This window comes from Cydia strobilella, chromosome 10 (assembly GCF_947568885.1).
Source record: "Cydia strobilella chromosome 10, ilCydStro3.1, whole genome shotgun sequence".
Taxonomy (NCBI): Eukaryota; Metazoa; Arthropoda; class Insecta; order Lepidoptera; family Tortricidae; genus Cydia; species Cydia strobilella.
The window spans coordinates 11,606,715-11,850,853 of record NC_086050.1 but is presented as its reverse complement, the minus strand read 5'-3'; the positions used below and the strand labels follow the sequence as shown (position 1 = coordinate 11,850,853).

Genomic DNA, 244,139 nt, shown 5'->3' with positions numbered 1-244,139 from the left:
CGTTAAATAATGTCGGTCCTCAGAGACCGAGACTCTACACGCTTAATATGAGAATTTCCCTCCGATGCTTGAGGTCATAGCTAATATTAGCTAATAGGAATAGGTTTCTGACGTGGTCACTATAAGTAATGTTGGGTTCCAAAATCGAATGAAATGGGAATGGAATAAGATGGGATGGGATTAGGAAAAGCGTATACCTATTTTATATATTTGAATAGATAGGTACATCAACTAAGCCATTCATTCAATGGATGCAAGTCTACGCGAGCCGCGCCGCGCCGCGCCGCCTGTCCCCGCCGTGCGTTGAACTCGCGAGCATTCGCATCGTCAACGCAAATTGTCTTTTCATTATTCACGCCGCGATTCTTTCGCCCTTTCACATTCCACAATAAAAGTTTGTGCATAAAAATGAAGAGTGCAAGGCTAATCAAAGCCTTTAAAGGACCGGCCGACAATTAACCCAGACGCCGTTGCCGAACGGAATGAAAAACGGTACAACTGCGCGTTTTGTTTTGACAAAACACTGGCGACTACACGGAAAAGCTGAAGTTTAAGAAGGATTTGGAAGATTTAGAGGATCGCTTTCTGTGCTCTTAATCACAGCTACTTACTTCTATCTCGGCCTAATCGGGCAAACGTCTTGACAATTAGTATCCTTAGGTATTTGATTGAAGTATGACAACGATTAAGTAGGTATTTATTTTTTATTATTTATTTAAATTATTTGCCACATTATTGAAATAAGTTCAGGTGGGATAAACAGTGTATTTTACTTGGGGCAAGCGAAATCGTATGAGGAAAGTCCTACTACGTACCTCAGTTTTTTTTAAATAATTCTATTTAAGAGTTAGGTTTATCCTTAACAGTTTATTTCCCCTACAAGTGTTTCTAGTATTGTTTTTTATCATCTCACATTACCAGAAGTACATAGTTAACTTATTAACTACAACGGTATATCATATTAAATCATTTCCCGTAAATTTTTATCAATATTCGAGTCAAGTGGAGATATTCTTAGAACTTTATCTTCCTATTTCAGATCGCTTCAAAAGGAGCGTCTTCAGTAATATTTTCAGTATAAAGCTAGTTCCCGGGAGAGTTCGAGATATCTAGGCTATTTGTCTAGACTCGAGATGAGCCGGATTTATTATTATCACTATAGATTCTTGCTAAAAAGTGGTCGATTGATATGGTTTTTTGAGTGACGACAGTAAGTATTGAGAAATCGGTTGATAAACCATAAAATAAAATACATTAAATAAAAGAAAAGAAATATGTAAAAATAAATATAAAGATAAATCTATATTTAAATTGATTTATCGTACAGTCACCGACATGACTAACTGAGCCATTTCGGGTTTATTTTACATTGGACATGTCATACCGTTAGTATTGACAACCCAAAATTAGCTCGAACCTAAGATGGATCAACAATTAAAGTTTGTGACCGTACCAATGAATGCAATAAAACTGATTTGGCCTATTTTCCAAGTCGTAAAATAGGCTAAACAAATTTTGCATTTATTGATATTTATACATTGACAATACTAAAGGCGTCGTAAAATTTCAATGCTATTAACAATACTATACCTATATCTCGTATAAACTCACGGGTATATATATCCCGGTCATTTGATAGGCGTGCGTGGGGATACAGATCCAACACGTAGAGGCCCTTTGGAGAAGTTTGCTGTTATGTAATACACCTGCTAGAACCCATTCACGGGTACAAATAGATACCCGTAAATCGGTCCCAACAGGCGCAGGGGCTATTATAAACACAGTGGAAAAGAGTGCCGGTTATGGTGTTGAAGTTTGGCTAGTCAAAAGATTGGGCTATTGCTGAGAGGTCCGGACACCTGCCATAACAATGTCTCTACACGTTATCGAGGCAGGTGGTGACTCGCCGCCGACTAGATGGGCCCCTGAAACTGCCGTCGTGAAGACGACCAGGAGCAACACCATATTATTATTATACTCTGCAATATATGTACAACGTGCTTATCGGAAAAACGTGGTAATATGACGCTCTAGAACAAGGACTTTTTAGGGTTCCGTACCCAAAGGGTAAAAACGGGACCCTATTACTAAGACTCCACTGCCTGTCTGTCTGTCTGTCTGTATTTGTATTTCTGTTGCCGCTATAACAACAAATACTAAAAACAGAAACAAATTAATATTTAAGTGGGGCTCCCATACAATAATCGTGATTTATTGCCGTTTTTTTGCTTAATGGAACCGAACCCTTAGTGCGCGAGCCCGACTCGCACTTGGCCGGTTTTTATTATTTGCATCGCCGACACCGCGTTTACCGCGATGTCTACAATACAATGCTGACTCTACACATACTCTTGACACAGATTATATAATACTATGCTCTTGACGAGAAAACCATCATAGGGCAAAACCAAGACCATATTTGTAACAGCCTGAAATAGCGTGATACAAAACGAAAAATACATGACCATATTTTTATTAATTATTTACATGTCGGGTAATAAACCAACCTACAAACAAATGCCAAATGCCAGAAGTAAGCGGGGATTTCGCGCTGGATTCAGAAGCCATTAAAGTTTAATTCGTTGTATTGCGAGCGGTAAATAAGCCGACTGAAAAAAGGTTGCATAAATATTTTACCTTCACAAAAATATTAATAGGTTATGAACTCGGTAAAGCGGGAGAGGGAAACGGGAATTTGTATGTTTTTACGGTTAAATAATAATTGAGATCTGAACTCGACAGAACGCAAAAACCTTTGGTTTCCAATAATTGGCACTTCAATCAGCAGCGAAAGTAGCGAAACACGAGTTTCGAACATTTCATTTTGATGTTTTTTGTGCATGTGGGTGTACCGGTGTAAGTGATTAATAATACCTATCATACATTTATATACACTTACTGTAACCCACATTGTACTATTTTGCCACTAAGTCCACAAACGAAGCAAAAAGCTGTTTCATTACAGGGGAGATGGACCTCTTAGCATTGGCTTGCCATCCATCTAGGAGAAGGACACTCCAAAATTAAAACCCGGAATGGAGTTACCCTAAGGCGCGAGTAGGGTCCAACCTGAAATAAGTGGCAGATTCATGCAGCCGACCTGCCTCCACACGTATTGGCTCGCCTTTGCTGTGGGTTAAGACAGTGAAGCCGAGAGGTTAATGCAGGTGCTGGGCATCCCTGCGTTTCCTTAATTCCATCCCAGGCGGTGTAATGTCCGTAAAGAGGTCATTTTGTCTCCGGTGTTACACCATAAATCGTCTGCAATAGACGCAAAGGCCAATGTAAATTTTAACATTGTTCCAAGTTATCATTCAACGCACGCAACGGAACGCCTAACATAACTTAACGGCAATGGCTCCAGATCAGATTGTTTGTTATCTTATTCTGGTGCAAGGGTCAAAGCCACTCGTTTTTCCTGTCAGTATTAACTATTGTATTTCCCAGTACCAAATATTATTTATTTGGGAGCTAAAGACTCACTGCACTTATTTATAGTGAAGTTTAGTTGTTAAAGATTGCGATGTTAATTCAAATGAGATAAGTTAAAAATATGTATCCAGTGCCAGAATTGGAAATAAATTATCGCCATTTTGAATTTCTGCATTTGTAGCGCATTGGGTTACAATTATAAACCGATGTCCGAGGATGGCTTTGTAATAAAAACGTAAAAAAGGCCGCCTAATATACTATGAAGTAATAGATAATTAAAACGTAACAATGTGTCTAGTTATTATTTAAACTCTACACTCTGTTAGTTATCTGTTAAAGTCCAGTCTAGGCATGTTCATTTCCTTAGTCAGATACTCAGCTTCCAATAGTTATCTGCATTGTTAGTTCAGTAACTAAGTTTTAGGTCTTAGGTATTGTGGGTATAAATTATAGCATCTTGCTTTACAGTATAAAAGCGTTTAGTTCAAAACAAAACATTTAACCTATTTTGAGGTTTGGGGCTTGGAAAAACAAAATAGGTTAACTCGGCCAACTGCCTGTTAAAACAAAGAAAATATTGCATTTTCCGATCGTCTATTTTAAAGAACGTCATTATTTCTTTAATATTATGATACAAAAACCATATAGAGTTATGGTCATGCTTTCGCCGCGATATAACAACAAACACTAAAAACAGAATAAAATAAATATTTAAGTGGGGCTCCCATACAACAAACGTTATATTTTTGCTGATTTTTGCGTAATGGTACGAAACCCTTCGTGCGCGAGTCCGACTCGCACTTGGTCGATTTTTTTTTCGCTATGTCAATTACTCTTACTTTAGGTAGTACAAACAAACAAATACAACGGATCATACTGAGTCTGTGATACATACTCTTCCGTGTGTGTTGTTATACTACGATATTAATAGCATTGATGAATTAATAGTATAGAGACCTTGACCTCAGAGACGCGAATGACCTTGCTGATTAGATACGTCTGCCCCGGATTCTTGCCTGAGGCGCAACTGGAGTAGGTACGTTAATCGAAAATAATCTCGATCATGAGTGTGCGTAATATAACCGCGTATAACTGGACCACAAGATCTGCTAGACAGTGTACTGGACTCTCTGAAAGGTGATCGGAAAGCGTTGTGAATATATGTAATTAAAATAGATAGGTCGCCTACACGGTTATGGCGTTCGATCCTAGCCTTGAGTGCTTAGCCAACATGCATGCCAATCGTTCAGGATTTAACGTACGCCCTAGCCGTAAATATGTAATTTTGCTCCCTTGTGACCACATCTACTATTACACTACTTACCCACACACACACACACACACTTACACTTATTACTTTCTCGCACTAGTGCGTAAACGAGCACTTTTCGGGCATATGTCGAAAGTTTAAAGGGCCATATGTACTGTAAAACGTTGTACGATACACGTGCGAAAATGTAATTCGCAACTCGTGTCGATTTAAAACACTCCCTGCGGTCGTGTTTTAATTTATCGCCACTCGTTTCAAATTTCCTCTTTTCCGCACTTGTATCGTAAATAACTATTGTTCCCTGGTTTTTATGTGTTGGTCTAGGTGTACTCTTTAGTACTGTCTTAAATAGCTTACCCTACTTGTGGATTATATCAATCTAAGTATCGCATGTCAGCCAAATAATAGTCAACTGCCATATAGGGCTCTGGGGACTCCCCCGACGATTGCAACTAATTTGATAGATAGATAAAGATAAAGATAAAGATAAAGATAAAAGATATTTATTCGTGACGATCACAACACAAGTACGAACATGTACAGACAACAACAGCAAGAAAAGAAGAGATCATCAAGTGTGCATCACCAAATGGACCCAACTCAGCATAATGCTAGCTATAAAGCCAGCGCTGGTCTTCCGTAGGGCCCATTCGGTGATGCCACGACAGATAACACAAATTTGCTGACGTCTTTGACATTAATAACGGTAAATTTTAGGTGTATATTTGAAACTTTATTTTCAATTTTCAAGTTAGTCTTAAGATTTTTAATTATATCTATCACCATCATATCAACTTAAAGATGTCCGCTGAACCTCCGCTCCGAAGACTCCCCAGAATACCTATTATCAGAGATAATTTATCACAAATATCACAATATGTACTCTCCCCTTACCTGCCGCTATCATTTGAGATCTGCTTTTCTGGACCTACATCTACAGTCGCGCCAACTGGTGAGCATAATGATGAATGTTTGAGGTTTTGTGAGAAGATGGATGCACGTCCTTCAACTGTTTAAAATGTGTTAATTATTTATTTTTAAATGTTAGTATTGTAATTAAAAAAAAAAAAAAAAAAAACCCAGTGGGTCCTAGTTATCGAAGAAAAATGCTTTGCTTAGACATTTTAATATGATTGGCTTAATTTTACATTACATGTCTGACGACAAAACGAAGAGATAGGCAACGTACAGGTCTCTCCGCGGACCATTCGCTAGATACGAATCCTCTGAACCCTAGGTACCCATACACTTTACGACTTTAAAATACAAAAAGCAGGCCATTTTCATCAATCGTCATAGAAATAGTCTATACCGGCCGCGCTCTGCTCGCTGCACGCCATTGTCATTGTAAAGGTTAATAAGATTAAAATACAAATATAGGTGTGAAGTCTGCCTTTAGATGGCTCAAAGAGATGATGGCCCGCATCCGGGGGCATGCACGGGATCCTATCGGGTCGCGTAAGCGCGAACACTTGTTTTTTTGCCTAAGGATGGCTGACCAATGTGCCTGGAGATATATCGGCGCGGCCGAGGTGTTCAAGAATATCTGACCACGCCTTGACAATAGAGGCGTGTTCGGATATTTGTGAGCACCTTGGCCGCTCCGATATATCTGATGGCGACTGTACATGCAGTTTTTTTTCATAATCCAAAGTCAATTTATTCTACAGCGTTCATTCTTATTGTACGGATTAGACTGGAATACTGATGTGTGGGGGTAGAAAATATTTCATATAATTAATTTGATTAGTTCCCTAGTTGTGTACATCTTTATTAAATAAAAGAAAACTGGAAGGCTTAAAATAATATTGTTACACTATACTGGGGACTTGTCATATTTATTAACATACATAACAAAACAAACACACATATCTAAGCATAAAAAAAAACAACATTAAAACTACATATTATCTAAACAAATTAAAACTAAACTAACATTAAAATAAAACTTCTTAAAAATACTGATTAAAATTCAAGATGAATTTTGAAATAAATTGGTTTTTAATTTTAGGATCACGTGTCTGAAATGAATGATTTTTTTATTTTAAAAAATGTCGACGAATCTAACGCAGACCCGTAATTAACGATGTTCATAATTTTGACTTCCAATTATCAGCTTATGTACGAAAGTATAGGTACTTATTATTATGAATGGGCACTTTTCTCAAACAAAGTATACATATTAATTATGATTGCTTTGGATGATGATCACAATTATTGATTAATATGACACATTCCTGTACCAGTAATGGATTTATAGGCAGCTAATTAATCGTTAATTTTTCTAAGCATGTTCTGTACAACATAATCAATTCGTGCTATTAGTTAATTGCCCCTTTATAATCGAACACAGGTTCAACCAGCAGCAAAAATAGATTATGATTTAAATTTAGATATTATTTATTCTCATAATAAAATTACAATATAATTTATCCTAAACTAATCTATAGGACTGGTTCATAAATTCAAAGTCGCTCAGCGAGCTATGGAAAGGGCTATGCTCGGATTTCTCTGAGGGATCGTATTCGTAATGAAGTCATCCGTCAGAGAACTAATTAAAGTCGTCGACATAGCCCACCGGATTAGCAAGCTGAAGTGGCAGTGGGCCGGTCATATTAGCCGTACAACCGATAACCGTTGGGGTAGACGAGTTCTCGAGTGGAGACCGCGTATCGGCAGACGTAGCGTAGGACGCCCTCAAACTAGATGTAGCGATGACCTTCGCAAGGTGGCTGGCAAGAGCTGGATCAGAGTTGCCGCAAATCGTGCTGAATGGCGTGCAATAGGAGAGGCCTATGTCCAGCAGTGGACGAGAGTAAACTAATCTATGCTTTTATTGTTGTGTTGTACGAGTAGGTACTAATGAAAATGACGCAATGCTAAGATGTAGGTATTTAGTTTTTTTCTAATAGGATAAAAACTAGGTGATACGAAAACATTCCAAGTAAGCGCAAATTCGTGTTAACAATAAAATAAGTTTCCTATCAAATCTCGATACATTATTTAATTTATTTAAAAAATCGAACGAGCGACGCCTCAGTTTGGTACCTAAGTGGTTTCTTTCGATACGATTTCCATATTTTCCGAGTATTCAATAAATGATATTTCACACGAACAGAGTCGCAGGCAAAGGTAACCTTAATTAAGTAGGTAACCCACAACAATATCTTAATGCCCACAGGCCGGGATAACTCGACTTCAACTCGAAGTTAAGTTAGCCGCAAACGCGTCGCTAATCCCGCACGAGGCAGAGATTAAACGGTTGGTTGAAAATCGTTTTGACTTAATGTTTCCTTCCATTTTGATCTAAGGAATTTTCGTCAACACAGTTCCCTTTTGTTTTTCTTACCCTGTTTAACCCTGTCTGTACAATATAAGTATATGAGTGACGGATCTGGAAAATTTTGGCGCACATACAGTTTATTTAATCGTATGGCATAGTATGATAAACAGAAAACAGTTATAAATACAAATTGAGTCCAATCAGCCACTCGGTGGCCTCGTCGCTAAGGACGATCAGGTCTTCAGGAGGTCCATATAGTTTATACAGTTTATGACAGGATACTTTTAACACGGACGAGAGCTTTTTTTATCAGAGGTTATTTTTAGGATTCCGTACCTCAACAGGAAAAAACGGAACCCTTGTAGGATCACTTTGTTGTACGTTCGTCCGTCCGTCTGTCTATCTGTCAAGACCCTTTTTCCTTTATCTCGCAAACGCGTGGAGGTATCAAGTTGAAATTAAAACCATATATGAGGTCTACAATCCCTTGAAGCTGTGAAAAAAATCAAACTTCTAAGTTAACGTAAAAAAAAGATACGGCCGTTTATGACGCAAAAAAACGTATTTTTCAACACTCAAGAGAATCAAAATTTATAGGGTACTCCTCGTTGGTCCAGAACTATGAAATTTGGCAAGTAATATCAAAGTACAGGTGAAGATCTGAAAACTGTAGATTTGTAAAAAAATAAAAATAAAAATAAATTAAATTTGTACGGAACCCGCGCGACGCGAGTCCGACTCGCACTTGTCCGGTTTTTTTTAAACATTGTAGTCCTGTTAATATGAACCATTCGCAAGAATTGCAAGGATTTGTCAATACGCACCCAGGTCGCGTGCTTTGCACGATGCTCAATCGGAAGTGTGGGAGCTGTCGGAAGCCCCTACACATACACAACCGTCAACACCCCTGTTGTCTACAATTTCTACCACAATGCTTTCTATCACTCGCCTACTCGTTATACATTGTAGTATACCTTGAGGTTGCTACGCAATGTATGTTGCGCAAGAGGGGATGCCAGTGATAACAACGCAAGCGCATGATGGTTGCATAATTCCAAGCGCTTGCTAAGCGTGAATGAGTTCATCGCACACGGAACCAGCATGCATACCAGCATACGCCGCATAATCTTCAGGGTGCGTAGCCGCTCCATAGCGAACGAAACGCAACTGTGACTGTCGCACTAGTGGGGAAGAGTGATAGAGAGAGATGACTACGATACGCTACGGAGCGTTAACGATTGACACGTTGGCTACGCGCCCAGGTCACGTTATACTGGTTATTTAGAAAACCTAACTTGCCTGCGCCGGGGCAGCCGATTACAAGGCGAAGAGTTCAGTGGCGTGTTAGCCACCGGCTGAGATGGCTGTGTCGTGGTACACCGTGATCGTGCTTGTAGCCACCGCGCTAGGTGCCTCTATTGGCCGTGAGTTTCATTTGTTTTCATAACCGTTACGTGTTTGCGAATTCGAAATGTGGCCGTTATTGTTTTTTTCATAGCTTCGGTTGAGCAGTGTTTGATTGTGTGTGGTCTTGTTACTGAAACGACGAAACCAACAAGCGACAAAATTTAAGACAGTAAAGTTGTTACTTACTGTCACTCAGCTCATTTTAGTTGCAAAGAGCGTTTGCAAAAATAAAACAATGTGGTTCATGCATGGTTAATTGAATACGAAAAGGTTATGAATTAATTTTATAACAGCTACTTAAATGTTTCTACATGCATTTGACATCAGTTGAGATAATATTTCAAGTCAAAATATAACAGGCGGTACCCGGATTCATGAGTATTTAGCATACAATTTGCATAAAATTTTACACACGTTTTGATGCGGCTTAATTGCATGATGCCTTATTCATTAATCTTACTAAATCCCAATTAGACTGTACTAAAATTCCAGAATTTAGATCCAAACTTCTATTTTTTAAGTAATTGGGGTGAGATGGATTTTCATACAAAGGTAATTTTGGAAGATTGTTGGATCGATTTTTTTTATTATGAGTATTACTATAGCTCCATTTTAAATTGGAATACATTATTTTTTTGCAGTAGCCTTAAAATCCCATCTCACCCCCCTTTCATACCTTCTCTCCCCATTCATAACCCAACTCTCCCCGCGAACCATACTCACCCCATTTTACGGTATATACTCTATTGTAGGAATACATAGGAATTTTATTTCCAAACAAAAGATGACACAAAGATGAAGTATGACGTCATATATGTATTTTCCGGGTTCTCAATTACTTAAACACACGTCCACGAAGCCGGTGTATTACCTATTCAAAGGTGGCATCTCGTGACATCGCGCAATATCACCTATTTTGTGACATTTGGTTGGTGTTGCGAAAGAGCCACATCTACACTCCTCCATCACAACCGCAAGGGACATTGAAAAATCGGTTGGAACTGAAAAGTATCGAGCGAGAATACGGCAAACACCGGTTTACATATTCAGCTGCGAATCTATAGTTTATCCCTGAATTAAAGAAATTTAAAAATGGTCAAAATATACAGACGCTACTATACAGACGTTTCATCGGCAAAATACCTATCTAATCCGGATCTAAGAAAACTACTATTTTAATCAAGCGTTCTAAGCCAAACATGAAATTTACAGTATAAAAAACTAGGTATCAGAAATGGTTTCTAAAACCGAAAGTTGGAATTCATTACTATTCAATTTAGCATCTCACTACATGGGTAAACTGCATATTTTCGAACGAGTATATTACGAATTATGGCTGAAGACTAATTAACAGGTAGACCCTGCATTAATGTTTGAAACCGAAGTAGAACTTCAGACCTAAGTAACGCAGAGAATAAACTGTTTCATTCCTTCAACCATCCAAAAAACCATTTAACTGCTTCCATATCCTTGTTATATAAACCACTCCATCAAAGAACACTGTAGAAACAACACCAAATCTTTCATAACACTGCCGTAACAGGCACATAGGAAGTGTGCGTGCACTCAAAAGCAGAGCCTACTCCATCCCAAACACAAATGATGTTATGTATATTCGAGTAATAAAGAGACATAGGCCGTTTCGGTCCTGTAATGTGTAATGGATACGAGCATTGCCAACTAGCAATTATGTCATTAGAATCCGTGTTTTGTAACGTAGTCACAACTGTTAATTAACGTAATGTACCACGCTAACCCTTTGGGATGAGTTAGACATTTAGATTACCTGAACATATATTATACGACTACGTATTATTAATAGTATTTTATACAATAGTGATATAATAGAGAGCTTTTCAGTCGAGTACCGTGTTTAAGCAACGAAGCTTGCTGAGTTGCTTAAGTTAAGGTACGAGATTGAAAAGCTTGATTATATCACTATTGTATACAATACTTTTTCTACGAGACAAAAAAAAAATATAGTTTCAACTAGTAGAATCATATACTTAGGTAAATAAACCAAAAGTATACAGCTAATTAAGATACGCGAGCTGCCGCGGCCCGCGATACCTTCATACTCGTACGCGCCCCGGCCGCGGCCGCCGCGGGCCCGGCGCACGGCGGGTTGGTCAACGACACCTCCTCGTAACTCATGAGGCCCTGGTACCTGCTCCGCGCTAAATTCAATTTTAAGACAGTTTTTTTCTCGATTTTGGCCACCGTAGGATATGGATGTTGCTATATGAAGGGTGTCACATGCGCGTTTATGAAATATGAAGCAATTGTTGGCAATCACAAAGCAGATGCGACGCAGCAGCGTGTTTAAGTAGGCTAATTTGCATTGAATAGAGTCTCCTTAAACAAGAAATATTTTAAGAACAAATTAAATTATTTTCTATGAAAATATTTTAATTTGTGGTTTTTCAAGTAGACACACTACTATTTAAACTATAAACTGAAATAAATATCATATACGAAGGGCCAGGAAGCCAGGGGGCGCCACAAGCCTTCGGGAATTGTCATATACTTGGAAATTTCGACCCATGCCACCGTGGCCGGATAGCCGAGCGGTTCAGGCACCTGTCCGGTAAACGGGGTACGCTGGTTCGATTCCAGCTCTGGACACTGGAGGCTTTGGTCATTTTTTCCTTCGTATATGATATTTATTTCAGTTTATTTCAAGAAATATTTTACTGAAATATATGAAGTTCTATTTTCAAAATTTTTATAATTGACTAAACCGTATCGATAAAATTCTTATGCTTGAGTCGGAAGTGCCATAGACTATCCAACGTTGAAAAGAGTAAGGTTGTAGTGTTGCATATGAAGTCGTAATACACAGATTATACTCGACGAGTAGAAAAAAATAGATCTACTCGATTACAATTTCATTTTCACCTCAGCAGCTCGAACAAGCCTACTTTCGTCACTCCCTGAAGTGAGGAAAGTGCGACTTTCCTCACTCCAGGGAGTGAAACAAAGTAGCTTTTTAATTTAGTGAAGGCCATGAACTGCCACTTCATACTTTTTTTTTTCTGTATTATTCTTTGTAATTCGAAATACATTTTAATCTTTAATATGTTCTCAATACTGAGGTGAAAAATTATGTGTACAACACGAGGGCAAACTTATTTTACATCTCGCATTTTTGAGTCCCTCGTTACGCTCAAGATTCTAACTTAGAATCACTCGCTTCGCTCGTGATTCAATTATAGAACCTGTCGCTTTCTCGGGACTCAAAATAAACACTCGCAAGAAAAACCAACTTTCCTCTCTTGTTGCACAAATAACTATTCATTTCATAACTTAACACCGGGCTAGCATAGTCTTGCTGACTTGATCTCTGAGATGTTGGGTTCGGACTGGTGTCTGAATACTTCTTAACACTTGGTGGTCTTAAGTAAGTACATAGGACAAGTGAGGGTGGCAGCAGCAGTATTTAATATTGTCGCTGTTCGTTACTGTACAATGGTCGCGTTTGTCGCTCGAGCATGGCGTGGCGAGCAATGTTTGTTATTCTCGGAATGCGGCTATTAGGATAAGACCTTACAAATTAGCACAGGGAATCCCAACCAAATATACAGGGAAAGATGGAAAGGAGTGCGTGAAAACACTTACTAAGAAAGAAAACTAAATACTTATTAAGGAGACTTAAAAATATTTTATGTCGGGATGAGCGGTCAAACCCGATAAGTCGCGCAAATGGGTTTTTGAAATTAGAACTATATGTGACGTGCATAGAGTTCTTATTTAAGTGACAAAATATCTCGACTTATCGGGTTTGATCCCTTAAATTGTCTATCGTATCGCGGTTTCAAAACTTAGCTGACCCACTTAGGCCACACCACGCGTAATTACCGCAACTGACATTCGAAAACTCATTAACCCCTCGTATGCCCTTGTGAAAAACTTGCTACTGAATTTTGAAATTATAAATTACAGTCTGAATTGTCTGCGACTGAGACATTTACGGGACAAGGCATGCGAAAGGTAAAATACCATGGTTTCGAGCAAATCCTAATTCAAATTGATTTCCATGTGCGTTATAATGGCAACGGGGATATTTCAATTTACAAAACTTCATTCTAAAACGCGCCCGGTATAATTAGGGCTAGGGTTATGTCTGTCTGTCTGTCTGTCCGTCTGTCACAGCCTATTTTCTCCGAAACTACTGGACCAATTGAGTTGAAATTTGGTACACATACGTAAGTTTGTGACCCAAAGACGGACATGTAACGTTAACAAATGAACTTTAAACATGGGGGTCACTTTTGGGGGGTAAATGAGAAATTCAAAAATAAAGTTTTTAAAACTATATCATGTTACATATCACATAAAATAACTCATTATGATAATCTCAAATATATTTTTTTGAAATTTAAAATAAATAATTTAGAAGGTATTTAAGAAAATAGCCACAAAATGACCATTTCCCCCCCTCCCCCCAACCCCCATTTATCACCGAAACTACTGAGTCTAAAATTTAAAAAAAAAATTATACAAAATAGCTCTTTACCTACGTATCACAGAAAAACCTATTAGAATGTGCAGTCAAGCGTGAGTCGGACTTAATTACTTAGTTTTTGATCCGACCCCTACGGAATTTTTAAAGACATCTCACGTTTCACATAAAAAAGGTACGTTGTAAAAATTGTGTAATGTACGGAACTCTTGGAACGCGAGTCCGACTCGCAATTGGCCGGTTTTTTTTTAATACTAGTAACGTAACTCATTTCTTAGTAGGTTAGTGATAACATTTTTGTTATACGCCGCAAGACTGTTATCTAGGCATAATGTATCAGTCTGAGAATTTAATGTCAGTCAAGTTCAAATCGATTTCCTTATATTATCAGTAAACGGAGCGGCATTCGAAGTTTACAAATTAATATTATCTCATTTTGATGTCAGCCGCAGTGCAAAGTGTAAGTTACATATAACCATGAATACTTAATATAGGTTTTAGGCGTTAAAAAGGCTCAGTACGGATCAAAATGTTGTTTTCTGGTATATAGGCATCGAAGAGATGAGCCTGCATTCGTTTATGCCTATCCGGGGCAAGATGCTATAATATTAAATAATTTCACGGTTTAGACTCACTTGTTTTAGTCACTCGCGCGACATGTTTCCTAGGATGTTGAAAGGAGACCTAGGCTCTCCGAAACATGTCGCGCGAGTGACTGAAACAAGTGAGTCTAAACCATGAAATTATTTAATGTTAGTATGTCTCACAACAGTTTAAATGCTATAATATTATTAATATTTATAAACTTAAAGCTTAATTGGTTTACGATTCAGTTGGCTTGGCTACCAAACAAACTAGTATGTATGTATGTATGTAGTTGTGTACTTAATGAAAATAAAATCTATTTGTAAAATGCCGGGTGAGGCAGCGCACGCTATGCCAATAATAGTTATTAACTTTTTTGGACAATAATATTCACATCAAGTAAACTTTCCAATAACGTAACGTAATAATAATATTGTGAGCCATAGCCGCCAGACGGAACCCACGACCGTTCACATAGCCAATTAATGGCATGTTAGGTCTTCTGTCCTAGGTACAATTAATGGGTTTGAATTATTGTTTTTAATTGGATGGTTAATGCCATACTAAAAAGGCTTTGCGTACCGTTGCTAAAAATATAGGTATAATTAATAATAAGTAGGTAGTAAAAAGATTCTATCATACTTATAAAAATGGTCTGCTGTGTTCCGATATCATATCGGATAGCATATAGTGGCTTTTATCGAGAATGCTGTCACTCAAACTTTATTGACGTTAATTTTGAGGCTCTTAAAGACTTCCAGACGGGTAATATCCGGACATCAGTCACAGACACCGAAACCGGATATTATTACTTCTTCAGTAAAATTTCCTGAATTTTAAGATTAACTTTACCTAGCTAAAATGACTTCGTAAGAAGGTGTTTTTTAGGGTTCCGTACCCAAAGGGTAAAAACGGGACCTTATTACTAAGACTCCGCTGTCCGTCTGTCTGTCACCAGGCTGTATCTCATGAACCGTGATAGCTAGACAGTTAAATTGAAATTTTCACAAATGATGTATTTCTGTTGCCGCTATAACAACAAATACTAAAAAGTACGGAACCCTCGGTGCGCGAGTCCGACTCGCACTTGGCCGGTTTTTATTAAATAAGAGTTTTAAACATATATCTTTATCTGCATGTATTTTTCTCATTTAGGAACGTGATTCACTGACGCCAAAAAAGGAAGAAGATGTAGGATGAAAATGCATGGATTAGTCAGGAAAATCGCAAAGGGCAATAGAAATACCTACCTATTGGGGGATTGGGGGATGTGATATACAATAAAGATTATGAGTATGAGTCATCCTTCATTTTAGCCTTCAGTCGTCTACTCCTCGCCTCTGTTCGTTTACGCCACTTATCCCGGTCCTAGGCTAGTCTCATCCAAAAGTGAATATGAGTATGAGTATGAAAACATACATACTACTATCCATTTCCGTAACAAAAAGGCACGGTTTTTATATGTAAAAATCTAACCACGGAGTGGGAAGTTCAACCAAGCCCTTGCTTGGTTGAACTTCCCACTCCGTGGTTACATTACCGCCGCGCCTCTTTCGCCGACATACCTCGTCGGCGATGGCGGGATAACTTGAAGTCGTTTTTACAAATCGTCCAGAATCAGCACAAAACCGCGACGAGTGGAAAAAGAGGAGGGAGAGACCTTTGCTCAGCAGTTGGGACACAATGGGCTCATAATAGTATAAAAATAAACCCCACTCTGATGACGTACCCTCGAATGGCCCAATTCGTGTCTATGTTTTAACTGGTACATATCTTGATGCGACCAGCAGTCGGTCAGCAAAGACAACAAGACCAATGTTGAACGCTCTGTACCATGACCGCAACTGTTACATTACATAACACGTTCTGTTTTTGTTTTCGCGCGTTCATCACGTGCATTCTAATGTTTACGAGCAATACGCATCATCTTGCAACACGATAATTGGAACTGGGGTAGCATTTGCATTTCAATTGAACGTCATATGGGACCGCCGAGCGGTTCTGACGTGCACATGCTAAACCTCATCCGTGAAATGAATCCTGTGGCCCAATTTGACTTGAGAAAGTAACAGAGGGGAAGTAGCTCTAGTTACTTCAAAAAGGGCTTCAACATGTTAACCATATCACAGATGAGTGGCAATGATCCGACCCATTTCCCCAATTATGCTCTTACTTATTTTTCAAAACTTGATAATTCTGTCGTAACATCACCACTTGTCACAAAAGTAGGGACAAGGCAGTTATGTCACTTTTTAGGTTTCCGTACCCAAAGGGTAAAAACGGGACCCTATTACTAAGATTCCAGTGTCCGTCCGTCTGTCCGTCTATCACCAGGCTGTATCTCATGAACCATGATAGCTAGGTAGTTGAAATTTTCATAGATGATGTTTTTCTGTTGCCGCTATAACAACAAATACTAAAAACAGTAAAATAAATGTTTAATTGGGGCTCCCATATTAACGAAACGGGCTCCTGCAACACAGGGTTTCCAAGCTCAGGACACAGGGTCGTGATTTACTGTATGTTTAAATTAACAGAATAAACTTTTTTATTCCCATACAACAAACGTGATTTCTTTGCCGTTTTATGCGTATTGGTACGGAACCCTTCGTACGCGAGTCCGACTCGAACTTGGCCGGTTTTTGTAAATTTGTCGGGTTAATTCGGGAACATTACTAAAAAAGAGTTAGTTATTAATGCTATAATAGCTATTTATGCAACAAGTGCGGAAATCATCTTTACGCACGTGTATCATACAATGTTTTACTATGCATTGTGCGAGTAAATAAAAAAACATATCATGGGAAATAAGATTAATTATTAAAAGGAGTGTTTTAAATCGACACGAGTTGCGAATTACCTATTCGCACGTGTATCGTACAACGTTTTACAGTACATATGGCCCTTTAAACTGCCCTAGTGCGAGGAAGTAGCACCATATGTACTGTAAAAAAAAATTGAAAACAAAAAGCACTAGTGCGGAAAAGTAGTACTTTCCGCATGATATGGCTCCGTAGGAAACGCACTTTTCGAGCACATGCTTTGTAAATGGGTTTAATAACATTAATTTACCGCTGAAATGGACCCTTCCCATTTTTATATACAGCCTACCTAACTACCTATATGTAGGTATACCTAATTATTTTTATAAAAGTAAATAATTCAAGACTAGATTTATCTAATAAGCAAAGGTTTAAAGGAAATGAAACCATCATTATATTTATGCTCCAAACACCTAGTAGTCCATTTATGATTTTCATGGTATGTTCGATGTCTGCAAAATGCCAACTTGCCAAGATTGCTGAAGTACTCTTTACCTTTACAATTGATTTGAGAGAGATATACCATGCTGAAGATAAACAGTGGAAATATATAATTAATTGCTTAACAGAAGGTTGGTATTTCAATTAGGAGAAAATCCTTAACATAACTAGCATAAGCTTTAAGCGTCAGTAAATAGATAATTACCTAATATCGTTTATTATTAGTTACAATAAGCCGTATTCATAGGAACAATAAACTATTAATATAACTTAGAATTAAATTTACATTAAATACAATCGATCAAAAGTTACATTATAATAAATTACATTAAAATTATCTATAAGTAAACTAAATTAAAACTAAACAAAGCCACAACCTAGTCAAACAACTCGTCCCGAGCCCTTCCAGACGCAAAGGTGCCCATCACGCTCGCCGCGTTGCCGCGCTGAACCGCGATAGACAGCCTCTGCATCAGGAATGACCCGGAACGAGGGTCATGACCTCTCTCCCTCAAACGCCGCCCCAATTCGGTCAAGAATATTTTGGCCTCGGCACACCAACACCCGGACGTCTCCACTGCTAACGGGACAAAAATATACCTAGGAAGTAACGCCGAGTACTTATCGCGCATCCGAAGTGCCGCTAATTCCGCCGCCGCTCCTGCCTTCCGGACAGTTCTGCCAATGTGCGAGGCGGCAAAAGTACTGACACACGTGGCATCCCAAAGCAGACACTTACCCTTTTCCCATGGAATAAGTGTCAGCCTGTCAGGTCTTTTGCCATCGGACCGGCTTAGGCCTGGAGGTTCCAGCATGCACGGCACATTTGCGGACAAAAGTGCCCTCCTCACAATGTCATTTAAGGCATGGTGGCGTGGAAACTTCCCCACACACCGACAACAACTCAACTGACCATTACTCTCAACCATAGTGCCGCAGATGCATATATGAGGTTCGCAAACATCGCAGCCCAGGCGAGGAGCGACAGCCACCCGCATAGAGTTGTTGTCGAGAAGGGTACCCCTGTATACCATGTGGGATGTGGGTCACACTCCATACCCACATCGTATCAATTTGAAATCAATTGGATCAGTATTGAAACTTGTTTACACCGGTAAAACATGACGAAGACCTTACCCGTAAATGGCCTCATATAAGTTTAGTGTGGTGTGCAAGTGTCACACGCATTTATCTTACCTACATATTAGTTTAGATGAAATGCGTCATATACCTATACTTAACTTACATGTTTTAAGACAGAAGCGGACAATTCGCGCATTGCAAGTAAGTAACGATTTTATCTCACAAGTTAAGGCGGTTCGCTGAGCCAGAAGGCGAAAAATCTTCTTATATGATCATATTTTTCTAAGAGACGTTGATATTCGTAGTAGTAAAAAATATATGTAGTTCTTGATTATATTATCTTTAATTTATAAGCTTCCGATACACGAATTATGACACTTCGCTCGATACAATTAATTCCCAAAGTAACCTCTAACTAGGACTTTTAATCCAACTTTACTCGCTTATTTATTATGTGACACTATAAACAAAAAAAAACAAAACAATCTTAACTTAAATAGTAATTTTACCGCTTTCGAATTTCGATATTGTAAGGCAACGTTATTAAAATAAATAAAAATCGACAAAATTCGATCAAAATTGACATTGCGCGCATGGTCTTTCCCGTTCTTTCCCGTTCATATGATAGCGGCAAACCGATGGAACGGCCTTAATAGAGAAGGAGTGCGGATAATGGTTCCATCAGAAAATTTGACTTTATAGCCCTTAACTTTGGGTTAACAGAAGAGACGTGTACGCCATTGCTATATATATATATTGTATGGTATGACCCAAACGCACAAGCGACAAGACAAGATGCAGCCGATACCCTACTTAAATTTAAAATTATTTCGCTAACCTAACAAAAACACAAACGGAACACAGTATCATATACGTTAATTGATGACATTGATTATGATTATGAAAATTGTTTTTTCTTATCGATCTTTTCGCCATGTGTTCCGTTCGTTTCGGACATCCACGCAATACTAAATTATATGCTATAAATTACAACACATTTATTTGTCAATTGTGTATTTACATCTATCTTTCATTATCGTTGTGTCATATATATTTATTTACTCATCAAACCAAACCATTTTCAGTGAAGTTCATCCCATACCGCGTACCGTCCAATGAGCCCGTCATAAAAACGAGCCGCATTCTCAGGACGCTTAAGCAAGTATGTACGTAAGTCTGTCTGTGGTATCTTATCATTGGTGACGGTTGCACGTGGTGGTGTAAATAGCTATAGCTAATTAATGCACTTCGGCATTTTGTGATAGTCGTTAAATGTCAGTAATATATGTTGATTGTTGACATATTAATAAGTTGCGTCAACATTCGTTATAAAATAACTTGTTGTCTTATATTTGGACGTAGTTACGCGAAAACGTTTCAACCCACAAGTCACTCGAAAATGAGTTACCATAACCAGGGTACTATTTTTGACATATTACATCATGTGCACACAAAGATGCTAGTATTTTTAGGTTAGTTTCATCAATAAAGTTTGACCCAAATGTTCCAACCCACCATTATGCCAAGGACGTGTATTCAAAATAAAGTAAAAACATTACATGCATACTGAAACATATTGTTAAAAACTCTTAATAGAATAACATATCGTTATAATGTTCCACTTGTCTTGGAACATTATACTAAATTCATAAAACGCACATTTAATTGTTTCTTAAATGATCCATGTGGGTTGGAACGTTTTTGCAAAATCTTTATACATTTTTTATTCCTGCAAAAATGTTCCATGTAATTTGAAACCTTTTAGATTAATCCATACTGTTTTTTAAGCTGCGAACACTGTTCTAAATAAATTGGAACGTTTTATTATAATATATTATTTTCTAATTTTTTGCTATAAACGATCCACATATACTTGATCCATTTTTGCTATTAAATATGTTCGAGAGAAAAAAATATTTTTTACCAAAATAAATAACTATGGTATATTTAAGTTTATGTATTTAGTCAAAAGAATCAATGGACTATTTACAATAAAGGTGGCAACATTATTACTCTTTGCTCCCGTAAAATGACAGCACCAACGAAACGCACATGTGAAACGAAACGCCGCCGCGGACCTACTTGTCATCGTAGTGCGAAAACAAATGCCGACAAAGCAAGACGTGCTGCCGTGTTGTCTTCTTTTGTTAAATTGGACGTAGTTACGCGAAAACGTTCCAACCCACAGCGACCCCATTTTGAGATAAACGCAATTTTGTGTTTTAGTGGTACACTTTTTCCCTGTAATTATTTCAGGCAAATACTATTGGTTTTACTGTGGAATGCCAAACTGGTTATTGAATGATATGCATATTTTTTGTAAATACATAATACAAGGGGCATAAAAATAGGTAAAACGAGTTTGAAACGTTTTTGCTTAATTTAATTTTGTATGAACCTTGTTAAATAGCAATTATGCATAATCGTTCCAAAACGAATTTAAGTGTATTATTTTATAAATATATATAAAATAAATTTAATATGTAAAATAATAAATAACAATGAGGAACATACAAAAACAACAAAAAAAAATTGAAAAGGTATTACAAAAAAAATAGGACGTGATCTTTTGAGCTTAGAACCTATGCCAAAAATTAGCTGATATGGTTCCAAAAGTTATCAAAAACTTATATTAAACATTCAATCATCATCGTATTCTATGATCTCGAAGTCCGGAAATCCACCAAACCCATCAACTTCATCAGTAGCTTCTTCATAACATCAATATTATTAAAACCTGTAAAAAAGTTAAACCTCTTCAAGTTTACAAAATGACAAAGACTGATTTTTTTAGTTCAACTAAACTGGAAAAGAAGATTATCAATAGGAAGAAGTTTACAGACTCATCTAAAGTTAGTTGGCTACATACAAAAGAAATTAAGTTGGATAAAGCTAAAATGTTTTCTATTTTTATGCGGTCTACGATGGAAGACGATTTTATATATAAATACATACATACATACATATAATCACGCCTATTTCCCGGAAGGGGTAGGCAGAGACCACGGATTTCCACTTGCTACGATCCTGACATACCTCTTTCGCTTCCTTCACTTTCATAACATTCCTCATACACGCTCGCCGGTTTAGGGTCCTCTTGACCTGGCCTTTCTTCAGGATTTCCCCGATCTGATCAGAGAAAGTCCGCCGAGGTCTGCCCCTTCCAACTCCCGTTTCTACTCTCCCTTATACACTCTCTTTGTTAGCCTTCTTTCACTCATTCTTTCCACGTGTCCAAACCATCTCAACATACCTTTCTCAATTTTTGTCACTACATCTTCGCTCAGTCCACACTTTTCCCTTATCACACTGTTCCTAATTCTATCTTGTAATCTCACACCACACACACTTCTCAACGCTCTCATTTCCACTGCATTCACTTGGCTCTGATGCCTCTTCTGCCATACCCAACTTTCGCTACCATACCTATACATAAGGCACCAGCACCCCTCTATGCACAGCCAATCGTGCCTTTTGCGACACCTTCGTTGTCGACCAATGAGTTGAAAATTGATAAAAGAATAAAGCGAGAACTGCAATACATAAAAGAATCTGATTTTTGTTTATTGTGGCCTAATGGCAAACCGATTGCTCCAGCGAAATTAGTGGACTTACAATCCATGTACCACTACATACCTGAGGATTGCCTTCAATTTTATAGAACGCTTCAAAGTTCTGAAGAAGCTACTGCTGATGTTGATGGGTTTGGTGGAGTTCCGGACTTCGAGATCATAGAATACGATGATGATTGAATGTTTAATATAAGTTTTTGATAACTTTTGGAACCATATCAGCTAATTTTTGGCATAGGTTCTAAGCTCAAAAGATCACATCCTATTTTTTTTGTAATACATTTTAAAATTTTTTTGTTGTTTTTGTATGTTCCTCATTGTTATTTATTATTTTACATATTAAATTTATTTTAGATATATATTTATAAAATAATACACTTAAATTCGTTTTGGAACGTTTATGCATAATTGCTATTTAACAAGGTTCAAACAAAATTAAATTTAGCAAAAACGTTTCAAACTCGTTTTACCTATTTATATGCCCCTTGTATTATGTATTTACAAAAAATATGCATATCAGCCAATAACCAGTTTGGCATTCCACAGTAAAACCAATAGTATTTGCCTGAAATAATTACAGGGAAAAAGTGTACCGCTAAAACACAAAATTGCGTTTATCTCAAAATGGGGTCGCTGTGGGTTGGAACGTTTTCGCGTAACTACGTCCATTTACCTCCTGGAAATTGAAACATTGTTGCTGATTATTGACCACTTGGCTAAAAATATGCGACTTTCATAATTTATTAATACACTAGGTGTTGCTTATGACTTCGTTCGCGTTAGATTTTTATAATGTTGGCAACACGTATCATTGCCACGATGTGTTTCCATCAGTTTCAAGTACCTCACTCAAAAAATATTTATTCACGATAATAACTTTCAACCTGCCCTCAACCCGCATGGAGGAAGAATTTTTAAAACACTAAAATAACTTTTCTTCTTTTCTAATTTTCCATCTTTCTTCGAAGTTTCAAGTACCACACTTAATGTTCGACTGTTCGTACTCTGTACAAACTTTCAACCCATTTTCAATCCAACACTATAAATTTTCAACCACGCTGAAATTACTTTTCTTATTCTCTAACATAGTGTCTTTTTACGAAGTTTCAATTTCCTCAATCAAAAATACATTCGTTCCCGATACAAATTTTCAACCCTCTTTTCACCACTTTAGGGGATGACTTTCAAAAACACGCTGAAATTACTTCTTTTTTATTTTAATAAAATATATTTTATGTATACACGCCTTATAAATATAAATATAAGACGTAAAAAACTAGCAACACATGAAATGTCATTTTAGTCTACGGAATAAAAAAATAGACTATAGTTAACGAGTTTATACTTTAAATTATTGCTCGTGTTATGGGGAGCAGCCTGTATAGTGACGTTTTTAACGTATTTGACTTTTCAAATAATGTCATTGTCAGCCAACATAATGATGACTATAATTAACCTCGTTTAACTATAATAGGCGTTAGACATTTACACCTATCTTACATTAAACAATAATTTAAAGTCCGAGTAGGTATATGTACAATTGTATATTAACATCTTTAATTAAATTTATTTTGAAAGAAAGAAGAAAGGAAGAAAGAAAATACATTTATTTGACGCCACAACATAGTACATAAAAAAGAAAAGCATGCAGACAAAAAACATTTGGACGCCAAAAAGGATCCCCACTCAGCATAGTGCCGCGGCAAACCGTGGCGCTGGTTTTCTGTGGGGACCTGGCTTAATCTAAAAATAATGGCGACACGTACGCCAACGACACACAAATAAAATTTACATTGACATAAAAATACAAACATATATTTAAATCTAAATATAACTTAGGTACAATTAATTCGTTTGAAGTGTTTAATTACTCAAATAAATTAAAGTCTATACAGTTTCGCAGGATTCTCTTTGACTTCACGACGACGGAAAGTTTAGAAACCAGGGATAATAAGCACGGTTAAAGAATTCAATTACTTAATATTAATACGATTGAGGAATTGATGGGTCGAAAAGCTCCGTGTGCGAGGTGTGTATTTAACAAATGCGCTAACTAGAAAATTTATTCGAATAGTAAATAGTAAGGCAAGGAAATGTTTGAGAATATGTTTAATTTATGTTTTAAGTTAATATTATGTAGCTATTAAGAAAAACTTATCTGCAATATAATGGCTGCATAACGACCTTGTTTTTGGTTTTGTATTATACAATGTAAATATTTAATAAGTTCTAGCTTCCATAGGTGACAAATAATATCAGTAGGTAGCATAACACGACGGTTCCTAAGCAATAAAATACATTATTTGAGCAAGAAGTTAAGTAATGTTCGCAAATTTAAAGTTTTTTTTATTAAATACATAAGTAAGTACCTACAGGCACGTTTGGGCGTCATTACGGAATAAGTGCGTGAAAACTATTTATCCCGGATCCAATATTGATAAGAATGCAATAATAGGTATACTGCCTGTTGGATGCGTTTACTATAATGTTTTCGTAGATAGTGGGTCTATGATGTTTACCTATCTCGCATTAAAACCTCATAACAAAAGAACTGAAGCCAAATGGAAAGCATAAAACCTTATCTATCTGCGGCTACTGAAAAATAAAGTTATGACTACATTCCCGGACAAAATTGTTTCACCTTGTACCTAATCGAATAGTACCTAAATGTTTTGTCGTACAATGGCATAGAGGTACAATAATAAAGAGGAAATGGCCCCTCCCCCATTTGACCGAACGAGATACAACTCTTATGGAACTTTCAGTAGGAGTAGCAGAGAAAGTGCTATTATTGTTTGTCCTTGTCATAGTCTCACTTTTCCTTTCTGCCTACTTCTAAAAAGTCCTAAGTTTGAGTTCTTTTGTTAAAATCATCTGTGTAATATATACGCATTAACAACATTTAGGTAGGTACGTAACTTTACAATGCACTGGAAGATTTTTACAAATTGAGAACAGTGAGTCATTCCTAGTGTTTCGTTCAACTAAATATTTAATTAATCTAATTTGATGTTGTTTTATTTGATCCAAATATGTTTTGAAGGTACGTGTATAGCAACTGAGTCCCTAACTTAACAATGAGTCAGCGAGAGCATGATAAAGAATGTGCAGGGTACGTTTGTTGACTATTCTGCTTCAATGATAAAATTGACCAAACATAGATTATAATCGATTGCATACCTGATTAATGGGCAATTTCCAGTTAAAATGTTTATCTATTAATAATCCTAAGTATCTGAAGCTGTCAACTAATTTCATAAGTATGTCCTATAATACTAATATCAGTTGAAGCTATTTGCTTTTGCTTTTTTTTATTATACGGTGCTTTTTACTATACTTAATTTTACGATGTAGATACAATTTCGACTTCTCAGCAGCTTGTAATTTTAACAAAAAAAACGATGATGTAAATAAACACTTGATATTGCTTTCCTCTTCGTTTTTAGGGTTCCGTACCCAAATGGTAAAAATGGGACAATATTACTAAGACTCCGCTCTGTCTGTCTGTCTGTCCGTCTGTCACCAGGCTGTATCTCATGAACCGTGATAGCTAGACGGTTGATGTATTTCTGTTGCCGCTATAACAACAAATACTAAAAACAGAATATAATAAATATTTAAGTGGGGCTCCCATACAACAAACGTGATTTTTTTGCTGTTTTTTCCGTAATGGTACGGAACCCTTCGTGCGCGAGTCCGACTCGCACTTGGCCGGTTTTTTTATTTATTTACTTACTCGAATTTTTTGTTAAGCTGAAGAGGATATTCTAATATTGTGATATTTTGGCAGCTGAAAAGCAGGTGCTGGAGAAGTCAGCTTGCGGGCGCGTGTGGGTGACGGTGCACTCGCCGAACATCAACCAAGGCGACCGGGTCGTTCTCCAGGACGCCATCGAGCTCAACTGGGACTTTACTAACTGCGACGCTGTACCAAAAAGTGTAATTATAAATTACTATCTGTTGCCCGCGACTTCGTACCCGTGGATTCTACATGAGCATAGAACATTATGAATCCAAATATATCAGTAGGGACGGTTAATCATCTGTTCATAATTATACTAGTACCTACAACGCATGATATTTGTCTGTCACAAACTACGAAGTTTCAAGCCCCTAACTGAAAATAAATGTTCTTGATATAATCCCTCTCAACCCTCTTCTTAGAAGATTTTCAAGTCTACTATTTTTTTTTTAATTTCGCTCCCGATGCAAACTTTATAATACAAACCTTTCAAAAACGGTGAAATCAGTTTTCGTCTATTTGAATATATTGCCCTTTTACCAAGTTTCAAGTTTCTAGCCTAAAAGAAAACTACACACACATACACTTTTAACCACTTTTAGGAGATGAATTTTGTGGTTAAAGAAATTTATTTTTCTCAAAAGAAATTTAACATTTCACTTAAATAGAGAAAATCCAAGATAAAACATAAAATATGAGTGAGTATGCAGGTAATTAACAAGTTATAATATTTAACAAATAAAAACTAGAAATTTTCAAGAACATTGAAGTAACTGTTTTTGTAATCTTATAAAAATTCATGCATTTCTAAGAAGTTTCAAAGCATTTGTAATGGATTCAAACTTTCAACCCCTTTTTAACCCTTTTAGGCGATGAATTTTTAAAGACGCTGAAATCACTTTTCTTGTATTCTAATATGCCTTTATGTTTATACAAAGGTTCAAGTCCCGCACTCAAAAAAATGTTTGACCTCCATACAAATTTTCACCCCCTTTTTTGCCACCTTGCGGGATACATTTTCAAAAACGCTGAAATTAGTTTTATTCTCTTTTAATAAAATAACTTTTTACGAAGTTTCACGTTGCTAGTTTAAAATCAAATTTGAACCCTATACAAACTTTCAACCCCTTTTTATTCTTTTTTTGGATGAACTTTTTAAAACGCTGAAATTACCTTTCTTGTATTCTAATAATACCTATGCATTTATACAAAGATTCAAGTACCACACTCAAAACAATTTTTGGTCTCCATACAGACTTTCAACCCCTTTTTCACCATCATAAGGAATGATTTTCAAAAACGCTGAAAAGTTATCTTGCTTTATAATACCTTCTAACAAAGTTTCAAATTCTTAGCTTAAATCCCGTACAAACTTTCATCTCCTTTTTAACCCCCTTAGGGGTTGGATTCCTCAAAATCGCTTCTTATCTCTTGTACACTATAAATATGCAACCTGATGTCCAAATTTTAACTTTCTTTATTTTGTGGTTTATGCTCTGCGTTTATGAATCAGTCAGTCAGTCAGTCAGGAGTCAGGACACACGCATATAAATATATAGATTATAGACAATATAGCTAATAGGTACTTAATATATATTCGTTGTCAGTGACCTAGTGTCTACTGTAGTAATACTATATTATTTGGTTTTCCTATTTTTTTAATCCGTTTCTTATTGCAATTAAAATAATGTTTAGCTCTCTCCATACCTATGTTGTAAGAACTTTGTAAACCAGCTAATCCCCTTAAAGTTTGCGTTCATTAAAAAATAATATCTAAGAGTGAAATGGCTTTTGTGACAAGTAGATATAACCTTACCGTTAAATGAGAGTAGAATGATAACTCACTTTATACAGTGTGTAAATCCAATACGATACGGACAATAAATTAAACCAGATATAGAATTTATCCGTCTTTCATTAGGATGTTTTCTATAATTTTAGAAAATTTACCGAGCAGTAATGTACTGCAAACATTACGAGATATGAGATTTTTAGGGTTCCGTAGCCAAATGGCAAAAAACGGAACCCTTATGGATTCGTCATGTCTGTCTGTCCGTCCGTATGTCACAGCCACTTTTTTCCGAAACTATAAAAACTATACTGTTGAAACTGGGTAAGTAGATGTATTCTGTGAAGCGCATTAAGATTTTCACACAAAAATAGAAAAAAAAAACAATAAATTTTAGGGGTTCCCCATACTTAGAACTGAAACTCAAAAAAAATTTTTTATCAAACCCATACGTGTGGAATATCTACGGATAGGTCTTCAAAAATGATATTGAGGTTTCTAATATAATTTTTTTCTAAACTGAATAGTTTGCGCGAGAGACACTTCCAAAGTGGTAAAATGTGTGTGTCCCCCCCACCCCCCTGAAACTTCTAAAATAAGAGAATGATAAAACTAAAAAAAAAATATATGATGTACATTACCATGCAAACTACCACCGAAAATTGGTTTGGACGAGATCTAGTAAGTAGTTTTTTTTAATACGTCATAAATCGTAAACCGCAATTTACTTTTCATTCAATCAACTCAAATATATAAAAAAAGACATTTAATTTCATAAACATATTTAAGTGGGGCTCCCATACAACAAACTTGATTTTATGCCGTTTTTTGTGTAATGGTACGGAACCCTTAGTGCGCGAGTCCGACTCGCACTTGGCCGGTTTTCCTTGTTTATATTAACTGTCAACAAGAGTTGACAGTTACTTTAAAAAGCTCGTATCTCGTAACTTGAGTGTTGCTTTACTTTGCGGGTCGAATTATTTTGTATGGTTAATTTTTTCATTGTATTTCTAAGAAAATTGTATCTCAATATACTTCTTAGGTCCAATGCTAACCAGCGTGTAAATATTCGCCCGTATTGGATTTACACACTGTATCACTCTTATTCTCGTGCCCGGTGGAACTTGACGCTAAGACAGTCATAAATCCGAATAAACGCGGAGACTGTTGAGCTTGTTTAGATTATTCATTCGAATTAGATTAAAAAGGAAAACGATGTGGGGTTTGCCCCGTTGAGTGAAAATACCTCATAATAAGAAGTAGACAATAATTTGTCTCTTCGAAGAATTACACGAAATCCCCATTGAATAAGGAGGCAAAAACAGTTTTATTATTAATAGGTCAAACACCGAATAGCACAAGAATAAAAAGAAATTATCCTGTAGTATTTGCGAGATAAAACCAAACTTTTTATTACAATAACCTTATCTGTGAAGGAAATAACGACATTTTATTCATTTTAAGTATAGGTACGCACTTCCTCGTTCAAATGTGAACATTTCCTAATTTCCCTTACGTAAGTAGTAAATCGGAGATGTCAAATGACGCTCGCTGATGATCGCTTTTTATTTACCACCCGCGCATGTAGGTCACACTGTCATCTAACTCATCTACAATTGTACTCCAACACCTTAGCACTTGTTACGAAACGTTATTACGTTTACTGACAGTACAGTTATTACTGTGGAAGTGCCCAATCACATGGTTTACTCGACTGGTACACGTCTGACGTCGTCCATACATTGCATGTTAGAAACAAATCATTAACGCTTTTTGCTGATCCAGTAATAACATGAAGTGATTTTGCAGGAATTTGCATAATTACACGAGAGTTCTAGATGGTTCTGAATGAGAGTGATTACACGATTCATCGGTTATACTGTTTTGATTAGCGGAAATATTACGTTGTAATTAGTATCCCTCTTACTTTCTTCAATTGGATATTTTGTGGCGAGTTACATATTAAAACGGGTGTAACAGGAAGCGTGCGTGATCTGTTAGGGTGCAACGCAATCTTTCGCAACGCTGCGGCAGCCATTTTGATGCGACGTCTTTATATACGCAGGAGATCTTGACCACTGAACAGTTTTGGGGCATCCGGCATCCGACAGTTTTGGAGTCCCGTCCCATCCTATGCTGAACACATACCTAATTTAAAATGCCACGGCCCGATTCCACTTGAGACCTTCATTAGGCGTAAACAATACAAGTAGTAGCAACATAATAATTTTTAAGAAAAAAAAAACCGACTTCAATGGGGGATGCCGCTTAAAGTTCACTTATTGTTGATGGTGCACTCTTAGATTCCAGACAATGAAATGAAAAAGACAGCATCTTTTGCCTAATTATGTAGAAAAGGAGGTAAAACGACCCACTTTTCTAGTAGCATTTCGCTTTTGTAAGGGTCGCAGTTCTAACCTAACCTAACCTACTTTTATGATAGCATTTCGTTTCTGTAAGGGTCACAGCTGCTCTAACCTAACCTACTTTTCTGATAGCAGTTCTGTTCTGTGAGAATCGCAGTTCAAAACCCACCCACCCACCTAACCCACTTTTCTAGTAGCATTTGCGGGTCTGGGTCCGGATCCGAGTCCGGGTCCGTGTCCGTCTGTCCGGGTCCAAGTTTGGGTCAGAGTTCGGTCCGGGTCCGGGTCCAAGTTGAGGTCCATGTTCAGACCCGGGTCCGGGTCCGAGTCCGGGTCCAAGTTTGGGTCTGGGTCCATAAGGAAGAGAACAAATCGCCAAACGTGAACTATGTGTCATTGAAGAGTTCCATTCTGATCATCAGCAGCAGTTCCACTTCATCAAATGTCACTTTTTTAAATGTATATGCTGGATTTGTTGATGAAAATACAAAAATCACTATATGTATTCCTTTAACATTTGAGGAGTTCCCTCGATTCCTCATGGATCCCATCATCAGAACTGCTTTTTGACAAAAACAGGACCAATTTGTATGTATATTCTTACAATCAAAAAAATAATTTTCAAAATCGGTCCAGAACTGACGGAGTTATGGAGTAACAAACATTAAAAAAAAAAATTACAACCGAATTGAGAACCTCCTCCTTTGAAATCTTGAAGTCGGTTAAAAATATACCCGACTATACTTCACTGTAGGTAATACCACCATATGCTGACTTCGAAGAGCAGAGCTAGCTAGCAATTATTAAACAACATTATGGTCCTGTCTGTGCAGTTTCAAGTGGAATCGGGCCATGGCATTTGAAATTAGTTATAGTAAAACTAGATTGCAATTGAAATATCTCTTCAACCATTTCCCGTATTAAGGCACAAGACTGTAAAATAAACAATGGTTAATTAATAATAATTAGTATGTATACAAAAGCGTAACTTCTTATATTACTCGGGATGAATGGGACGTAGTTACGCGAAAACGTTCCAACCCACAGCGACCCCATTTTGAGATAAACGCAATTTTGTGTTTTAGCGGTACACTTTTTCCCTGTAATTATTTCAGGCAAATACTATTGGTTTTACTGTGGAATGCCAAACTGGTTATTGAATGATATGCATATTTTTTGTAAATTCATAATACAAGGGGCATATAAATAGGTAAAACGAGTTTGAAACGTTTTTGCTAAATTTAATTTTGTATGAACCTTGTTAAATAGCAATTATGCATAAACGTTCCAAAACGAATTTAAGTGTATTATTTTATAAATATATATCTAAAATAAATTTAATATGTAAAATAATAAATAACAATGAGGAACATACAAAAACAACAAAAAAAAATTGAAAATGTATTACAAAAAAAATAGGATGTGATCTTTTGAGCTTAGAACCTATGCCAAAAATTAGCTGATATGGTTCCAAAAGTTATTAAAAACTTATATTAAACATTCAATCATCATCGTATTCTATGATCTCGAAGTCCGGAATTCCACCAAACCCATCAACATCATCAGTAGCTTCTTCAGAACTTTGAAGCATTCTATAAAATTGAAGGCAATCCTCAGGTATGTAGTGGTACATGGATTGTAAGTCCACTAATTTCGCTGGAGCAATCGGTTTGCCAGTAGGCCACAATAAACAAAAATCAGATTCTTTTATGTATTTCAGTTCTCGCTTTATTCTTTTATCAATTTTCAACTCATTGGTCGACAACGAAGGTGTCGCAAAAGGCACGGTTGGCTGTGCATAGAGGGGTGCTGGTGCCTACACTTATGTATGGTAGCGAAAGTTGGGTATGGCAGAAGAGGCATCAGAGCCAAGTGAATGCAGTGGAAATGAGAGCGTTGAGAAGTGTGTGTGGTGTGAGATTACAAGAATTAGGAACAGTGTGATAAATAGAAATAAGATACTGAAAATCAGCGTCGCGGAGTGTGCCATGTTGGCTCACACCGTGACACCAAGCTGAGTAAGGACCATTTAGCGCAACCTCATTCTGTTTAATTATTTCTAGTTTTAGTCTTGTTATGTTGTGCTAATAAATGCTTTTTCTTTCTTTCTTTCTATAAGGGAAAAGTGTGGTCTGAGCGAAGATGTAACTTAACTGGCTCCCTATTCGAGAACGGAGGTCCTTGCGTATTCTGTGCACACTATATTCTATTTTATTTGATCGGAATGCGCCCGGCTATCTTAGTTCGAAATTTAATTTTATAACCGTCCGATCAGGTTGCACCCTTCGTGAGTCCCGTAGTCTCAAGCTTACTGTTCCTTCTCATCGCACCGGTTTTGTCTCTAACTCCTTCACCCTTCACGCGATCCGGCTTTGGAATGATCTCCCACTCAACATCAGACAGGCTCCAACCAAGCTCTCGTTTAAGCGCATGTTATGCAAGCATTTTTTCGACAAGCTCACTGGTTAGTTGTCCATCGTAGGCATAGTATTATTTGCACTGGGTACATGAAATAAGGTAATATATATGTAAGTTTATTTAATTATAGTATGAATAGTATGTATATGTAAGTTTATTTTCGGTGGTGTGTATTATTTATCGCTATATTTTTTGTTTTAAGTTACCTATTCTGCTTTTTTTTTGGTCAATGCCTGCACCTATCACTGTTTCTGTTTAGCCTGGTGGTTGACTGGTAGAGAATGCCTTTAGGCATTAAGTCCGCCATTTGTACTTTATTTGTTATATTGTGCAATAAAGTTTAAAATAAATAAATAAATAAATAAGATGTAGTGACAAAAATTGAAAAAGGTATGTTGAGATGGTTTGGACACGTGGAAAGAATGAGTGAAAGAAGGCTAACAAAGAGAGTGTATAAGGGAGAGGTAGAAACGGGAGTTGGAAGGGGCAGACCTCGGCGGACTTTCTCTGATCAGATCGGGGAAATCCTGAAGAAAGGCCAGGTCTAGAGCACCCTAAACCGGCGAGCGTGCATGAGGAATGTTATGAAAGTGAAGGAAGTATATGTATAGATATTTATATATGTATTTATTTTTAATATTTATTAGTATGATCTTTAATATGTATGCACCTAACTATTTATGTATGTATATTGTTATATATTTATCTGTGCTGATTTTATTTAAAAAATTCTCCTACTCTTGTTATCCGTTTATTTTTCTACCCATTTATTTCTTCCATACGGTAAATTCTACTACCTGAAGGTTGTCTGTAAGAGATCGCTTTTTAGCGATAAGACCGCCTGTTGTTGCTTAGTTCGCTATGTTAATTATAATGTATCTAAATTTGTTTTAACTATGCACAATAAAGAATATATTATTATTATTTAGATGAGTCTGTAAACTTCTTCCTATTGATAATCTTCTTTTCCAGTTTAGTTGAACTAAAAAAATCAGTCTGTCATTTTGTAAACTTGAAGAGGTTTAACTTTTTTACAGGTTTTAATAATATTGATGTTATGAAGAAGCTACTGATGATGTTGATGGGTTTGGTGGAGGTGGACTTCGAGATCATAGAATACGATGATGATTGAATGTTTAAGATAAGTTTTTGATAACTTTTGGAACCATATCAGCTAATTTTTGGCATAGGTTCTAAGCTCAAAAGATCACGTCCCATTTTTTTTTGTAATACATTTTCAATTTTTTTTTGTTTTTGTATGTTCCTCATTGTTATTTATTATTTTACATATTAAATTTATTTTAGATATATATTCATAAAATAATACACTTAAATTAGTTTTGGAACGTTTATGCATAAATGCTATTTAACAAGGTTCATACAAAATTAAATTTAGCAAAAACGTTTCAAACTCGTTTTACCTATTTATATGCCCCTTGTATTATGTATTTACAAAGAATATGCATATCATTCAATAACCAGTTTGGCATTCCACAGTAAAACCAATAGTATTTGCCTGAAATAATTACAGGGAAAAAGTGTACCACTAAAACACAAAATTGCGTTTATCTCAAAATGGGGTCGCTGTGGGTGGGAACGTTTTCGCGTAACTACGTCCAATTTAACAATAGAAGACAACACGGCAGCACGTCTTACTTTGTCGGCATTTGTTTTCACACTACGATGATAAGTAGGTCCGCGGCGGCGTTTCGTTTCACATGTGCGTTTCGTTGGTGCTGTCATTTTACGGGAGCAAAGAGTAATAATGTTGCCACCTTCATTGTAAATAGTCCATTGATTCTTTTGACTAAATACATAAACTTAAATATACCATAGTTATTTATTTTGGTAAAAAATATTTTTTTCTCGAACATATTAAATAGCAAAAATGGATCAAGTATATGTGGATCGTTTATAGCAAAAAAATTAGAAAATAATATATTATAATAAAACGTTCCAATTTATTTAGAACAGTCTTCGCAGCTTAAAAAAACAGTATGGATTAATCTAAAAGGTTTCAAATTACATGGAACATTTTTGCAGGAATAAAAAATGTATAAAGATTTTGCAAAAACGTTCCAACCCACATAGATCATTTAGAAACAATTAAATGTGCGTTTTATGAATTTAGTATAATGTTCCAAGACAAGTGGAACATTATAACGATATGTTATTCTATTAAGAGTTTTTAACAATATGTTTCAGTATGCATGTAATGTTTTTACTTTATTTTGAGTACACGTCCTTGGCATAATGGTGGGTTGGAACATTTGGGTCAAACTTTATTGATGAAACTAACCTAAAAATACTAGCATCTTTGTGTGCACATGATGTAATATGTCAAAAATAGTACCCTGGTTATGGTAACTCATTTTCGAGTGACTTGTGGGTTGGAACGTTTTCGCGTAACTACGTCCAATGCTGCTAATATGTTGGGTAATATACAGGCTCATTTCTGAGTAACAAATATCCATCTCTGAGACCTGAAGACACGTAGGTTGTAAACCTGATATATACTTAAACACTTTAATCTGGTAGGATCCATAAGCGGATTTTATCTCTGTCTCCAGATGTATATCCGATGTCACCACTAGACGCTTGGCAATAACAGAATTTGCAAGAATCCCTCTTATCCATTTGTTTTCGAGTACACAAAGGATAAGATTACCATAGTCATAAGAAGAATGCGTATAAAAGGTCGGGAAAGAAATATCGGTAGACAGATAATTTATGTAATATAAGTAGGTAGGTATTTACTATAACGCTTGTTTACCTACACAAACATCTGTGACACGTAAAAGGCGGGTAAATATTATGTCATATTTTTGTCAACCACGGCAAAATCAATATCTACCTTTTTTAGGGTTCCGCACCCAAAGGGTAAAACGGGACCCTATTACTAAGACTCTACTGTCTGTCACCAGGCTGTATCACATGAACCGTGAAACTTTCAGTCACACATTTCTGGTGCCGCTATAACAACAAATACTAAAAAGTAGGGAACAAGTACGACTCGCACTTCTCCGGTTTTTTCTACCCGCGTTAATTAAGCCTTATCAAAATTATGAGACCTGGTATACATATAACTCCAACGCAGTTCTGCGATTCTGATTATGCATTTAGTTTTTGACAGCATAAGCAGTATTTTTTACTTAGCATTTTTTGACGGCCGGTGACTGTAACTCTTAGATGCCCGATGTTACGCTGTTCGGAAATAATATTCGGTAAAATAGAAGGATCTTTTGTTGTGTTGAATTCACTGGACTTAGTTAAATGCACCATTTATAATTCAGAATTTTTACGGGAGTTTGTTTTCTGTCTTCTCACTTTTTTTATTTATTGTAGGTATTTTTACAGACATAGCTAAGTTTATTTACGTGTCGATACAAAGTCCATTTCGATCAAAGTTTTCGCGACTAATCCTTACGTTGAGGTATCTATACCCAAATGTGAGTCAACAATGTCGTTTGGCCGGCACGGTTAAGAGCCAACAGGAGTGGTCATTTCTCCATACAAACGTACTCGACTGTTTCCTCCGTGGTTTTTGAAGCTAGAGCAATGATTTTTTCAACACAGATTAATATTGTCAATATCTGTGTCGGTGTGTTTTGCTTTTTTTGATATTTTTGTTTTTTAAGGCGCTAGAGCCCTTCACACATGGCCAAAAATGGCCTCACTGACTATGCCGCAATGAGAGGCGTGGTATTCAAAACTGATATCAATTAGCCAATAAATCAAAACAGTCCGACACAGACAATTTCATAATCATTTAGATTTCCAAATTTGGTTACGATTGGTTAAGTTTTGGAGGAGGAAACAGTCGAGTACAAAACCTCGATTTTTGAGATTTTTACGCAGGATTTTTCGCCTAAGCTGCAGTTGTTCTTATCGCACTAATTTTAGGGGCGGGGTCAAGTTTCTAAATACGTACACAGACAGAAAAGTGATGGGCAATAGTCGACATTAAATGTCGATAATCTAGTGATGTGATAAGATCGATAAACCTTTTCAAAGTCGCGATTTGCCTCTTAGGTAGACAAAGTAAGTAAAGTGAGTATGCACTTTGGCCTCAGGGGATATCGTTTAACACTATTTATTATTCCTTGGTTCATACAAAGCTGAGCTGACGCACTAGCTACGAAATTAAGTCCTGGCTACCCCCCAAAAAGGGAGGGGAAAAGTCGGCTTCTGCGGTCCAGTTTGCCTCTATTTCTACATATCTGTTGCTATGAGATCAAGTTTGGTATAATTTTGGTGTAAATTAGGGACGAATAATTTATTTTAGAAATAATAGTTTCACATTTTCATACACAAATCTGAATATATGAACGAAACATTAAAATTATATATAATTTTTGGTCACTGATTTGCTCTTTAGAAGCAAATTGTGGTGATTTGCACTGAAAATTAATTACACAATTTAGTCCATTAATTCGTTATTTAGAAAAGTATCAGTTCTAAGTACGTATTCATTCATTGATTGTAAAAACAATTAGTAATACTTGAGTTAAAATATTGTTTTATATTTTACAATTTTCAGTATTATTCTAAAATTTATTTAAATAAATTATTAATTTTATTAAATCGTTTATGACGTGATCTTATTAAGTATGTATATGAAAAGGGCTCCACGAGGCGAAATACTTTTTGCGCCAATTATAATATTTTTTTTTTATTTACAACAAAGACGAAAACTCGAGAAAAATGTGGTTACTTAATAATTGCCTAACTTGTTGAAAAAATAACTTTACATACTATCAACTTATAACCGTAGTATATACCGTATGATATGTTTTAAATGTACCATATTTTTTTCTAATTTTTAAAAGAATATTTAATACCTTTAAACTAATATCTGTCTGTCTGACTGTCTGTCAATCTATCTGTCAGTCTGTCACCAGGCTGTATCTCATGAACCGTGATAGCTAGACAGTTGCAATTTTTACAGATGATGTATTTCTGTTGCCGCTATAACAAGAAATACTAAAAACAGAATAAAATAAATAAATATTTAAGTGGGGCTCCCAAACAACAAACGTGATTTTTTTGCTGTTTTTTGCGTAATGGTACGTTTGCGTTTTTTGTTAATAGCTTTTGAACTTTTTTTATGTGGGAATGCTTCGAATACATTTTTCTAGACATCATTCCGAATCTAATGAGGTATCATACGTATTTTTAGGAGTTAGTATCTCTATTAGTGGCAGCCGTACAAGCCCAATTTCAAAGAAAAACCGCAAATGGATGTACAGGTTAGCCGTTTGGCACACGCATACTGAGGTCAAAACAATTTTTTTTACCCGCAGTTCCTAAAAAAATCCCTGTGCTACAACATTTTTTTTTTGTATGGAAAAAAACATTTTTTTTTTTTCAAAAACCTATCGTGTGTGGTATCATACGAAATGGCTTTTTGAGGCGATTCTAAAAGTATACCACATCATTACATTTTAGCCATTTTTTTTTGTAAATTAAAACAAATATAATTTTCAAAATATACCAAGTTTGGGGTCAAGTTAAAGGGTTAAAGAGGTATTTCCCGTTGGATATATGGATATTACGTATCATTGTATGATTAATATGTACTAATTGATTGATTGATTGATTGTAGTAATTGAAGTGGAACGGCCGGTCCGGGCCGTAGCAACTACGCTCGCATTCCATTGCTAATTGTTCTGTTTATAAGTTATTGATATACCCGACAAAAAAAACAAGTGTTTTTTGTTAAATTTAGTTTAATTTGTATACTTTTAGTTTAAGTCATATATGTTAACACCTACAGTATTAAGTTATTTGTTATAAGTTAAGTGTGCGCTCACCGATAAAATGTATTTTGAGTGAAAAAACAATTAATTCTCGTGTAAGTGAATATTATGTATTCTTATGAGAAAATAAAGATCTTTAAATCTAACTGTGTCACTTTGTATTAAAAAAAAAAACTAAATAAAATTATTTTTTAAATTGCTTTTTTGGGGTTAGATATGAGGATATCACGTATCATTTGTGGTATATTGTCCAAAAAAAAAATCAGCCATATCGTATCTGGAGGAGCCCAAACTTGGTATGTTTTGAAAATTCTTTTTGTTTCAATTTAAGAAAAATGGCTAAAATGTAATGATGTGGTATATTTTCAGAATCGCTTCAAAAAGCCCTTTCGTATGATAGATAAGAGAAGAATACGATAGGTTTAAAAAAGTTTTTTTTATACAAAAAAAAAAGTTTTTTTATACAAAAAAGTTTTTTTATACAAAAAAAAGTTTTTTTATACAAAAAAAAGTTTCAGCACTCCCCTCCCAAGGGATTTTTTTAGGAACTGCGGGTCGATAATTTTGTTTTGACCTCTAGTATACGTGTACCAAACGGCTAACCTGTACATCGATTTGCGGTTTTTTAATGCGAACAGCTTACACTATATTTTTCACCACCTTGAACGTTTTGTAGACTAGACTATTGTCCCAAATTGGGGTTTCATATTCATTCCGACCAGGATTAGGAGCTCTTCAAACATACCTATTTTTATCAAAATCTGACTCATAAATAAAAAACGGACCATTAATAAAACTGTATAATTACATTAACGTAAGAAATATCACATGTCACATGTTTCTTTGTTATGATAATTTTATCTAACCTGAGGCTTTCTTTTTTTCTAATCAACGAAGCCGGAGAGCGGCAAATTTGTTTTTCATCACACTTGCTCGAAAAGATCTTATTTCATACAGGTGTACTGAAGGGAAAACAAAAGGCCTATATTGTTCCCGCGGGAGTTATAGCTTTCTTTTTTTAATTAGATATGTCACTAATTCATACGAAGTACGAACCAAGTAAGTTATAAGTAAAATACTTTGTTTAAAGTATAAGGGTGTGTAAGGGAGTTTTACTTCTAAAATACTGACAATTATAATTTAGTATTTTTGTTTCTAATATTTAATTGGATTAATTTAATAGCCGTTTAAAATATTTTTACACAAAATTTTCAATCGTGGCTGAATGCCGAAGGTCTGTGCCTTAGATGCCTAACCTGTCAAGAAATGACAATTTGGCGGACGAATGTTTGAAATGTCACCGTATTTTATAATTATTTCCCTGAAAATTTAGTTTTTCATCACAAGTGTAACGAAAACCATTGTGTGTAACTCCGGGGGTAAGAATATTGTAAACTCCTCCTTTACAAAATCTCACCCCCCTCGTTGCACAATGTAGGTACTAATAGCACAGCGTGTCGAAAGTTGATACTTTCCGCACGGAAATCAGAAAAGAAATGATTGTTTTTTTACTTTTCTGTAAAAGTCAAAATGTTATTTGGATTGCAGGTTGTAGAAGGATATTGAATTCAGCTACCTAAAATCAAGAAGTTAAATCACAATAACAGGAAATAAGTAAACGCTCAGTGGTGGTAGCGAGCTAAGCTAACGAGTTATTAACCGAAGAAAAAGTTCCTAAAGGGAAAACAAAAGGCCTATATTGTTCCCGCGGGAGTTATAGCTTTCTTTTTTTAATTAGATATGTTACTAATTCATACGAAGTACGAACCAAGTAAGTTATAAGTAAAATACTTTGTTTAAAGTATAAGGGTGTGTAAGGGAGTTTTACTTCTAAAATACTGACAATTATAATTTAGTATTTTTGTTTCTAATATTTAATTGGATTAATTTAATAGCCGTTTAAAATATTTTTACACAAAATTTTCAATCGTGGCTGAATGCCGAAGGTCTGTGCCTTAGATGCCTAACCTGTCAAGAAATGACAATTTGGCGGACGAATATTTGAAATGTCACCGTATTTTATAATTATTTCCCTGAAAATTTAGTTTTTCATCACAAGTGTAACGAAAACCATTGTGTGTAACTCCGGGGGTAAGAATATTGTAAACTCCTCCTTTACAAAATCTCACCCCCCTCGTTGCACAATGTAGGTACTAATTGCACAGCGTGTCGAAAGTTGATACTTTCCGCACGGAAATCAGAAAAGAAATGATTGTTTTTTTACTCTCCTGTAAAAGTCAAAATGTTATTTGGATTGCAGGTTGTAGAAGGATATTGAATTCAGCTACCTAAAATCAAGAAGTTAAATCACAATAACAGGAAATAAGTAAACGCTCAGTGGTGGTAGCGAGCTAAGCTAACGAGTTATTAACCGAAGAAAAAGTTTGTAAGAACTAGCTATAGCCTATGATATGCCTATATAGCGGGCCGCGACCGCGACGCGACTTGCAGGCATAAGGTCCGTGAGCGCAAATGACGTGCGCGTCTGTGTGCGTGCACCACGCACATGGGGATATGGCGGCGCCGCCCCCGTCAGCGCGACGGAGATAATCAGTTTGAAATCTCAAAATTGAGAATTCGCTTAGCTCCTGTTGGCTCTTAAAACGCTCAAAGATTTTTTGTCTAACCCCATTCACAATGTCTACAGATCGGGCTGTTCGATGACAGACCAGGCTCCTGGAACAATGCCCTTCAAGTGTTCCCAATCGACGCGGAGCAAGGCTACGTCATCACCACCATATCCCTGGGAGAGCCGGCGCCGCCAGCCGGCTGGGACAAGGGCCCGGGGCTGAAGGGACCCCACTGCCTGTGGCCGTGGGCTGGGGCTGGTGATGGTAGTGCGTCAATCACGTCTTACAACTGTCTGAAGATACAGCCGTCTTGGATGGAGGATAACCCGTAAGTTACATAACTAGTAGGGGAAGTCCGGGCATACTGAACACTTTTACCTTTGGACATAGAGTCTGTTCGTAAAGAGAAGAGTCGTGGAATGTATTGGGCCCCAAACATTCCACAACTCTTAGATAAGTTTGACAATGAAGAAATGAAAAAAATATGTCTATACTTAATGTATAGTCTATGTTTAATAAACTTTAAATTAAAAACAATATTAGCCTCATATGTTCAACAATTGCTGTAATTTTTAACAAAACGTGAAATTTTTATTTTATTCGCTTTGCCCAGGGCGCTGGACAAAGTGAAATAGGCCCCCGGGCAAACCAAATATCAGTCATAAAATCTTAGTAAACTTAACAACTAAGGTTAATATTAATCAATATAAGAAACTTAATTGTGATACCTTCATTGAGAATCTGTGCCTATTTATGATTTCGCTTGTTTTTTCTATGAGCCGTAGGTATAAGTTATTATCCCATCGTTGTTCCAGCGAAATCAACAAGCTACGTATTGGTGAGCTAGCTGTAGCTGGCACCCACAACGCAGGCGCCTGGCGTTTCGATACGGAAATCAGCGCCGTGTCACGGGACAGCTTCGTGCTGTGCCAGGACCGCTCTATCTGGGCACAGCTCGTCCACGGCATCAGATACTTCGACTTCAGAGTCGCGTACTACGACTTCTACCCTAATGAGGATGATAGGTAATAGCAATGATATGTACTCGCAGATCTTTCGCTAGTTAGCAACCATAATGTGGAGTTCTGACGCTTTAGTGTGGAATTTTCCGCGTGGACGCTGTCCCCAGCTTCTAGTAGAATATCAGTCTTCTAACTTTTGATATATTAATATAATATGGCTGTTAGGGGCCCACTGACTATCAGTCCGCCGGACGATATCGGCCTGTCAATTGTTCGGAACTGTCAAATTTTTGTTCTAACTGACAGGCCGATATCGTCCGACGGACTGATGGTCAGTGGGCCCCTTAATGCCGTATATGACCGGAGGAAGGTAACACCTGTCAAAATTACGTAGGAGGCAAAAATCTTATTCAGCCGGGCTAGCACATGATTGGCGCGACAATATTTCGCCGCGAGATAGACTACCCGTCCCTCTTTAATTAATACAGTTACAAAAAGACGGGTAGTCTATCTCGCGGCGAGATACTGTCGCGCCAATCATGTGCTTGGCCTACTGTTGTGACACATAGCCTATTAAAAGGGTTCCATTCCAACTATAAGGTGCCTTACATTACTTAAAGGTCTGCTGTTTTTTAAATATGTTAATAGTGACAAAGTACTCCAAGTCGAAAATCCACTTAGCGACACTTGCACCATCCCACTTACCCGGGATTAAGCGGTTAAACCGTTAACCCAGTGTCAAATTGTACTGGTAACCATGGTAACTCCAGGTTTAACCGGTTAACCCCGCTTAGTGGGATGGTGCAAGTGGCGCTAAGTCATACTGTAAAACCATGACATTTTCGATATTTTTTTTATTTTGACAATTTCCTTCACTAAATACTAATGTTACTTCCAAAGTCACTAAGAAAAGTTGTAAGCAGACAAAGTTTTCATCAAAATGACTCCAATTTGGTCTAGGTACATATGTATACACGGTGTTTCATGACCGACTGAAAACCTAAAAACAATTTGTTCAGAATCGATAGGAAAATCGATTGCGCTATATTTTTATGGGGGGTAATTTTTTTTTTTTACATGCTCAGTCTACAAGTTTGTAATGCAACAACATCAATAACTAGCATTTGACATAGTCTAACCCGTTCGTATAAAAATACCGCAAATCGATGTACAGGTTAGCCGTTTGGCACACACATACTAGAGGCCAAAACAAAATTTTTGACCCGCAGTTCCTAAAATAATTTCGCTGCCCCCCCCCCCCCCCCAACATTACTTTTTTTGTATGGAAAAAAAATCCAAAACCTATCGTATGTGGTATCATACGAAAGGGCTTTTTGAGGCGATTCAAAAAATATATCACATCATTGCATTTCAGGCATTTTTTTTTTTCATTAAAACAAAAAGAATTTTAGTCCAGACACGATATGGAAGATTTTTATTTGTAGAATATACCACAAATGATACGTGATATCCTCATGTCTACAACTTCAAGAAAGCAATTTTGAAAATAATATCATTAACATATTTTTTTTAATTTTTCAATTTTACAAAGTGACTCAGTTCTACTTCAATACCTATTTCACGAGACTTATGGAACTATACTGCAGATACGGTACATATTAATCATAAAATGATACGTAATATCCATATATCGAACGGGAAATACCTCTTTAACCCTTTAACTGCGCCTTTCATCAGTTGGTATAGTTTGTTTAGTTTTTGACACAAAATATCAAGATTGTATCCTTCAGATACGATATACCCTATCGATTTTTCTTTATATTCGTATCTGCAGTATAGTTCCATAAGTCTCGTGAAAACCTATTTCAATTGAAGTAGAACTGTGTCACTTTGTAAAATGGAAAAATTTAAAAAAAATTGTTACTGATATTATTTTCAAAATTGCTTGCTTGGGGTTCGATATCTAGATATTACGTATCATTTGTGGTATATTGTACAAAAAAAATCAGTAAGGTATATCGTAGCTGGAGGATACAACCTTGATATTTTGTGTCAATAACTAAACAAATTTTACCAACTGATGAAAAGGCGCAGTTAAAGGGTTAAAGAGGTATTTCCCGTTGGATATGTGGATATTACGTGTCATTTTATGATTAATATGTACCGTATCTGCAGTATAGTTCCATAAGTCTCGTGAAATAGGTATTGAAGTAGAACTGTGTCACTTTGTAAAATTGAAAAATTAAAAAAAATATGTTAATGATATTATTTTCAAAATTGCTATCTTGGGGTTAGACATGAGGATATCACGTGTCATTTGTGGTATATTGTACAAAAAAAAATCAGCCATATCGTGTCTGGAGGAGCCCAAACTTGGTATGTTTCGAAAATTCTTTTTGTTTTAATTTAAAAAAAATGCCCGAAATGTAATGATGTGATATATTTTTAGAATTCAAAAATCCCTTTCGTATGATACCACACTCGCCAGGTTTTGGAATTATTTTTTTTTTTCATAAAAAGCGAGCGAAATTTTTTTAGGAACTGCGGGTCAAAAATTTTGTTTCGACCTCTAGTATGCGTGTGCCCCAAACGGCTAACCTGTACATCGATTTGCTGTATTCCTTTGAAATTGGGGTCGAGCGGCTTCCGCTAACACGTTATTTGTCAAAGAGCAACACCCTTAACTGGCCATTGGTAAACCTTATCTCGTTGCAGTAAGGTATACAAATGGTCAGCTAACCTAACCTAAATCGATCGTATAAAAAGATTGTGGTTACCCCTCTGCCAACTTCTGTAACTTGAAACAATATATATTATATAATTTCCGGTCGGACGAACTACTTGCACCCACTTTACTTAATCGGCAATGTGTGGTCGGGACGCGGGACCAATGAGCTCATTGTGTTAAATCACTAAGTTACCATCGTCAAAATATTTCACTGACCTATCGTAAACCTACAACGAAATAAGGTGTAGCAACTGCCGGTAAAAAGTACCTGATAGTGATAGTACCTACAACCTACAGACGAAGTGAGTTTGTTAATAATTTGCCACCTGGCTTAATTACCCTGCACATATACATACAGAAAGAAGCGACTGCCACAGCTCTTCGTTTGAAGAATCTAAACCTATGGACATCTTTCAGCTCATCGCACAAGAATATCTATGAAAATACGATCTCAAAAATACCCATGCTGGAAGCGCCTATCGACAAAATACCAAAAACTATGATCTTCTGGAAAGATTACGCCATATCGTTAACAGAAGATCCGAAAGAAGGACTAAACCAAACAAACCTAAGAATATTCACAGATGGCTCAAAAACAAACGAAGGGACAGGATGTGGTGTCTTCTCAGAGGACCTGAACATACACATCACAAAACCCCTTGGTGAACACAATACGGTATTCCAAGCTGAATGTGTAGGAATAATAGAAGCTTGCAATGCTATTACAAGACGACAAGTGAAACACGAAACCATACTAATACTGTCAGACAATAAATCGGTACTACAAGCGCTATGCAGCGACAAACTTACCTCAGAGCTTATACTTGAATGTCATCGGAGCCTCACTGAAGTGAGCAAAGAAGGCAACAAAGTAACAGTACAATGGATAAAGGGGCATAGTGGATCAAGAGGAAACGATGCAGCGAAGGAACTGGCCAGGAAAGGTTCAGAAACACCGGCATATGGACCCGAGCCAATTATGCCTCTACCAATATCCTACATACAGAACCAGCTAGAACAACATCACAGACAACTGCACAACAAGTGCTGGAGTGAATTGAAGACATGCAGGCAAACCAAAGAAATTCTACCGGAACTGAACCACAAGCTTACCAAAATATTACTGAAAACACCAAGAAGCCAACTACGTAAAATAGTAGGATAGCCACACCAACTCCACACTCGCAAACTTCACGGCGATTTCGCAGTTTGGTAACTTAACTGCTAGTTATCTATGGCATCATACGTGATTTAGCTATTTTTCCATTTTGTTTTGTTGTAAAACCGTAAAATATAGCCGCTTTATATAATATAATTATTATTTATCTTGCTACATATGAGTCAAAATAGTGTGTAATGTGGAGTCTTGGCAGTTCGCGCTTCGCGCCTCCTTTGACGCGAGCTAATAAACCGACAAAAAACGGGGAACTAAGTGCGAAGGCGTGAACAATCTGCGAAATCGAAGCCACTCTTACGTTCGCGGCTTCGCGCCGTGATTCGCGCATGAGTGTGGAGGGCCCTTTAAGTAAGAGACCAACACCTATCGGCCTGATTCTAATTTTAATAAACGTCAAAATATTGATCTCGATACGATATGAATCGATCCGATTGTCAGTGTCAAAAGTAACGTTTCTTCAAACAAAAACAGATCCCATCCATATGGTACCTATCGAGATCAAGTTTTTAATTTATTAAAATTAGAATGAGGCCGTATCTCTTACCGATAGTCTATATACGAGTTAAGGTCGCAAAGAACAGGCAGATTTTTTTGCGATTATAATACATATTAGTACGAATATTCTAGCGTCATTTTGCCACAAACCAATAAATATCATCGAAACGACATCAAAGCTTTATCGAGATACAATCTCGCCAAACGATAGTGTTTTCCCTGTATTACGTTACATACACGAAGCAGATACTCGTAAACATTAAACAGCGTTACGTGGAAACTGCGAGCAATCGGCTTCGCGTGGTTTCCTTGATTACTTGCATAACGCAAGCCTAATTTGAGACATTATATAGGCATTATCATATCGACGGAAAATCAGTCGATCTGGGACGCGATTCGCCATTGTTTTCTGTCTGTACGTGATATCGTATAACTTGTGACCGTTGCATTATTCTGTAAACTTTTTAGCTTTTATGTTTTTCACTTTGTGCGTATTATGTTATGTCGCCACTTTTTAGAAAAGTGTTAAGAGGCCGTAGTCGATTTTGGAGCAAAAATTTTAAATTGATAGATTTAGTCGTTGAAATTATACACGTTTTGTTACGTAATATCTAAATAACAAGTATTGGTTTCTATTAACACGTCTTCTCATCTTGCCTTTTAATAATGAGGTCGCAAGCGTGCGTCACCGGTAATATATGAAAAGAAGGGACAGTTTTTAAAAATTCATCATAAATGTATGGTGGTATATTATACAAATTGATGTATAAGAATAGTTTCAACAAATGTTGAAGATTGTTTAAGTATCAAAATTACGTTGAAATTAAGTCGATTTTCAGAGAAATTGTCACTTGTTTTGAAGTAATTTCTGGAGAAAATTGATTTCGTCTAACTTTCATTTACACTACTTCAAAGTCATAATAATAAAAATGTAGTCTGATAAACGTCAAGTACAGGATATGTGTAATACAAAATTACCATGTTTAGCCGTCCAAACTTTACGAAATTTACAAATAAGAGCGACAAAATCAGTGCTTTACGCGCGTTTACCTAAACGTCCATCAGAAAAGCAAACGTTACTAATTTAGTGAGTCTGTTTTCAACAAATTGATCTTATAAAAGGTAAGATAAGAAGATGCGCTAATAGAAACTAGTACTTGTTATTTCAATTAGGTAACAAAAGGTGTACAATTTCACCGACTAAATCTATCAATTTTACATTTTTGCGACTAAAATCGACACCGGCCTCTTAAAATGTGTCATACTGTGTCGTAGGTGATTAATTGGAGGTCCCTTTGTTTGACATAATTATTGAAAATCATAATGTAAAGATTACCATATTATCATTAGTCATAATTCTGAAACAGTTTACTTTTCAGGATTTTCCTCGGGTTATCCTATAGATAGGTTAGGTTAGGTTAGGTTTGTTTTATGACAATCCTGAAAAGTTACGCGTTTCTGAGAAAAACCATGATAATATGACAATCATTACATTATGACTTTCAATAATTATGTCAAACAATAGAGACCCGATTAATTTGTGTGGTTGTCATTAATTGATAATATTTAAATCTTTTACAATGCATGTAAATAAACTCGTGTACTCCAAGTATTTTTTTATATGGTTCCCGTTGGTTGGGCGCGCCTTGTGGTTGCCAGGTGGTAAAAAGAGTTGGTCCCGACCAGTCCGACCACACGGCGCGTGGTGCCGCTCCGTCTTGGTTACTACTTGTATCTCAAATTACTTTTTTATGAATTTTGAAATGTTTAACAAACGACTGTAATTTTTTTTTGTTTTTTCAGGTACTGGTTGAACCATAACTTAATACGGGTCCGTCCATTAGTACCATTGCTCAAAGAAATCAGGGCGTTTTTGGATAACACAAAAGAGGTAAGAAATCGCTTTTACCTTTAAATGTAGAATTTCATAGATGTTATCTTATTTCTCATTTTATAAGGTAGTTATACCCGGTAAGTAGTTAGACAAAATGATATTAATAAAACATTTGCATTTTTTTACTACTACTCTTCAAATTTAGACCTACCTGGGGCCTGTTTAATAAATATTACAAATTGTAAATTGTAGGTGACAGGTTACAATTCTACAAGTGCCTGTTCAATAAAAAATGTGACTTACAAATTTGTCATGGTGGAAAACTTACACAATTGTACAATTGTGTCTACAATTTTACATAATTTGGTTCAATAAACATTTTCACTTCACAGGTACAATTTTACAATGTTGTATGGAAAACTATTGAACACATAATAGTAATCACAAGTTTACATATTTTGTAAATAGAAGTAAAAATCTGACAGGCACTCTCATGATGTGTAAAAACTTGATGTGTGCCGGACAATCTAAATAATAATAAAAAATTATTCTAACAACGAGTAGAGTGACAGTAGAGATTTTCGTAAAGGGATACATTTTTCTTTTAATGCATGCAAATACTCAAATACGTTAACTGTTCAGCTATCTCTTTCCACTTGTTGATTTTCATTTCGTGAGTTAGTTTTTCACTAAATAATATCGTATATGAGAGACAAAATTGTCATTTTCTTATCGTTGTTCATGATTTAAAATAGGTAAACCGATTCAATAAGAAATGTATTGCGTGAGATACCTACTAAAATTCTAAATTAAAAAGAATGAAGTCTACTGCGTGAGATACCTACTAAAATTCTAAATTAAAAAGAATGAAGTCTACCCTCGTTTATTAAATACTTGTGGCAAAAACTTACATTTTATGTAAATTGTACCTTACCAGTACAATTTTGTAAACACAATATTGTCATCAAAAGCTACAGCCATCACATTATAAAACAGTAATATGTAAAACCGCATTTAGGTAAGATGAGATTAACTTTTATCGACACTACTAAAAGCTGGTATCGCATTTTATTTCACGTTAGGTACTTCTATTTACCAGTTATTTCCATTAAGGATGACTCACGTTAGACCGGGCCGTGTCCGGGCCGGAGCTTCCGGCGCTTCGTTTTCTATGGAAAGCATCACGTGATCACCTGTCATGTCATAGAAAAGTAAGCGCCGGAAGCTCTGACCCGGACACGACCCGGTCTAACGACTCTAACGTGAGCCATCCTTTACTGTTACCAGTGTTATTAGCCTTCCGGCTATGGACCACGATAATGAATTCCTAACAAAGTTCATATTCTTGATAATCGTTGAATTAATAATTTTTAAGAAAAAAAAAACCGACTTCAATGGGGGATGCCGTTGAAAGAGTACTTATTGTTGATGGTGCTCTCTTAGATTCCAGACAATGAAATGAAAAAGACAGCATCTTTTGCCTAATTATGTAGAAAAGGAGGTAAAACCACCCACTTTTCTAGTAGCATTTCGGTTCTAGGGTCGCAGTTCTAACCTAACCTACTTTTCTGATAGTTTTGTTCTGTGAGAATCGCGGTTCAATGACCATGTCCGGCTGTCCGGGTCCAAGTTTGGGCCCAAGTTCGGTCTGTGTCCGGGTCCGAGTCGGGGTCCGGGTTCAAGTCCGGGTTCGAGTTCGGTCCGGGTCCGAGTTGGGGTCCATGTCCAGACCCGGGTCCGGGTCTGAGTCCGGGTCCAAGTTGGGGTCTGGGTCGAAAACGAAGAGAACAAATTGACAAACGTGAACTATGTGTCATTGAAGAGTTGCATTCTGATCATCATCAGTAGTTCCACTTCATCAAATGTCACATTTTTAAATGTAAATGCTGGATTTGTTGATGAAAATACAAAAATCACTTTATGTATGCCTTTCACATTTGAGGAGTTCCCTCAGCTCCTCATGGATCCCATCATCAGAACTCGAGCTTGACAAAAATGTATCTTGAAAACTTAAGTTGCTTAACAAACATAAAGAAGAGGACAAATTGCCAAACGTAAACTATGCGTCATTAAAAAGTTCCATTCTGATCATCATCAGCAGTTCCACTTCATCAAATGTCACTTTTTTAACGGAAATGCTAGATTTGTTGATGAAAATACAAAAATCACTATATGTATGCCTTTCACATTTGAGGAGTTCCCTCGATTCCTCATGGATCCCATCATCAGAACTCGAGTTTGACAAAAATGTGTTTTGAAAACCTAACTTGCTTAACAAATATAACGTAGAGGACAAATCGCCAAACGTGAACTATGTGTCATTGAAGAGTTCCATTCTGATCATCATCAGCAGTTCCACTTCATCAAATGTCACATTTTTTAATGTAAATGCTTGATTTGTTGATGAAAATACTAAAATTACTATATGTATGCCTTTGACATTTGAGGAGTTCCCTTGATTACTCATGGATCCCATCATCAGAACTGCGTTTTGACAAAAACGGGACCATTCTGTATGGATCTGGATGTGAAATGACGGAGTTATGGAGTAACAAACATACATACAACCGAATTGAGAACCTCCTCCTTTTGAAATCTTGAAGTCGGTTAAAAACTAGGCAGCCAATCGCAGATATACAATAATATGGTGTTAAATACGGTGTGGAATGAAAAAAAACATAGGTAATAGTTTATTACATTAAAAGAGAAGTAATTATTAGAACACAAAACGTTTAGGGTACCCGTTAATGTTCCATTTAAACTTTAATGGCCCACATTTAGGTTTCTGACCTCTGGCGATCCGTCGACCCACTGGTGTATTTGTTTAAAAAGGGATCAGGGAATTAAATTGTATAGCGCAAACAGGCCTTTAATGCTCTTAAAATTCTTAGATGGGAAGGTCCTACATGTTTGCCTATTTTATAAAGAATGGATACAAATGCGATTTAGATTTTCATCATTATCAATCTCAATAAAATAGATAAAAATGTTGAATGCATCTTTGGTTACAATCTTTTACAGTTCAAACTAGTCCCAAAATCCCGAAATAAGCAATGCTTGTATGTATCTAACTATCTACTATAGGTGCACTATAATGCCACTTGGCACATAGTTTCATATTCAAAACTACCGAATTATAGGCTAACATGTCCATCAACCATCAACTCTTGATATAATAGCGGACATTTCATGGCCAACGGTTGTTCATTTCAACTATTTAAATAATATATACATATTTCAAATTAATTATTTCCTCAGATCGTTTTCCTAGACGCGCATCACTTCCCGATCGGCTTCTACGAGCCGGACGGCTCCCCCATCCGTGCCGTGCACCAGGGCTTGATCCAGCTGGTGCAGCGCGAGCTGGGACCGCATGTGGCGTACGCGCGGGACTTCGGGACCGGCGCCGGCACCAGGGGACCCACTGTCCAGTCTCTGTTGGACGCTGACAAGCGATTACTCTTCAGCTACGTGGATAACGCTATTGTGTCAGGTAAGGGTTGATTCAGCTGGTGAAGCGCGAGCTGGGACCGCATGTGGCGTACGCGCGGGACTTCGGGACCGGCGCCGGTCCCAGGGGACCCACTGTCCAGTCTCTGTTGGACGCTGACAAGTGACTACTTTTTAGCTAAGCTATTGTGTCAGGTAAATGTCGTTTTACAGTTTTCAGTAAGACGCTGTACGCGAACTAAGGCGTCAACCGGAAAGCAAGGCTAGACTGCGACTTTGGCCAGTTTTTTTTAAACATAAACAATGGCATGCACTGTAACACGCGAGTATCTGAACTAGATTAGTAGATTTCTCACGCTAGACCGGGCCGGGGCCGGGCCGGAGCTTACGGCGCTTCGTTTTCTAGGGAAAGCACCATGTGATCACCGACCAACCGTCATAGAAAATGACATGTCGGCACGGCCCGGTCTAGCGTGAGTCATCCTTTAATCAGAAGGTATAATTACAAACTGCACGTAAAGAGATGTTACTGTCTAAGTTAATCATGATCTCTTCAACATAAAAGTGAAAACACGTAAGGAGAAAATCACACTTAGATTTTTCATTACTAGGTACATTATTAGTTTATTAGATTACTGATAACATATTATTAATACACGTTATACTTTAAAAACTTAGTCCCCATATTAACACAATACAGAAGGTAAATGCCAGATTTCTCATAAAGCTATAACATTTCCAAATAAAAATCGTTGTAATTTTATACTGTGTAATCTTACGCAAATTGACCGAATCCGTCAATTGACCGAATCCGACTTAGCTCCCGGCTTAGTGCAAATGTAAACATAAATTGTTTCATCCAATTCATCAATTTAAGGTATATTTCATGTATATATACAGTACAGAGTTGGGCGTTCTTTAGATAATTTCTTATCTAGATAATTATTTCAAATAAAATCATTTTAAATAAATTTATTCGAAGATAAATTCAATCACAAATAGTGCGTTGACAACTTATTTATTTAGATAAATTATCTAGATGAAGATAACCTCGTTTGTTAGTTATAAAGCAAGCTTATAATAATAAATTTATATAGAATGTCACGTCGGGTCAAACAGTCACTCTGACATTGCTCATAAAATCAGAAAATTATTGTTGCAATTTCATGCCCAACCACTTCTAGTTCTACATGACTGTATGTACTACTGACTATCTTTTGTTTAAAATCCCAACAAATTTATCTACATAAAAATGAAACTGATCTAGATCAATTCAAAATAACAAATGACGGATTATTCAGTTAATTCAAATAAAAGGTGATTTAGTTATCTTCCCGGTTATTCGTAAATAGATAATTTTTGCTCAACTCTTGTAGTCTACATGTACAAGCCAGTATTCCATATACTTACACTTAACATGAAATATGTATTTAATAATGTAGATAATGCAATTACGCCATTCACGCCTTTTTCCTAGAGGGGAAGGCAAATATCACTAATTTCCTTCTGTCACGACCTCACGATCCTGACAGACAGGTATTGTTGATCTGTTTTTATTTATGTTTCTTTATTCAGTCAAAAATAAATTACATTTCATGTTTTCTTATCACTATTTTGATACGATAACTGGCAGACCTAGGACAAAAACAATACGCAAATTAAATAAAGTCATATTTATCGTGTAATAGGGAAGTTTTTAATTTTAATGTGAAATCTTTAACATTGTGTAATTATTCATAACATAATAGAAATATTTTTTTACCATGATTATTAGGTTGTGACAATTGTAAGTTGGAAATAGTACCTAGTACCTAATATTAATACATATAACAACTAGAACCCTGAAATAGTTATTACTATATTTCAGTACCATTTTGTACCTTATTTATTTACGTGTTGGCTGTTTCAGAAAATAATTGGCTATGGCCGATCCTACCTCACCTTTGGGCGAACACGAACAACCCGACCGAGCTATTCACGTACTTAGACCAGGCCATCGGCGCCGTACACCAGAGCAACGCTCGGTCGCCCATGCACTCCGCCATGGCGGAAACCACGCCCACCGTGCTCGACATCCTGTTCCTCCGAGGGTCACTCAGAGAAAACGCCAATGCGGTTAACCGCAACGTGACGCAGCGTCTACTGACGCGCTGGCGGCAAAACGCTAACATAGTGTCCAGTGACTTTTTCCTAGGCAACGATGTTGTCGATGTTTCGATAGCAATAAGCCTCGAGCGGGGCCGAGCGACCAAGCAGAGCAGTCAGTTATGACATCGCTCGCGACCAGCCTCCCGCCGCGGCGGTATCCATGTAAACGCTCTGAAATCACTTGTGCGAGTCGCGCACCGCTCGCCATGGCTCCCGCAAGCAAGGATCCGCACCAAACCGCCTCACCTAAACTGGCCAATTTAAATCGTCGCCAGCTGATCAGATATATCCGCTGCGCTAAGATCACTGCCCGACTTCTTATTAATATAACGTCCACCGGACAATAGTGAGATAATTTTAGTATTTTATATTGTTTAGGGCCAGAACTAGTCCTTAGGTATTGACACGCTACTTATAAAGTAACGGATTTGTATATACGTAATATATAAATACATTTTGTGCCAAATGAACTGACGTGGATTTATTTTATTACCTACGTTTGACGCGGCATGTGGAAGGTTTTATAACAATATTTAAGATAGCCTGCTATAAACATGGAATAAATCTGAGCGAAAATAAAATAAATAAAAAACTATTATTATATGTCACTTTTTACTTAAATAAGATACAATAGTATCAGCAAACAATAAATATTAAAAATTAATATTGTACTTGTACAACAAAAACGAGGTAGATAAATCGTGCATTTAAGCACAAACAGTCTCTTTTTCGGCATCATGCGTGCGAAGCTAGAAGGGATAGGAGCTCACTGTGGCTCATGCGCGTAAGAGTGCGCGCGTCGAGCCCCATGGCGGCTGCGGCGCCACGCACGTCCAGCCCGAAGCTCTGCAGCAACGCCGACAGCGCCACCTCCTCACCCGTGCGCGGGTCGCGCAGCCGCGGACACGAACCGTTGCACTGCGGCCACGAGCACCGCTCGATCAGTCGTCGCGGCGCGCAACCGCCCTTGTGTCTCGCCACTCCGCCGCCGCCCCACAATCGGCGCTCCCAACATCCCAGTGCACGCGGCAATGTTATCCCTGACACGTTTATGGCCAGCCACTCCGGACGCGCTAACGCTCCGTGAGCGAGACAAGCCGGAGCAAAAGTAGCGCGGACCCGCTTCAAACTGTCCCGAATAGCTGAACCGGTATCGTGCACGGCGTCCCACTGGGCACGAGTCCGCGGGGCGCGCACGCCCTCCGCCGCCAGCTGCGCGGAGTCGAAAAGATACTGGAACACGAACAGCGGCGTGCGAATATGAGGGTACAGCCGGTAGCCAAAGTAGCAGAGCCACGGTTTCTGCGGGTGTTCTCGTACGCAGGAGCTCGGAGGTGAGCCGCGCCATAATGAGTGGCCAAGACGGGCGACAGTATCCGCTGAAGAGGCGCGTCGGGTTCTAGCCGGCCGGTCCAGGAACCAGCCGGAATCCGCGACTGCGGCGACTCTAATACCGTAGGGTCGGAGCATTCTCCTGGCAGCGTCAGCGTGGAATAGGACACCCGCGCCGCCCGCGCTAGAGCCGACGAGGAGGAGTCGTCCCGAGAGACCGACGTGTAGGAGCTGAGCGAGAACTGCGCGGACAATGAGTCGGCCGGCAAAGACAAAGCTACCATTGCGTGCCGTTCGTGTTCCGGCCCACATGTCACTGGAGCAGTAGGGCAGGAGCACGTGGTTGGAGCCGTGCCACAGCGGGTTCGCGGCGGGGTCGGAGGACAGCAGGGCCGGCGCGCGGCGTGCGCGCGGCCAGCGTGTCGAGGACATGAGGCCGGGGCGCCGGCGCCAGCGCGCGCCGCACGACGCCGCGTCCCAGCAATAGCCGCCGCCCTCGAGGTACACGACCCAGTGTTCGCTGTTGCTGCCGCGCCGGATATAATACCTGAAATCATTAACCTCAAATAAGAAGTTGAAAAAATAGGTAGGTACCTACTGAACCGAGTAATTTGTGCAACGCGCAAGGTCCCTATAGTTTCGCTAATCCTCAATAATTATATATGACGTTTTCAACCAAAATTTCTAACTGAATCTATATGGAAATAGCGCCTTACTGACAAGCGACAATAAGTACCCTTTTGGTTGAAAATGGCATATATAAATACGGCTTAAGAGCATTGACATATATCTTAAGGACGGGCCTTACGGGCAATAAGAACGGGGCCACGGCCAGTACAGCGGTGTCACGCACACGAATTCGAGACAATCGTGCAGTCTAACGCCACTACGCGATTGGTTGATGAGTTCACATCACGCGCGCAATTGGTCACAATTAGTTGCGTTAGACTGCACGGTAACACCGCTAAACTAGCACTATTCTTAGTGCCCGTAAGGCCCGTCCCTAGATATAGGTATGTCAATGCATGCCTAAAACGCGCACACTGTCTATTTGTATCGGAGTAAATGAGATAGCACTGTCGCATGTTACTGGATGTGGATTAATTGTTAGCAGTTTAGGTCTAAATGTTTTGAAATTGTGATTTTAATTGCAGACCCATAAGTCAAAAAACTAAAGACATAGAACCGTTTAATGGTGATTTTAAGACCAGTTTTTGCAATTATTTTCTATCGAGCCGATTTCGTTCAATCATGTATCGATTAAGGCCACGATCTTTGAAATAATTTTTTTTTTTTTTTTTTAATGAATTTATTCATATAATACAGTTACACAGTTACACATATACTATAAATGCGCCAAACTGGAGTAACCAGTTTGTTGGCGCGCCGCGCTCAATTCTTACTTAATTAAATGTTTACATTTGTGACTTATTCTATTGTTAGTAGAAGAGAAGGAAAAGAAAGCATGCATTTATTTATGTTAGAATAATTTTACATTTTATGTACGTTTGTTGTTAATATATTTTAATACGCACATGTTAGGTTTGTACACTGATCTTATACATTTTTAGGTATGAATATTAATGAATATTAATAACTTGTATATTTTTGCTTTACAAAAACAAATAGAGTTAGACCAAGAAAAGTTTGCAGCTATTTTGATGGCACACGCGGTACAAGTGTTATTTTAAACGTCAAACTTCTATGAAATTATGACGTATTAACACTTGCACTGCGTGTGCTATCAAAGTCGTTGCAGACTTGTCTTGGTCTGACTCTAGTTGTTCTTAAAAATCTGCTTCAGTAGCATCAATAGGGATATGATATTATGAAATATATATATAATATTTCATGAAATATTTTTTGATTTGTTTTTTTCTTATGTGAGCACATAACTATACATAAATATAAACTGACATAGATATCATACACTAAAGAAAAAAAGATCAGTTTATAATCAATGGGGATGTTTCCTGTGTTTAAAATAAATTATTTCACACCATGGACAAAATAAAGCACATGATAAGTAATTACTAGAAAAACGTTGAGAGCAGATATTTTTTGACACAAATTGTATTTAATAAATCGGATAGAACAAAAAAAGGGAGTCACTTGACCGTGACGTTACAGTTCAGTTTTCATATAAGTTAGTTGGCTAATCGTTTTGACAGTTTGAAAAAAGACTGATTTGACTAGTAGAAAAGTTTCAAGGACATTAGTTGTTGACAGCCCCTTAAATGATGACTCACGTTAGAACGGTCCGGGTCAGTGTTGGCAACCAGTACAAATTGAACCGTAAACCAAAACGGACGGTTACAGTTTACGGTTCAATTTGTACTGGTTAATGGGTAATTGCAATTAACGTTCGGCCACTGGTCCGGGTACGGGCCGAGGCTTGCGACACTTCTTTTTTATGACCGGTGACGACAGTGACCGGTGTTTTGTACATGATGCTTTCTATAGAAAACTCTATAGAAAACTGATGTGTAACCGTTCTAGCGTGGTTCATTCTTTAATGTCACATCATATGAGACCTACCCGGCCGGGGAAGCATCGTTGCAGACGAGCGAGGAGTTGGAGAGCCACGTCAGCCGCAGACTGTCCGGCGGGACAGTGGCAACAATACACGTGGTTAGAGCCTCCTGTAAATTTACATTTAGTTGATTAAAGCACAGAGTTGACAGCTAAACAAATGTAGGATCGCTTACGCTGCGTCTTACGTAACTTACGTAAGCGAACAACTCGCGAACTCGCAACGAGATCGCCCACGTAGGACACTTCTATCTTCGCGTTCGCGTGTTGTTCGCCTACGTACGATTTCAGACTACACCACCGTAACTGCTGCAATATTCTACATCTATTTAATTTAGATAAATCACCTATCTGGTAGTAAAAATCTAACTCTCTTGGGCAACATAACCCATACAAATATTGGTTTTCCGTATAAATAAAAAGACTGAAATCTTAAATGTCAGTCAAACGACAAATACCTTAAATGAAATCGGAATAATAACATGTATAATTATTCATAATTATGTTAATTCAATTTCAAAATATACATATCTACGGCATCAACGCTAATCAGACATTCATTCGAATTAAATAGTACCTAAGCAAAATTTATTCTCCATTCTGCATACATTAATTAATATCATAGGAACAGCATTAATAGTAGCGGATTAGACTTTGCGTCATTCTAATAGCTTTTCAATGAGAGATATGTCTTTACGTGTAATACAGTGCGGTAGATATAATTATAGGTACTCGTGCCTGTATCTTATTGTATTGAATTTTTACACGTTAAACAAGACCATATTTGCAAGGGCAGACTCTAACCACAACGTTAAATGGTTAAAGTTGATAGGAAAAAAACCGGCCAAGTGCAAGTCGGAGTCGCGCATGAAGGGTTCCGTACCATTACACAAAAAACGGAAAAAAAAATCATGTTTGTTGTATGGGAGCCAGAATTGAATATTTATTTTATTCTGTTTTTAGTATTTGTTGTTATTTATAGCGGCAACAGAAATACATCATCTGTGAAAATTTCAACTGTCTAGCTATCACGGTTCATGAGATACAGCCTGGTGACAGTCAGACAGACAGACGGACAGTGGAGTCTTAGTAATAGGGTCCCGTTTTACGGAACCCTAAAAACACGAAAACGTGTCTAATTTTCTTTTTTTTTCAGTTGTATATCGTTACCCTGCATGCCATAGCTGTAAAATTTTAAAAGCCGGAAGGTCGGCCGAGCAAATTTTTTATTAGAAGAATATTTTTAGAAAAAAAGGTAAAAACCCGCGGAATGGCCAAATCTCCCATCGCAAGTTTCGCGCGTCTCGCCATATCCTTTGTTCCCTACTAATTTCATAGCTTTTCGCCCCGTAACGAAAACTGTAGGGAAGTAAATCTTTATTTATAAAGCTATTAGAGGACGACGTATACTTTAACTGTGTAACTAACTGACTAACTTTGTACTGCCTATCCTGTGCCATATTTGTATTTTGTACAATAAAGAGTTTATACATCTTCTTCTTCAGTCGGTCCCTCAATGCTTTGACGACCGGGTTGGCCTAGTGGGTAGTGACCCTGCCTGTGAAGCCGATGGTCCTGGGTTCGAATCCCGGTAAGGGCATTAATTTGTGTGATGAGCACAGATATTTGTTCCTGAGTCATGGGTGTTTTCTATGTATTTAAGTATTTATATATTATATATATCGTTGCCTGAGTACCCATAACACAAGCCTCCTTAGGCTTACCGTGGGACTTAGTCAATCTGTGTAAGAATGTGCTATAATATTTATTTATTTATTTTATTTATTTATTTAATGCTTAGGATCGTGACATCATGTCCTTCTGTTCCTCCATAGGCTTCTATTCTTCGCCATAGTTTATACATACATACTTTTGGCGTGTTGTTCTATCTGCTATTATTGATGCTGACTGTACCTAAGTCCCCATGGCACTAATGAATATTTCTAGTTGTCTCCAAAATGGATTGACTGGTATAACTACGGTTTTCAATATGGGGTTTTAACCGAGCTAAGCTTTCCTACAGCCATGAGTTATACACCCTTATTGACACCAATAATCAGACGTAAACCACAAATCCTGTAGGTGACATCAATAATCAGACGTAAACCACAACTTCTGTAGGTGACACCAATAATCAGACGTAAACCATAAATCCTGTAGGTGACACCAATAATCAGACGTAAACCATTAATCCTGTAGGTGACACCAATAATCAGACGTAAACCATAAATCCTGTAGGTAACATCAATAATCAGACGTAAACCACAACTTCTGTAGGTGACACCAATAATCAGACGAAAACCATAAATCCTGTAGGTGACACCAATAATCAGACGTAAACTACAAATCCTGTAGGTGACACCAATAATCAGACGTAAACCATAAATCCTGTAGGTGACACCAATAATCAGACGTAAACCACAAATCCTGTAGGTGACACCAATAATCAGACGTAAACCATAAATCCTGTAGGTGACACCAATAATCAGACGTAAACCACAAATCCAGTAGAGTCAGACCATGCTGACTCAGCATGGTATTTGTAACGACAAATTGTGGGAATGTCATCATTAATGTAAAATTTCTATGAAAATATGCCGTTTATAATGACACGCCAGACTTCGTTTTATTCGAGTCGGTGCAGAGTTACCTTAGACGGACTCTATTTAATATCAGCCTCTAAACAAGTCACTGGCAACATTTTACCATAAACAAGTCATAGAGCTGCTTAAGTTTGACGTTCCGTTAATTTTTGTCTGTTTTAAAAGAAATTAAACCACTCTGTCCATGACTGGTAGTGGAGTCAATATAAAGTTTAAGTTACATTAAATGCACACTCAAATTTTTCTACATGAGTGAATTCTATATCATATTGAATACCCGTCTGTAAAGTAACAACTTGATATCAGTTCCCGTTTTTGAGAAATAAAACTTTTTTTTAAATCTTTTATACTACTTAAACAATAATTCCCACATAAGATATTTTTTGTAGAATGGGTTATGAAGCTTATACGACTACACGGTCAGAATATCTCTCGACAATAATGTAAATTATAGATTTATTGAAACAAATTATTATTTTGTAAGTTTTTCATGACCGAGGAACTCCCACACCGAGAGAAAAGTTTACTATGGTGGTTATGAAGTAGTTGTATCGATCATGTTTAAAAATCTCCCGAGTCACTACTATATTTGTAGAATAGCAGCAAGATTTTGGAAACAAACAGCAAATAATGTTCTGCACAATTAATGGACATTTCTAGTTTTTTGCCAGTAACTGCACAAGTTATGGAAGAATAACGTATTCATTTTTCTCTCGATAATTAAATCAATTTCCAGCATAAAAAAATTAAAAAGTATGCGGTATTTCCAGGCATTCACAGAGGCCAATTCGAACTTTATTTAAGATGTCAATAATATATCATTTTGTTATCATTCGCCCGACCGTCTCGCTCGCTCCAAAACATATTTTAACTAGTACGAGCGAAACGCACACGCAAATTAAAAAAATGATATCTTTAATAACAAAGTTCGAATTAGCCTCAAGGTATATTAGGAAAGTATACCTTATGGCTTATGGCATTGCGTTAAGGTTCAATAGTTCAATGCATTAAGTGTCTGTCTTTATATGAAAAACGATAGCTGTCAAATTTTTATATCTATTCACAAAACGTTTAGAATACTGGATGCTGTGTCAGATATAAATAGACCCTTGAAGTCTTACAACTATCTATTATGCTTGATCTGAATCTTACTGGTTAGTAAGGACCGTCCACTTAGTTATACTTCGAATAGCCGCCCGGACAAATTATAAAGCTAATTTCGAATTTTAAATTTTGACAATTCACGAGAAGAGTAACGTAACGTCAAACGATATGTTTGTCCCTTTTCAACGATCCTGTCATCCGATGCTTTTAGTAGCGGGAGCTGTGTGAGTGAAAAGACGCAAATGTCAGCAATTCTTACCGCTTGGTATTTGTCAGCGAGCGCATCGCGACATGAAACCAGTATGAACCTGGCCCTCGATTACGTATAATTGTAAGGAAACTTGGGATCAAGTTATATTAGTCTAAGGTCTAACAGTTGAGAATAAGACGTGCTCTGAATATACAGTGTGGAATTTTTTTATGGGCCCTGAAGGGAAAGTGCCTTAAAACCTTAAGTTAGCTCATTTTATTTTTAAAAAGAAACAAAACTGCATTCAAAGGTTTTTTGAAATTCGCTTGTCTCGCCTGGGAATCGAACCGACTAAAAATTCCAAACAATAAACACTCCCTATTTTATTCTACTAGTCGATACCACGTCGATACAGTTAATGTTAATGATAACATTTATTCAAGAAACATTAGGTCTTACACTCGTCTGTCGTACAAAATTTCCATAAAATCGAATATTTAGTACTCAAGAATATTTTTAGACAAGCAAAATTGAAAAAAAAAATTAAAAACCTTTGAATGCAATTTAGGTTCTTTTTAAAAATAAAGGAATGTCTCCTTTAAGTAAAATGAGCTAACTTAAGGTTTTCAGAGAATTTCCCTCCAGGGCCCATTAATTTGATTATTAAATTATAGTGGTAAGTAAGCGCATTGAGTATGCACTTTTGTCTCAGGCGATGCCGCTTGGCACGATTGATTGTTCCTTAGGGCAAATAAAACTGATTCAGCCCGGTAGCCACGAGATCGTAACGCCCCCCAAAAGGGGGGTGAAAGGGTCGGCTCCCCAAGTCCAATCTATGCTATATTTCTTCCTGTTCTTAGCAACTAGGGCAACTTATATATCATTTTCGTATAATTTAGGAACGAGGAATTCATTTATGAAAAAATTATTAGACCTTTCCATACAAAAAAATGAGTTGTTTACAAAAAATTTAAATGTTATGTAATTTTTTGTGACAATTTTCCCTGTTACAATTACAGTGTGGCGATTTGCACTAAATAAAAAAATGGACAATGTAGCCCATTTATTGTTCATTCTGGAAAATATCACTTTAAAGGAATAGCTGCCGAAACGCATGTCAAAAAAGAGGCGTTTTTTCTTACTAAGCGGCGTTTTAAGTTTCCAAGTTTTTATTCCTTACTTGTTGTTTTTATTCCTCACTTGTTGTTTTTATTATTTTTTCGCAACTGTGTTAAAAAACGTCGTTCGATACACGTGCGGAAATGTCATTCTTCACTCGTCCCGAGTCTTGCCAAGATACCTATCTCGGTACTCGTGAAGTAATGACATACTTTCCGCACTAGCATCGAAATGTACTATTTATTTCATTTGGGCACCAAGAAGTATGTTGGTAGTAAACCTTTTTGCGAGTAAAATAGTATGTAATAATGATTTAATATAATATTGTTAATTAACTAAAGTTTCATTATTGCGTCATTTCATCTCATAACTCTACTACCCATTGAATTGAATGACCTTTTTCACGTTTTCTGCAGCAATGCAGTCGACTGCAGCAATATTGAAGCGCGACATTGCTGTCGACTGCTACGGCAGTAGCCGTAAATGTCAAAATCAAATTTCCTGTCTGGATTTTGACGTTCATTTAAAATAAATAATCAAAGGGGATCATCGATTTTGGGCCCGGAGGACAAACCATCGCGTATATTATGGTACACTACACAGACGGTGTACCGGTCGATGAGAGATGTGGGAGAATTAAAAATGCAGCGTTCATGCAGATAGGTAGTGCAAGACTCTTTATTGAAGTAAACAACTATACTTGATGATTTTTAGGACCCGTAACGCCATCTGTTCGCGGTAATGATTATTAGCACATAAGATTGATAGGTTTACATGCAGAATTAGGACTTTAAATTATTGTACATACATAGTAGATGGCGTAAGCATAAAATAGTATTAATTAACTTGAACATACTCCCCCGGAAAGGACGGAGTCCTTTACACAAGGCAAACCACATAATTTAGTTATAGATCTTGGTATAACACCAGACACTGTTCGTGATTCATAAGTCTGAGTTAAGCCATCAGGGCCAGGATGTTTTCCTATGATACGCCCCATCGGCCAGCTTTCAGGCGGGAATCGTTGGTCTTTGACCAATACCAAATCGCCTATGTCCGAAAAAACTACTCCGCTGATCAACAAAAGCTTGGCAGGTTTTATTCTCATAGCAGGTAGATCTCCCATGAGCTTACTGCTGGTTTCTCCTCGCTGCCGGATACAAACGATGTAATTGAGTACATATTTCTTTATTTTATTAGTCATGTTGATTAGCCAGTTTTCTGATTGACGATACATCACCATCACCTGCGGACCGCCATGAAGAGTGCTGCTGTGAGCTTCTGCTAGAAGAAGAGGTAACAGAGCATTGTCCTTCGAGATTATAATGGGGTGCTTCTGTTGAGCTTCTAAATCAGCATGGCGTAGTCGGCCGCCTACTCTCAACACACCCTTTGGATCTAAAAAGGGGGCGAGTGACAACAATCGACTTTTTCTTTTCAGCTGTCTCTTACTCTTTAAATCTTCAATTTCTTCTTGAAATTCGATTTCCTGGGATCGTCTTAAGCAAATGGTAAGTGCTTCATCTCTCTCCTCAGTCGTCAGGTAAGTTGGTAAGTGATCTTTATTTTCTCTCTTTCTTTTCAGGTGCAGCATCCATCTACGACAGTATGCGACTATTCTCACCAGTTTCCCGAGCGACGAGTATTTATCCATCAAGGTAAGTATTAAAACCTCTACATTTTCTTTAGTTGCAGTAACTAATGTTATAATAACCCTTGTACATTCCAAGTCTGTTTCAGGTACTTCGGTTACCGTAAGTTCTATGGCTGGCTCTTTGAGAAACGCCGGTCCATCCCACCAGAGTGTATTTGTCAAGAGCTTTTTCGGCAAAACTCCTCGTGAGGCTGGGTCTGCGGGATTGTGTTTAATATTGACATAATACCATCCGTTTATCTCATTCATTTTCTTAATTTCAGTGACTCGATTTTTTACAAAAGGAGTCCATCGACCTGGATCGCCTTTTATCCATGACAATACAACTTGTGAATCTGACCAGGCAAATACTTGATGTTTTTGAACTTTTAATATGCTGACCACATGTTTCAGGAGTCTACATAGCAGAACAGCAGCGCACATGTCCCATCTTGGCATGGATATTTGCTTCAAAGGCGCTGTTTTCGTCTTAGCCGTAAGTAGAGATACTTGTACTTGCCCGTCTGTGTCGACAGCTCGGACGTATATTACTGCTGCGTAAGCACTCATCGAGGCGTCAGCGAATCCATGAACCTCAATCGAACTTTTGTCTGCATTGGTATGTATCCAGCGATTTATCTTTACTTCTGTCAATGCAGGAATCTCGTTTCTAAACTTCAGCCACTCTTCCTTCGCGTCATCTGCGAGTTCTTCGTCCCAACCAACCCCTAATTGCCATAATTTCTGCATGAATGTTTTAGCATTGACTACCGCAGGCGCCAGCCAACCCATCGGATCAAATAATGAAGCTATATCAGCTAAAACATTCCTCTTCGTGATAGGTTGTTTAGGTAAGTCTTTCAAATTATTCGTTATTTGTAATTTGTCTTCTTTAGTGTTCCAAATTATACCCAAAGTCTTAATACTGTCTCTACCATCTACTTCTCTTTGGGCCTTTGGTGATCGTTTTAAAGGTTCAATCTCTTGCATGAAGGTTTCACTATTTGAACTGCACTTTTGAAGTTCAAACCCAACTTTTTTGAGAATTGCTGTGATTTCTTTCTGATTTCTTTTAGCTTGATCTTCTGTTTCATGCCCCGACAGGACGTCGTCGTCGTCGTCTCTTACAACAGCATGATGTGGTAGGTACACACAATTCTCGGTTAGTTCTTTATCTTCTACTTTCTTCATGTGTTGCAGATCTAGGTACTCTTGTAAGACGTCGTTGTAATCTTGTTTTAAGTTTGGATTCTTATCTAATCTTCTTTCTTGCGACATCCATCTCTTCACTGCTATCTCTCGTGAGTCACGTGGTAGCACAGGTGGTTCTTCTCTAAATGGCAACCTGACCACGTAACGACCATCTTCTTTTCTTTGTTGTGTCTTCTCATAAATGTCTTCTGCCTTCTTTTCGTCTGAGGTTAGTGTATTGTTTTCTTCTTCTAAGGTTTCTAACTCCCAGAACTTCTTCAGCATGCTGTGAACATCAACCTTAAGATGCATGCTGACGATGTTTTTTGTGGCAGTGTGCTCTGTCCTCACATTTCCGCAAATAATCCACCCCAGGTGAGTGTCTTGTGCTATAGGTGTTCCTGAGGGGCCATTGATCACTCCAGGTTTAATAACTTCGCTCCAAACTTCGACTCCTAAAAGCAAGTCGATGTGACCTGGAGTGTGACATGTTGGATCTGCAAGGCACAACTTCTCGACATGTTTCCAGTTTTCCATCTTCACTTCATTCTCCGGCATAATGTCGGTGATGTGACGTACAACGTACGTAGTTGCTTTCATCTTCATCTTAAGCTCGATTCTTGATGAGAACTCTATTTCTGTTACATACTTGAGGGTAGTCTTCATTTTCTCAACTCCCGTGACATGCCCACTTACTGAGGTACGTCGTAAACGAAGCCTTTGTGCTGCGGCCTCAGTTACAAAAGATTCTTGTGAGCATGGGTCCAACAGCGCTCTCATCAAGTGTTTTTCTCCGTTCTCAGCGTATACTTGCACTAATGCAGTTGGCATCAGCCGCGCGTGACTCCCCGTAGTGAGGTGAGATATAATATTCTTTTTATTTTTATCTTCTTTTTCTTCCTTGATATCTTCTTTATCCTCTAAAAGCGGCGCTGATGTCTCCCGAGCTGGCGCAGGTGTCTGAGACTGCGGGCTCCACGTGCTGTGTAGCAGAGAGTGGTGTTTTCTCCCACATCGGCGGCAAGAAGATCGATGTTTGCAGAACTTGACTGAATGCCCCGGTACCAGGCAATTAAAACAAAGCCGCCAGCCTTGCACATATTCCACTCTCTTATCTACTTCCAGTTTCGTAAACTCCTTACAAGTGTATAATAGGTGGTCTTGGTTACAAAAAATGCATTTCTGTTCGCTTTTATTTACATGAAAACTTCTTTTATTTACAGGTGCACTCGACGATGGAGCTTGTATCATTTCCAAAACACGAAATCTTTTTTCCAGGAACTTGTTCAACATGTTTAGTGTTGGCAATTCACTAATCTCTAGGGACCCGAGCTCGAGTTCCCATTCTTTGTGTGACTCGGCGTCTAATTTATTTACAATTAAATGAATTACCAGTGTATCCCATCTATCAACTTGTATATCTTGATTTTTCAATTTATTCATACATTCACTTGTGGTGTCTAACAAATCTCGTAACCCTTTCGATGTTCCCGTCGCTAATTTTCGTTGATTTACTAATCGTGCCAAAATGGTGTTTACAATAATTCGTTTGTTGTTGAATCTTTTTAATAAAATATTCCATGCCATGTCGTAATTACTCTCGCTTATAGGTATATGCTTAAGTAATTGTTCCGCCTCACCTGATAAACAACTTTTTAAATAATGCATTTTTTGCACTTTGTTGAGTGTGGTTTTATTGTGTATTAACGATGTGTACATATCGTGAAACGAAGTCCATTCGTGATAACTGCCTGAGTACTGTGGAATATTAATTTTAGGCAGACGGACTTCATCACTAACACTAGTGGCAGTTGGAGGGTTATGTGAACTCGGTGCACTTTCTCCGATACGTGAATTTAACTTCAACAACAAGTCCATCATATCTGACCGTAGCTCGATGTATTGTTCTTCGACTTCCATAAAATAATCTTTTGTGAAATATTCATACTTTCCGCGATCTTGTTTAGGTACCAATTTCAACATTTCCATGTGATTGCTGTGAAACTGAGTCCAATATTCGGTCAATATTTCCATCCGTAACTGTACATAACCACTAGTTAATCTTTGTTTCGGTGATTTCTTGTAATTTGCAATCGTGTTCGACAACAACGCGTACACGTTTTCTTGTTCATTTATATAGTTCTCCATAATGAAGATATACACACACCAACGTTTGTATACACTTATCAAGTCTATTTATCACTTATTATACAGTTTTTTCACTTAAATTTCTTCTTAAATCCATTTAAATTCGTAAAAACGTAAACAGCAATTGAGGTTAGTTTCGATGTCACTCTAATATAGTTCTTATATCCGTTCGGTAAGGACCACTTTTGTACCGGTCGATGAGAGATGTGGGAGAATTAAAAATGCAGCGTTCATGCAGATAGGTAGTGCAAGACTCTTTATTGAAGTAAACAACTATACTTGATGATTTTTAGGACCCGTAACGCCATCTGTTCGCGGTAATGATTATTAGCACATAAGATTGATAGGTTTACATGCAGAATTAGGACTTTAAATTATTGTACATACATAGTAGATGGCGTAAGCATAAAATAGTATTAATTAACTTGAACAGACGGTTACAGTAATTATAAACGCATTTGATTACGGAAAAAGATATAATATTGGGTGTAAATGAAACGGGAATGTATTATACAATAAAATAAATTATATCTATTATTAATTTCCGTAAATCACACCATCATCTTTATTAGCATAGTATAGCTTAACGCTCAATTTCGCACAAACCGTGAGGTTTTCACTAAGGAGTTTAAAATTCTCTTTGCACTAAACTTTATGGTTGGTAAAAAAGTCTGTATTCTAATTTGGCACTAACTGCCACTGTCTGTCATTGCTATGTCATAGCGACATAGCCTCATAGCTGACATACGTGAGATATATGCCGCAATGTATGCATTGCGCGTTTTATCGGAGCTTTGCCTGAGGTGTGTTAAGTAAGCGCGCAATCAAAATTAAACATGCGTAAACAATCTTTACGCGTACCGATGAAACTGGGTAAGTTAGTCATGGGAGAATTAACGGTCGACCGCATCGCGAACTCTCGGCAGTTCAAGCGGACCGATCGTCTACCGCGAACATTGAAGTGAGACGGAGATATGGAAGTCGATCAAACGTTCTCTACAGTGAATCAGTACCCGTCAGTTAGTGCCTGCGTGGGTAATTTAAATAGCTTGGACGTCGTAATAATTATGGTTGTATTCCATACAATATTACATATACATGAGATTTTTTTTGTTATTACACTAACATGAGTAAGAGATTTATGAAGGTGAAACAAAAGTCGAGTGTCCATTTTCTATAAGCAACAAAAAAAAATCGAAACAAAAATGTTTAATAGTAATTAAACGGATTCATTTACGTTAGAGATTTTTTTGTAGAATATAGTAAATATAAAGAGCTTAATTAACATGTAATTTTTATGTACACATTAGTTGTTATTTTTATGTAAGAAAAATTTTTAATAAAGAAAGTTATTGGGGGCAGGTTTCTGTGCCAAGCTGGAAGAAAATATAAATACTTAATGAGTATATGCCTGAGAACAGCATATTAGAAAATCTCTAGTGTGGGGATTGATGTTTTGGTTTATTTCTCTCTTTTAGTAATAATTTGGATTTATAAAAACAAATTGACATATTTTGTGGAGATTTTTTTCAAAATATATTATTTGTAACATAGGTAATCACATCTCAAAAAATCTCTAATGTGAGAATTAATGTAGATTTCTCATACATTTTGAACTGTGCGGACCGGCCTATGGAGAAAAAAACAAAAAACGAACGAAACGGACGAAATCATAAAAGACGAATAGGACATTTAGTTTTTGATACGCGGTGGTAGAAATTTTACAGGTGAAATATCAAAATAAATTCTTAAATATCTCATGGTTGGTGCCGTTGCCATACATAATATGATCAAGATTTGATAAGAAAACTAGGCAACTAGAGGTGGAAATGGCGCAACTACAGCCCTTAAATCCATTGTACTCCAATCTCCCTAAAAAAATAAAACAAAAAAAACAACCAACAATACTTATTGCAAGATACAAAAAAATCGTCATCTTCAAGAGTTCCCATTTCGAAACTGACTGAAATTTTATTTTAGAACTATATACATACATAATTCATGAGAAACACGTTGGTTATTTGCAATTTAATTAACTCATGTCTGTGGTTTGTGTATTTTCCTTATGGAGATGGTCGAAAAGCTCTTGAGTAGGCAAAAGGTTGCTCTTGAGGATCGATTGCACTCAAAAGATCCCGATGGGTCGAAGTATCCGATATGTATAAGATATGTAGGTAATCTATAATAAGTATTTTTTTGTTTTGAGAAGCTCCGCTGTTTAACCCACTTCAAATTTTCAAAAGGATGAGGTTCGCAGTTCGGTTGTAGTATGCTTTTTGATATATTTTTTTAATGTGTCAGAACTGATTTTTTATGAAAGTGTATAAATACCGATTCGGCCCATTTTTGTCATAATCCAGTTCTGATTATGGGATCCCCGAGGAATCGAGGGAACTCCTCTAATCTTATAGGCATACATATAATTGTTTTCGTATTTTCATCAACAAATCAAGCATTTAGTGACATTTGATGAAGTGGAATTGCTGATGAAGACCAGAACACTCCAACGACACGTATTTCATGTTTGGCGATATATCTTCTTCGTTAAGTTTTTGTCAAGATCGAGCTCTCCCTCTCTGCCTCTGATGATGGATTCCATAAGGGATTTAGGAAACTCGTATAAGAGCATTCATATAGCGATTTAAACTATGCTAATTCTTGTCAAAATACTTTATGTTACTTCAATACAATATGATTAAAATAAAGACTAAATAAATTAAGTTACGATGTTAGGGCATTTCAATTGTATTAACAACTTAAAAAACATAAATATAATTATAAACTAACTTATTAAATAAACTAAAACTACAAATAATTTAAAATTAATACTAAAAAAATAAACATCTATATATATATTAAAAAAATATGTTAGGTATATATTACTGATGAGACATTCATAATTATTGAGGTTTTTTTTTTAATTTTGAGGATTTTAAAAACCTCATAGAAAGCGCGAGTTTGTATCTGCGGAATTGTAGATTTTGATGTTAAGTTTAATTTAAGAAGTGTGTATTGCCATACGATAAATAAATAAATTCATAATTATAAATTGATGTCAAATATTTTATCATACATTAAAACCTACTTACCTACGGAAACTACCTATCACAAAGCAAAAATTTCAAAAGATGCCAGTATTTTTATTTTTCGTTAAAACCTCGTACCGTAAAAAAAGGAATTCGACATAAATCCTTGCTAATTAATTATGACATTATTTTCTGTCTTTTAATGGCATTTTCCTGTTAAGTGCCTAATTTGTGGCATTTTAATAATTTTCCATTAATTAATTTAAGTTTGGTAAAAGGAGCTGCGTTTAGAAATGGAATATTACGGAAGTAATCAATCAAAATGGTATTCATTGTGGGGTTCCTTTTATAAAAATAAGGTCCGTTTTGAGGGAATTGCGCATTAAGCCCTATAACGGTGTACATTATAAATTATTCGAAAGATACTCTGTTTGTTAACAACTATTCACGCTTATACCATGGAACAAATTAATATGTATGTAAGGACTGTTATGTTAGTTTTAGTTCCGGGGTTAGTCTACAGAGACGAAGACGCGGCAAACTATAATGTAGTTTATAATTATAACAATTAAATTTATTAATATTTAAAAAATACCTACCGTTCATAGGTATTTTAAAGTGAGAGTAGGTAATCGAAATAATTTCAGCTACATTTCCACTTCATTACGATTGCCAATTATATTGTAGAGCCAAGCTCTAGCGTCACAATATAAACAAACACTGTTATCAAAATAATAAATAAATGCGTACACAGAGTATCCATGTGATCCAGAGGAAGCGCGAGGGCAGGCAGGCGCGGCCTCGTTCGCCGCAGCGCGCACTCATCACTGGCAGCGCCTGCGCCGAGGCTGGGCACAGTGGGCAGGGTGGGCAGCGTGGGCAGGCGAGCTCGGAGTACACCCCATACTGACGCGCGCGCTCCACGGCCAGCCGCAGCGCACTACTCTGCAGCCTAGCCCGCGCACAGTAGCTCTCCCGCTGTTTACAAAATAAAGCCTCTATTTAGAGCGAAGGGCCGAACTTCTCGCTGCGCGGCGTCGGACCGAATAAAGGTAAGGCAAGCGGCGGCTCGTTTGTGCACAGTGCGCAGGGGCAGCGGGACCGGCTCCGCGGCGAGATCAAACGCGGCGCAGATCAAAGGCGCCGCCGCGCGATCGGCATCCGTCATTATTATTATGCAAGCATTACGAGGCGCGCGTGACTCAAGCGAGAGGGCCACGCGAGCGCGGGCGCCGCGCCGGCTGCCACCCCTCCCCTCCACTTCTCCCACCTGTCAACGGCATCCCGACATAATAAAATATGACGTCCTTTATCCCTCACCGACCACTTTGACGGTCACCAACCCCGAAATGAAACTGCTTGATCCCGAAAATGTTAACTCTAGCAAAACATCCCGCAATGACTGATAATGAATGGCTCGTTGCGCCCTGGAGCGGCCGCCTCTGATTAGCCACGCATTACACACGTTCTTTTTGAACATTTTTGGCACCTCATTAAATTTTATAACTTTGTTTGGCGAGCACTGCTAAATTCGCTACCGGGCCGCAGTGCTGTTTACATTTTATATTCTTATTCTGGTCTTAATGAAATTATCGTATAGCGCTTTACATTATATTTTTCTTACACATCTGGGGAAAAAATGATCACACTTAAGTTTATACTTAAGAATACCAACCAACTCGTATTTATAACGTTGCAATAACAAAACCTACAGTACAGTTTCATATAGGAAAATTTAACTACTAATAACAGACGCTTGTGATTTTTTTATCTATTCTAATGACAAATGAGTGAACCGAATTCATTGTTTGCAAACGCCTAACCCTTGAAGTAACCCAAAAGCTTTTGTCTAACAGATGAAAAAGCTTTTGATGTGATTCCATCTTAAAACCTCGTATTATGCTCCCACTTAGCTTTCGAGGCAAATTTTGATAGTTAGGTCCAAAAAATTTTTTGAGTTATAAGCAGTCTATAGAAAGGGAAAAATTCCTAATTCGGAACTAGTTATGAAACTGAAAAATAGAAAATGAAACTTGGCACGAGAATCAACCATAAATTCATAATTTGTGACAATATTGCCATTTAATAATTATACTTGAATTGGGAAATTACATCCTTACTGCTGGCTATAAAATTTTGTTATGGAATAAGACAAGTCATCAACTTGCAGTACCCAGTTATTTTGTTTAAGAGTCACACGAACGTAGCCGCCGCCACGCAATCGAAATTACGCTCTCATTTTAAAACTACAATCTGAATTAACATGAGATATGAACATTCATGTACTTAACATATATCTATGCCTGGTACCTACTAGATTTCGTTGCTGGAAATTAAAACACAAAGAAAGTTAACTAACTAACTAACTATTTTGGCTCACTGATCCAAAGAGAATCTTGGCTCCGAAACGAGAGCGTGCCGCCTGTCCCGATCCTGCGCAACTTCCTGCCAATTACTGACGCGAAGCTGAAGCAGATCCGCCGTCACACTGTCTTCCCAACGATACCTGAGCCGGCCCACTGGACGACTACCAGTCGGTCGTCCCAAGAACGCCCTCTTGACAGCCCGATCCCGAAGAAAGTTTGTATACAACACTTTTACCCGCTGTATTTTCTTTGTATAACAATTTTAGCAACGAAAATTAGTACCAGACCTTTGACGTAAATATTCATTTCAAGTTTAAAATATTCATTTTAAGTTTCATGTAATTCAAGCATGTAGGAGCAATAGCAAAAGACAACTCCAAATTATAACAGGGGTGTTTACTGGCCATTAGATTACGTAGATTAGATTAATTTATTTCTTATTGGGAATTACATGATATTTAACAATGTCACAATGTATCTAAATAACATGAACTCACAAAAAGATCGTCCAATTGTAAAAAATAATAATTCAGTAAAATAATTAAAAAATAAATAAAAACAAACAAATCATAACAAAATAAAAAAATTAAAAGTCAAATACAGTGAGATAAAATGTCAGAAAGTAATGATAGTTATACTAAACACAATGTCAAAAATTATCTCTTCAGAGTATAAATTTAGGGGTCAAAGGAATTCTGGCCAAGATAGGATACTCTGACAACACCGATTTTCGTAGATATGTGTGGCAAAGAGGAAGAGACAGTAAAACACCTAATGTGTGAATGTCACGCCCTCGCCAGACAAAGAATGAAAGACTTTGAAGCAGGCTATCTAGAACCAAAGGAATTAAAAATGAATGAGTTATGAGCTCCATCATCCGGCACATGGAGATGGTGAAAAAGCTCTCGAGTAGTTGACGGATCTTTCCCAGGGGGTAACTGCACAAAAGATCCCTATGGGTCGAAGTGTATCCGCAAGGGCCCCCGAAAACCATAAAGGTGACTGTCCATTTGTGACTGCCGCTGCACTGCAGTTGCGACGTTACGCGGTCCAGCACTACTGTAGCAGCACGACTGCTGCTGTTGCGGCGTGCAGTCGCGACAGCGTTCGTTGATGGCTTGTCAATGTCAAGTCATATAATGTCAGACGTACAAATAAAATACTTATTTTATTTTTGTATTTTTTACGAGAAGAAGCGAGTGACGATAATGCTACATGTTACATGAAAAAGAAGACCAGTTTGCCTTTCTACAATAGTCAGAGTCCGACGAAGGCAGCTACGCAATATTAATAAAAAATCTGATATTTAATGGTGATCGTTTATTCAGGGAATATTGCCGATTAAATGAAAAGCAATTCAACATTGAATGAGACTTAATAATTGACGAAATACAACCAAATTCCTCAAATGAAATTAATGCAGAGGAAAAATATTATTCTTAACATTAAGGTAAGATCACATTGTGAAATTTTCTTCCCCATCCTCTTGCCTGAATCCGTGACCACCGCACACAGCAAGCCGACGCAAACGGGACTCATGTAGCTCGTGATATATACTACTTAATCCACCTGCATCAAGTATAGGTACCTACTCGGCCGTCAGAAACGTGCGGCTGGATTTAGAAGTCTGTGATAAACGTCCCCTCAAAACCATGCCAGGTAGGCTCTTTATCAGGTCTTTCATTGATTTCTGCAGTGATTCGTGGGTTCCGGAGATGGCGATGCGACACGTAACAATAAATTATCCAATGGTGGGCAGACAGTCGTTCCGTATTAGCAAAATATTACTGATTTATCTTTCTAAGTATGCATATTAAGCCAATTTTACTTTCTTTAAGTACCTAACAGTGAAGTATGATGAATAAAATAATTTGTAAGAGCTATAAGTAATTGCGCAATTTACACTTCATATTGTCCAGTTTCGTATTTCAAACTGAAACACAAATTTAAATCTTATAATTCCTCTCGTGTTGCAGGTGTCCCACTCTTCATGATATGACCGCACCATCCATATAAAACTTGACGGGCGAGACAAGAAATCCTTAAGCTATTTCCCTCACCTTGGCCGATAGAAAGAACTTTTAATAAATTAATTTGAATAATAAATGGTTTCCTCGTGTTGGTGTAATGAAAAATTACGTGTTGCACTGTAACAAAGTTTGTTTAACCCTCATGCCTTGAGATCCCCGTAACTGTCAATATTCTAAATTTTAAACCATTCGCTTCTCTCGTAGTTCAATTTTGTATCCTTTCGTACGTTTGGGTATCAATACCATGAGATATTAAACAACATCTTTGCCCCTTGTAATAAAAATTAATGATTGCTTCTTTTATTTAGCTCAGGAATGGCTTTGCAATGACAAAATGAGAAAGTGTCACCATAAACGACATTATATAATTATAGTTTGTCAAAGGACTGTCTCATTTCAAACATTAGATGACCAACTATACTATGATATTACGACTAGAGTTGCCAGGAATATTCGCAACTATTCGGTATTCGGCCTATTCGGCCACTTTGCCGAATATTCGGTATTCTATTTGCCTCTCTATCGCTCGTGCCCTGTCGAGCTTATAGGCCTTATGGCTATCTTCGCAAAACTACGAAAAAATATAAGAACAGTTTATATAATGAATTTATCATGAAATGTTAAAAAAATCACATAGGAAAATATAGAGACTGTCTCAATTGAAACAGACAGAGAGAATCATATACTATCTTTGTCTTGGGCTAGTATATGAAATATAGTATATATATATATATATAGTATAGGAAATGGATGAGTAGTTTTGTGGTTGTTCTTATTTACTGACAAATTGGGTTTGCCCTTCGAGCAACACGGAAAGGAGTCGGCATTCGCACTATTTCCCCTCTGTCGAGGTACAAGATCAATTGTGCATGCATACAACTAGCGCGGTACGTACAACACACACCTCGTGTTGCACACAATAATTGTGTAATGCGCTCTTTATTATAAAGAGATCGAGGTGTGCAAGACTTGTCTTTGACGTGTGTCATTTTCTATTTATTTGTGTCATCATTAGAGATTGGATTTTGTAAGTAGTGAGTGAGAAGTGCGACTGTGTGCACGTTTTCCTCCGTAAAAAATGGCAGAACGATTTATACGGTAAGATATCGCTTGGGCTCCTCCCTTCCGACGTGTCGGAAGCCGGTGTTGCTCGAAGTGTTTGCCAGACTATAGTTAACTTCCGAATTTGACGCTCTCTTTTCGGACCTATCATTCTAGTTTCCTGACTGGCTCTGTGACATGGCTCAATCTATGAGGATATTAATATTGTCTTCGGTTACCGCGATAGTTACTCATGAAATAAAACTATGAAAACGGATTATATCGCGTATATTGAATTTATAATACATCCCGACGTTTCGAACTCTTTACAGCGTTCGTGGTCAACGGGTGACTGAGGAAAAATTACAAAATGCAAAAATACCCACATACTAAAATAATGAACAATCATAGACTACAAACTTTAAGGCTGGTTGTACATGCAAAATCGGTTCATAAGGCTAGTTATACACTATAATTATTTTTCAAGTAAAGATATATATATATACGCGATAAAAATAAACTATGCCGGCTCCAGTCGAGCGCAGGCCTGCCATTCTGCCTTTTGTCAGGGGGGTCACGGACAGGATCAGCCACATCTTAAAGCGTGCTTCTATAAAAACATATTTCAAGCCAATGAAGAAGATGTCACAATTCCTGAGGCCTGTAAAATGCAATACCCCTCTACAGACTGCAGGAGTGTACAGGCTGGACTGTGAGTGTGGCCTATCATATGTCGGGCAGACGAAACGGAGCATTTCCACTCGGGTGAAGGAACACATAGCTGATGTCAAGCACCGTCGACCTAGGTCTGCTGTCTGTGAGCATGTCATGGATAAAGCCAATCACTCAATCAAGTTTGATAAGCCTCTGGTTCTTGCCAAGGAGAAGCGTTACATACCCAGAATGCTGCGCGAGGCCATTGAGATTAAGAAATATCCAAACTTTAATAGGGAAGATGGCTTTTCTCTTCCACCAGCTTGGGATCCTGTAGTCCACCTGATAAAGGAGCAAGCGAGACATAGACTGTGAGACCGTAGTGTTGGATGATGCTGGACATTCTGATGTTTTGAAAAGATGTGTCCCGCCGAGTTTGTTGCCGGTCCCATATTGGGATACCCTCCTACAATTTAGGAGGGAATTAAATCTTCTCGGGTCCGTGGTGTAGGGTTGGAGCCGGCATAGTTTATTTTTATCGCGTATATATATATATCTTTACTTGAAAAATAATTATAGTGTATAACTAGCCTTATGAACCGATTTTGCATGTACAACCAGCCTTAAAGTTTGTAGTCTATGATTGTTCATTATTTTAGTATGTGGGTATTTTTGCATTTTGTAATTTTTCCTCAGTCACCCGTTGACCACGAACGCTGTAAAGAGTTCGAAACGTCGGGATGTATTATAAATTCAATATACGCGATATAATCCGTTTTCATAGTTTTATTTCTATGAGGATATTATCAAACGGAGCCGCCACGTCTGTAATTTGCGGTACAAAAACGTATGCCAATTTTTGCGGGGGAGGGGAACGTCAAATGTATACGTAACGTCAAAATAGCCATGTCAGATAAACGTCAGTCCATACATTGTGTATGACCATTGGCCGACTATTTTCGACAGAGGGGAATGCCAATGGCTACTCCGTTGTGTTATATCCTCCTAGGGCTCAATATAGATTAGCAAAAAAGTTTACAGTAGGTACAGTCGCCATCGGATATATCGGAGCGACCGAGGTGCTAAAAATATCTGAACATGCACTCTAGCGCCTTGACAATAAAGGCGTGTTTAGATATGTGTGAGCTCCTTGGCCGCCCCGATATATCTGCGATATATGGCGACTGTACAATCGGAATTCTTTGTCCGTGGGTGTAATAAGCTCCTTAGAACGTAGTGGTTATATCCTCTTTGCTTAGAACTACTAATATCTGTGACCAAAGACATTTCAGTGCAGGTGACAGATTTGACGTGCGGTCTGCAGCCGCAGTTGCAATAATACACCAAATACGCAAAAATGGCCATGCTACGTGCGGTCGGTCTTGTCATTCATTTTACTATGGAAATTGACAATAACACCGACGTGTCGGAGCAGTAGTGCAGCTGCGGTCGGGAAAACGTTAAAATCACCATATTACGTGCAGTCGATATCGTCATTCATTTTACTATGGAAATTGACAATAACACCGACGCGTTCAGGCCGCTGCAGTAGTGTCGGAGCAGTAACGCAGCTGCGGTTGCAAATGGACTGTCACCTTAAGATAAGATAAATCAAGCATGTTGTTTTAAAATGAGACATACGGCGCGATTCGGGAAATGAATTAGAGATTCACTAGATATGAAATAGTAAAGATATGAGACGTTCCACAGCAAAAGGTACCTTATGGCGGGTGGCGCTTAAGTTGCATAGCGCCGCAAATTATTGCGGCGTTAATAATAGCGTAAGCGCCAACCGCCATAAGGTATCTTTACCGTCACGGGACGTCACGGGACGTCACGTATATTTACTATTTCATATCTAGTGAATCTCTAATTCATTTTCCGAATCACGCCGTTAGATTTTAAGACAGGCTTTTTGGTGGCGAGTTCGTGTGACTCTTAAAGCTTCAAGTTACCTTATGCGATCGATCTCGAGAATGAGAAACAGCGTCGCAACCAGTCGCAACACCTGCTGTGTGCTGTGGGCGGAAAAACAGAGTAATTTACTACACTCGAAGTTCTCTCTCATGTAAAAGTAATTGATGTACCTACATCTTTTCTGCACTATTTTTCGCTTCTCAGAGCTTTAGTTGTAGAGTGTAGAGTAGCCAAGGTTCCGTTGAATAATTTAGGTAATTTGAATAGGAAAATTACTTGGGTACAAGTGTATGTCACGGAACAACTAAAAAGACTCAAAAGGTTATTAAGAAATTAGTCAATCGACTAATTTCTTAATAACCATTTATTTTTTTATTATATCATAAATAAAATTGTGCGCTAATCAGCACACAATTTTATTTATGATAAAGAAGACGTTTAAAACACTCGTTATTGGTAAACTAATTTTTTGCTAGACCGCGAGCGGCTTTACCTAACCGTTTGTAATTTGGGTACGGGTGTTATTTTTCTTCCTTTCCTAAAAGGGTAGATTCCCAAAAATAAAATACTTCGGAAAGTTCCCAATAATTAGGTACTGTGTATAAAATTGATGTGCCTTGTATATAACAGTGCATACAGACTGTAGCGGTACTTAATTATAATTTTGCTTAAAATACAATTTGTAGTTTCTAATTAAGAAATCGGAAGTCATTTATCATAAATCAGGCTTTCTCAGAAAATAGAAACAACTCAAAGCTGCAGGCACCAGTTCAGATATGATCGCCACCGTCTCGTCTGTCAGATAGTTAAATTCTCGTTCAAACTCGCTATTATCATAAAAATCATCTTACACCCGTACCGTAGCTATCCGACGGGACGGGAGCCGTGCCGCGTGCGTGCGTGGACACTGAGTTAAGTAGAATATAATTGGCGGGCGGCACGGCAGGCCTTCAAAGCCTACCTGCCTGTAAAAATACCATCATAAAGCCAAGCCGACACACGAGCCCTTTGACAGATCTACCGGCCTTATGATGCCGCTAGTGTTGCCATGTTCTGTACTTTCACAAGTTTTTAGTATATATGCAAAATGGTTTTTACCCCTGGCGGAACGGAGACGGTATCCTATCAATTTAGGAGAGTAGGTTGTTATATAAAAATGAATGTTCCCAAATATCTCCAAAACGGAACGAACGGTTTCAGTTTTCTGTACTTGAAGGATTTGTGATATTCCATCGAGATATAAATACCATATAGATAGATTAAAATTAACAGATGGTGTTGGGGCTTAAAATTTTAAATTCAGTTATAATTAGAAATAGAAATAGAAATATATTTATTTGCCATTAAATGTGGTATACAATGGTGTTACATTATTATTTATAGAGCCATACACATTTAGACTTTAAAAAGCCATGCAAATTGAAAACTTATACTAAATTTAAGTTTAATTGACATCATTATTTTAATCAAAACATGCATTATTAACCTAGTTATAAAGCCATTAGTTATTAACGTGGACTGTTACAAACAAATTATGAAGTGACAGTTAATTAACTAAAAATTCCTTCAAACTGTAGTAACATTTGTCGACAAGGAAAGAGTACAGTTTGTTTTTAAATTTATTGAGTGGTAGCTGTTTAAGCTCATCAGGCAGTCTATTAAATATTTTAACGCACATTGCATAACAACTTTTATTGTTCATGACTGTATGCATATTAGGGAGTACTAGTCTGTCAGGATATCTAGTAGTGTTAAAATGTGTTATATCTCTTTTCATGACGAACATATCGGGGTGCAATTTAACAAATACACAAACTTCGTATATATAAATCGAGTGTACAGTTAACAATTTCAATTTAATAAAAGAACTTACACAAGATGTTCTTTGACGCATGTTGCATATTGCTCTAATGCATTGTTTTTGTGCTATAAGGGCCACATCAATATACAGTACCTTAAATTGGATACAACATAAGCATGATATGCCATTATAGCGGTTTTCATATCAGTTATGCGTGTCAATCGCCATAAAACATATACAAATCTATTATTTTTTGAGCATACCTTATCCACATGCGTATGTCTTGTCTATAACAGAAGGGCGCATAGTGCTAATAAATATTTTCACTATGCATTAATTATTGAAGCATAGGTATAATAATGGCCTATAAAATCCCACATTCTCTCAATTCAATCTAATTAAAATTGTTCATTCAGTTACGTAGCGCTACGTTTATACGGTTTATATACCTAGATAAAATCTACATATGAGGCGATAACGATAGCTACGTAACTGACTGTACGTAGCAAAGTTATTAGCTTAGCATCTCTGCATACAAACATGTATGCAGGGGCGCTAAACTAATGGTTTTGCTGACTGTACACGTTAATAACATTGAATTGAGAGATCTCCTCTACATCGCCATCGGTACCTAACGTCCTTTTGAGCAGCGTTCAACAATGTTCTGTTAGTATGGTCTTCAAGGCCGCAGGTACACAACGGTTTCGCTCTCCATCTCCGTAGCGACGTTACACGGTACGACCCAATTGACTTCTAAATTACTTCGGGCCTATATATAAAATAATTACATAGTAGTTAAACCCTCTGAATTTTCTTAAAAATATAAATCAACATAATATGTAGGTACATATAAGTATCTTTAATTCATATTAAGTTACCTAATTATAATTACTATAACGCTGCAATCTTAATAAAACGCCATCGTCAGTTTGACTTAATTCCAGATATATTGTTCACACATAATGCCTAATCGGAACAGGATTCACTTAAATATATCGTGTTATTTCAAGTTTTATTGGTCGCAAAAATACAGGTTTTTTGGCTCAGCTTATATGTAAACACTGAATGCTGCTAGCATTAAACGTTTTATCGACTGCCACCATCCCAAATAGTAAATCAACCCCTATCCCTCCTAAACTCCTAGTACGCAGTCCCACAGCCGATTCAAATAACCTTTTAAACCATTAAACCTTTAGGCCTTATTATTCAGTTCCATTAAGATTTAGTAGGACGGCCTTTTTAAAAGCGTTTTAATATAAAAGACTATTATACGGTTCATTTTACTTAACAAAGAATACAATATATTTTTTACCGGTTCGTTAAATCATGTCCTCTCTTACTAATAAAATATATATATATGGGTTTGGTTGTTGCTTTTTTGTTCATTTTATTCTTATTTACAAGCTACCGCGTACGGGTTTGATTACGATTGAATTATTATTGGCATTAAATTAAAGACACAGATCTTTGATCGACTTATTGTCAGTGTATGATCTGGAGCGGTATTCGACATGCGTTAAGTGACGTTTCGTGTTGAACTTCAGTTGAATGGAAGAAATCGTGTGTTGTCAAATAGGTAAATTTGACATTAGCAATCCACAGTTAGGTGACAACGAAACCAAACCGAACCACGCAGAGTTCAGAGCCATTTTAAACCGTATAGTAGTAAGAAAACAAAGTTGATTTTTGTTGCATAATTTTTTCAATGAATGAGTTTTGGTGTACAACCAAATGATACTTTCCACAGTTGATGAACAAATGATTCATTCCACTGTTGAACTGATGTTGAAGCCGAAACTGACAGTTGTGCATCTCGAATAGGGCCCAAGGATGCTGGCCGAATTTTTAGTCATCTTTTTGCCTTTTTTCGAGAACAATTTTTTCCTGCTCTATACAACATAGGCACAGACCATCCCCTACTAGGCGGTTTTCTGTGAACATAGGCAAATCTTGACATCTTTTTATTGAACCCACGATTTTTGACCACCACTCAAATGAAAGGTGAGAGTAGATATTTAAGTAAAATTGAATATAAAAAAACAACTGTACAAAAAAACAAATTCTTTCACGTTTGTCACGTAAGAAAACATATTTGAATAAGATTCTGGTTTGGAGAATTTCAAGAGTTGCGGGGGTTTCAGTTCACAAGAGACCATCCAATCACAAAACTTTGACACGTCACCAGAGAAAAAAATACTAGATTAGGTACCAAAAAAAATAGGTTATGCTTACACAAAATATTACATGTCTAATACAAACAACGCGAAATAACTGCATGACTTTCAAATTGGAAATATCGCACGCAAAAAATATTAAAAAGCGAGATCATTTATTTACTTCTTGTTAGGTTCTCGGTTAAATAAACCTTTATTTTTTTTCTCTCAGGGCGAAGGCTCTGACTTAGGCTATCTAATTGGATCGTACCTAACTTTTCCATTTAAATTTTCCTCGTAGAAATTTCGCAGTCTAATATATTCAATCAAAAACAATTTTGTAGGTCAGACTAAGGTAGGATAAACATTTATTTGCGTAAAGATTATTTTACTCGTTATTATTTTTAAGCGCCTCAAGCTGACGTTCCGAATTCAGTCAGGATATTAAGACGGAATTAGTGAAATCCTAATCCTATCCTTGTGTCCACTTCTTCTTCTTCTTCTTCTTTTTCTAGGGGCTATGTAAGGCTCCAGAGCCTATGTATCACTGCGACCATCTCTGATCTATTGTGATCGCCACCTACTACAACTCTCGATCCAAACCTGCAACTTCAAACAGCTGCAGGATCTTTTTGGTTTCGAGAGACTTTAACTCCTCCGGGCGCAATATATGTCCACCCAGGATCAAGTCACATTGTGTCCACTTACTTAACACTTAACTTAAGGCGGTTCCCTGAGCCAGAAGGCGAAAAATCTTTAGTCTTAGTTTTTTATTTATTTATTTGAACTTTAACAGCTGTCAATAGAGTTGAATATCATATCCACCATATATGGCTTCGTATGGGGTAAAGGGTCAAGAACCTTAAATTCTGATGTTAGTTCTAGTTCCTTATATATGCATAATATATCATTCCGTTGATAATAATTATATTGCATCGCTTGTTACAGGGTGATTCTTGAAAGTAGCTCGATAGTTATATTTCATTTCTAAAGAATACAACGGAACATTTATGTTCGTTTCAATAGAATCAAATATGAGAATATGGCAAATCCAGCGTGACATCATTCAAGGTCAGATTTCACACCTCAACAAATTGAGGGTACCTATATCCAATTACACTGAAAGTGCGTATTGTTGCATTTGTTCCTTAACTTAAGGTCTTTATAAGTTTTATAACAATTCGCGACACATCAAATCAGCTACCACCAGCTACTATCGGAAAATTCGGAAACACCAAAGTAGCGCATAAACAACGTAACCGTAAAATAGGCAAATATTGCACCCCTTAGTCAGTAAGTCTCATACGCCATTCAAAATAAAGTGAAGTTAGGCCCTTTTAGTACAGCTCGGTAGTTTCGTAGATTACACATCTAATACATATCGCAGATACGCAACTCTAAGAAAAACATTCCCCTATAATTATTATATCGCGCGGTCTGTCACAAGTCACAACCCAGAAATAGTACTCAATTGGTTTTGATCTTGGTAAAAGTAAAATTTTAATGGCTATGCTATGTCATGCAATCTAAATAAGTATGTAGTTTTATGGACACATCTATCGCATAAATGTGGCTTTCCACCAGAGAAAGGTCCCTATGCTTCATGTGCAATCATCGTCATCATTGGCCTTTGCGTGTTTTTGGTGGCTGAATAGACCGATGCGAGACCGACATGGTCTGACAAAAGAAATTTGCGGAAAACAGTACTGAGACGCCTTGTCGTCGTTTTTGTCTCTTGTCAGCGAGTGCAGCGAACCAGGTCTCATCACAAAACTTGCAACCTTCCACAACACGTTTGCGCCATTCCGTCCGCTGTTCTGCGAGCCTCTCCCAGTCTCGGTGTTCGATATGGAAGGCAATCATGTCCCTCTTTGCGCAATCTTTAAAGCGAAGCAATGGCCTCCCAACGTAACGTTTTGCATTCGCAACCGCACCAAGAAGAACACGACGAGGTAATCGAGAGGGTTCCATCCTGTGCACATTGCCCTAGCCAACGCAGGCGTCTCTGTTTGAGAATAAGGAGGAAGATGTGATAGATAGATGATAAGATAATTACCTTTTTATCAGATGGAAAGGACCTTATTGCACTTGAAGCATACGGACCCTTCTAACCTAGACCGATTGCGATTTGAAGAGTAAAATCTATAGCTAGAGGCACTACCCGAGGGTTCCCCTCTAATTTAAGTGATGTATCTCATATATCATTGTGTAATCTATAGTGGTACAGTGGCGCTCCTCGCAGCTCCGCCAAACATTCTTACAATTACGTTTATAATCGATCCTACTTTTGTTCAAAGTGGTGTACCTCGTATACCTTTAATCTATGGTACAGTGGCGCTCCCCGCGGCCCAGGCTCCGCATCACAATAAATCTGACCCGATAAGTAGCGGCTGGATTGTCGGCGGCCGATCAAAAGGGGGCGCACATGAAAGAAGCCGCCGAGTTCCATTCGATTCTGGGGTGTCATTCCGATATCTTGCCGAGCGAATGGCGAGTCTGGCTCAAGTTAACTAGTATTGGTTAATACCACCATCCTCACGCGCTCACCCATCCACGGGTATTTTTAAGGTTCCGTACCCAAATGGTAAAAACGGGACCCTATTACTAAGACTCCACTGTCTGTCTGTCTGTCTGTCCGTCTGTCACTAGGCTGTATCTCATGAACCGTGATAACTAGACAGTTGAAATTTTCACAGATGCTGTATTTCTGTTGCGGCAGTGCTATAACCTGGCTATAACAACAAATACTAAAAACAGAATAAAATAATATTTAAGTGGGAGTCCGACTCTAGTCTTGTCCCACCGTTCTAAACAGTGTTCGCCAGTGGGTCTACGGGTATTTTATTTTTACCATGGTCCCACCGCACTGTTTCTTTTCGAAAATCATTTCCTTCACAACTTAACTAGACTCTGAGCCCCGCGCTTCGCAGAGCTCCTATTTGTGGGCGGATTGCCCTTCGGGCATCTGAAGCTACCTAACGGAGCTAACCTGCGTTTGTTTCCCTAAAGTGTAATGTTATAACGGACGTCACGTTAAATCAATAGGTAGGTAGGTTAGGTCCGTTAGATAGCTTCAGATGCCCAAAGCACCCCAAAGGGCAAGCCGCCCAGAAATAGGATAGTTATTAAGATGTGAATGAAATGTTTTTGGAAAAGAAACAGTGCGGTGGGACCATCCAAGAACTCCAAATTTGATGGACACCCCAGCGTTTTTCATAGTTTTGATGTGCAGCGCCACGCGTGGTAAATTAAAGAACTAATTCGACCAAAATGCCTCGGCAAATTACAAACGGCGCTGTTAATGTCATAAGGTATTTTACAAAATGCGGACTTTTTACAATTTGCCTTCGGCAGTTCGGCATTTCAAACGGCGTCTTCATTTTACAAAGGTGAAAACGTTTGTAAATTGACGACGCCGTTTGTAAACGGCGAATTCTTACAAAATAAATATGATATGACCTTCAAACCTTCAAGAAAAGAGCGTATTCCCATCTTAAAGGCCGGCAACGCACTTACAACCCCTCTGGTGCTGCGGGTGTCCATGGGCGGCGGTAATCGCTTACCATCAGGTGATCTGTCTGCTCGTTTGCCTCCTATTTCATAAAAAAAAATGCCTGCGACATATATACGACATATACACTACACAGATACCCCTAGAGACCCCTTAGTTATTTGACAGCAGCAGATAGCAGACACGTGAAACTTCAACTTGAGTCTACGAAAGTTCACATTTTGCTACGTCGAGTGCGATTATCGCTTTAAGTACGCTCGAACGCATTTTGCACGTAACCATCCAAAAGTTGCGCTCTCCGAAACACCAAGTTAACCTAAATCAGTTCACTCGATAGCCAGTGGAGTCGATTATTATCTGTAGGTTTTATTTAAATCTGAATATTTGTTATGAAGCTTGTTAAGAATACCTAGGTATCGACCTAATGACCTTATATAGATAGCTATTTTTTATGTCCCTAATATTAAATACCTACTAGCCGGTAAATTTGATATACTTCCCAGTCAGTAAATGGCTCAAATTTCCGGGAACCCATATCTCGTGTATCAAAAAAAAACATCCTAAGTTCATTACCTCGAGTTCACGTTACGCTGGTTTGATAGAGCGACTCGCATCGCTCGCACTTCTTATAAGAACATACGGCCTGTTTCCAACGCCAACCGTTACTTGGAGCCCTTTGTGCGATGACATTTTAATTAATTTCAATTTAATTGTGCGTAACGCGTGCGACAAATCGGAAGAATAAAGGGATTTAATTTCCTGAAGCAAGCTCGGTTTAAATCGCTTTTAATTTTAGTAGGTATTCGGCTTTGCTTCGAGAATTGAGACGGTAAGAGAGCTAAGCTTGGTTGATTTTAGTATAAATTTTTCGTAGGTAAGTATTGTACCTGGTACAGTCACCTGCAATATTATTCTGCGGGTACAGCTTACAAGATAGAGATATATTTGTAGAGCCACAAGGGCATGTCATATACTATACCTTGTACCAGCGGTGGCAGCATGGTTCTATTTTTATCGCTTGTGATAGGCATGGTGACAGGCGACAAAAATTAGTACGGTCGCTGGGTTCAAATCAGACAATACACTATGTTTATGTCGATCATTATGGACATTGCTATTATAAGGAAATTAGAAGAAAAGTACGGCACGGTATTAAAATAATAACTTCTATTGAATTGAATTGAATTGAATACATTTATTTCAGATTTACATCCATATTTTGTTAGTATAACTTAAGAACTAATTAAAAACTGTAATAGATGTCATATATTAAAGAAAAAGTGACGAAGCCCTCCAGTGGTGAAGGCCGGATTCGAACCGGCGTCTTTAGCTATCGCGGCTAACGCCATGAACCCCTAGGCCACCCCGCCACGGCGGTGCCCGTCCGAATTTCTCGACTATATGTCATCTTAGTAAGACTAGGCGTCTTTGACCAGCTCTAAGGGCAAGCAGAGCGCGCTTGCACCTCCTAAACGAACTCCTTACGGATTTACGTTGTAGCGAGAGAGACTGGTGCTGCCATCTATGAACAAGTTTGGGAACAAATCAAATTATTTTATTAGCCGCGATAGCTAAAGACGCCGGTTAGAATCCGGCCTTCACCACTGGAGGGCTTCGTCACTTTTTCTTTAATATATGACATCTATTACAGTTTTTAATTTATATATAGTAGTGTGACTACTTAAAAAACACAAATCAAAATATTTAATAAAATAATTTGATTTGTTTCCAAACTTGTTCATAGATGGCAGCACCAGTCTCTCTCGCTACAACGTAAATCCGTAAGGAGTTCGTTTAGGAGGTGCAAGCGCGCACTGCTTGCCCTTAGAGCTGGTCAAAGACGCCTAGTCTTACTAAGATGACATATAGTCGAGAAATTCGGACGGGCACCGCCGTGGCGGGGTGGCCTAGGGGTTCATGGCGTTAGCCGCGATAGCTAAAGACGCCGGTTCGAATCCGGCCTTCACCACTGGAGGGCTTTCGTCACTTTTTCTTTAATATATGACATCTATTACAGTTTTTAATTTATATATAGTAGTGTGACTACTTAAAAAACACAAATCAAAATATTTAATAAAATAATTTGATTTGTTCCCAAACTTGTTAAGAACTAATGTTAAATTTGTACATGATACTACAACTATATATACATAACCTATTTTCTAAATTTACGAAAACCTATAACTTGGCGGATCCAATGCGCCAGTATAGGATTTTCAGTCCTCTCTATAATCTTAACTTTTAATTTATTTTTTTCCTATATTTAGTGCTCTTAGGAAAATGCACAAAGCAATAATGGGATTGTAAATATCTGCCAAGTGTAAAAAATATATGGCAAGTTTTCATTCAAAGCTTAACCTAATTTTATTCTGAAAATTCCAAACACCTAATCGCAGTAGTTCCAAATATGCCGACACAACGGTACTTTATAAAATCACTTTAATTCAAGTTTATCATTCCCATGTTCGCACCGTACGTAAGAATGGACCCTAAGCAGTAGTACTCACTCCCCAGTGGCTTATTGCACACTTTATAGGTATATGCATGAGGCAATATCCCGTAGTATACCTTGGTGCGGTGCCGCCTTAATTAATTTTCCATAAACTCCATATGTAAATACGTAATTATGTTTACGGCCAGTAAAACATTGTAAGTTACAAACCAGGTCTAAAATACTAGGATGCCGCCGGTTGTATATTATTTGTACAATCAACAACACAAGTAATCGTACATTCCTAAACCTCATTACATTGTGGTCTTTGATGCACTTCTTCGTATTTTCGTTTAAGGTCTTCCATACAATATGTAAGCGCCGTTCGCAAATTAAATTATAATGTCTGGTATACCTAACCGTGTTAATTTTAAAGACTATCTGGAGCAAGCTGTGTACCTACGGAGCTACAGGGCGTGGCGTGGCATAGGTACTTATTACCCGAAATTCTCCTAATGTGACAATTATTGCAAAGAAAATAATATGGATATATGTAGAGGCAGAAGCTGCAAGCGGTGGATTCAACCTACTTGGTACTTACACCTGCTCTTATTAGGTACTATCTTTGTATACCAAAAATTTAAAGCAATAAAAATACTTTTTTTTTTATTAGAGATAAATCACAAATTTTACATGATAATTCCATCTCCACACTAGTGCGACAATGATAGTTGCGTTTTGTTCGCTACGGAGCGTTAACGATTGCACGTTGGCTACGCGCACTGGACGGATCTTTACACAAACATACTTATATAGTATGCATTTTCTCAAATGATTTTTAGGCCTCAGACCCTAATTCGTTAAACAATAGTTATTTTCGATACAAGTGCGGAAAAGAGGAAATTCGAAACGAGTGGCGATAAATTAAAACACGACCGCAGGGAATGTTTTAAATCGACACGAGTTGCTAATTACCTATTCGCACGTGTATGGAACAACGTTCTACAGTACATATGACCCTTTAAACTTTCGACATATGCACAAAAAGTGCACTTTACGCACTAGTGCGAGAAAGTAGCACCATATGTACTGTAAAAGCCTTTGTTTCTTTTATGGAGAGGCGCCTTAGTCGTGTGGCGAGCGCGTGCCAAAGCAACCATGTCGTTAAAAAGCAACTATCGTTATCGTTATCGTGTTAGTTATCGTATTAAGGTTCAAATTTATGTAACAGCTCATTCTGAGATCGTCATCTCAGAATCACACTCGTTAGTTTGGGTAATGAAGGACGATCGGTTGCCTGTGTGTTGCCTCAGAATGAGCTGTTACATAATTTTGAACCATATAAATAGGACGGTAAAATTTATTTTTAAACGAGTTTGTTCCCGTTCAGTCAGTAGCAGTAGTTTATTGCATTGGTAACCGCTGAACAAAAAAAACAAAGGCTCTTGTTTAGCAGACTAGGGTGTGAGGCGTAAAAATCATTTGAGAAAATTTATACTATACCTGACACCACAAGCACGTAAAACGCCTTATTAGGATGGAGGATGCAGAAAGAACAACAATATTAAACCATAAAATAAGTAAATAATTTTATTGGCATTTCTTTTTATTCCAAAATAAAGATAATACAAAAAACAATAAATATTTTTATATAGCAAAGAAAACCCAAAAAAATGCCTTTTCAGCGAGTAGATGTATAGAAATAAAGTAAGGCACATCTCTTTATCACAGAACATAGCCGCTACTAAAACTACTGTATTACCTATATAAAAAAAATGCTTAGTACAAAAACTACATTTCGATCGTCAAAAACAAAATAGCTTGTGCACGAGCACATACGATTTTTTGACTGTAAAAAGTGAGGGTGTATTCCTCGCTGTAAGGGGAAGCGGGGTTTCCCTACAATTCCTCGGAGCTGGTGCACAGACCATAGGTTTCTACTTTTGAACACTTAGATACATTCACCCTTATCACATTCGTCCAATTCACAATTATACACAATAAATAAATAATGTCCTCGTATCTGCCAAATGCGCCATATCGATTTGAGTGAATTGAACCCTAAAGGGGCCCACTGACTATCTGTCCGCCGGACGATACCGGCCTGTCAGTTGTTCGGAACTGTCAAATTTTTGTTCTAACTGACAGGCCGATATCGTCCGGCGGACTGATAGTCAGTGGGCCCCTTAAGGGCCTATGCACACCTCGATACAAATGCGATTCGCACGCAAGTCAGACGCGGCTTGTAGACCTTTGCACACCTACATCGATGCAGATGCGCGTTTGTATCGATAGACGCGCTGGGCAATTGCGTTTATTTAGTAGAGACTATCTAGGAAACCCAGTCAAAACAACACGCGCCGTCGACGCGCGTGTGTATCGATGCAAACGCAAACAAACTGCTTCATGGAATAAAAAACGCGGTGTGCAAGGGCCCTAAGAATCTCGTCATAAATACGACAAAAGCTACAACGCAACGCGATCTAGCGACAACGACAATATGGCAAACATCTAAGGACCTACCATTCGAAATCGAAATTTCGTTATTTGCCTCTCTATTATTCTTCTCCATATCTGTTCTTGGCTCTAGCATGTGTGAACGATAGAAAGGCGAATAAACGAGCGAACGAAGTTGTTCGAGGTAGGGCCTCCGTGATCGTTTAAATCAATTTTTCGTCAAGAACATTCATTTGGTAAATTCGACAACCTTATTTAAGTAGCTTAGTTTTAAAAATATTAGTAATAGGTATTAAAGGGACTTACATACCTATACATACGCCCTTTTGTAAAATTATGTAATGGAGTTTTTGTTTTAATTTATTGCCTCAGGTAGCTTATTTATTTAAACGATATAAATAAATAATTTAGGGCATCATCCTATCTTCTTATATACCTACTAGCTAAACTTATTACACATCAAAAGAGTCAATTGAATGTGATTGAATCTAAATCGAATATCATAATAAAACTTCATTTACATCCCGCGAGTGATCAATTCCCATATTATTTTTGAACAGGAGGTTTTTTCGTTAATACTTTACCTACTGGATCTAATCAAGAACAAAGGACATACAACGAGTAAACAGAAGGCCAATCTAAAAAAAACAACACATCCCAAATCCACAATTCAAACTGAGATTCCGAGCCAAAATTATTAAATGCTCTTTTTAGACACATACATACCTAAATTTTATTTAAATCACCGTAAGACAATATATCAGTCTATAGAACACACGTACTTATATTTTATATTGCTTATGAAAAATATTGCTGGCAAATTGGTATTTAAATTTGGTTCGCATAAAATAGGAAAACATAAAACGGGTTAAAACAATCCAGCTAAACATTTTCCTCAACTGACAAATGTCATTACTGATTATTGACGAATAATCGAGAAATATAGGTACACATTTTAAAACAGAATTCTATTATATCATGTAGAATGTGTTAGATACATTAACTGTGTTCCAGTCAATTAACTCTCTCGAATGAATTAACCTATTTTTAACAGTTTTGAGTTAACTTTGTATTTTGTATAATTACTTTATTAGTTATTATAACGTTAGACTCTGCCTCATAAAATACAGCCGGCATATGAAAAAAATAATTTGAAATAATAAATTAAGGAAATAAGATAAAGGTATTGTTATAAATCTGAAACAACAAAATTAAAAGCCGTGTGAATTCTATTAAAATCCAAGTGCTCAAACAGTGATTTTACAACATTTTCATTCGGAAATTTGAAAAAGTACCTCTGCTTCGCATGTAATTGATTACAATATTATATGGTTCTCATTTCTACAACGCTATTAGACTTAAAATTATTAGTGTGTTGTTACAAAAATCCATACGATTCGATAGTTCATAAACTAATAATATTATTACCGTTTCAGTAATTCAGTGGTATATTTGACTATTTACAAGGTATTAGTCTGCTCAACTGAGGGAGAAGAACTGCTTGCCGGGCATCTTCTGCCGCTGTTTCTTAAGGAACTCCCGTGCTTGCTTGTCGCCCTGCCGCGATTCGAGCGCCTTTATCGCGTCCCCGTCTGCAACAAAAAGTAAAAAGTATTTTTCACTTCTCAATCTCAATCAATTCTTAATCTTCTCATGCTCGTAAAGTTCGACTTTAAGTCGTGCGTAGACGAAGTTCCCAAAGTTGCTTAATATGTTCTAGAGCATAAAGTAAAATCATTTATTACGACCCTTATTGACTAAAGCCCTGGTTGCCTAGGAAAGCGGTGCCGTCATAAAGTCCTGCATCTGCCATACCAACTGCCAGCCCGGCCGGCGCGCCCCCGCCCGGCGTGCCCCGCGCCCCCCCCCCCCCCGACACAACCGACTACTATTTACAAGTACTCTTGAATAAATAGGTTACGTCTACAATATTGGATATTTTTGTATATTTTACTCACAATTGAAGTGAAACGTAGAATGTATAACTCAGCCATAAAAGTCTATTTATCCTCGACTAAAAGGGTCCTCGCTGCGCTCGGACGAATAAATTGCCTCGGGTGACAATGGATCGCTTTATGCCCTTGTTGTACAATCTACTATTTTACGTTTAGGTGACAGGTGACACGTCCGAAATATCGTTTGATATTTGCCAGTCGTTTTTCGGTGATTAATCCCAAGGACGTTTAACCCCTGGGTTGAAAGGTTAGATGGTAATCGATTTTGTAAAAACCTCCCCTCGGGTTAGGATGCAACTGAGAAAGTGACGAGGTCCTCCTCATCAAGACAGATCCATATGGGCCTTGGGACCGATTGTTGAATTTCGAGCTCTCGATTTCATGTGGATCCCTTCAATATATTTAAATTCTACTAATAGAATTGAAACGAGTAGTCAATACCACTAAATTGACAATTTCTATTGCTCATATTACAAAAATATCAATTCGCCGTTTTCAACAGATTTTCGAGTGACGAAATCGAGCGCTCGGAATTCAAAAATCGGCGCCTGTTGTCGTATTTAAAAACATACAAATACTGACCTATGGCACTGGGCCTCTTGAGCGGCAAGTGCTATTGCTGCAGGCTCGAGATAAGGCGGCAGTGTCGGAATTATTAACCCACGGGGGCTACAGGCTGAAGATAGGCGGTGAAGAGCATGTCGTCAAAGATAAGATAATGATAAAATGATAATGACCTATAGCACTGGGCCTCGTGAGCGGCAAATGCTGTTGCTGCAGACTGGAGATGGGCGCGACGGTGTCGGGCACGTCGCCGAAGCTGAGGTAGGCCTCGCCCACGAACGCGTTGGTCACGCTGAACATGTCCTTGTCTTTGATCGCGAAGTGCAGCAGCCCGTCGCGCACGCGGCGCTGCTCGTGGCTCAAGGGGCTGAAAATATATGGTACAATAGTCATACAAACTGCAACATCTACGCTAACCTTCACATTACGTCAGGGGATGGCAAGCGGAGGCTCACTACTTAGCATACGGCTCTTTGGGCATACAGGCGGGCTCTCCTGACTCTTCTGAAAACTTTGCTGACCTCTGTGCTACTGTATCTCTCCCGGTCCCGTTTGTTTGTTTTGAACAAGTTGTGTGTTGAAAAGGTTGGTATTTAATGTTATCTGGTTCGGAGGACCAATCCAGCGTTACAAACATTTCCAAAATTTATCAAAATAATTATAAAAAAGTAAGTAAGTACTTAGGTTTAATGGTATATTAAAAGCAACACTCCTAACTGAGCATCGGGGAACTTGTCTTTGCAATAACGGTCGGTTGCACCAAACCGCCTGTCATAATTAAAACGTTCGCTAAATGTTATTGTTTGGGAAGTTTCATAGTTCACTGCCGGTCGCCGTTGATCAGTCCGTCAAGTGAGGTTAGAGTGCAGGTGACCCTAAGTGTTACTAGTAGTCGGATAACAATGGTACAGTACGTAGTGTGTGTTGATGGTGTTGCGTTTTCTCTCACTTTAACATCAAGAATTTTTAAATAAATATCTACCTAATTACATTTTTACTGAATATTACTTTGGTATTCAGTGGTTAGATACTAACATGAGGAACATTTCGTCGTACAGCGGGAAGAGATTCTTGTTATGCGTCTGTGTCTTGGGCTTCATCACGTTGGCGAACGAGTCCTCCGGAAGCAGCCCCACGCGCACGTACGAGTCACACAGACCTGCGATATAAAACACATTTGAAAACTAACAAACTAAGGGTCAGTTCAGTCAGTTGCACCAAAACGTCTGTCACCGTTAAAGCGTTAGCTAAATTTTATTGTATGGTAAATTTTATATTTCACTGCTGAGTGACGTTGAACATTCTGCTAAATGTGGTTGGTAAATGTGGTTGGTGCAACTGGGGTATCCGAGATGCTTTACGTCCTCTGTTAATAAACTAACGCCCATACTACAGAACACATAAGGACTTTTATATGAGTGTGCGGTCCAACGGTATACGTAAGATTATATCAATACGAATACACTACGTGTGAACGCAAGTCGCTAGTACCGCCATCTTGCCAGTGAGTATTTGTGCATAGAGCGTGATGGAGAAAGTAAAACCGATAACCGCGCACGACATTGCATACTCGTAAACGCGAACTCTCGTGGAAAACCCAAAAATACCAAACATGACTGACAACTGGACTAAATGGTTATAACTGCTGGTAAGTAGGCGTAAACTTAGATGATGATTAATCAGTTTTATGCTAAGCAGTCAGAATTACTCACCATTAGAATCTGTCGCCACCAAATTCCTAGCGTTCAAAATTTCTAACTTCAAATTGTCTTCAATGAACTGCGCTCTGACGGTGAGTATTCCCATCTTCGGTTCGTTAATAGCTTGTTGCTCCTGCCACCTCTCCAAGTGGTACTGGTGTATCAGTTCTCTGGTCTCCATGCCGTGAAGTTTCAGTAAGTATTCTACTCGTTTCAATGTCTCCGATGAGTAAATATCTTTGTTGTCTTGACGGAAGGATCGGATCATTATTTTGAGGCATTCGTGGAGATTGGAAAAAAAGCTGGGTGGTCTTCGTTTCTGAAATATTTAGAGCCGTTATTAGAAACTAATAATTACAAATTTTTGTTAAACAACAAGCTTTTATTGTTTTCTAGGAAGACACGACAAAGTTAATTAACCTGGTTTATTAATAATAGGATAGGTAGTCTTCTCTATTGTACACAAAATAATTTTGCTGAGCATAAGCTCTTGTTAAATACTAATTAGGTTATTTGTATGTTAATATAAAATGTTATTATTAGAGAGCGGATTTGAAGTAGCGATCTCAATATTAATATGGATATGACTATTACTTTTTATTAACTTTTTATTTATTATCATCATAATTTTTGCCCAATATTTACAAAAGCTTCCAAAAAGGTTTTTACTTTTTTGTTCCGATAAGTTACATTATTTTTGTGTGTAGAAAAAATAATAAATTATACCAGTCATTCATATACATATTAATATTGAGGTCGCTACTTCAAATCCGCTCTCTAGTTATTATAAGTGTTACATTATTTTTGTATGCTCATATTATACCAGATTTAAAATTCAATTAATAAAAGCATATACAATACCTATTCCATCACCAAATGTAACTAGTATCGTGACTTCATGCAAAACAGGTACGGCCAATAATATATCACCTTTGAGTGTTTTTTGAGCTTGTATAGAGTAAACGATATAGGTTATTTGAAGATTGTATATTTTACTAGTCATTTCATACAAATATATGATGAATATTGCAATGAAATACTGTAAATTACAATAGGATACTCAGCATATTACTAAAAAATCTCTAGCAAAAAAATGAAGTTAACATTACATTTTAAAAAAAACCTCTATGAAAAAACCATTGCATGAGACCAATTTTTCTCAACGCCCCTATAAAGGAATACTACTAGACTAACTAAAGCAGTGAGGTGGAAGTCACTCACAAATATTTAAAAAAAGTTATACCGTATAAACATGGAGGTGATATATTATTGGCCGGTACTGTAAATAGACATGCAATGTAACATTAAAACGAATGTTTTTAAAATAACATATAGGATACGTAAAAAAGAATCGTATTTGTTTAATAACTAGGTATTGTCACATCATAAAAGCTTGTCTGGATGGAGATCACATTCACAAAATAAATATGGTAACTGATTTCAACATCGAGAGGATAGTTTGCTAAGTTCACAGTAGGTAGGTATATATTCGATAATATTAAAGCGACATTCATCGAAACAATCACAAACGATATTGCCCACATAAAAATAGGCTATGGTTGTTCAGATAAGGCGAGGAACATAACAAGCTCACATTATATCATGCTTCGAATTGATTGGGGAACAATATTCAACGACTGATGTCGACGCAGATATGAAACGAAATCGCTGCTTCGCTCGATTTGGTTTAGCAACCTCAAGCAAACATGCATGCGACTGTGTTTGATAATAATAATTATCAAACGTACATCATACCTTAATGATGTAGTAGCTTTTATTTTTTGACTCTACTAGAAATGGAATTCGTATCTCAAATCGATGTCGACTTGACAACCGCTAAACATTTGCCCCTTTGTGAATTCGAAGCTTAGATCTACATTCAACACAAGTAACATAATATAAGGTAGGTACATGAACAAGGTGCTTTCTATGAACTATGTTTACCGCATCTAAATTGGCAGCAGCCGATTTTGTCAGGCGCCTCGGGTCGATATACCGAGTTATCTTTGCTTTTCGGTGCTATATCAAAAAATAAAATAATTTAGAATAAACATTTTACACGTATAAATAAAATATAAACACTCAAACTGGGTGCACTGTCAAATATTGCAATAGCGTGTAGTAATATGCAATATTTACCCGAAAAAGGAGGTAGTTGCTATTGGGAGATACTTTGTTTTTGTCGAAATACCTACGTCTAAGCAAGCGGATACGGGTGGCGAGTTTCTCTTTCTACAATACAAAATTATAGTTTAGGTTAGTGTAAACAATGATAGAACTATTAATTACAACGGGGATCTGGTGATTAAAAACAAAAAACGTTTCATTTACATTACTGATAATTGCCGTCAAAGTTTAAATATTTTCAAGCCAGGAGTTCAACTGGCAGAAAAAAATAATATTGATACATCACGCTTTAATTTTTTTCACCAGATCCTTCAATAACATTAAAATTAGTATAAAGATAAAAATGATAAAAGATAAGTTAATAGTATATTACAATTAGCAGTATTATACAAAAATAATGATACGAGTATATTTATATTTTTTTACCTCTAAGTTAGCCTGTATCAACTCGTAGAGGACCTCTCCGAGTTGCTCCCACACAATGTCGAGGGTCCGTGAAAAGTTGTCGTTGTTGAGTTGCTGATAGAGGGTGTCGAGGTTGGCTTCGAGGTAGCGCATGACGCGGTCCATGCTCGAGCAGTCCTGGTGCAGCAGCTCCGCGCCCTCCATTAGGAACCGGGTGATGGACGGCATCATCTAAAAATTACCAAGTATTTGTTTTGTATTTTCGATACGAATTTGACATTCTGTAAAGTAAAATTAAATAACTTAGGGCCACTTGCACCATCCCACTAACCCTGGATTAGCCGGTTAAACCTGGAGTTACCATGATTACCAGTACAATTTGACACTGGGTTAATGGTTTAACCGGTTAACCCCGGGTTAGTAGGATGGTACAAGCGGCGCTTACATAGTTTGATTTAGTAAAATAAATAAAAGTCCGTTTAATTCATGTTTTTGTTTGGTCATAACTTTAGATTGTTTTTGCAGTTCATCGACTAACTTGTTTAAAAAAATGACCTTATCAATCAAGACTCGTACAAAAAATAGTTACCTATTATAACTCACCTTTTTGACCATTATTTCCAGGATCTCCACAATTTTATTCTTTACCGTGTCAATAGCGTTTGCAATAACACACTGCAAGGTGTCTTTGCATCTGTAACATAAAAATTACTTAGGTAATTTATTAAAATTCTAAGCCCGATGTAATGTAAGTAATCAATTAAAAACGTCAACGTTGTTCCTAATACGTAAATGTCCTGCCTTATGTCCAATTAAAATTTCACAAAATAAACATGTCAACTAAGACAAACTTTTCTGTCTGCGCAGTTTTTCTGTCTGTACTACCTACCTAGCTAGTAAACAAATTATTAACTTTATATTTCCACCTATATAATTCCCCACCTTTGCGCTTCAACTGGAGATTTGCACTCGCACAGTCTCTGTATAATGTCATCCATGCCTAGCTCTTCCACGAAGGGTTCCAAGCTCTGGCGCACGTAGTCGATGTTGTTGATGGCGACGCACCACTCGGAGGTGACCTCGAAGCGCTCCTCGAACACGGTGCTGACGCGGCCCGCGTTGTCCACGCGGCCGGACATGCGGTCTGAGTAGAACACGCAGCAACGGCATATGTCCTGGAGATTACATTAGGTTCGAGTTCGAGAGTTCGGTGGGAGGTGGGAGAGGCCTATGTCCAGCTAGTCTTGCAAGTCAAATCGATAAACTTAAACTTTTTTATTAATTTTAATTTTACTTTTTTATAAATTTTACTTTCACTTTTATTATTTTAATTTTACATTTTTTTACTTTTTTTCTTGTAAAGTAAGCTTTATAGATTTCCTAGGCTAGCTTTGATCTGGCGAGGCTGCGGAAGAGTGCTCCAGTGTTCCTGTAGCCTCGCCTTATAGCCCCGAGGCGGTCAAGAGGGGTTTTTAGTGGGTAAACCGTGGGCCCCATGAGCCTATATGGGAGTCCCACATAACCATCCACGGCCCGTCCCCGCGCCTGGGTGGTATGCGAAAAGCATTTTCCCCTATATAAAAAAAAGGGTAGCTTTGATACGAGTAAGCAATATTATTTATTATTTATTTATTTTATTTTAAACTTCATTGCACAAGAACAAGTACAAAAGCTGGACTTAATGCCTTAAGGCATTCTCTACCAGTCAACCACTGGGCCAAACAGAAATTAGTTAATACTAAAGTTCTGTCTATCAAATCGATAGTTAGAGTCATATAGGCAATAATTAGGGAATATGCTTTTAAGATGCTCAATTGCATAGACTAATGTAGACACCACGGTAAAAGACCAATCCGTTTAAAAAGTTTTTATTAAGTATGCTCCATTTTTGTCTCAATATCACAAGCACTTGTTTATTTTATACAGTGACCATAAAAGCACACTATGAGATTTGGATAGACGGGAAAATTTGGAGAAATAAGAAATAAAATAACACTTACATCAATAATCTTAGCCACAAACGTGTAGCTCCCCTCCACATCAGGCCAAGCCAACTGCGTCCAGAAAATCTTTATTTGATAAAATATCTGCAGCGTATCCACAGCCGAACTGCTGTATTTCACGGTGCTGTCAATGACAGTCAAAGGGTCCAAGTCCACAGCTTTCTCGATGCGAGTCAAAGCCTTGTAGGCGGCGATGTCGAGCCATTGGGCCACGCCACCAAAGAACCACCAGTGGAATTTGGATATGGCGTATGAGCTCCAGTCTGTTTCATTCAGTCCTTGGCCTAGTCTGTAAAATAAATCAATATCAATATACGAGGTACGGAGTGAAACATGTCGAGCGTTTTTCGACTTAAAATACGTGAGTGACTCGTTATTAATATGTTTAATATCAATATCCCTTAAGAAATAAATTTCGAGAGCGAGGCGCTGACATCAAACATACTGTGGTAATCTGGTTTGATATCATAGAACCCCAAAACGTATGGACAAGGTTTCTCACATTGTAGTAACACTCGTAGTATCGACCATCATAATACTTGTAAGTACAAATTAGGAGTCTTGACACGGTTATACCTAATATAACATTAATATTCAATCAGCGTCACTTAAGGCCAAGAGTAGTGTAGGTAACTAATGTTTATATACGCAGTACGTACGATTGAAAACAAAGACAATTAATTCCTGATCTCATTTTTTTAATTAAATTCTGGCGTGATACCATTCTATTTATAATACTAGGTACCTACTGATTATAAAATAAATGAATACTTACGTCAAAAACCTCTGCAGCGCCAGATACAGCTCAAACAAAGTAGTCCCCATAGCCAGCGGCTCGTCCTCCACCCTCGGCGCCCCCAGCCCCGTGGCGCCGGTGAGCCCGCCCGCGAGGTGCACGCTGGTCGTCGACCCCTCGTTGTAGTTCAACCGCTTCAAGCTTTTACACACTTCTATTACTTCAGGCTCCACTAGAGATGCGATCTTGCTTTCGTATAGTCCGTAAAGCGCTTTGGAGTATGGGAAATTCATGACTCTGGAAAACAAAAGGCCTGGTAAAAAGAAGTTTTCAGAAAAATTGCACAAAGGTGATATTGACATGTATGCATGTGTCGTCCCCGCGCCTCGGTCCGCGCGTCCGCTGTATCCTGGCCTGCGCGCCAGTAATAAACGAGCTTCCATCGTACGCACTTGTTTCATTGCTAAGTTCATACCTATCAGATATCCATGGAATACCCACCATGGGGTTATAGGAAAAAAGCGCTTTAAAAGATAGGTGGCGAATATCTACCTTGTAATCGCTTCAATAAATCGTCCATTCGAGCCTTAATGTCTCAATGCTGCTCTCTAGTACCCATAATTTTCAATAAAAAGGTTTTTAAAGGGTCGGCAACGCGCATGTCACACCACTCGAGTAGCAGGCGTCTATAGGCCACGATGACTGCTTACCATCAGGCGGGCCGTATGCTTGTTTGCCATCAACGTGTCTTGAATCATCAAAATCTTCATTGGTAGCGCAGAATAAAAAAGATAGACATCCTCTGGTTTTGGAACCTTATGGACTGAGAACCAAAAAAAAATTGTACTCTATTTTGATTCATTACTTTTCCCCTCACTAGCTCGGAAAGTTGTCTTTTATCCTTCAATACAAGCGGGGAAAAACGCGTTTTATCCACTAGTGGGGAAAGTAATTTGACCTTGGATGGAGCGTGTTTAAGTAGCTTGACAGATAACAAAACGTAAATCGTTTATGATAATGATTCGTTCGATATTAATTATCATTAAATAAATGGTTTCAGAATCTAATGAAAGATACCAAATTTAGCTTTATTTAATGATTCTAAGCCATAGACCTTAAAATTCCATAAGAAACGTTTGTTTTATAATAATGATGTTAAATATAATTCTGAACGCACAAGTTGAGTCGATGCAATTTCAAAACGCATCGTTGACATTTCATACGTCAGAAATGTCAACATTGTCAACAAATTTTTTACTAAAAAACTTTTCTCAGCGACGCGCGTAAAAATACACAACTTCCAGAGTTTTCTGTTATAATATCGTAAAGAAATGAGTGATTCCAGTGATGAAGATGATCTAACACCTGTGGATGTTGCATTTTCCTCGCTATAGTGAGGTGAAAAGTTTTGTGTTATACACGGGCGCAAATGTATTTTACTTCTCGTGTGTTGAAACACTCGCTACGCTCAGGATTCTATAGGTGAACCACTCGCTTCGCTCGTGGTTCACCTATAGAATCCTTTCGCTTACTCGTGTTTCAATTCTACACTCGCGGGTAAAATACAACTTTGCACCCTTGTATAACAAATAACTATTTCCTTATATAAATGAATTATACCTAGTTACATTGAAATGTTTTTTTTGATACTTACTCAATGAAAACTCTATCATGGTATTCAATAGCTCTCTGCAGATCAGAGCGCACGAGCTGAATCACCCTGATGAGATGCTGCAGCCTTGACTCCTCCTCCTTATCCTTGCACTCATTATTGTCCAGAATATGCACGAACCAATCGGAAGCGCCCTGGATAGCCGCCTGGTTCAACACCTCATGAATCGTCAACCTTCCCTTGTCATTACTCCGCAACCAACCATACACATTACTAGGAAACAGATCAACGGAGTCGGGGACGTCTAACATGGACAATTTGTACAGTATTTTCATGACTTCTCTAAGTGTTTTCATGACGGTGTTGTCGCCAGCGGTCTTCTTCCTCAACTTTCTGATTTGTCCGAAGCATGTCGGGAGCAGTTTCTTGGCGCCATCCCAGAATAGCTTAACGTCCTCTTCTTTTATGAGACCTGTAAGGCAGACACAAATATTGTCTTGAATAAGATTGTTTCCGAGTATTTTAGTGTCGTCATCATCCTAACAAACAATCCTTATCTGCTCATAATCTGTTTAAGTTTTGAAAATATTCTTATCAATTTATCTTTCATGAGTCATGAAGGCTTAGCAACTAGATTCAGTACCAACCAAAACATTATTCTATAAAAAATACAGTTGTACAGTAAATGTTTTTAGCTGCATAAAACAAATATGGCAGCGGACTGTCCATGTTCGACAAACTGCAACTCACCAGTGGGTTATAGTCTTATCGTAGGAATATTTTAGAATAGAATATCTTTATTGCTCTTTTATCTTTATTTAATAAAAATTTCTCAAAGTTAAATCGCTTTTCGACCCAGACCGTGAGCTTGACTGCGTGACAATTTTATGTGGGCACTAATAAAGACCTTTTATGATTCTTACGACACCAGTTATTAAGCCGCGACAGAACTTTTAAAGGAAATTGTTGTTGCATAAACATGTTAAAATATTGGTACGCGGTGGTGGGTGGTTTTAAGATGAATACTGCAATTAACCCTAGCCCCAAGCCTCTTGCGCATGAGGCCTGTGCCCAGCAATGCGACGTATATAGGCTGAATTATTATTCATTATTACTGCAATTAAGCAGTAATAGATCTCGGACACTACAAAAAAGAATGCCTACTCACCGGATTGTAAAGGCTTGGTGATCTTCTCCAACAGCATGTTGAAGAGGGCGAAGCTGAGCGGGTGGTCGACGGTGAGCGAGCAGTACACACTCCACTGCGCGAGCGCGTTCTCTGTGGGCGAGAGACCACTTTGCGCAACATGCTGGGTTAAGATGGCCTCCGCGGGGCCGCTGAAGTTGCCGCACCACCAGTATGGGGCCACCTAAACAGAGAAAAGGTTATCCTCAGTGAGTCCTCTTAAATTCCTAATGACTTTTACAGACAAATGTTATCATTCGTAAGCCCTCGCGTGTAACAGCATAAGACAGACACTTGCACGAATAGTGCCTTTTCTGGGAGATACCTACAACATACTCGTAAAATTACCTAATACGAGTATAATGATCAGTAGGTACGTTGTATTTATTACTTACCTATAGTTTCTCAGTAAACTACAATACCTACGTAGCTCGGGCTTCGTCAGCAGTTCCTGTAGTTATCTTGTCAAGTTGTCACACAACAATCAATCAATAATCTACAAACTCCGTTAATAATAGAGAAGACAGGGAAGCGCCGCGCCCTTAACAAAAGAGGACACCACAGTGCTGGAACAATGAATATCTGCGAGCCGTGCTTAGTGGCCATGGATACAAGCCAATGTTCAGGAGCCTGCCCTTGTACATGATAGATACCTTGGAATTCTCCAGTTCATGGAGTAGCATGATCCTGAGCAAATGGCGGTGCTCCTGCGCCGCGACCTGCGAGTTCTTCTCGGACGAGAAGTTGAGCCGCACCTTCACCACGCCCTGGCGCCGTAACTTGCTCTTCTTGCTGAGGTTGAACCACATTGTCATACCACTTGCTGGGATAGACTGAAATTGTAATTTAAAAATATGTATTTACCATCTTATTGTTCACTGATTGATTTTCTACATAGGTACGTGTTTATTTTCTGTTTTAATTAGAAACTATGTATATTGTAGGTATATAGTAATAGGAATCACATTAGTGCACATTTGGGTTAATTAATGTGAAAGGTTGTTTGCGTAAACTCTAAAACATATTCGTCGGATTTTACATCTGATGCAGATGGCAAACCAGTGACCACAAAGTCTTTGTCTTTGTATTTTTTCTCTGAAAATAGGGATAATTTCGAGTACCTATGTATGCGCACGTAGTTTGAGAAGGATACCTCGGATTTCGTTCACGTGACTGTTCAACGTACCTTGAGGGGAATGTTAGCCGTGCCAATAAGTTCGTTGTCATGTTTGCCGTAGGAGGCGGTGATGGCTATCTCTTTCATTAGCTTCCGGAAGCCCTTCACCCCTTTCACTTCGAACATCTTGGTCATCTTCTCTTTTACTGTCTCAGCGGGGTCGAAATCCCTGTCAAAAGACAGTGTTACTTTAATACTTTTTCACGTTCATATCACCAAATTGTGTAGTTTTGAAGATAGAGCGGTACTGTCATAGTAAATTTTGTAACCGCTGTAAATTCACTGCCATCTATCGACATACTTTAAAACTAAAAATGAAGATTTATAAAAATACGTTAAAATGTATTCAAATATGGATAAATGATTTTTTTATTCACTGATATGCGTTAAAATTATAAATAACAAACGAAACAGTCAACGCCCTCTATACGAGAGTAGGCCAAAACTAGTGGCGCCCTCTGATCGAGAATCAAATTTTCGTGATTTTCGAGGCACGTTTTTTTCTTCGACTGTATATATAGGTATCTATCTTTGTTTTAAACTAAATATAACAACATAACATAAGTATTTTACATGTCAGGTACAAAAATATATTATGACTAGATATAAAAATATATATTTTAACTAGGTATGTCACATCTTTATAAAAGTATAAATAATTTTAACACACAGTTAGTTCATTATTAATTTCAGTTTAAATTTAAAATATTTGCACAGTTATTGTCGGTTTAATATTGAGTATTACAATATGAGTGGTCCAATGAGATCATTTCAAAGTTCAAAGTATTCGTCAATTGTGTAACAAGCCAAATCTAGTAAAATGTTCTTGACCTTGTTTTTAAAAACTGCATCGCTGGGCGCGTTTATTATGTCAGCTGGAAGACAATTGTAAAGCTTAAGACAATTGTAAAAGTCCACAAAAAGATATTTTCCCCTCACTAGCTCGGAAAGTTGTCGTTTATCCTTCAATACAAGCGGGGAAAAACGCGTTTTATCCACTAGTGGGGAAAGTAATTTGACCTTGGATGGAGCGTGTTTAAGTAGCTTGACAGATAACAAAACGTAAAACGCTCATGATAATGGTTAGTTCGATATTAATTATCATTAAATAAATGGTTTGAGAATCTAATAAAAAATACCAAATTTAGCTTTATTTAATGATTTTAAGTCATAAACCTTAAAATTCCATAAGAAACGTTTGTTTTTTTATAATGATGTTAAATATAATTCTGCACGCACAAGTTGAGTCGATGCAATTTCAAAACGCATCGTAATTGACATTTCATACATCAGAAATGTCAACATTGTCAACATTTTTTTTTACTTAAAACCTTTTCTCACCGACTCGCGTAAAAATACACAACTTCCAGAGTTTTCTGTTATAATATCGTAAAGAAATGAGTGATTCAGATGAAAGATGATCTAACGCCTGTGGATGTTACACTTTCCTCGGTATAGTGAGGTGAAAAGTTTTGTGTTACACACGGGCGCAAATGTATTTTACTTCTCGTGTGTTGAAACACTCGCTACGCTCAGGATTCTATTTTAGAACCACTCGCTTCGCTCGTGGTTCAACTATAGAATCCTTTCGCTTGCTCATGTTTCAATTCCACACTCGCGGGTAAAATACAACTTTGCACCCTTGTATAACAAATAACTATTTTAGTTTTATTTTTGTTCTTATCGTTTTAAATGAACCTAGAACAAAATGCGTCTAAAGTTTGGGAATATTTATTAAGGTTTTATAAGAAATATCTACGTAATTTAAACAACAGAACATTTTTAACAATAAGTACCTATAATAATACTTGAATGACGTTTGAAAACTTACCAGACTTCTAAACAAAGAGAGTCCTCCTGAAGGTTTTCTCGCATCGGCCTGCCGACAAAATTTCATAATTAACACATTTAAAATATTTAAAGCAATTAATAAACCTAAATATATTTACTGGTTAAAATAGCATCCATGGCTAAAACGGAAACGTTCCAAAATTGAACATTTGTTTAATTTTTGGCAAGAGCAAGGCCGTTACGCGTTCAGCGTGTGATCGTAAAATTACTTACCTACGTCTGTGATTGACCTACCTATACCTACTCGTACATTCCCAGTTAGCTAATAAGTATTTATTTAGCGGTTTCTGAAGCATTATTTACCTTAATCTTATCGAAATATGCACGGTCAGTTACAGAGATACCTGACCTTACCTATGTAGGTCGGGATGTACAGTAAGCTGCAAAGATAACTGACCCCCCCCCCTGCATAGAAACTTGTTTGCAGGGGGGTCACTTATCTCAGTTATCTCTGCAGCTTACTGTACATCTTTACGAGGAAGCCGGTGTTCGAAAGCTGACTGTACGAGTACATGCAGTTGATTGTTCAGAATTCTACGAACTACTGACTAAAATAGACAAAGGAAGATTGTCTTCCTAAATTGAGATCATTAGGTATGGGCGCGTAGGTAACTTTACGATACTGGTGCCAATGTAATGATCTAATCGAATGTCTTCTATCATTTTGCTGATGCCATTGCCATCCTGTTATATCTATTAGTACCACAAGTAATTATGTAAAAAAATTAGATATATTTCCTCTTCGATTCATTTAGTAGTGGATTAACGGCCATTTGTGCAATGAACTAGGTTACTTTTTGTTTTATTCGTGTACTTTTAGGCTACAATCATTATTGGACCTATTTAAAAACATTACAAGAAGCACAACCACAGGTGCGCAATTTATATGTTTATGTGTACTTATGTACATTTTACTTATTTACGTGAGTTACCGCCTCAAAGAAATTGTACACGGCACACTTACAGCGAGAAAAACTACTGCAGTTTTTAGTACTGAATTAAAATTAATAAGAAAGTAAAGAAATACTCATCCCGGGCAGGATTGAGCGTGCTGGACTTAAGCGTTGTATTGTACCGATGTGAGGAAGTGTACATTAGGTATATCGTCACGAACGGCTCGCTCAGAGCGTTCGGGACCTTTGGCACCTTGTGTTTGTTTATTTCAGCAAAGTATTTATTTAAAAAAACTATACTTACAACGAGAAATACTCCTCCCAAACAGGATTGAGCGTGCTGGACTTCACCGACGTATTGTACCGGTGTGAGGAGTTGGACATCAGGTATATCGTCACGAATGGGTCGCTCAGACCGTTGGGGTCCTTTGGCACTAAGTCTTTAGCCTCCACTAGTTCCACATTTAGCATCAGTTCTGGAGGTTCCTATAAATAAAATAATAGTTATTTGTTATACAAGGGTGCAAAGTTGTATTTTACCCGCGAATGTGGAATTGAAACACGAGCAAGCGAAAGGATTCTATAGTTGAACCGCGAGCGAAGCGAGTGGTTCTAAAATAGAATCCTGAGCGTAGCAAGTGTTTCAACACACGAGAAGTAAAATACATTTGCACCCGTGTGTAACACAAAACTTTTCACCTCACTATAGCGAGGAAAGTGCAACATCCACAGGCGTTAGATCATCTTCATCACTGAAATCACTAATTTTTTTACGATATTATAACAAAAAACTGGAAATTCTGTATTTTTACGTGAGAATTTTTTAAGTAAAAATTTTGTTGACAATGTTGACATTTCTGACGTATGAAATGTCAATGATGCTTTTGAAATTGCATCGACTCAACTTGTTTGTGCGTTCAGAATTATATTTAACATCATTATTAAAAAACAAACGTTTGTTATGGAACTTCTTAAGGTTTATGACATAAAATCATTAAATAAAGCTAAATTTGGTATTTTTTATTAGATTCTCAAACCATTTGTTTAATGATAATTAATATCAAACGAATCATTATTATGAGCGTTTTACGTTTTGTTATCTGTCAAGCTACTTAAACATGCTCCATCCAAGGTCAAATTACTTTCCCCACTAGTGGATAAAATGCGTTTTTCCCCGCTTGTTTTAAAGGATAAAAGACAACTTTCCGAGCTAGTGAGGGGAAAAATACAATTTATGAACGCAAACAAAAACAAAAATTATGCAGATTAGGTACGCTTAAACTAGGAAGTATTGGATCTGGTAGCACGATACAAAATAGGCCAAAGGTCACGCTATTTTAATGCTGGTCCATTATAAGCATGTTTAAATCTGTATGATAATTGCATTAATAAAAAGTACCCAAATCTTTAACCATTAATTGTTTACAGGTTAGAGGTTCGTTTTCCGGAACCATCATGACATAAGAAAATATTGCAAAACCAAAACGCACCTTAGCTTCGGCTTGTGTGAGGAGTTCCTTGTGCTTGTCATTAGAGATCTTGAAGGCGTCTTGAACATAGGACAACATAGCCAGCTGCCCCGCCTCGCAGCCTACGTCACATCCGCCGACATTGTGTAGGATCTCGTACAGGATTTCCAGGTAGAGTTCATCGATCTAGAAAAACACTGGTTTTAGTCACTGACAGGCGAATCCTTGTTTAATGTTAACTGTGTGTATTTACTTTGATGCACAACGAAGGGCGAGGTAAAAGAAACTAACGCATGAAAGTTGAATTATAAGGATAAGAATAAGAAATTTCGCAGTAAGTACAAGCTGTTTCGGGGATAAAATGGGGAATACCCGTCATCTCCGGTGTTGCAGGCGTCCATAGGCTACGGTAACTGCTTACCATCAGGCGGGCCGTATGCTTGATTGCCACCGACGTGGTATTGAAAAAAAAACACACACACACACACACACACACACACACACACAAAACTTTAACTGGTTTCTGACTAAAAAACGAACCAACGTTTTCTAATGTAAAAGTTGCAGTTGCAGCACAGGAAACTGAAGTATCGATTTAATCAAAAAAGCATCTAATGCTAAAAATATACTCGTAAAAAATTGTAACATTCAGATACATTAATGGAATATCCAACATCCATTAAAATTTATACCAAAATTGCTAAACGAAAACTTGTATGGTAGGTACCTATTAAAAATCCTGGTATGACAAGCAAAAAATACGTTTGCTTCACGAACACTGCTGGATAATTGATTACATTTTGTTTACTGCACCAATACAACTTCATGGAACTTCAGCAGTGTTATTTGTCACAGCTGACACGACAATATGCCACACGCAAGTCACTATTATTGGGAATTACTCATAGTCTATCAATTTTAAAAACGAGACTAAAACTAGGTTGAACTCTGGCGACCGATTCACCATTTAAAATAAGAGTAGGTACAATACCTACCTAATTCATTCACTTGCTTGATAAAGAATGGTACTTATTAAAAAAATGGGTATTATATAAAAATATTTCGGAACTTTTTCAGAATTAAAATTCCAATAAAAATACTTAATAGAAAAGAGGCCCGGATTTTAAATGTCAGTAAAAAAATAACGACTCGTATTAAAGTTTTAAGGTCAGAAAAAAATATAACGTCCCGAATTATTAAATGAAATCGGTTATACAGATGTTTTCTTAATTTGATAGCTATAATATTTAATAAATCACTGTTTCTTTTAATTTTAAACTTAACATATTTATTTACTATAAATAACATACCGAAGTGTCGTAATAATATCGTAACTTCATAGACCTCTTGCACCAATCTAGTTCCTGACACTAGACTTCCACTTCAGTTTTTCTCTGATTGAAGGGGTAAGTCGTTACTACGATACGGGTAAAACAAACCGCGACAACGCGGACAATCGTAAATTAGCGCACTGTTATGAAATACGGACGTAGGCGGTGCGTCCCGAAATCGGTGGGGTTACTGCGCCGTGGGAAGGGAGCTATTGATCTAGCTACCAACCACCCAGGCCCTGTTTCCGTTGCCTACCGAGCGTAGGCGCATCGAACGGTCAGGGGAACTAGTGTAAAAGGGACTTTTAGATCAGTAACAGTCACAACAATACAAATAAACTTAGTAATTCTATGAGTTAATATTGCTAAGGGTTTTAGAACACCGAGTCCTAAGAGTTCTGAGAGTTCTGAAGAGCTAATAGATTTAGTTTGACGAGAGTCAGAGTAATGAGTCATTACAGAACAGAGTTTTCATTTTGGAGTGTTACTCAAAAGGACTTGAATGGACCTCTACCTAGACGAAAACGAGTGAGCATCTTTGTAAAGGGTCGTAATAAAATAGTTTTTTTTTAAATCAAAACCATTAAGACAACACGTCTTGAAATTCAATGCGAAATTAGAAAGGGATTCCGTAACTCGAACCCGTAAGTATTCCAAATACCCAACAACTAACCACTTGCACAATCGGGTAGCTTACTTAGGGTCGGTTGCACCAAAACGTATGTTACAACGTTACAACGTTGGAAGTTTCATAGTTCACTGCTGGTGCTGAGTGAAGTTGTTTAGTCTGTCATGTCGTGGGACTTAGTCAATCTGTGTAAGAATTTCCTATAATATTTATATTTATTTATTTAAATATTTGTATTTATGTGCAGTTGGTGTAACTACAACTAGCCCTTATACTGGTTAGATTAGCCTAAGGTCGGTAAACGACTGGAACAACACCCTAACGCTGCTTTCTGTTAGCCGCTCGACTCACCTCAGACTGTCTAACACTGTACATCTCAAATGAACCGGGAACCTAACTGGATGGTTCTCAAGCCAATGCGAATCATCAGAATGTGACTAAGAACCGGCTGTTTCAAAACGCACATAATCGTCGATGAGACGTCAGTGGAAGGTTTAATGTTTTTTCTATAAAACAATAGACAGTTGTCGTAACGTATCTTTTACGATTTTTATGTTTTTCCTTATATCAAACAATACTCTGTAAGTTAGGTAACTTACCTCGAAGGGGTAGGTACCCCTCCACCTGATATAATGATCGGATCGATATTTTGGCTGATTATGATTTAAATAAAAAAACTCGTATAAGAATAGATATGTTACTACATAATTCTAAATTACAACAACAATAATAATAATACAACAATAACCTTACATCTTAATGATTATAGGTAGGCTTTAACTAATTAACCGGCTACTACCTACTTTGTAAGTAGTTATTTTTGAAGTATTAGCGTATGTAAGCTTAAATATGTATAAGATTAGGTTTACCTCAAGGCAGTGGAACTGGTTTAAATGGTAAGAAGTGGGAATCCCGTCTAAATCAGTTGACTATGACTAACCAACGCTTCAATCTAGACCACAAGAACATCATTAATTATAAATTAAACTAATTTTACCTACATCAAATCAATGATACTAAACAGTAAACATATATTATAGTTGCTTTAAGATTTAACTTAGATACTAGATACCTAAAAACATGATTATCACAGCAAATCATTCCATTATTCTGATTTGCGCAACGCAGGCTTCATCAGGTAAAAATGTATTATTTACCTGGCTAGGTCATCAAGAACAATAAGTTATTGCGAACGTTAAATGTTGAAAAGTTGGATAAGTACTATTTATAACATAGCAAGTGCTTTTTTGAATAGCACGTTACACTTCAACTGATTGCCATTTAGGTACAACTCGTGTACCCCGGGTTCTAAGTTTAACCAATACTTACCTGTCATACTCGTATACCATTATACCATAGTCCATAAGGTAACTAGGCTAGGGTAGGTAAGGTAACCAGCTTAAGCAAGTAAGAATGAATTACAGATTTTGTTACGAATAATACTATATTAAATATTTGTAACGGAAAGTATAAATGTGTATCACTATTTTTGTTTACAGAATGAAATACATTTAATGCAGATTGTAGACTTGAAGGAAAAATCAAACGTAAGTACATACAAAATGTGGAAATTAATTAACACCATCATCGCTATCGCTAATTGTCGTGTTTTGTCGCTTCTGTTAAGACAATGCCTAAATGAGACTTCAACATTGTATTTAATTAATTCCAACGGTAACGTAAAAAAATTAGCTTCGTTGTAGTTTTACCTATGATCCGTAACGAATATATTGCTTACGACGCAAAGAAAAGAATGTCCTCAAATACCCACAGTCATAGACTGGATCAGCAGGCTGGTCTGCCGCTCCAGCAACTCCTTCTTCACTCCCCTGAACTTCGTCCGTAAAGTCGCCGTCCCGTTCATTTTGACACTACACACTACACATCACTGAAAGCTCAAAGCTAACTGAGGCACTGATCTTTACAATAACTTATTATTTTGAGTAAGTCCCTCGGGAGATGAGTCAAGAGTCCGAACCCGATATAACTCAGGTGGGACTCCCCGATGCACTGCGGCCGAGACCGAACGGGACTCTGGATCGCACCGTACTACCGCCAAATTCTATTTTTGCAACGGCAGACGTATGTGAACTCAAAGGAATAATAAAAAAATGTTTAATTCACTCTTCGGGACGTCATTTTGGAGTTACGACTTCATTCTTTAACTATTTGTGAGGTTTCCGCCTCTAACTGTTATTAAATTTCCTCAATGATTTAGTAAGTACTTAATACTTCATAAAAATCTTTAGCGCCACTTGCACCATTCCACTAACCCGACCATGGTTATCAGTACAATTATGTGACCTTAGTGAAAAAGGGTACAAGTCTCGTGCAGCGCAGGTGTAAAAGAGTAAGTTCCACGTAACACATGCCCTTTTACACTAAGCTGCGCGAGACTAGTACCCTTTTTCACTAGGGCCACAGAATTTGACAATGGTGTAACCGGTTAAACCTGGAGTTACCATGGTTATCACTTATCAGTACATCTTGATACTGGGTTAACTGCTTAACCCCGGGTTAGTAGGATGGTGCAAGTGGCCCTAAAGGGGCCCACTGATTATCAGTCCCGATATCAGCCTGTCACATAGAACAAAAATTTGACAGTTTCGAACAACTGACAGGGCGATATCGTCCGGCGGACTGGTAATCATGTTATTACTAGAGTTAGACCAAGAAAAGTCTGCAGAGATTTTGATAGCACACGCAGTGCAAGTGTTACTTATACGTCATAATTTCATAGAAGTTTGACGTTTAAAATAACACCTGCTTGACTCTATCAGTGGTCCCCTTAAAGATTTAGATTATAAAATATTATAAATTCAAATAGCTACCAGTTGCTCCTAATCCTCATGTCAAATGCACTCTCTTTTTTACAATATTAACGAGACAAAACGAATTTAAATAAACGAATATTACTAAATTTTCATACTCGATAGGTACTCCTAAGATTAAGTTGAAATTAAATTGGTATACAAGGTGGCAAGACGATCGCTACCCTACTTATGTCTATCCGAAATTTCAGATTTCTATTTCAAACCGTTCCCGAGACAGGCAGACCCCGGACGACAGACATTATTATTCAAGGGTTGCGTTTTGCGACGTTGTCAGTACGGAACACTAAATAAGTAAATACCTAGTTAGATAGAGTCCGTAAAGTTGTAACGAAATACCTATTACAATCGAATCCAAATCGATTTGCTTATTGAATCTGCCAAATAAATTTAAATAATAGATTTACTATACTCATAATGTAATGTCTAGATAAAATTTAACGGGTAGGCTATAACTGAGCCCGTAAAGCTGACATCAAGTACTAGCTAATGGATAGTATCGATTTATGTATCATTTCAATTACATGAATACGCCATAAACCATTAGGATTTTTTTATGGGAGCGATTTATTTAGATTTCTATAGGCATTCCAGAAGAGCGATGTAAAGCATAAAATAGTTATTTGTTATACAAGGGTGCAAAGTTGTATTTTACCCGCGAGTGTGGAATTGAAACATGAGCAAGCGAAAGGATTCTATAGTTGAACCACGAGCGAAGCGAGTGGTTCTAAAATAGAATCCTGAGCGTAGCGAGTGTTTCAACACACGAGAAGTAAAATACATTTGCACCCGTGTGTAACACAAAACTTTTCCCCTCACTATAGCGAGGAAAGTGCAACATCCACAGGCGTTAGATCATCTTTATCACTGGAATCACTAATTTTTTTACGATATTGTAACAGAAAACTCTAGAAATTCTGATTTTTACGTGAGTCGGTGAGAACAGTAAAAATTTTGTTGACAATGTTGACATTTCTGTTCTGACGTATGATATGTCAACAATGCGTTTTGAAATTGCATCGACTCAACTTGTGCGTTCAGAATTATATTTAACATCATTACAAAAAATCTAACGTTTCTTATGGAATTTTAAGGTTTATGACTTAAAATTATTAAATAAAGCTAAATTTGGTATTTTTTATTAGATTCTCAAACCATTTATTTAATGATAATTAATATCGAACGAACCATTATCATGAGCGTTTTACGTTTTGTTATCTGTCAAGCTACTTAAACACGCTCCATCCAAGGTCAAATTACTTTCCCCACTAGTGGATAAAATGCGTTTTTCCCCGCTTGTTTTAAAGGATAATAGACGGCTTTCCGAGCTAGTGAGGGGAAATAGTTATTTGTTATACAAGCGTGCAAAGTTGTATTTTACCCGCGAGTGTGGAACTGAAACACGAGCGAAGCGAGTGGTTCTAAAATAGAATTCTGAGCGTAGCGAGTGTTTTAACACACGAGAAGTAAAAATACATTTGCACCCGTGTGTAACACAAAACTTTTCCCCTCACTATAGCGAGGAAAGTGCAACATCCACAGGCGTTAGATCATCTTCATCACTGGAATCACTCATTTTTTTACGATAATACTATATTATAACAGAAAACTCTGGAAGTTGTGTATTTTTGCGTGTCGGTGAGAAAAATTTTGTTGACAATGTCTCAGGACAATGTTGACAATGACATTTCTGACGATGCGTTTTGAAATTGCATCGACTCAACTTGTGCGTTCAGAATTACATTCAACATCATTTAAAAAAACAAATGTTTCTTATGGAATTTAAGGTTAATGACTTAAAATCATTAAATACAGCTAAATTTGGTATTTTTTATTAAAGTTTCAAACCATTTATTTAATGATAATTAATATCGAACGAACCATTATTATGAGCGTTTTACGTTTTGTTATCTGTCAAAAGCTACTTAAACACGCTCCATCCAAGGTCAAATTACTTTCCCCACTAGTGGATAAAACGCTTTCCGAGCTAGTGAGGGGAAAAATCTTTTGAAAAGGTACTTGAACCAAATGTGTGTGAGAACCAATGTAACGTTATTGCAGAAACATTTTGCAACGAAACTATATCCATATTTTTAATTATATCTAAATAAACGGATCGGAAAACGATTTAGGTAATTACAGAAAATCAAATCGTCTAGGTATACCACAATTACGCTTTTACACAAACAGTAAAAGTACTAGTTGTGCACATTAAGATTCACATTTTTAATGTAATACTTTTTTTTTTTTTGCAGCGGTATCAGTTATAGTATTTTGTTTCACTATGAAGTAAGTTTCGCTTGAATAGTTAAAGTATAAAAATGATGAAGAATATTTTCCTCATCTTAATCATTTACAAAACAAAAGAGCATTTGGCGAGCATAAATATACAAGTAGGTATATGTATATATGTACCTGTTTTAGTATTTGCATTATCCAATCTCATCAACAGATTACTCTGCACTGTGTAGTCTTACAAAAAAACTATTTCAGTGTTATAACAACGGCCAAGGTTCCTGTTTCCCCGCAGCACACGTGCCGAGCGATTTATTTATTTTATTCGCCACTTCGTTCACGTATACATAGAAACTATGTACCAACGATTGTAACAACAATCTGTTTTATTTGCAAGTCTTCCACAATTAACTAGCCTGATGAAGTGTCTGGCTACTTGATAAGATCGTGGTATCTAGGTGATGTAGTAGTAGGTAATAACAACCTCTTGACAAGCGCAAGTATTTCTACAAGTTGGCTACGACTAAACAGTCTTGACCCTAAAGTCCTTAGGTATGCAAAGAATACAGAGAAATTATCAGAATTATAACGAAAATAACAACAAGAACCAGAACAAAGTATGGAAATACGCAAATTATAACAAAAGATTTTTCACTAAGATTATTAAGAATCCAATTAGGTTTTAATTTTCTTTCACCACATACTCCTATCATCCCTACACTATTTTTTTACGAGGGACTTTAAAAGAGAGTTTAACCGATGCATTCTGCAGTAGGTACATAATTCTAAACGTATTAGTAACGTCCACGTTTACGAAAAATAACTCAGATAAATCCCTGGTTTCGAAATTGCGAATGCTCGTAAAGTGCCTAATGCAACTCTTGAGCCTCGGCAGATCTACCAGATGCGTAATCTAGACATTACACTAAAATAGGTCTGAAGTCTGAAAACAACCAGATTGTTAAGGACTTGAGCGGATACATTTTCAAATTAAAGGGATCATGATCAAAGAAAATGTTGTTTCTGACAATATGATGTGATCGTAGTAAGGTATATTATATAAATATATACAACCTATACAACGCCTATACAACATATGCAAACACAAAACTTATTTTTCCCCTCACTAGCTCGGAAAGCCGTCTTTTATCCTTTAAAACAAGCGGGGAAAAACGCATTTTATCCACTAGTGGGGAAAGTAATTTGACCTTGGATGGAGCGTGTTTAAGTAGCTTGACAGATAACAAAACGTAAAACGCTCATAATAATGGTTCGTTCGATATTAATTATCATTAAATAAATGGTTTGAGAATTTAATAAAAAATACCAAATTTAGCTTTATTTACTGATTTTAAGTCATAAACCTTAAAATTCCATAAGAAACGTTTGTTTTCTAATAATGATGTTAAATAACGCGCAAATTCTGAACGCACAAGTTGAGTCGACGCAATTTCAAAACGCATCATTGACATTTCATACGTCAGAAATGTCAACATTGTCAACAAATTTTTTACTTTAAAACTTCTCACGTAAAAATACAGAATTTCCAGAGTTTTTTTTTATAATATCGTAAAAAAATGAGTGATTCCAGTTGATGAAGATGATCTAACGCCTGTGGATGTTGCACTTTTCTCGCTATAGTGAGGGGAAAAGTTTTGTGTTACACACGGGTGCAAATGTATTTTACTTCTCGTGTGTTAAAACACTCGGTACGCTCAGGATTCTATTTTAGAACTTTCTTTTCAACTAAAGAATCCTTTCACTTGCTCGTGTTTCAATTCCACTCTCGCTGGTAAAATACAACTTTGCACCCTTGTATAACAAATAACTATACTCGTGGCAAAATATTTTTTACAAAAACAACAAATTTTATTTATTTATTCAGATTCAAATTTTTATTCATAACATAACATAAAGTGGTTTAAATAAATACTTATATATTGGAATTTTTTTACACGAATCAAACTAAGTACATATTATTAATATTATTATGTAGTCCCACGGTAAGCTCATTAGGCTTGTGTTGTGGGTACTAGGCGACGATATACCTATATATAATAGATAGGTATATATAAATACTTATATACATAGAAAACATCCATAACTCAGGAAAAAAAATCTGTAATAAACACACCCATACCAGGATTCGAACCCGGGGTATACCTAGACATATTATAACATTACCCGATATTGTGGAAAAGTAGTTGTAAGTTTTACATAGTAGTGGATATAACGGACTTTTGCGACAAAATCGAGCCTATCTGAGCTGGTAGGATAAAAGTAAATCTGATAGACGGAGAGCCAGCACCAGAAAATGTTCACAATTTCGAGACCAACGAAACGAAGTACACAGTTAGTTTGCTGTTGGTAGTGTTGGTACTATATCATTTCCCGAACGATCTCGTTACTCTCATTATCATAATCATAATAATCACAGTCATAAGACAGTCTATTAACAACGGAATATAAGTAATAATAAAATATGGCCTCAACGAAAAGTGAACTAAAGAGGCTATCAGCGACCAGTAGGTAGTAAGAACTTGCCATAGTCAAAGCATGTTGAGATCTGTACATTTTCGAGCTGAGGATGCGAGGGGGTACACTGTGCCGAAAGCGGAGGTGAGGAGTGGAGGACAAGCAAAGGCTCCTCTAAAAATTGCCGGAACTCAAGTGCTGAGTGTAGTTACGGATCCCAAGGTCTAGTCTAACAACAGTCGAGCTTACATTCGAGACAATTTGTATCGTGAATTCTGTGTTCACAATACGCATGGCGCCCTGCCAGCAGAGCTCTTACTTTCGTCCGGCTATTTTGTCAACTTCCCGCCAGGGCCGCTGAATGACCAAGTCATTAGAGAATGCTCTCGTTTCCAATGTCATTCCCCTTTGGCTTTTATTAGATCTTAGACCTAACATCATCGTTCTAATAAAATATCCTTGGAATAGTGCTAGATAGAACGGATAGAGTATCATATATGTAGATACCATATCGTGGGAGACAATGACATGCAAAAGTGATATGAATACGGACGCTTTCGTAGATTGCATATATTTAAATCCTACCTAGTGCTTATTCGGTCGAGACTCGAGAACAAGCATGTAACATCTTTGCTATTGCAAGCATCCATAAACCGCGCTGGCATCCTTGCCCTCAGATGAGGAGTACATAGGTATTATATATACCACCACTATAAAAAAGTCATAATCATAAATGAGCGAAACAAAGCTCGCCTATATGCAGCGTGTTTACATAATGCCGCCATTAGAAATGCCACACACGTAGGTGTTCCACTTACGCCACCATTCCTATCCTGAGTCAACTCAATGTCTAGTTCAACGATAAAAACAAAACTGACCGAGATATCCGCTTATGATGCTATGTATTCTCGTTAGTTGCGCGAGCCGCGTTCTTGTTGCGATTCTTCTCAACCGGCTAGGCGTCGCAGGGTAGGGCGCGTACGAGTGTGAAGGTAACGCAGCATAGCAGGTGCTCGCGTTTCTAAGCTGTATACTATTGGTTTGTTTACCTATATGATTCTATCGTAGAAAAAGTATTGAATAGAATAGTGATATAACCAAGCTTTTCAATCTCGTACCCAATAAGGTCACTCAGCAAGCTTCGTTTTTTTATGATATAGGAGGCAAACGAGCAGACGCATCACCTGATGGTAAGCGATTACCGCCGCCCATGGACATCCGTAACACCAGAGGGCATTTACACGGTACTCAAATGAAAAGCTCTCCATTATATCACGATTGTATAAAGTACTATAAAGGCACCACCTCAACCCGACCCGTTCAGTAGATATTCTTTGCAGAAAACTGCTAACGACGGTCAAGACTATCGCGCAATGCCGAAAGGATTCAGCATACCGTTTTAGAAACCATAGAGTTGCCATGATAAAAATATTTTTCATAGTCCAAATCGTAATTTCAAAATACGACGTATAATAACAAAATCTATGTATTATGTAATAACGAATTATCTCAGGTGGTTGATAAAGAAGTTTGCGCGGTGATATTCTATTCTAGGAGAAAGCAGGAGTTTTAGGACTAAAACTAAGGGGAAGTCCCTTAACCACGGACGGCATATAGTGCCGGACACACGTACTATCTCGGCAACTAACAACGCGAGCAATTCAAGGATAAGTAAAAGAGGCGCGGGGGACGTACTAATGTCGAGAAACGGGATGCGCATTGCTTGTGACGCGCGCAGCAACCGTGGGAGCGTTGTTTTAGTGTTTATGTAGGGAAGGCGCTGCTTCGCATAAGTTTCGGGTGAGTGTTTTGGCCTATTTTTTGTGTTCAGCTGGACGTGTTTATTTTTAATAAAATCACTTTCAATTAAATTTCGTAGTCTATAAAAGTTATTTTTACATAACTGAAATAGTTGAATTAATTGTAATGATTTCCTATCCCTCAGTATCGGACACAGTAGTAGTCCCGTAACGCCGGACAGTGATAATGTTTTTAGGGTTCCGTACCCAAAGGGTAAAAACGGGACCCTATTACTAAGGCTCCACTGTCCGTCCGTCTGTCTGTCTGTCACCAGGCTGTATCTCATGAACCGTGATAGCTAGACAGTTGAAATTTTCATATGATGTATTTCTGTTGCCGCTATAAGAACAGAAACTAAAAACAGAATAAAATCCATCCATCCTCCCATACAACAAAAGGGATTTTTTTGCCGTTTTTTGCGTAATGATACGGAATCCTTCGTTACTATGTTTCAGATAGAAGGACGGGCAAGGAAAAATGGGAGAAGAAAAAAAATGTTCGGAAAAACAGCAGCCATTGGTTGAAGCAGCTCGTAGTATACTTAGACTATAACGAAAACTGATGATACAGTGATCCAGTTGCCGTGGGTGGGCGCATATAGCCTGTGCTTGACATTCCAGAATGTTCAGTAGATTATATTTGATGATGGTGCTATGGGTCCGTAATGTAGTCCGTCCGGTATTGGGTGCCTTTTTTTTCACTAAATTTTACTTTTCGATTTAGATAATGTTGAATTTGCATTTATGTTATTTTAGTTTGATTCTAAAGTTTGTTGACTAACGTTATTGATAAATAACTTTTTTTTTTTAAATAAGTACTTTTTTATTTTCTTCAAAAAGGCTTAGGTATCCGCTACTGGGGGACTTCCCCCTACCTTTTTAAATGCAAAGTCTGTGTAAATAAAGTTAGCGTGGTCCGTCTCTAGCTAGGAGAGCAATTATAAGTTACGGGTCTACACTCCAGAGGTCACTCTACACTGGCCCCACAACCTTAAATCCCACGAGCTCGCGCACCCCATTAGAATCACAACCAGCTAAATATATCTATGTTACGTTAGATACGGCCCTTTGCTACTGCGTCACAACTATTACCGAATCGCTGATACTTTTATTGACTATCAAGATAACATCCTTGAGGTTCGTTATACGCATAAGTAAGTACTTTATCTATTGTTCATATGGGCCAGAGTACCTACCTATCTAGACTACATAAACAAACCATTATAGCAAGCTATTAAGGGCACCGTGTTAACCCATTTGCTATTGGTAAGTACCTAATTCATAAGATTCATAAGTAACGGGCGGAAACGAATTTATGATGTTCTCAGGCAAGAGGCACGTCATTTTATGCCAGTCTCATTCCAACATTAGTTAGGTATGAGTCCAATGCTATGAAAGAAAAATGCCATTTCGCTCTAACAGCATCGGTATCGGGCAACGCAAAATCAATTTTCACTGCCTACACACACAGTGCCTACTAACTGCAGCTTATTCGTTCAGTTCTTTTTTCTGTAGTTTATATAGGTACTGTACTTATCTACCTATCTACCTATTGGTTTTTCTGTAGGTTATCTACCTAGTGTCATCTTGGTTTCAAGTAAGATTATCAAAGCTCTCGAGGAGGCACTGTTTTGACTATGAGGAACCTGAGTAGAATTTTTAGTTTTTATTCTTTTGACTATATTATTAACCTTTGGCTAAGTAAGCGTTCACAATGTTCACATCTTTTCAGCATACCATCAAGAGACACGCTAGTTTAATAAAATAATTTTGAAAAAAGAAGTTTGATACTCACGTTCCAGTCAATAGTCTCGACAAGTCTCTCGATCTTTTCAGGATCTTCTGGTTCGGAGTCCGTGTCCAATAGTGTTTCATTACCACTGTCAGTATCCCTCGCGAGACTCCTGCTCTCCTCCAAAAGCTCCGCCTCGGCCTTCTCGCCATCATTTTCCTCAATTTCTTTTAGAGGGGCTAGAGGAGTCGCCTCTTCTATAGCGGCTTTTAGTGACACTTGCTTTAATAAAGAGCCGAATTTCTCGAAGAAGCTGTCGTCCACTTCTTGTATCCTGTGAAGAAAATGCGTTGTTAATAAATGAGGTTAAAAACCCACTGATTATATACTTACCTACTGGGTACTGGTTCCAACTGGAACCATAAGTGACAGATATCTAAAAGTAGTAAAGGTAAACGTCAGAGTACTCGATGCGGTACTAATATATGGCATGGACAATTGGGTACTCTAAGAGTACCCATGCCATATACTAGTACCGCGTCGAGCACTCGGACGTTTACCTTATATGGTTTATGTTTCTTTGGTTTTGGCATAATCTAAGGACATGTTTTGTTTTAAACGATTGCTGCGCCATCTGTGTTAAACTTTGCGTGTTTATCACCAGTTAGATTCACACCCAGACAGTTATTGACTGAAGAAGAGCCTACCTAGTCTAAGAAAAAAATCGAGCCCCCCCAGTTTGACTGCTGAAATAGATGGCGCTGTAGTACACCCGTTTTGTGGCATCTGTATTGTCAAAGGGCAACTTCTGAATAAATTCCAATACATTTCATAATGTACGACTAACCCTATAAACGCGAATAAAAATGGCTGTTTCGTAAAACCGGCTGATCCTGTTGCTGTGTAAGCCAATTTCCCATAGCTAATTTCGTCAGGTGGCCAAAATAATAGTGAACCGTACTCGTTACATAACAAGGTTGATTATTGTTTAATTATTTTTATGCAATTAGTGAGTTTTGGTTGTCACCTGACGATTTGTAGTGTAGGAAAACAAAGGTGATTGTAAAAGGAAAAATGTAACATTTTCCTCAAGCAGGGTTTCATAAAATTGAACAAAAAAATGAAACAAAGACGATACTTATAACATGCTTAGAGTATATTTTGACGATATACATATATGAGACCAGTATTTGCTACATTGAAAAAAAATAAGTGTAGGTACAATGATTAACGTCTAATATAGGTACCGCGGAATTAGGACAGTTCTGCAATTAGACCGTTAGATCAGCAGTTACGACGGATTTGTGATTTGAAATTCATCTTTTACCACTGACTGGCACCTCTTAATAATTTTAGATTTTATTTATGCATTTGTTTTTTTTTTGTATATTATTAATATCTCCTTCGATATCACGGGCCTATAAATCCCGGTCTTTTGATAGGCTTGCGTGGGGATATAGATCCAACACGTAGAGGCCCCTTGGAGAGCTTTAATGTCATGTAGAACGCCTGCTGGAACCCGTTCACAGGCGCAACAATAGGCAACAATTATTAATATTATTATTATAGTTTTTTATGTAATTCGACATTAAGATACCTTATACATCTCTAAGTAATTGTAATACGTTAGTTTGAATTGGTAGTTGCAGTTAATTGTATATTATAATTGTTAATGTATTATTATTATTATTTTGTTTGTATGTAAATTCAATGTTGGCGTGTAAAAGTTGCCCTTGTGGCCTATTTGGTGAATAAATGTTGATGTTTGACTGAATTATTGTATGTAACTAGGTACAGTCGGTATAAATTAGATAGTTACAGTCAAAGTGGCTAAATATATCGTAACGAACGTTCCTATGGTAACAAATCTATATAATGCTGAATTTCTATGCAGGGGGTCAGTTGTTTCTGCAGCATACTTTACAATCTTTAAATTATGATAAAAAAATGCACCAAATGTATATGAAATGTCATGTGCCGGCTTTTCTAAATAGAGCTACGTTACAAAATAAATACACATAACAGATAAGATTTTTTTAAATGCATACAAATTTCATTACCTATGGTACGCATTTGTACAATTAATAAATAATAGGAGTAACATATCCAGTATTACTTAGATAGGCAGGTATATTTATAGGTATGATTTTTGGCCTATTTACTGATTACATGCGATTTTATTAAACTGCCAATAGGAACATTAAAACTACAATTAAAACATACCATCTTACAAACTAAGCTGGCTAAGTTATGCCTATTGAAATATTGAATTCCACACGTATTTCCATTTACCTCTAAATCACATTTTCTGGAAGACTGGAATGGTTCACAGAGATAACTCCTATGTATACTTATACTATAGTGAAAAAAGAACACAAAATATACCTGAGCTGAGTATCCAATAGGTATTCAAAGTTATTTTTATACATAGATAAAATAAGTTGTAAACAATATTATCAACATTATAGTTTATATGTATACAATAACACCTAAACAAAGCAACAAATTTCAGTACCTAAATTAATATGGCACATAAACTCAACAAGATATACTTTATTTATCTAAGGCAGACATCAAAGTGTATTTGATATCGGTGTATTCTTCAACACCATGCTTGCTTCCCTCTCGGCCAATTCCAGATTCTTTAATGCCTCCGAAAGGTGGCTCAGCCGCAGACAATATTCCATCATTGATTCCAACCATTCCAAATTCCAATTTTTGAGACATTCTGAACGCTTGGCCGAGGTCTTTTGTAAACACATAGCTAGCCAAGCCACTTCTAGTGCTGTTAGCAACCTCAAGAGCCTCCGCTTCATCTTTAAACTTGTAACAAACAGCCACAGGCCCAAACACCTCCTCATGGTATAATGCCATACTGGGTGTCACATTAACTATCAAAGTAGATTCATAGAATTTGTTGCCTAATTCATTAGCAATTTTTCCACCAAGCACAACCTTTGCTCCTTTTGATACTGCATCATCAACAAGGCCAGAGACTTTATCAGCTTGCATTTTGTTGATAAGTGGCCCACAAGTCACCCCCTCCTTGGTTCCGGGCCCGAGGATACACTTCTTTCCAATGCGACTCTTGAAGCCTTCTACAAACTTGTCAAACACACTCTCATGTATTAGGAATCTATTAGCTCCAACGCATGCCTGCCCATTATTTCTGAACTTTGCTAACATAGCTTGGTCAAGAGCATTTTCCAGGTCAGCACTAGGGAAAACAATAAATGGGGCATTACCACCCAACTCTAAAGACACTCTTTTGATGCCTTTTGCAGCCATTCCATAAAGAATTCTTCCAACATTGGTGGAGCCAGTAAATGAAATGCAACCAACAGCAGGATGCTCGCACAGAACTTTGCCAACACTGGCAGCATTATTTCTGCTAGATGTGACCACATTAATAACACCTTTAGGCACACCGGCTTGAATAGCTAGTTCCACTGCCGCTAGAGCTGTCAGAGGGGTATCTTCTGATGGTTTGATGACACAAGTGCAACCGGCAGCCATGAGTGCCCCCACTTTACGAGTAATCATCGCGAAGGGAAAATTCCAGGGTGTAATGATTGATACTACCCCGATTGGGTGCCTTGTCACAAGGATCTGCTTATTTGGCCAGGGACTTGGAATAATTTCTCCAGTAACATGGCGCGCCGTGTCTGCAAAATAATCGAGAAAAGATGTTCCATATATAACTTCACCCTTTGCTTCCGCCAATGGCTTTCCTGATTCAGCTGTCAATACCTCTGCAAGGTGATCAATATTTTTCAAGCAGAGGTCATTCCATTTTCGAAGAATACTCGCTCGTTCCCTTGCAGTTGAATCTCTCCATATTTTGAATGCTTTGGAAGCGACATCGACCGCAAATTTAGCGTCCTGTTCACCCATGTCGGGCACCTCTGCAATCACAGTGTCATCAGCGGGATTGGTCACAGGAAACACAGCATTATTCGCCGCGCGCAGCCATTCTCCGTTAACAAACGCTTCCTTTTTTAAAAGATGCATACTTCTATAACTCGTCGTAAACAACTGTAGATGCCTCACAGCACTGAATCGTAACAGGTCCATTATAGCAGCTTATAGGTACACTGGACTGATAACGATACAGACACGACAAAACACACAAGCGTGCCGAGTTCCAGACGTCACCGCTTTAACTAGTGAGTTATAAATGTTCAATCGAGAACAATTTAGTTATTTTATCTCACATAATATGAATCTCAATAAAATCTTTTATCTTATCAACTCAGCTGACACTGACAGATCAGTTGCCACAGATAAGGTACAAACAAATCATTCAAATCAAATCGTCTTGAACTCATTGAACTGAACATGCACACTGCCATCTATCCGTTGTACACATAACTATTTGGTCTTGTAGTACTCGTAAGGGTTGTATTCCACTCAGAATAATGACTAAAGCATAGAAGTCGGGCAAAAATGCTTCGCAAATATGTATACCCGTACTTTGCTTCCTTACGAATTAGATAATGTGCCGAAAAGAGATGCATATATGCTTGTTATTTCTCATTTACGTACGGTGTCATAAGTTTGATAATTTGCTAGGGATGTGACTGTGTCGACTTTTTATATCGATAAATTATGCATAAGTTTATGTGCCGTGTAAAAGAATAATCATATAATGAAAGTTGAACCTGAAAAAACGCGGCAATTTCAAGAAATCTGTAGCAGGCGGCTCGTTGAAATGAAATGAAATGCGTGGAATACAAGGATTGCATAACTTTTATACTTTTTATAATTTTCATATTCTAAAAATCATTAAAAAGTATAAAAATTATGCAATCCTTGGAATCAAAGAGCCGCCTGATATGAGGATTAATGCATGTACCTAATATAGCTTTTATCTCATTTGCAGTCTACCACTCAGAACCGTCTAACTATACCTCTCGTTTTTTTATCATTAGAAAGAAGGCGAGCGATCTTAACGTGTCGTTTTATCGAAAAACACTTTGAAAATAAGTCACAACAAATATAATATACGATCATTTACATACTTTTACTTTAATAAGTAAAATATTGCTATATTTATAAAAAAAACTTGTCAATAAAAAGACACGTGGAAATGGTTTACCGTTTTTTCTAATGCTAAAAGACTAAGTATAGTTTCTAGTCATGTACAGTCAGCTGCAGAGAAAAGGCACCCCCCCTGCATACAAAGTTACCTAGTGCCTTTTCTCTGCAGCTGACTGTACCAAATAGGAAATGAAAAAAAAAACGTTCGTGTAATATATTTTTTTTATTTAATAATAGGGAATATTACGCGAAACTCGGCGTAGGTGGCGCCACTATCACAATCTGAGGGTCTATCGCGCAACAAGAAAATCGAACTTTCGTTATCTAACATCTCTGTCACTCTTGCGTATTCGAGCGATAAAGAGGCAGCTAGATAACGAAATTTCGGATTCGAGTTTTCCGGTAGGTCCCCTGAAAACTTGTCAAAAACCTGTTAAAGGTACAGTACGAATAAGTTACGATACGGTGCACTAAAAAAGCTAGTGCTGCACTCTGGTGGCAGAACATTGCAGTAATATCCCCTATTCCTCGTCCTTTGGAAATCTGAAATAAAAAGTTGAGTTATGTGACCAACAATATTAATAAAAGGAACATTCATCAATGATCATTAATGTCTTTTTTATTAGGGTTCCGTACCCAAAGGGTAAAGACGGGACCCTATTACTAATACTTCGCTGTCCGTCTGTCTGTCACCAGGCTGTATCTCATGAACCGTGATAGCTAGACAGTTGAAATTTTCACAGATGATGTATTTCTGTTGCCGCTATAACAACAAATACTAAAAAGTACGGTCCCCTTGGTGCGCGCGTCCGACCGGACTTGACCGGTTTTTAGTATTAAACTATAGTCTGGCAAACACAATCTGTCAGTAAGTAAGAACAAAGAAAACTATAGGTACAGTCGAAGGCAAAAATATCGACCCTGACAAATGGCTTAAAAATATGTGAACACGATTTTATTGTCTGAGCGTACACATATTTTTGAGACTTTGGGAATGTATATATATTTATGCCCTTGACTGTACTCATCAATTAAAATGAGACAGTCCTGGGCCAAACTATAAGAAAGCTGTAAATGTCGATAGGTTATTGATCTGAGGTCGATACATCACTATGCCAAAAATACTTAGCAGAAAAGTTCGAAAATTTATGCAAAAATCTATATAGACTTGAATGCAAGTAATAATTACATAAACAATATATCGATTTCTATGTTTAGGGTCAGGTCCTATAAATTAATTTCTTCAAAATTGAACAAAACTCACCGATTAAAGGTTATCGGTTCGTGCGTATTTTCTTTTCTTCCTGTATGCGATTTACAGCCCTCGATCACACAAGACATTATCACAAAGGGAACTTCAAACCATTACAAATAAAAACTCAACACGTTTTCCAACAATCTTTCAGGAATAGCAAGAATATAATTAAAATAAACCAAGATGACCGCTGAAACATCCCGAAATATTTCAACTAAAATAATACGACTATGTCAAGTTGTTACAGTTGACACCTACCTGTGAAATAACGAACTTATATTTTATTTGGCTGGATTATATTATAGAACCACATAGGACCATTTGACATTTCCCTCAGTTATCTTATGACAATACTGAAAAAAACGAAAGAACTTGCGGATTGTTGTCTCACTCACTCATAGACAAAAAGTAATAACGTGTTGTGAATACGATATCTTTTACCAAGCTTTTATTTTTGCCCGGCTTCTTTGCTTTAGTCATTATTCTGAGGTATTCCACATGTCCTATTTCTTTGTCGAAGGTGTATTTGCGTCTAACTGCTTAGTGAGAGAGTGAGAGGCAACGCACATTGGACCAAAAAATAGCTCAGGTGGAATACCAACCTAATACATGTAATGGTGCGTCTCCATACAGTTGTGGACACAGTCTATTGCAACGAAATAAGGTCTAGAATAGTCAGTTAGCCCGTGGAGTACCTCACGCATTATCGATTTATCGCACACGCTATTTCTCACAAAATGTATAAAAAGTTAAAACCCTAGGGAGGGACTTATATACAGGTTTCAGACATTTTGAGGAAATGGGGTTAAGTGTTAAAAAACACCAGAACCCCACAGATTGTGAATATTAGTTCCTTCCAACAGTCTTGTAACCACAGAAAACCGCCTGTGGTGGGGGTGGGGGTGGTCTGTGCTTGTAACCAACTAAAAGTACGACCGTCGCATTATGCTTCTTTGGATCTAGAATAATATCTAAAGATGTTTTTTTAAACGATTGCGACTTCGCAACTTCGCACCGTTATGATGTTGATGAGTAAAAGATACCCATGCCGAAAACAAACATATCCTTGAAGAGGTAAAGGATTCAACTATCTTAAACAAGCCGGTAGAAACCGAGTTTTAATGATGCTTCACTTCATCACTGGAATAGATGATACTTAGTAGCGAAAAGAACGTTTTGGGGGTAGGTATGTAAACATGCGGTTAAATCGACAGAGTTGCATCAATCAATCGAGTTATTTTAACGGACGCCGCCGGTAATCATGTCATTGAAATTATCCCATAACCTAAACATCTGTATAGATCCGAGTCTACCTAATACCTAGATACCTAATTTTCCATCATCCATTTAACATTTTTACAGATTACCCTCAATAATGGGCCGAAATCTACTTTGCGCAATAATAATACTGCATCTCTTTTGTTATTCTATATCACGACGCGACGACTTACTTGCTTTCATGCACTTGCTCTTCTATTGATTTCTGCTGCTGTAATTTCTCATAAAAGCCTTTCCACATCGATTCTTCATCCATTGTGAATAAATAGTTTTTACAGCACTAAACAATAACTAGTTACAGTGTACTAATAATAACACCAAACTTTACCGGCACTGCTAGACGGTTACCATAACTATATGCAGATAGGTACTGTGAGTCACTGAAATAAGATCGAGTCTTAGATTCTTCCACGCAATGACGCAAACGGCACTAACTTCACATGAATCTTGACCGAAACGGAACCGTCGTCTCACGACTTGAGATAACTAAATACTGATTCAACTGATCGCCCGTCTTCATAAAAGGTCACTGACACTGGCAGCTAACAGAGATATGTAGGCGTTGCAATTTGCGGTACACTTTCAAGCCAAAACAGTGCGAATAAAAGAATAGAAACCGGTTTGTTTTGGTGTTTGGCAGCTACGCGTCTACGTTTGGTACTAACACTGACGTAATCCAAAGTCTGGGCTGTTGAGCTGGCGGGGCGTTTCGCGTCGGTCACGCCAGCGCACCGACTACACGCAATGCAATAACTCACTTGTTTTTAATGACAATGCGAGCTCATTAAATGCTAACACGCCTAAATATGCATTCCTTCATTATTTCGCACTGATGCGGACCCGCACACCGCACCGCTGTGTGAGCAAGACAGTATTATTCACCCATATAGCGATGTCCCGCTCGCACACCGTACCGGATCCGCATACAATGTAAAGACTGCGTTGATAACTATCACTATGTAAACAATTTTCCTTCGTTATTTGGTACAGTTTTTAACTAGGTACTTATATATATTCATTCGCACAATTCGACATGTTTTTGACAAACGGTTACATCACTAATCCTGTGATTGATATTGTCACCAAATTTGCCACATATTTCCTACCTATTCAACTCAACATTTTTATGAAAAAACCGGCCAAGTGCGAGTCGGTCTCGCGTCGAAGGGTTCCGTACCATTGCGCAAAAAACGGCAAAGAAAACACGTTTGTTGTATGGGAGCCCCACTTAAATATTTATTTTATTCTGTTTTTAGTATTTTGTTGTTATAGCGACAACAGAAATACATCATCTGTGAAAATTTCAACTGTCTAGCTATCACAGTTCATGAGATACAGCCTGGTGACAGACGGACAGACAGACAGAACAGCGGAGTTTTAGTAATAGGGTCCCGTTTTTACCCTTTATGTACGGAACCCTAAAAATGCAATGCCTGCATACTTTCTAAAGTTTATCGAGAACTTTTGTGTTTTGACGAAGCATGTGGCAGATTACCCTTGTGTTTGGTTTATACTTTATATCCTTTTACTTGAGTTTTAAAAATATGAAGTGACGACTTTTGTCAAAGGCGATGTCTCGAGATGTCATTAGAACAACTCGAATTTACCTCTTTATTTATAACGAGACGATACATGACTAACCGTTCATCAGAAATTTAATACTGTCATACCTACCTACGTTAATTCGTGTGACTGTGTATTATAGGTAAGTCTTTGTTACAGTACCTAAGTGTGCCTTTACATATTCATAAAGAGCTACTGCGCCGACGCAAATAAGCATGTGCTATTGCTATTCAGAACATAACTTCACGTATTTACCCACGCCATAAAGGACTTAATGTTGACTATCATCAACGACACAGGTAACCTATCGTGAACCTTATCACAACGTAATAAAGTATTGAAGTAAATTAGGCACTTCTGCGTGGCTAGTTAATGGGCAACGCTAACAAATATTATGACAATGAGTTAATGAGCCCTTACTAATGATGTGACAAATATTAAGGGCAATAAATTGGTACATTGTTATCTAGTCCGTTATTGTTAAAATTGATCCCGCATAGTTACTTAAGTATTTGTTATTGCAATTTAGAATTAATTAGACTTAAATTGACAAAATTAACTTATTGGTTTGTTGTCGCGTTCATGGCTCAGTTACCTACTTTTGTACAAACAAATTTGCCATATTATGAATAAGATTTGCAACACGTGTGAATACCTATATTTATGTTTCAAATAATACATTCAGAGCGTGAAATTTTTAAGTATGCAATTCGATATCTGATTTGTAAAATAACTGCATACCTAAATACAATGACCGTTAGTGGTAAGTTGGTAACTTAATACATCTTTTATTTTTGGCCTTACGTGTTCTGGTATTTACGATGAAATTTCTGTCAGTAACGGAACTAACTGATTTCTGAGAGTATTTAATTTTAGATAATTTTATATATCTACCTAGGAAATCGATAAGTAAGACTAGAAAAAACCCACTCGCATAAACTTGACAATCTGTTTCCGGGTAAGGATTTAGCAACTGTAGGTGGATAGTAAGATAATGTAACAGACTTTCCGAGGCGTCTAGAGCAGAGCAGAGCAGGATCTAGAGCAGAGCCCAACTGGGGAAATACCTCCACCCGGGGAGTAAGGTTGCCAGAGCTCAACGAGGGTGCGGAGCGGAGACCAACGCGCAAGTAACCCCTCTGGGGTTGCAGGCGTTCATACTGCTTACCATCAGGCGGGCCGTATTCTTGTTTGCCACCGACGTAGTATATAAAAAACGCAACTATTGTAGAAAATTTAATTCAGAATATTTTGTTCATTTAAATTTTTATTGTAGTTAATCATTTTTAAGGTTCCGTACCCAACCCAGTTTTTGGGTAAAAGCGGGACCCTATTACTAAGACTCCACTGTCCGTCTGTCCGTCTGCCTGTCCGTCTGTCTGTCACCAGGCGTTATCTCATGTGCCGTGATAGCTAGACAGTTGAAATTTTCAAGATGATGTACTTCTGTTGCCGCTATAACAACAAAGACTAAAACGTACGGAACCCTCGGTGGGCGACTCCGACTCAAACTTATCCGGTTTTCTAAAAACAAAAGCCCAAAAGTCAAAAGCACTTGACAAGTTATTTCCACTTGTATTTATTCTTATCTATATAAGCTACATGCACGCCAAGTTTTATGCTTTCTTCCGGATGGAACTATACTTTTGTTTTTTTTTAGGAAAATGAACAATAGTTATTTGTTATACAAGGGTGCAAAGTTGTATTTTACCCGCGAGTGTGGAATTGAAACACGAGCAAGCGAAAGGGTTCTAAAATAGAATCCTGAGCGTACCGAGTGTTTTAACACACGAGAAGTAAAATATATTTTCCCCTCACTAGCTCGGAAAGTTGTCGTTTATCCTTCAATACAAGCGGGGAAAAACGCGTTTTATCCACTAGTGTGGAAAGTAATTTGACCTTGGATGGAGCGTGTTTAAGTTATCATTCAAGTAATCATTAAATAAGTAGCTTGAGAATCATTAAATAAAGCTAAATTTGGTATTTTTTATTAGATTCTCAAACCATTTATTTAATGATAATTAATATCGAACGAACCATTATTATGAGCGTTTTACGTTTTGTTATCTGTCAAGCTACTTAAACACGCTCCATCCAAGGTCAAATTACTTTCCCCACTAGTGGATAAAATGCGTTTTTCCCCGCTTGTTTTAAAGGATAAAAGACGGCTATCCGAGCTAGTGAGGGGAAAATTAAATTTTGCCCTTACTAAACTCATTTGGTTTAAACGTCCTGTATACGACGAATCTTCAATATTTAGGTATACTCGTAGATTAAAGATAACAGCACAATTGTGTGCAAATTGCGGCTTGGCATGGGTAATTCACAGTTTGGGGTTTTTCTCTGCCTACAATAAAATATGATTATAAGGAATTAAACGTTAGGATAGCTAAATTACCTGTATGATTGCTTATGTGACGTGTGTGACGCAATAAATTCCATGTACATAGGGGAAGCTGTATGTTGAAAAAAAGGCTGCAGAATTATTGTTTGTCCGAATATCATAAGATACATTAATAAAGTAATATGATATAAAATTTAAAGATTGGGTTATTTATTTTGATGGGATACGTTGTATGATACATACATGTGAACTTTGAATGCATGCGGGATTTCCAATTGATTAATACTCGTAGTTATTTTATTTGTTTTACAAGTTTGCAAAGTTGTTGTTTAACCGCTCGTGCTAATATTGATACCCGAGCTAGCGAAAGATTCTAAAATTGAATCACGAGCGTAGCGACTGGTTCGAAAAGTGGAACCTTGAGCGTTGCGAGGGTTTCAAGACAAACTGCAACTAAGTGAAACACATCTTTTTTCACTACACCAACGCGAGGAAAATACTAACTATAAAACATTACCCGCCTGACTACCTATGACTAGTATGACTATAATACCCTGCAGTGGGCTGCCAAAATTGAACCCGCTTGACACGTGTAATTTCTAAACATTTTTGGAGCAAAATGTACGTAATTAAATCAAGGAACATACGCAAAAACAAAAAACGATCACGACGAATTGAGAACCTATTCTTTTTTTTTCGGTTGAAAAGGTAAAACTCGGCAACTAATAGGCATCGTTATAGCGCCGTCAGTTTTTTATTTAAGGGGCTACCCGAGGTTTGCATCGATTTTTGACATGTTTTGAATCGTAAGTATCCTACTTTTGCACTACATATAGAATTATAAGACAAACGGCTATCGGTTCTTCATTCTTTTTATCTCCAGTTTTGTCTACTTTTGAAATAAATTAATAGGTACTTATTTATTTATGATTTTTTTTAAACATTGTCTAAAAAAAACCCTTTTCCTATCTCGATTGCTGTGAGAGATCTTTCATAGTTATACGAAATCTACATATTTGGGTTCGGCTTTGACGTCTCAAAAAATAAGTCTGTTTTAATTTTAAACTAATTAACACAAAAGTTATGGCCAGAAAACCAGTGTTTTGGCCTAAAATTGTTCAACTATGATGCCAAATATCTCGAAAACAATGAACTTTGAAGGAAATATGGGATACTATAAAGCCGTTGCTGTTAGTATGATAAGCTACAACAAACATTAGAAAACTAAGGGATTCAGATCGAAGGTCATTGGGGCATGGGATCCGCTTAAGTAAATGGTCAGTGATTCAGCCAGTTGCGCACTGCTCACAGCACAATAATGGTGGTTGAGTGGTTGGTTCAGTATTCAGTATTCATTTATTCAGTGGTTACTGGTATGATGTAAAGATTTTAACGTCAAGGTTGGCTAGACGTACTAGTGATACTATAGTTACTCAATTCAAGGCTATGACGCTTTGTTTGGGCTTTTTCACACTTTTTATGGCAATGCTGTTTACGTGACTTAGTTTATTGAACTTGCAGTTGCTTCACTGATTAACAGGAAAAAGCTGAAAGATTTTTTTTTATACCACGACGCGAAAGTGGATACAAGCGTAGACCAGGTACAGTCCGCCTGATGATGAGCGGCTGTGCAACCTACATCATATGTATGCTAATTGCAACTCTTCTCAAGTACTTTATAATAAGATTTTTCAATCAATTCATGTTTGACAACTTTCTTAAATTTATAATTGGGCAATTGTCTGTTATGTTTGTTGTTTATTTTAATACATTTAAGTTAGCTTGGTTGTAAGCGTAAACGTTCCGGAGGCATACCCTCTTCAGCGTTAATGGAAAAAGTGGGAAAAAGTAGTTGTATTTCTTTAGGTTTAGAGGCATTCCCCAAATTATTTTAAACCAAAAATTTGTAAATAGACTAAAAAGGTATAGGTATGTAGTTTACCTATTGATTATGGTGTGTGAATCAGGCGCGGACTCGTCTGATTTTTTACATTCTTTTATTCTCTAGGTAAAGAAAAGCGAGACATGTAAAAACATTAGCAGCGGTTCAATTAATTAGATGCGTTACAATCTGTATTTGACCACCATTTTAAGTACTAATAGGTCCTCACATTTTATACTAGTCGTCAAAATCGTTGGGTATTTTTTTTACTTTATAAAACATTTTTTAACTAATGCTATGGCATATAATATAAATAAATATCTTACCACTCTACCAACATAATTTTATCGTTGCACGCTATCCATAATTTATAGTCTAAATAGTTAATTTTTATATTCTAAATAGTGCGACACGATTTGGTTATATTAGTCTAAGTTCATTGTGCTTGCTTCCTATTATTTTTTGTTTACCCAGCACTGTCTACAAGGTCTCTACAATACAATATACTTAAAATATCACAGTCACGTCGTGCCTTTGGGCTTGGAGGTAGCGAACTTTTTGCAGTAAGTACGTATAGTTTCAAGTAATGGTTAGCTACTTTTCTCTATGGCCGAAGTTACTATAACAATTTTTTACGAAATGCATTGAGAGCACCTATAAAATAAATCTTCTTGCTCTTCTTATTGTTATTTTATGATCGAATAAATTCTTATAATTCATAACATTATTTTCAGACTGCAATTGATTTATTTATTTATTCTATATACATAAATATTAAGTAGGTATTAAACCTGGCGCTCATGCATGGAACGCCTTGAGTTACCAGTGGTAACTCAAGGCGTTCCATAACTTACCACCATAAGTGAAACTACCTACTATATACGACCATCATATGACTAAAATAGAGTACTATCTCTCTCCGACAATTAGGAACGGCACTGCGATAACTATCGTAACAACTATTCTGATAATTGAAACATATAGGTACCTACCTAGTTGAAATTTTAAAGATGTGATGTGAGCCGTACCTTATTTTTACTTTATTCGAAACTCATCATTACCATACCGTTATTCACGATAGATAAGTGCAGGCATGTCCTTAAACTACGTCCAAAAGAGAGTATGGGCACTGTGAATGTCATCTCGCTTTGTGTGGTATAGGGTACAGGACAGCGGATGTCATTCCAGATCTAGAGCAGAGCCCAACTGGGGAAGTACCTCAACCTTACAGAAAGCCGCAGCCAAATAACACTAGACCCTACTCATAGTGTTGTGTTCCTGCCGATGAGTAAGGTTGCCAGAGAGCTCAACGAGGGTGCAGTGTTAGGGTCGGCAACGCGCATGTAACTCCTCTGGAGTTGCAGGTGTACATAGGCTACGGAGACTGCTTAACATCAGGCGGCCCGTGTGCATGAACGTCACATATTATTATCTTGACTATTTCATATCTATTTATTTGGGCCAAATAGTCTCTTTCCAGGCGCGACAAGAAAAAGAGGTCGACAGACGGACCGAGAACGCCTGGAAGAGCTATTGGTCCATGAAACACCTCATGAAGGGAGACCTACCTCTATCACTCAAACGTAGGCTCATGGACATGTGCATACTTCCAGTCCTCACCTACGGTGCTCAGACTTGGTCTCTGACGGAAGCTCAGAAGTCCAAACTCGGGGTTTGTCAGAGAGGTATGGAGCGCAGGATATTAGGTGTGAAACTCGGGGATCGCATCCGGAACACCACGCTGCGCTCTAAAACCCAAATAATAGATGTAGCTCGGAAAGCGGACAAGTTAAAGTGGGACTGGGCTGGTCATGTCTGCCGCATGCCGAATGACTTGTGGGCCAAAATAACCACAGAGTGGGTGCCCCATGAGTCAAACCGGGGATCCGGCAGACCTCGTCGGCGATGGCGGGATAACTTGGACTCCTTTTTGAGCGACTGGCCAGATGTAGCTCAAAACCGGGAGGAGTGGAAGAAGAGGGGGGAGGCCTTTGCCCAGCAGTGGGACACAATAGGCTCGTAATAATAATTTCATATCTAGTGAATCTCTATTTCATTTCCCGAATCGCGCCGTTTGTCCTTTAACGACCGACTCCGGTCGCAATATGTGTATGGGATTTCTAAGAACTTGTTCATTAAAAACCGTCGCTACACCCGAATTCGGCGCTACACCCGAAGTCGCTATATCCACATGAATCTTGAACTAAAATATGCTTTAAATTCATGGGACTTGGATTTTACGTCGCTATAGCCGAATGGTCGCTACAACCACGGTTGTAATAAAATCCACCGTAGCTTTAAATATAAGAGTTATTTATTCCCAAAAGTGTCTCAACCGATGTTGATTCACTCTCGGTACACATTAAATTGTATATATAGTTTGTTTGCTTTGTGTCTGACGGAAGGTGACAGATAATTACTCATAATCATCACGGAGAAATTTAAGACGAATCATTTTCATTCAGTAGAAAATGCAGATAGGTGTATATAACCACAGTAGGTATGTGATCAACAAACTTTGCATGAGTAATGAGCTGGCCGGGATATCTATAAATCTAAGGTCATGTCGGGTTAAAGGAACATAGTTTATTTTGCCCAGGACAAGAGAAACACTATGAGAATTCTCTACAAGTATTTCTCCTGCCCCAGTCTTTCCCTCACCTCTAGAAATTCTAACGATGGATATGGAACATCTGCATCGCGTGCTAAATATTTTACCTAACATTTTTCATAAAACACCGAACTTTCATGTACGCAAAATACAACATATAAAAATAAATATTTAAAAATAACTTACTTCCTTTTGCTGACAATATCCGCATCTCGCAATTTTCTGAACACAAACTTCCAGGGATCATCGTGCTTCGGCTTATGTAATTTCACTTCTAAACTCATATTTACAGGTGATTGCACTAGGTAAATATTTTTAATTAATTACCACTCCACTAAATATTTCCCTTTAGGTACTCACTATAACGATTGAACATGAATCAAATATTATAATACGTATTAAGTTTTCCAGTGAACAAAATATTCAAATTTACCGGACCACAAAAATATTATTCGATGAACCAAACCTCGTCAATATTTTATATTGGGGTTTCCTTTGAATACTGTGATGATCCAATCACAAACTTTATAGTGGGGACTTTTTTTAAAATCTCAGAGCTTTTAACGGATCCATGCGAATTTTCAGGCTTCACATAGCGCCGAAGGTTACAGACTGACGGCGGCACTCAAGTAATCAGTATTGTTTGCGTGAGTTTTACTCGAGTTCTAGGGTTCGTCGGAAATTATTAAAACCCATCAATCAGCAAGGCAATTAGATGTTAGATGACATATTTACCGCTTAATTGTTTATTTGCTCTAGCGAAAAACACGCCTGTTGTTTACCTAAATCTAACTAATGATGGTGTAAAAAAACCACCATGATTGTGTAGTTTATTACTCGAGCGCGTCAGATATTGGTAACTAGTGTCAGTCACGCAACATGTCTCTGATACAAGGGTATGTTAATCTGCCTGTTTACATAGGCAGGGTGGTCATACGGAAGGGTAGAAAATTTGGAAAAAATAATTTACTCGAGCGCGTCAGATATTCAAAGGGGTTGTTAAATAGATCCTACAAATGTGCATATTTCAATAATCTGATGATTTCAGCGAGCAGAAAGTAAATGGCAGAGTCACAAAGTTGCAAAAAAAAACAGCCATCTTGAAATACTGGAGCGTGTCAGATTATTATACACAAAGGTTCAGATTGATGTCCCAGTTATGTAAAACCTTAATCTGACGATAATGTAGAGCAGTATCCTTATTCTGACGATTAAAAAATAATTTTCAAGATCATTTTAAAAATTCCTGTCGTATGTATTTATTTTGTACCTAAAAAACTGCGCAGAATGCCGCTAAGTAGATCAAAATCGACCAAGGGGTTCACGAGATATCACAGTTTGAAGATTTCTAAATAGATGTTGGTTAACAACGAATAAGCTCAGTTACTTCAAATGTAGCATCTTATGCTTCCCTGTTATTAACATTGTTTAATCATATCGTTCAAAGCGTATTATTGAAATAATGACAACGCAGCGCCATATGGGGACACAGGCAGATTTTTTTTATTTAGTTATTCTTGCATAAAATAAAAATCGAACGCGCTCGAGTAAGTCAAGGTCGCGATTTTTTTTGCAACTTTGTGACCCTGCCACTCGCTTACGGATCGCTAAAATTGTCAGATTATTGAAATGGGCACTATTTAACAAGTAATCTCTCGAGTATTTCAAGGTGGCGTTTTTTTTTTACTATTCTGACGGGCTGTCCCTGCTCGGTGTCAAGGACGCATACTTGGTGGAGGTACTCAACAGGATGCAAGGTATCCCCCATATCTTAATCTGACGCGCTCGATCGACTCCAAAAATCCCCTCTTGGGCTCCCCGACTACTACGGATACCCAAAAAAATATTGATATGCATTTCATACTTTATGTACCTACTTACCTAGTTACGTCCTGCGAGAATATTTATTAGTACTAGTTTTTTTTTTTTATCCATCCTAACTAACTTATGAGTCTATGAGACGTACCTACTCTGCATTAGAACAAAAAGTTGAAGCTATTTATGTTGTCTGAGCAGTGACAAAAGCCTGCCATAATACTCGTACTACTCGTAGTAATAATCTTGAAAGGCGAGCAATATCTCGTCTCCGGACTAAACTAACTCCAGTCTTAGACACACATTATCAGCACAATAGTGCATAGTGTAGTGCGTTTCAAAATCAGCTATAGATCATTTTACTTCCATCCTGCTGCTTCATCATCCTGCTGCTGCCATCCTTCCTGTTCTCTTTAAAAAGAGAAAAGGAAGGATGGCAGCATCTTATCCGATCCAACAGACGACATATAATATTTTTTTCTTGGAAAAGGCAACGCCTTTCAAGGAGATGTGGAAGTAAATCGAGGAAAGAATCAGTTCTAAAAGAAGAGACGCTTTCCAGATAGATTATTGTACATTATCCCGCCTGTTGCGATCTCTATTGCAACACACACACATTAGTCAACATACATATTATACCTACGCAATGTTAGATATCTGCTCTGATACCGCGATGTCAAAGTAGAAATGTAAAATTAAATCCCAGCTTGCATGATCTGTGCCCAGCTAATTTAGCCCAGAGCAACAAAGCAAGGCTACACAACAGTAAACAAGCCCCGCATGTCACTATCATCAGCAAACAAGCTGCTTATCATCAAGGCATCGCGATAAAACGCAACATACTACCTTCTACAAAAACGAAAACGAGCCAACCAAGCGAGTCGTAGGGGCCTTTGTAAAAAAAAATTTCTGTGTGAACTTCCTCTCGAGGGATGGGCGGTCAAACCCGATAAGTCGTGCAAATGGGTTTTTGAAATTAGAACTATATGTGACGCTCGTAGAGTTCTTATTTAAGTGACAAAATATCTCGACATGACCCTGAGATGTATGCGGGGAGTTGTTAGTTAAGTAGGTATTGGTAGAGTTAAAACAAGACCAATGTGTAATTTATACGTCATAATTTCATAGAAGTTTGACGTTTAAAATAATTTAACACTTACACTGCGTGTGCTATCAAAATGGTTGCAGATTTTTCTAGGTCTAACTCTAACAATCGGACGTGTGAGACGTACGTCACGTACGGGCCAGTTTGGAATAACCCACCAATTTTTCAGTGAAATTGAGTCTTTCTGATCCAGGATTAGATTTTTTGAGGGGCAAGATGGTCAAAATCTTAATACCTCTGACGTCCATAAGCGATAAATACTCGTACCGCTTACTGGTCAAGGCACTAAAAATAATTCTAAACTGTAATAATTAATAATAATGAATCATGTGAAGATGAAGATGCAACGATGTTCTTATACCTAAGCACGAGGTATTTACAAAATTTGTATGTGATAGCATCTTAGTCATGTTTGCTCTTATTTTTCGGGGAACGAGTTTTTGCGTGTTTCTTGGCATGACGTATCGTTAAGCAGACAGTCATATTTAGCACATTATACTGATGACCAAGTCAAGGACTACTTTTTGTTTGCTATGTTTAACGACCCGAAAACATTAAACAGGTAATTGTTTTGCGTTAAACTAATTATAATTTTCTACAGACCACCACCGAACTCGGGCCTTCGTTGATTTCTACTTATAAAATCCGTTAACACATTCACTGCCAGCGGGTTTTCTGCGCTATTCGCTACATACGAGTTTTCCCATGTTATCGGCTACGCTCGCAGCGCGCAGCTCGCGCTGGCACTGAACGTGTTAATAAGATTTTCTACCCTCAATTGTTATTAGACTTAATTATCATATATAGGTACCTAATATAGTTATACACATAGATGATAGATAGATGGATCATATTATAACAAAAAGCGGCATATAACTTCTAAAAATACAAGTATAACATTATACCACCCCAAATCTCAAAATACCGGCAATGGTCCAGGAGTTCCGCCCCTGAAGAGTGAAAATAATTGACAATTTTATGGAATATCGATCAATATTAATTAAAATAGAACTGGCAATGCCATCTACCGGCGAACCGTCGAACGTCAGCGCCATGTAAAGAGCCATTGTCCGAGCAAAGGGGAAGCCATTCGGAACAGTGAGTCATGAGTCACTAATATAATGTTATGTGATGGAGTTGGGGGCGCTAGCGGCGCTGATGCAGAACGGATTTCAGGGTTCCGTAGCCGTCAGTGGCGAGACAATCATAGAACCCATTTCCCATTCCCACGATTCAAAAGAGATTGTAAAATCCTACTTGATTAAATGAAATTCTATCTAGGGATTTATTATGTACAAATGATGATGATATAATCCGTTTTCATAGTTTTATTTCATATGTACTTAAGGTTGATAAGTATATTTGTTTTATTTTCAACGGTTTTTGGGTTAAGCTGCAACAAGCAATCTAATTCCTGAAACATGATGAGGTCATATGCATGTTATTCATACTAACTTCAACATTTCAGTTTTGCGCGTATTTGGTTCCCTGCTATGAAATCTGCGCATAATTGTAACAAAGAATAATATATGTATTTTAAATGGACATTTACCTAAGTCAGATTATGGTAGGTAGATGAGGTAGATCATTATTATTTCAATACCTATGAAACGCACCACCTCAGAGTCAGACTCATTGTTTCATATATATTCATCCCAAATATGGAACTCTCGGACTTGCCCACCCACCGGCCCACCGGGTTTATTTTTTAGTCTTAAATAGCGAGAACGGAACCCTTATGCCAGTATGCAGAGGAAAGACATTAAATCGAGGCAAAGGGCTTATATTTATTTTAATTATTAACATGAATCACTATGAGTTCATACTTTTCCGTCCTATTTTCTCGCCAAAATGCTTTTTATGACTAAGTATTCGATGTATATATACTATACGTAATTAATTTTTTTTCAGTAAATACTAATTTAGGTACATCTTCATTTACGAAAAAAAAATACAATAACGTGTTGTTCGCATGGCTTCATTAAACAGTTATAAATAAATCAGTGTTTCAGATTTTTTTAAGATTACCGAGTTGTAAGTAGAGCTTTAAGTAAAGGGGTTCTTAGATCTATCCGGTGGCCGGACAGCGTATTTACAAAAGCTAAACTATTTCAGTCACGCCTCAGATTATAATCGGGGAGCTTTTGTTTATGCATATTAGTTAACAATATCTATACCATTTCGGTAAAAAGTAGTCACTCAAATGGATTAGCTTTTTGCTTACATATTTTCAAATATTATTCACGACAAAACCTAGTCGAGTTTAGTAACGTCAGTATCGTTTGAATATGATATCTAAATTTTAATAATACTTATTTACTCAAATGGATTATTCCTAGCCACGGTTGGCAAATGTTTTGTACCTAACTGTCTACAAAATGGGAATCCAAAATTATACTAAATCAGTAGGTAGGTTAGGTTCGTTAGGTAGCTTTAAATGCCCGAAGGGCAAACCGCCCAGAAATAGGAGCCCCGCGAAGCGGGGCTCCGTCTAGTTAGCTGGAGTTCGTCGGACTGTTTCTTTAAAAAAAATTTACTTCACAACGTAACTAGACGGAGCCCCGCTTCGCGGGGCTCCTATTTCTGGGCGGTTTGCCCTTCGGGCATTTGAAGCTACCTAACGAACCTAACCTATCTACCTATTGATTTAATGTAATTTTGGATTCCCATTTTGTAGCCAGTTACAAAACTTATTTACCAAACAATTCCACTCTGGCCCAATTCGTAACTGGCTACATACAAGGAATTTTAAATTCCTGTTTTGTAGCTAGTTACCAAATTTAGTTACCAAGCGGTAACACGCTGGCCCAATACGTAACCGGCTTCAAATTAACTGGGAATCTTGATTCCCATTCTGTAGCTGGTTACGAAACTTTGGTTACCAAACGGTACTAAATAAAGGGAGTACTCGTACCTATGAACTGAAATAATTCTAAAACTAAAAAAAAAATCTTAGGCATTGTTAAGTAATTTGCATGAACGGTAATTTATTTAATACAATCGGAGTCGTTACTAAAATATGATTCAAATTTTAGATCGCAACAGACTAGCATTTGTAGTAACAATATCCGTATGAATTTAGTTAATAAAGTCTATACGATTTCAGTAAATTTCTATACTATAATAGATTAGGGTTTTGTTAAGTTTTGTCCAAACAAAAGCTAATCTAGTTCAGTTCGCATCTGAACCATATCAGTATAGCCTTTGTAAATACGCGGCCGGACAGCACATTCTGCCGAGAGGGACAGAGAAAGGTATAGGTATGTTGTTTTATTTTCTCGTCGATCTTAGCAGCAAGATATCAGAAAGTGTACAGCGACCGGATATACACGTATCTAAATACATACCCTTAACGTTCAGACATCTAAAAAAGTTCCATGAGAAACGTTAATGAAACGGAAATTTACGTGTCGTTACCAAACGGTTACGTTTACGTTCCAATAGAGGCCTTATGCACATCCTTCCTCTTCGCCTATTAAATTTAAACGATATTAAGAAGTTGGTTGACTGGCACAGAACGCCTCATGTATTTAGTTTATCTCAAACGCTGCAAAAAGCAATTTTTCAAGAAATCGAGCCTATTTTTGGCCCAAATTACATTTAAAGGAGCGCGTAAAAATAAACCAAAGTCCAATAAGTAGCCCTTCTCCCTTATCAGTACCTAAGTTAACTACTTTAAGTACTTACTAAAACTTCACTCATTATGTGAGTAAGTAGGTATAACAAAGTAGACCAAAGACTACCTAATCGATTGCAAACAGTTCATAGTTCATTTCCTATATCCTGCTAACTGATGCTCTTTTATCTTTGTAGGTATACCTACTAGGTATTTATTGTTTATACACAATGCTATATATTAAGTATAATTATACTCTATGCTCAGACTGAGCAGATCTACTGAGCAGCTCAGTAGATACCTAGTCAATGATGATTTTGACCAGATTATAGTACCTAATTAGTATTACGCATCACGCAAAATAGGCGCATTGGATGTCGATTTGCGGAAAATGCCCAGCATACCCATATAACCATTCCGGTCGCAGAATCATCAAAGTAGTAACTAAATGTCAGATGTGTCGAAACGGTGTCGTAACCGTTACTACACTTTGCGACTGTGTTCAGTTTTGGTAACTTAGTGTGGTCGCCGTGTGCACACAATGTGGCCAGAATTGTTTCAGTAACTAAGTGTCGTCGCCGTGTGTACACTTTTCGGTAACAAGGTGTCGACACATTGTGTACACTTTGCGTTCAGTTTGTGACCAAATCTCTACACAATGTGTCGTAACGGTTACTGAAATGTTTCGAAACATTGTGACCGCAAATGACAATATAAAATACCTATTGGAAACGAAGGTTTGTCAAACTGTCCATTAATAGCAGTGTTGCCAGATCGTCCCAAATAGGACGATTTTCCGTCCTTTTTAATGCCGCACCGTCCCTTTGTCGTCCCTTCCGAACTACCGTCCCTTTTGGGCATCGAGCGTCCAGTATAAAAGATTTAATGCCATGTTGTCAATGATTGACGTTATGAAGTTCGGGTCTCTACCTTCTCTTAGCGCCTATCCTTTTGAAGGTATGCTTTACAGTATTAAAAACCTGTTACGAAAAGGGAACCAACCATTGGCGCAAGTAGCGAATCGCATACAAGAACTGTCGAAATTGAATATAGAGACTACTTGCAACAAATCAGATCCCGCCCTCAAAAACGAAATTTTACTGGAAACTGGTGAAAAAGTTTTTAAGACAGTCAGAATTAGTAAAAAATACTCGATATCTAAAAATAATAAGTTAATTTTTAACAAGCAGGAACATCTACGATCGATGCTATTAAGCTTAGAATAAATTTAAAAGTGGAAAAATTACTGCCTTGGGTGAGACTTGAACTCACGGCCTCTGGATAGTGCAGCATAACGCTTTAGGAGAAACCTTTTTTTTCTTTACAAGTGAGTTCTTTGATTTGCTTTGACAACTGCCAAAAGAATGAAAAAAAGATGAAGGTGTGAAAACTGTCAATGTGAGAAGGAATTGGATGTGATGGTGAAAAAGTAATTGATCTTTTCACAAAATAAAAGTAATTCTGCCATTTCTGCCCATCTATAACAAGTACCGGGTTTATCCAGGATCACGGAAGTTTTTTTAACGTGAATAGCCGACCCTTTAGAAATAAGGAGAACCGCTTTTTGTCGCGGGTAAGTCCGTTCCATATTCTATTTTATTATTTTATTGGTTTTCATTTCATCACTTTATTATAGCGTGGCCCTTCTCTTCGTCCGCAGTTTTTCATTTTATTTGGAGAACATATTGCTCCTACTTTTTCTGGACACGGATCACGGCGCACGCCATACCACAGTGTCCGGCATAGATCCCTGGTTGCGGCTCCGACATCCGCCTGACCGGAACCGGTATAGGCCTGGGCCTGTTTCTCCAAGCAGCTCACTCTCCTCTCTCAAGGGAAGTACCTATTTCCTACCTACCAATTTTAGGCAATCTACTCAACGTCTTCCTTTTTATATCTTTTATAATTTAAACCACTGTTAAATATTTATTACTCGCAGCCTTCACTCCTGGCTGATCCCCACTGGTACCAGTAGGCTTTAGCCATTTTTTATTTAATAAGATTGATTTCCGTGGCATTTTTATAAAATTGATTTCCGTGGCATTTTATTTAATAAGGTTGATTTCCGTGGCTTGTCATCAATATATATATCTTGTGGCATTTATATTTTTTATTTATTCCCAAAATTGCTACAATAGATACTCCAGCGCTCTGCCGAGGCATCCAGAGGCCGTGAGTTCAAGTCTCACCCAAGGCAGTAATTTTTCCACTTTTAAATTTATTCTAAGCTTAAAAACAATAAGGACAAGTGGTTTCTAACTACTGACAAAAATTTAATAGAAATGCAATACGCTACTTGTGTAGAAGGAAAAATAAAAGTCTTCGGCGGGAATATAAAAAACAAATATATTTTTTTTGAGTTGCCATTTAAATCATCAAACATAAACATATATGCCACAGCGCTCATTTATGAAAATGAAGAATTGAGAGAATATAATTTAGACGACATTAAATGCAAAGTTTTTGCTATGGATTGCAATACCGAAATGGTATTCTTTCCAATATTATCAACGCTTCGATAAATAAACATTAATTATTAACATTCTCTAAGCATACTTTTTTTAACCCTTATCTTGGCAAGGCTCAAAATATTTTAAAGTTTAATATTTGTTCAGTGGTTGACCATACTAAACTATTATAAAATAACAAGAAAAAAACCAGGGTTTTCCACTTTACGAGTTTTCGCCCGGGAGGCTATTGGTCATTAAAATCGGTTCGTGGCTCGCAGTCTATACCTATATATTATATCACAACCATACGTTTTGTACTTATTTAATACTTATTTAAAACTTAAACTACTAAAACGAATTGCTGAGATCATTATACAGGATAATTAAAAATTAACGACTTAATTATATTAGGTATTCTAGTGAGATCCTCATAGATAAAGAAAACATATTTAAAAAAATGCAAGAAATGTCACGGAACGCTCACTTTTTGTATGTACTTTATATGTAACAATGTGTGAAAAATAAAAACTTTTATAAAAAATAACTTCCGGACACAATTTAAGAATCACCAATATAGTACCATGTTTTGTATGAAAAAAAAAGCTTTAAATGATCTAAAATGATTTCAAGAACAATATACTAGAAATTGATTTCGTCTAACTTACACTACTTCAGTCATAATAATAAAAAAATTGTCTGTAAATGGTAGAGTACAGGATATGTGTAATACAAAATTACTATTTTTAGCAGTCCAAACTTTACGAAGTTTACAAATAAATATGAGCGACAAAATCAGTGCATTACGCGCGCTAAACGTCCATCTGAAAAAAAAAACATTACTAATTTAGAGTCTGTTTTCAAAAAATTGATCTGTAAAACTGCAAGATGAGAAGACGTGCTAATAGAAACCAGTACTTGTTATTTCTATTAAGTACGTATCAAAAGGTGTACAATTTCTGCGACTTAATCTAACAATTTTACATTTTTGCGACTAAAATCGATAACAGGCTCTTACTAAACTAAAACGACTTGCTGAGATCATTATAAATAATAATTAAAAATTGACGACTTAATTATATTAGGTATTCCACTTTACGGGTTTTCGCCCGGGAGGCTATTGGTCATTAAAATCGGTTCGTGGCTCGCAGTCTATATATTATATCACAACCATACGTTTGTACTTATTTAATACTTATTTAAAACTTAAACTACTAAAACGAATTGCTGAGATCATTATACAGGATAATTAAAAATTAACGACTTAATTATATTAGGTATTCTAGTGAGATCCTCATAGATAAAGAAAACATATTTAAAAAAATGCAAGAAATGTCACGGAACGCTCACTTTTTGTATGTACTTTATATGTAACAATATGTGAAAAATAAACTTTTATGCCAAAAAAACTTCTGGACACAATTCAAGAATCACCAATATAGTACCATGTTTTGTATGAAAAAAAGAAGAGCGTAATTACCTTTTGTATTGTTTTTGAGCTCCCAATATCCCCGATATGATATAATGAGGGTAGACAGAGCGCAGTCTACACAACTTTGCACCCACCCGCTATCTTCAGTCACCCGTGAATAAGATGCATGTAACTGCGTCGAAATATCGGGAGCTCAAAAACAATACAAAAGGTAATCACGGTCTATATAGGTAGTGAAACTAGCCGTGAATCATTCAAAACTCTTATAAAAACTTTTATGACAAAAACAAAAAATGGACACAATTTAAGAATAACCCGATTGCGTCGAGGAATCATTTGTATTTTTGTTTGTTTTATTTCCTTCTTGCTTCTTTTCTTTGTCATTTGTATTCTGTAGCAATTGGTTAGATCTGAAAATAAAGATAACTTGCGGTCACGTTGGGCAAAAAACTATGTTTAGTTTGTTTTTCTCAGGGCAAAAGGAACAGTATGCAAAATAGTAAGGCACAGAAATACCAAAACAAAGTCACAAATTTTTACGCAAATAAATCGTACTTTTTTGGTCTGTCACTATTATTTCTACGCCATTATAGCATATTTTTGAACCGCTCATACGAAAAGTACGTAAAATCGTACTAAAATGTGCGGTTTAGCCAAAAAGTACGATTTTAGTACGGTTTTGGGCGGGGTACGTTTTAAGTACATATGCTATTCAAAAAGTACGTAAATAAGAGGTACGATCTGGCAACACTGATCTGAAAACAAATGAGTACAAGGAGCCATTTTGCAAATCCAGTAACTTTGTTACTACTTTTGACATATGTCTACACAGTGTCTACACAGAGTCTACACAGAGTCGTAACATTGCGACTACTTTGTGACTGGAATTTTTCTCAGCCTTAAACCATATTTTTACATCATAAGTACCAAGTTTAGTAATATGTAAAGCGTTATTTTTATTATTTAGGTATAGTATATGCATCGGAGCACTAAAATTGCATCAAATAATGTAGTTATGAACACATGCACTGAGAAGTAAATAATTTCATTTCTGGCTAAACTAAAATAATGAGGTGGCGCGTTGATAAAATTACACCTAGTTAATCAAATCACTCGAGCAGTTTAATTTCCCATAGTATTTAAAGCCATAATGTAATATAAATGCAAACAATAAATACTTACGTCTTGTAAATCCTTCTTAGCGATGGCGTTTGTCACTTGTTTATTTTTATTTAAGTATATTTCCATCTGACAGTTCCCATTTGAAACGAACAAAATGAACGAATGATTTTGGGATAACTAGTCGCAAACTGGTAACAATGTGTGCACACGGCGACGACACTTTGTGACTGAAATGTGTCTGTGTCGAGCCTTCCCCATTTCGGTAACGGCGACGTAACGGCGACCACACTGCGACCGTTTTGTGACCGGAAAAGACGGTGTCGACGCAAGATGTGTCTACACCGTGTCGTAACGGCGACCGAAAATGGTTGTTAGGGTAACTAACTAACTAACTAGTATTACGCATTAACTTTTTATCAGTGTATCATCCCCTAACAGCAGGGTAGAATAGGTAACTAGCAGTGGCAGTGTAGCGACTTCTACGAGGGCAATGTCGTGGGCAGACCGCAGACGCTTGTTAATTTTCTTAAGAATCACTATTAAACATAAGAAATTAGATCCTTGAATAGGTACTTAAATATCAACGTATCACGTTCACGCACATTACGATATGTGATCCAGTTATCAGCAATATTAAGTAGCCTCTTACTGATAAAATATTAATGATCGAGATGTTGTCAATCTAAGAACTTACTAAGTTTGTACTGATTAAGTAGGTAATATGTAAATCATTGAATTGAATATGTTCTAGGTATGTACATAATTCAGCTTTAAATATCACCGAGATACAGATTCAATGTTTATGAAAGGAAGCTTCCGTGTGGAAATCTCCATTTCGCCGAACATTTAGCTTGTGGTTAAAGTTTAAAACGGGAGCAATACCACTAAAAAAATTGCAGACGCAGACCGTCACGATCTAAAATAAATGATGACTCACGTCTGTTCCTGGGCTCGATGTTTTTTTCCTCGCCAACGTATCAAACAATCCAACGTCCCTTTACGAAAAGGAGGCTTTAGCAGCTTCCACCGATTCTTCAAAGTCTTTTTAGAACCCAATGTCCCGACTGACACCTCACTGGGACTCTCACTCAGAATATCCGGTTCCGGACTGCCTTTCCTTAACGCACTATCACAACTAGAATTTTTGGAACACTTCTCGAAACCGGCTACATTTTCACTCACTGCCCTTCTCCTATAAATAGGAGTCGAAGTAGCAAAATTCGATGTCCTGACTTCTACACCACTGTCCTTAAGATTAGATGAAGATATGCCTAATCCATCCTCACTGATACTTTGTAATCTTTTTATTCGTATAGGCACTTCTGGAGTAACGACTTTCGCGTTGAGAATGCTGTTTTCTTCAAAATGTCTGCTTTTTCTGTTGCGTTCGATGTCAACAAACGCAGTGACGTCTTCGCAGCTTCTGGCGTTGTATTTGCTGAAGTTAAATCGCGACTTAGATTCGGCTGAGGGGTCGGGGTGATCCATAATCGTCGCTTGAACGAGGTTATCTTCGCTCTTGGATAATTTTAAATTGGATTGAATCTTTTTCTGTCTGGCAGGGCGTTGCGGCGGTTGGACATTATTTATCGGTGCAACGATCGGTTCGACTGTCCGCTTGTTGGGCTTCGAGTACTTTGCGATAATTCTGTTTATTTCAGCGCTGTTTTTGCGTCTGTTTGTGTGTCGCTTGAAGTTGAGCGGTTGTTGATAAGACTCGGCTACGCTCGTCCCGGCGACCCTCGTTGACCTCTCCCGCCACTCAGTCACTTTGTCTTCCAGTAATCGCTGCAGCTCTAATGCCCGCATTATTGGTCCTATCTCTGGCATTTTGATTCCAGATTTATATCGAATTATAAATTAAATATGTTTTGGCAATTTCTTTGGTATCAAATTCTCATAGAAAGTGTGCATAACACTTATCTAACTTCGAAGTAGTTCTATGTTGAACCTGAAATGAAAAAAAAAATGAATTAGGTAAATTCAATTCAATCGCTATTAATTAATGTAAAATAATAAACGCATATACATATAATATAGAAAGAGCATTAGTGTATCTAAGCTCCAAAATAAATGTAACGAGTACAAATCATAAAGGCTCGTCAAGAATCAACGTTAAAAACTGGACCATAGTTGTACTTAAGCACTATAGTTATACCTGAGCCTACCGGTAACTGAATTGTGACGTCAACTTTTAACAACCCGAGTTGCGTACAGTAGTGCCATCTACGTTAGCTGTCAAATTCGAAGGACGAATTTGTATTAGACTTCTGCTATCATCGAATTTAAACTGTCGTGAGTCATCCTACTAACACACCTAAATGGAGACCGGGGCTCTCTAAAACTGTCGCGCGAGAGACTAAGAGAGAAAAAAGTGTGCCAAAACATCAATTAAATGCTTATATCATCTATACTATAAAATAAAATTATCGTATCTATTTTCGGATTACACTTAATTCGCAGTTTAAAATGGACTTATTCTTTAAATGATTTTTATAACAAATAATATATATTAAATAATATTCTTTGAATGCTCGAATAAATGCCTCCTAGCTTCTGGATAAGACACGATAATTCAGATTGCAATACAGGATTTATTAATAATAGGTAAAGTATCTAACTAAAAGAGGGTCATTGCCCTCTCGTTTAATTGCCTATACCGCAATTTAACAGTGCGAGGCTCTTGGGTGTTGGGTGTATTACAGCTGTCTTTATTTAGTCGATGGGTTAATGAGACTTTATCAATATGAGGCTTGTATTCGGTAATCGCAAAAATAAATCTAACGTGAGATTGTATCCGTGCATGTAATATAGTTAGCATCAATAGTAAGTATAGTAACAGATGAAACAATGCGCCAAAAATATCTGACCCCTGAAGTAAATAAGTACTTTTCCCCTCACTAGCTCGGAAAGCCGTCTTTTATCCTTTAAAACAAGCGGGGAAAAACGCATTTTATCCACTAGTGGGGAAAGTAATTTGACCTTGGATGGAGCGTGTTTAAGTAGCTTGACAGATAACAAAACGTAAAACGCTCAAAATAATGGTTCGTTCGATATTAATTATCATTAAATAAATGGTTTGAGAATCTAATAAAAATACCAATTGTAGCTTTATTTAATAATTTTAAGTCATAAACCTTAAAATTCCATAAGAAACGTTAGATTTTTTATAATGATGTTAAATATAATTCTGAACGCACAAGTTGAGTCGATGCAATTTCAAAACGCATCGTTGAAATTTCATACGTCAGAACAGAAATGTCAACATTGTCAACAAAATTTTTACTGTTCTTCTCACCGACTCACGTAAAAATGAGAATTTCTAGTGTTTTCTGTTATAATATCGTAAAAAAATTAGTGATTCCAGTGATGAAGATGATCTAATGGCTGTGGATGTTGCACTTTCCTCGCTATAGTGAGGGGAAAAGTTTTGTGTTACACACGGGTGCAAATGTATTTTACTTCTCGTGTGTTGAAACACTCGTACGCTCAGGATTCTATTTTAGAACCACTCGCTTCGCTCGTGGTTCAACTATAGAATCCTTTCGCTTGCTCGTGTTTCAATTCCACACTCGCGGGTAAAATACAACTTTGCACCCTTGTTTAACAATAGTAGATTGTGTTACAAGGGAGCAAAATGACATATTTACGGCGAGGGCGTACATTGAATCCTAAACGAAGCGAAGGATTCTATAATAGAATCCCGAGAGTAACGAGGGATTCTAAAGTAGAATCCTGAGCGTAGTGAGGGATTCAAGTGTGTTACGCCCAAGATGGAAATAATTTTGCTACCATGTGACACATACTGCTTTTCACATCACCTATGAGGTAATTATGATGTTTAAAAATATTATTTAAGCTAAAAAATAATGTGCAATTTTTTTTAATAGTGTCCTAGAACAGAAAAGTGTTACTTTGATCCCTCCTAGCAGGGAAGAAAAGTGCCACTTTGATCCCTCCTAGCAGGGAAGAAAAACCCCTTTTTCGAATTGGTGATGTGAAAATAACTATTTCCAAATAGAGATATATCTCTAATACAGTTCGTGTTTAAAACTATATAAGCCATGTTCTAATTGATCTACTTATAGAAGAGACATATCTGTTTTTGTCGAGGTAAAACCATATTTCATACTATGTATCTACTTATCTATAAGCAATGCCCTAAAACGGGTGTATTACTTTAATAAACTTTATACTACGGGTGTATTACAGTAATAAATAAGAATATTTGCAATTTAGGGTGCCATGTGTTTCTATAATTTAATTATAACAACTACCTATATGTACCGGCATGGTTGGCATTCGCAATAAATGATTTATGATTTAGATTTTAGAGGATGGTAGATACTTTAATGCGTAGTCAGATCCGCTACTTTTGTTCCTGACTGTATATGGCCGTGCATAATACTATTACTTAATTACTTATTCTGTGGCCCTGCATTATACATTACATACATTACGTCGTCCATGAGATTTGACTAATTAGAGTGAGCATCACTTAATCATAGCCGAGAGCCTAAAACAGGCTAACACGTGCAGCCGGTGCTCCCAATCCGGAGGTCGTGGGTTCGAATCTATCTCGGCTCGAACCAAAATAACATAATTAATTTGATGGCTGGAAAGTAAAGGAAAGGGATTTCACTTCGAGACTTTGAAAGTTGCTTATGACAATCTTTCATCTCCTAATTTAAGGGGTGGGGGGTAATTTGTTATTAAAAATCCTGAAATACGTATCTGGGGGCATCTTTTATACAATCTGCTTTTTACTAACTCCCCATACAAACTTCAACCCCCTTTCCCCTTTTACGCCCTTTTCCACCCGCTTTTCACCCTTACGGGGTGATTTTGGGGTTGAAAACTATTCTATATCCTTCCCCATAACAAAAACTATCTACATACCAAATTTCAACTAAATCGGTTCAGCTGTTATTGATTCCCCATACAAAATTCCACCCCCTTTTTCACCCCCAGGTTCTATAAAATTTAAGTTTTTGATGATCATCAATGAGTGAGTGAATGAGTGAGTCAGTGACGAAATCGGAATTTTTTTGGTAAGGATAAAATCTAAAGTGTACAGGGTGGAATTTCTAAATGGGTGAGTGAGGGCAGCTACCAGATCCCGTGCTGCTACGCGAAAACGGTCTTAGAAGACCTTCCCTCGATTACAAATTAATGAAGATTGGCGTTTACAGATTTTGGAGAAAACATACAGGATGCGAGAAAAAGGAAATTTTTGACAAACTTTTTTTTTATGCCAATCGATCGCATTCCTATCCAGGATCAAGAGCTTGTACGGGACCAAAAAAATAAACGGCTAGAAAAGCCACAAATCGAGGAAAACTTTTTCCATACAATTTGTATGAAATTAACTTTTTTTTTAGTTTAAATAACAGTCGTTTTCGTAGAAACTAGTGCCAAGCAGAGCCAAACCTTGAAGATGCAACCGGTCCAACCGGAGAGGATCTAGGAAAAGATGGACGTGCATGAATTTTCGCTGATTGCTAGTGAGCTGATTATGGCGAGCTATTGGAACTCCACTTTAGCGTGACGGGGACGAAATAGATTATTTGAATGATCGACAAAAAAACTTGCGGTAACGATATCTGAATTCTGATTTTGGAGATTTTCTTGATCTCAGGATTCTTAGGCCGGTAGGTATCGATGAATGTCAAACTTGCATTTTCTACGCAGGTATAGACAGCAACGACGGCGCGGCGTTGGGTTGGAACGTCAATATCATACCAACCTAGCAATCAACGATCAATGATCATTGTCCGTTTCCGACTTCTCTTGTCGTAGGTACAATGCGCCGGATGCGACACGATTGCTATAACAAGTCCCGCCTTCCTTCTTAATTGTTCTGAGGACTGAGGTGCACACCGCCAAATTCTATCGTGTTATTAAGACTTATGGATTAGGAGGGCCATACTCGGCCATAGCTCACGCGTTATTACTTATATATCGCCATTAGGCATGCGACTGGACGACTGGATGACTGCTGGAACCGTTGATAGCGGCAATTCATTTTGAGGAATTTGCACCAGTAAAGACGAGAGACGAATGTTTGGGTCAATCCCGGTAACAGACCACGAAGTGAACTGATTATATCAGAAAAATACCCAAACTACTAAACCTAGATACCGTGCTGTTGGGTAGTTACGTCGATATCCTACTAGCAACCAATACCTATTGACTGTTTTAGAATTATTTTGTCGCATCTGATGCGACACGTTTTCAATAATAACCCCAGTCTAGTCTTGCTTCTTAATTAGCTACACTGAGATGGATACTGCCGAAAAGTGTCCGATTTTTAAGAGTATATATTAGCTGAACCCTTTTCAGTTAGCAGCTTGGCTCTACATGCGATCTGATAACTTTTTGACAGTGCGAGCCATATGGGCTCGTCTTGGTAACAATTCACATGAAAATGGTTTTGGTGGGATACTCATTGATCGTGTCCAAATTCTCTTATGCTTTTTAATTACACTGAGGTGCATACCACCGAATTCTGTCGGGAGTGTCCGATCATTACAGTACCCACGGGGTATAGGTAGGCCATAGGCTACCCGGTATTGCGTCACTAGTAGGCAAACCTATACAGGTTCATGTTAAGTTGTGATACTTGTGATGTGATTATCATTGACTGTTTCCGAGTTATCTTGTCGTTTCGGATGCGGCTCGATTTCTATAATAGCCACTCCGCGTCCTTCCTAGCTGCAACGAAGTGGATACTGAATCCGGTAGATAACGATTATTTACCTGTACCGGCTCCGAACTCACCTAAACTCATAGGATGTATTGAAATATAATTAGTTACAATCTTATAATTACGATAATATTCGTGTTTCCCGTCGTTACACAGGTTTTTCGAAGTAACTAAGACTAACCTAAACATAAATGAGGAAAGTCTTGAGAGGTCTTTAAACGAATACTCATGAAATTGCGATATATACATACGAGTATATACTTAAACTAATGAACACATTTACTTTTTAACACACATTTAAACAAGGATTTACTATTTGAAGTCCTAATTTTTAAGTGAACTTATGGCTAATACTGCATAATCCTTACATTTGCAATGCCATATCAGCCCTCTAAAAACAAAGTTAAGATTAGTAGTACTTATCCATGTCGTAAAAAACTAACCTAAATAAACAATTTAACAAGATGAATCAAGTTCTTCACTGCACTTATAACGACTGTCAACGTTGTTTGAGTAAACTCGTACGTAAAATGTTTGCTATATAAAAGTATTTTGAGATAACTGATAAGCGATATCGTATGTGAGAACAGATAAGTTCTAGACATGTTGCGACACACACAATAGACCTTTGTTCTGAATCATGCTGGTGCATATCTACAATATATCAAAATATCCCACATCGGACGTCTCGCAAAACAGCATACTCGTAATAAAATACTTGGAAATGAGGGATTTATGCGGAGGGATAGGGCAGTAATGCGACGTGTCTTACTAATACGAGGCAGTCATTTCCTAAAAAAGCTTGTACAAAAATAAAATAAACCTTAAGGTCTGTACGAGATGCGAGGACGGTGTATTAAATTATCGTTAATATTGTAAGAAAGCTAATTCCGTTAAATAATACAAAATATTATGATAAAGTCACACGTCCAAGTTCCAAGTGCGTGCTTCCACTTTGAAGTTGTGAACCCATAGTGGAAGCACGGACTCCTGAAAAAAGCTTTATGACCCCACCTTAGGGGCACCTCTGTAAGGTAATATTTAATTATTATCTACTCGGTAGATACCTACTTATATTAATTTTCATCACACTCGCTCAGTACATGCGGAATTGCACGCAGGCTTAGCAGGAACTATAGAAAATGCGTTTTCCCTAGGGAGTTATGAAGTTTCTAGTATTATAATTAACAGTTTTTTGTCTTTATACTTCATTTTTGTATTGCAAGTGTGATGAAAAACATTGTGTGTAACTCGGGTTACTCGGGGCGTAACAATATTGCAAACTCGAGTCTATAAATTGCTCCGGCAAGCCGTCGTGATTTAACTATACTTTCGTTTGCAATATTTGACTTACACCCCATGTTGCACAATGTACTTGAATCGATGTGGGAATGAAAACAAAGGATTGGAGTGTTTCCTAATGCATTAATTCCCTCGTAGGAAACGTATGGTTGGGTGGTTAACTAGGTGTATACAATTCATCCTATTGTTATTTTTGAGTCATCATTGCATGATGCTACACCGCCTTTCTCTCTGCCAGAAACAGTTTTCTCACAGTTTTATGAGAATCAATGTTTGTACGAGTAAATATTCCTAATAAGTATTTAATTCTTTTTGCATTCGTATCTGTTTGGCCCGGTTTGGTCCTAATATGATTGACTGGTACAAAACACCTGTTAAGTTCATCTAACTAGGTATGTTTTGGACAAAACCTAAGTTTGAATTGAATATTTGTATTCTGTATTTAATAGTCTCTTGATCCCAAATTTGAAGTCAAGTCAAGCCAAGTTTGAAGCCATTACCGTTTTTTTATTTAAGTATTTACCTACCTAGCATTAAAAGTTGATGTACTTTTTCACTGGACTTCTACGTTGTTAGACTTAAACTTCATGATTTCTTGTATCAAAGCATCTTAATTAAACGTAAAACTGACTATTTCTTAAAAAAGTTCTTTAAGCACTTTTTTTAAGTAATAGCAGAAGTATAATTACCTACCTAAATTTGGAATAAAAAAATATTACTTAGTTACTTAGTACTCACTCAATCAGAGAATCCAAAACACAACACAGCTGTGACAATCCTACACAGAAATCACATAATGCACACTAGCTCCAAACAGGTCTGCAGTGCAAGACTTGCTGGAAATGGCTTGTCTCGTCGGAGCTACGAGTATGTCGGGAATGTTTTGGTAGCGCACGTGTGCCGACGTCACGTGCGTTCGTTACAGTGAGTCTGGGCGTTCCGAGCCGCCGCTCTGCACTTGATTGTCCTGCCCATCCTGGATGTAACAGGTTAAATAGACCACCATAATGTGTACATGGTTGATGGTTGGACTTTCGACAATGGGGAATGGACGCGATGCACAAAGGATGCACACGAGTAACGAAATAAGGACAAAGTGTATTACATCACATAACTACCGACCGACCATACGGTATGTGTTAGTGTGAATATTAAATAAAACTGATACTTACCGATACCTATGTGAGTACTACGTAACATAATTACATAACATTAGTCTAACATTTTAACTAGATACCAACCTAAATATTGTAAATTTAATATTAAAGTAAAAAATGGAAAATTTTACGTTTCCGGCAGGACTTGAACCCGCGACCGCTGTAAGTACGTGGACGTATCTGCTTGAAAAAAATTGTTTTTATTAGGTTTCATCTAACATTCCTGAATTAGGTACCTTACTTTGGCGTTTTTAATAGGTATTAAGGTGCTACAATGCCAACAATACACAACACAAGTATGACTACGAAGTCAACGCTAAGTTGAGCAATGAGATGGAAATTATTTGAATCGGTTGAATAATACTATAAAAAAAATTCCATAAATAAAGAAATCTCAAGAATTCCTCGTTTGTCCTTACAGAGATCGAGATCGTAATATGTAGGTATCTATTACGTGTTAAAACTAGAAGGTAATCGGTGTACGGACGCAGATGTGTTTGACTCATTAATGTGATTGATTAGCGCAGATTTTTCATCATAAATGGAAAAGTCGAGTAACAAAAGGATTTTGCTATTCTTTGAAGTATCGGAGGTAGTACCTAGAATATTTTAGGTAAAGAGGTATTTTTTACTTTTTCATATTCGATAAGCAGTGCAAACAAAAGAATGACCTCTCCTTTAGATTTCTTTTGGTATCCAGGATTTTTTGCAATTTGACTTGCATGACTTGTAGGAATAGGAATAGGTATAGGAGATTTATAGAGCAGGAACAACCGTGGGTCCCAACTTGGGACTATCGAGGTCCCTCACCATAATCACCAGGAACGGAATTCCACATCAATATCTCGAAGATAGAAGATATCTTCTGTAAGACATGTAGTAGGTATTCATACATTTGGGTCACTAGATTCCTAATACATACAAGGGAAAAGGAAGATGCTTTGCTCTACTAACACTATACTCCCACCATAGTAACTGCTACATATACATAGATAGGTACTTAGATAGTGCTAACCGTTAACCGTGTATTACTCTTGTCGTCTTGGCTAGACCCCCAGGCAGCACCCGAGACTGTCCCAAATACGACCGGCACTGGTATTGGTAGAATAGCTAATTGTCACTATCGGCGGGTCATTGTTCGGTGCTGCGGGCGTGACAATTGCTTCCGCCAAGTTCATTGTCGTGTCATGCTCATGCCCTTCGCTAAACGTAACATACTACGTGACTACTGAACCATGAGCGATAGGAAAATGGGTTAAAACATAGAGGGGAAATATTTTCTCGAGTATTCATAATGGGATTCTTCAACATCATGCTTTTTAAAGGATCAGCAATGCGTATATAAGACCCCTTAGTTATATTACCTCTTATCTTCATCAAGAGAGATATTCACCTGGTTGCCAATGCGGTAATCGCAGTATGAGAAATGGCATCATAACATTTCGACATAAAATCGACAATGTATGGCAGAATTGTGTGGTTATAATCTTCAAAAAACCGTATATTTATAGCAGGACGGACAATTTATTAAACTTCTTCAAGTATATCAATTTAGTTTTAATCGTACACGGACGTGTTCCCTATAGATTATCTAGGTATTTTAAATGATCTCGAGGTAGTTGGTGGCAAATCTCGAACAATAAGTATTAACCACATCTCTCAAGTAAATAGGTAAATTCACGTGTTCATCTAATATTTTATTTGTTTTGCTGGGACATCAGTTAGCCGCGACCACGACCAGTGAAACCAGTAGGTATCGAAACGTCGGTAAATAAAGGTAACAAAATAAATTCGCGATAGACCCGATTTTAAATGTGATTTAATATTTTATTTGTTTCCCGAATAGTAACATTGCGTGAGATCGTATTTACCAGCTTTTACTTGCACGTATTGTTCATTCTTTCCCACGGTAGTTGACATTTTCGCTATAAAAGGGAGTGGACAGAGGCCAGACAATAATAGTTTTCATAAAAGTGTAAAACCAGGTCAAGAGCCTCGATATGTCGGTATCATCGCATTTTCTATCAACACTGTTATAATTGCAAGGCCGCCACTTCCACACAGCTGTAGGCGAGCCTCTTTAAATAACGCTCTACAATTACGATGATGTACTGAAGAAAGTGCTTATTAATTATTATCAAATCAAGATTTTGAGGTCAGAATCCTATAGCTAGTAATTAAAACCATTTGCTCGTCCTTTTTCGCTTACGAACTTAAGGTCTAAGAATTGAATTTGCTACTTCGATATCGATACATGACTGCTCGATTTCTTTTCAAAAACAATCCGCTTAAAGTCAGAATGTAGAGAGATCCCGTTACATAATTTATTGTGGCTAATCGTTCCTTACGACTTCGATGTAAAACATAGCTCGAAGTTATGGAAACATCCGGCACTAAAGATTTTCCATAGGTTTTTTTATTTTATTATTATAGCCATTTATTTCTGATCCTTGGGTACAACGGTTATTAAATTGATGGTATCTTTATTTGTAAACTACAAAATGTCCCGCAGTTCGGTGTGCCTTTTGGCATAGGCCTCCTCCAACCTTCTCCATTGTACTCTGTCGTCTGCAACTCTGGACCAGTAAGGCCCCAAGGTTAAGTGGATATCATCTACCCATCTTGTTTTTGGATGTCTTTGTTTTCTACATCCGTCTCTAAGGTACCATAGGGTAACTTGTTTGCTCCATTTGTTTAATTTGCATCTCAGCATATGTGTCCTGTCCACCCCCACTTTAGATGGTCTATTCGACTACCTTGGTTTTTCTTCTTAACGCTGAGCTTGAGATTTTGTCTTGTAGCTTAACTCCTAGGATACTTCTCTCCATGGCCCTTTGACATTTTGCCAATTTTTCTCTTTCCATAGGTATGTCCCAATTATTACTCTTAGTTATCGTAACCTCAGACAACTGTAAGCGCTGGTAGTCTAGTGGTAAAAAGCGTGCAGCTTCGAAACCGGAAGTCCTAGGTTCAAACCCCGGCTCCAACCTACCAATGAGTTTCTCGGAACTTACGTACCAAATATCATTTAATATTTACCAGTCCTTTCTTCAGTGAACGTGATGTCCTGCCTGGTCTTGGAAACTCTCGTAAGGAAACTGGACTAATTCCAATAAGGTTTGGTTTCCCTTCTGGATTATTGTAAAATCAGGCAGGTGGCAGTCGCCATCGTAAACTTCTGCCAACTCGAATTCTTGGGATTAGAAGGCGGAGCGGACCGCAAGGACCCGTTGCAAGAAAGCAGGGACAACGCTAGGAAGATATGATAATAATAACTCCAAGCAAATTACAAAACGCAGATAATGTTGTACATCTTCGTCTTTACAGTCTGTTGTGTCCGGTGTGCGTCAATTGCTTAAATTGGATTAAATTAACTTTTGTCTGCAGAGCTTACATGGAACTCAATTGGAGTAAGAATAGCCATAACAGTTACATTATCCTGTTAGTAATTCCAAAATCTAATCAACCATTTGGATATAGAGTACAGAATATAACCTATTAGTATTTCACAGGGCTCAATTAAGAAGAAAACAAGAACTTTTTGTTTTGAATTTATTACCTGTGTCGTGTCTGACATGGTGCAATGGTAAGGCAAGTTAAATTAAATTTCTAAACGTCATTAGATTTTTTTTCTCTTTGGCGCTATGCTTGACTGGTAGAGAATGCCATAAGGCATTAATTCCACCTTCTGTAACTTTTTTTATGTGCAATGTAACAGTCATATGGAATGCAACGTACCCCCAAAGTTGCTTATTCAGTGCCCCTACCATTACCTACAGCCGCTCAATTTTACGGCCGTCCTCATCTCTTGAGATTATGAGTTTGAAAAAAATAATACACCGTTACAACGTGGTAACAAAAATGTGCCCTTGAATTGTGCCTTGATGTTGCCTTGATATTTAAACATCCGGCCCTGCACACACTGCTGGGCTATAACCGCGAAAATCGAAGCTCGCAAATTCTCGGTCATTCTAAGTACAGTAATTACGCCTTCATTAAGTAAAAGTAATGGAGTAAAAGAGAATGATCCCCGCAATTTGCGAATTTCGGTTTTCGCGGTAGGCCCCCTGGAGCCTGCTGGAGTTGCAGGCGTCCATAGTCTACGGTGACTGCTACGGTGGGCCGTATGCTTGTTTGCCACCGACGTGGTATTTAAAAAAAGAAACAAATACTTTCCTGACGCGCGTACAAGCAGCGCTCACCTAATTTTCTAAATTGCCCTGCCAATAACAATTGACGTGTGCATTAGTATGCAGCATGTGCAACGACGCTGTGTGGCATCACGAGTGGCCCGTGATCCCTAAACTGATAGGGAGAAAGTAGATTTCACCAAAAATGAAACTGTTTTTTTATTAAGTATTTGAAACTCGGCACTACTTTGAATAAAATCTCGTATCTCGCACTGCTACTCAAAGTTGAAAGGCATTAACTCTGTATGTTACCTATCCCATACATAAATACCACTTTTTTCTTTTGATTGTCAGAACAAATACGAGATCTTTTCAAAGTAGTGCCGAACTGTTGAAAGGAATGTTTATACTGGCCAAGGAGCCTATAGGTATAGCCAAAATGACAATTGTACATCGACAAACTCCAAACGAGAAGTAAAAAATGTATCGGATCGGATGACGGATGCTTCACTTGACTCATTTTATAGACATTATAGTAAAGCCTGACCAGGAATATATGATCACGCGCCATGTTGCGGAATTTCACTGGAACTATTTTTTTCATACATACATACTTTTTTTCATATTTGGACCCGGGTATGTCCTTAAACTACGTCCGGACCCGGGGGTATGTCCTTAAACTACGTCCGGACCCGGGGGTATGTCCTTAAACTACGTCCAAAAGAGAGGTATGGGCACTGTGAATGACCTTTCGCTTTGTGTGGTAGGGCACAGCACAGCGGATGTCATACCAGATCTAGAGCAGAACCCAACTGGGGAAGTACCTCCACCTTACAGAAAACCGCAGCCAAATAACACTAGACCCTACTCATAGTGTTGTGTTCCTGCCGGTGAGTAAGGTTGCCAGAGCTCAACGAGGGAGAGGACTGTTAGCCAGTCACCCTATACATGCGCAGCAACAGCGCCCTCTTGACAATGATCATATATTACTTGGTCAGGCTTTATTTATACAAGTAGTTATAGACGCGCCACCGAGCGACCGGGGGTAAGAGAAAGAATATACATATACAATTTGGGCAGCATAGGATTTTTTCTCTTTCACTCTTATAAATTTCGGTATTTCGCCATCGCCTCCTACCTATGATGCCACCCGGTCGGTGATGAGGACAAAGTATGGCACTGTTTTCTCTTTCCTCTTATAGGAATCGCAATAAGACTATCTTTCTCTATCAAAGAGTGTCAGGCCCATGACTAATATCCATGCATTATTTAAGTTTCGATTGGTGTTTTCTATCAAAGATTGTCATCTTGGCTAGGCCCCCAGGTGAGGACACGACTCGATAAACGTGGCGTTCAAATTTAAACTCTACTGGCATAGCATTAAATGTCATTATTGTCTCATTAAGACCTACGTGAAATATCGAAGTACCTATTTATGTTATTTCCCCCTCATTTTTAAAGCAGAGGTTCTTAACCGGCGGTCCGCAGACCAGCGGAGGTGCCTTTGGAAGCACCCTTGAACCAAAGTCTAACACTTGTGTGTTAAAAAAATCATTAAGATTATAACCTTTACGAAGTACAGGTATAGATGCATATAAATTAAAGAAATATTTCTAAAGGGAATCACAATAGAGTTCATGATAAAACTACATACAACTATATACAATTTTATTTATTTAATTGACTAACATATTCCAAAAAATACTTATACTAATACAATAATTTATGACTTTACTTATTTAATTGCATGGCACCTAAAATTAATTCTTACCTATTGGATCCTCACGTGTTATGCCTGAAAGACAATAAAATACTCGTTAGAAACATTGCATCAAACGTATTACTCATAAAACCATAATAGTTTGCATAATTCGATTCAATCATATAACACTTATACAGGACGATGTGTGACGCATTCCTTTGAACAGAGCATATTATACTTCATTTGCAAATATGTATGTATGACTTTTTCTGTTATCGTATTTTTTATTTTATTTATATTTTGTCACTATGCAATAATGAGTTTTACTCACTTGACATTAGGTTGAAACTTGTAGAAATCGTGAGCCTTGCGGAGCCGGCACGTCGGACACGTGCTCCGCAGGCGTCTGGCGACCATTCACCGGTACGACAAACAATATAGTACTTTACTCACCCGGCATAAGGATGAAACTCGTAGATGTCATCCACCACCCTCCGGAGCCGGCATACAACGCTGCAGTCGGGCTCCTGCCGACTGTACAAGCAATAATGTACGTTACTCACCTGACATAAGGTTGGAACTCGTAGATGTCATCCACCACCCTCCGGAGCCGGCATACAACGCCGCAGTCGGGCTCCTGCCGACTGTACAAGCAATAATGTACGTTACTCACCTGACATAAGGTTGGAACTCGTAGATGTCATCCACCACCCTCCGGAGCCGGCATACAACGCCGCAGTCGGGCTCCTGCCAACTGTACAAGCAATAATGTACGTTACTCACCTGACATAAGGTTGGAACTCGTAGATGTCATCCACCACCCTTCGGAGCCGGCATACAACGCCGCAGTCGGGTTCCTGCCGACCGTACACGGATATCGCGCGTTCCAGCAGCTGCTGTGCTGACGTCAGTTGTACGACTACGCAATAAAACAATCAATAAACAGACTGATAGATTGAATGCATTAAATTTATAACAATAAGTAGGTACAATTATATAAAAATACATTAACATGATTAATAAGTACTTAAAAAACAAAACAACTAAAACTAAACCTAACTAAAAATAAAAATACCTAAAATCTACCTTCTAAACCATGGCCTCTCGGCAAGGTGCCCATCACGCAGGCAGCGTTCCCGCACTGTATCGCGATAGTTATTCTCATAGACCATTCGGCTGAGATCATTATTGGAATCTTAATACAAGTGTGTCGAAGGCCTATTTGAGAGTTCTAGAAATTGAGTTAAAACAGCACGTTTTTCACACCCGAGGGCACCAGACCGAGGCCTTCTAATGAGGTGGCCGTAACTTTAAAATTTCGCGTCGTCTTTTGTATGTCGATGCTGTTATGGAAACAGTGACCTAACCACAGTCACCACAGTGGCACCCCGTATTAATATACTTATTTCACATAAAGAAAGGTTATATATATTTTATATTTTTTAGATTATTATTCTTTATTAAATTTGATTCTTGATTATTATTATTGATATTGTGTTGCGACGCTTTTTTTGTGAATGCATTTTATTTTGACATGTAAAATATATATACTTAATGTACATTTTCAATGAGAAATTAAATGAATCTTTTTTTTCTGGTTTTTATTGAGGCTTTGGACACTATAAATGAATCTAATCTGGAAAAAAAACTAATCTATAGTGTTTTGTTCCCAAGTTCAAGTTCCCAAAAACAAAGAGCCATACAAAATAAAAAATAACAGATTATATTGAAAAATTATTAAAACGAGCAACCGAAAATATTATTGAGCAGCTAATACTAACTGAGCGACTGATCCACGACTGATCGCTCAAGGCTTATCTCATTTATTATTTCGATGAGTTACATTTCTATAGTTTAGGTTAGTAGATGAAGCTGCAATACCTAATTAGAATAGAATAGAATTTTCTGGTTAGGTTTTCAGAAACTATTACTTTTATCACAGCTCTGTCGTCTGGATAAAGTTTTAAAGTTGTTAATATGTATTAGAATAGGTCCAATCACGGTGAAAAGGCCTCTACCTCTAATTCCATATTTGTATTCGTCGAGTAGGTGAAGTTTCCCCATTGGAGCACTTGCCCCAAATGACATTATTTTTAAGTAAGGGCGCTCTTACGAGTAGAAGTAGGTACGTACAGAAATTTTTTTTCAGCTCCCCAGCGGCTTTCATATTGATTGTCACTGAATGAAATAGATTGTCAGGGGTTTCTTTGTTTGACATAATTATTGAAAGTCATAATGTAATGATTGTCAGATTATCATTAGTCATAATTCTGAAACCGTTAACTTTTCAGGATTCTGAAATAAAACTATGAAAATGGATTATATCGCTTATATTGAATTTCTAATACATCCCGACGTTTCGAACCCTTTCCAGACCCTTTTCAGGATTTTCTTAAGATTATCCTATATATAGGTTAGGTTTGTTTTATGGCAATCCTGTAAAGTTACGCGTTTCTGAGAAAAACCAAATTATGACTAACGAAAATGCGGACAAACAATACATTATGACTAAAAACTTTATGGGAAACAATAGAGACCCAGATTGTCACTAAAAAAATTAAATTCTTGACTGCACCTACATAAATATATTATATCGCCCGAGCGTTATACTCAAAATTCATGTTGCATAACACTTCCTATCTGTCAAATTTAAGAAAATTAAACTTACAATTGCTATTTCCAAAGGTCCTTTCGTCTTCATCGTTGCTGGCACCACCATCTTTCTTGAACGAAATCAGCTTCGGAATCACGAGCAGCATACACACAACGGCGATCATCGTCACAATCTTCTTAAAGATCAGCAACTTCAGCAGCAGCTTTGCGATCGTCAAAATATCCAGTTTCCAATGCAATTTGTCGAGGAATCCCAGGCCGGGCGCTGTGTAAGGCATACCGGGCCACGAAGGTTGCGGAGGGGGTCCGTACACGGGTTTAGGGGGACCATACACGGGCGCAGGCGGTCCGTACGACTGCGCGGGTGGTCCATAGCTCTGCGCGGGTGGTCCATAGCTCTGCGCTGGTGGCCCGTAACTATTTGCCGGAGGACCATACTTCTGCGGCGGAGGTCCGTAGTTGTTAGCTGGGGCGTTATACGTGATCTCTGTTTCGAACTTCACAGGGTTTGACGGCAGATAGTTATTTGAAGGAGGACCTGAAAAGCCTGAGCTTGATGAAGAGCTAAAGCTGCTATCCGTGTATGATGGGGAATAATCATAACCGGAAAAACTGTCATCACGATTCGAAATCTTTTTCTCTCCGTCTTTAGCAGTAACTATAATGACTCCTTTTTTAGCCTTTTCAGCTTCGATGCGCGATTTGGAGTAAGCATCCAAATAGGTGTCAGTTTTAATGGATTTAGTGCCATTTCCAGCCGGGCCGACAATCGCAGAAACACACACGCAGAGCGACAATACTGCTACGCAGCGCGCGGACAATTCCATTCTGAGGGTTTAAATTTCTGAGTATCCTTCCCAAAGACGTTGCCTCCATCGATCGCCGGTGACGAATGACGATGAGCGCTGCCGCCCATTCCGTTTTCACTTTTGACTTACCGTAAAAGAAGTTAAATATGATAATGGAACACAATTAAATTCCTCATGTGACCTGTGTTCCGCATCGCTCATGGTAAGTAGGCGCGGCGCGTGGAATGCATGCTGATTCCATTAGAGACGGCGCCCCCTAACCTTGTTGGATGAGCCCCGAACCTTACAAGTAATAATAGCCCGTGAAATGTGCGTGAAAGTTCTATTAGTGGTTTAAATTGTTCAGATTTGAATCAGAAAGTGAAAATATCAAGTACTGAAACGTGTCATTTTTGATGATGCCGTATACACTACCGCTCATAACTATTTAGGCACTCGTAATTTTTTCCATACAATTGTATACAAAATCGACTTTCAGAATTATACCGCTAAGGCGCAGTCGGGTAACAGTTTTTTGTGCAGTTTACTTTTTTAATTTAACATATCGAGCTTCAAAATGATGTGCAGAATATTCGTGTACATTGCCTATTTACCAAATGGCAAGCGTAAAAAAATCCATAAATCGTTTTCCAGTACAAAATCGTTTTATTTTGTATGAACTGTACAAGTGTTTTTTTAAATCGTTGCATAAAGTAAAATCGAAATTTTAAAGGGACACCTTTAAAATTTCGAGTTTAGTTTTGGCAACAATTTGAGGCTCAATATATTATTTACCTAAATAAAAATTCAATCCAACATGTAAGAAAGTCATTTGCCTGCGATCGAACAGTATGATTTTGAAAATAATTTTTGTATACAATTGTTTGGTGAAAATTGCGGGTGCCTAAATACTTTTGAGCGGTAGTGTAGATACATCAAGAAGAGGCACTATCTATACTTTTCTTCGACATACCTAACACCTACTAGGCTCGGTTATATAAATTATCTTGGAACTCGGAAGTTCATTGTTCGTAATCGGTAAGCAATCAAAGCATTAATTTCCGACCCATTTCCTCCCTTGTCACAGTGACAATAATATGTAAGTCGCTAGAGACCTCATACTATTGTCACTGTGACTAAGTACAAAATGGGTAGGAAATTAAATTACTTCAATGTACGTCCTACCTATGTTAAAAACCTTGATCCTCTATAAAAAGTAGATACTTTTACAGTGCTTACTTGCCTCTCCTAACGAGCATGGTTTTTAAAATGAGTGCAGTCAGCAGACTGCACTCTTTTAAAAAACCATGCTCGATTATTTTTGTAATAAATCTAATAAGATATTGGCATAGATCCAATTCTCGCTTCGATCAAGATTCATCTTCATCGCGACCTTTATAACAGAGCAAAAATGGGTCATAAAAGTACAGTCACCTACAAGTTTCTTATACAACGAAGTGCGTAGTTATATCTGATTCGACCTTATTAGCGGGGCTAGAAGAGTGTGGTATTTATTTTCACGCTTTTCGAACTGCAGTATACATTATTGGAGATGGTTGTATAATTGACCGAATAATTTTGGGACATCATGGAAAATATGTGAAAGTAACGTTATAATTAAAATTATAAAGAAACTCGTCATAACGTTTTATCAAAATCAAGTGATACGAATATACGGAGACCCACGTACCTACCAAAACCATTTTTTATTGTCAGTTATTTATAAATATCTGCATGTGTACTGATTCAAAAGTGCAAACTTGGAACCCCGCCAATACCCATATCAATACATCAAGCATGCATCCACTACATTGTTTGGCGTAGGTGGGTAAAGAAAGGACAGTTACTTACATAAAATGTATTTAAATTGGCGTCGATTTCTACTGATCAGCAATGCAATAACAGGAGTTTTCACTTGCAAAGTAAGATTAACATCCGGGCCCTGAGGTGCAGTTACAAGTACAGTGTAATTACTATTTACACAATTAACTACTTCCTAGGGCGTTACAATAGAAGTTTTTATACAAGTATTTCAATTAAATCAAATAACAATAAAAGGAATTTTTGATTGGCTTAAATGCAACTGTTTAATTTAACCCTTTACGGGTTAAAAACTTGAATATTCTTACATCATGTTTTTGAATTTTATTCTTATGCAGAATATTTACGACTACGGAGGCGATGTGACTTGAATCGTGTAATTTTTTAAATCTTAAGATACTTTAAGGCAAAAATGACCAGCCTATAACATCATCTTTTTGCATATTTTTTTAAGCAGAAATTTTGGAACTATTAAGACGAAAGTGGAGGACCCGCGCGAAATCGCCTTTTCATACAAACGTAGTCCTCATTTTCCTCTGTAGATAACATTATTGAAAATATTTTCAAAAAAAAAAAATACAAATACAAATGAATTTATTTCATTACTTTATACAGCTGTTCTTAGTTATATTATAAGGGTTAGGTAGGTAATTATTTTGACACAATTTGTTGTTATATCAACCACAGCTATGTCCCTGCGTTTGATTTTTTTCGTTTTTGGATATTGGATTTAAATGGGGACTACGTTTGTATGAAGAAACGGCCGTCCCCTTTCCTCTTAAGTGTCATTGAGGTTATAATTAAAAAAAAAAAAATCCTGCCCGTTAAAGGGTTAATCTGAGTGCATTTTTTTTTACGTGATCGTCTTATCGAAAGCTCAACACTGGCCAAAACACTTGTGATATTTTATCAGTTCTTTATTGCATCCAAATATTTATTTATAACATAGGTATTCAAAGTTGGTTGTAAACAAGTATTAGGGGGCGTCCATTAATTGCGTGAGATGTTTTTGAGGATTTTTTGACCCCCAACCCCCTCTCATAAAATGTCGTTTAGGCATTGAAAACTGTTGAAACTGGCCATCAGGTACATACTTTTTATATAACTGCTGTATGTTCAAATGTATTTTTTGACAGACTTCATTAAAATGATCCAAGAGGAATATTTGTTTCATTAAAAACGAGTGGTCAATACCAATTTCAAAAATATCACAATTCGCCGTTATCCACAGATTTTCGACTGACGAAATCGAGCGCTCTAAATTCAACCCTGCAGTTTAACACTTATTCTTACCAATAAAAACGTGATATTTGGCGAGCCCCCTTCTCCCCCCTGTGCACCTAACGTAATTAATGGACGTATAAAATAATACGTTTTTACCAAAGATATATATAACTCCGTAATAGATGGATACAGTCTAAGGAAAAAACGTGCCTCGAAAATCACGAAAATATGATTCTCGATCAGATGGCAGTGAATTTACTGTGGTTACAAAATTTACTATGACAGTACCGCTCTATCCTATTTTATCCTCTTTGGTTTTTACTAATTCATCTGATTACATTAAGATTATCCTAACAGGTAATGTATTCGAATAAGAAATGTGATAAAATTGATTTTCAAATGCTAATTAACTTACTAGTGTACAAATGCTTCATTATATTACAGTGGATACTGGGTACATAATGGTCCCCAAAATATGTATACCAGTACTTTATTTTACTTAACTATATTTATTCAAACGCATTATCCATAGACAAATACCTTTCCTCAAAAAACTTATGTCTCTTCCTTTTCTTCTCGCCATCCTCAGATTTCACAGAGAAGAAAGAGCTGATTGATTTCACTTTTTTCTTAGGAAGTTCGTCATCAATTTCTTCGAATGTACAGGTAGCGGCTTTGTCTTGCAGCATCACCTCAGCTGGGGATCAAAAAATTGTATTTTACAAATTTACAAGATATTACAATAACAAGATGGTACTGACAAGGTAATAAATATTTACACACTATGTACCTTAAAGTATGGGTAATAAAGTCGTTTTGGCACTTTGCCAGTGTCGATATTTAATACCTTGACAGTACAATGACATGACTGACATGAACTACAATAATATTTTACCTGGACAACAAAGGACAAAAATATCTGAAACGCATTTATGGCTCTGCAAATAAGATTATGTACAAAAAGATTATGTGTATGTATGTGATTCAGGTTGACATAACTAGATAATATTCGCTTTTTAGCGATAAGACCGGCTGTTGTTTACCTCTACTTGAGTTTCTGTATTCATTGTATTGTTTTCTGTACTGTGGTGTGCAATAAAGTGTAATTGTATTGTATTATGTCAGCTATCTTTGCACTGCAAAGCCTGCAAAGTTTGCAGGCTTTGCAGGCAAATCCTGAAGTAGAATCCCTTTTAGGGACTTATGACGAGCGAAGGCGAGGAGTGCTAAGTATTTATCCGCTTCTGAGTAATCGTTTTTAGGGTTCCGTACCCAAAGAGTAAAAACGGGACTAAGACTCCACTGTCTGTCTGTCTGTCTGTCCGGCTGTCTGTCACCAGGTTGTATTTCATGAACCGTGATAGCTAGATAGCTGAAATTTTCACAGATGGTGTATTTCTGTTGCCGCTATAACAACAAATACTAAAAACAAAATAAAATAAATATATTTAGGTGGGGCTCCCATACAACAAACGTGATTTTTTGGCGTAATGGTACGGAACCCCTTCGTGCGCGTGTGTATGTGATTCAGGTTGACATAACTAGATAATATTCGCTTTTTAGCGATAAGACCGGCTGTTGTTTACCTCTACTTGAGTTTCTGTATTCATTGTATTGTTTTCTGTACTGTGGTGTGCAATAAAGTGTAATTGTATTGTATTATGTCAGCTATCTTTGCACTGCAAAGCCTGCAAAGTTTGCAGGCTTTGCAGGCAAATCCTGAAGTAGAATCCCTTTTAGGGACGAATGACGAGCGAAGGCGAGGAGTGCTAAGTATTTATCCGCTTCTGAGTAATCGTTTTTAGGGTTCCGTACCCAAAGAGTAAAAACGGGACTAAGACTCCACTGTCTGTCTGTCTGTCTGTCTGTCCGGCTGTCTGTCACCAGGTTGTATTTCATGAACCGTGATAGCTAGATAGCTGAAATTTTCACAGATGGTGTATTTCTGTTGCCGCTATAACAACAAATACTAAAAACAAAATAAAATAAATATATTTAGGTGGGGCTCCCATACAACAAACGTGATTTTTTGGCGTAATGGTACGGAACCCCTTCGTGCGCGAGTCCGACTCGCACTTGGCCGGTTTTTAACATATTTATGCAAAGTGTGCCCATGAGTTTTAAGAGTAGGTTTTATGACTATGTATGTTATGATTTATGTTACCTGTAGACCAGCTAAAGCGCACCAGCATTGGGTATCCAAACACATAGTCAATCTGCTCTCTGATGAACTTCTTCGTTAAGGGGTCTGTAAATTGATGTTTTTGTTAAATGTAACTATTGTCAATGTTGTATTATACATATAGCCATCTACTACTTATCTAGAAAGATTTAGGTAATGAGTGCAACTCAATATTATCTAGTTATGTTGTTTGTTACGAAATAAAGGGAAATGGAAAACTGACTGTGGTGGATGAGATTCAAACTCACACTTGTGTGGTGACACAGATGTCTCTGCTTAAAACAGAATTAAATTTCTCTGTTTTGTTACAGAGATAGCCACAGTTAAAAAAAATCTCACTTGCTCGAAAGATTGCCAGAAGGGTCATTCCAAATTGACGGGTACTACTTTTTTACCTACACTTTGATTTATTTCTTCCCAACAAACCCAATATTTGTATTAAATATATATAAACCTAAAAACCATAAACCAAATAATAAAATCGTTTTTTTTATTATTAGAAATAGATGGTATCAGAAGTGTGACGGGTGGAACATCAAATGGCGAGGTAACCGAGACACTTCGCAAATTGTAACAAACTATGCAACTTTTATTAAACAGCCTTTTTTGTATATTGTTTCCAAGATTGTCTGAACTAGTTACACATAAGTAGGTATAATTTATGCAATGAGTTCAAATCAGATCTATTGATACCTAAAAATATAATTCATGAACTTTCCTCTAGATATTGATTTCAATGTAAAACAGTCTATGAATTTTTCACCTGTGGTGTCATTTTTCACTGGAATGACCCAGAAGTTAAATAAATGCAAATGTCGTAGTTATTATGTATACTGTTTTACTACAGACAAATAAGACCGAATAAACTTGCCTCCAGGATATCCACTGCCAAATTCAGCATGTGTCATCTCTAGTCCCTCCTTGAACTGCCAGACCTTCAGTGCATGATCCCTCGTCACCTTGGCTACAATACTAGCTGCTGATACTATAGGATATATGGAGTCAGCCTTTTTTGCTACCTGGAATTGTAATGAGTTTTCGTGAATGATAAACTGAAAAAATATCATACACTAAAGAAAAAGTGACCAAGTCCACCGGTGGCCGAGGCGGGAATCGAAAAATAAAATAGAATAAAAAACAAAATAATTTGATTTGTTTCCTAGTTCGAGTTTTTGTCAGTTAGGGTTGTATCATTACTGTAAGGGAAAAAGCCGAAATTGCATTAGTGTGTAGATAACACATGAAATATCTAAGACCATTTTGTTCAAATTTATTTTGGGGGTTTTTTGAAATTATTATAAAGTACTACATTTGATATTCAGGAAATAGGCTAAATTCAACTCCTTTCACATATGTATATGTATCTGAAATACAAATTGTTTTTTACATTTAGGGGCAAACATCGGGAGTTTTTTTTTTATAATGCTTTTTAAAAACATATGACGCAAAGTAAATTCATGGAATGCTTCAAGTGTTTGAGCTTAAATTTAAATATGGAACTTTAAATCAAAAGTACGTACAGTTATTTTATAGTTGGGAAAGATCTCAGTGAGTTTGGCTTGATACTTCTCCGGAGGTCCCACGGTATCCACATACACCTCTGTGATGTTAGCTCCTGATTCTGCCACTTTCTTGATAAGATCTATTGCCGAGTTCATTGACACCTAAAGAATTTCAAGAAAGCAATCAGATTTAAGTAATATATTATATTCAAATTAATGTCATTTAGGAACAAAGGTGTTCACGAGGAAACCGAAAGATTTTAACCACACTTTTCTGAGGCCAAAAAAAGGAAAAAATGTAATAAGTTTAGGTGAAATTCGCAAAAAAAAATTTTTTTTTTTTTTTTTCAGATGTATTTGTACATAAAAAGTAAATATTATTAGTAAACTTGTCACTTAAAATGGACTTTCAATTTTTTTTGTAAAACATAGTTTTTACAAAGTGTTACTTGTCACTTTTTGACATCTATCAATAAGGTTACTTAGACTACGTCCCACAGTGGCAACATCGACATCAAAAATGCACTATGTAACAATAAAAACTTGTTTTTTTTTATTGGTATTAACTCTGAAACTAGGAAAATTACAGAAAAGTTTATAGGACATTTTAGGCTTTAAATATGATCAGGAATACCCTGTTAAAATTATTCGGTATCCTCATGTTACACCGTGTATAAAGACTTTTATACCTAATAATATTAAACACAAGAGTTTATGACGAGTTCCCCTATAGTATTTCACCATCATCTAACAACTAAAGTTATGAAAAATACTTGTTACTTTAACAATCGATAATTGTTGTAAAAATTTAATATTTGTAACATTTTATTCATAAAATTTGGTTAATCTTAAAGTATCAGATTGTGGCAATAGAAATAAAGTTAAACAATTATAGAAAAAGAATAAGAATTAATTAATGATTACCTCATTTAGTGAGTGCTTCGCTCGCCTGTACATAGAATTAGATATGTAATTAGGAGATATAATCTCTGCAGCCCAGCCCACATTGTTTAAAGAGGCCTCTTCAGTAAGCATTTTCCTGAATATATCATCTCGTTTCTCTTCAGTTAGCGCCTTTGAGTCAGCGCAGCCTAGATCCTTCAGAACGCTCGTTTGGCTCAAGGGACAGTAAGCTACGCCATACACCATGGGCCCTGCAAATTTGTGAGTATTATGTACCTGATAATATAATTCACACAGGACTAGAAGTGCCTGGTAATGTATATACCTTACCAAGCACTGGCCCACGTCCTGCCTCGTCCACCCCTAGCATACAGGGTTCGGTTTTACAAACAGACGGAACCTCTGAAGAATTCACAAAGTTTCGAAAGTTGTCCTTAGTTTTTATGAAATCTTGAAGTGCTTGTAAGGATTCCATAGCTTCTCTTTAAGAATGTGTAGGTAATGTATTGTTGTTGAAATGAAACTATTGTACATTAGAGATTACTTAATTGGTAAATAGTGCTTTCCCGCTTAAATTGAAGATTTTTGTTTTGCCAATGTTCTATGCCAAACTCATGATAACTGACATGACATTGACATTGACATACGTGTGGGTTAAGATTGCCAGTGTTCGTACCTTGATATCCCATAATATTGTTATAGTTTGTCAAAGGACTGTCTCATTTCATACATAGACAGAGAGAATCATACTATCTTTGTCTTACACTAGTACTAGCACCCAAAAGAAAAGGATGAGTATAGTTTTTTTTGTTCTTATTTACTGACAATTTGGTTTGACCAACTATAAGTACATATACTACGTAATGCATAATAAGAGCGAAATTTAATCACCTTTCAAATTGATGTATGGAACTGTACATACATGTTCTTAAAGTCAATAGTTAGCTTACTCCGACTCTAAATCCCCTCAATACTAATTATTGTTCGAAAAATGGCAACATTAGTCTATGGTTGAATATACTTTTTTGGAGTGTCGATTGATCAAAGTAATTATGTATACGGTCAAACAATTTCTTTTTACAAACTGAAACTAAAAAACAACGAAATGGTTTATTAAATGTTAGTTTCTAAAATTAATGTACATTTTTTAATCCTAAATTTTATTTTTTTCTAAAAACAAATTGTACAAGCATTTTTTTAAGTACTGAAACCGCTTTTGGCTATGCCCATGTAAATGAAATGAAATGAAAATGACAAAGAGTCGAAGACGCATCCATAAAGAGCAGGAGAAGTGCAGTGCATAATATTTTTAGATGTAGATCATATCAGTGTCATCTGCTTATTTATTATTTCAAAACGCGTACTTATAAAAGGTAAATAATCAATTTTATTATTTTCACTTATTGGCTTATTTATTGAGGTTTCTAAATCTGGTAATCAGTGAATACTCGTTTGTAGGTTATAGTAGTGCGAGTAATATGCAGAACAACCCCCAGGAGCTTTCATGGCAGGCGATTCAGGCTATCGTGGGGGTGAAACTTCCTCCTAACGTGCTGCGATTCGATGATATTGGTTTCCACCTCGTCAAAAATTCGGTTTCCAGTGCCGAAGACTCCGATTCGGATGTGGAAATCGTCGAAAATGACTGGGAGTCCGACAACAACGCGTCTTCACGTCCAGACCATTCGGACAACGAAAAGATGTCCCCGGAGCGGGCGCCGAGCGAGTCGCCGGTTCTACATCTCGTAGAGCCCGACAATAACAATTTGACCAAAGACTCATTAGATTTTAGGAATTTTTTAGAGAAAATGGATACCAAAGAAGTTTCTGAAGCTGATCAAGGGTCCCAGGTGCAAAATGACGACGCCGATAGTTCTAATGGGAATGTAATGTCAATAGAAAACTACTTGGAGGTCACCCTGTCTACCGATTCTGAGGCTAGTCATATGTGTAGCCAATGCAATCAGATGTTTCCCAGTGAACAACTGCTATCAGCACACCACTGTAGCGCCAAACCCACCGAAGAAAAGAAATATCCATGTCATGTGTGTGCAGAAAAATTCCCTAGTTACTGGGAGCTAAGAAAACACATCAACAGTCACTTTCCTGGGATGCTGGACTCAAAATCTAGTTTCTGCCACCTCTGTCAGAAGGACTACACCAAAACAGGTTTCATGAACCATCTGCGCAAGCATACTGGTGAGAGACCATTTGTCTGTGAACTCTGTCATAAAGCATTCTCACAGTCCAGCTCACTCTCCATACACATGAAGTTCCATCTGAATGTGCGCAAACATGCATGCACAGTATGCGAGAAGAAGTTTGTAACTAAGAGTGAACTGTCTCGGCATATGACTGTGCATACGAAACAGAAGTCTTATTATTGTGGAGTTTGCGATAAAGCTTTTACCCGCTCCGACAATATGAAAAAACATGAGAAAACCCATGGGTGATGGGATATCATGTATACTACGGTTTTAAACTGTGTTATGCATCTGTCATGGTACTTAGACTTTTATATTTTCTGATATATTTCCAAGCCTATCTTCTTTAAGTGGAAATACCATGAAGGATGCATTTTGCAGACAATTTTCCCATTCTCTAATTGCCAAAAACTTAGTCAAGTATGTTTGTTTATTTATAATTTGCATTGTTTTATACCAAATTGAAAAATCATGATCTAGTTCATAATTTAGTCATTATGGTGTGTTTATGCGAGTGTCCTCACTCTGGTGTGCTTCTGTAGTTGCTTTGTTTAGGTTAAGGACTTCATTATTTATGCGATTTATATATGCATGTTTGGGATACTTTAGTATAGTAGGAAAATGCCTTTTCAGGTGCTCTATAATAAGGTCACACATATCTCAATCCAAAGTTGCCTTTTAGATATGGTAAAGTGATATTAACTTGTGGGTAATATAGGTCAAATGTCCAAAGATTCAGATAGCCGCCAGCCTAATGTTTGCTTAAGATAGCTCAGGCCTATTGTGAAATGGGGTCAACACCACTAATCATTGTTCCTGTGTCTCTGCAAGAGCTTTAAATCTTTATATATTTTGTACATTTTCTAGAAGGTAATAAAAATATCACTTGTACTTTGTAAAGGACTCCCATGCCAAAATTTAGATAAGTGTTTTTTATAAGTGACTTGTGTCTGTGTTGTAACCAAAGCAATAATATTTTTAATGTGCCTATTCTATGCATACCTTTGTAAGGACAATACCAAATAATTTCTTAGAATATATTTATACATTAATGGATAACAATATTTACCACAGAAAATCATTAATTCGTAGTTTTAACCAATGTATTAATTAAAGGGGGATAAGTTTGCTAAATGAATATTAATGAGAGAAAAATATTGTAATGTTATCCCTTTGAAATGGTCTCAAGTAATTGTATGAATGTAAGCCAAGTGAACAAGTAGAATGTTAAAAATAGTTGGCTAATGTTTACCAGTTGTATAATTAAATTGACTGTAAAGAAACAAGCATCACAAAATTATGATTTAATTCTAAAACTGCTTTCCACTGACTGTACTTGTGGGCACACATTAGCTAGTAGTATACAGGGTGGCTAAAAAATAAGTGCATTCCCGTTGCCAGGGAGGTTTTGGGATTATACTGAGCCACTTTTACTATGGAACTAACAACGAAATCGCGAAAAAAAAATTACCCTCCCATAGAAAATGGACCAGCCAAAACGTATTAGAGCCAAATTTTTTTCCGCGATTTCGTGGTTGATCCCATAGTAAAAGTTGCTCAGTATAATCCCAAAACCTCCCTGGCAACGGGAATGCACTTATTTTTTTAGCCAACATGTATAAAAGGGTTATTTTACAAATATTATTGTCATTCAAATCCTTTTGCTGCATAAAACTTGCCTTCAAACGCCAAATAGATATTTATTTAGATGAAATCCCAAAGATATATTAGGTGTTTAGTTATTTTAACAATTGGCTATAAAACCAAAGCATTATATATTTGTGCCACTCTTTCAATTAACTGGTTGTCAATATCTTATAATTAATTAGGAGAAAAGCGGAGGTTAAATTAGGAGTATGGATTTATTATATTTTAATATATTTATTGTATTTAAATATTTAGATGTTTAACTGCATGACTTGTTTATAGAATAATAATTTAAAATTGAGCCAAGTGGAAAATACACAAAATCTACAAGACTGACAATAATATTCAGAGTAGATATTAACTGTGCACAAATGTTTTATTTATTGATGCGACATCAATGCGCTGCGAGCGCGAATGCACCTTGTTGTAGACTCAACATGACAATTAGAAATAAGATCCGTTTGATATGAATTATAAAACTGTTTTATTGAAAATGTAATAATCTTCGATTTTATTAAAGAGTTGTTTGTTTCAAAATGATGTTTTCTTTAATGCGTTTTCCCTTGTTCTAGGTTACAATGTCTGCGAGATTGCGTAATCTTAATCCGTATGAGCTACATAAGTACCTAGTTAACGTTTATTGTCTCAATAAGAAAGGCTCTACGACGGTGTTGGGTCGGGACACGTCCCGAGACCGGACCGACCTCGACGTCATCCGGGAGAACCACAAGTTTCTCTGGGAAGACGACGACGTTGCTGACACCTGGGAGCGACAGTTGGCTAAGAAATATTACGACAAACTCTACAAAGAATACTGTATATGCGATCTAACAAGATACAAAGATAACAGAGTAAGTACTAGTTACATTTTACAAATAGCAGCGGTCGTCAGGCTTCAATAGGATTTGTACCTAATGATGTATATTTATCCTGTATTTTCAATATTATTTATTTAATTAGATGATTAGTTTGCATTCTAATTAACGTAAGATAATGATTTACATCCTGTATACTTAGCCTTGTTATGTGCCTGGCTTTTGTTTTATCGAGGGTCAATTTATTTTAATGTGCTTGTTATTTTACTTCGGTTAAAAACGGTACACCAACGGCTTCCCATGAATAAGGCAACATTAAAGGTAATGTAAATTGAGTTAACAACAATAGTGTCTGCGTCCCCTATAGGTATAGCATTAAGGCTGGGGCCGCTCCCCTATGAACTATTGCCTTTTTTTCCCGCGAGACCTTTGTGTGATTTACTGGGGAGCGAGCGCAACAATGATCGCAGGCGCAGGCCGTAGTGCCTTTCGGACGAGCTAAATATAGAATAGGGTGACATTCTAAAAGATTAGCGAGTTGACAGCTAAAACGAACCAGTTTAAATGCGCTCCATTTGCGAATACGAATCCAGAGGTCACGTTACGCTGGTTTTTTTTAAAGAGTCTACGTGCATGCGCTCGCGCATGTGTTAGGAATCTGACAGCATACAGCCGCTACTTGAAACAGTAACGCACATCTGTCGGTCGGCGCTTTGGATAAAGGATGTTACGAATCAATGGGCGCAACCTGAATTGCTCGAGCGCGTACCCTCGCCTCCGCGCTATTATTATAACGTGCGCTAACGGAAACTTACAGCCTCCTTCTAATCGGTTGGTAGCTATTTATAAGAGCTGTTTACCGATGTTCTTCGTTATTTATATGTATAAACTGACGATCGTATCTACTACTGTTTATCTAGGTAGGAAGAGAATTTTAAATGGGTTTGGCATTTTTTTTGGCAGGTAGTTCAATAGGTATACTCAAAGGTATTATTACTTACTAAATGGTCTGAAACGTTTGTGTTCCGGAGAAGACTTGACTATTAGGCTAGTACGAGTAGGTATACCTACTTGAAAAATTGGGAACGCTTTTCCCACGTTAATTTGTAAGTTCAGTCTACCTATTTAATTTTCACCTCAGCAGCTCGAACAAGCCTACTTTCGTTACTCTTTGACGGTAGGGAGTGACGAATCTGCGACTTTCCTCACTCCAGGGAGTGAAACAATGTAGCTTTTTAATTTAGTGGAGTGTCGAAAGTGCGACTTTCCTCACTCCAGGGAGTGAAACAATGTAGCTTTTTAATTTAGTGAAGGCCAGGAACTGCCACTTCATACTTCTTTTACAAATTGTTTTTTTTCTCTGTATTGTTCTGTGTAATTCGAAATACATTTTAATCTTTAATATTTTCTCACTACTGAGGTGAAAAATTATATGTGCAACACGAGAGCAATGTTATTTTACATCTCGTGTTTTTGAGTCCCTCGCTACGCTCAAGATTCTAACTTAGAATCACTCGCTTCGCTCGTGATTATAGAATGTTTCGCTTTCTCGGAACTCAAAATAAACACTCGCAAGAAAAATCAACTTTACTCTCTTGTTGCACAAATAACTATTTCCATCTAAGAGGTCTATCTTTAGGTAGAGGTGTAGCTGTAGAGGTACTTGAGTAGGTATCGTTATGATTTTGGAGACGCGTTGGTTGCACGCAAACGGTCACTGAAGCGCGAAGACAATGTGTGTGAGAGAGAGCAATTTTACCTACTCTGAATTAGAATAAGGTAAGTAGGTACCTATAAATAGATTCTGAATCAATAGAAACACGAATTCATAATAAAGTTAGTAGGTAATGTTGGAAAGAATAGGTAAATGGGGAACGGAAAGGGTTGAATCAATCAATCTCTTTGCAAGTGCATTAGGCTGGTTTATACTTAATGTATGGTATGGTATGGTATGTATAATATTTAATCGAGAGATACGATACCTACAGAAACACAGATGAAGTATGGCTTCCAACCACTTTTCGAGCACGGTTGAGTAGACGGACTAGACCTCTATATAAAACCAGATTATGTGCTCTCTCTGTTTACGAATATTACTTTCTTACCGATGGGAATCCACAACGTCACGAAACTCATGCAATTCCAGTTTCTAGCTAGGCCACTGGAGACTTTATAATTGTACATGTATAAAATTCAAGGGACTAATCAGTTCTGTTGTATGATGAAAATAGTTATTTACGATACAAGTGCGGAAAAGAGGAAATTCGAAACGAGTGGCGATAAATTAAAACACGACCGCAGGGAGTGTTTTAAATCGACACGAGTTGCGAATTACCTATTCGCACGTGTATTGTACAACGTTAAACTTTCGACATATGCACGAAATATGCTCATTTACGCACTAGTGCGAGAAAGTAGCACCGTATGTACTGTAAAAAATATTTTTAGCAATTGTGTCCTCTTGTTGTACAAATAACTATTCTCATTCCTGACAATAGCCTCGTTACAGCCCCCAGCCTCAGCTCAAGTTCAGCTCAGCTCGTTATGCAGTTTGAATATGTTGAACCAGGTTGCACTCCGGTGGCGAGTGGAGCGCGAGGTGGTGGCCGGCAAGGGCCAATTCCAGTGTGGCAGCAAACACTGTACCAACGCCAGTGGACTCCGATCCTGGGAGGTAAACTTCGCGTATGTTGAGGATGGGGCGAAGAAGAATGCCCTTGTCAAACTGCGTAAGTCTTGATATAAAATTACCTCTCGTATTTTTAGTAAAGAACATTTTTATTTTGTGTGGTTCCATACAACAAACTTGTTTTTTTTATGCGCAATGGTACGGAACCCTTCGTACGCGAGTACGACTCGCACTTGTTGAAACACTAAATGATCCTAAAAGAGGCATGCGAGCCGCGGTTAACCGATTAGGTACTTGCATAGACAGGCTAAATACTTCAGATAAGCAGTAAAGCCCATTCCTAATAATAATAATGTAGAAGAGCATCTTCTTACCTACACACTCATAAACGTATCTAAAACCCAAGCAACAGGCCTTTTATTCCCACATGTAGGAAACTAGGAATATCTCAGAAGCCTGTTTTGCAATCCCAACGACTGCTGCCAAAGGCTAAATTTAGTTCACCGCCCAAAGTAAGGACTTGCCACAACCTAACGCTGCCATTTGGCTCTCGTCCAGGTCTTTCTCTAAAAGTAAAGGCTTGTTGAACCTTATTTTTATAGGAATAAAGCAGCCTTCGGTTCATTCGAGTGTGAGGCATCGGCTGAGAATATAACCAGCCACGCTACGTAGGTCGCAGTCGCAACCCACTGAGATATTTATTTTTAGCTTTTATTGTAGGTTGACTGAAATATCTGGATTTTGTGGGTGTGGGTTGTGGGTGGTTCTGGAACCACGCGAAGAAGGTTGGTTTAGTTGGAATGCCTTGTATAAATTTTTATGAAGATAAATATATATAATAATATATTCTATGGTTGATTGATAAAAATGCATGCCTGAAGGCACCGCAGTCTTTGGACTTAGGTACTTTTTTTGGATTGGACATGATATAGTTGGTCAAGCAAATCTTGTCAGTAAAGAACAAAACAAAACTATACTCATCCTTTTCTTTTGGGTGCTAGTATTAGTGAAGAAAGATAGTATGATTCTCTCTGTCTATGTTTGAAATGAGACAGTCCTTTGACAAACTATAGTTAAAATAAATAAAATAACATGTTCATTCTATAAATAATGATCCGCAAACCTAGATTATAGGCTCGTATTATCTTAATTTGAAGAGTTCAACTTTTTGTTCATAAAATAAAGTATAGCTAGCTTTAGATATATCAGTCTAGCAGGCACTGCATGCTTTTCCAACAGTGATTTCATTGGTATTATTTTCTTTTATCCAGGTTTGTGTCCAGAATGCTCCGACAAATTGAACTATCGATCAAAGAAGCGTGAAGTAAAAAGGTTGAAAAAGAGTCGCAAGAAGAAGAAAAAGCCAAAAGACAAAGATTCTTCATCAGAGAAAGAGAGTAGCGACGAAGAAGAATCGAGCGCGCCTAGTGAACCCGCGGAGCCGACGGCTTCGACTAGCGCCGTCGAAGCGGGGGCAACGAACGAATCCTCGTGGAAGAAAGGTAAGCCACTGATAGCGAAGGGCTTGCTATTTTTGCAACAATATTTTGAGATTATAAATTCGAATAACTATATGGTATATGGACGACACACTTTACCAAAATTTTTAGTATGCACAAACCCTTTCACAAAAAAAGAATTAATGGTAATGGTTCCTAAGGCAGTTTTCCTCTATCTTCAGTCGTTTCAGATTTACCCATACTGTCCCACTTTAAAAAAGTACTCTGTATACTTCTAGGTATATATGGGCCCTACTTACACTCGCAAGTTCGCAACTAATAAGTAGGTAGCGGTCTTGGCGTTCAAAGAATAAAAATGATTATTTTTAAAACGTAATTATTTTCAGGAGTCCAAGAAATTGAAGAGAAATCCCGTGAAGAAGAATTCGCAGAGTATTTAGAAGACTTATTGCTATAACGCCTGCGGCTGACTGGGCAACGTTGTCATTCCTGTTTCTGTTAAAGAGAATTTCCATCTATTAGCTGAGGGAGATTCATTAAAGCTGGTAAAAACGAATGGATAGAGTTAATTAAAGGGCTTTAACTGCATACTGCAACCCTGTAGATTAACCGTAGCGTAAGTAAAGCGTAGGTACATGCCATCTTGTGAATTAAATCGAAATCTTGACACTCGACGCCAATAAGCAGGTGCTGCACTTAGTAGAGCGTACCACAGCAAGCGTGCATAAACAGTAGTTTATGCACGCTTCTCTGCGCGGTGTAGAGTTTTCCACCATGTCGACTAAGTGCCAGTTGCACCATCCGCACTTGACAGACTGATCAACGACACTCGGCGCGCCGCGGCGGTTTACTGTGAAACTTTCCATACAATACAATTTAGCGAACTCTTTAACGATGACAGAGTTCGTGCAACCGACCCTAAATCGAAAACGTTACCTATACATGCGGTGCGCCAATAAACAGGGGGCTACTAGGTTGCCCCTACTGTTGTGGTACGCTCCTTATATACTAGCGGCCCGCCTCGGCTTCGCACGGGTTACACAAAACCGTAACCAATTAGACACCTAACCTAAACCTTCCTCAAGAATCACTTTATTGACAGGTGAAAACCACATGAAAATCCGTTCAGTAGTTTTTGAGTTTATCGCGAACATATTAACATACAAACAGTCAGACGTGGCGGTGGACTTTGTTTTATAAGGTGTAGTGATGCACCAAGATTGATTTGATGGCATTTGCATAAATAATAGATGTTATTTCGCTTTATTAGTTAGTTCATTATTTTGTACTACAGCTTTCCTGAAAAATCTGTTATGCATTATTTAATTACTAAGAAAAAATAAACCACTCGTTATTTTTCATTTATTTATTTTTTGCGATCTATAATTTCTACATTTGTGTAATTAGTAAAAAGTGGAATCTATACTTAGATACAAAACATCCCTCTTTTTAAACGTAATATTATGCTACATCCGAATAATAGCTATTTGTTCCTATAAACACACACATAAAAACAATCAAAATTAAATATTACATAAAGTAAACGCAATGTCAACACAAATAAAATCTCAATGATTTAACAAAAACTTAGCTTACAAAAAGAGGCCTAAGTATTTACAATAATTCGTTTCTTACAAAAATGTAAAAACAATTTTAATAGCAGCAATCAAAGAAATGCGAGTATGGTAAATAGAACATTATTAAAATTATAGCCTAATAGAAACTACTGACTTCTATTTACAGCTATAATCAACAACTTTTTAATCCCTGTTCCGTAAAAATGTAACGATACTCGCCACTGGCAAAACTAGTATTTACTATTTTTATGAAACTATTTTTTTTTTACAGGGACAGGGACTTTTTATTTAACCCTTTAAATCACAGCACGCAGCAACACAAAGAGAATAATTTAGTGGCGTCTTTTCTAAATGTTCGCCGTACCGTCTGCCTTTGAACGTTTAAGGGGTTAAACATTCTCCTACCTCTACTCTAGTCTATCAAATAATTCGCATTCACAATATTAAGGTTAGAAAGTATTATAAATTCATGGGTAATTGTGGAACAAATGACACTTTTTTTACAATATATAAGGTTTGCCATTAAGTCTAAAGTATCCCTTAGTCAAAATACAGGCAGTAACCTTAAAAACGATTTAAACGGTTCGTAAAAAACTACATATATGTAACTCAAGCATTTCAACATTAGATTTGATCCATATGAACAAGACTAGTCCTTTCACACAAAATATGGCCCCTAAATCTAAATGTTGAGCACTAAAATACAAATGGCGGTCGATATCTATTTATATAACTAATAACGTAATAGCACCCACAAGCTTACAGTATAACTACAACTGGGTACTTATTACAAATCACAATACGTCATCATCACCAGAATCAGACTTTTCCATTGCGGGAAAAACTTTTTTTTACAATTCTAAACGGACTAATATGGAATCACACTTACCGACTATAATTGAACGCCATTGCGATGGCAACAACAGCTACGGAAACAAAATTTATTTTTTATTTTTTCAAAAAGTTCGTTTTTAAAACTATGGTCACTACTCATTGGTAATTTTCGACACTCATTGTAGTGACAAGTAAGGTGACCAAACTTTAGGATTTTTTTGATAATTATTTAAATTATTTCTTATCGTGTATCAAACCCTACTATTTTTTATTCTACTAAATAACTCTTATTGTTGTTATGAGGTAATATGTTTACCTATCAAGCTACATATATGTTTACTCAAACAATCAACACTCAAAATGTTAACTCTTTTCCAGGCATAGTACCTACGATTTATCGACCACATACGCGCTAATAAAATTTCAACTTTAGCATTCCGATATAAGGTTCAAATTAGATTGCACTTTCGGGAAATGTGACATCTTCAACTGAATCATCAAAGCTGGATTAATTGAAAATTGAAATATATATGAATTTCTTGGGAAAATCTTGTAGATTGGTGCGGCCTGGAAAATGGTTAAGATTGAATTACCAAACGAGACTTAATTTTAATCCTTATACACAACTACATACGTAGCGTTTGTAATTCGAGCTGTTATTTTGTAAAATTACATTAGTCTAATCAGACTATCAGTATTGAGCTAAAAGCACTATAGAATGATTGACAAGAGTTTAAGGCAAGTTCTAAAGTCACAGAGTACTAAATTAATAGACGCGTCAAAAAGAGTTTCCCGCTCTCATGCACCACGGAAAAGAATCCGTGGCGCATGAGAGCTTTGAACGTCTATTAGTCTAGTTGTCTGTGGTTAAATATCTGAAAATATTAGTTGATGCAGAAGTAGAACAGTAATAAGAAGTTATTTTCTTTAACAATATTGAGATAATTTTACGGTACAAAGGTTGAGAAATATGTCGAGATCACCATCATAGTAGTGATTTCACAATGCACAGTGAGTCTCGAAATCTTTTTACTTTAGTAAGTATTAAAAAGAAAACGATGCATCACTTCTGCATAAACGCTACCAATGCTACTGCTACTAAGACCATAATATTGAAGTATTCGGTTTAATGTATTATTTCGTAAGATTGTAGGGACTGGTGTTTTATCCAACGCGCATGGGGAATTATTTGCATATTCCACAACCTCGTATACTTGTTCGGCTATTCGGCCGTCCTGACGCAAAGTGGGCCCCGTGTGAAAATTGTATATTTTGTAACTACAGGGGTGATTTCGGGGTCGCGTAGCAGGAGAACAAGACATCATACAGAATTCAAAGATGAGCCTAATGATGTCATTAATTATTGTTTATCGCCAATAATGATGATTATTTTTCAGATGACAAGTAGAAAAAAACAGTTTTGCATACAATTTGGTCACCCTGCTCAAAGTGACGTCTCGTCGCTTTCCATACAGCGTATCTCAAAAGTCATAGGGAGACCACGATTACTTAGTATAAGATTAATTTTACTTAAAAAATAGGAAAAAATATTATTATCTTTTAATTAAATGCTACCATAAGATAATGTGGATCGTTAACAGTCAGAAAAAGTGGTTTTGGATCCCGACCTAGAAATCACCCTGTATATTCGGACGTCAAGTCACTCGATTCCGGACGTCACCCGGTACGCCGTCCGCTCGGCCATTCCGACGGGAACGAGTCCCGCGTGTTGTCTCGATATTAAAATAGTACGGGTCGTGCCGTTCGATGTAGCTCGGTTAGTGGGTGGAGGGGAGGGGGAGGTTGGTTTATTTGTGCTTGGCCTGTTCGTCGTCGTCGGAGCAGTCCTCGTCGTGCGTGTGCGTGAGCCGGCGCGGCGTCTCGGGCCGCGCGTGCGGGACGTTGGCGCCGCACCCCCCGCCGCCGCCCCCGCCCACGCCCACGCCCCAGCCGCCGCCCACGCCCGCCGCGAAACGCACGTCCTGTTATTACAAATTACATTAGGTCAAATAGGTCCTTTTTAATGACGGCTCGCTGAATTACACATGTTACATATGGGCTTGCATTTTTCAAGATAATGGGCTATTTTAGAAAGCTTAAAAAAAACTACACTAAACTTTACGCATATACAGGCTATCCTTAGCCATTGGACAAACCCTGAAATCCCAGGTAGGGTTACTTCTCAGGAATGCTCTAACGTTAATATTTTTTTAATTAGAACAAAAGATAAAAAAATAAATTTTCAAACAAATTATTTCCAATAATCGACAACAAAAAGAAACAGACTGTATTAATCATTGGCAGTGCTTTTGACAATTTATTCTAAAATGTGCGACAAGCGGCAATGATGACATTTGTCAAAAGTCAGAAACTTATTAGTGTCATAAATAAAAAAGATAATCAAAAAGGTCGAAGATAATGTTATACTATTTATTTCCTCAGCCGGGCACATGATTGGCGCGAGAGTATCTCGCCGCGACATAGACTACCCGTCCCTCTTTAATTCACACAGTTAGTAAAAGACGGGTAGTCTATCTCGCGGCGCCCGCGGCGGGTCCTTGGAAACAGGTTTGACATGTTTTTACAGGTTATGTATGTATGTATGTATGTAAACACTTTATTGTACATAAGACAGATTACAAACACAATAAAAGAACATAAATATATACAATGTACAAAGGCGGACTTATCCCTATAAGGGATCTCTTCCAGTCAACCTTTGAGCAATTACGGTTACGGTTATTTAGTACGAATAAACATGATAGTTGCATCATTTACAGTTTATGCTAGTGGCGCCCCCTACGCAAAGTTTTGCGTAGTATAATATTCCCTATTGAGATGGAACCGTCCAAAGTCGAGATTGTAATAAATTGTACCTTAGCGTCCTTGGGGTCCAAGTTGGTGGCGCTCTGGTCGTCCGTGTCGTCGCCCACCGACGCCAGGCTGTAGGCGCGCACGGCGCTAGGGTGCCGGGACCTGTACAGTACACATCCGTCTATTATTAACACTTTGTAAGGTTTACAGACTTATGTCAAATGTAGATTTATTCCTACAATTTACATATTTGTTAAAAATGAATAATACAAATTTGTCGCTTATTATGTTTTCTGGTACAGAAACTTGTTAAATTTACAATCTTGTAAGTTGTCACTGGTAATAGTAAGTTTTTATAACACTAAACTATCGCAAAAAAAAAAGAAAAAATGAAAATGAAAACGATACCAACGATGGTAAAATAATGAAATTTATAATCGAGTTAGACCCGGTAATGACATTAATTATTAGCAAGCTTTTAGATAGAGTCGTGACCGTGACCTGTCGATGGTGGGCGCCTCCAGCGTGAAGCGCTGCTCGTGCGCCACCGTGGACTCGTGCGGCATGAGCATGGCGGGCGCGCGGAACATGTAGCAGAACGGGTAGTACATCAGGTTCAGGAACGACGCCGCGTACAGGTCCGCGTATCGCACCACCTGCGATGTTACATTACAAGTTTACAACCATTTACTAATTACATTAACACGGTACACGTTATTTTAACAACCGTCACGGAACAAATATTACTTAGCTTAAGAAAACAACACATGTGATGTCAGGATGTCACACATCATCAATGTTAGGCCTAAGGCATTATCTAACCACATTTATTAACACTCATTTAAGACCGCTTAGAAAGACAGAGCAGAGAGAGAATTCGAAAGATCAATCGGAAAGGAATGTGACGCAGGAATTTCGGTTCCAATCACATACGTACTAAATTGATCGGGCAGCTCAAAGCGTGATAGCTTCAACTCCCGAATGAGAAAGGGAGGAATCATATTGACGATAGGGACCAGCTTCTCGTTGTGTTTAGTTGTAGAGCCATATGTAGAGCAAACTTCACATAAAGTATTACCTGTGATGAGAAGGTGTGTCTGGAATCAGAGCGGAACAACGAGCCGAGCATACCCTGACGTCACGGATCGTCATCCGCAACTTATAATGTCCGGTTTCTCTTTTGTATACCCAGAACTGCAAAAGTACATGGCCAATTTAGGAATGAATTCCATTCATAATGTGTCCATCCAATTCTGCAGTACATGTTGTAGAGCCTAATGTAGAGTAAACGTCACATACAACCTTGCCTGTGATGAAAAAGTCTGTCTGGAACCAAAACGGAACAGTGAGCCGAGCATACCGTAGGCTAAATCCGGCAAACTCTTACTTGTGATGAGAAGAAGGTCTGTCTGGAACCAGAGCGGAATAGTGAGCCGAGCATGCCATAGGCGAGATCCATCATGTGTGTGACGTCACGGATCGCCATCCACAACTTCTAAATGTCCGGTTTCTTTATTAATTTTATTATGCATGAGTTGTAGAACCATATGTAGAGTAAACGTCACATAGAGCCTTACCTATGATGAGAAGGTCTGTCTGGAACCAAGGCATACCGTACCGTAGGCGAGGTACATCTTGTGCGTGACGTCACAGATCCCATCCCACGGCTTCCATATGTATGGCTTCTCCTTTGTACATGAGTTGTAGAGCCATATGTAGAGAGCACATGTCTCATAAAATCTTACCTGTGATGAGAAGAAGGTCTGTCTGGAACCAGAGCGGAACAGTGAGCCGAGCATGCCATAGGCGAGGTCCATCTTGTGCGTGACGTCACGGATCGCCATCCGCAGTTTTGAAATGTCCGGTTTCTCCTTTGTGCTCGAGTCCAAGTCTCTGAAAATTAAAAATTAAAATTGAGTTTCGGTTTTCGTTTACATGGAAATTAATAATTTAGAGCAACCCGTCTGTAATTCAAACTTCCCTGTAAGTTTCATCAATCAACAGCAACGAAGCAGAAGATGTAAAAACAATAAAACAAATTGTGGAGGATAAAATGTGCCCACCTTTTCCAAACGATGGGCCCTACTTTGTGATAGGAAAAGAAATCAAGGCCAAGAAGCTTACGATTGTAGAATTTGGCCTATTTATGCTTGCTTTGAAAATGTGTGTTTGAGAATCAGTTGGAATGAGGGCGGACAGCTCGGTTATTATTATTGTCTAGCATACGACATATTCAGAAAATATGACTTACTTGTACATATCTCCAAGTTGCACGTCCAAACTCTGCAGTTGCGCGAACAGCTGGCACTTGTCCGTCCACACATGTAGCTCCTGCACTAGTTCAGGCACGATGAGGAAAGTGCGCCAACCGCCGATCTTCTTGGACTTGAGGATGTCTCCAAAAATGTGGTCACCGATGTACAGCACGTCCTTGCCTTTGGCGCCGATGAGGACGGTGAACACGTCGCAAGAACCTTGAAATATGAGGAAAAAAATTGTAGAAGTGGACAGTTGATGGGATTTGTTATTTGGCTAAATATGAAATACATATACTTTACTGTGCCTAATGGTGTAACAATAAAACGGGTGTAGTAACCTCCTAAGGCTCACGGTCCTAGCTAATTTAGTACCTGCTTATTCGGATCGATGAAATTTAAATCATAAATTTTATTTTCCAATCGTTAGCTTTGTTCATTAAATTTTCAAACAAAACAAAAATCAACTTTACTTCCTATTAGGTTTAAATCTCAGTACCAAATTTTGGAATTTCATTTGCATGGCTGTTCCTTAGAAGGGTAACACTAACACTGGTTTAATATTGGTTTACCAACATTACCATTGTTTGTCCAATCCAAATCCCATTTTATATAAGCGACTTCGACATACAAGTATGACAGCTATTATGCCGTAGTCCTATATGTGTGTACAGTGAAACCTAAGGTAAAATTCTGCATAAATAAGAATCAGTCTTAGAACATACTCAGTATGGCCAGCGCTTAGTCACGTGTTTATGAAGTGGGAACTTTATCATTATCACTCGTCAGGCTGACACCACATCACAGATATAACGACATGAATGATTTAATTCTGCTTGTGTGGCTACTGATAAAATGCGCGAACACAACACTATGCTACCTCTACACTCTTCTGGGAAGCTGTTTCAACTGGACTATTATGTTATGTGTAAGGAAGTTTTTTATTTCACTGGTAAAACTTGGCTAATCATTTTTGCACGAATCATTACGAGTCAACAAATTCATATCAAACGAAATAAAATTATGATTGTGATATGTACAACTAAACGATATTGGGTAAATCTACGCTAAGATTGTAATTATATTTGTAGATGTAAACATAGTTTTGACCTTTAAAAAAAAAACCACTGAGAGCAACCGTACTGCTTATTTGTTAGGTAATGAAGCTAAAATGACTAAGCAAGTACCTCCAGAGTAATCGAGTCTCTCACTCCTTCATACAAGGGCCCGACGTGGTAGCCCATTTTGACCGCCCCTGACCTAGCCCCTGATCGCCGAAGAAAAGCGGCTTCTTTGCGATCGATAACCTTGTCTTATTTGCCATACGATAACTAAGCAAGTACCTCCAGAGTAAACGAGTCCCTCATGCAAGGGCCCGACGTGGTGGCCCATTTTGAGCGCGCCCGTCCTTGTGTCGACCTGCCGTAGGGTTGTGCCTTCACCGAAGAAGAGCGGTTTCTTCGCGTCCACCACTATGTAGTCGAAATAAGTCCGCCAGTTTCTGTGGGGCTCGCCCGGCTAAAAAAAACAATAGGGATATTTGTAACATTTTTTATTTTTCAAAGACCCTTTATGCGCCTTGGGTATAAGTGCAACTTGCACAGAGCGCCGACGACTCGGCTACATGCCAAATTGGACTTTAAGTGTGAAACGCAATTTCAATTTTTATGGTAATAGCCTACTTTGATTTTTCTATTACAGTTAATAGACTTTATTAAATTATTAATAAAATAATACTTAAATATTTATTTATTGCACTGATCGATTTTATCATTGTCAGTTTTCCTTAGGTAACACCAAACACCAACCGACCTGTAGATTGGTAGAGCCTATTTTCTAAGCAACAAGGACTACAAATGTTCATTTAATCGTGCCAATGAATAGCGTAGAATTATGAAAAGCAGGCCTAGATCTAAATAAGGAAGACATTTCTGGGAAAAGGTTCAACAGCATCTTATGACCCGTAAAATTATTCTCATTTACATATTCATCGCCATTCAGGCCTCCAACGAGATGGAGCGACGACCTGGTGAAGGTCGCGGGAATTCGGTGGTTGCGAGCGGCACAGGATCGGTCGGAGTGGCGAGCCTTGGGGAGGCCCTATGTCCAGCAGTGGACGTCTATCGGCTGACATGATGATGATGATGATGATGATGACATATTCATCAGCAGTCGTTCCAAGTTCTCATTTCGTATGAGGCAACAAAACATTTTATATTAATCGCATGCGTCATGTGTCTTTAACCCGGCTTATAGATTAACGAATTTTTCAACGGCGTATAAATATCAGTTTCTTACATATTTTTAGGTATCGATATGAAGTAAACCGTAAACAAGTTATTCGTATAAATATCAGCTATATTTAGATAAAGATATGTAGTAAAGCGTAAACAAGTTATTTTCGGGCGACGATATGATATGAATTCCGCCGACTTAAATAGCCTAATAAAATTCAGTTAAAATCCCCGTGGATGTCGAATTGTAGACATAGTGTAGGAACCACGTTCTGAACATCTCAGAAAAAGGATTGTCAAAACACCGTGATGTCGCACACGCCATATATGTATTATCTACTATGTCTACTATGAGATTTACCTAACTACTAACTTTACTATGCACATATATATTATAGTCTGCCTCGTTGTTGCAATTGTAATGCTGTCAGAAGTTCCGAGAACACAATATGATGAACACAGTATGAATATTGTCTTCGGTTACCGCGACAGTTACATACTCATGAAATAAAACAATGAAAACGGATTATACGGATTTTTTACGGCGTAGCTTTATCGCGTATATCTTTGCTTAGAATAGTTGTATTGTATAACTAGAACCCTACGAACCCTAGAACCCTAGAACTAGAACCTTATGAACCGATTTTGCATGTACAACCAGCCTTACAGTTTATAGTTTATTATGGTTCATTATTTTAGTATGTGGGTATTTTTGCACATTGTAGTTTTTCCTCAGTCACCAGTTGACCACGAACGCTGTAAAGGGTTCGAAACGTCAGGATGTATACATTCAATATACGCGAAATAATCCGTTTTCATAGTTTTATTTCATTAACACAGTATGGTTTAAAATTACCTTCGCTCCATACGGGAAATCAAACAGATACGTCATGATCTTGTCCGTAAAGTTGTAGTCGCTGTTGGTGAGTATGAACAGCTTGGCCCCGCTCTCCTGGATCCTAGAGAGGAACATTGGCAGACGCTCGTCTCTCTTCAGATACAGTTCTAAGTTCTCTGTGGTCTTCTGTTTGAGGTCGCCGTGGATGTGGACGTAGTCGACGGCATTGCGGACGTCTTGGAAGATGGATTTGTAGGACATAGCTAGGTCTCCTGCGCGCACTCCGGTCTTCTCTCTATAAAGGATTTAGTAAATCAGTATAATTTATGTACGTTTGTAAGAGACAGAACTGATTATTGGCCTTATCTCGTTGAGAAAAGGTTTACGAACGGGCTGTATTTTACATAGACGGCGAGGATAGGCATCATAAATGAATGATCAGAATGAAGACGTAAGACGTCTAGGTATTATGGCTTAAACGCAGATGTTTCACATATTTAGAACAATCGGACACATTGATTTCTTTTTCCTTAAATTCATTACGTAGAATCAAAAAATATTAAGCGTATTTTTAGATCACCAGGTGTGCAGATATGATACTTTATATTATTCTGTTAATTATAAACTATAAAGAGAAACATAGATTATAATACTTATATCGTTAATATTGTAAATTTAAAATAAAAATTTAAATTTTACACCTACTCTAATACAGAGATGTTAATAGAGAACTAGCAATTAGCATGTATCCTTATGACATTTATAATAACGAACAATACCTAAACCTAAGCATTACGTACATGTGACGCAATAAAAATCCTTTAAAGGTTTTCGAGTAACAAGTACCTTGACAGACAATACCGGAGTAAAGATCAGCGAGCACTGTTGTTCAGTTTCAAGTACATTACGTTACGTTACGTTATATTGATAAAAAGTATTATAAAAAGTATTTTGAAAAGTGCGTTTTAAACTCGCGCAAAGAGTACCTACAGTACAGCCAACACAACGTGCGGTCTTAATATCTAATAGAATTCCCTAAATCAATAAAGCTTTATGTCCTTTATTATCTAAGAAGAACTGCGTGCTTAAATCATATCTAATGCGTAGCGCCAACAGAACAGTCTCCCTTTGGCCCATTTATTTGTGTGTGCCATTTCAGTCAAGTTAGAATTGTATTGAAAATTATAAAATTAGTCTGTAAGGTGCAACTCAAGCGCGTGCTAAAGCTGTTAGGAAAGTTGTAGCGTCGTGTTGATTGACCAAATTCGTTTACAACTTTACACGAGATCGGGACGTGACTTGTCGACACTTAGAAGAATGTTTAAGAGTCCCCGGCAAGCTCGGTTCTCCATACAAACGTAGTTACGCTCTCATTTTAAAACGTCTAGCTAGATTGCTCTGAAACTTTGTACGTACAATGGGATAAGGTATATGTCGGTTTGTAATTAGTTTATGTTACTTCAGATACTATAGTAAAAAAAATACAGCGAATTTAAGTTTTTCATACTGTTTGCTTTTGCTCTATTTCGTTTGTTTTATATACTAGAGCTATATAAAACTTAGGAGCTATACAGACCTAGATATACATCATGTCATTGTCGCTACCTAGCTAGTAGTTTAAAAAAAACTTTTGAGTGAATGTAGTTATATGTCAAATTATTTATTTAGAATAATATTTGAAACAATATTGCAGGTTTGTTAGAGTTAGACCAAGAGAAATCTGCAACGATTTTGACAGCACAGACTGTGCAAGTGTTATTTATACGTCATAATTAAATAGAAGTTTGAGGTTTAAAATAACACTTGCAGTCTGGACTATAAAAATCGCTGCAGACTTATCTTGTTCTAATTCTACCATTTAAAGAGAACGTAGTAGAGACCAAATAACTATTGAATGAGTTTCAAGACTGTAATTAGGTAATTCAATTTTGTCAACAGTTCCAATAAAGCGGCCCCTAATCTAGAACGGAAGTTGAGTAATGGAATAGCTCGCATGTCGATATTATGCAACAATGAGCCTGGTCCGGTCTGCGCTGCGCACGCACTTCCCAATTATGCTGTACCTGAGAGCGTGTCTAGCAATGTGGATTGAATGTCCGTTGAAACTTGAACCAGTCACGAAATACGTAACTAAACTTGTAGGTAGACAATTTCCGTATTGAAGTGAGTAGGGAATGTTGAAATATTAAAAGTATTAGTTACGCAAAATACCAATAATCGAAATTTTCATACGTAAACTTACAGGACAGGTACCTACGTAAGTGTATGTTACCGATAAATATAGCTAGAATAATTGACCCCACACAAAACCATTTTTAATTTTGTCTTTCAGTACTTGAAATTTGACTTATGTATGACAAAATATAAGGTCCGAAATGGACTTCAGAGCGACGCGTAACGCGTAACAATACTCAAGGGTCTCACTTTATTTACATGTAATGTAATTCTAGGTATATAATTATATGTAAATAGAAAAGGTACGACTGCTTGCGTGTCAGCTAGTCATCTTTGTCATAATCAGGCATCGTAAACTGCGAGCGAAATCCATTGAAATGACATATAATTTTTGACTTTGACTTGACTTGACTAAGTAACAACCCTAGTACTTCAATGGATTTCGCTCGCAGTTTACGATGCCTGGTCATAATAGTGATTGATGGATTGCATACATAACTTTTAGACAGGCTATGATAAAACAAAGCACAAATACATATAATGTCGCTTACCTGCTGTAGTCCTTGGAGTTAGTGAAGAAGTCAATCAAACAGGCGATTAGATACGTCTCGGGCAGGTTGAACAGCGTGTTCAATACATAAACTCGAGACTCGTCTAATGTCAAGAATTTATTTGGGTACAATTCGTATACTTGTGAACTGAAAAAGAAGTCAATACATTAGAATGTGGAAATGAGATTAAACTTGGTAGTTATTGGATGTTAAAGTATAGAATTGCCAATTAAAGAAAAAAATTCACCGCTTTGGGCAAGACACGAACTTGCGACCTTTTGGAACACCAAACTGATCGCTCTTAACCAAATGACCTACCGAAGCTTATTTGAAGAATCTTTGAGTCTCCAAATAGGTACAATACATTTATGAATCATATTAATGTTTCTTTGAAAGGGGACAATTTATAAAATTGCGAAAAAATTGGCAATTCCATAATCTTAACACCTATTATGTGAATGTTAATATGACTTACTGTTTAAGAAACTCAAATCCATGCACGCACACGAGAATGTTACCATAGGCATCTACCTTTAACAGGTTACCGTATAGTGTGTCGAACCACAGGCCTCTGAAAACATAAAGTATATATTAATTGTAATTGTAACCCATTATCCAATAAAAACTTCTCAGTTTTCCGATGAGAAACGCAACTGGTCACACTATAGTAACTTGTCCTAAAATAATCAAAGCTCAAGTTTAGGATATACATATTACGAAGAATTTATGTATATAATTAGTTGTGTTACCTATTGCTTATAAAGGTATATACGGGAAATTAACCCACATCAATAATCTAAAATTGGATAGTGTGTTTTCAATCGGAGGAACGAAACAGAACGTGTAAATCTATACGACCCGTGATTTAAAAAAATACTACTTTATCGTCAATACTATATTTTCCCGCCCTCTGCCTCGTTTATTTGATGGAAAATCACCAAAATGTTTGTACCTACATACATATAACGAGCTGGCTGGTTTAGGAGCTTATATACGGAATATCAAATAGTAACTCTTCTATAGAAAAAAAGACTGTATAAAGAAATAATAGTTTAGTCTGCCTCTAGTCCATGAGAAGACGCCTATAGATACCCAACGTTGATAATGATAATGGTTGATAATGATAATCTTATTTGTAGCTAAATTATGCTCAGATCGTTGGAACACAACTGGGGGCCTAGCCAAAATGACAATCGTTTGCAGAAAACGAAACGAAACACTATTGTATCTCTATATTAGTACGATAGAGACGGATAGCGTATCGTTTCGTTTCTCTGCGACGATTGTTATCTTGGCTAGGCCCCCTGTTCGTAAACTCAGAATTTTTGTATACATACCTGACTGGAAATGATGGATCATATTCGAATTCTAATATTTCTTTGGGGTATCCTTTGGTTACTAATCTCTCTTTGGTTAAATTGAATCCTAATGTTTCATACTGTGGCGATTTATATTCTGCAAAGAAAGTACAATAGGGAGTATTACTGCAATGTTCTGCCGCCAGAGTGCAACACTAGTGCACATCCTAAACCAAGTAACCTATACATACTATGCCGAAAACAATTTTTGACAAGTTTTCACTATGACATTGATGCATCAAGGCGGTTTGTTTACAGGTGGCCTTGGGTGGCCTACCGCAAAACGCGTAAATCGAAATTTCGTTATCTGCGCCTCTCTATCGATCGAATATGCAAGTGATAGAGAGGCAGAAACCGAACTTTCGATTTTCGTGTTTCGCGGTAGGCTCTGTGTTTGTATTAGTGACGCCCTCTACGCAGTTTTGCGTAATATTCCCTCTATTACGTTTAACTCGAGTTTAACAAAACAAAGACTTATTTTGTATAAAAGGTATTAAGTTAAAGAAAAAATCGTGCCCGCGTGTTTGACAATCGAACTAGATGGTGGCATGTTTTATGGTACCTAACTGAATTATCAGGTGTCAACTTTTGTTTGACCAAAGAAAATTAAGTAAGCATAGTGCTCACTCCATGAATCAGTTTTGTTACCAAAACGACTACTATTTTCGTATTCGACATCTAGCGTCAAGTAGCGGAATTATCAGCGCTGCTACTGATAATTCCACCGAAAGTAGATAAGTCGTCGCGATATGTTTATTATTTTTATGAAATAGGAGGCAAACGAGCAGACGGATCACCTGATGGTAAGCGATTACCGCCGCCCATGGACACCCACAACACCACGCTCTTTTCTTGAAGGTTTGAAGGTCATATCGGTCCGGAAATACCGCAGGCGACAGTTCATTCCACAGTTTAGCTGTGCGAGGCAGGAAGTTTCTAGAGAAACGCACAGTTGAGGACTGCCAACCAGGGACCGGCCCGCTATCCCTTATCGGGGTTTTATAAGGGTATTGCATAAGGCTTAACTCACCATACCCTTTGCCAGACGAAACCCTTTGTTTTGCTTTTAAAAACCCTTATATAAAGCTACCACATTTGAGTAATCGGTAGCCCAAATACCCTTAAAAAACCCTTATCATCCGCTCACCAACACCTTGCATATTGCTTATAAGGGTTAGCCTTATAAAGGGTTTCCCTTTTAGCATATAAGCGTGCTAATTTAAGTGGTCTACCTTGTTCATAAAGCACACATTACTTCGAATCCGAGGGATCGTCGGCGGCGACGGCGGCGTTCTTTGACTAGGCACGTATTTTCTTTCCTTTTCATACACTACCGTAGATATATACTAATCCTGTCTCTTTCACGCAAAGGGAAACCTTTATAAAAAGCGCTTAAAGATAAGGGTAACCCTTATTAAGAGCTAGCCTTATTTTTGGTTAGCTTTTCGGTAAGGGTTAGTCAAAAGTAAGGGTATGAATGGGCTTGCAGTTCAAAAGGGAAAGTCTTTCAATGTGTTAGCCGTGTTTAAGTGTCACCCATTGAAAGGGTTTTATCGCGGAAAGGGTTGTCCGGTCCCTGCTGCCAACCAACCATGTTCGGAAGCGTTCAGTGATAATTTCAGCCGTAAATTTTTTCGAGGTAAGTACCTCCGAATTTTCCTTATACTGCATATTTAAAAAAAATATATAACAAAAAAATCGTAATTATAAATTCCAGTAATAAAATTGTACGTAGTCAATTTGGCAAACACTTACCGGCCAAGGTATAGTCCATATCGAAGCCATAGAACTTAATGTTCTCCAAATGCAGCGATCTGTTTACGAAGATTCTGGAACAATATATGTAGTATTAGCATTTCACGTAACTAATAATTACGCTAGTATACATTTATTCAGCTAAGTTGTTTCTATTTCAGTGGTGTTGTCAACGTGTCGGTTTTTATTATAAGTAGAGATATTCCTACGCATGGAAATATAAACAGCAGAACTTTGTAGGATTAGGGCGACTGTTATTTATTTAATAAAATTGCTATTAGTAGGTACCTACTCCTGCTAGTTTCAAGCATGACTTCAGAACTTAAGTATATAAACATTAGAAATCAATTGTGTCATTGATAATTATGATTTATATATTACTATTTAGTATCCAATAAACCATAACGGATCTGTATAAAATCGAACCTTAGGGAGTTTGGTTACAATCAAATGATGGCGACGAGCCAACAATATGACACTGCAGTATCGTCGGTGTATCAATTTATTGTTAAAATAGCGCCCGTGAAGAGTAGCGAATACTGCTACTGCCAAATTATTATTATTTCATTTTTACGTAAATATTTTTAATAATTCAGAATGCCTAAGTCATTAAAGTGCTATTTGATAATACTTAATAGAGTCCCTTATTAGGACCATACAATTATTTCCAATAACTACGCTGTTAGACAGTGGAAGCTCGATAACGCGAATCTCAATGGCAACGCCAAAAAGTATTCTCGCATTTTAGCACTGTTACGACTTAGGTAATTAAATTTAATTCGAGGTACAAATGTAACAAAAGTGTATTAAAGTAATTAATTACACAAAAGCCTATTCAGTACTCTACTCTACTAACTTATAACCTTATTATAATCAATATTCAAGAGCTCTCAAGAAATAATTGTAATGCTCATGTAAACTTTCAATGATAACAATTATATAACAATGGATCTAGGCGAGTGTGTAACGTATTTGCTTTTTCTTTTATTGAAAAAATAATTAAATCTGCGAGATGGCGGGCATGCTTCTGTGCACGTCAGCTGGCCCGTCGCTTGCAACCTTACAAATAGTTTCACTCAAATAGTACAAACATGACCTCTAAACCCGTAACAACTACGTGTACCCAGAGACCATACATATATTGGTTCATTCGTGAAAAGAGAGAGTAAAGGGTAAGCAAATAGCTATGACGATGACGCCAGGGAAAGTTGAAATGATTCGACCTACAAACTAGACAGACATTTTTCCTAATTTAATAACAATAAGTAAACAGTAAATTCTAAACAGGTTCACCTGTTTAGCTTATATTGCATGATGTGTAAAACTGTTTCAGAAATACGCACGTTTCTTTATACAAATATAAGTGCAATCGCCAGAAAATTTATTGGTGATCTTAATAAAAATTACAGGTCGTTAAAAATAACACTCCAGAAACGCAAGTGTTATTTAAAGAAGCAATCGCGGCACGGAAAGTTCGATTGGAACGGCGGGATTAAAACCGCTGCATGCATACATATAGTAACTGATGGGGTATACAGTGTAAATCTAACTGTGTGCAGACACGCGAACCATCCAGTCTGTGGGTATACAGGTTGTTAGTGTTAGGGCTAAAATGCTAGAGCCATAGGGCACTTAATTATCGCCACGTAAGACGATTGATGACGTAGTTTTACATGGTGGTTGAACATATTTGTCCACAGAACGTGATTGAGTATTCATTTTTTAAAATACGTTCCAAGATAATATTAAAAATGTGACACATTTATTCAACCTTAATTAGCAAGGATGCTAATGTCTGTCCAAAACTCCGAAGTGTAAAAGGACGCTCCAGAAGTGTCCCCTGTTCCCGTGGATTATCAATCCCATCCATTACCAAACATCCTGTATACCTAGTTTGGTGGAGCGTTACGTCAAGCGTGTGACGCGGCGCGGGTAAACGATAAGAGCCTAAATTGCCCTAGATAGGGAATACGTATTAAGGTAATTTATTCGGCAAACGGTCTGTAAGCCTATATCCATTCTACTATGATGACAAACCTTATTTCAGGAGGCTATTCTCGTCGACTGATTGTGTTTCTAAACACGTATTTAATAATACAGATGTATTTCGTATGCTATCAGGCTTATAATAAAGACAAAACTGGCACTTATATGATTGTAACTTGCTACGGTGCTTCAAAAAATCGACATTTCTTGGAACTATTGTCAAGATTAAGATCTTGCGCTTGATTTCTCTGGGTAGAAAATAGGAAAGGATATAACTCGGCGATGGCGGTCGAATTATTTAACCTAAGAGATTTTTCTCTTAGGTTCAACGGAAGTAAGTAAGTAAGGTGATTCTTAGGTACCTAGTACCTACTTGTTCAAGCCTTATGTTATGAGCCTTCTTTTCAGACAATGTGACCGAAGAACTCCTTCCGAAAAAGTTTTTCATAATCTCAATTAAGTGCTTGAAAAATTGGAACTTCCTTTATAGTTTACAATCGAATATGTTTTAGAGGGCATTCATATTTCCCTATATCACCTAAACCTAATGATAAGGTGTATGTTATTTCAGCAGCACGACTCCTTAAAAAGTCCGGAAATTCTATCATCTATGCCAGCCTAAATGCCGTCACGTACATTTGTCAAGCCGTACCAAATGCAGCGGACGTCATGAGTGTCCGCCGTCAGGTGCGTCCGGATTTAACTAACGCCTGTGGGTAGCTTGTCCAGATAAATAATATGGAGGCGCATGGCAACAGTGTTCGAATGACAACGTTAATGCCTGGATATATGGAATAATCGCTTGGAAAACTTGTGACAAAAAACTATGCGTCATCGACTCATCGCGATGATGACACATTTATGATATCTAATCGGACACCCCAAGCAGATCTGATAGATATAGGCCTTGGTCGTGACAAAGACATCTATTTCTATTCCCTGAATTACTAAGTTTTGTAAGAAGTAACTGTTCGTAGATTGTTTAGTAAGATATTTAACAACAACGATACGAACTTCTGTAGAGATCTAGAGATAGAGATGGGTATGTAGATAGACATCATCTTTATTTGCATCCAAGTACTTACAATTACGTACCAAATCTCTATTACGTACAAAACATTTATAAATTGTAAAACGGGACTTAATCGCGTATTTAAGTTTTAAGATTTACCTCCCGACGTTTCAAGGACGGCGTGGTCCCCGTGGTCTCGGAGAAGACCTCTTACGCTCTTATGGAAGACGTACAGAACCTCTTCAAGCAGGTATAACTTACTCATTAGGCGCTGCCGTGTGTCTGTCTCCTTTCCCATACGACGCGCCATTAGAGCTGGAGCTCTCCATAAACACCTCACATTTTCCATTGGCCATGTCTTGGAACTTCATGGCACATTCGAACTATAGTTTACACTCACAATAATGTAACAAAAACGTTTTGATAGTCCGATAGTCTGGCTGTAAATAATTAAAACAGCTGATATAATTTCAGTAGCCGCAATAAACGCGTGCGTTTGCTTTGTTCTGTTTACAACGTATCCACGTAGGAGCAACTTTGTTACTACAGTCGTATTTGAAAGAGTCGGCCAGTATAACCTTTACCTTTGATTACCTACTTTTAGTCGTTACGAGTCGCGCGACCAAGTTACACTGGCTCCGAAAGCTATTGTGAAGTAAGCAAGCTTTCGAAAGAGTGGATATCCTTGACAGTGGCAAGGTGAAGTAGTAAAGACCTGTCTAACTGAATTTGATACTGTGACTTACGTGCGCGTCCTAACTGCCAATGTTATGTATTAATTTCTAGTAGGTATACCTAATGTAAGCATCATTATCATAAAAAAATGTGTTGCCTTGTCATGTGAATGTGTGACATGATAGGTTTCAGTTCCTGCCGGCCGGGCTGCAGGGCACATGGGAAGAATGCCAGGACTCGCAATCGATATTATATTATGTAGGTACTGACATTAACCACTCTCACAGAGGGGCTACTGAAACTGAACTATCGCCAGCACTCGCAACAGAAAGTTGTTAGACTTGTTAGTAACTACTTACTGTATTTTTATACTTAATGAAATTGATAATTAGATTAATTAGTGTAGTAACACCACAAGAATTAACTCATGTCGACCCGATTTATAAATTAAACCTAACCCCTAATTAATCCTAAATAGTTAGGATTAACCTCTACAGTTACGCAGCATACTACGTAGGTGAACAACAGGCGAACGCGAAGCGAAGCGATGCGGAACGGGGTGAATCAATCCTTTGATACCTATAGAAATTAGAAGTGTCCTACGTGGGCGATCTCGTTGCGAACGCGAACGCCGAGGGCCCGCCGCGCCGCGCCGCTTCGCGTTCGCGAGTTGTTCGCTATAGACGCAGCGAGGGTTTTTAACTTTAAATGTCACAAAAGCACGGAAAACAGCACGCATGTAAACTGAATTTTTGTAGGTGCCTAAAGTACCTAAATAAAAATAGGTAGATTTGTTTGCTGATAATCATTTTTTAGGGTTCCGTACAAAAAAGGGTAAAAACGGGACCGTATTAGTAAGACGTCGCTGTCCGTCTGTCTGTCACCAGGCTGTATCTCATGAACCGTGATAGATAGACAGTTGAAATTTTCACACATGATGTGTTTCTGTTGCCGCTATATATAACAACAAATACTAAAAAGTACGGGACCCTCGGTGGGCGAGTCCGACTCGCACTTGGCCGGTTTTTTACATAGCTTTGCAGAGCTACAATGATATTTACATTGAATAGTTATTATAATTCCGAACTAAGGACAAAATAACAATTAGTAAAACACAAATCAAAATATTTAATAAAATAATTTGATTTGTTCCCAAACTTGTTAACAATTAGTAGTTTACAAGCAACTAATTACTATAATGTGTTTAATCAAATCTTACAGACGGATTCTCAGTAGCTTGCAATGGTCGGATTTATTTGTATTTTGATAGTATAGATAAATATATCAGATGTCTAAGCATTAATAGAACACCGTTAACAAAATTTATTAAAAATTGTTTCAATACAAATCATCACCATTAATTTCATTCCCTAAAGTGTAAAACTTCCTTGAACCACTGGTACTATTGTAGTAAGGAAAGGAAAGGGAGGAAAACTATTTACCTACTATGGAATGGACTGTTTTGATCAAAGTCTGCCATTCGCAGTGAAACAAAACGTACACATATCAACAAAACATTAGCAGTTATTCACCACGTATCCTTTGTTTTGTTTATATAATATGAAGTCATTAGCACCGGCGTGAGACAATGCGCCGAATCGTCGAATAACAAACAAAGAATGAATATTTTCATATAGCCGAGTCTATCATTATCATGTCTGAAATAAGAAACATCATTCAAAAAAATCTGAAATAACCATTTTATACCAAAATGTCATCGGTCAAGTAACGTCTCTTACATTGTTCAACACTACACAACACCTGCTGCAGGTTTTAGAAGTCTGCAATTTTAATACAGGTGTAAACCGGCAATTATTGTTTCTCATAGTTTTAACTCATAACATAATGTATTGTTTGTCCGAATTTTCGTTAGTCGTAATTTGGTTTTTCCCAGAAACGAGTAACTTTTTAGGATTGCCATAAAACAAACCTAACCTAACCTATCTGCAGGATAACCTTACGAAATCCTGAAATGTTAACGGTTTCAGAATTATGACTAATGATAATCTGACAATACATTATGACTTTCAATAATTATGTTAAACAACGGGATCCCAATTATATAACCTATACTTAGCGAAGACCTGTTTGAAGTCAGACCAAGCTAACTCTGCATAACTGATTATGATAGCTCAGACTGTGCGAGTGCTATTTTAAACGTCATAATTTCATATAAGGTTGACGTTTAATATAACACCGCAGAGTTCGCTTGGTCTGACTCTACATAGATGTATCTAAAAAATACCGATTTCAACACAACACAAAGGTGATAATTATGTTATTTGGGCAGTAAAGTTGCCACTTACAAACAACTTAAAATTAGAGATGCCACGAATATTCGGCATCAATTCTGTATTCGGCCTATTCGGCCACTATGCCGAATGGTGCCTACTATTTGGTTGGCCGAATACCGAATATCTGTTGCACCTACCTAAAAAGAAAAAATACACAATAAAAATAACCAAAAGCTAGGTATATTTAGTATTTAAAATGTATTCTTTAAGTTGTTAAATACGAAGACCCTTTTTTTAACATACTTAATTATGTATTTTGATTTACAAATATTTTATTTTATCATGGGACTGATTTGATTAACTACATTCATTAATTTTATTCTGCTCAACAACAATATATCTTAGCAAAACGTTGTGCTTTGTTGGCGTACAGTTTTCATAACAATTGTGACTCAAAATGTCCGCATGTCATGCCGAATATTCGGCGCTTCGGCCGGCCATATATTCGGTATTCAGCCAAAACCACTATTCCGGGCATCTCTACTTAAAATACACAGTTGACATTTTTAATAATTCTTGATAACTCAAGTGTTTTGAGAGCACGCTTATGGACTAAAAAAGAAATTCTAGAACTAGTGGAAATATCAAACTAAAAAATTAAATGACTAATGCATAATGACGTCGCTTCTTGGAACGTACTAATAATCAGAGTTAACTCTATACAAGGATAAACATCTCATTACAAAGACTTCAAAATGGTGCAATAACAGGTTGTTCCACTTTTCTCATATTAGTTTTTGAGCAAAATAATAACCAGCTGAAACGCATAATGCAATCGGAAAACCGGTACAGAATTTCACAAATAAACAAAATTATGCGTAGTCACGAACGTAAACAGAGCAATGGCACGCCAACTTTTGTCGCTGTTTAACTACAGATCGTCGCACCAATAAAACACTTCACGTCCACGTTGAGCTTAATCAAGATCGTTGATACTGTAGATTATCGTGTTTCGCGAGAGCGATAAGACGCGGCAAGGCGGCTGGGCGAGTGCGCGTTTACTGACGCTTGACGCCGCGACGCTGTGCCTAACTACAAACAGTGGTATTGTCTCAATCGCTAATAGGCGAATCAAACGAACCAGCGTTACCATGGCTTCAAGTTCCGTAGTCACTTTGCGCTATTAGGCAACGCAGTTACACCGTTTGGTTAAAGTGTTTGACTCGCCCGCGTTCAGTGAGCGGATGCAATAATATCTTAATCCCCCCTCACTCTTTGTTTCCAACGTTTACCTAGCGCCTCTTTCGACGAACCAGTATGGGAGTGAACTCTGATTACACATAGTTTATAATAACCGTCGGTGTCTCTTTTATACTGGTTATTACTAAGGAGAGGCGTTTTATAAGGCGTGGGATAGACAGGCGGTGCTCAGCTGATGCAGCGACAATACAACACGGCTCTCCTGCAGGGTAATTCATGACACGATCCACGTTATATGATAATTCCATAAAACTCTTCCTTATCCTAAAATTACTCGTCATTCAGAGCACGAAACCTTTTTTGAATAGATTGATTTCATTAGATGCCCTCAATGTTAACAACAACCAATCCTATTTGTTTCTTATACCTATGTATACATCGAACTTTATACTGTTTTTTAGGGTTCCGTACGTAAGACCAGTTCCCCGACCCGTTCCGTAGTGTCCCGAACTCCCGACCCTATTACTAAAACTCCACTGTCCGTCTGTCTGTTTGTCTGTCACCACTCAGGCTGTATTTCATGAACCGTAATAGCCAGACAGTTGAAATATTCACAGATGATGTAATATTGCCGCTATAACAACAAATACTAAAAAGTACGGAACCCTCGGTGGGCGAGTCCGACTCGCACTCGCACTTGTCCGGTTTTTTTTAAATAAACCATCACCATAGCACGGGGCCCTGAAGCTAAAAATACCTGCTTAAAAATTGATGCATTAAAAAAGTTGTTTAAAGCGATATACTACTGGCCGGTACTTTACCATTATATTTGTTTGTTGTTGCTTAACATTACTCGTGCAAAAGGAAGCTAAAATAGAGTCGTAAATTGAGAAAGAATAAGTAAAATAACCTATTTATTCAAGGCACGTGTTCAGAATTGCGTAAGAAATGCTCATTAATCTCAAATGCTCATTAATCTCATTTTATCCGGGATGCGATGCGAGAAAGGGATCAATGCCGACGATTTGCATAAAACAAACGACTGATTTTGGGTTCTCGAGACCGGCACAACCGGCTTCCGACACGTCGGGGCACAAGGCACAACTATGTATAATTATGGAAGGGTAACAAACGAACCCCCCGTCCACCGTCCATTCTTCTGTGGGTCAACGGGCTGTATCTCGAAGAATGTTTTATTTTTCAGAATAACACTTCTTGTCGTGGTAACATTTTTTAACCCGTAAAAAACCCTATTTAAATCGATGGATCCTTTTCCAAGCGCAATCAAACCGACAAACAGTGGCTTGAACTTTGCTTTATATTGTCATGTCATTAGTCATTACTGTCATTAGTAACACGAATTACACGAAACGCATGTTAATAACAGTAATTGATAGCAAACAAATAATTAGAGATGCACCGGATATTCGGTTACTATCCGGTATCCGACGTATCCGGCCCTTATTTGAAGAAACAATCACGGACGTCACGGTCATAATCGTACTCGTTTATTATTTTAAAGCATTTGAAACATCACGCGCACTCATTTCTAACTTAAAAACCGGCCAAGTGCGAGTCGGACTCGCGCACGAAGGGTTCCGTACCATTACGCAAAAAACGGCAAAAAATCACGTTTGTTGTATGGGAGCCCCCCTTAAATATTCATTTTATTTTGTTTTTAGTACTTGTTGTTATAGCGGCAACAGAAATACACCATCCGTGAAAATTTCAACTGTTTAGCTATCACTGTTTATGAGATACAGCCTGGTGACAGACGGACAGACAGAGAGACAGACGGACAGCGGAGTCTTAGTAATAGGGTCCCGTTTTACCCTTTTGGGTACGGAACCCTAAAAACAGGTCAAAATCTGCACAATGCGTAACAATGGTTGGTGGTTGGCGGCCGGATACCGAATATTCGGCTGATGGTCAGGCCGAACATTCGGTATCCGGCCAAACAACTATCCGTTGCATCTCTACAAATAATCAACAGGAAACTTCACATCTCTACAAATAATCAACAGGAAACTTCACATGTGGAAAAGACCGGCCAAGTGAAAGTCGGACTCGCGCACCGAGGGTTCCGTACTTTTTAGTATTTGTTGTTATAGCGGCAACAGAAATACATCATCTGTGATAATTTCGACTGTCTAGCTATCACGGTTCATGAGATACAGCCTGGTGACAGACATACGGACAGCGGAGTCTTAGTAATAGGGTCCCGTTTTTACCCTCTGGGTACGGAACCTGAACCCGAAAAATGACGTAAAATTCCATTATACAATTAACGCTGAATAAACTTGGTGGCGTCATTGTCCGCCGCGCGATAAGAACCTTTATGATGCAATGTGCGATTATATTCCACAGTTGTCCCAATTACTACTACAAACATTCAGCGCTCCTTATCATTTATGGTGTGATGTAGTTAAGTTTATAGTCTTCATGAAAGTTGTGTACGTGATCGTGACCTTCTTGCTTGGATTACATCATTGGGTGCTGAAAGGTTGAGAGATGAAGAGCGAGTGTGGACAAATTTAGACTTTTTATTCTGTGTTTATACTAAAATTAGAATTTCTTTAGGTACAACAGCAAGTATTACCACATATTATATAATAGTTCTTACGAGTATTACTACGAGCATACATACTACGAGCGTCTACCCGCTGAATTACATACAGAACCATCTGACGAAACATTTGAGTGTCAAGCCGTCAACCGAGTCCTTTTATTGGAAAATCCATTTTATTCAGTAAATGAGTTTATGACCTCGACATTCCACATTGTAAATTAATTTTTTAAACTGTTTGACATGTTTTTCATAAATTGTTTTGTACCTAGTTTTTATTAGGGTTCCGTACCCAAAGGGTAAAAACGGGACCCTATTACTAAGACTGCGCTGTCCGTCTGTCTGTCACCAGGCTGTATCTCATGATCCGTGATAGCTAGACAGTTAAAATTTTCACAGATGATGTATTTCTGTTGCCGCTATAACAACAAATACTAAAAAGTACGGAACCCTCGGTGCGCGAGTCCGACTCGCACTTGGCCTGTTTTTATTTAGAACATGACGATCATTAGGATAGGTACTCGTAATAAGTTACGAGCTCCCGAATTTTTGTTTAGACATAAATGGATAAAATTGTTGACATATGATTACTTACTCAGACATTTTTCAATTGTTTTTTTGAATTTATTTGATAATGTAATGTAAATTATGTAATTAAATTGTATTTTTGAATTTATCGAATAGTGTAAATTATATGTACTGACGATCATAATATAAATCAGTTTATGGATAATGTATATTGTAATTTTATATTATGAGAATAAATATCTAAATCTATTGAACATAACGAGAGGATTTTTGACGTTGTCAATTTAGTTACTTGTCTACATGAAATTTTAACTTTATTGCATGCTTAACTGTTTTAATAAGTAAGTACGTGTACTTAAAATTGGTTGTTAAATTAATTTTGGCATATTTTCATCTCTTGGTAATTATTGCTAACTCAAGGGTTGTTTGTAACGCAAAATGTAAAAGACATGGACGCCCGTGCAATACTGTGAATACCTACAATATATAGTATAACAAGGATTTTGACGATAGAATTTCACCCTAAATCTGTTTGCAACAGACAAACAACTTTGTGATCGAAATCACTCAAGTGTTTGAGTACCTAAAATCTTAGGACGAAGATTTTCACGGCAGACAATTCGAAGAGGAGATTTAGAACGCTCTACACGAATCGAGCGCGAATAATCTGACAACAAAGGAATGACTGAAAAGAATGGAAGTGGAACTTCCGTTTTTTCCTCAAGCCTCGAGCTCAAACATGGACAACATGGTTCACTGGACTCTATTGTAAATCTCCTAACAATAACATGCCAAGGTACGAGGGCAGGTAAAAATATTCGCGGAATGAAGTAGAAGGAGGTAAAATTGCACAAATCCTCTCTGCTTATCTGTTATCAGCTCTTTAGATTTTTTTTTAGGTAAATGTCAATTCAAAACCGTCATTTGTTTTAAAGATAAAACAAATTACTTTAGAATAAACGTGCGACTATGGAGCAAATTGAATATCGTGGCGTGATAAAATTTTATATCGAAGCAAGGAAAACCTCCGCGACTTATAATTAATGAAATGAAAGCCGTCTACGGGGACCAGTGTCCTGCTAAAACCATGATTTACAAGTGGTATGGCCTCTTCAAATATGACAGAGAGTCAATTGAAGACGACCCTCGCCCAGGACGGCCGATCGAAGTCACATTTTCGGATATCGTTCAAAAAGTTGAAAAACTCGTACTAGATGATGCTCGACTTAAAAAAAAACAATTAGCTGCATAAGTTGGTGTATCAGATACAACAATTGGAGGATCCTACATCTTGCCATGACATGACGAAAGTGAGTGCTAGGTGGGTAGAGAATGCTCAAACCGCAGCAAATGCAACAACGAGTTGAAGCATCGAAGCAATTTTTGAATCTGTGCGGTGACAATCCTGCCCACATATTGGAACGAATTGTGACTGGAGATGAGACTTGGGTTCAACATTTTAATCTTGAGTTGAAACAAGAGTATGCAGTGGCGAAGAAGTTCGGGGTATCAGAATCGGCCGGAAAGGTGATGGCTACGATTTTTTGGGATTTAAAAGGAATTCTCATGATCGACTACAAGGACAAGGGTGTTACCATAACTGGGACATATTATGCAATGCTATTAGAAAGACTACGTGAAGCCATTAGCGAAAAAAGGCGGGGAAAACTGTCAAAGGATGTGTTGCTGTTGCACGACAATGCACCGGTTCACAAGTAGGGTTTGCTCCCGGGAAATACCGGTACCGAAAGTACCGGGAAATCCCGGTTCCGTCCTTGCCTGGTACCGAAAATCCCGGTTCTTTGAAACAGTACCGGTTCTGCAATCCCTATTCACAAGAGCCATGTTGTCTCTTAACAAGTGCGGCTTCGAAAGGCTGGTTCACCCTACAGCCCGGATCTGGCCCCAGCGCTCGAAATATTCGCATGGGAAATCACAAAAAAAAATCTTATTTTGTAAGGCCGGGATAACGCTAAGTAGAAGAAGAGTATCGGACTTACATCAATGGTAAAATTCGACCTTTACTAAGCGATTTCAGAAAGAGAAGTCAATTACCTACCATAACTTTTAAAAACTTAGTAGTGATTATAGTGACATACTATGTAGACTAAAATTAGCGGGTTATTTATTTGGCCTGGCCTTGAAATTAATAATACGAGCGAGTTGACATAGAATCACGTATCGGGAACATTATTAGTACACGCGCCAGTTTACCGGTTCATAAATACACCACACGTGCAAATGCATATGTATATATACCTGTGCTCGGCCGCGCGCTTGTCAAACCAACGGCTGTGCATGCTGGTCAGAGACTCCGCGTACGTATCCAGTTCAACCTCACTCCTGTCGTTTGACGTCTTTGTCAACGGCTTGTCTATGCCGACAATAGATTTATCTGGTACTTCTACGGCTTCATCGCCGGCGTAGAACGTCACGGATGGCCGCTTCTTTTTGGAGGAGGAGTTTGCGCGTGCGCGAAGCTCCTCCGGATTCACCGTCGGCGACAGCGGATACGCACTCTCGAACGCGTCAGGCATTATTGCATCAAATTTAAAATTTAAATATCGAATTGGACGTGTGAGTCGTTTAGATTACAAGTTAGTACTGCCGGCGATCGAACTCCCGCGCAGTAAAATGACCCTCGTGGATGATAAACTCTTGCCCGCTGATTACTAGCAGACCTTTTAACGTCATCATAGATTTAATTTCATTATAGATTAGCATACAAGTATTCATGAGTTTGAATGGTACGTTAATATAATTAGCATTTTGCCGCGGTTTCGACCTCGTAACCATTTTGGTATAATTAGCGTAATAGAAAGTGTTTTTGATATTTACGTCCTAGCAACAGGTGAGAATGGTTATTAGTCATTTATTCTTATCTGCCTTATCTTGATAATCTTGATATTATAGAGATTTTAATCAACGAGTAATACTAGTGTAGGTATAGATTACTATAGATATGAATAAGAAGATGTAGACATAAGTACCTATAAGTACATAGTTCAAAATAGAATATAATGCAATGTATTTAGGTATTTTAATAATTTACCCTTCAAGATTTATTTTGAGACCCCAATATCTTTGCGAAGACAGGCGATAGCAACCAGATTTTAATTCTAAATACGCAGGCCTGCCTTGACAGCAAAGTGAGTTATCTTATAAAAAGGCTTAACTTTTCTAAAATTGCGGGCTTATAGATATTGACACCAAAAAGCCTCAATATTATCACCAAAATATTTCGTAAAGAAAGGAATAAATAGGTATTCCTATTTGTTCCTTTCTTCAGGAGGGTAGAAAATATCCACTAGGCACAGACAGGAAAACTTTTAGCTATGCTAATAATTTTGCTGACTGTCCTTGTAAACATAAGCTTTTCATTAATAAAAATAGTAGAAATCTAAAAAATCTACAACTGTGGTACAATGAAATAAAAATGTGGAGTGTAAGTAAAGAATAGACCAAGTTCTCGTGTACCACCGAGAGTAATGGTGATCAAAGATAATTTTGCAAGGCCCATAATATACTGATAATAATTTACTTACTTACTTACGCAAGCCTATCTTTTGTTTGTTGGATCTTTATCTGTTTGGCATGTATTTGAACAGCCAATTTGACGTACTGCGTCGTTTTATCAACGTAGTGGAATATTTTCAGTACATTTTAGTTTTTAACTAAATAAAACACTAGCTAGTAAAATTATTAGTGTCCAACCGAAGTTTTGGCTTCGGTAGGTTTCGTTTCGACATAAAAATCATGTTTCGGCCGAAAAGATTCGGTTTCGGGCAAAAAACTACAGAAACTTTCGGCCGCGCCTAAACTGTATTTTCAGTAGTGTCCGACCAAAGTTTGGGTTTTGGTTTCGGCATAATAATCATGTTTAGGCCGAAGGATCGGTTTCGGCCGAAACTAGAGCAAAACCGAACGGCAAAAAAAAAAACTAAGTACAAGGTAAGAAAAAATACAAAAAAAAGATAATATTTGTCATAATAGGGTGGTAATTTTTGCCATATCATATAGGGTGCCCTAGAAAGGGTTAATTGTGAATATGAAAACTCTGGAGAAGAAAATATCAAAATGAACCAGTATGACCAATTCTACCGACAATTGATTAGATGACAACCTGTAAAATACAAAATCTAGTCGTTTTTTTATCACCAAGTTGAATATTGTACAAATATGTCATAATCATAAAATATTATCTGGGCAAACAGATACATGATGAAGCTATCTAATTGTATTACTGTTTTGCTTGGCAACAAAATTCTTAAGTCTTCAAACTAAACTACACAGTAGCAAAAAAACAAGTGGCCTTTTGTGTTTTATAAAATACTTGAAAGTCTATCTATCTATCTATCTATCGTAGCCCAGTGTGCCGCTTGGCAAAGGCCTCCTCTACCTCTTTCCATTGAGGTCTGTCGTGGGCCACTCTTCTCCAGTTCGGGCCCGCTGTGAGTTTGAGTTCATCCTCCCATCTTGTTCGAGAAAGTAATATAATTTGATTGATAGACATCAAACCTATTTCTCCGAGTATCAGAAATGCTGGTTGATCATCAACCAAGAACCAAAATCAAAAACCAAGTAGTTGAACCACTAATTGAAAAAGTTAGACTCAAAACCTATTGTACTATATGGATGTGGACTTGATTTTTTGCTCAAGTTGGTTGGCAGCTGACTGGAATTCAAAGTAGTTAATTATGTAACAAAATAGAAAAACATACCTGTGTTCTGCACGCCGGTAATACTTCTTCGACATGTGCTTGTCTGGAGTGGTCAAGCATTCTTTAGCTTTACAGTCATCCATGGTTGAAAGCCGGCTAAGGGGCAACTTATACTTCAGAGTAAAATGCGAGTATAAAAATCTTGGGTATTTCTTTGGAAGAACGACTATTTTCGTAAGTCTAAACATACAGCTTAGTGCTTTGTACCTTAAAAAAACAGACATCATTATATATTAATATGAGCGCGGCCAGATATAGGTACTTTTTTGGTTACAAAATAATCAGCTAGATAAATATGTTGCCTGTTATTATCTAACTTATGTGCTCAGGGCCGGATTTAGGGGAGGACCACTGCCCCGGGCATCCACAAAAGAGGGGCTCCCACAACACCCACAATAGACTTCGTAAAAGTAATTTAGGGCCAGGGGGCCTCCACTCCGTTGTTGCCCCGGGGCCTCCACGCTTCTAAATCCGGCCCTGTATGTGAGATCATATAGCTTAACCAGATTGTCGATTGTCGTTCAAAAAAAATACTAATTTTAGCCTTTCGAACTGACCCACTGACAAATAAAAGCAATATGACTTACCTATTAAAAACCTTTTTACATCTCGATAAAAATCAACACTGTCTAAATTACTTCTTTAAAACTAGTATTATAATTAGCTTGAATAACAATTTAAGTACGCAAATTTTAGTAATATTCTACTATACTGCCAATGTACTACATGGAAACCATAGATGGTAGGATCCTGTTTCATGATATGGAAACTGACAAAAATGACAGTGACAGACCGAAAAACGGCGACTGTCAAAGAAACGTCAGAGTGCGACCACAGACTGCGTATATCACGGACTGGCGTACCAAAGCGCGACCTTGGTCCGGTCTGCATATCTCTTTCTCGCTCTCACTTATAGCTGCGTCCTTTACGGACGTACGGCGAACCAACTTCTGTCAAGCTCTCTTACTGTCAACAAAAATGTAAAATCCAAAACTAGGAGTAATGAAATCAATGATCGGTCAAATTAGCGATTTGCAGTACGTTTACAGATGTACCATGAATCTAGTATAACTGGATCAGGCATGAGGGGTGGGAGGAAATGACCGAACGGGATAGTCTTATGTATCTTTCAGTAGAAGTAGCAGAGAAAGCGCTATTATTGTTTGTCCAAATTTAGTATGGTTTATGGTGGGAAATAAATCTAGTTTGTCAAAGAACTGTCTCATTTCAAACATAGACAGAGAGAATCATACTATATTTGTCTTACAATAGTACTAGCACCGAAAAGAAAAGGATGAGTAAAGTTTTTTCGTTCTTATTTACTGCCAATTTGGTTTGACCAACTATACCCGACCAATCATTTTGTAGCATTGCGTATGTTCTGTCCCTTCCCTCGCGGGCGCACGCGTATAGCAACATCTATAGGATCCTACCGTCTATGGGCTGTACAGTCTGTCTGTCTGTGGTCTGTATGTTTAAAAAAAATGAAATGTCAAATTGTCAACCAAAAACGCAAAACGTCACATTTTTCACTTTTCGCGTCATTTTAATAAAGTAGCAAAATAAATCAGCAAATACATAAATAATTAATTTCTTCAACATTGGTTGCATAGAACTTAACCTGCTAAATTGCCATATAATTAATGAGTTATTGCTCAACATGGCATATACTGAAAAAGTGTCACTGAGCGGCACCGCATTATCCTTTTTGTTATACGAATGTGTAAATTCAGTAAATTGCCAGGTAAATTTAACTACATCTTTTTGAAAGTATACTATAGTCAAATTATACGTTTCATTTAGAAAAGTGTTTTACCTGGTACATATTTTGTTTGCAGGAGGGATTTCTGATTGGGGACGTGACTTCTGAAATAACTAATCACATATCTGACTCACAAAGCGATAACGCCCGGTTAGACACTCAAATAGTCATAAGAACTGTTCTACCTCTACCCTCCGTGTCTTTGTTTTACCTACCAACCGGTAAGATAAAGGAGGATGAACTAACAAACTTACTTTCAAATACTGCAAATGAAATTGTTGGTTGGTACAAATACCGAAAGAATAGTTCGGTTAAGCCTACGTTTAGAGATAGATTAATATCCAAAGGACTGCAGAAGTATTTTGAAAAGCATCATGGAAGAAAAAACTTTGCCACCTGCATATTATCTAGCAAAACTTCATCTTCTGCATCTACACACACATTTACGTACAGATTTGGTAAAATCAATTGCTTTGACGTTTATGAATACATTGAGGATGTGACAGCAAATCTGGGGGAGAAGTTGACGGGCTACAAGAAGCCCCACAGGTTATCACCGCATAGCATTTTCAACAAAATTGTGAAGGACAGCAATGTGCAGAGTAACAACACAACGGAAGCAATTCTGAGGATACAGGAGGCAGTAGACGTCCGGCTTCTTAAGGAAGCTCGTATAGCAGCAAAGAATGAATGCACAGTCAGAGAGCTAGAAGCTGAAATTAAACAAATGAATGCTATTCTGTCTGACAAGCAATGTGAAGACTTGCAAGTGAGCTATAATAAAAGTTTAGAGGAGAAGTTCATGAACAGAGAAGCAGAGATGGCTGAAGCATGCGTGCAAGCACTGGCTACACCTTCACAAGTGGACATTTTGAGTGTCCCAAATGTTCTGCTCCATAGTAACAACCTGATTGAGCGTGACAACTCTCCTCCATCTAAGAATGAGGCTGAGAGAAGTTCCAGCCCTATACTTAAATCAAGTTCAGTGAAACAGCCCAAGTTAAGTTATGCGGCTGCTTCTAAGACAAGCACACAGCCATCAACAAGTGTAAGTATCATTAAAACATTTACCTGCTAGAGCCAAGAACATTATTAATTTAAAACACCTCTATAATATTGTCTTCGGTTACCGCGATAGTTACTCATGAAATAAAACTATTATTTTAAAACACCTCTGTTAACCTTGTATTTGAAATTTTAATTATTTATTTTATTTATTTATTTAAGCCTTTATTTTTCCTTAAATAGTTTTACATGATAAAAAAAAGTTTTCTAATATTATTGTTTTCCATTTTTACTATTTTAAGGACCCCTGTTGGGTATAGGCCTCCTCCATATCTTTCCACCTTTCTCGGTTTTTTGCCTTGATTAGCCAATTTTCTCCGGCTGTGGCTATAATGTCCTTGGACCACCTTGTTATGGGTTTTCCCGCCTTCCTTTTGCCATGGGGTCCTGGCCACTTTGTGACTTTGTTGGTCCATCTGTCATCTGTCAATCTTCCTATGTGGCCGGCCCATCTCCATTTCTGTTTCAGCACAAACTCGAGGGCCATCTATGATGTTTGTTTTGGATCGTATGTACTTGCTGTTAACCTTGTCCTTTAGTTTTATACTGAGAATGCTCCTTTCCATGGCTCTTTGGCAGGTTCTTATCTTTAATTTGTTCTTGTTTGTGTGCACCCAAGTTTGAGAACCGTATGTAAGGCATGGTAAAATGCACGTGTCCATTACTGTTTTCTTATGTTTTAGATTGTAATTTCCTTTTAGAAGCTCTTTAAAACTCCAGTACTTCCTCCAGCTGTTATGGATTCTACGGTCTATCTCCTGGCTGTTGCTGTCAGTGTCGAAAGATATTCTCTTGCCCAAGTATATGTAATGGTCTACATATTCAAGTTCTTTGCCTTGTATGTGTATTTTTGTAGGGGCTCCGTTGGTCATAATTTTTGTTTTTGTGTGGTTCATTTCTAATCCGACTTTACAGCTTTCCTCGTTCAGCTCATTTAACATTATTTGTAGAATGCTGGTATTTTCTGAAAATATAGCTATATCATCTGCAAAACGCAAATGACTTAAGTGTTTATCGAATACTTTAATTCCTTTTTTATCCCAGTCCATTTGACAGAATATGCTTTGTAGCACAGCTATGAATAACTTTGGTGATATTGGGTCCCCTTGTCGGACTCCTCTGCCTATTTTGAATTCTTTTCCCCTCGTTTCGAGTTTGACTCTGCTAGTACTGTTTTCATATATATTCCTTAGAGTGTTGATGTATTTAGAGTTTATCTTGCAGTCATTGAGGGCCTTCCAGATTGCGTTGTGGGAGATGCTGTCAAATGCCTTGGTGTAGTCTATGAAGGCTACATAGAGAGGTTTGTTGTATTCTTTGTATCGTTCTATGATTTGTTCCATTGTGTGGATGTGGTCTGTTGTTGAGTAGCCTGACCGGAACCCCGCTTGCTCTACTGGTTGGAGATTGTCAATTTGTCTTGTTATTCTATTTAAGAGCAGATTTGAAATTTTAATTAACCAAACATTAAATTCATGTGTATTTCTTCTTTAATGCTTGTGCTCAGAACTTATATAATTATATAGAATATAAATAATTTATTCCTTAGCACACAAAAATAGAAAATTATACAAAACAGAGAAACATAAAAAAGAAAAAATAAAAGAATATAATTTGGTATTTTGAAGGAAATGATAAGAAAACTTAACCTTTCATATGCGCATGTCAAAAAATTGCCATATAAATAGCAATTGTGACCACTTCATGTATAAAAAATTGCCATATAAATAGCAATTGTGACAACTTCATGTTTAAGTTGAATATATGTATATGGAGCAGATCTGCTCCTAAGCATACGAAAGGTTAATCACCATTTAATTTGAGGGTCCATCTGAAGGCTAAATCTTGCTCAATAATAATTAGTAACCATTTGTAGCTTTCCACACAGAATGATCCTTATGTTTCAAGTGCAACAAGGAACATTTTATCTGATATTCCAACTGAAATATTAATAGAATGGTCCTTTCTGCAGATGAAGCACCCTTCTCTAATGGAAAGTCGAATTTTTTCCTTTGGTTTCCATTAATCCAAAATCAATAAATTGTAAATTTTTTATTTTAATACTGTAATTTTGCTTTCAGAAATCAAACAACCACATTGAAGATCTCATAAGTTTTGATGTGGATGATAACAAAGTAAACAACACGCACACCATCATCATCAATGATGATATGAAACATTTAGGTGACAGTTCCCCCGAGTGGTAGATGGTCAGTACCAGTGCCTTAACTTATACTATAGTGTTAAGTTACCCTACTTTAATCATACACTTTATTCTATAGGTGAACCAAAAACTGACATTTGCCTTTTTACATCTTTTATTTTCATGTTAAATTTAAAGGTCCAAAGAATTGTAGTGTTTGTACCCTTTACGCCATGTTTTGCATTGTGCAGGGCACACCCTTAGCTTGGAAACGCATGGACTGTGGGTAGCATTCCCTGCTGCATTTTTCTTTCATGTAACATTTATTTCAGTTCTTAATAATTTAAGTTAAAATATTTTATTTGAAAATAATTTAATTTGTACCCTCTAGTAGCATTCCCTTTGATTGGTCATAGAGAATCAAACTTTGTGATCAGTTGAAATGTTAAGTATCAGATAAAATAATAAGGACGCTAAACACGACGAATTTGTCTTTATCGCACGCGCATAATTATATGGCTGTCCCGCTCGCAGTGGCATTGACCGCCGTCAACGTCGGCGGGACAGGAATATAATTATTCGCCTATTGCGCGTGCGCCTACTACAGCCGACAGCTTCGCCAATGCAATAGGGACTTACGCGGGACTCCGTAGAGTTCAATTTCGCTTAAATAATCGCGATCGCCTGGCGTCCGGGGCACGGCATATTCCTTCGTCGTCTATCAATTCTCTTAGTGTCAGTATTTGGGACACCCAGTATAAATGAACTATCTTCATAAAGTTCTCTTAGTTATTTGAAATACATATTACTTGTTCCATTGTTTCAAGATTTGTTAATTCTGTTCGTAAATACAAAACAAATCTTCTCATTATTTTGTATGTTACATTGATGTTGAAAGTTGTTACTTAGAATCTAATGATCGTTTTTACATATTTCGTGTACATATCTTAATTATTGCTGTTATGGCCGTTAAAATATATCTGCTTTATAACATTTAATGTGCTCGCAAACTCATACTCACTAAGTATTTAGACTTGCTTTCTTCTTTGAACTACAATAATTATATTCAATAAGAAATTTTATTTTGAAGGAAAGGCCAGTTTGCAAAACGAGCTGTAGGGCAATAAAGATAAAACGAGAAATCGGCATCGCATCGCTAGAGACCGCAAGTGCGAGGGAGATGTCCAGCTTTATGATGAGTTTATGACTGCATCTGCACGCACGTTGATTTTGGTCCTACAATAGTTGTGTGATGTGATTGATGTTCGCCACTTATGGTACTGAGCCAGTCTCATCCAGAATGTTAATTTAGAATATATTTTTGTTTGGGAACTTTGCGCTCTAAAAAAGCAATTTACTAAGGGAAACTTATTTTATGATTGTGGATGTGTCAGTTCAAATGACTTATCTTATACTGATACCACGTGTTGAGCATACTGTATTTTCACTATATCACACTACTATTCATATACCTATTAAGAATACAAGATTATTCAATGAATATTTAAGTTTAAGTTTGTTTACTTAATTTGATTACCATTAGCTATTATACCACTAGTATTTAATTCTCGATATATAGTTGAACATGTACAAGATATTTTTGTAATTATTTGTTTATAAAACTAAACCAATGTTTTATTTCAACTATTGTTAATTTTCTCTTCGCTCAATTAAAATGAAACAATAAATTAATATGAATATTGTTTATTTAATTATAGTTTTTAAATAAAGCATAAAAACTAAAAACATTGGCAAGGAAAGGCAATGGAATGTTACTCAAACCTAATATCAGCATTATCAACCGTAGGACCAAACCTTATACATACAGAGTGATTTAGTTATGTCTGACAATACTCTGAGGGGTGAATATGTAGGTTATACTGAACAACAACTTTACTATAGGGCCAACCCCGAAATCCATGAAAATAAAATCTTCTGTTACATAGAAAACATTGACATATGATTCAGCGAAATGTATGAGACAACAGATTTTTTGCGTTTTCCGAACTGTTCCATAATCGCTGGGTCACATTGCTGGGTTGTTCAGTATGACCTTCTTATTCACCCTTCAAAGTATGGTCAGAAATAATAAAATCACTCTGTATATATGTGTTTCTTTGCTGTTCAGGTACTTAATTGTATAAATTACCAAATTCTTATATACTAGGGCCATCAAAATAACATTTGATAATGACAAACATGTTATAAAACTAAAATAAATTGTAATAAACACAAAAAATCTAATATAAATTCAATGTCATAATTAATATTAGGTTACTTTACAATTAACATGGTAATTAATTTCCCTACAATACTAAAGCAGTCACAATACTTATAATTACTACAGGTAGTATAGAAATAAATTCGGAAAAAAAAATCCAAGCAACATCAGAGGTAAAAAATAGTTAAAATTGTAAACAGTATTACTGTAATGAACTTTGGCACGTTTAGCCTCAATGTTTAATTAAGGAAATTATACATTTCTAATTATCACAGTGGCACCTCATTGTGGTAAACGACACATTTGACATGGTGAATCTCCTTGTTCTATTAAAGGTCGGGAACTCGCTGTCGAAAGCCCTATGACTTGTCTCAGCTTCAGCCAAGCGATAACAGGCTAGGTTACCCAAGTAAAATAGCAAATTAAAAAAAACCCTCAGATTTCAACGCAATGAGACCAAAAATATAGAAATCTATGAATATTTATCTAATTTATCTTAAATAATTGGGCAAGGGAAATATTCCTACATTATTTTGAACTTTATCTCTTTTTGATAAGGTTCAAACCTTATGAACAAACCGTCGCCCTTATAGTACCCATGGATCTAATAATGGGGAAGGCAACAGCCATTTTGTTTATCAATGGCATTATCGCATTCCATACAAAAATTGTACCATCGATGAGAGCGCCATTTACTATTGGATTTGACCGAAAGTCAAATTGCAAATACAATAAAACCAGCTTTAGAAGTTTCTAAGGGGTCACGTTGAAAGAGTCTCAAGCGGGAACGCGTATTAACCGTGATAAAATGTATGAAAACAAGCAGGGATCAGTGTAGAATGGTGTATTAGGCTTAGAACGCACTGCGGTTTTTTTCTTGCGGTTTCAGTATTTTAAGTGCGTGCGCTTATGAAGCATGCCGTACGTTACACTTTTTGCGGTACTGTAACCGCAAAAAATAATCGCAGTGCGTTCTCAGCCTTAGGTACGTGATCGTAGTACTAGGAGGGGTTCTTATACTGTAAATAGATATCGAATCGTCGAGAGCGCCATCTACGTTTATTTTTTCCCGGCCTTCTTTATTAAAGTAAGTCTGTAGCAGTCGCAGGGTTGTCAGTGAACAGTTCGTGCACCGTGTGCGCCAGCCGCCGCGCCTGCTGCACGGCCGTGGTCGCGGGCAGCAGCCCTAGGTGCACGCATATCAGTTCCTTGATGGTCACTCCTTGGGAATCGTTTGGAAAAGCGAGCTCCGCAAGTTGCCTGGAAAAAAAAATGTTAGGTTTATTTTAAACCCAAAATTATTAACGACGCAATTAGATTATTTTTTTTAAAATGGCGCTTTTATTACGCACTGTTTCCCGGTGTATGTCGCTTTTTGAGCGTTTCTTCTTTTGCCATTTTTTATGTGACCTTGTTTGCCACCTTTATGTTATTTCTATTCAGGATCGCGAGCCGTTTTCATCCTTATAGGAGAAAAAAAAGTGTCCCAAAATTTCCATACATTTTTTAAACATTCCTTTTTGTTACCGTCAAAAAGTATATGGGGAAATTGTAACACAATAGGAAACAAACTGGGACATTTTTTTATCGCATGAGGATCGAAAGAGCTCATGATTCTGAATAGAAATAACACAAAAGTGGCAAAAAAGGTCACGAAAAAATGGCAACAAAAGAAACGCTCTTTTTGTCCCTCGATAAAGGTATCATCGTTAAGTTAGGAGCGTCGTAGTAACCCTGAGGGGCTACCGCCATTATCGCCTACATCAAAGAATAGTTATCTGCCTCTATCGCTCTCGCACATTCGAGCTTATTAGGCCCTTCGTCTCAAAGACGAATGTCATGGGATCCGCACTAAATCGCCTTTTTGTTATTTGCTTGAAATTATAACAATTAGAAGCTAAAAGTTTCCATACAAATTTTTAAATGCTTCTAACTTTTACAATAATAAAAAATTTGAAAAAAAAAAACAAACGAAAGGGCATAGTGGTTGTTGCACGGTTGGTTGATACATCTTGTGTCAATATATTATTTTCAAAATTGTTAATATTCAGAGAGGAAAACGGGCACTAGGTTTGTGTGGAGAAGCGGCCGTCCCCTTTCCTCTTAAGAACATATAACCGTAACCGTAAGGTAACCTGTAGAAGGAGTTGAGGATGTCCCCCGGCGGCGGCAGCGCGCGCACGGCGGCGGGGTGCGGAGCGCGCGCGGGGCGGGTGGGGTAGGCGGGGCGGGCGGGCGCGGCGCGGCGCTCCCACCACAGCACCGAGCACGCGTGCAGCGCGCCGCGCCGCCATGTTGCCGCGCTGTAGCCCTCGCGCGTCAGCGCCAAGGACCGGGATATTATGTTGTGTACCTATGAGATCAAATAAGGTAATATATCAAAACACGAAACCTTTTAAGGTTCAAGCTGCAGAGTCCAATAGGGGTATTACTGTCGGGCGAGGAACCGGCCCGCGGTGCGGTCCACGTACACGAAGTGTATGAGCCCGGGAAACTCCTCCACATACTTGTGCAGCGTTAGGGAACTGTCACTACCGTCCGTCACATTACACATTAGTTACACTCACGGTGTGCGGCGACAGCATGTCCGCACAGTCCGCCATGTCGGGCGCGAGGAACCGGCCCGCAGTGCGGTCCACGTACACGAAGTGTATGAGCCCGGGGAACTCCTCCACATACTTGTGCAGCGTTAGGGAACTGTCACTACCGTCCGTCACATTACACATTAGTTACACTCACGGTGTGCGGCGACAGCATGTCCGCACAGTCCGCCATGTCGGGCGCGAGGAACCGGCCCGCAGTGCGGTCCACGTACATGAAGTGTATGAGCCCGGGGAACTCCTCCACATACTTGTGCAGCGTTAGGGAACTGTCACTACCGTCCGTCACATTACACATTAGTTACACTCACGGTGTGCGGCGACAGCATGTCCGCACAGTCCGCCATGTCGGGCGCGAGAAACCGGCCCGCGGTGCGGTCCACGTACACGAAGTGTATGAGCCCGGGGAACTCCTCCACATACTTGTGCAGCGTTAGGGAACTCGCGTCACTACCGCACGTGCACCCACATTACACATTAAGCGAAAATATTGATCAAACACACAGCTATATAATGTAAATTGTCTCGTGACATTCTAAAACAAAATAAGGAATAATTGTTTAAAAATGGGTTATACAGATGGCAAGTAATTACACAAATTTGACTACTTCTCTATTTTCTATCTACGTGAGGTATACATAAATTTATACAATAGTTTCAACACTGCCCGATTTTATACAACACAAAATTACAAGTAAAGTTTTCGAATGGCAACACCGTTCCTAATTAAGCGTCAATCGCATTAATATTGTTGGTTTTGTACTTTTTTTTAAAGATAACTTAAAAAAAAGGAAAAAACTTACTTTAAGTACTACTTATTTTTCGTATGTTCAACTATTTGGATATTTTTATAGAAACTAGTAACCTTATAGAAAGAAAAAAAACACTACAGTACCTATAAGTTAAATAATAATGTATAAGTAGCGTGATCACTACACCTTATAAGTAAATTCTTACTAAATTCAAGCTGTTGTTTGGAATGGGTATATACACTACTGGCACTAGCAAGTGAGTGTTTCTTTATGCGTGTATTCTACGGCATTAAGTGTAAATTTGGATTCAATCCAACTCTATGTTTAAAATCTGCTATGGGTCACGAAACAATTTCTGGTTGCAAAATAAAAAAGCATGCATTTTAAAACCATTCAAACACGTATCATAAATGAATGGGGATGCAGTTCTAATAAGCAACCATAAGGACCTACGTCGTGCTGTAGGAATAAGAAAGATATGGAAAGCAACATTATGATTGTTAGTGTCTTCATACAGGGGTATATGCACCCCTGCAACACACTAATACAAAATTCCAAGTCTTAAGGGTCCCCGGTAAGCTCGATCTCCATACAAACGTAGTTACGCTCTCATTTTAAAACGACTAGCTAGATTACTCTGAAACTTTGTACTTACAATAGGATAAGATATATCTATGTCTATAATTAGTTTATGTATCTTCAGATACCATAGTTAAAAAAATACAGCGAATTTAAGTTTTTCATACAAAACTTGTTTTTGCTCTATTTCGTTTGTTTTATAAACTGGAACCAAAGAAACTAATTACAGACAGTTTCATTACAATCCAACCCGTAGTTTTAAAATGAGAACGGAACTCCGTTTGTATGGGAAGGTAAAATTCGGCCGAGCTTGCCGGGGACTCTTAATATGGACAATAATGCACATACATGACTTTATATTGGTTCATAATATTTCAAAAGGCCAGGTCCAAGATCCCTCCAAAGAGTTCACATCAAACAATCTTAATAGATTTAAAGGAATTTGGACCTTCTATATATTAGCAAAGATAATTGATTGTAATAGAGAGGTAGTCTAAGAAAAAAAAAACGTGCGACTTAGTTTGTCATCAAAACAGATGGCGCTGTACTGCTCCATATATTTTGCGGTCACTGTCAAACGTCAACTTTTGACAATCAGAGTTAGCTATACAGCGCCATCTCGTTTACCTGTCAAATTCGAAGCACGAAATTGTCTTACATTTTACGCATCTTACTCAATCAATGTATCTGATATTAGTTAAGTTACGTACGATATTTAAATGGTAGCGCCAATGTTCGCGAGCAATCGTCAGCGGCGCGTCGTAGCACTGCTATTTAAATATGGAATATAACTACTCTACAGAAAGTTCAATTTCCTTTAACACGTCACAGACTCTGGCAGCTACAGAACGCCACAAAATTCAAATGCTTGTTCATGTAACATGCATAGATTAAAAAGGATATGATCCCATGCTGAAGTATCGCTGAGCTTTGATCTTGAGGAAGTCGACGTACGGCGCCATTGCTGTCTTCACTTCCTTGAGTGGAACCGCCAGGTTCAAGCTGGGTATATCTGGTTTTAGAAGCTCTGTAGGACAAGATAATTAAGCACAATAAGAACTATTTATTTACTTATTAAAACTTTACTGCACAAAAGAACATAATCTACAAGCGGCGAACTTAATGCCATGAGGTATTCTCTATCAGTCAACCTTAAGGCAAAGCAGAAAATACTGCAGGTGCTGCATTTGAAAATCAAAAGAAAAAATGATTATAAGAACTATACTTTAAAGATATGCCCGGGCTAGCTTTTTATTGTATTTTATTTATTACAAATTGACAGGGTTCCGTTTTTGCCATTTTAGCTACGGAACCCTTAAAATGCTTAAAAAGCTATGACGGTCTCCAATGCGGTGGGCATCGCAGTGGCCGTGGTCATGCAAGGTGATCGTGCAAGACTTGCGTAGTTCCAGCATCCGTTCGATAGATTTGCGTTCGATTTGTTTTAGCTATTCTGGCTATGTAACCCATAAAACGTAGTTTTACTTATGACAGTTTCTAGTGCGGTGTGCATCGCCGTGGCCGTGGTCTCTGGTGTGAGGGGACTAGCGGTCGTGCAAGACTTGCGCAGTTCCAGCATCTGCTCGTAAAGACTTGCGTTCGATATTTTTTAGACATTCTGGCTATGGATCCCATAAAACAGTAGTTAATTTTACCTATGACAGTTTCTAGTGCGGTGTGCATCGCCGTGGCAGTGGTCTCTGGTGTGAGGGGAGTGGTGGTCGTGCAAGACTTGCGCAGTTCCAGCATCCGGCTCGATAGACGCGCGCAGAGATTTGCGTTCGATTTGTTTTTGCGAAGGGCGTCGGTTGTCTGAAAATAATAATCGGGTAAGCACAGTCAAAGCCATACGCTTAATATAGGTACGCCTACGTAAAAAAACTGAACTAACTTATACGCACTTAAAAGTAAAATTCGTATTTACTGTGAATATACAAAAGTAACAGAGGCACATAGACGAAACTTTGATCTTCAAACTCCGTGGAAGCCCCCTAAAAGGACTAATATTAATGTTTAATTTAATTATATATTTTTTGTTATTTACCTTTCTAACTATAAAACTCCTGTTAGACACGAATATATTAAAATTATTTTAAACATGTTGAGCGTTTATTTAAAATAATTTTAATATGGTATTTACCTTTTTTAAAGCCGCTTCCAAGGTATCGAGTGTGCTGGGCAACAGCTCTAAATTCCTCTGCAACAGCAGTCTACGCAAGTTGGACAGGATTTGGGACGCCATGTTTACTGCTGTCCCCACCTCCCTATAATTTGTAGATATAACATTTTTATACAATCATCACCTGAGGCCCACCGCGAAAAACGAAATTTCTTACTCTGCCTCTCTAATATCGCTCGAAGATACAAGAGTTTTCGTCGCAACCCTCTGAACTACATCTTCATATCATCTGATAGATAGATAGAAAAACCATTCAGATGGAGCATATACTCGTAATACAAATCGCGGTCACCACACATAATTTAGTATATGGGAGCGCGACTGTCCACGTTTACGTTCTGTACTCAAATTAAAAAAATGTATCTACAAAAAACTGACTTCTACTGATGAACATGAGTTGTTATAGTATAACATGGCGTAGGTTACAACTCAGTAGTGCTGCATAAGTTGGCCGCAACTATAGTCTGTGCGGAAAAAGAAGACTCGTGAAATATAAGGGAACATTACATTCTATGACTTCTCTTCCCGCACAGACTCTATACGGTAACCGGGAAGATAAACCTTCCGCCGTTTCCAAAGACGTCAACTAACGCGCGCGGCTACAGCCCAATATCAACCTTCGTGCATCCTGCACAATAGGCGTGTTCAAGGGGACAATATAAACAGCCTACCTCATCTGCAAGTCCCGCAGCACGAGCAGCACGAGGCGCGGCGCCACGCGCGCCACGTGCAGCGAGTGCGGCGCGCACGGCGCGTGCGCGTGCGCGTGCGCGTGCGCCGCCCCCGCGCACAACTGCACCACTGCGCTGTTCTGCTCCGAGAGCCCTGCGCGGCAACACAATAGAGTTGTTGACAAATGTATAACTTTAGTTAAATAGATAGAAAATGAGCAATTTATATACATTGGAAACCTAAAAAATATAGTAATAATAAAAAAAATACAAGACCTGAGATCAAATTTTTTTTGTAAGTTCTAAAGAGGAAAAAAATAATGGTACCATTCGATTCCTTACATTTTATTAAAGTGTTTTTACAGTACATATGGTGCTACTTTCTCGCACTAGTGCGTAAAGAGCACTTTTCGTGCATATGTCGAAAGTTTAAAGGGCCATATGTACTGTAAACAACGTTGTACGATACACGTGCGAATAGGTAATTCGCTACTCGTGTCGATTTAAAACACTCCCTGCGGTCGTGTTTTAATTTATCGCCACTCGTTTCCAATTTCCTCCTTTCCGCACTTGTATCGTAAATAACTATTTTAATATCATAAAAATGTCACGTACAAGGTAGCCGGATCGTTACGTCATCATATTGACTCCCAGACTCTTCCCAGTACTCCTGCGCGGCGATGCATTGCATGCTAATGAGGATCAGGTCCGGCGGCGTCAGCTCTTCAGTGCCACGGCTGCCGGCAAATATTACTTATGGAAAAAAATTTGTTAAATCACCGGGTGTCGTAAGTGTTGTGTCGGAGTGACAACCCTAGTGTGTGTATTTTTATTATTATTCACAACGACGGGACTTAATCGCGTAAAATAAGTTTTAAATTTAACGTTCAAGTTAATAAACAAGACCAGGTGATCGAAAAATGGATCGCTTAATGCCCTTGTTGTACAATCTACTATTTATAATTAGTAATCGGTTTTTGGTCAAGCAAAACATCGTGAGGGAACTAGACTAATTGCAATAAGTCCTTGTGTCCTCTCTGGGTCATATGGTCAAACGGCAGTCACTTTCATAAAAATTAGGGCCTAGTGAATCGTAGGATCTAGTTCCAATTTGCTATCCATATCAGGATGTTAAAAACGTACCTTGAATACAACGCGAGCTGTTTGTCCCCCACAAAAAGCATCAGATGGTATTGGCCCTTTATTTGCTTTGAGGCACTCTTGAGCGCGTTCAACGCTGCCCCAGTGGCCCCTGACTCCCCTATGATACCAGTTGCTCCCGGTATGGAGTCCCCTTTGGTGCGGCTGTCAATTAACACGGAGAGCCAGTTGCGGTAGACCGGAGACTGGAGTCTAAGGATGAGGTATAATGGACAATTTTAATTTGGTATTTAATGATACACCACACCAATGGTTCTCAAGCTAACTATTACAAATCTCTTAACTATTTAGAGAAAATTTTACCAATTTTTGGCAATGAGATTTAACCATATATGCAATTTATGTTTATTTAATAATAATATAACAATCACTTTAGTTGCCAAGCGGACCCCAGGCTCCCATGGAGCCGTGGCAAAATGCCGGGACAACGCGAGAAAGATGATGAATATAACAATCACTTAAAGTGCAAAGAATTGTGCAACATGGGGCGTAAGTTAAATATTGCAAACGAGAGTATAGTTAAATCGCGATGGTTTGCCGGAGCGATTTATAGACTCGAGTTTGCAATATTATTACGCCCCGAGTTACACAATGTTTTTCATCACACTTGTGATAAAAATGAAGTATAAAGGCAAAAAACAATACTAGAAACTTCATAACTCCCTAGAGAAAACGCCTTTTCTATAGTTCCCGCTAAGCCTGTGTGCAGTTCCACATTTACTTAGCGTCTTAGCGAGTGTAATAAAATAATATTTAACTGGTTTTAACTTGAAATAAATAAACAGTGTGAACACATTCACTGGTGCATAAGGCAGGGATTAAAAAAAGGAAAATGAGCTCAGTCAAGAAACTTACAAATTAATATTTTGCCCACAGATGTGTTGTACAAAAGTCTTAAGGTCCAGCATTTCTCTTTGGGCATCATCCACTGACTGCTCACTAATAATGATGAAAATATGGTCCAACCACTGAAAAAAAAATCGCTTCCTTTAGCTAATGGTGGTCCCACACTGGCTGTTATAAAATGATACATAATATTGTGTGACAGGAACAACGTAATAAAACACTATCAATAATATCATGTTGTCCCTGTCACACGATGTTATTTAACAGCCAGAGTGGGACCACCATAAACGTGAAATTGGATCATTCATATAAATTATATTGCTACATTCTTCTTTCCCAACCAATTTCAAAAAAAGGGGGTTGCATAATGTGTCTTCTTTGCATTCAATACAATAATCCTTTCATAAAAACGGACGCTAATGACCTCCTAGCCTAGTCGGTAGAGACCCTGCCTGCACAGCAGAGGGTTATGGATGTTTTTATGTATTATAAGTATTTATATATAACTATAGTTGGTCAAACAAAATTGTCAGTAAATAAGAACAAAAAAAACTATACTCATCCTTTTCTTTTGGGTGCTAGTACTAGTGTAAGACAAAGATAGTATGATCGTCTATGTCCATGTTTGAAATGAGACAGTCCTTTGGCAAACTAGTAGGTATGTATTTATGTCTACTACCTACATCACGAGCCTTACTGAGCTTTCTGTGGGACTAGGTCCTGCTTTGTAAAATTATCCTTTATCCTCGTAAGGCCCACCATACAGTTTCCCTATTTTTTTTAATTTGAACCTTGTTGTATAGAAGATAAGGTTGACTTTAGTTTGTTTTAGAAAACAATGAAACAAAAGAAATGCTACTTAATTCAGCTAGTGTAAGGTTCAAATTAGATTGAAACAGAGTGTACATTGTAATGCACATTGGGCCTTACGAGGTTAATACATAATTTATTAATTAAAAAAAGACTAGGCCAGATTGCATATTGGCAAGATTTTCTTGATCTCATCTTATTGTATATTCTTATCTAGACTAAAGAGATATTAGTTAGTTACCTCATCAAATACGATTGTTGTGTCATCTTTGCATTGCATGGAAGAGTATGTGTTCCCAAACTGTGCAGCCATAACCCGCTGTGATGTAATTATGGGAGACAACAGTTGTGACACTTTGGAGCCATCTGTTAGGTCTAAGTCACTGTGCTAAAATGTACAAATACTTTTGATTGCTTATTTACACTTAATATTATAAATGCGAAAGTCTGTCTGTCTCGCTTAAACTGCTGAACCAATTTAGTTGAAATTTGGCATAGAGATAGTTTGAGTCCCGGGGAAGGACATAGGATAGTTTTTATTTCGGAAATCATCCCTAAAGAGAGTGAAAAGAAGGGTGAAATTGAGATATTTAATGTATTTCCTGATAATTGATGTAAAGCAATTAAGCTTATGCTCAAGAAAAAAAACCCTAACCACAGTATACTAAAGAGTACTACCGTCCTTAACACAACATTTATGTCAAATCGTTTGAAATACTTAGCATAACAAGACACAAGATCTATTACAACAAAAAAAAAAACAGCCAAGTGCGAGTCGGACTCGCGTTCCAAGGGTTCCGTACATTACACAATTTAAACAATGTAGGTATTTTTTTATGTGAAATGTATTTAAAAACCCAGAGACTCACGGTTGACTGCACATTTCTTATAGGTTTTCCGGTGATCTATAGGTAAAGATCTATTTTGTGTATTTTTTTCAAAATTTCTGATCCAGTAGTTTCGGAGATAAAGGGGGAATGGTCATTTTTTGCCTATTTTCTTGAATAACTTCTAAACTATTTATCTTAAAATTATAAAAAAAATATATTTGAGATTCTCACAACGAGCTCTTTCATTTGATATGTAACACGATATAGTTTGACAAACTTTATTTTTTAATTTTTTCATTTACCCCCCAAAAGTGTTTCAGATTAATTTGTTTACGTTACATGTCCATCTTTGGGTCACAATCTTACATATGTGTACCAAATTTAAACTTAATTGGTCCTTTTGTGGTACGGAACCCTAAAAATTATAACTTTGGTTTCTATGTATGTATGCACAACAGTGGCTAGCATAAACTAATTTAGCTGGAGGCAAAGTTGAATCTGCAAGGCCCCTTTCTTTCAATGTATATTCCCGATCTATTAAAAAGGGTTGGCTTTAGCTGGGCCCCCTTAAGTACAAGGCTGTGGGCAAGGGGCTGTTTTGCTGGATAGTTGGCTTCCCCACTAGTCATTCATATCAGATTAATATACACAACTTTGAAAACAAATTAAATTATTTTATTAAATATTTTGATGTGTTTTTTAACTAGGCACACTACTATATATGAATTATAAACTGAAATAGATGTCACATATTAAAGAAAAAGTGACGAAGCCGTCTAGTGGTGAAGGCCGGATTGCCCGGATTTGAACCGGCGTCTAGCAATCCGGGTGAACCCCTTGAACCCCTAGGCCAAGTTGGTGCAATGTTAAGACTACTAGCATTTGGTGATAGCATTGGAAACTTACAGGAGTTACAGGTAATATTCCAAAATAGATTCCATAATAAAAATATTGGTACCTACGACCCATTGCTAGCTGCAAATAAACCTTGCCAGAAATAAATAAAAATGAACGTATATGTGCACAATATTTTGCACGCAGTAAACAATATTTTTGAAAGCTACATACCTTACATCATGAGACGAACAATAGTTAACTAATTAGAACTAACTAAAAACTGGTTCGAATGTATCTACCTGTTCGCTCAGCGATTTCATCCGTTCTATGAATTCTTCGTCCCATTTTGAATACAACAAGTCGTTCACATTATCAAAAATTAATGTTGCTTTCATTTTTAATAATTTTCTAAATAAATTATTGATTCTTATCAACAAATTAATCTTAACAGTCTAAACACACAAGTTTCTAGTGATTGCAAAAGATGTCAATAAACAGTAAACACCCAGCACTAGACATATACCAGCTGTATTCTTCCGGTGATTTTTAAAATAAAATTACACCATAGATGGTAGGATCCTATAGATGTGTGTTATACGCGTGCGTCCGTGTTGCGTGAGGGACAGAAAATACGCAATGCTACAATCGACAATATGATTAGTCGAGTTTATTTGTTGCCCATTATAAACAGTATAAACCATAAGGGTCCTACACACTCGTGCGCGAATCGCGGCGCGTAGTCTGGAGCGCTGTACTAAATTTACGGTGGGGAACAAAAACTGAGACTGTGACAAGGATAAACAATAATAGCGCTTTCTCTGCTATTCCTACTGAATGATCATGCCTGATCCAGTTATATAGATTCATGAATTGCACGTATCCGTTCGTGTGATGCAGTAAGAACGTCAATGAAAAACCAGACAAACATCATATTAGCCAACTTAAAAACAAATTATATGAGCTGAGCGCCTTGGCATATTATACTACTCTTTGGCTTTGGCTCTCGCGTATGTTATTTGTGTTTGTTTTATCTGTGTTGTGTTTATACTGTTTATGCTCTCACGTCCTACGTCGTTTCAACTTTCAAACGAGGGTCTACCTACCCCGAAGAGCGATAGAGAAGCCGAAGACGGTTTCCGATGGTGCCGGTAGGCCCTCTGTTTTGGACTTTCATATTTTGACGTTTAACTATTCAATAAAATCGCATTACATCATCGCCAGTATTTTACTGTATCACATTTTCGAAGTTTACGTTATTCTCTGCTAAGATGTGGACTGTAGCCTCACGCTTCGTAAGTACAGCCAGTTCCCTAACATAAGTATCCACTTTTCTGTATGGCTCAACTACTATTTGGAAATACATAAAAACCACAACTACGCAGTTGAGAAATACATTTTCATGACCAAGGTAGCGTTTCAAATAAAACATCGAGTCTTCTTTTATTTCGCAGACATTACGATGCCCAACACTTACAGTGAAAGCAGCGCAAACCAATCAAGTCAGATGTTTCTGGGAATATGTTAATATGATGTTTAATAAACCAGACGCAGAGCGTATACAACAAGTTGGCCCTGACCGTGCGTGCGCTGAATGGGTACTGCGGAACGGGGGCACCGTCGAGTGGGTCGGAGGGCAGAAGCTTGCAGACTACAACTTGTTGCCAGCTAATGACCAACCAGTCCCAAGACTGGCAGTAATTGATGCTACAAATTCATCAATATCACATTATGGTTTCTCTCATTTAAGTATGTATTTTGCCAAACAATGAATCACTTTGCAAAATGCCATTAATTACATTGTCCTGAAAAAATATTTTGCAAGCGACTCACTAGGTCACTAGCAACTACAACTACTAATCTATATGCTCAATTGAAATTTTTTTTTTTTTTCAGTTGGGTGCATCAAACTGTATAAGATTATACTTCACAAAAGTTCATATATTGAGGACAGAGCATTGAAGGGTTTATCACATGGTAAAGACTCTTTAACTCACTTGCAAGTCTCAGATATAGCTGATGTCAGTGATGCTGGACTCAAGGATTTAAAAGATTGTCACAATCTACAAAATTTGGTGCTGTTTGATTTGAAAAATGTAAATGACTTGGAAGAGTGTAAACAGTACTTGGCATCACAGTTGCCTAACTGTAAAATACAAGGTAAATAAGATCATTTACTTGATTTAGGGCCAGATTTAGGGGAGGGCAACCGGGGCAACCGCCCCGGGCCTCCACAAAAGAGGGACAATAGACTTTGGAAAAATATTTTGGGACTAGGGGGGCCTCCACTCCTTTGTTGCCCCGGGGCCTCCACACCTCTAAATCTGGCCCTGATTTGATTTGTGTATTGACTTGTATTCTTAGAGGCTAAGTATCTCATAATGATAATGATATTTACAAAGGAAAATCTCAAATACAGTAAAACAAAGTTTTCTTAAATCATTATTTTTTATTATTTGTTTTACTCTCTGTCATTGATATTTACAGGAGCACCTGAGGTAACAAAAGAAAAGCCATCATAGATGGAATGTTTTACAGTGAAGTCAGGACTAAAAACCAATATTTTATTATAATGGACTAATAAATATTAAAATAAATCATACCACCTTTGTCATTTGACACCTTTACCTACTGCTTCATTGACATTCCTGTAGCCATCTTTGTGTAGGAGGTCAGCAAGCTCTTGTTTGATCTTATTGACTATGGGAGGTCCATGGTATATTAAAGCTGTGTAAATTTGCACTGCACTAGCACCTGCCAATATCTTCTCATATGCATCTTGGCCAGTGAAAATACCTCCTACACCTACTATTGGCACTTTACCTGAAAATATAAACAAAAACTGTTAATATCCTAAGATGATTCATCCAGAGTAAATATTATGTACCTAAATGTAATATGTTTACAACAAACTTGGGTTTTGGCCATTCTTAATGTTTGCAGAATGGTAGGTGATTGAAATTAAGCAACATGGACTAGCTAACCTCGAGTTAATTTATACATCTCTTTAATCATTTCTGTTGATTTGCTAGCCAATGGTTTTCCACTGAGACCACCTGGCTCTTGGGACACATCTTGGTGTACCAATTGTGGCCTGTCTATTGTTGTGTTAGAAATAATAAGTCCATCAACTTGACTTCCTTTCTTAGTGATAACTGCTGCTACATCCTTTTTATCTTGTTCTGTCAGATCTGGCGCCAACTTAAGCAAGAGGGGTATGTTTTTCTTGGGAAGCATTTCATTTCTTACTTTATTAACCTTGGTTAATAATTTTGAAAGTTCATCCTTTGCCTGTAGTGATCTTAAACCAGGTGTGTTTGGGCTGAAACAAAATAAATATTATGATTATGAAATATATAAACAGAGAAAAAGCACTAGGGTAAACTATATTTGTGAGGTGTACAACAAAGAGTATTGTATATTTGAAGAACATTATTTTTGCATGAATAAAAGCATAAAAGCATTTATCATGTATTCTAGCAACATGAATGTTAAGTTTAACACCTGTTCTATGTAAGTATTGGCAAATGATATACTTTTAGCTGTATTTTTATACCTGCTAACATTGATGACAAAATAGTCAGCCACATTCCAGAACTTCTGTATACCTAAACAGTAATCTTTTACAGGGTTATCAGACAGCTTGTTCATTCCTAGATTAATGCCGAGCAGTGTACTAGCCAACAATGACTTATCCAGATCTTTTATTTTATTATACACATTGTCATGGCCTTCACTATTGAATCCATATCGGTTAATGACTGCCTTGTCCTCTGGCAGACGAAAGACACGTGGCTTAGGATTCCCCGGTTGGGGGAGAGGAGTGACAGATCCTATTTCCACCATGCCAAAGCCAGCATTTTTCAGGCCTATTACAGCATCTCCATGCTTGTCGAAACCAGCAGCAATACCAATTGGGTTAGACAGTTTGTTGTTCAAAAATTCAGTTTTCTGTAAAGTAAATAAAAAATAATCAGTTATAACTGAAATATTCACATATATTATCAAAAGTAACCATAACCAAGCCCTTCAGTGTCCGAAGCTGGATATTATTATAATATGTATTTGATTTACAATCAAAATACTTGAATAAGGAAATCCTTCATTGGTCATCATTCATCAAACAGGTACTTGACATGTCTGGCTGTTTGTTAGAAAATCTGGGAAGTTTTGAATGCTTTAAGTAAGAAAGTTATAAAACTAAAGGAGGTAACTACTAAGGTAGTAACTTACTAAAACTTCTGAATCACTGTTACTTTGAGTTGGGAACAGACCATATTTAAAGCCAGATACTCCAATTGTGTGCGCCAATTCAGGGTTGAGAAGTTGACTTAGAGGTTGCAGCACACTCTCATAGTAACCATTGAAATCTTTCTTCATATAAATAAATTGGTAAGCCACAGAGCCTCCCAAAGTCAGGTAACATAATGACTTAATTTTCTTCTGTAAAAACCAGAAAGTAAATCATCTCGACATTCATATAAACACTACAAAGATGTATAGTATATAAACAGAATTAAATGTACTCACTCCCGCTTTATTCCTGGCGGAATTCATGTCTCATGAGAAACCTGGCTGGAATGTTTACAATTTTATTCTTAAGATAACTGAAGTAGTGTTGGAGAGGAAAACTTGCTCACATATGAGTTAAAACTATAGCCAGAATTTTGAATTAATAGTATCTTTTTCATAAAATTAATTGACAGATTTGACAAGACATGAAGACCAAAGAGCATATAATCACTACGTTCTATGAAGACAAGTGAAATGTATATAATAAACCTCCTAGTGAGTATTATATTCTTTGATATAAACAAATTGACGTTTCCCATAGACGTTTCCGGAGTTGGATTAGTGTAACAGACGGGTGTACCGGACCGCGACTTTGGTCCGTTCCGAGGCCTGTTTGATCGTGTGTAATGTGGTCCGCCGGCTTACGTTCGCGTGCGAGCCACGAGGTGCGAGTGTAAACGATGCGCTAGTGGCTCGGGTAGCGCTCGCGTGGAGGAGCTCTTTTTTGGGCACGAGTCAAAGGGGCGCGCGCTTGCTGTTTATAGTTGGTCAAGCAAATCTTGAAATGAAATGAAATGAAATGAAATGAAATATTTATTGTCAGACCACAGGTAGAAATATAAAAGATGTTAATGGTGATAATTTAAGTCCTTTTCCGCAGTCTACCGTATTTACGGTGTACAATATTTAGTGTCATGCACAACATGCAGGCAAGTTATTTACACTATTTACATATGTCACAGTATTTCATACAATAATGTCCCCAGTTTTGTGTCACTTTATTACGCTATATCGGAATATGTCAAGTATGTCATGTATTATTACATCATTAATTATTATTATTTTATAATTTACCATTGTTGTTTAAAAAGTCAAGTGGGGAATAAAACATTTTGCTCAACAACCATTCATTAAGTGCCTTTTTAAATTTAGTATTGTCAAGGTTTTTAAATACATCCGGAATATTGTTATAAATCTTGATTGACATTGAAAAAATGCTATTTTTGTAAAAGACCGATTTAGTTTGATGCGTATTTACGAGTTTGTACTCGTTTCTCAAGTTACGATGGAATTTATCGTTCCTTGGATATAAATTAAGGTTTTTTTTACAAACATAGCAACTTCTTTAACATATAAACAAGGCAGTGGTAAAATCTTATATTTATGAAAGAGAGGCCTACAGGAGTCTCTCTGAGATGCACCCGCACAGCGCTCTTACACATCGTTTCTGCATCTTAAAATCTTGTCAGTAAATAAGAACAAAAAAAACTATACTTATCCTTTTCTTTTGGGTGCTAGTACTAGTGTAAGACAAAGATAGTATGATTCTCTCTGTCTATGTTTGAAATAAGACAGTCCTTTGACAAACTATACATTCGCGTGATTCGCGTCCGGCTGTCATTCGGTTACAAACCTTATACCGTGCCGTTTGTGATTAAAATTGATTAGCTCGACGAGCTTACCAGCCGTGGCCGAGACACGAGATGAGCCACGAGGCGAGAGTGTAATCGTTAGCTCGACAAGCTCCAGGCGAGACACGAGACGAGCCGCGAATGTAAATCTAGTAGAGTTAGACCAAGGGATGTCTGCAACGATTTTGATAACGCACGCAGTGCAAGTGTTAATACGTCATAATTGCATAAAAGTGACATTTAAAATAACACTTGCACTGCGTGTGCTATCAAAATCGTTGCAGACTTATCTTGGTTTAACTCTATTAATGAAGCAGCCATAAGTAAGAGCGAGAAAGAGATCTATATTTCTTGCTCTCACTTATGGGTTGGGCGCACCAAGGTCGCGGTGCGGTGCGTTAGTGTGTTACGGATTTAAAGCTCTATACGAAGCTCGCTCCACACTCGTGCGCGAATCGCGAGTGTGGCGAGCGGGCGTCGTAGATCTGCGAAATCGTCACCACACTAGCGTTCGCGGCTCAGAATAATAACTAATTATTCTGAGGTTCCCGGCTTCGCGCCGTGATTCGCACATGGGTGTGGAGGGCCCGAAGAAGATCCCTCGGCCTCGGCCACACACGCAGCAGGTGCATGCTCCCATTGCTCATTGCGCAGCAATAACCATACACACGATCGAACAGTCGCAGTCCGGTACGTCCGTCTATACACAGTGTTGCCAACTTGGCATAAATTGTACCGGATCTGGCATAATTTCACACCCTTTGGCATCGAAATTTTCCATTTGGCATATGGCATAATTTTTAGCACAATTTAGTGAATGAAGTGAATTGTGTCCCTAAGCCAAGTTTGAAACCTACTTACGATACGAGAAATAGGGAATATTACGCGAAACTCTGCGTAGGTGGCGCCAGTACCACAATATGAGGGTCTATCGCGAAACAAGGAAATCGAAATTTCGTTATCTAAAATCTCTGTCACTCTTGCATATTTGAACGATAAAAAGGCTGAGCGAAATTTCGGATTCGTGTTTCCCGGTATGTATAAGTTTTGGTATGTAAGGTTTACAGTATGTATAAGTTACTCTATGGTTTGCTATAAAGGCTAGTGCTGCACTCTGGTGACAGAACATTGCAGTAATATCCCCTATTATAACGTAACAGACTACCGCACTCGTCGTCTGTACGTGGGTGCAGACTGACAGACCTTAACCACCTGGCTTTTGTATTTTTGTGTAGACACAGTCAGAAATTTGCTTAAAACGGTGAAATATTTTTATTATGTTGTAGTTGTAGTTTTCGACGAGAAAATACATTTGTCACTTTGATAAGACATTAAATTATAATACACAACTACATAGTGAAACCGGCAAGACAATGTCCTTGCGTTACCAATTAAATTGTCAATCTAATCAGATTGTGCGTAAAAACTCACTAATCTGTTTTGTGTTATCTATGGTATGGTAATGCATCGACAGCTATAGTGTGGAGAGTCACTACAAACGTCACATTTCAAAGGCCACTCCACACTCGTACGCGAAACGCGGCACGAAGCCGCGATTCGCGCACGAGTGTGGACGGAGCTAAAGAAATTTGGCATTAGCTAACCAAATTGGGGCAAAGTTAGCTTGGTTTGATTTTGTGGAAGATCCTCATTTTTTAGTTACGTACCAATATATTGTATATCATTTTTTTAACACATTCCAAAATTATTTAGCATAATTCTGGCATAATTCAGACATAAGCCTAGCGTTTTTTCAAATTCCGAGTTGGCAACACTGTCTGTACATGGCTTTTACTTACTTATCTGTGGTATATACTATGTCTATGGTGATATGTATTTTTATTAAAAAAAAGTGACATTGAAGAAAACTCCGGAAATGAGACATCTTGTGTTTTGATTGTGTTTATATATAAAATTTTTGTGTTTCTTTATTCTATCATCAGAACATCTAATAAAATTAAGGCCAGTTGGGATTATACACTTACATCATGTCCGAATCCTATGGTATGATATAGAAACATTTGCTTTATCGAATCTATTGGGTTTCCCAAATTTCCATGAACCATGAATTTTTCAGCACTTAACGTCTAACACTGTATCTTTTCGTTTTACAGAATACTTGTTCAAATTCCTCGTTATTGGAAGTGCGGGTACAGGAAAGTCGAGCCTCCTTAATAACTTTATTGGCAACAAATGTAAGTACTAAAGTCTTTTGTTATTCATCCGTAAAATTGATTAGTATGTTTTTAAACGGTCTTATTTACTTAAGACAATTATTTAAATCGTTGCTTCACTTGCTATCTTTCATCTCTTTCGGTGGTATTTATACAAATAACTTTTTTCGATTGTAGTCAAAGAAGATAGGTGTCATACTATCGGAGTAGAATTTGGATCTAAAATTGTGAATATAGGAGGTAAATCTACCAAATTACAAATTTGGGATACTGCGGGGCAAGAGAGGTTTCGTTCTGTGACACGGTCATACTACAGAGGGGCTGCTGGTGCTCTATTGGTATATGACATCACATCCCGGGACTCGTTCAATGCTCTATGTAACTGGTTGAGAGACGCGCGAACTCTCGCTAGCCCCAACATTGTCATATTACTTGTTGGAAATAAGAAAGATTTGGAAGACTCCAGAGAAGTTACATTTACGGAAGCTAGTCAATTTGCTCAGGAAAATGGTGAGTAATAGTTTTATTTAGCTTTAGGCACGATGATACTCATGTATGTGAAGTAATTATTGTGATATACTTGCTGAAAAAAGAACTGGCGACTGAGATCATAAATAATCATAATGCTATCTCCTTTACCCTTGTTAAGACCAACCAAGAGTGAAAGAGATTGCTCTATGACCAGACTCGCCACTTAGTTTTGTGGATAGTATAGTATTGGGACAGTACAAAGTTACTAATGACAGTAGAACATTGAATATGGCATTCATACTAATATGATTTTCATACAAATTAACACATTCATTGCTTTGGAAATGCGTCACAAAGTGGAAATACTAAAAACTTGCAAAATAAAAGTAACAGGATATTTGTGTCGTTTTCAATCAAAAGGTACCACATTGTAGCTTGCCATAAGGACCCTCTGACAGGTTATCCGTATAAAGATACAATCCAATTTCGTCCTTATGGTAAGCAACAATATGGTACCTTTTGATTGAAAACAATCCATTTAATTATGAAACTTGGCAAAATAATACTGTGTTGATCGTTATGTGGCTTCGTCAACCGCCTAGCGGGCACCTAGAGATATTGCTTGAGGGTTGGTTTTTGGAGAACTGTAAAAAAATATTTCTGGTAGTGAATGTGTTCAGTGCAAATTTCGTAATCTAATCAAATACATTTTGTCATAGGATTATTTAAGATTAAGAAAGTTAATTATAATCAGATTAGTACTAATTGTTTCTGGCCATGACACTAGACTAGACACTAGACATAGTAGACTGAATTAAAATATAAAATTTGAATATAGGTGTAGTTTAAATTTTTGCTAATTATGAATTATGATAATTTAGACAAGTTCATTCAGAATCCTACTTTTTTCACAGCAAACTGTGTCTAATTTTTATTATTTGGCACATTTTAGATTTGTGAATGAACATGTCCATAGATATTTTATTTTGCCATAAATTCATCAATATCTATATTTTAAATTTCAGAATTGGTGTTTCTTGAGACCAGTGCTAAGACAGGTGAAAATGTAGAGGAGGCTTTCTTGAAATGCTCTAAAACTATCCTAGCCAAGATTGAAGCTGGTGAGTTGGATCCAGAAAGAATAGGTTCTGGTATACAGTATGGTACTGGAGCATCCAAGCGACTGACGGCACCAAGGAGCAAACCTGCACGGACACCTTCAGAATGTGCCTGTCGTGTATAAAATTATTATTTATTTCTAAGGCAAATTTACATTAGGCCCGATATACACTAAACTTGTAAGTTTTACTTGTGTAAGTCGGGACAAAGCTATTTGTTCTCTCTCTCTCTTTAGCCTTTTTCTACCCTTTGGGTGTAGGCCTCCTTCATTGTGCGCCATTCGTCGCGGTTCTGTGCGACTTGGAGCCACTGTTTCCCCGCAGTCTTCTTAATGTCGTCGTCCCAACGCATCTGGGGGTCTACTTTGAGGACGCTCTTCCCCCCATGGTCGCCACTCGAGTAGTCGTTTGCTCCACGAATCGGTCTTCCGTGCTATATGACCAGCCCATTCCCACTTCAAATTGGCTACGCGTTTTATAACATCATTGACTTTGCTCTGTTGTCTCAGCCATTCATTTGTTTTACGGTCTCTCAATGTGATCCCCACCAATTTTCTCTCTAACGCCCGCTGGGCAACGCTCAATTTACGTAGTATGTCTTTGGTGAAAACCCAGGTTTCAGCTCCATAAGTGAGAACAGGCAGGATACATTGGTCAAATATGCGTGCTTTTTGTTCGGCCTTAAGG

The 244,139-nt window shown here is 37.6% G+C and overlaps 13 protein-coding genes across 26 annotated transcripts; 5 read left to right on the top strand and 8 right to left on the bottom strand.

Annotated features, from left to right (window-relative positions):
• The first annotated feature begins 9,311 nt into the window (after positions 1-9,311).
• Positions 9,312-54,231, top strand: LOC134744609 (PI-PLC X domain-containing protein 3-like). Of its 2 annotated transcripts, XM_063678476.1 has the most exons (8): positions 9,312-9,409; positions 19,871-19,951; positions 26,148-26,296; positions 41,079-41,329; positions 41,817-42,026; positions 48,128-48,215; positions 51,417-51,651; positions 53,518-54,231. In XM_063678476.1, exons 1-8 carry the CDS (start codon positions 9,346-9,348, stop codon positions 53,877-53,879), a joined length of 1,440 nt encoding a protein of 479 aa, XP_063534546.1. In that variant the 5' UTR covers positions 9,312-9,345; the 3' UTR covers positions 53,880-54,231. The 2 variants fall into 2 exon arrangements, with proteins under 2 accessions (XP_063534546.1, XP_063534547.1); XM_063678477.1 differs by lacking the exon at positions 19,871-19,951.
• A 120-nt stretch (positions 54,232-54,351) lies between these two features.
• LOC134744999 (palmitoleoyl-protein carboxylesterase NOTUM-like) lies at positions 54,352-72,165 on the bottom strand. The gene is made up of 3 exons (XM_063678964.1): positions 71,385-72,165; positions 57,627-57,730; positions 54,352-55,635 (listed from the first exon to the last, which is right to left on the bottom strand). The coding sequence occupies exons 1-3, from the start codon at positions 71,457-71,459 to the stop codon at positions 54,492-54,494; spliced, it is 1,323 nt and encodes a 440-aa protein (XP_063535034.1). The 5' UTR covers positions 71,460-72,165; the 3' UTR covers positions 54,352-54,491.
• Positions 72,166-90,704: 18,539 nt separating this feature from the next.
• LOC134744997 (protein unc-13 homolog 4B) lies at positions 90,705-151,123 on the bottom strand. 8 transcript variants are annotated; one of them, XM_063678954.1, is made up of 20 exons: positions 150,152-151,123; positions 121,768-122,038; positions 108,695-108,859; positions 107,509-107,690; positions 106,292-106,339; positions 104,470-104,629; positions 103,937-104,116; positions 103,266-103,467; positions 102,140-102,569; positions 100,525-100,782; positions 99,747-100,038; positions 98,689-98,921; positions 98,350-98,440; positions 97,768-97,977; positions 97,354-97,446; positions 97,159-97,233; positions 95,227-95,533; positions 94,550-94,673; positions 93,688-93,881; positions 90,705-92,587 (listed from the first exon to the last, which is right to left on the bottom strand). In XM_063678954.1, the coding sequence occupies exons 1-20, from the start codon at positions 151,042-151,044 to the stop codon at positions 92,475-92,477; spliced, it is 4,521 nt and encodes a 1,506-aa protein (XP_063535024.1). In that variant the 5' UTR covers positions 151,045-151,123; the 3' UTR covers positions 90,705-92,474. The 8 variants fall into 8 exon arrangements, with proteins under 8 accessions (XP_063535024.1, XP_063535026.1, XP_063535027.1 ...); XM_063678959.1 differs by lacking the exon at positions 150,152-151,123 and adding an exon at positions 137,864-138,008 and having other exon boundaries at positions 90,708-92,587; XM_063678960.1 differs by lacking the exon at positions 150,152-151,123 and adding an exon at positions 129,451-129,951 and having other exon boundaries at positions 90,708-92,587.
• On the bottom strand, positions 123,260-125,937 carry LOC134744998 (glutarate-semialdehyde dehydrogenase). Its single transcript, XM_063678963.1, has one exon. It carries the CDS (start codon positions 125,776-125,778, stop codon positions 124,258-124,260), a length of 1,521 nt encoding a protein of 506 aa, XP_063535033.1. The 5' UTR covers positions 125,779-125,937; the 3' UTR covers positions 123,260-124,257.
• Positions 151,124-164,662: 13,539 nt separating the features above from the next.
• Positions 164,663-168,022, bottom strand: LOC134744654 (uncharacterized). The gene is made up of 2 exons (XM_063678553.1): positions 166,880-168,022; positions 164,663-165,130 (listed from the first exon to the last, which is right to left on the bottom strand). The coding sequence occupies exons 1-2, from the start codon at positions 167,649-167,651 to the stop codon at positions 164,991-164,993; spliced, it is 912 nt and encodes a 303-aa protein (XP_063534623.1). The 5' UTR covers positions 167,652-168,022; the 3' UTR covers positions 164,663-164,990.
• Positions 168,023-169,333: 1,311 nt separating this feature from the next.
• Positions 169,334-175,850, bottom strand: LOC134744651 (ribonuclease H2 subunit A). Of its 2 annotated transcripts, XM_063678550.1 has the most exons (7): positions 175,575-175,850; positions 175,266-175,495; positions 174,360-174,503; positions 173,711-173,858; positions 172,822-172,905; positions 171,147-171,354; positions 169,334-171,107 (listed from the first exon to the last, which is right to left on the bottom strand). In XM_063678550.1, the coding sequence occupies exons 1-6, from the start codon at positions 175,717-175,719 to the stop codon at positions 171,167-171,169; spliced, it is 939 nt and encodes a 312-aa protein (XP_063534620.1). In that variant the 5' UTR covers positions 175,720-175,850; the 3' UTR covers positions 169,334-171,107; positions 171,147-171,166. The 2 variants fall into 2 exon arrangements, with proteins under 2 accessions (XP_063534620.1, XP_063534619.1); XM_063678549.1 differs by having other exon boundaries at positions 169,334-171,354.
• Positions 175,851-176,483: 633 nt separating this feature from the next.
• On the top strand, positions 176,484-185,248 carry LOC134744643 (protein FRA10AC1 homolog). 3 transcript variants are annotated; one of them, XM_063678537.1, is made up of 5 exons: positions 176,511-176,617; positions 179,668-179,946; positions 182,480-182,639; positions 183,811-184,041; positions 184,386-185,248. In XM_063678537.1, the coding sequence occupies exons 2-5, from the start codon at positions 179,674-179,676 to the stop codon at positions 184,454-184,456; spliced, it is 735 nt and encodes a 244-aa protein (XP_063534607.1). In that variant the 5' UTR covers positions 176,511-176,617; positions 179,668-179,673; the 3' UTR covers positions 184,457-185,248. The 3 variants fall into 3 exon arrangements, with proteins under 3 accessions (XP_063534605.1, XP_063534607.1, XP_063534606.1); XM_063678535.1 differs by lacking the exons at positions 179,668-179,946; positions 182,480-182,639; positions 183,811-184,041; positions 184,386-185,248 and adding an exon at positions 176,703-179,632 and having other exon boundaries at positions 176,484-176,617; XM_063678536.1 differs by lacking the exons at positions 179,668-179,946; positions 182,480-182,639; positions 183,811-184,041; positions 184,386-185,248 and adding an exon at positions 176,686-179,632 and having other exon boundaries at positions 176,519-176,617.
• Positions 185,249-185,362: 114 nt separating this feature from the next.
• LOC134744567 (cytosolic purine 5'-nucleotidase) lies at positions 185,363-216,044 on the bottom strand. Of its 3 annotated transcripts, none has more exons than XM_063678407.1 (13): positions 215,900-216,044; positions 215,313-215,519; positions 200,391-200,464; positions 198,615-198,732; positions 197,753-197,848; positions 197,278-197,424; positions 194,570-194,846; positions 192,823-192,997; positions 191,476-191,698; positions 190,970-191,117; positions 189,726-189,880; positions 189,287-189,386; positions 185,363-188,392 (listed from the first exon to the last, which is right to left on the bottom strand). In XM_063678407.1, exons 2-13 carry the CDS (start codon positions 215,498-215,500, stop codon positions 188,219-188,221), a joined length of 1,875 nt encoding a protein of 624 aa, XP_063534477.1. In that variant the 5' UTR covers positions 215,501-215,519; positions 215,900-216,044; the 3' UTR covers positions 185,363-188,218. The 3 variants fall into 3 exon arrangements, with proteins under 3 accessions (XP_063534477.1, XP_063534478.1, XP_063534476.1); XM_063678408.1 differs by lacking the exons at positions 215,313-215,519; positions 215,900-216,044 and adding exons at positions 203,650-203,828; positions 207,245-207,345; XM_063678406.1 differs by lacking the exons at positions 215,313-215,519; positions 215,900-216,044 and adding an exon at positions 212,851-213,257.
• Positions 216,045-216,814: 770 nt separating this feature from the next.
• On the top strand, positions 216,815-221,980 carry LOC134744995 (BRCA1-A complex subunit Abraxas 1-like). The gene is made up of 3 exons (XM_063678952.1): positions 216,815-217,056; positions 217,151-218,122; positions 220,221-221,980. Exons 1-3 carry the CDS (start codon positions 216,973-216,975, stop codon positions 220,344-220,346), a joined length of 1,182 nt encoding a protein of 393 aa, XP_063535022.1. The 5' UTR covers positions 216,815-216,972; the 3' UTR covers positions 220,347-221,980.
• Positions 221,981-222,021: 41 nt separating this feature from the next.
• On the bottom strand, positions 222,022-234,237 carry LOC134744996 (BLOC-3 complex member HPS1). Its single transcript, XM_063678953.1, has 12 exons — positions 234,068-234,237; positions 232,343-232,489; positions 231,301-231,413; positions 230,428-230,637; positions 229,900-230,021; positions 229,285-229,438; positions 228,575-228,698; positions 228,090-228,246; positions 227,338-227,461; positions 225,415-225,562; positions 224,639-224,856; positions 222,022-223,763 (listed from the first exon to the last, which is right to left on the bottom strand). The coding sequence occupies exons 1-12, from the start codon at positions 234,161-234,163 to the stop codon at positions 223,586-223,588; spliced, it is 1,791 nt and encodes a 596-aa protein (XP_063535023.1). The 5' UTR covers positions 234,164-234,237; the 3' UTR covers positions 222,022-223,585.
• A 602-nt stretch (positions 234,238-234,839) lies between these two features.
• LOC134744685 (ATP synthase subunit s, mitochondrial) lies at positions 234,840-236,365 on the top strand. The gene is made up of 4 exons (XM_063678594.1): positions 234,840-235,060; positions 235,220-235,514; positions 235,662-235,925; positions 236,253-236,365. The coding sequence occupies exons 1-4, from the start codon at positions 235,037-235,039 to the stop codon at positions 236,285-236,287; spliced, it is 618 nt and encodes a 205-aa protein (XP_063534664.1). The 5' UTR covers positions 234,840-235,036; the 3' UTR covers positions 236,288-236,365.
• An 11-nt stretch (positions 236,366-236,376) lies between these two features.
• LOC134744625 (dihydroorotate dehydrogenase (quinone), mitochondrial) lies at positions 236,377-238,428 on the bottom strand. The gene is made up of 5 exons (XM_063678506.1): positions 238,296-238,428; positions 237,999-238,208; positions 237,322-237,716; positions 236,750-237,087; positions 236,377-236,588 (listed from the first exon to the last, which is right to left on the bottom strand). Exons 1-5 carry the CDS (start codon positions 238,320-238,322, stop codon positions 236,377-236,379), a joined length of 1,182 nt encoding a protein of 393 aa, XP_063534576.1. The 5' UTR covers positions 238,323-238,428.
• Positions 238,429-241,526: 3,098 nt separating this feature from the next.
• Positions 241,527-243,819, top strand: LOC134744682 (ras-related protein Rab-4B). The gene is made up of 4 exons (XM_063678589.1): positions 241,527-241,693; positions 241,804-241,884; positions 242,041-242,373; positions 243,360-243,819. Exons 1-4 carry the CDS (start codon positions 241,678-241,680, stop codon positions 243,575-243,577), a joined length of 648 nt encoding a protein of 215 aa, XP_063534659.1. The 5' UTR covers positions 241,527-241,677; the 3' UTR covers positions 243,578-243,819.
• Positions 243,820-244,139: the final 320 nt, after the last annotated feature.

Excerpts from the sequence above, each read along its gene's own strand:
- LOC134744995 (XM_063678952.1), top strand. The coding sequence starts at position 216,973 with ATGGCATATACTGAAAAAGTGTCACTGAGCGGCACCGCATTATCCTTT. Across the intron at positions 217,057-217,150 it reads TAAATTCAGTAAATTGCCAG|GAGGGATTTCTGATTGGGGA; the intron begins GTAAATTTAACT and ends TTTTGTTTGCAG. Across the intron at positions 218,123-220,220 it reads GCACACAGCCATCAACAAGT|AAATCAAACAACCACATTGA; the intron begins GTAAGTATCATT and ends TTTTGCTTTCAG.
- LOC134744609 (XM_063678476.1), top strand. The coding sequence starts at position 9,346 with ATGGCTGTGTCGTGGTACACCGTGATCGTGCTTGTAGCCACCGCGCTA. Across the intron at positions 42,027-48,127 it reads TACCCTAATGAGGATGATAG|GTACTGGTTGAACCATAACT; the intron begins GTAATAGCAATG and ends TTGTTTTTTCAG. Across the intron at positions 51,652-53,517 it reads GGATAACGCTATTGTGTCAG|AAAATAATTGGCTATGGCCG; the intron begins GTAAGGGTTGAT and ends TGGCTGTTTCAG.
- LOC134744999 (XM_063678964.1), bottom strand. The coding sequence starts at position 71,459 with ATGAGTGCGCGCTGCGGCGAACGAGGCCGCGCCTGCCTGCCCTCGCGC. Across the intron at positions 57,731-71,384 it reads GGATCACATGGATACTCTGT|GAGGCTCTAACCACGTGTAT; the intron begins GTACGCATTTAT and ends GTAAATTTACAG. Across the intron at positions 55,636-57,626 it reads AACGATGCTTCCCCGGCCGG|GTATTATATCCGGCGCGGCA; the intron begins GTAGGTCTCATA and ends TAATGATTTCAG.
- LOC134744685 (XM_063678594.1), top strand. The coding sequence starts at position 235,037 with ATGTGGACTGTAGCCTCACGCTTC. Across the intron at positions 235,061-235,219 it reads GGACTGTAGCCTCACGCTTC|ACATTACGATGCCCAACACT; the intron begins GTAAGTACAGCC and ends TTTATTTCGCAG. Across the intron at positions 235,926-236,252 it reads GCCTAACTGTAAAATACAAG|GAGCACCTGAGGTAACAAAA; the intron begins GTAAATAAGATC and ends TGATATTTACAG.
- LOC134744654 (XM_063678553.1), bottom strand. The coding sequence starts at position 167,651 with ATGGAATTGTCCGCGCGCTGCGTAGCAGTATTGTCGCTCTGCGTGTGT. Across the intron at positions 165,131-166,879 it reads GACCTTTGGAAATAGCAATT|TCGTACAACTGACGTCAGCA; the intron begins GTAAGTTTAATT and ends TTTATTGCGTAG.
- LOC134744997 (XM_063678954.1), bottom strand. The coding sequence starts at position 151,044 with ATGCCAGAGATAGGACCAATAATGCGGGCATTAGAGCTGCAGCGATTA. Across the intron at positions 98,441-98,688 it reads TCTCCAGTTGAAGCGCAAAG|ATGCAAAGACACCTTGCAGT; the intron begins GTGGGGAATTAT and ends TTTATGTTACAG. Across the intron at positions 94,674-95,226 it reads GGTGGCGACAGATTCTAATG|GTCTGTGTGACTCGTACGTG; the intron begins GTGAGTAATTCT and ends TTTATATCGCAG.
- LOC134744998 (XM_063678963.1), bottom strand. The coding sequence starts at position 125,778 with ATGGACCTGTTACGATTCAGTGCTGTGAGGCATCTACAGTTGTTTACG.
- LOC134744625 (XM_063678506.1), bottom strand. The coding sequence starts at position 238,322 with ATGAATTCCGCCAGGAATAAAGCGGGA. Across the intron at positions 237,088-237,321 it reads TTTGTCATCAATGTTAGCAG|CCCAAACACACCTGGTTTAA; the intron begins GTATAAAAATAC and ends ATTTTGTTTCAG. Across the intron at positions 236,589-236,749 it reads GATGTATAAATTAACTCGAG|GTAAAGTGCCAATAGTAGGT; the intron begins GTTAGCTAGTCC and ends TTATATTTTCAG.
- LOC134744567 (XM_063678406.1), bottom strand. The coding sequence starts at position 213,128 with ATGCCTGACGCGTTCGAGAGTGCGTATCCGCTGTCGCCGACGGTGAAT. Across the intron at positions 200,465-212,850 it reads AAGCGCGCGGCCGAGCACAG|AATCTTCGTAAACAGATCGC; the intron begins GTATATATACAT and ends ATATTGTTCCAG. Across the intron at positions 189,881-190,969 it reads AGACCTTCTTCTCATCACAG|GTGGTGCGATACGCGGACCT; the intron begins GTAAGATTTTAT and ends GTAACATCGCAG.
- LOC134744651 (XM_063678549.1), bottom strand. The coding sequence starts at position 175,719 with ATGGAATCCTTACAAGCACTTCAAGATTTCATAAAAACTAAGGACAAC. Across the intron at positions 174,504-175,265 it reads CGAAGCACTCACTAAATGAG|GTGTCAATGAACTCGGCAAT; the intron begins GTAATCATTAAT and ends GAAATTCTTTAG. Across the intron at positions 172,906-173,710 it reads TGGCAGTGGATATCCTGGAG|ACCCCTTAACGAAGAAGTTC; the intron begins GCAAGTTTATTC and ends ATCAATTTACAG.
- LOC134744682 (XM_063678589.1), top strand. Across the intron at positions 241,885-242,040 it reads TAACTTTATTGGCAACAAAT|TCAAAGAAGATAGGTGTCAT; the intron begins GTAAGTACTAAA and ends TTTCGATTGTAG. Across the intron at positions 242,374-243,359 it reads TCAATTTGCTCAGGAAAATG|AATTGGTGTTTCTTGAGACC; the intron begins GTGAGTAATAGT and ends TTTAAATTTCAG.
- LOC134744643 (XM_063678535.1), top strand. The coding sequence starts at position 176,723 with ATGCAGAACAACCCCCAGGAGCTTTCATGGCAGGCGATTCAGGCTATC.
- LOC134744996 (XM_063678953.1), bottom strand. The coding sequence starts at position 234,163 with ATGAAAGCAACATTAATTTTTGATAATGTGAACGACTTGTTGTATTCA. Across the intron at positions 232,490-234,067 it reads TGAAATCGCTGAGCGAACAG|CACAGTGACTTAGACCTAAC; the intron begins GTAGATACATTC and ends TGTACATTTTAG. Across the intron at positions 230,022-230,427 it reads CAGCTCGCGTTGTATTCAAG|CCGTGGCACTGAAGAGCTGA; the intron begins GTACGTTTTTAA and ends ATTTGCCGGCAG.